Here is a 277,255-nt window from a genome sequence, read left to right as displayed (position 1 = left end):
TATTACATCACAACTAATAATAGCTGCTGTGGTTTTCAATATTAAGGCATCTCCACTTTTTAACATTATTGTTTAAAAAAGGGAAGTGGGGTGTAATTTGAGAGCAGCTCGGTGGTGCTTACTATTATTGTTTCAGGAAATGCAGTGGCAGCCCTGGTGTGCTATCTTTGTGACAGAAATTACTCCTATGATGACATTTGGGTATTTTATTTTGAGGCAACTCACAAGGGTACCCATATGTGCAAAATTCAGCCTGGTGTCAAGAGAGGAACTATTATTGACTTGAAGTGGTAAATACAAGAATGGAAATATCAGAACTGGTGAATAGAAGAAAGTCATGGCAAGCGGTGACAGTGCAGAGGTTAATTCACCTTTTATTATATTGTACCTTCGAGGCAATTTTCTTCCAGCATGTGCGAATGTAAACACAGCTCAGTCCTTGGCATGAGTTGGAAGATAAGCTTTGTCATGTTCATTTTACAGATGAGTAAACCTCTTGTACGGTGCTTGACGGGGGGAGACAAGTGGGGTTCTACTGCACAGTGCTGAAAGAAGTGGTTTGCAAAAGACACGCACGCAACACAGGCAAACACTTTTTTTACATTCAAAAACTTAGCCACGACTCTTAAGGGCATCTCAGCTCCAGGTGGAGTGCTGTATCTATGCTGCTGTTCTGCTTCTCCTGGTGTTTACCTTCACTCAGAGATGAAATCATACTATAAATAGAGGGCAAAGTCCACTCTCAAACATTATCTGGTGAAGTCGGCTGTTTGACATGACAATAAAGTGTGGGGCAATAGCGGGGTTGGCTCTTTAGAGCTCTTTTGCAGTACACTGTGCTCTCTAGTGATGGGCGATACTGACTGAATCACAACACTGCTATCACCAGCACAAAAGAAAAACACCGAAAGTCATATGACCTCACTAAACCTTTTGGGCAAGGTGTCAGTAGCGTTTCAGCAGGTCTCTCTCTTTAACCTCTCAGTAACTCAGGCGTGCTGCTAGGGCTTCTGTTCTCTGCTCCACGCCCTTTTCCCCCAGGTGCCCTCGAGACAGCTGGGGATGCAAGTGTATTTTTGTTGCTAAGCTGAAGTAAGAGGAAAGCTTGCTCCTCCTTGTTTAAAAGTGAACACCACCACATTCCCTGCGCGGGTTCCAGGACGCTTAGCGTGCTGAAAATAAAACCACATGGGCCCACTGAGAGACAAGGGCAGCCATTTGGAACAGGGGTCCTTCAGCAAAAAGTGTCCGCAGGGCCTGCTCACGCCACTTGGCATCTCCATCGGTGCGGCTACGCTCACGCACGCCGTGGCGGCCAGGGTGCCCTGGTGACTAAGTGCCGTGGTGCCCACGCAGGGGTCCATCCCACCACGGCCGCTGTCCCACCGCGGGGTGATCCTAGCCCGGGGCCACCACCCTGCCCCACGGGGTCCCCGCGGGGCGCACGGCGCAGTCAGCCCCGCCCCCCGCCGCGGCGCTTCCCGCGGCGCCGGCAGCGCCCGGGCGGGCGGAGGTGGCGGTGGCGGCCGTGTCCCGGCGGGGCGGGGCGGCGCGGCCGGGCCGGGGCGGGACGCGAGCGCGGGTGGACAAAAGGGGCAGTCGGGCAGGATCACCGCCGTGAGTGGCCGGCGCGGGGGGCGCGGGGAGCCCCCTCTGCTGACGCTGCCGTGTGCCCGCGACGCGGCGGGGACTGCGGGCCCAGGTGAGCGGCGGGGGCCCGGCGGGACACGGGCGGCGCCTTTCCGCGGGGGGAGCGGGGGGGAACCCGGCCGGGCTCTCCGGACAGACCCAGGCTGCACTCCCGGGGCTCTGCGGGGTGCCGAGGGCTGTCGGCGATGCCGGGACCCGCCGCCTCACCTGCCCGCCCGGCCCCGCGGCGTGCCCCGGGACGTTTCACGGGCAGCATCACCGCATCTTCGGCTCCGGAAGGCGGGATCGATGCCCTGTAACGCGGCGGGCGGGGATGGACGCTGTGCCCACGGGCGGGAAAGCGTCCGGCCCCGGTTGCTCAGCCCCGGCAGAGACCTGTGTCCTTCCGAAGGATGCTGCGAGACCCGTGCGCTTTGTACTCAACTGCGGTGTTCTGAGCAAATGAAGAGCGGAGTGCGTGTACTTTCACTCTTAGCAAAGCAGGAAATAAGCCCGCACAATAAATCCAAGATATGCAGCAAAATATGCCAGAATTAAGCATAAAATATCCCTGAATAACTCGTTTCCCATATCTGTGTACGTTTAAAACGGTGTTGTTGAATGATCTGCAACAGCAGAGATAGATACAGAAATCTGTACAGCAGCGTATACTCAGTAATGTTTAAGTCATTTCACAAGGAGTGATTTAATCAGCGTGGTGAGTTCTGTGATTAAACAGATTTTGAGGTGTTTCAGTGGAAGGTATCAACCTGAGGTTGCTTCTCAAGGCCATAGCAGAAAGACAGATACATGTATAACAGGAAGACAAGATAGATTCCATTGTCATTTTCTGTCACAGGTACATGGACGAAGTTATTTTGAATTAAAATATTGTGGACACAAATATTTTTTTTTTAATTTAATGCATGCCAGCTGAATGAGAGTTGGCAGTGAGTATAATGAAGAAGAAAATCAGTCTTTATGCAAGGTGTATGATATCTTCTGATGTAAAAATGTCACCTCTGTAGAGACACGATCTCTCTGAAAATAGAAACTTAACAAAATTGCTGACTTCTCCTGTGGTCTGTGGTAGTTCTTTTTAATGATTTCTTTATCAATAGACCATTGACCATAAGACCATTTAGAGCAGACTATAAAAAAGGAATATACTCAGCTTCTGCAGGGTAACAGCCTGCTGGGCAAAGCAAGAGCTGGTGGGAATAGAATAGGAACTGTGAGCTTGACTCAATACAGGAAATCTACGTAAAACTGCAAACAGCATGGCATTTTAATTCTCTATACTGATGTTCAGAACAAGGACAGCATCAATACTGAGATAAATTTGAATTCTTTGACTCACAGTCACACTGTTCTTGCATACCAGCAGTTTCTCTCACCTTCCCAATGTGGCAGCAGTAACTGGGATTCCAGAGGCACCTGTAGAAGATGCCACCAAAGGTCTTGGAAGATGATGAATTTTCTGACCACAAGTCCAGTAAAGTGTCCCTTAATAGGACAGGCTGGAGGTGCAAGGTGACAGTGTTGGTGCTATGCAGTGCTCAGGGGACCAGGGAGGGAAAATGCAGCCCATAGCTCTCCCAGGTGTGCCAGCTTTTTTAATATTATGAATTATCAGGTTCAAATTAAAAATGTTATTTGGTCCATTAAAGCTCAGCATCTGCCTAAGTATTTTTATAGGTTATGACCTTGGTGACCAGCATCCTTGAATTCTACATTTAATATTAAGGCATGAATCCCATAATCCATCTGCTGAGGATGCAAACAGGTTCACTGCAAGTACTTCACCCTCGGAGTGGATGGAATGGTTGAACAAGGTCTCAAACGTACATCAGATTTTAATGTGATTGAACACATCTTAAAATTAAGACTCAGAATTTACTATGTGGCTGTATTAATAATTATGAGTTTTGCACAAACTTTTTTGAACACCATAATATTTTTTCTGTCTGAATAGTTTACTTTAGGAGCTTTCAAAAATAAAAAAATCTTAAGACACAAATTTTGGAATAAATGTGAACAAAGAAATATTTTTCCATTCTTCGATTATTGAACCATAGATATTGTCATACTTACCGCCAACAACTTGGCCATGCAATTCAATAATCAATTTTAAGCAAATTCTTATTTTTTATATATGAATCTTGACTTTTTGATGAGACAGAGAAGTACAAAGGGCCGAAGATGTTTTGAAAAGGAAAGGGCAGAATCTGACTAAATCTAAACCTTAACTCCTTATCAGCAAGTAGATATCCCTGAGATAGGTGGTGCTGTCACAAAAAAAAACCCCATAACAGAGCCTGGCAGAATGTGTGTGTGGTTTTGGGTTTTTTTTATTAGAATAGTTTCACTGTGATATCAATATATTCTTATAGTCAATATTCTTAGCTCTTCCCATGAAACCTCTTGGGAACTGAATGTGTTCATTTTGATAGAAGCAGACACTCCTTGTTTCTTTTTTAGTTCATAAGTCATTGAAATAGGAGCACTGAAGGAATCCGTAGACTCTTTAAGGAAAATGGTACTTTATAGGCTTATCAAATGATGGCTTTTTAATGCAGACATAACTGTGCTGTCTCCTCTTTAAGGTGGAAATCTCTTGTTCTCTACAGTGACAATCTCTGTCACAGTAAGGACTGGTGCTCTCTAAGTACTCTAACAGACAACATGGAAATGCTGGTGATATAAAAAACATAAAAAACTTGAAGTTCTTGAAGTCTTGACTCAATCAGAGCCCCTTAAACATTTTCAGTAGAGACTGAAATACAAAATATCTGTATGTGCTCTTTCATGTAAAAGGTTTCCTCTGTTTAAAGTCTGCTGTATGCTTTTCTTTTGTTACTGAGGTTACAGAGCTTGCTTAGGAACACTTTTTTTTATGTTTAAATATAATCAAATGCTTACTTCCTATTCTGTTTTGAGGAAAGAAACTGTTCCCATTGGAGACATGTTATCATACTAACTTACTGAGCATAAAGCCAGAAGTGAAGTAAAATGTAAGAAGTACAGCATGTATTTTTTAGATTTACAACGTGTCCCTTAATAGCTGTTTGAGGCAATATTAAGAAGTGTTTTGTGTAAACAGTCTCCAAGGTCATTGATGTTAAGCTGACTGAGAACATGGTAGGAGACAAAGAATTAATTTATCTTTGCTCCCTGACCTAATACTGATTTAAGAGTTCATCTAGCACCCTGGGTTAACTAACCTGCACAAAATGAGTAATGATGACTTAACCTCTCATCTTTCTAAGAGAAACTCAGGTTGCTGATGGTTACATTGCAACTTTTGCCCTGAGCTGTGGTGGTTCCAAAGGCAGGTGTCCCTGTGAGGGAGGGGCAGGGATCTCTTGGTACCCAGGGGTTTTGCGCTGCCCATGGCTCACAGAGTCTGGCCTGCAAGGGAAGAGGGCCAGAAGTTGAGGGCAACTGCTGCTCATTGACAGAGGTCACAGGAGAGCCTAAAGAAAACCAAACAAAAAAATGCCCAAGATTTTAAGGTGTATATTCCTGCATGCCAAATATTGCTGTTTCTCTGAAACCTTACCTAGCTCTTAATCTTCAGTCACTATGTTAGAGACTTGTCCTTGTAAAATAGCACAGAGATTTGTGTTTGCAGCCCTGAGGATGATGTCATGTTTTGAAAGAGGTGGCTATGGATTGAAGACATATATGCAAACAACCAAGCCTTTATTTGTTTTTCATTTAAATTTAGTTTGCATGGGCAGCTGGTAGAATCTGAAGCAGTTTGAGATAGGTTTTTATACTGTGGGGGTAAAGGATGAGGGTCCTGTCTGTCAATCCATATTTATGTAGGCAGGTGCTGGGAATTTTGAGTCTGAACACTGGAATTAGATTATTAGTAGTGGTTTTTCTGTTTTTATAGCCAGTTTTAAAACATAGTAAATCATATATTGTTATATTTATAGCCTTACTGGGTCACATCTGCATAAAATATGTAGGGTTGTATGTGTAAGACATAAAGTGCCCATAAACTGCATTGATAAGTTGTAAAATACATAAGGATAATATATAAACTATAACTAATGCATTCACTGCATAGTACTAAAGAATCATTGTGCCTGTCTTAAAATCTGTTAACACAGCAAATCTAATTGAACCAACTACAAGTAAATTTCAGATCCTTTTGTTTTCCCCACCTCACCTGCTGGCTTGCCTGGTTTAGCAATGTTCCTTTTTCAAGAAGATTTTCTGTTCTCTTTTGCTAGATTAAAAAACACCCTCACAAATAAAACCAACCTGACTGTGCAAAGTAAAGACATCATCAACATAATATTTCTACTGAAGATGCTTCATTATTCATTCAGTCTTGTGTTCCTAAATTGCCATAATTTCCATCATATAATTAGGCATTTGGAGAACTGTTTTTAAAATTTGGATGTAGATCTCTTTTCATCAGAACATTAAGTATGTATTTGACTTGAAATACATTATTTATTCTGCTGAAGGCATTTTACCATTGAAACTTAGCTTTAAGCATGTTCAGTCAAAGCTTTACAGAGAAGCTTGAGCTTTTTTGATCTGGTTGCTTGTTTGGATCTCTGTTGCTGTCATGGGGTCATGCTAATGCCTCCTCAGAGGTGTTGTGAGGTAGACACTTACTCTGAATCACAAGCTCACAAACACGTACAATCTCTTTGGTTTCTGTAAACCAAAATCAGTTTGCCTTTTCTTCCTGTATAAATGAGAGAAAGAAGGGAAGGGTGAGATGGGTGGTAGAAGATTAACACATCCTGCTGTGGAGAAGGATACATGCTCCTCTTGATCAGCTCTGCACAGATCCAGACCTGAGGAACACAACAGGTCCATATTAATGTAGCTTTTGTGTGCATTTCTATTTTATACCTGTACATCCAGATTTTTAAAATGATGACAGAAATCAGTAAATGGCCTCAAGACAGGTAATTCTCAAGAAGATAATTGCTAAGCTTTGCTCTGAATCTAAATTAGATCCATCCTGTACACCTTCAAGACAGTGACCCTCCCTGAGTACCTTTGCTTCAGTACTGCCCATCCTGTAAGGTGCATTTGAGCACCCCTCCTTGCTGGATGGGCCTTGCATTGAGACAGCTTGGTGGGCAAAGCCAGAACAAGACTACAGCTGAACTGTGGAGAGCATGACCCAACAACTCTTTTTTAGCCTGTGGGAGGAAGGTATTATCATGGTAACAGGTGTGAGGTAGCATATGTTGCACTTTGGGCTTTTGTTGTGGTATTGTATGGTTTGTTTACATGTCTGAGTTCTGTACTGCGCTGACTTTTTATAGGTCTTTTTCAGGACACAGTTTTCTTCTCACACAGATATAGACATTTCCGTTGTATGGCCCTGTGAATATGAAACTAGCATTGAGTCTAGAAATGAAGAAAAAAAAAAAAAGAGAAAAAGAAAATACCTTTTTTAGTATTTTTTCCCCTCACTATGTCGTTGTGAAAGCTAAAAATAGTAATACATGTGCAGGAGACAACTGACCTTTTATACTTGGTCTGACTACATTTTATCCACTATAGCACTTGTTTTACTAGAAAACTTTTAACAACTTTCTGAACTGTGAAGAAACACAATTAATACATTTCCATTGGTACCCACAGGCTACAGGAGTACACCACTACATCCCTAGATGTTTACTTTGTACGTGTGACCCAAACAGTTGGCTTGTTAAGCCTCCAAAAGTCCAGCACTGCGTGCTTTGACTGTTTCTCTATGCAGCCTACTGAGATTAACTGCATCCAGAGAGCTGACACTTTAAATGTCCAAGGGAGTACTTCCGCATCCCTGGGATCCTCCAAACCCTGCTCTGCCATTCCCAGTTTCCCATTCATGGATCTACAGGACGCCTTGGAGCTCCTGCCCGAGCTCTGGTGGAGTTCTCAAACCAGGAGCAGCCCTGGGTCACTCAGGCCGTACTGCAGTAGTGTCACATTGGACCTTGCACCAGAAAGGGACAGGGAACGTGCTCAGCCCTTGGCCACCACTACGCCCAGTAACCCACTGGTCTAGATGTTGCCCTGGGAAATGGAAGATCCGTTCAAGTATCTGCTGCAGTGAATATGGAATGATTTAATGTGATACAACTTCACTCCGGTGTGTGCATGAAGCCTTGGCACCTGATTCAGAGCTACAAAGCCCTTGGGGTGACTGGCTATCTGGAAATCAGGTATGGTGCTGGAATGCACAAAGTTCCTCTATGGACATCACCCTTTTTTCCCTGTTTTTTTTTTTTTTAATATAAGAGAGAGACACACAGCAATACATAAAGGAAGCCTTTAAAATGGGACAGGGCATCTTTTGAAGCAAATACAGCACCTAAAACTACTGTCTCTCTTAAAAAAAAATATTATCTGAATTAAAAGAGCCTTTTAGCTCACCTGTAAAATACATTCAGATAGGTGCTCCCTTGGAAGGAAGGCTGTGGTATTTCCCCTTAGAAAGGGGGTTGGGTCACACAATTCCCCTCAAAGCCGGTGCAATAAAATTCAGAGGACCTGATCCCAACTTCTCTTTGTCCATGGCTAAACTACACAGCTTTTCAGAACTTTCAGAACTCTGGATATATTTAAAACCCTAGATTCTAAACATCTTTGTAAGGAAAGCAGAAATGCTACGAATAGAAGGAAAAAAATCCAGAAGATGAAACTACAAACTGTATAAAACACATAATATCTGCCAGCTGACACTGGTCTGTAACATGCTTTTCTCCAGCCACATTAAATACCACTGTCCACTGTAAGAGGATCCTATGCTTCTGTAAACCAAGTCTATTTTCATTTATTTTGTATCACATTTTTGTGTTTGCTTATGAAGTAATGTATACACATTAGTTATGAATAATTTTGCTTTGCAGAAAAAGTAAACTTTATCTAAGTATTGAAAGAAGATCACAAATGCCCTAACCTCATCTCAAGTGTAAAATTTAAAGTTTTTGCAAGACTGCAGCAATGTAACAAACCAAATTCATACCAAGCAGCATTATGACATTATCTTCTCCTTGGTTTAGTTTAATTTCGGAGAATATTTTATTTGCATTTTATTCATTTGACCTGCTGAGAGTGTGTTTAAAATGAGAAAGAAATCGAGCCAGCAGAACTTTCCTTTGTTGCTGTCCAGGATCACTCCATCAACAAAAGAGATCAGTTTTTTAATGATGGAGCCAGGAAGCAAAGAAACCATGAAAAAGCTGGCCAAACTCAATGCCAGATAAAACCAGAGCATCTCCAGAAGGTTGTAATTAAGTTCCTCATCAGGTAGAGCCTTCCACTACAGCAAGTGTCTAAGGATGTGTGTAATTGGAATTATCCCCATCTGCAGCTCTGATGTTGTTTCCCTTGAAAAACCAAATAAAACAATCCTAATGACTACAAAAACATCAGCTCTGCTCTCCAAACACTGCTCTCTGTATTACACAAATATTAGACACAAGCCACATGTGCTGAAACCTGTTAAATTTTGACATTGATTTTGTGGTACTGCTTGTGAATAACTTTTCCATTGTACAAGCTGGGAGGTCTGCTGATTTTACTGGTTTCTACTGTTTGCTCCTTCATGTGGAAAGCTATTAATGGGTTTAAATCTTTCTTATATTCTATTTCTATGGTGAGTTGCTTGTAATTTCCATGGTGGAAGCCTCCAGCTGAAGAAGATGTGTAAATTTGGACCTGAATTAGACTTGGGAAAACCTGTTCAAGTTTGTTTTACGTACTTTGCTGCCTGGGGTTCTCCATGGGTTAGAGTGATCTAATGCCAGGCAGGTTGTTGCAAACAATGTAGGAAGGCATCTTGTACTAAGTGAAACTACTGAGAAACTATACTTGTCTACACTAGTTATATTTATCGAGATTTTCAAATTCCTGGGTTGCTTTGAGCTAGTATAAAGTAGCAGCCATCTAAATGCTGCATGTTTGAATTGCTGGACATCTGCTGGGTCACTGAAACTTTCCTCTGACTACTCTTACAATAGTAACCTTAGAAACACTCGTGTTCGGACTGGAGAAGTAAAAAGAGTAACTTTTGGAGCACTTTAAACAATTTCCACCTAAACTGAAAAGACCTTGTATATCATGAAGCCCTGAGGTTATCTTTCATGACTTGTTGCAGAGTAAGATGTCTCAAATCAGGAGAGCCCCCAGGCACTTTGTCCTTTCCAGCTACCCCAATGGAGCACCAGAAGAGGAAACCTACAGCAACCTCCAAACAATTCCAGACACCACAGAGCAAATGGAGTTTGATATCAGGTATCACACTACATTAATACTCCTTCTGTCCTCCTCAAGTACAAAGTACCAGACTTTCCAGAAAACTGCTAAGCTAAGTAATCATAGTGCATACTACTGGAAATGGAATAGATGCAAGTGTAGATAACCTGTGGTGCTTAACACTGACTGTGCAAGATTATGCTGCATTAAATGTCTCTAAGTTTTTATCTTGCACAGGGGCACAGATATGGCTCTTTATTAGAGACCCACCTGTTACAGCAAGCAGCTGAAGAAGCCATTTTTACATAATTCTCCAGGCGCCACTTACAACAAACTAGTAGTGCTGCCTTGGGTTTTTCTTAATCCCATACATACATTTTTTCCAGTACAAGAGTCAGGGGTTGCCTTTCTCCCCCATCTGTGAAAATTCCTTTATGTGGTTTTTCTGGTGTTTTTTTGTAGGTGGAGCAACCAAGCCCAAGGGATTTTTTTTCAGCAGACTCTAGAATTAAGCTCTTAAGCCTACTTACTATTTAGCAGATCTGGTAAACAGATCTCAGCAGAAAGCCAAATTAAAATAAAAACACATGAAATATTATTTGTCTACCAGAACAAAATCACATGTCTAAGAGAAGCTAAATCTAATGGGCAATTTTCATCAGGAGAGCATAACCAGTGTTTAGCATCAACATATGCCACCGATGTTGTTCAAGTTTCTGTATATCCCAGAACCTCCCTAAAAGCCTTAAGGTTTTGGTCAATTTGTATCTGGGCACCACCCAGTAGCTGGAGACCCAGACTGCACGGTGGAACTCATTGGAGTAAATCTGTTGGATGACAAAGCCAACATTTTTGTAAGATGAAATATCATGCAAGGTTTAAAGTGAAGGCAGTTTCAATATTTTAACTTGGTGGAGAAGGGAGCGGGACAATCAAAAACCCCAAACCAGAATCCCATTGTCTTATATAAAGAAATGAAACACCTAAAACATCAGCATGTTTTTTAAAAGGTGCCAAATATGCAGTTTCTTATGAAAACATCAAAACATTTCATGTATGGGCCTAAAACACTTAATCAATAAATCCATAAATAACGGGAAGCAAACCTCCTGTAACATTTCAGTTTTACATTCCCAGTTTAGCCCAGCTGTTGGGGGAATTACATTATCTGACTTTTGCAGAGTGGTTTTAGAGAATTGCTGTTGCAGGGTTCTCCTCTAATGTGCACATCCTGACTGCCTTGCAGCTCAGCTACTCAGGTCGGCCGTCAGCTGGCCCTGATTGGGGATGAATTTAACAGGAGGTACCACAGGACATTAGAAGAAACACTGCTTCACCTGGCACGAGTGTAAGTTACCTTATTGGCAAGTTACCTTATTAAAAGTTACCTTTTAATAATCTTGTTAGACAAACAAGAATGTTTCTGTACACAAAATAAAAAAATTATTGCTGCTACTGCTGCCTCATACAGAACATAGAAAAGCAAAGCAGCTTGCTTTATGAGGAAAAGTTTTGTAATAATGTAAAGTGTAAGTTGTTTCAACAGACTACAGCCATTTAAAGTCAAAAGACTTAAACAGTGTCTTACTATTTCAAATTCCTCAGAGGCACAGTAACTTTAGACATAATTTTAAGCACAACTGAGTGATGAGAGACCTGCAGCCCAGTGTGGGATTAACATGTTACTGCATGTGCAACACCTTACCTATCCACATCCAAGAAAACATGGCTGGAACTAGTTTGAACTGCCTTTTATCTGCTGTGAGCTGAAGGGTTGTCCTGCATAGTTATTAACTGACATGCAGCAGTGTCCTGACATGTGATACTCAGCTGTGTCTGAAGCCCCAGGTACTCTACCTTATTTTCTCCTTGCTTCTGGGAGGGGATAGTCACTCATTGCAGACCTTCCAGAAAGCAGTTCAATTACTGCTGTGTAACATAACCTATGAATATATCTGTATATAACATTTGTATACACATTCTACCTCAGCAAAGCTGGATTCACATTCCAGAGAGAGCCTGTGGCATTGCTGTGTTAGTCTTGTATTGCTGTCCTGATTCATCAGACATAAACATCTCTCATTGGGTTATGCTCTTCTAAGTTTGAAACCATCACAAAGACTGTCACTTTATCACTTAATTCTGAACCTAAATTATCTTTAGATTTCAAAGGTCTTCTTCCTAAATATTTAGAGAAAAATCCATGTACACATACACTTTTAAGAAGGAATATACTAAAGGTTTTTGTTTGGGTTTTGTTTTGTTGTTTTTTTTTTTCCTAAACATTGCTATTTTATTTGCCACTTTTTAGAATAAATGTTACATCCTCATGCTTTCTTTGTTTTGTTTAAATCATCAGGGTTGCTATCAGTGTTTTCCAGACATGCAATGTTATTAAAAGCATTATAAGAAGCTGTGGAGATGTGAGCAGTAACTGGACAAAGCGGATCACTGGCTGTAGAGGCTGGGTACACTCTCTCCCTTTTCTCCCACCTTTTTGTTGGCACGTAGGGAACAGAACACCTGACTCCCTTGTAATGTCAGGGAGTGAAGTGTATCATGTGGCTTCAGGCTGGGCTTTATCCCTTAGTTTGTTGGTACCCCCTCAGTGCCCTGTTTTTTTTCTCTATAGGCTGAAATTTCACATTTAAAGACTACCCAAATCCCACACAACTCGCAGGGTTCTGTTCAGAGGGGAGGCACCTGCCACTATCAGATGCTGGAAGGGTCTCCCTGTGGAGATGAGAAGAGCTGCTACCAGCAGTACTTAACCAGAGAAGAGGATTCTTTAGTGGCTGGAGGCCCCAGTAAATTTGACCCCCCTCTGCATTTCTGCAGCAGAACCAGACCGTGCTCTTGGGCCCACACTGACCTCCCACATAGGCACTCTTTAGTTTCCTTGCACCTTCATTTTGCTGCTTGTTATTTCTAATTACCAACTCCTTTCTTCCCACAGACTTGCAGGCTTCCTGTCAGGTGCCTCTGCCAGAAGCTGGTGCCCGCAGCCTTGCTTGTTGCTGCCTTTTGGTGGGCCATGAATTATGGACTGTAGAATTAGCACACAGAATTACCACAGGAGGTCATTGCTGGACACTGACCAACATCACTAACACCCCAGTGGTGGCAGCTGGTTTGTTTTTCAAATTTACACTGATAAAAATCTCTTCAATATTTAAACCTAGGTGAGTGCTGGGTCACTGCTGTTTTTTTAAAGAAAAAACTTTTAAAATAAGGAGGTTGTTGCTGGATAACTGCCTGACTTGCTAGTTTTGAAATGTGACTCCAGGCAATTAGAAAGTCTGTCTTTTTTGTGTTTATTTTAATGCAATATAAAGTGTCTATTTCCTATAAATGAGTTTGTTAAAGAGATTCTGAATGTGAAGAAAACTGAAGGCATGCTGGCCATCCTTTAAATTTTAACACTGTTAAAGCAATAGTTAAGATTAAAACCATGATACTTTTTAAAAATTAAATTGTTGCTTCAAACCTTTTGCAGTGTTGTCTGCTTTATTTTCAAAGAGTCTGCTATCACACATTAATGGCAGTATCTTCTGGCCCTTTTCAAAGTCAAACTGGGAGCTGCCCAGAACAAAAGCCCAAGAACTGATGGATTCTGAGAAGGGAATTTCTCAGAGGGTGCATGTCTTTTTTCGAGGCACGTGCTTGGGGGGGACAGAAGCCTGAGGGAAACATGAGTACAACTTACAGGATGGAGATGGCTGAGGTGTCACCCTCCTGGAATCCATGGGTAGCCATTAGGGCACACCTGAGTTTTTCCTCTCTCAACATCTCCCATTTGTACCTGGTTATTCTCTCGATATCTGAGTGGGTCTTCTCTTTTTGCTGTTGAAACTGGTTTTCAGTATGCAGCTACAGACTCTCCCAGTGAGAGAAAACGAAAGTGCAGCTCTGTGGTTTGGATATTCCCCTCAGCAGAGGGGATGCCTGCTTTTTGCCCAGACAAGTAACTCCTACCCTTAATGTATTTTTAAAACAGGAAAATGCAATTTTCAATGGATTTGTGATCTAAGCACTCATCAGAGAAGTTGGAGTTTCAAGTTGGAGTCTGCTTTAAATCAGACAAGGAATTTAAACCCCTCTTTAGTGAAGACAATGCCAAATCATGCCAAATTTAAGCATGTTGAGGAACATGCTTCCTCTTTAATGAATGGTGCCTAAATCCCATTATGATGCTAACTGCCCATCTCAAAAAATGTTTCCGGGGAAAAAAAAAATGAAGCTTCACTAGACTATTTCATTTGACTGTTTCATGCAAAGGATTTTGAAATATCTTTGAATGACTTGAGATACAGAGCAAAAGGAAAGCAGGAAAAGAAGGAATACAAAGGGTGATGGCTCCAGCATACCCCAGAAATTCAAGCAGCAGCAGCAGCATATATTTCAGTGTCACATTTTTCCAAAATGCTCTCACGCTGATGTGCCCTTCAGCAGCAGGTTTTTTCTAGAAAAGCACAGTTCACACACCTGGAACTGGAGTCACACACAGGCCAGAAGCTGGCCCACATAGCCAGAAAAACAGACTAAAGTTTTATCAGTGAATTGACTGCTCTATTGAGCTCTATAAGAGCAGTGTAATAGAAAAATATGTTAAAATTATTATTTAGTAAAGGGTAGAATTTAACATCAGGAGGGGTCTAATAAATGAACTATTCATATGTAATAAAAGTACCAGCTGTGAAAAAATTGACTCTTCCCAACTGAATCAATTTAATACTATCAAATTATTATTTCTAGATAACCTTTATGCACAGGGGAGCAATGATGAACAGGAGACTCTTCATTGCCTATTTTATCCAAGAGCTGTGTGAGGTGACTCTGCTTTTTCCCACTCTTGTGTTGAATCACAAGAGAGGGTTATTTCATCATCCAGCATGCATGGAGCAAAACAGAGTCTCAAGGAATACAAAATTCAATCCCAGCAAAGAAACTAGTGAAACACAAAGCAAATGGCAGCCAAAGCCACAGCAATCAGCACTAACTGGAGTAGCAGGGAGCAGTTAGTGCCAGGCTCCTGTTTCACCTGTGGAGCACAGTTAGTTAATCCTTTAGTCACAGCCCCACAGTGACTCAGGGGACCCAACGTTAATTCTGTTTTTTTCACTGCACACTTCCTGATATGTGACAGCATTTACAGCACTTGATTTTCTTCCACATCCTGTTATGCTTGCTCATAGGAGAAGGAGCCACACTGGTTTCTCACCTCTCAAACATTCAGTTTCCAGAAGCAGAGGGGATAGAGGAGCAAGAGCATTAAAAAATGCTCTGAGATCCAGGATTTGTAATTACTTGGGCACTTTCTGCCCAGGCACAAGCAATGTTACAGTGCACGTGAGGTGAGGCTGTGCTGACGGGCACCACAAAAAATCAAGCCCTGAACACTCTCCATACAGAGGTACAAACACCTCCATCACACTTCCTCTGCTCCTAGGAATTGCAACATCAGCACAAGAGCATGATTCCCTCTGGCTTCTGGTTTTGGAGACACAAAGCTCACTAAGGAGCAGCCTTGGCTCATCCACTGCACAGAAAAAAAGCAAACACCCAACAGTGGTGACAGGTCCTTCCCACTAATTAAAGAAGACCCACAGCATTGGAATGCTCTTATGATACAGATTTCCCTTCAGCATTCTTCAGCTGACAAAAGTGCAAAGGTTGTCAGTGGTTTGACAACCAAGAGATTTCTAGCATGGATTTCCCAAAGAGCTTTGATTCCCAGCAAAGTGTTCAACAAAGTGAAATGAGGGGGGGGGGGGGAAAGGAAAAAAAATATGGCAAGAACACTACAAATAGAAAACAGGTCTCCAGCATTCCCTCAGAAAGGTTAAATAATTAAAAAGAAAGTCCAGAACTTTGAAGGCACTAAAATTAGTGCCACCAACATACTATGCTCAGTTTCAACTATCATAAAAGCTGGCTTGAAAGTTATCAACATTGCACTTGGTCGTACAAGGTGTGGTCAGTGTGCAATATTCTAACCAGTAATTCTAATTGAAGATTTTAGTATGCTTTTCTGAATAATTAACATCTTACCTGTAACACAGGAACCTTCACTGAAATAATTTTGTTTATCATTTTTCTAACCTTTAATCATCAGCCTCCAGCAGTCGAATGGTGAAGCAGAAAAACTCTTCAGTACTTTACTAATTGTTAATGTTTACACATGATGAAAGTGGAATTTGTACTGTGAGGGCAGGCACAGCTGCCAGCTGCAGTCCACAAAAGAACTGTTTAATAATACAGCCCACTTAGCAATGATAAAAAGGGCCAGTGTTTTTAATTCACTCTCCCTGTCATAAGTGTGAAGTTACAGAATGATTGGTACTGTAATTGGAAGTTCTCCTGCATTTCATAATACATTATTGAAGATGCTGTCAGTCATTTGATTTAAGTAATATATCCTAATTTTTTTTCTATATATCTGTTAAATACAGCATTAAAATACCAAAACAAAAAATATAAATTGGGTAATAGGAAGCTCCTTCCAGAAGGGTTTGGGACAACCTGCTGCTCTCCAGCTCATCATGTCCTGCTGCCAGGAAATGTGCACAGTATTTTTGTAAAGCTTTTTTTCCTAGTGAACATTTCTTGTATAACTTAGCACAACCAGTGTGACATTGGACAACTGCAGGGAAGGTTACTTCCATCCACATGTGGACAGAGCCAATAATGATGCACCCCAAAGCATTAAAATAGCAAGAAAAGCTTCAGTTTATTTATAGTTTAACCTTAAGAAAATAATGTTTCTAGTAACATCATCTGCTTCACTCAGCTGCTACCTGGCAACGTGGACACAAAGTAAGAGAACTTTACATAAATGAACACCCCACTAGCCAGCTGAGTAAGAAAACAGGAACATCAGAACACTGAAAGCCTTCCCAACAAATGGCTCCTCTAAATGCACCCTCCAGCCCAGAGCAGAGCCCTCTACAACCTGAAGCCAACAACCCCTGCATTCCTGCAGATCCCTGCACCAGACAGGCAAGGATACCAACTGGAACCTGAATCCACATAGAAAAAAACTCCCCACAAAAACAACAACAACAACCAAAAAAAAAAAAAAGAAAAAAAAGAAAAACCACCCAAGAGGGAAAGTTGCTTGCAGGATTGAGACCAAACAGTGCTACTTGGCCTGTTAGTTGACAGCTTTGCAGTCCCGACACAGATGGAAGAGCCAAACTTTGCTCTCCCCTTTCCACACCTGAGTAACTCAAAGAAAAATGTTCATTGCAATTATGCACATAGTGAGTGCTCTTTACATCATAAGAAGCTATGAATGTTTAAGACTTCCTCTTTTGGGAGCACAAAGTTTTAAATCAAAGAAAAACTGAGTTGTGTGAATTTTTCTCAAAAGGTTATTTAGGTCTCCGCTGCTTCCTCATCTTCCAGAGCATCTACGTGTTTATATTGTTTCCAGGCCTTTAAATTACATTGTTTGAGAATGGCTCCTAGTTGATTCCCAGGACCCACTTCATACGTGTAAGGAAATTCTGTTCCTTGCTTTCTTTCGTACACTGAGTGCATGGTCTGCTCCCACAGAACAGGTGACACCACCTGCTTCACTAACAGCTTCCGAATGTGCTTTGAGTGCATGTACTTTTTGCCATCGACATTGGAATACACACAGAGCAGCGGTTTCTGAATTTCAATCGATTTTAGAACTTCAGCCAGTGGCTCTACTGCTGGTTCCATAAGTCTGGTATGAAAAGCCCCACTGACTGGAAGCATTTTTATACGTTTAAAATAATATTTTCGGGCATTCTCCTGCAAAAACTCCAAAGCCTACAAAAGAGAGAGAGAAGTGAGTCTTGCACAACAAAGGTTTTCTCAGTCACCCCACAAGAATCACCTCATCAGACTTACTGTGATAAAGGGATTCCTTTCCCTACACAACAACTGAACATGCAGGAAAAAAAACCCCACAGATCAAATACTTTTGTTTGGACAAACTAAGGCCATACATAACACCCACACAGAAGCGCAAAGTGAGAGATTTTAAGAAGTGAAATGTCCAGTTCAACGGAAGGAATAGTTACTCTGAAGCAATACCTGTAAGTGTCCTGCAATGACTCTGCTGTCTGGAAACAAATAGTTTGAAACTGTGCACACGGGGTTCTCTATACCCAGCGATTCACAATGTTTACGGGCTTCCAGGCAGGCAAATTTGTAATTTGCCTCTCGCCGGCCGACAACCGAGAGCATTCCACTGGGGACAGCTTCCGACGCCCTTTGCATGGCTTCGGCGCGCACTTTCACCGCGTACAGCGCTACGGAGAGAAACAGAGATGCTGCGTAAATGTGAGCGCGGGCACCTGCGCGCAAGAAAGGGCAGTTGTTCACTCGTCGTGAAACGTTAATGCTTTTAATGTCGTATTACACGTTAAAGCGAACAGTCGAAGTAGAAAGTAAAATTTCTCCTCTAATTAAAAATAAAAAGCGGGAAGGATACAGTGATAACAGGCAACGTTTTGGAAACAGCACGGGCCCGGGCCGGGAGATCCTAGCAGGCAGTTCCGTACGTCCCCCAGGCACCTTCGGCAAAGCCCAGGGCTCCAGCGAAGACCAGCGCCGCGAACTCCCCCACGCTGTAGCCGGCGGCCGCCACGCAGCGCTCCACGACCTGCGGGGACACCGAGCCGAGGGCCGCCTCAGCCGCACCGCGGGCAGGCCCGAGGCGCCGCCGCGCCCACCCCCCGCGCCCACCGCGGCCCCTCACTTCAGGCTGCAGGTGGTTGAGCTTCTCCACGGCGGCCAGGGAGGCGACGAACACGGCGGGCTGGCAGTGCTGGGTGCGGTCCAGCGCGTCCCGCGGCCCCTCCAGGCAGAGGGAGAGCAGGTCGTAGCCCAGCACCTTCTCGGCCAGGCGGTACATGTCCCGCACGCCGGGGTACTGCTGCAGCCCGCGGCACATGCCCACGAACTGGCTGCCCTGCCCCGGGAAGAGCAGCACCGTACCCTCCCGGGGGCACCGCCGCTCCCGCCTCGCCGCCGCCGCGCCCGGTTCCTCGGCCTCCACCGAGCTCTGGAGGAGGTCGCTCAGGGTCGCCGCCCGGTCCCCAGCGCCGGGGCGGGAGCTGCCCCACCGCCGCGCAGCGCCGCGGAGGACGCCGCGCCCGCTGCAGCCACCAAGCAGCCATGGCGCCGCGGCCCAGCCGCCCATGGCCGCCGCCCGGGAACGGGCGTTGCCACGGGAACAGGGCGGCCCCCGCCGAAAACCGCTGCCGGGCCGGGCGCCGGCAAAGGGGACGGGAAACGAGGGGGGGGAAGGGAGGGAGGAAAGGAGGGAGGTAGAGAGGGAAGACCGGTTGGGCCGCCCCGGCGTTCACCGCCCTCAGCACCGCGCGCCGCCCTGGGCCCGCCCGCGCCAGGCGCCTCTGCCCGCCCAGCTCCGAGAGCCCGCCCCGGGGCGGGGGAGCGCGGCCGGCCGGCCGGCCCCGAGGGCGGCGCTTGGCTGCCCGGGCAGAGCCGGTGCTAGCGACGGCAGCAGCAGCGCGGTACAGGAGGAGGTAACGCCGGCGCTGCCCGCGGCAGGACTCGGGACGGGACGGGACGGGACGGGACGGGACGCGACGCGACGCCCGAGGGGCGGTGCAGCCCCGCGGCGGGGCCCGGCTGCTCGCCGGAGGGGCCGTCCGCCCCCGCTCGGGTCCCGGCGCTCCCGGAGCGCTGCCGCCGTCGGGACCCCGCCGCGCCCTCGGCTCCCCCGCGGGTCAGCGGAGAGGGTTGAGGGAGCGATCCCGCTCCCTGCTGCTGTCGACAGCCCCGTGCCGGCCAGCCGGGATCCCCCGGGCAGGACGGGACCTGCTGTGCCGGATGGAGTCGGGCGGGGCGGGCCCCGCTCAGAGGTGGACAGGACTTGGGCATGGCTTTTCCGTGCCGGCATTTAGCATGGAAAGTGCTTAAAAATTAATAAACCAAACCACCAAGTTAGGAAGCTTGCTCTTAATTTCGATCCGGCACACGGGCTTTTTGGCTGATACCTGTGCGCGCACCGCAGAAGGGCAGAGCCTGTTTCTCTGGTCCCTCCGGGCCGGCGGCTCTGCCGCGCACACCGGGCACATTCGCTCTCGGCACCCGGGAGAAGTTTTCACGCTGCTGTTTAACTACAGGTATCTTCCTTCAGTGTCGCCGAGGAACGTCTCTGTAAGGGTGAAAGAAAGGGCTTTGGTTTTCAATTCCGAGTTTCTGAGTGATACTTACAAATCAAAGCACAAAATGCACTGTGATATAATTGAAGCGTTCAACGCTAAGATTATTTTTTTTAAAAACGAAAGTCGGCGTGTCAGAGTTGCAATTGTCTAACGACTTTACATGAAGTAAGATTGTGAAACAGTATCAAGCATTGAGTCAGAGCAGCTCAGTAAAACACTGTAAGTACGGCTTGGGAGAAGGAAAGTGTGTCATAATAGCAGGAAATTATGTTGACTTTTTATTTTTCTTACTTTTCTATTCTCTGTGCTATTTTGTAAGATGATTTCTTCCGTTTGTGTCAGCCTTCGGGTAAAATATCTGGAAGTCAGCCGCTCAAGTTAGTTGAAATGTTTTGGCAGTAACATAGGAGATACATGACATATATGTGACTATATCCCAGCCCGTGGCTGCCTCTACCTGTAACATAAGCATCAATGAGAAGAGATTGAGAGTAAATGGCAAATTCTCCCAGCAAAAATCTTTCTCCAGTATGCATTTCAGTTCCCTGTTTATGTTAATAAATCATCGATTTATTTGCACAACTTGTGCTCTGCCATGTTGAAATCTCACTGGAGAGTGAGATTTTTTGTTTCCATCTGTACACCTTGCATTATAGTCTTCTTTTAAAAAAATTCTAAATACATATTATAAACATATATTATACACGTATGAGATATTTATATTCTATTTATATCCTATAACATTTATTGTTTGAAATGTCTCTATTACTAGAGATTAGATAGCTTTTTTTTTTTTTTTTTTTTTTTTTAGTAGCAGTATTTTTTGTCATAGGCTGTGGTATAAATTTGATTTTAGTGTTTCAGCTTCCCAGGAATTAAACCCACAACACACATAAATAGTTTATCAATATAAATTAGGTATTAATTTTTCAGACAGCTATCTTGGGAAGAAGCCTTCTTCCTGGGGAAAATTTGTTTGCTGCCTCTCAGACCTGGGCAGAGCCTTATTTGCCCTTAAAAAAAAGTATGGTAGAGGCTGAGAGGGGGGAGTATGTGTCTTGGGGACCACCTTCCATAGTATGGTCCCACCTTTGTCAGTCCATCTCCAAACACTGGGCACTGGGAACCCCAGGGCTGCCTGGTGATTTAGCGCTGCTAGAAGATTTTTGTTTGTATTTTAAATGTGATTTTTAAGCCCCAGGTGACTAGATAGCCAGCCCCAAGCTGCACATGAATGGAACTAATCAGAAGTTTTATCAGCACAGGGGTGTAAAAATGGGATGAAAGCAGTTTTACTTTCCTGCCTTCCTTCTTCCTGCTAAAAAAATGCCCCAAGGAGGGAAAGGCACATGTCTTTCAGAGACTTCCTCAAGGCAAAAAAGTGTTTCAATTCATTTTTCATCAGGCTGAAGCAACCCAGCTGTTCTGTCATGATGTATCTAATCCCACCTACAGAGCAGCCCATCCCTTTCTTTAGGTGCACAGTGTTTTTTCCAGAAAGAGGACACAGAAAGCTTTGGCTAGTTTTTTCTTCATGTTATACCACCAGAGGAAAACAGCAGAGAGAAGCCCATTAGGCAGCAAGTTTAACTACTGCAGTTTTTTTCCCCCTTTATTTCTCCTTTTACTTTATGTAGCTGGAACTAACTTTGGGTAAGTCAGATATTTTGAATAATTAGAATAGTTATTCTAACATGTATGTAGAGCAAAGAAGCCCTCACTGCTCTGCTGGAGCTGCCTGAAGTCACACTAGGGCTAAACAGAAAAGGGGCAGCATGATGAAGAATATATTGCAGGGCAGAGATAAGAAGTGGAAAAGAAGTAAACAAGATAAGTGTGTGTGAGAAGAAAATATTTCCAACCTTGATGGTTCTTAGCGGCAGATATCTGCTGGATTCACTGCAGATATCGGTCACAGCATTCTTCAGTATGAAAATGAGGGTACAAGAATATTGTGCAACTCATCCTGGAGCTGGGATATGATTGGGAAAGTAGTTATTATTTCTAGGTTGAGTAATGCTGCTGCAGCTAGTGGGGCTATGTTAGCAAGTCTGTGGTGGTGAAGTTCTCACCGAATAATTTCAGATCATCAGCTGTACACTGAAAGGAAGGCAGGGCTGATGAATCTCTGTGCTCACGTTACTTTTAGAAAATGTACAGCATGTTCTGTAAACATTGCACAGCTCTTGCACAGGTAAACAAAGACTGCAGCCTGGCCAGTGCATAGACTCTCCAGTGCATCTTGCCTTTCACTCATTCTCTTGCTAAAGACCTACATCAGGTAACAGACACAGACAGATGTTGCTTTTCCCATGCTGTTTTCTGAGTTACCTGTGCTTTTTTATGGAAAGTTGATACCAGTATTTAATTTCTTGGGAATGAAAACACAGGAACTTCCACTGCTGATGGACAGCTATGGTCTTGCTGCTGGCACACCTTGCTGCATGGTTTCATTCCTCTTTCTCCTTGCAAGATAGAGTATTTTGCTATGCTTGGGAAATCCTGAGAGATATGACTGGAAAATACAGCACATAATTAATAACAATAGTCGTTAAAAGACTGAAACACCAAAATTCAATTCCAGACAGTATGTTCAATCTCTTAATTTCTGTTTCCTTCCTTTGCTGTGCATGAGTGGCTTCACTTCTCTCTTTTCTTTGCTTTGCACCTTCCTTGTTCCTATTTGCCTGTCTGGTTTTCCTTCTCTTAAGAATTTAGTGTTCTTCCTCCAACATGCATGGGTACAAAATTTATTCAGTAATGACTGCCACAGAGCAGTATTGTTTCAATTTTATAGTATTTAGCACTTTCAGCTTACAGAACACCTTCAGACTTTGTTCCCTGGGAGGGAGTTGACAGAACTCCTGACAAAGCCTGTTGCTGATTGCTGTGAGGAGACCATCTTTATATTGTTAACATCCAAATAAAGCATAAAGCCTTTTGGGTTCTTGCTTATCACTTTTGAAAAAACAATATTTGGCAGCTACTCTGGAGTTGCACATATCAGAGCATGTGTAGAGAGCTAAGCTTGGCCTCCCTGTAGGCTAAGCAAAAGGTTTAAAAATTAGTGAGATCTTATTAACTTTCAATTTCTAACTTAACCTTTGCAAATTACTCATCTAAAGGCAGCCAAAAAGAATCATTGTACTCAGAGTTCTTGTTCCCACCACACTTTGTTGCTCCTGCACTTGCTTCACCTCCCAGTAAAAGCAGAGCCTTTCACACTGTCAGTGGGGATGACAAGTAGTGCACATGGCAGCTGGCAGCCTGTTTCCTTAGGAAATAGCAGCACAGATCTTCATGCAGGAGAACAGGAGAACTGCTCTGCTCTTCTTAAGATGCTTCCTCATAAGTGGAATCCACTAGGCAGAAGTATGGCAGCAGTGAGCCGTGCAGATTTTTCCTCCCTCCCTTGTCCATCCTCCACCCAAGACCCAATTGATCTTATCACAGCAGAGTACCACATCGTCCTCCCCTTCCTCCTTCTCCCCAGCCTCAGTTTTGCATTCTTCCCTGCTTGGCTCTTTTCACCCATTCAGTCTTTTGTTTGGTTTTTGACCTTGACTTGTGTCTCTGATGGCTTTGTCTGCTGCCTTTTGTGTGTATGTTTCTATTCATTGCTGGCTTCCCCCAAGCCCACAGCCAAGGCTTACCTGCCCCTTCATGTTTACCCCTCTCAACCTTTCTCATCCTGTGTGCCTTACCAGTCCCTCCATGCTCAGTTTGTCTTCAAAACTCTGCTCTGCTTCTGTCATCAGGATTTCTCCTGATCCCATGCAAACTGCATTGTGGTCCCAGCCACTGAAATATCACATTAAATCTGTGTGGGCAGAGCCCTGAATGCAGAGACAAAAACCATAATGCAAGAACTTTCTTGCTGCCCAAGCTTACCCTGATCTCCAAAGAGAAATTCACCAGGTCAGAGCTGAGACAGTGCAACCCCATCTGTGCCATTTCCTATCGGTTTAAGCACATTTGTCACAAGTAGGATTTCCTCTTACACACTCCCTGCCTCCTTATCCCAGCAGTCATGACTAAAGCAATAGAAGCTTTGAAATCCAGGGAAACACAACAGCCAAGACAGTATCAATATGGCACTTTTCTCTGACAAGCATCTGAAATGCTCATTGATCTAAAACTTTGTTTTCTCTCCTGGGCCTTCTGCAGTTGCTCTTTCCCCACTGCTGCAGACTCTCATAATCTCTCCTGTATCACAGATGAACAGGAATTGGGTGTATTTGCCTACCATATATTTGAAAAAACATGTTTCAGTTCTGCCCTTTTTTTATTGTTGCTCTAATGTTTACATTTCAGTAAACTAAACACAGCTCTTGTAACATTTGGCCTCTGGCCAGAAAATCTGCAATGAAGCTTTGTCCTCCTTCTGTGCATGCTGTTTTTCCTGCTGCCCATACCCTAACTAAAGCAGCATGGCCCAGCAGAGCAAAGCATTACTTAGCCCTACTTCTGTAGGCAAATTTAATGGGCTTGGCAGCAACAATCGTTGCAACTGATTGAATGCTTCATGAAGGAGACAAAGCTGCACTCCCCATGTATCCAGATCACTTTCCTTGTTTAGCAAAACATCAGTTAAATACTTACCTTCTCATTGTCCTTCCTGGTGTTTGTGTTCCGAGGCAGCTTCTCAAGTGTCTGCTACTGTCACATCCCTTTGGCTCCCACTGAGCATCCTGCAGACATCATCTCACATTACTTTGCTTGAGCACAGGGAAGCACATGCTCTTTTCTTCCTTGGCTCTGCCACTTCATTGAAGGAATGGGCTTTTTGATGAATACAGAAATACACACTTAAGTGTAGTTCATATAACATCAAACTGCTTTATTGCTCTGCCATACTTATTAGTGAGGATATTTCTGTAGGTAAAATTCAGTAATCTTCATGCATTCAGCTGAGAGAGAAGTAAAGGCCCCACTTCCCTCTGGCTCCCCCCCTCCCCAGGGACAGATTCCTTTACAGGTACAGGTAAGATTATGGTACAAGATCCATTCATTTCAGCTGCAGTCTCTCTCAGTGACAACACTAGGCTGTGGGTCAGATCTGACATGCCTATTTTTAAAATCTGTTAGAAATGGAAACTTTTGCAGTTGCATTTTAAAAGTTCTCTGCCAATCAGTGTTTGGGTTTTTTTCAGGTTCACTGTCTCAATGGAAGTGGTACCAGCCTGGGCCCCAGCAGTAGGTTTCACACTCCTGCCACATGCAGGAGGATTTTTAGGAAGCAATATAACCAAAAGGGAAATCCCAACATGGTATCAAACTCTACAGAAACCATCCTGGTGTCCACCTAACTGGATGTTTGCTCCTGTTTGGGGAACTCTCTACACATCTATGGGGTATGTTTTTCACATTGTATTAAGGCACTGGCCTGATCTCAAAGTTGCATCTGGTATAATGCTGGCCCAGAGGATACGACTGTACTCCTGTGGCTTTATGTTTGTAAGAAACTGTGTCAACCTGCCTCTTTAACAACTTGTTTTGGGAGTCATGTGTGGGTTTGATAGGACATTTTGTATGCAGAAGTACCCGCATCAAAAGCAGAAGCTTGAAAAGCTGCCATTAATTTGTTTTCCTCATTCATTCTGAGGAAGACCTGCCAAGCTGGAAACAGCAGAACAAGGCAGCACTGGGATTTCTTCTAAGTATATCCTTCAGTAGTTTTAATGAAAATTAAAAAAAAGAGGCAGAGGAAATTAGGATAGAACTGTTCTAACAGAGCTCAATAATGCAATGGATGAAACTGAACGCTAGACTGGCACTCCCATGTTCTCTCATTTTGGTTTCATTTTCTTTCCAGAAAAGCTTTGTAATTTGTAAAGCCCCATGTCCTGTCCCTCCCCACCAGATTTCTCTTTTCCTTTTCCTCATACAGACTGTACTTTTTAACTTATTTAAGTGGAATACTTGTGTATTTGAAGAGATAACATTTGAATGAGATCATTAATGACCCATGAATAAAAACATGCCTTTTATCAAGGAGAAAGAGCTGGGTGGCTTTCCCAACTTCCTTCAAGTTGATTCACAATCTGTAACCCTGTGTCTGTATTCCTCACCACAAATCTAGGTAGCAGGTTAAATACCTTAAAGTCCAGATTGTGACAGTTTATATCTTATTTTGGTAACAGCAGAATCAGTGTATCCTAAGGTGGATGGTCTTGATTATGTATCATACATCCAGCCCAGTGGAAAGATCATACTTACTAACAGCCTTCTCTAACCCATCCTGCACACACATTCCTTGAATGACCAAGACATTTCATTCATCCAGAATCTCTTAAATATATGGAAAGCAACAAATAACTAACCGCAAGATTTAATAAGCTTACCTGTCTTTCTTGACACTTAGCTTCTTGGATTTGTACATCACAGCATTGGTCTGAAGTTGAAGCCAGGTGTATGAACAAGTTGAAGTCCACACTGTGCTTTGGAAATCACTTAAGAAATGGAAGTTTCTAATGCTTACCCTGCCCCAACTTTATTCTGTTTTCATTATTCTCTGCAATCAAACTGCCAAAATAGCAAAGCTGCATTGTTTGGTCCCTGTGAAAGTAATGAAAGTGACCAAAGGGTTCTTCCTGCTTCCCATACTGAACTGTGCTTTGGGATCCCACTCAATGCCATTCATTTCATCTAATTAAAAACTGGGGTTGGATTTATTTTTTAAAAATCTTTAAAGCACCATGTCCCAATACCAAAACAAGGTTTCTTCACCGTTTGTATCTTAAACTTGTTTTCATTTCATTATGGTATTCTTTTTAAAGACAAATGCAATAGGTTTTCTGCTTCTATGCACTTAAAAGTAAGAATTCTGGCATGATTGGAATTTTTTTCTCTCCATGTTTATCCAGAGCAGCTGATCAAGCCTGTGCTGTCAGTTACTTTGCCAAGTAAGGCTTAGATCTCTCAGTCTTCCAAGTTAATCTAGACCCTGGCACTGAACTTATTTCATAGATCAAGAATGTGTGGTAGCTTTAAAGTGTAGTGAATGACACTTTGCCTTTGCTTTCTGCAGATTCGGCTCCTACCTTGTGTGGAAGGAACTGGGGGGCTTCAATGAAAAGTCAGTGGTTCCTCTGGGTCTGTATGCAGGGAACCTGGCATTAAACTGGGCATGGACTCCAATATTTTTTGGAGCTCACAAAATAGGATGGGTAAGTGGAACACTAAGGTATTAGCATGAAAGGTTTGTGTCATCATCTTTTCTTCCTGAAAATGGGCCTGAGTACAAAATACGCCTTGCAGAACTTTTCTAAAATTCTCTTTAATGCATGCCAGCCTTTGGTAAGAGCTTTGTGTGACTATAAAACAAACATTTATACCTTATTGCAATTCCTAGGTTTCTCTGACAAACAGCAGTGATAAGCAGCTTATTACAACATTATTTAGTGATCAATACCCCTTTTAGAAAAGGCTAACTTTCTGCAGCTCTCTGAAGAGAAACCACTAAATTCTCAAAAATAAGAATTGGTAATATAAAAATAAAATAGCAGTACATGCAATGCTGTAACAGGGAAAGACTGCAATTCATCACAGATTTGTTCACACCTCATCTCTTCAGGTGACATGAACAAACTGGACAGGTTTGCTTGCTCCAACTTACTCTTGGAAGTGTCTCACTGCCCACTAAAGAGGGTAAGGGTGAAAGAGACTTCATTCTTCCTCTCTGCTCCCAGCTGTAATGCCCTTTCTTGTTTGGTTTTATGATTCAAAGTGGTTTGTAACTCAGCAGAAATCTATCATCTTTTTCTGCTGGCTGGTTTTCTGAGAAGGATTTAACACAGAGGGATAGAATAGATGCCAGAGTAAAACAACACTAAACACCTTCTGTGTTTCAGGGGTTGGTGACTCTCCTGCTTACAACTGGTACAGCAACAGCTACCACTGCTTCCTGGTACAACATCAACAAAGCAGCAGCTTATTTGATGATTCCTTATTTAGCCTGGCTAACCTTGGCTTCCGCACTCAATTATCGGATCTGGAAGGACAATCGCAACAAGAAAAGATCTGAATAAGCAGTTTTCAGCCAAAACTATCTTTTTTTCCACAATAATTTTTTATATAAAATTATGGCCTTAGTTTATTATTAGCTGAACTACTTCAGCCCTAACTTTGGTATTTACAAGTTGACAAAACAAATACAACTTTACTAGGCAAGCCACAAAGGGGTGTTTGCCTGACTGGGTTTTATAGCTAACTAAAAGAAAGTCTTGATTGAAAAGCGTTAAGTGCCATATTCCAGTATTATATGTTACATGACAACAGCATTGTAACCATCACCAGAAGAAAGCAGGGACTCAGACTTCCTTATGTTCAGAGGAAGAAATCCAGCCACACACTAACAGTTTCCAGAAAGGTGTTCGTAACAGTCACAGGGATGATTGTGGCCTGAATCTTTCATATTTACCACTAGGCACGGTGCTTTTGTGCTATATGTCCCACTACAGCCACCAGATATTTGTCTTCTGGCCATTCTACTCTGCAAACGTTTAAGACAAGCTCTTTTTAACAATTTGTGCCTTCCCACATGGAAGAACTGCATGTGCATTCAGCTAAATGTATTAAACTACATGTAAACTTAACCTTGATCCTTGCTGGTATTGTTTTAAATTGTTTTGAGCAGAAAAACACTGAAGGCAGCAGGATGCTACAGCCTTAAAGACAGCCCCTTCATCTCATCTCCTCACCTTTGCAATGACCAAGACAAACCAGGAAATTCAAGCAACTGTAAAGAAACTGTGAGAACCCAGTCACAACATTTCTTTGATCAAATTTAAGTAAGGAACCCAAACCAGCTGGGGTTCCCCTGAAGAGCAGGCCAGCATGGTGTGAGCATCACTTCTTGCTGTGCAAACCTGCTCTCCCTTCTGCCTCACTTCCAGAGCAACTGGATTTTCCCAAGTTTATTTCTCCAGCCTATGCTCCAGTCAGTGAAACAAAGCAGGGTCCTGCAGACCAGCCTGAAATAGCCTCAAATATTTCTTCGTGTTCCTGATTGCAAGGGAGAATGCGCTGCATGTTTGAAAAGCTGGAAGCAAGGTTTAGAACAGTTACACAATTTTATAATTGTACTTTCTTCTCGAGCACATCCCAATTGCTGCAAACTAGCTTAAGTAATTACTACCCATACAATATATATGCTATGGCAGGCAGCAGAATTTTTTGCAGCTTGCACATAAAATAGCTAAATTTCAGCCAAACGACCCTGATTTGAGGAAAGATTAGGAATGATTCATTTCAAATGGGCACCCCACTGCCAAATACCTCTCTCTTATGCCCTAAACTTCAAAGTCCAAAGACTGTTTGGGCTTCTAGCAGAGTTTTCAAAATTCCTTTCATTCCTTTAAGCTTCTGCATTCCTGTGCTGCTCCAGAAATTGCCTCCTGCTCACATCCTCAAAAATCTGGTTTCTTTAAGGGGCAGGCTAAGGATGACAGCCATCAGTACAAGCTTCCTGAATACCGTGGGGTTGTTTTCTCTCTTTTTAAATAAGGAAAATGGGTTGATCCATAAAATCTTTAGTCCCATTAACCCCATCATTCATTACACTGAAATACCTGATTATGATTATTTCCCACCCACCAGAATGTTTTAGATCTTTGTATAGGAGGGGTAGATAAGAAAGAGACATACAAACCCCAACATGATTCAATAAATTATAGTTTTAATGTTGACACAAGAAACTTGTGCAATGTTTCCCAGCAAGCAAGCGATCAAGCTACCTGAAAAACAAGTCCTACTCTGAGGTCTCCAATATTCAATAAACAAGACACTTTGTCATCACACAACAATGTTTTACAGAAAGAACAAAAGCAAGACTAGGACAATGCAGACAAAGGGATTACCAATACAGTATATGGCATATTCTTCTGATACAGTATTTTTTTCCCCTGGTGATCAGTACAGGAAAACAGTTGCATCGGCAGCTCATAGAACTGAAATAGAAGTCCTGCTGTTAAGCATATCTGACAAGGAAATTGATGGAGTCAAATCTCCTGTGGTTAGACAATGCGTGTCACATGGCAGTTGTCCGTTTCATCCAGAAATAGGGTACTGAAGACATCATTAAAAAAGGTAGGGTGGTATTTGCAGGCTCTGTCACAGTCAGGATTAAAGTTCACCTCCAAGATCTGAGGCTGCATAATTCTTTTCCCTGTCAAGGCAAACACAAACACTGCTGCTTAATACAGAGATCCCAAATCACTATTTTTCTTTAATCCTGAAATTTTAGAAAATTATTGGAAAAAGCATCTTTTGTGACCCAAACTTCCAAGCCAGTAGGGTGTTTTTGTTTCAGTGGGTTGGTTATTATTGGAGGGACAGAAGTATGTTCTACCATCATTTATCCAGAGGACAATTATCCAACAGATTATGCACCCACTGTTCTAATTCAATGCCTCCTCTGGAATGAGAATTTCCAGCCATTCAATATGATTGCCCTGAATCTGCTGTTTTGTTTGTCAGTCTCAAACATCTTCAAGAGAACTCTGCTTCTCCTTTCACATTTCAGTACAAACCTTGCTTTCTTAAACCTCCTAGGTATTTAGCAGTCCTGTTCCTTTAAGTGCAGCCACCCCCATCTGCCACTTCATGCCACTCCTAAAGGAAGTCAGGAAATTTAATTTTCTCTTAAAACTTCATCAGTTCTGGATCAAATGCATTCTGTGCAGAGAAAACCAAAGGATTTTGTTTCACGTCAGGTGTTGAGCTTGTTAAGTGAGGGAACAACCTTCTGATGGATAAGTGAATCCTACTGTGCTTTGCACAGGAGCAACAAATCTCTCTGTCCACAGGCTGCCCACAGCTTTACACCACTGCCACTGGCACCACCCCTCTCCTTCAAAAGGCCAGGGATCTGTGCAGCTCATGTTCAGCCAAGCATGTAATGTGAGGTTGGTTCTTTTACTACAGTATTTGTCCTCAATCTAGTAATGTTTGTGAGCTGCTTTGCTTGTCCCATTCAGGACACCTCTGGAACAGGTGAAAGAGGATCCAGTGTTGACACAGCAAAGCACATTCAACCCCTTGTTCCACCTCATCTCAGCAGCAAAGGCTCCATTTTATACCTTCTGTTTCTCAATCATTTCCCTCCATGAAAGCAACTCAATCTTCACAGAATCAGTCCCTGCAGCAGTGGCCATGGGGCACTCACCAAACACACAACACCTAATTGCTCTGCAGGCAAACTTGGGCACAGGCAGTCAACCTCTGTGTCCCAGAGAACCCAGTACCACAAGAAGAAAGTATGCTCAGCTCTCTTCTTCCCTGGCAGTTCTCTTCGTGTTGGTGCCTCTGCTACTTTTTTACCTCTACAAGGAACACATGTCTGAGTCAGGGACATTAACAGCAAATTTCTGAGCCTCCTAGTAAGACAACACATTATTCAGTCTGTCTAGCAGACTTTGCTACCAGTCCTCCATCCTCCACAGCTGCCTGGGAGAAAGGTTCAGGTAGGCAGCCTGCCGTGGCACTAACATGAAGCAGCGTCATTCACATGTTCTTGCAGAGACTTGGTAACAGCTGAATGTCAGCCCTGAGTACATCAACAGCACTGAAATGGTGAATGTGGTCCCTTCCCTGCTATAGTAAGTCACTGTGCACTGAACACTTCCAGCTTCAAGCCTGGAAGCCACAGACAATTAGATGTCTCCAAGATTTTGATAGAGTTAGGTATTTCAGACATTTGTTTGGGGTTTTTGTGTGTGTGATGGTTTGATTGGAATCTTTTGGTCCCCCCCACCTGTTGTTTTGCTCTGTTTTTCTCCAAACAGAGAAAAACAGCAGGAGGGAAAAAAAGGATGCAGCCCAGCAGCTGGCAGCTGCATCACTCCTGTTAAGCAGCATGGCAGATGCTATCCCCAGAAATTTGCAACTTCAGGTGTCAGTGGGAGGCACAGAGAACAGACTTCTGAAAAGGTTCACAAACATAAACAATTCAACATTCAAATAAAGAGCTTCTCACCATCTCTGCTGGTGTCCCACTTAAGCATCAAGTCAATGGCATATATTGCTCTTGAAGATGGATAATCACAGATGCCAAGAGGGGCAGGTTTAGATGTAGCAACTTGGAACAATTCAGCAAATGCCTTAAAAATACTTGCCTAATAACAGAAAAAGCAGTGAATTCTGAATGAGCAGTGAGGTTCCATAAAAGCAACACACATGTTTCTAATCACTTCATTCATGCAGTGCTTGAAAGGGTTTGCATCAATTGCACTATACAACAGATGAAAATCTGCACAGTACTGGCTTCCAAATGTGCATTTAGACCTAATGCCAACACAAAGAAAGAACTCAGCACCAGGCAATATCCATGGACTTTTCCGGGGAGCCAATGAATACTATGGAAATCCTAAAAATAATGCATTTAACATTAGAATTAATCCCCTTCTCAGGCATTATGCCAAATATTGCACTTATGTGCAGAAGAGGGGAAAGGAGAGTTCTGTGAAGACCAGTAGTACAATTGTGAAGTTCTTTTTTTCCTGCCTATTCAGTTGTAGTCTTGCTTTGCTTTGTTCTGTCCTGCAATGAAAAATCTTCAAGCCATTTATACCCCTAAGAAAGGTGGGGAGGACTTAGGTATTTTGAAAAACAGTCAGATATCCAATCTGGAAATGAAATAAGCCAGGAAGAACACAGACATGTGAATTTTAGCATTAAATTTATGCTGCAGTGAATAATTCCCTCTATTTTCTGTACACTGTACTACTTGGGGTAACCTACAGGATGTATTTTGACATCTCTCTTTTTACCCCTTGTAGTCTCTTTCAGACTATTTTAAACCCTGTCATATTCTGAGTATACAAGGACCTAGTTAAAACAAATGTGAATTAATTTAGGAAATCATGTATCAGTTGGATAATTTATGCACTTTTGAATTAATATGCACCTATAAAGGCTCAGCCATCATTCACTCTCTCTCTTCCAGCTCCTAATGGAAGAATGAAAGAATTCAGTTTTGTGCATGTTTCGGAAACAGCTCTTCACATTCAGCTTTTTCTTTCAAGCACAAATCACAGGAAAAATTAAAATCAATGAGAAGGCCCTCATCTGCTTTCCTGCATGTTTTATGGAACTGTAGTATTTGGAGTTTCCTTTTTACAGTAAAAGATGCCCTGGTATGAGAGAGCCATCTGTGTTCTGGTGAAAAGTTGTCTGTGCAAGGAGCAGGGACAGGGCTCTGGCAAGGCTTCTAACACAGAGAAGCTGGGGCAGCAGCAGAAAACTCTGCACTTGAGAGTAGTCAGGACTGGCTGTATTGCTAAGTCCAACATAAAGAATTATCATAGTGTGATCATGAAATAAAATTCTCAAATTATAAAATAAAATCCTCTAACAATCAAGTATTTGAGGGCAAATTATAAAAAGTTCTGAAGTAAAGGTTAACATACTATCTCCTTTGTGATACACATGAAATATGTCTTCTAAGAAAAAAAATCCTAACAACCCAAGACTTTTGGAAAAGCTGGTTTGCTGAGTTAAAAAAAACCCCAAAACACATAATGAACATTTACATGAGAAAGATGAGTTGCTGACTTACTTGTACTGTTGTCCAAGGATATTCAGGATATTGTTTTTCAAACAGAGGAATAAAGTCTTCACAGTGCACCTAAAACAGTTTAGTAACATCAAAGGCTGTCTTGGTCGGGAATGACAAGAGAATGGAACATCAAATATATTTGCCATTCATACAAATACAAGTAGAGAATTACAGAATTAAGACAGCTCCTGAATACCTTCCTTGTTCCAGGATTTCTTGTTGGAAAAGATCACACTAAAGCTTTGACAATGACAAGCTGTCGTTTTTTATAGTTCTTTTATTGTCTCTATCAATGTGGGTTCCATTCAGAACATAGGTTTGTATTACCTTAGATAACGGCAGATGACTGGGATAAAGAGGGGGAAGAGTCTAGGAAAGTAACTTCAGGTATTTTGAACACCCCGCTGAAGTGGATGTGAAACAGACTATTTGCTAACAGCAAGCACCAGGAAAGGTGAGGGAGTGTTTCTACCAACAGAAAGGTGAAGGGAGAGTTTTGGGCTGTTTGCTTACCTGTTTCAATGTCACACCAGGAGCGTAATTCATGACGGTGAAATGCTTCTCGTAATCATCCAAGTCATCAAGTGAAAACGCCCTAAGGAACAGAACAACTCCTCAGTTTAAGGGCTCCAGGGTCAGCAGCTGCAGCCTGCGAGGGGAGGGGAGCACCTGTTGGAAAAGCGCAGCCAGAACACGTCGTAGCTGTAGAGCTGCAGGGGCCGCGTGGAGCGCAGCAGCACCACGTATCGCACGTCGAACTTCACTGGCCCCACGTCCTCGCGCTCAAACAGCACCGGCTCCTCGATGTATTTGCACACCACCTACAGCACAGCATGTGGGACAGCTCAGGGGAAATGCAAGTGTCACTGCACCTTAGTCACTCAGGGCAGCCCTGACTGCATTTCAGCTTTTCCTCAGAAAGGTGCATGAATAGACAACGTTGCTTTTTTCACACTCTGACTACAGGGTGTGGAAACATGGAGGCCAGGATGTTCTCATTTTCAAAAATCACAGATTTCTAACTCTGTTGACCTTGCTGTTTTGCAACAATTGTGAAGTAATTCTGTGTGCATTTCTGTACCCCAGAAAACACATGCAGTCCACACATCACCAACAAATGGTGCTGAAGCGAGCTCCAGTGCTCACACACAGTGAGGTACAGGTGGATGTTGCAGGCTCCCCGTAAAAAGCTCCGTAATTCATCTCTTGTTGGCAAGGGTGGTCCTTTGTGCCACTGAGCAGAGCAATAACAACCAACCAGGGGACAGAAGCAATTATGTTCCCAAACTGATGAGCAATGCTAACTATAGCCAGTGTGTTTGTCTGCCAGCCTGAGGACTGGCTTTACAGCAGCACCACGCCAGAGTATCCCTTATTGCCAGGGCAAGTTTTATTCTTTACGTAAGACAACATCAGGCTCTGAGTTCATCATGGCTATAATTAGAGTTTACCAATTTGCAACTGAATCTACTCTGAATCGTATGCTTATGGCCAGCATATGAATTTTGAAGAATAAATTTCCTTTGTATTTTCAAACCTCCTACGAAGCAGTTTTTTCAGCTCTGCTTTTTAAATGCCATTCAAAGTTATGCCCTCTTACCTTTGGGCTGCTTTCCCTGTGCCTGATGATACTGTTCAGGTTGTTGGTGATGTGGGTATCCAGGCTTCTGGCCAGGTTCCATGGTTTGCATATCCAGTGATTATCTTCTCCTCTGGGAGAGAAAGACAGAGCAACACCTGTAAGTACCCACCTCATTCATCTGGCTGAATATCCATTTGGCTTGATCCAGGTCTTCTCCTGAAAAAACACTTCATAAAGCTGTGAGCTACACTGCAAGTATTGAGACTTTTGCTGACAGCTGGGTGGAGCAGGTGTTAGGAATAAGGGAGAGAAAAGGCAGTGGTACCTTTCACAAATATTTTTTTTTCCAGTTAGGGCCTAACTCAGTCTCACTGTTTATCTCCTTCTACTGCATCTGACTCTATCAAAAGGGGAAAACAATCCATCAACAGCATCACCATGAAACTTGCAAAAGCAAGTCACGGTGTGGAACTGATCTGTGCCAGGAGCCTGGCAGAGAGAACACTCTGACAGGGTAGTGTGCAATTTTCCAACTTGGTCCCTACTGACACCTCAAAATCATTCACATTAAATGACACCAGAACTCAACTCTTTGAGAAAAAAACCACACAGTGTATCAACAGTTCACACTGCAGGAAAATAAAACTACACCACCATTGTCTCACTTTCTAGCACCCAGACACCTCCTGGGGCAAAATTCTTTTGAGATATCCTTGAAAAAATCCAGCAATATGCTGGTCTTTCCACCTATCTTTCCAAGTCTGGACAGGGTGATGCTTGATGTATTTTCCTCAACTTATTAAAGCATCATAAAGTGAGCTGAAGATAGCAATGAACTTCTGTTTTATTTGAAAATTTCTGCCACCTCCTTCCCATTAAGCTTACATACACATTGCATGCACTGTGAGTCTTTGATGCTGAAAAGGAATTAAAGCACCACACACTAGGGACACATGGCAGGTGTGCTCTCTCCTGGTCAATGCCAGTCCATAAGACATTATGTATAGCAAATAATGGCCAAATGAAACACCTGGCATGTGGCACCATAATAAGCAGGTGTCACCAAAGCAGCAACCTTTCAACCAGAGTACTCCATGCCAGACAAAAGAGCAGTAGCTAATGCTCTCTTTCACAAGAAGAGAAATCATAATTTCCACCCAAGGGAGCTGCAGCAGGAAAAGTGTGGATTTAAAAATCCTAAAGCTCCACAACTGCTTCAGTCTAACACTAAAACTACATTTTACTTTCATAACCCTACAGAACCCAAGTACTTTAAACATTTTTCACTCTGGGTTAAGTGCAAGAACTGCTACTGTTCCCTTGGAAAAAAATCCCACACTTGTTGCAAACACATTTTGAGGCTTTGAATATCTGTTAAACACAAGATGCAAGATCCTGACTCAGAAAAGAGCAAAGGACTTCAACTATGTATTCAAACACAGCAAAGTTTCTGGGTTTCAAACTGCATTGCTTAACTGCTCTTACCTAAAATAATAACCTAAAAAGCACCCATTTTTCAGATAAAATTCACTTTAATATAAATGCAGCAAGAGCTAAATCATGGTAGTGCAACAGCTGCCAAGACCAAAATGTGGGCTCCTTGTCTTTGAGTAAAGTGAGATTAAGACAGGACAAAACCTAAGGAAGAGGAAACACAAGTCACCTTCTGTCACGTTGCTGGAAGCAGCTGATGAACTGAGGCAATTCTGTCTGGAGGTTAAAAGTCCGAGGCAACCACCTGGGTCCATCTGGTCCTCCAGCTCGTCTAGCAATGGATGCCAGGCAATCTTTGACAGTCAGGAGATTCTCACATGGGAACTGATTCACCATTACCTCAGGCCTCTCCTCACTTAGCTTCCTACAAAGCAAACAAGTGCTTGGTGAAGGGGAAGGTTGGGGAGGCCTTTGGGAACACAGTTTTAATAGCAATTTGGGAACACAGTTTTTATAGCAATTTGAAAAGAAGTATTATCAGGGGAATAATGAATCCTATAATTAATTAACCTATAATCTTTGAAGTGTGAGAAATTGTAGAGGATGTCTGCTTCTCCCTCGTTGTCTGTGAATACAAAACGGGGATGTGTCAGGTTGTTGAGGACTTGCTGAATGTCTGTGAAAACCCTAGAAGAAAGAAGCACATGAAAGAAGAAAAATGTCAATTTAGTTCCTGAAACTGATCAACTAATGCTTGAATAGAAAAAAAACTTTTGTTTTTCCTGTATACGCTCTCTGTGACAATCTCTTTTTGATTCACAAAAACAAATTGAAGCGGGATAGATAAAATACTTGTGAGAGATTACCTAAAAATTATCTATTTTGAGATAGAAATCTCAAAGGTAGTTTAGCTCTGACAGCTTCATAAAAACAACAGTTCAGAAGATGATGACTAAACCCCTGACACAGAAGCAGTAACATGAATTCACTGTTCTATGTGAAATATCTAGAAGTGAGAGTGGCCTTGTGAATACCTTCACTCCTGAAAGAGCTCTAAAAATCAATCTGCTGTCATCCACATGAAAGAAAATAACAGGAAATCTTGTCAGCTTAATTCTGTAGCTTCAGAAGATTATTTTTGTTTGTTCAGAACTGTAAATAACCCAAACATATGAAAGTAGGTACATTAGGTATATGCTGAGAATAAACAAAACTTTGAGGCTTGAGACAAATTCCCTCTCAACCCCATTTAAAATCACACAAAACTCCAACCCAAGCCTGACAGACATTTCAGAATGTAACCAAGAATGTGGTATGTTATTGTTTATCTTAGGAAATTTCCCTCTCAAATAAAACCAGCGACTTGGATGATAAAATAAGCAGATAGAAATAATGGTTATTTTGATGACTTTATAGCTTTAAGTGAGGCCACTTCCTTCAGAATTCAGCATGTTAACTCAAAAAGCAAGACCATTTTTTATATCATTCTCATGGTAAGGGAACATTTAAACAGAACAAAAAAACCACTAATTTTTTCCATGAGAAACTGCTGTATTCTTCCTCCTCTCCAGATCTATTCTTATCAGTTGTAGAACTTTCCTCTCCTCCTCCACTACTAACCGACTGGAAAATATATTCCCCTGAGAGACAATTCTCTAAAAAGATGAACTGCAGAAATAGCCCAGTCACAGGGGGAAATAAATTCTTTAAAAAGCAAAGTATGTAAGGTGTTTTGCATAGCTCCATGTGTGAGATATTACAATAGCTATACTATTTATGCTGAAGCCTATAACTGAGAGAGATAACTTCACTCTGGATGAAGGGAACCAGCCTGTTGAAAGAAGCCATCAGTCCTTCCTCACTGTTGCAACAGAACAAAATTAGTATTTCCACAGAGACCCGCTAGCACTTCTTCCTGCAATTTGCGGCTTCTTGGCTTCTCCTTATAAGTCTGTACACAAGGGGAAAGTGTAATACCAAATGTACTGGATCCACTGCAAGTGCTGCCAAACCCACAAGCTCCCCTAGCATCCACTGGTTTGGAAAAAATGTTAGTCCTTGCTGGAGCAAAAGGAAATCACAGTGGTGACCTAAAGATAAAAGGCAAATGATATAATGCTGTAACAAAGTCCTGAAGCATCCAAAATCTCCACACAAATAGGCAAGAAAGAACACATGCAGCACAAGAACTACTAAAATTGAAGTTGTTCAGAAAAATCCCAAACTTACAAACACACCCTACGAGTCACCATCCAGCAAAGATGCAGTGCCAGAGCACTAAGGATTATGTATTTGAAGACTTGCTTAAAATGCAGCACAAAAGAAATAGGGGAGCTCAATCTAGCTTTAAGTGCAGGATCATCATTGCAATAAGATGAGGTAGGTTAGATTAGAGAGGAAATAAGGCCATTTCATTTGTTCTAAGGTAATACACTGATTATACCACAAGGTAAGGAATGCACCAAGTCCCATTCTGGCTTTGGCAGAGCGCAGAACATCTCCACTGCAATCCTGTATTATCAGCCAAGCTATTTTGGACCTTTCAGTCCAGTATCAGTGAAACACTGAACTAACGAAGCCAGCTAACCATACCTCCCAAAGGATGGTTTTTTTCCCCTGGAAAAAACTGAAGTCCTGGTAGGGATGCTATTAAGTCTGGGATTAAAGATGACATTCAGTGAAATTATAAAAGTAAGATAAATATATTTAGATGTTACCTAACTTTAAACTCAAAATATTTAAAGCTAAGAAGCAGTTATGAGAATTAACTCCCACAGCACAGAGCTGACAAGACCAACCAAAACAAAGAGTTGCCTCATAACAGCTCTTTGGACATTTTAAAACAGTAACTGATGCAGCTGAAGAGAAACATGAAAGAGAAGATCAAAAGAAACAGAGATGATCAAGCCCAACACAAACTGTAAAGACTTTCCCTAATAAATCCATCTTTGAAGCATTTAGTTGATTCTTTTGTTCCCATTCAGTAATCAGCACAGCTGGATGGAACAATCTCCCTAGGGCAGCAGTTACTATGCTACAAGACCTAATTAAACCTATAAATTTGCTGTATCAAACTACTTGTATTCATTCCCCTGCTTTTCAGGGTTCAGGTTAAACATTTATTTTATCTTCCACTCTCTGTCTTAACTCTGCTTGGATACAAGACGACTAAGAGTTTGTTCCAGGTTCTAAACTTTGCAACTTGAATTTCTTCTGAATCCCCTAAAACAGCAGCAATCCACAAAGGAGAAAACAAACATTATTAACAGGCTACACCCATCTACCCAGCTCCACATGTTCCCATCTGTCTGCTCAGGGTGACAGCCCTAAAACCTTTAGGGAAGGCCAAGAGCACTGGAAGGCTGCAGCTCCCGCCCAGTCATCTGCACTCTGAGATGCTGCTCTGAGATGTTCCTCTGTGAAGGAACATTAGTACACAAAATTCAGAGCATGAGAAAGACCTTACAGCCTTTCTGTGAACAATATAAAGGAAAAGAGAGGGAAGCCATTAAGAGTACATTGACTGGGTGTAGATTAAATTCCTTAGAAGAAGAGCAGGAAGAATTTGGCGTGTTTCCCCCTCCTTACTTTCCTAATGTGAATGCCATTCATTTGAAATGTAAGATACAAACTAAAGAGGTAAGCAGTGAAAAATGTATCAGTGTTTCCCAACATACTCAGTATTGCTTTCTGCCTCTATCAGAATGTATCTGCCTTTGAGTCCTGTATCTGAGTACATCAGATGAAAAGTATCAGCTTTTGCTTATCCTCACAGTGATGTAACCAGAGATTTCAACTACAAATGGAACCTCAGCTACCACTGAGCAAGTTAACAAGGAGTGACTTTTCATTTTCAGTAGTTCTTCACAAGTAAACTTAATCTAGGGAGTAACAAATCAACACAAGAAGCTGGTGTGTGAGTACACCTACCAAATACATTTTAGTGCAACTTTACCAGTTAAGCAAAACGTTTCAAGCGAGAACTGTGATCCCAGTGTCAGACTACAAATACCCCAGAGTGCACCTCACAGCACATGCTAAGCAATGGTTTGTTGTTCTGGAATAAAATCAGTAACAAGGCAGCCCGGTCATGCAGCACCACTGTTTTTGCTCAAAAAAATCCCTTATCTTTGCAATGTTCTTCCAGCTTTCTTCTGAAATGGTTTCACAGCATATGGCACATTTTTGTAGTAAACATGTCCAATTCAAAACATCCCAGGTTTTGATAGGATTCCTGTTTGGTAATGCCATCTGAACAAGGGGAATAATCTGTTATATTCACACAGCACAGAGCAACCCCTATGGACATACATGCTACAATGCAGAAGACAAGTCTTTAGGATCTCTTCTACACCTTAAATCATACTTAGTGAAAACAACACTGTGTAACTTAGTGTTAAAACACGATGCAGCTTTTCTTTCACCCAGAAGGTGGCACTTACTAAAAAAAAAGAAACAAAAAATCAAACTAAATGTATTTTTTAGAAGTTATGTAAGTGACAATTCATTCACTTTGAAGAATAAATCCAACAGCAGTAACTAGTAAGTCAGAATTTTAGGCAAGTGGCTCCATATAAACCCACCTTTAACTTGCCTCAGTTGCTCAAAGATGGAAAAGGCCGTTCAGCCTGAACACACTGCAATTACTGCACATAATCGTGGTAAGAAAACATTCTGTTTGTGGATACGTACTTGAAAACTTTGTCTTTGGCATAAACTGGTGGATTTATCGCTACAGGAAGTTTTTCCTTGTTTTCCGCTAAAATTGCCTAGAAAACAGAAAACCACAAAAAGTTAATTCTAGGCAGAATGGAAGAGTCCATTGCATGTCTTACTCCATTCTCTTTGGTGCAAGTGAATTTCAGCGAAGTTACAATTCCATTACATTGTGCACTATGTTGTCCAGAAAAAAAAAATCAGTACAAGAGCAGAGGCAGAAGGAAATCCTAACAGTAAAAAGGAGTAAGAAATAAGGCTTCAAGACCAGGGCACATCAACGCTGCTGAATGACCCTGAGAAATTCTTGTCTTCTAAACATGAAAAAAAAAAAAATTCCACAAATCATAGCCAATCATATTCAATAGAAGACAAAGTTGTACTTCCAACAAAATGGAAAACTGACCATTTAGCTGTGATATTTTGTTACAGATGACTAAAAAAATTATAGGACATTGGAAACCAATTCTGCTCTGTGAAAATGAGGAAAACGTTTCTTGCAGTCTTCAGCAGGAACCATGCCTGCAAAAGTCTCTCTCCATCCTGTACAGCCCCCCTCTGACTGCTAAAAGGAAATACACTTCTACATAACTGCTGATGCCCTGCAAAAGGAGGCAGCTCTCAGAAACTCTGGGACAGGAGAAGCGCATCTTGAGAAAGAAAAAGAGCTGCTGCTGTGCAACAGCCATTAGAATTCCAGCTGATCCAGACTGTCATAAGTTGCAGTGAGGTGTCTGTCCAGCCACACATGTACCTCTTTACCTTTAAGGTTGGCATAGCAATAAAATCCTACAAAAGTGGAAAGAAAAACAAAACCACAATGGTAATCAAAGATCTTAGACATCACCTTCTAAAACAGATTGGGCAGTACAAATACAAAATAATTCCTGTAGTTGCTCCAGAAAAAGAAGGGAACCTGTACTTTTAAGGTGAGAAGATTACAATTCTCAGAACAGTACTAGAGGATGCATTACTGTGTTTTTTGCAGCTCAAAGCAAGGGAGCTGTTGAAATCTCCCTAGTCCCATGAGATACTTCCTCAGTCCCAGACATTTCATTAGAAGCGGCCTCCCCTGACACTTGTTTCTGCAATCATTGCCCCATCATCACCCACAGTATCATCTAAGTTACAGCCTTTGTGGTCTGTACTGGAAATCAGAATTAGATTACACAATAAGAAACATGTATCAAAAACTTAAGCCAAAATGTTGCTGTGACAATTCTCTCATTATTTTACATATAATGAGAACTGTCAGCAACATCTTTCTTTCTAGCTGTATTACTTTTGGATCGATCCCTTTCTAACTGTGTCACTGTCACTGACATGTTTTATGAAAAACGCTTTCCTAAGGATTTTTCCTCCTGAGAAGCTGAGAGGCCTCAGGAACAAAATGTAAACCATGATTATCTGCTGCTGTGGAATGCAACAGGTGGATCTGTGATTGGTCTCATCTGGTTGTTTCTAATTAATGGCCAATCACAGTTCACCTGTCCGGCCTGTCTCGGTCAGAGACAAGCCTTTGCTATTCATTCCTTTTCTATTCTTATCAAGCCTTCTGCCAAAATCCTTTCTTCTATTCTTCTAGTATAGTTTTAACATACTATATATCATAAAACAATAAATCAAGCCTTCTGAAACATGGAGTCAAGATTCTCATCTCTTTCCTCATCCTGGGACCCCTGTGAACACTGCCACATGTCATCTTTGGTGTGTCTAGGGATGTGGCATGCCCTGAGCTACTCCTCACTGGCCTGTCACCAGCTGAGACTTTCTTTTACTCTAGAATGTCTAGCAGTAGATGTAAGTTCTGTTGGTTGGTTCTAGCATCAGTAGGGCTCTCATCTCTCAACAGCTGAGTGGCAGAGACAGTTAAAAAAAAAAGCTACCTTGAATAGATGTTTTTAAGGTAGAGTGGTAAAGGAGGACACTGGACTCAATTGCCACACAGTTCTTTAACTTGACCTGATTGTACCAAAACTGAATTAAAACATGCAAAAGTTGCCTTCTCTGAGACTCTGTTAATACTAAGTACAGCTCTTCCAAAAATGCAAAATCCCAACCAACCAATCTGCCTTAGGTTACAAGACAGCCTAGCTATTATGAGCATACAAATTTACTTAGCAGAAGCAGGTTAACTTCACTTCTGACTAGATATTGTTAATAACAAGCTGTCGGAACTCAGGACATACCTCTGGGAGTCTGGAGTTTCCTGGGACCCTTGCCAGGGGGCTCAGAGACCCTGGCACACAGCCCAGAACACCATCGGGTTCGAGTGTGGGCCATGGAACAGCTTGGCACCTTTGCATGAGGAGATAGAGGCCACGGCAGTTTAGATGGTATAGGGATAAAGTACTCACAGAGTGTAAATGTAGGTTTTAGGATTTTTGGTATAGGGGCTTCTGGTGACAAGATGGAGGGATTTGGGCGTGTCTAGCCTTTCTTCTTCTTCTTTACCTCCATCTTGTCTGGTGATGTTGGCACTTTTAGATTGGTCTAGAGTAGAAACTCACTGTCTAGCGTAGATGATAGGTATTGGAAAATAACTGTAAATATTGTACACGTAGTTTGTAGTATATAAAGATAACACCGCCCTGGGGGAGGGCGGAGTGCCTCTGACTGTCCTGCTGAGCGGATCTCGGCTGGACAGGGAGAAAGAATTTTATAGATAAGATATAATAAATAACCTTGAGACCGAAAAATGAAGAGCCCTGACTCCTTCTTCAAGCACCGGGCTGGGAAAAGAAACTTTTGAACCTTTTCCGGGGTCACTCTGACCAGCTAGAGAGAGAGAGAGACCCCGGCAACTGGCAGTCCCTGGGTGGGCCGAAGAAAAGGTGCCTAAGCGTGCGTGGGGACAGAGACAAACAGCCGGACTCCACAACAAGCTGGATAGAGCATTTTCTGCCTCTCATCCACCATAAAGAAACAGACGGTTGAGGTTTAGAAGCTGTATTTTGAATGCTCTAAGTAGCCAGTACAGCATCCTCATAGGTATCAGTTTCCTCATTTTTCTAATAAGTGAATCTCACGTAGACATTGTTCATGACAAGGAGATTCCAAACATTCATTTCACTTCATTTAAAATATCATAAACATTTATTAGAAAGGAAACAAACTGAATGAGAACTTTAGAAGAGTGCCATCAAATTAAAAATGTTTCTGCTCCAATATTTGATAGTTCTAAACCCCAACACAGCCCAGCACCCAATCTGAAAAATTCAACTTTTCTTAAAATAATAAAAGAAATCTTTCTGTAATTCAAGATCGAACAGCAATGCTACAATAACAAATTCAATCAATAAGCCTACTAGGCTATGTATCAAACATCTACCTGGAAGATGGACACCTCATATGAAGTACCTTGTAGTGTGCTTATAAAAATTGCCATGCAATATTTAATAAAATATCAAAACTCATTTATGTTGCTCCAGTATTTAAACACTTAGATATTACATATAAGACTTTTCTTGTCTCACTGTGCTTTGAATTGCTTTTTTTTATTTTAATGGCTGTCCTCTGAATCAGTCTTTAAAAAGAAGCAAAATAGAATTCTTGCAACGCTTTTCTAGACACTGACCTCTTTTTAAAGGAATGAACCTGTTAAAATCATACCTGGTAATGCTCATCTGGTGGCTCTGGAGTAGAAGAGCTGACATCCAACACTTCAGTAGGCACCCAGGGTAACAAAACACACTTCCTGATCAGGCGATCCGTCTCCCCGTAAGCGTAATCACGAGTGACTTCATCTGCACCAAAACCAGGACAACCTTTAGGAACTGCCTTTCATTTCCTACTGAAAATCTTCAAATGACAGCTGTACAGTCAATACAACCACAACTTTTGTTATTTAAATGAAAAATTATAGATAATTAAAGAAACGTGATAAAAAAGTATTATTTAGGATGTTTATCTTCTCCACGTGATGAAGGCAGAGGTTAGCCTCTGATTAAGATTTCAGGAATAAATCATTGGCCTGGTTTCCCAACCTTCAGAGCCTGACTTTCTGACACAGATTTTAAAGGACTTTTTTTAAACCCCTCAAATGACTGAATTTGCAGTTTCAGTAAGATAACGATGCAAGATTTATACTCTCTGTCAAGAAAACAATAGCAACATTTTTGGACTGGTAAAAGACCTCTGTTCTGAAATACAGAAATATCAGAGAGAACTTTTATATTTGACAGTGTTACGAGAATGCAGCTATTTTGGTCTTGAAATATTTGTTCTACTGTGAAATGTTCAATAGAAAATGGGCCAGTTCTTTGTAAGAACTGGCCCATTTTCTATTGCAAGCTTTAAAGAAAACCCCAGCTCCTCAGACACACACTCACCACCAGTTTCAAGGTCTCTCAAAGGCCAGAGAACTGTGTAAGCAATTTGCTGAGGCATATAAAACAAAGGTGCTGCGGCAAAACTTGGCTGGTCTGAATGCTGAATGCGTGATCCAAATTCATCCATGATGTACCACACAGGAACCTTCTCCTCTGCAGTCTGTATGAATAAACAGAGGGGGACATCTCACACACATGGACTGCAGGAAAAGCTCCATGAGACAGAGGCACTGGCAGCACCCCTACACCACTTCTCAGATTCCTGCTTCAGCTCCCTCTTTCTTGTGCTACTGCTATTGCCTACCAGACCCACTTTTCCTGAACCAAACCAGCTGCTTAAGACAGCTAAACCAGCAGAAAGAAGGCTGCTTGGCATGGTTACTTTCCTTCAGTTTCTTTCAGAATCAATCAGCTAAAAAGTGTCTGAAGTTTAAGAGTGAAGGAGAGCAACACAGCCACTTGCAACAACAGCTGGCTACAGGTGTTGAGGCTGCATCATCAAAGCACCCCTTCCTGCAACACTCATCATGAAAAAATACTAAATGAGAAAATAAACTTTAAATTGTTTGGTAGTACTACTGTGCCCTTTTTATGAAGGCAGAAATGGAGCAGAGAGACTAGACTTGAGATATTTCCCAGAAAAGTGAACAGAAGACAAGTTCAGCTACAAGTTGAATTAATTGTCTTCTGGAAAATCACTTTTCAAGTGGTAACACAGATAATTCCATTTCACTCACAAGCTATTCATGACAAATTGAGAAACAAAGAGATAGAATTGAAAGACTCAGAGATACTGTTCAGATTTCTCTTTCATTTAAGGCAAAAGTCATAATGAATCCCCTTTTCAGGGATTTTTCAGACCTGATTCTACTATGAGTTAAATTTGAGCTTAAATGATAAAGATGACCAGTCCAGAGAACAGTCTCAAGACCCTGAGCTAATAGGGGCAGTCTGATAATGCTCTCACTGCTCAGGACTAGCCCTGTCTATTCTGCATTGGGCTGAGGCCAAAGAATTCATCCTTCTCCTCTTTAACTCAAAAGACTCAAAAAAACATAGGAGTTCCACTGCAAACCCTACAATAGGGTTTTCACCTACACTCCAAGGGTTATATTACCTCAAAAATGGCATGTGTGCACTTGAAGGTGTTTGAAGGCTCAAGACATGTTGGTACAGCGCTGAAGGACTAGAGGGCAAGGTGACCAAATCTGGTGTGGTCTTACCCACACATCCTAAAAGTAGCATCTGCTTTCCTTCCAATTAGGAGTGCCTGTAAGGATGTTTGTTAATATTCATGTACTGGAACATATCCACCCCAAAATTTTTAGCATCCTGAACAGTTTTACCCCTTGAGAGAGTTGGTAGGTCTGGCTGTACTTCCACATTTCCTGTAGCACCAGCTCGATGCTGCCCTCGTCCGGGAGCTCTCCGTGGAAGGGGACGCCCATGAGGTTGGCCATCCTGTGCAGCAGCCCGGGCACACGGCGCAGCTGGTGCCGCGCGTGCTCCACGCGGTAGGTCCAGGCGTGGTCAATCAGGAACACGCTGCAGGAGAGTTGGGGTGGCATCACACCCCAGGGTGGCGTTATACCCCAGGGCTCTCTCACACACACAGATACATGCTCTGAACAAATGCTGCGTTTCCCTGGAGATGATGTGATAGCTAATCTGCTCTTAGTCACAAAGTCACTCCCTGAGCACACACTGTGGCACTGCAAGAGCAACTTTCCAGCAGTAATTTACACTCTGTTTTGCTCTAGGAAGCTTATGGTCCATTAGCGAGCATTTCCATGAAAATGAGGAGCAGATAAAGAACCGGCATTCAGTTTGCGAGCTTATTCCCTTTAAAAGCCAAGGACACAAATGCTTTCCCTTTTTATCACTATTAACACTACTGCATCAACCTGATATTCTTGCCTTAACCAGGAAAACAATACACTGTTTTGAAAAATTACTTGAGGACCTTGTTAGCCACAGGGTTTGTGACATCTACTGTCATCTGTAAAGCCAGGTAGAGAAGTCTGAACATCAGAAGCCTGTATGAGCCATTAAAAGAAAACGAGCAATAACTTTTGATCGTTTCTATTTGTTTTGTTCTTTCTTTCTTTGGGGGGGGGGGTGGAATGTGCCACCAAATTATTTTTAGGAAAAATTGCATTGCTTAAAAAAATTACAATCTAACCCAAAATAAAACCATACATATCTGGCACAACTTCCCTTGACAAGTTTAACCCTTGCTTAGGCTGCACTACTTTTAGAAAAAAACCACAGTTTTTCAAACAGAAGGGTTCTTCACATTTTGGTGATATCATCTGACTGAACAAATACAGAGAAAAATCAGGATTCTAATTGCTAGTTAAATCCCCAAACCACACAAAAAACCCTACACAACACCTATATTTCAGAAAGCTAAAAACATATCAGCTGTCACATAGAGCAAATATGGTTGAACAATTATTGCATCCCAGACTCCACACACATATGAAACCTCACTTAATTTTAAAATTAAAGACTCCAGAGAATGCTACGGTCAAGCTCTTTCAAAATGTTAGCAAATAGGTGTGTTGGTGTTCTGCTCCCATATTCAAACACCTGAATGCTGCAAGGAAACCCAAGATTATCACAGGAGCTGGTTTTGAAATTGATAATTCAAGAGTAATCTCCGATTTAGAAAGGTGATTACTTAGGTTAAGGCAGGTGTACAAAGGCACATCCCTATGATTTTTTGTTGGTTTTACTCATCAAGCTTAATTTAAATTTTTAGGTTTTGCATGTTTACCTAAGATCTAAAATGTATGAACAGTCTCACAGAAGTTTTACAGAACTGAGCAGAACTGAACTTAGATCTCCAGCAGAGACGACTTCATCTCACTGCTTTTTATTAATATATGACAAATACTCTGTTCTATGTCTGAAACCAGTAAGAACACAAAAACAGTACTATAATATAAAGTTGTTTCTTACACAACTTTATACTAGTCCTATTCACACCTCCTAGTCTTACATTCATGACAGATAAGCTGATTTGAAAGCAAGCGAACAGTAACTTGATAGATTCAATTCCACACACTTGCACACAACCACTCTTGAATTATACTTTAACCAACTGAAGGAAATGGAAGCCCACAGAATATTACCATGAGTACCTTCTTGGCATGAGATTTGTGGAGATCACAAGTATTTCTTTAGGTTTTTTTTGCACAGGCACACAGTCTTGCAGATACAAAGGTTTGCTTTACTTCTGCAGAAATCATTTCATTGTTGCCTTTTCTTTATTTTCTCCCTGAGTTTACTAAAAACCAATTTCTAACTATCTTCCTGCATGATTTAAAAAGGAACCACATTAAGATATTTGTGCTCCCAGTACCCTTTGCAAGGGGTGCTTCATAGCATGCATCTTTCCTCATACATGCAGCTATGTCTTAAGAGGTGGAAAAGAGGATTTCTGAATAGAATCCAACAAGTGTCAAAGCAAGCTGTCGCTATTATTTTAGGGTTTCACACTACTCAAAGACTGAAGACTATTTTTAAAATCACAACTCACCTATCAGGATTGGAGGCTTGAAGTCCATTCTCATTTGTTACAATAACTTTGAAACAAGGTCCATTTCCAGGATTTGGTTTCTTTTTAAATTGTTCTTCCATTTCTTCATCAACTTCTTCCTCCTCATCCACCTCTTCTACTTGCATTATTCCAAAGTAGTCACCAGCATCAAATATCTGAGATGGAAAGTGCACAAAATATCATGCAACTGGATAAGGCAGCACCCTGACATGCACAATGAGACACCTGCAGACATTTCTTCCCTGTAATCTGATAAAAAAATGGCACTTTTAACTTAAGAGATGAATGAAGAACAGTATTTATTCTTTCACATTTTAACAGAGCTGTTTGTTTGGGAAGTTTCTTTAGTTAATATTGGCAGGAAGCTTTGTTGGTTCTTTTGGCACCAGCAGGTTTAGTAAAGATTGTCTATCAGTTTAACGCCTCATTAAGAATTTTAGAGGCTGAAAACAGAATACCCTTGCACAACCTTCGCTAAAATCAGTAATTTAAGACCTGCCCAGGCTCCACAAGCAAACTAAAGTACATTAAGGTCCCTGAAGAAAAAGACCTTTTCCCAACTGAGCTCTGAACCAGTTAGGAAATCTCAGCCTACTTCCCTCTCTCCTCTTTCCCTATTAAAGGAACTATCAGTGCTCACTCAACCCCAGATAAATTGGGAGATTCCTTATTATACTGCTATATATAAAGTTAAGTTTCATACATTTATCTCTACTAAGGTGCTGAAAGGGGTTTGCTTACATTCTTGCCTAATCTGGATGCAGCAACTACATCTAGAACATATAGAAATGAGGGCAGTCACCACACAGGGCTCCCTTGCCAAACATCAGGCTTGCATACCTGGCAGAACCAAGACCCTGATGACAACTTTCATCATTTCAAAACGAAAATATGCTTTTAGGAAGACAAAATTAGGTAAAGCCTCAAAAGACTGCTGAAATTTTTCAGAGAGAATTATTTTGCTAGAATCACTCACACACTACCTAATAAACCAGGCATGGGCAGACAAATCTTTTGCCTTAATCTAATATGACTAAAAAGTAGCAGGGAAGGAGAAAGGTCTAAAGTGTGAGCTCTCGAGTTACTGACACTCCAAATCATCCAAACCTGCAATGGTTCAACACACAGCCTGCAATGCCACATTGCTAAAAATCATTACTTCTATATATTGTCGACTTCTTAGCTGTAAAATGCCAGTGGCAGCAACAAGCTTTCATTTGTTCAGGTGAGTGTTTCTGTAAGACAATTATTTTTGCTAAGCCTCAACAGGAGGGTGAGGAAATCAACTCCACAATTGTGAAGAAAGGCCACCTAGAAAAAGCAGACAATTGCTCAAAGAGGGAGTGTCCACCATTACAGGGAGAAAGTCAGCAGGAGAAGTAGCTGTTGTTCTCATCTTAAGCCACAGTTCACAGATCAGCTCCAAGTGGAGAAGTATCTGAAATTCCCTTCTGAGGAACAGGGGATGGTATTTTCCTCTGGAATAGCGGAAGCCAAGGGGAGGGGGACATGTTGGATAAAAAAATAACTGAATGTCTTGTGTTAGAAGGGACCTTAAAAGATCATCTCAGTTCCATCCCTGCTGCCATGGGCAGGGATGCCTTCCAGATGCTAACAATAGCTAACAGCTATTAGCTGTTATTAGCTAACAGCTTCTTAGCACACAGCTTCTTAGCTAAAGGCTAAGGAGATGCTAACAGTATGTTGGCTAATACAAACATATGCACCTTTTTAGGGTAAAGAAAATTATTCTCAAACAAACTCACTAGAGATTAAAATCACACCTATTAAAAAAATATCAGAAATTTAGTTTTTTTTCACTTCAGCAGGTATCAAAATAGCAGTTCCAATTTATTTCTAGTTTTCCAGTTGCTACTAGAAGATAACATTACTCAGTAGTAAGCAGTATCATAACCTCTTGCTGTCTAATAGAAGCCTCCATTGCCTTTTTAAGTCTCTGCATGGTTGCCTTGAAAATTTGTAGCTACTGAAATTCATGTAGCTGCAAGCAGGTCCCAGCAAAAGAAAGAGCCCTTCCCTGTGCTCACAACTAATTTTTGTCAGATTGGCTCCTAGCTGGGTGAGTTCCCTGGTCTGGTTGAGGGCACAAATGCTAATCCCAGCCCATGGTAGCCAGCAAAAGCAGTGTGCCAGGAAACACGTTCCACTCTTCCCTGAAGTGACACTACAGGGCTCCTGCCCGGATCAAGGGCCATCCTCAACAACCTCATTAGCCAGCAAAGAAGCGACAGACAAGTGACTGGGAGTCATCAGAAAATGAAAAGTGCAAGTAAAAATGCAAGTGTGACTCAGGGGAGCCACCTGACATGTGCTGCAGCATGGCACTGTGTGTGTTTTTCACACTTGGCTTTTGTCTTAAGGAGTTTGAGAGAGGGACAGGAGGCCAGCCAGCGGCTGACTCAGGTTCAGTCTTCCCTCAGGACAGGCTCCACCCGTTTACCAAACACCCACAATGAATATCAAGTTCCTCCACAACACTAAGGGGAAGCTGTTGCGTTTATATTTTAGTTTTTTGTATTAAATATCATCTCAAGACTGAAAAATGAAGGGATTCCAAATGCCCTAAGCCAAAGTTTTGGTCTTTCCCTCTGACAAATTATCAGATACATGAGGCTGTAGCAGTTGCATTTAGCAAAAAATCTCCACTTTTAATACCTTTACAGAATTATTCTTAATGAAAAAATTATCCTAGAGAGTTTATAACCTTGCAAAAGTGAACTATGTGTATTCCTCACCTAAAGCAAATCGCACTTCTCGCATCAGCTCAAGACCAGCTTAATCAGTGGCTTTTTGTGAGGGCTGTGTTGTTTTTTAAACTCATAATCGATAAAACAATCAGTTCACTGATGGGTTTGGAAGAAGCACCTCGTTGTCAGTGTGGATACACGGACAGTTTTGTGACTCCTCTCTTCCTCCCTTCCTTATAGTCAGGCTGTCACAATGAAGCTATTAACACAGCAGCTCCATTAAGGGAATCTTAAGTAAGCTCCTTAAGCAAAAACCAGCTGGATAAGATCACACCACCAATCTGAAAAGTAATCTCTGGCTTGAAACAGAACAGGGAGAGCTCACATTAAGTATTCCACCAGTGCAACCAATAACCTCTAGACAGCAAAAGGGTACTAACACATTCCAGTGGCACAACTGCTTGCAAGCAAAACGTGTTTGGGCAAAATCCCTCCCTCTTCCTGTTCACTTGGAGCTCCAACCTAACCAACCCCAGCAAACCAGAGAACTTGATACCAAAGCAGGCACATGTCATGACAGTTACCACTCAGGCATCTCCAGCAAATTCTTTTAAGGCACACTGCAAACTGCTTTGAAGGCCACAGGTAACCTCTGAGCAACAGGCTGCCCTCCACTGCTCTGGAAAATAAAATCTAGCCGTATTATCATGCTGCATTCCTTCTAGTAATTAAGAGCCTCCATTTCTAACTGGGATGAAACTCTAAGCAGTCTTTTGCCAGCAACATCTGAGGGCTACCAAAATCTTCCTGCAATACAGAGAAGTCTGCAAAATAACTTAGTGTATGGCTGGAATAGAAAAAGAAAAGATTATGACTAAAATTAGATGCAGGCACTGTATTTTTCAGGCTTATAAACATACTATACACAGTTTATCCAAGAGAATAAGAAACATCCACTACATGAGAAATACAATTTTAGCACTTACAGTGAATGATAACACATGCATATATTTTATTTTTCAAGTTTCTACCAGAAACACAAAAAAGAATTTCCTCCCAACAGACGCTGAATGCTAAATGCAAAATGAATAGCTAAAGGCAGGTTTACCAATCTAGCAGTTATACCATGTTTTGAATGAGCAATCCAATTACATAGTGCTCTCAGAAGGAAACCTGCTCCAGCAGATCCCAAGGTAAATTTAAAAAAAAAACCAAAAAACCAAACCCTCCACTTCTCACATGCTTTGCTGTACTCAGTGGAGGGAGGGTGCATTCACTCTGTATGTTGAAATATGTGTGACAGTGTTGGAAAACAGCTGCTTGGGCTGGGCTCTAGAGGTATTGATGCAAGAGATATTTTTATCTGTATTACAGATGCAAATTTTTCAAGTTCTATGCTAGAAAGTTTTAATCTTTGTAGCAGGTTAGGAATAAGGAAAAATTCTTCCCATTTAACACATGTAACAAGGAAACTCATCCTATGTTCTACACTGCCCTGGGGTTGTGCCCCCTGAGTTATACTTTATTACCTAGATTCCCAAAAACATTTCACCCCTTCCCCTCACCTCCTTTTCTTTCTTTACTGCTGCTCCTCCAGCCACTCTGCATGGTCCAGTTCTAAGTAAGGTCCTGTAGCTCTGTCTCTACCTCTTCAAGAGGTTATCCCAGTCCACAGCCCTCCTCGTAGTAACTTTTCCTGGACACCCCAATTTTCTCAATATCCTTTTGCCCTTCTTCTGGGCAAAAACCAGAAGCTGCAGCAGTAGAGACAAGCACTCTCAGCAGCTTGCTTTATCTTATCTTCCAAAGCTCACTGAAATAATGAAGTCTATTTTTCCACACACAGTGGGACATTTAGTACAGAAGAGCCTGCTCAGCCGCTACTGCAAGTAAAATGAAGCAGCAGGAGCAGTCTGCTGCCTTAAGGCATGCGCTTTCTTCATTCTGCCTTTTCTCATCCCAGCCTCCATAAAAACATCAGCACCACGGATCTCTCCTCACTCTATTGTCTCACTTTCTCAGTGTCACACCCTCTCAGCAAAGCTGCTAAGAAGCAAAGATTTCAGCCACAGGTCACAAATCTCAAGCCTGCATTAGGTCACAGCACAGGTTCAGTTTGCTACCTCCAGCTTCCTACTGGCACGTGGAAACACAACAGGTCTCAACTTTGGGTTTCCTTGGCAGCTTTATACTGCCTTCTGTTCCATCCTCTTCTACGACATCCCTTCTCATACCCTCCTACCTAAGCAGAGCAGCAGATATTCCTGCTCAAAGTTCCTTGCATGAATACTTACTGAGGGGAGTGTAATTCCACAATGAGTTTGTGACTGGGCATATGCTTGAGATAGTATAGATTTTCAGTAATCTTCTTTATAATAAACACATATCCCTATTACTAACACTACCACACAACAGACTGAAAGCAGCAGAAACATACTCAGACCTTTCCTGACTATAAACATTCATACCACGATTTGCAATGCTTTTCTCCTGTTCCTACTTTGAAGCTGAGATGCAGAAAAGAAGCACTCAGGTAACTGGAAATTACTTTACCTGTACACAGGTGTTAAACTGCAGTTCCCTCACTTTCTTTACCATTCTATACTACCAGTTCAAACTTCTCACCCCATCTCACCCATTTCTTCACTGCTTATCCTGCCTTCCAGCAAAGCACTACTAGTTGCTTTCTCCTGTAATCAGATCTCTTTCTCTCCCCAGGACTAGAAATTCACCTTATTCATATTTTCTTCTCCAGGTCGACTCCTCCAGTCTCCCTTAAACACTCTCAATTCTCCAGATGAAAGGTTTTGGGTTTTAGTCTCTCTCCTGCCTCAGTTCCTTGTTCCTTTACTCCCACAAATCAAAGACAGCTTTCCTCATCACTGAGGCTAGGCTGCAGATGTGCAAACTGAAAAAAAAGTCTAAATACAACCTGTGTCTTTACAATCTGTTTAAAATCACTCATTTTCTTCTCTTTGTTTCTCTTCCCTTTCTCATCACAAAGCTCCAGGAAGCAAGCAGATGGTTGCTACAAAGGTGAAAAGGGATACTCCACCCTGCAGTGTGCCTGTGCCTCCACATTCCCTTTAGCTCAGGGCCAGGGCTCAGCTTCACCTGAAGAAAACTGCCAAGCCAGGTAACTCATGCACTCATGAGATGAGCTGACTGAGCTCTGCACAGTTTTAAGTGACTGACCGCAGGGCAGATCTATGTGGAAGTGAACTGGAAAAAAAAAAAAATCAGGCAAAAGCCAATTCAAACCATAATGGATTAAGATATGACAACATACTGAGTCTAACACTACTACTGTTGCTGTTTTTTTTAATTCTCTTTAGCGTAATAAGCTGAAGGGTTGAGGACACTCTCCTGCATTGCCTGGGACAGAGATAATTTTTGTCTTTGAAGCTGGTAGAGTGCTGTGGCTTTTTTCGATTCATCACCTCTCTCCAGTACTGTATCTCTAGTTACGAGGCTTTCCAAACGCTTCCAAACTTCACGCCGACAACAAAAAGACGAAATCAGATATGCACAATACACCTGACGTCTTTTACAGCCCCGAGCGGCAGCCTCGGTAACACAACCCGCTCCGTGCCTTTCCCGCTGTCTCCTGCTAAGCAGCACCGTGCCTCTCCTCTCTTCTTCACCCAGGGGCGCAGGGGCTGCCCCCAGCACGGCTCTCCACGGCCACTCCCACGGCCTCCGCTCTCCCCGGCTCGGGGCTGCTCCCTCAGCGCCGCTCTCCCGTGCGGGACCGCCCCCAGCGCCGCTCACCCACCTCTCCGCGCAGTTTGCGGCTCAGGCTCTCCCAGTATTGCGTGGGGACCCGCGATGCGTGGAGCGCGGCCCCGTGCAGGGCCACGAAGGCCGCCAGAGCCTCCTCGCCCTCTCCCGCCATGGCCGGGCCGGAACGCGCCAGGCGGGGCCGAGGGCGGGCGGGGAGGCGGGAGCGGCGCTCGGGGCGTTCCCGGAGCCGCCGGGTGTTCGACTCTGGAGCGCCGTGAGGGACGGGGGCTCCGGGAGCGCAGGGGCGGTTTCAGACGCCCTGGAGGAGAAGGGCCCGGAGGACCGTTCAGTCTGCTGAGCAGATGCGGGTTCTGTTTCTCTTTTGTTTTTATTCTGCCCTTGAGCGTTATATTAAAATTCACAGTGTTCGTGGTGCAGTGCTGGCCACAAGATGTTTTCTGTTTCCCCAGTGTTTTAGGGACTCTTCTGGAAGGCCCAAGCCATAGCCCCTGAAGTGAGTTACGGGTGGGGTGTGAGGCATGGCAGGCACTGATTGCTGGCCACAGTAGTGGGAATTGCTCTCTTTGAGTTGTAATGCTCCGGAAAAACAGTGTCAGTCATTTATTGATTTAAAGCTTTTTTATTTTGAACTTTGACAAGGAAATTTTAATATGTAAGCCTGTCTTAAACATCTGTCAGTACGAGAGGGAGTGTGGTTTTTGCAAGCACTTGTAGCAGAGTGCTGGCTTCCCAGTTCTTCATTGGATGGTTTAGAAGAGATTTCTGAGAAAATAGCTTCCTTCCACGATTTTGTGGGGAATAGCCTAAACCAGTTAGACCTGAGGCTTTTTAAACATTACTGGTAACTTTGGTCTTGCCTCAGGTATGGTTATAAAGCTCCAAGAGCGAAGCCAGGTGTCTGACACTGCTCAGAGCACAGGTCAGGGCTTTGCTGTGCCTGCTGCTGCTGCTGGGAGCACCCTAATCGCTCCCTCTGCATATTATCTGCTCCAAGACCGTGGAAATTCCTTTTCCTGCCAGCCCATCCTCAAATCAAGGATTCAACTTCTGTGCTGCTTGGGCTGGCAGTACAGCACTGTGCTGGGAGGAGCATCCTACAGCCCTGGAAATAGTCAAGTTCAAGAAATCGGATCTAGTGGCTGCTCAAGAAAGCTTCACTTTCAGAGACTACAGTCAGTGGAGAACGTGCTGTGTTGAAGAAATACTTCTTTGCTCTCTGCCCTGTCTAGTGTTGCTGGACTGGTGTTCCTCTGTAACTACCCAAGAGTAGCAACAATCCCTTCCTCCACATAATCACAGAATTATTCAGGAGGAAGGTCTATAAACTAAAGGGCTACAATAGGTTGGCCAGGCAGAGAGGGAGTAGAAAAGGATTATAAATGGTGCCTACGTGCTGTAACTATACATCAGCACTCAGCAGCTGAGGATCTAACTCAAATCTCCAGGCTGGATATCTGAATAGTAAATGCAGGCAAATTTTCCTTTTTGCCTGAGACTTCGTGCCTCACCATGTGCTGTGTTCCCACATTTTCTCAGCATAAAGGCTCCACTGGGATGACTCTAAGGAGACCTCCCTGATTAAACAGCAGAAGATCAAAAAAGAGTTGGAGTTCCAGTGTTCCCTGAATGTGTTCCCACCCTGCTACCCTGAGTTTCAGCATATTTTTGCTAATATTGTGGTTTGGGAAAAGAGGATGGCTGTGGTGTTGATCTTGCCCTAATATTGTAAAATGTGGAGGTTTGACCATTTATTAGTAATCCTTCTGTGGACCTTGCTTACTGAAAAGGCCATCCTTCCCTCACTTCTGTCTTTATCATGTTATGTAGTTAACTCAAATCTTTTACTTACCTTAAAAAAAAAAAAAAAAAAAATCAGTATTTTTCCTTAGACAGACCAAGGAGGAAAAGTTTAGGGTGTCTTCATGTTTTTGTTCAGTAGTGTTGCAGTGGTCATGCCCTGTCTAGAGGCAAGGGCAATGTGATCCTGTTCGAACATGAGATTTACATAATTATTTTTCTCACCAAGTGTTGGCAGCTGCCTTCTCACTGCTTGTTTGCGCTTCCATATCACTTTGGATGGGAGTTGTGGCTGCTGGCTGGATGTTTGGGTGAGTTTGCAGGTCTGGGAGCTGCTGCTGATAAATTCCAAGTAATAAATAAGACACAGTGAGAATCACTGATAGTAAGAGTAGACTGTAAGTGGGCTCTTCCCTGGCTTTGTCCAGCCCTTACCTAAATGTTCAGCTGCTGTGCTTGGCAGCTTGTTTTACTTTTTTGCTGGTTTTTCACAACAGCAGTAATTCCCGGAGCAGGGAGTGGGGGCCAGCACTCACCATTGTCCTACCACTGCTTCAAGCACCGTAAGGCTTGCAGGAGCAGTCCGTCCTGCTCTGATGGAAGCCAGAGCCACAGCCCAGTAAACTGCCAGCCTCTCATGAAAGCAGGGGTTTGTAGACAGTCTTTATAAAGAAAAGGCACCACAGTATTTTATTCTGATTGTTTCCTTAGGAAGAGTGGCTGATTCACAGTGCCTGAACAGTGCAGCCCTTACTCAGGCAATGTGCTGGTTGAATTTAATGGGTTACTTTACATAGGAATTCACGAGAATTCAGAAAGGTCCCAGCAAGGCTGAGCTTACTAGCACTACCCCAATCTAAAATAAGAGGATTTAGCCTTCTGGCACTATCCATAGGAAGCCACCCAATGGAGCCCTCAAGCCTCTCTGTCACTCCATGACTTATCCACCACCACCACATTTAGTTCCTACCCTGCAGCAGAAATTTATCATGAGTTTCCATATGTGAAGTAGCATTTGTCCCCAACAAACAACTAGAGTTTTTCAAAGTTTTGTGAGTCTGGCAGTTTGTGGCTTTATTCCAAATGTTTATGGCTGTCTCATCCAAATAGATCTGATGTGCATTCCTCACTTCATATTCCTGCTGTTTAACATTAGAACCTTCCTCTTTGCCACCATGCCATGGAAATTTCCTTAAGAGAGGTAAGGATACAAGAGACACAAGAGACCTTAACATCACAGTCAGAAGGAGATGAAGGGACATATTTTTGGTGCACTTTAAAATAAACCTGTAATATGTTTTAAAATAAACCATTTGGTTTCAAGTCAACAGCTTTCTCAATTGAAAAACTAGAACTTCAGAGCATGGAAAGCTGTGTTTAGGGCTTAGATGATAAGAACATAATTTGCTGTAAATATTTTATCATAGCAGTATATGTGAGTTTAAGATTTCAGAGAGGTTTGTAAGAAGGCTGTTTTAAGAAGGGAAGATATATTCCTCTGCATCAAAAAAGCAGTCATGTATAGCTTTTGCCTGCTTGCTTTGTGGACAGGTACAACTTTTGGGAAGGTTTTGCAACACCCACCTGCCAGCTGAAGTCTGTATGAGGTCTATCCCGTATTTTGGCTACCCTGGGACAGTGGGACTGTGCTGTCCTGTTGTGTGGCTGGATGGTCACCTGAGTGAAGAGGAAATCCCATGTTTTCACCTTGGAATGGGTGCCCAGTGTGAGCGTGGAGCTTGGAAAGGGCCCCGGAGAACACCCAGGAGGTGGATGAGTGATCTTAGCCAGTTGGACTCAGCCTCCTTTCTAAGTCTGGCAAGAGATCTGTGTGTGAAGGATAAAACAAACAAATTGTCTGGCAAAACAATACTTCCCCGGAGTGTTTTCCCCAAAGAGACAAATTTACTGCACTACATTTTGTGCTGACAAGCACATAATATAACATACGCTGACAAGTGCAGGTGTTTTACTCTCAAAGATACTCTCCCACTGCTCATGCAGTTCTGGGGTAGAGGGAGGCTGCCCTTATTCTGGGGGTACAACAATGAAAAAACACCTTGCCAGGGAGCTCCAAGGATCTTGTGTCCATATAAGCAATCCAACATGCTGCCCTCAGTCCTGCCATACCTCCACAGCCTCTCCTGCAGTTTTTCACCAGCTGCTTGGGTGCCTTTAAAGAGAGACCTCTGTTCTTTCCTTTCCCATGTCTTTAGGCATACATAGCATGCTGTATAATATATTATTTTTATAAAAGGTTGGACCATTACTTAGGAATACTGTTCGACACACACAAGTGAGGTGGAAGTGCTGTTATTCTACATGTTAAGAAGTGCTTTTGGAGTGTTGCATACATCATCCTGTGCTGACTGCCCATTTAGATGTTGTATTTAAGAAGCAAAAATAGCCAGTTATGGTGGTTGTACAGGATAGGCCCTTTTTGTGACACCAGGAGTCGGTTGATGTTGATTCCTGGATAAAAGAAGAATAAACAATCTATGCCCAGCCTGCCTTCACTTACCTCCTGGGTTGTGCCAGAGTGCTGTTCCTCAGGCTATTACGTTTTGTATACTTGTTGGGAAGTCATGGCAAGATTGGAACTGAGAATGGACCCCTCTGCAATTTACACCAGGCAATGCCTGTTCCAGTAAATGAAAATCTTGTATTCAAATGAAGACTGTCACGACTGCTGAAATTTTAGTGGCTGTTATAAAATCGCCTGTTCTACTCTTGTTTGGAAAGCAATCAGTTTGACAAAGCAGGACTTTCCTCTCATGAAGCCATGCTGCCTGTGACTGATGCCTGGGTTGTCCCCCAGGTGTTTTTCAATAACTCCTAGAATAAACTTTTCCATGATTTTCTCAGGCACTTGAAATGACACTGACAGGCCTGGAGTCTCTGGAGTCCTCCTTCTTTGCCCTTCTTGAAAATGGAAACATTTGCCAGCTTCCAGTCAGCTGCACCTCCCCGGATTCCCGTTCCAGATTTTGTCCTTGTGCACAGATACTTCATTACCAGTAATCAACTTGATTTCCAATGAATATTAGGAACTTTGAAGTTCAGCTTTTCTGTCTTTGATAGGAGCTGGCTTTCTTGTTACTCATTTACAGCTCTGAAGCCACAAGGACAGCTGGGTGCCATTTCATATGGCACATCTGTAGTCCCATAAAAGTGATGTATCTTCTTGGAATGCAGTGAGGATAGCTGCCATATTACCTGAGTGAGTTCCTACCAGCTGAAAAAGGCAGTAATTGATATTTTGCAGCCAGTTATCTGATGCCTTTCAAACCTGCCAGACACCGAGAGTCATCAGTCATACCAACAGTATTTATATAAGGAACAACATATATAAAATCAGCAAAGCTGATACTATCACATCATAAATGCTTTCTCCTAACAAGCTGAACTTGCTTACTTGAGGATAGTAGCAGAATGGCACATGTCATGCTTGAACATGAGAGCTTCCTGCCTCTTTCTTTGAGGCTGCTTCTCAGTAGAGGGCTGTGACAAAGACTATACATGGTAACACCAGAGTTAGCTTAACAAGTTGTTTAAAAGTCCTGGAGAGATATTGGTCATGTAGTCCTTCACTGTAGCCAGGATTTTTTCTTTGAAAAACTTCCTTGAAGCCTGTTTGGAAGGAACTTGTGTCAGTGTCCCACAAACTCCAGGAGTTTGATGAAAAAGAAAAAGCTCTGTTGCTTAAGGATGAACATTAGACCAAAACATGTAAATGCTATCAAAAAAGAGAAGTTCTCTTATGATTCTTGTCCACACTTGTGCAAGAAGCTTTGTCCTATACACAAATAAATGGCAGGCAGAGGTATCCGTTCCATTTTATGTTTATTATGAAAGTGATTTTAACAAAAATTTTATTATGCTTCATTTTTAACTTTGACATAGAAATCAAAGCTATTAATGTACAGAGGTAAAAGGAAATGTATTTTCTTATAAGGTACATTTACAACAACATTTTCTACTATAAATCTGACAGAATTGTTAAAATATTGGTAAAGCTTAGCACTGTATTTTATTTTCTAAGTATCAAATTTTGTACAGTTATTCACTACCCTTGCTCTAAACTATTATTGTACATTTCATATGGAAATAGCTGTTTGTACACAATTTACATTGGTAATAAAACTTAGAAATCCCAGCAGCATCTACAACAGTTCAGTTTAAAGTCTCACTCCTGCACAGTGGTTTACGTGAAGCAAACTGATGCAGAAACCAGTATTCCACCCTGTGTGCTTCCCCCTGAAACTCAGCCTGCCAGAAATTCCTGCTTAAACTGGTGCTGGATATGATCATAATGAACTTTTTCACATGTGAAAGTACCACTGGCCTCAGTGGTTTTGGCTAAAAAAGGCTCTGTGATCTGATCCAATGTGAGGTTTTATCACTTCCACTGCTCCCTACAAGCATAGAGATCCCACAGCTTTCCTTGTCTTTCCACTATCCACGTGTGTAATCTATTAAATTCCCTTTTATTTCTGAGTTTTGTGTTGTTTTTTATCGTAACAAAGGAAGAAGAACCAGCACTAACTTTAGGATACATATTCTTTTTATGTTATGAAAATGGGAAGCACTTTAGAATGACACTTTATAGTCAATTCTGTTTAAATGTTAAAGTGCCCCAGAAAACTCTTCCTGTCATGTCAGTGAGACTGAAGAAATAACAGGATCTGTAATCTGGAATGATAAATCTGGCAACTGCCTCACATCCGCCCCAGTCTCCTAATGTATCTTTATAATCAATATGTTGAGACCCTGCTGCTCTCAATGCAAATTAATGGCCTTTCTAAGGTATAAAACATAGAAAACAATATTTACAAAATAATTTTAATTAAAAAAGTAACAAAAACAAACTCTAAAAAAGATATTTTCACAATAATTAAAATAAATTTTAATTAATCAAAGCCACTTTTTTCTAGATATTGAAAAAATTGAATTGCAATTGTTTGTATATCTTTAAACTTGTTATCTCCACTCCCTGAATACAGATGGTTTAAATTATTAGATCTAAAGGTACTTCTGTACATTTTACTCTTGTATATTACATATTAATTTTATAGATTAAAAGCTTTATGTTGAAAGAATAAATAAATGAAATAACAAACTGGAATTGTATATATTCAGATCCTTAGATAACAGGTTTTTGACGTTGATTTTCCACTCTGCTTCTATTCAGATGAGAGATAAAGTACAAGTCTTGTCTTTGAATCCAAGTCTCTCGCTGAGGAGTAAGTTCATAGTACCTTACAGAAATTTCCCTTCTTCCATAAATTCTTCTGGAAGAATAAATATTCCTTTTCCCAAGTGCTTAAAACAGTCTGTCATTCTAGAAAACTACTTCAATAAAGTCCCAAAATACTGAGATTCTATAAGAACTCCTCCACTTACTCCCATTCCTGTCAGTCAGTGGTTTTAAACTATGAAAAAATGCAACTCCTTGAACTCATGATACAGATATAATGAACTGTGTGTGTCACTCATTTCCATCATTAAGAAATCATCCACACCCCTGAGGTGGCTGAGAAATTTGCCACTGGGTCAATTTGTTGAAGATTTTCCTCAAGCTAAATTTGTAAGAACATTCAAAGATATTTAGAGTCCAGACATGGGAGCTGTCACAGAGCAGGTGAGTTTTGCTGTCAAACACCTGTCAGCAGACCCTGTGTAAGAATCACAGCACTACTTTTGCTCCTGAAGTTCTAACCTGCTATCTGCAAGATTAAAACTGGGTTTTTTATAGGTAAAACTGATCTGAGAGATTTGAATATGTTGGGCAGGCTTATAAAAAGGCACAGGGTGGGGTCTGACTGTCCTTTTGGAATGCTGAACACATGTAAAGGATGTTTCTTACTCATGTGGCAGCATCCTTGCATTCTGCTCACAGACAGGATTTCAGGTGAGCTGTGGTCTTTAAAACCCACTGACAACTCAAAATGTGGACCCTCTGAAAATTCTCTGACCAATCCTGTATTTATTTAAGCTAGTCTAAAACTAAACTAAACTAAACCTGGGTTACAAGGTAAACTAATTTTAAGTAAGCTTACTTACTTTAAGTAAGCTTACTCTAGAATGAAGCTGCTGTGTAGAGAGGATTAGTCTAAATCTTAAATAGTCATAACTTTATTCTATGGGGGTGGCACAATGAGGAAATAAATTTCTTTTGAAAAGTTGGTCTTTAGGTAAAAATCTAATGTATGATGGAAGAAGGAAGACAGAGCAAGAAAATGGGATGAAAGAAAAACTTCAGTTATTATTTAGTTATTTTAAATCCAGTTTCAGCGAGCTAAATCTCCTGACTGGATAAGTCTTGTTATTAAAGGCAAGATGCAGTGTGGGAGAAGAGGCGGCAATGCACTGAACACAGAATCCTGCTGCTCCCTGTGCTCAAATGACAAATAGAGGCACCTGTGTGTCCTCAGCACTTTCAAGGCACAACTCAGGGCTTGATGAGCAACTTGTGTTTGCTGCAGTGTCCTGGACTGCAGCAGGTGTGCAGGCAGTGATCTGGTGGCCTGTGAGAATGGCTAGGGATGATTCACCACCCACCACCACCTCACTAAAAATAAGTGCACTATTTAAAGCAGAAAGAGAGGCTTAAAATGGTAAGTGCTGCAGGTGCAGCTTTTAAGCATATAGGCATTTACAAATTGAAAATAAAGAGCTCTGTTTGTGCCATGGAATTGGGCAATCACAAATGGGCACTTCTTCAGTCTACCTGTATTAACACATAACTGTGTTGTTGCATCTGTCCTGCAGACAATGTGTAATTCTGCAAGAACAGATACAGGGCTGTATTTATTGGTATGTTCAAATGAAGTATTTCACATTCAGGTGTAAAAGCTAAAATGATATATTCTGCCACCTTAATGAAGCTGGCTTGCTTAAAGGCAGCCGTATTTCTCCTTGTATGGTTTTTGATTCCCAAATGTGTGTAGGTCTCGTCTGCAGAAGAAAACATTCTTTTTTGTTGTGCTGTTATAGTGTAGTAGCAACAGGTTCTCTGACTTTGACAATGAAGACATCTTTCACCAACAGATGAACAGCTGAACTCACCTCCTATTTGGTGACTGACAGTTTCTGTAAATCTAGTATGAAAGTCAAAGAATTTTTAACTTCTAGAGCTGATATAAAAATTCTATGCTGTTTTTCAAATCAACTGAAACCAGTTAAGACTGCCCTATATACCACTTGTCATTACTTATTTCATTAGAAATTTGTACATCCAAGAGCATTTCTATGCAGAGTGGCAAGCACTCAAGCCTGACTAATTTTCTAAATATACCAGATGTGAACTCCCTCTATGTTCAAAAGCATTTAAGTGTCAGCTTTTGAGGGTCAAATTATTCTCTTTCTTTCAGCACCTTCCTTCAGCAACACAAAGCCTGTGTTTGCCTCAGAAGTCCACAGGTGCCTTGTCCTGACTGTGGAGTCCCTGCCCTGGCTCTGGGGAATATCAGCCTCATTCTCAGGTCGTCTGTCAGGATGAACTGGACAAAACCCTGCTTTTTTGTAGTGTGGTTTTAAGTCAGGGCAAGTGGTGCCAGAGCCAAATGCAATTTCCCTTGCCTGTATTCACCTCTCACGGCTCTACTGAGGTCCCGCTACCAGTGGCCAGAACTGGGACATGTCCCTCTTATGATTTCTCTCTGGCACTGGTTGGAACCTGGAGAATGTTACAGTGCTGCCAGTGGTTTCTGGAGTCTGACATACAATGGTATTACATCCAAACATGTTGGTTGTTAAACAAAAATTTTAGCAAGTATTTTACTAAACTCAGTGTACAGTACCTGAAGTGTACAGGTTCTGAAGTTTGCTTACTCAAGTGTGAAATGCTAAAGATCACAGTAAATCATTTGCCAAGTGAGGAAGTTATTTTTCACCATATTTTTCATATATTTTCCTTCATATCTTTCAGTAGAATGGCTGCAATCCTGACTCATTCTAATGGATCTGAATAAAACTCTGAATAACCTATCAGACTTCAAACTACTCTTTGGCTACAGTAGTTTTTTAGCCATATACTCCTGCATAATTGAGTACCCGAAAAGATTTTTGCTTTTTAAGAACTTTTTTTATACAATGACTACTGTTAAAGAAAAAAATTAATGAATTTTTTTTCTTTTTCGTGACTGTTGGTGAATCATAAATAAAAGTAGTGTTCACATCCTCAAGAAAAAGTTAGGTTTAACAGCCTTTAACAAAGGATTTTTATGGAGAAGTGACATTTTTAAACAAGGGTTAATGTATATATTAAAAAGAAAGCTTACCAAAGATCTGAGGTCCATGAGAAAAAAAAAAAAGTTAGACTATAAGGTCAGGCTGTTCAGGCATAGAAAGAAAAAAATTATATTCTTCAACAGAAAAGGAAGAAGGCAAGCAAAATTACAAGATGGTTAAGTAGAAAAACTCAACAGAATACTTAAGGTGTATTCTCATAGAAATGGACTATTCAACCACTGTAGTCAACAGAAACCAACTGTGTAAATTTAAGCAGTACTTGCTCAAGGACAAAAAGAAAGTGTCAGAAGATAACCACAACCACCCCTAATACATGTCTTTGAGAACATCCAAATACATGTTAAACTACAGGCTAATCAGCAAAAAAAAAAAAAAAAAAAAAAAAAAAAGAAAGAAATAAAAAAAAAGAAAAAAGCAGCAGAGCAAAACTGTGTGCTAGTCTTTTTCTGAAAGGATACTGGGATACTGCCAGGAGAGTTCATTTCTCCATTTAATGAACTTGTAGAATCAAAAGGGAAAATGATACACAAGAGGAAGGGACTGAAAAGGAAAGAGGCTGAAATACTAATACAAAATAAAGGCTCTTCTCCCATTTGATTTAGCTTCTGTGCCAGGAAACAGCAGGAAACCCAGGATTTATCAACATGGCAAACCCACAGTCACTCTGTCAGCAGGGCCTGAGCACAGGGCTAAAGCTCCCCTGCAGTCCCTATGCTTGATGGGCACTGTGGCTACATTGGGATAAAAGGGATAGCCAGGTCTCTTCAAACACAGAACCTGCCCTCCAACTCTTATGCAAAACCGTGTCCTGTTCACCCCTGAGCCCCTGACAATCTAGGCCTTGGACACAGTTGTGTTCCCAGTGTTTTAGAGACAGCAGGTCCAGCAGCAACTCCTCCCACGTGTGCTGTCCTGAGGGTGACTCTATTGTCTGCATTTGGGGGCCTCCCAAGGGAGAGGCAACAGCTTACCCTTTACTGGGCAGTAGTTGCACCTCCACTGATGCTATTTTTCCTGGAATAATACATATTGAAAGAGATTGTCCCAGAGTAAACCATTATCCAGTATTATAAAACCTAAAAAGGCTTCAGTTGGGTGTTAATAGAAGTGACAAGCACTTGGAGAAGTCATTTAATTGTCTACACAAAGTTACATATAGATATGAGTAAATAGGGTGTGTGGGAGTAAAGATTTAAGCATGAATAATATTTACAGTAACTAGAGATAACATTACTAATGTACCCACAAATAGAAGAAGTATATATTTATATATTTATATATTGTACTTAATTAGATGCTCTGTTAATGGAAAGAAAACCAAGACTACTAATGTTGTTGTTAATTTCTCACATATCCTATTGTAAATGTCTTTAAAGGGACCGACTGATGCATGAAAATCCAGAGCTAAATCTGTTTCAATTAAGTAATTGACAGTGGCAAACCAATGAAGAAGTTTAGAAGAGGATAGATAAAAACATTAGGACATTAGGGTATGGGACTCAATCTCATGTAATTCATAAAACAAAATTATAAATTTTTTTCTTCTTTTTTTTCCTTTTTGATTTCTACTTGGACAGAGGTTCCACCAAGCCACAAATGAGAAACAACAAAATTTAGATTGTTTCATTTTCTTCTAAAGATTCAAATATAAACTTCGAGTGCAATTCAAAATCCAAGTATTATTTATACTACATACTTCTTTCTATAACAGAACTTATCTTCAGGTAGTTTAATCATATTTGAACAGAGTCCTCCTTTTTTTTGACAAAAGTTATTGTTGATGAAAAATAAGAAGCTATAAAGAATATTTTTACATAGTGATATTTCAGATGAAAAGTGAGGATACACTAGTGCAGACACAAATTTGGATCTACAACTAGATGTGCTCAGGGATGCATTTTTTTTTTTTGTAGTAAGAATCCCGTTCAGAACATTGACTTTTAACAATTATAAAACATTATAGGTGTTCTTCATTAACAATTGTGAACAAAGACTGCAAAAAAGAGCTTTCAAATCAGCAAATGTTTCTACTATGGAGGAAAGACAGTATTTGACGGGAATGCAAAGTAACCAAAAATTGAATACCACCAGACTATTTGTATGGTCGTAGAAACCTGGAAACTTTTGATCGCAGTAGCTTTATAAATGATCTTGGAAACATTTCTTTTGACTCTTGTGCTGTGTACTTGAAATAGTTTTGAGGGTGTGCCAGTACATCAAAGAGAGCTTTAATCAGTTTCTTGTCCTATGGAAGACAACACAGATATATTAGATAAAAGCAAGGTTTGAATTTAGTGTCTGCATAGGTTTCAAAACTGAAGAGCAATCAGATCTGTTTTGCAAAACTTGAGTCTGGGTAAAAGGGTGTAAGGAAACTGCTCCACATTGCAGTGCAGTTTCAGAGGGATGAGTTTGTCTGCTGTGCTGGATGCTTTTTGCAGGGCTCCTGGCAGGAGCACTAACCACAAACTGCAGATGTCTGCCTTAGAACTGCAAGCTGCCTCTGACTGTCCTTCCCACCTGTTCCATGCTGCTGTCCAGGCCTTCCCTCCATGGATGAGAGACAAGGCTGGTCCTCAGGGATGCTGAGCTTTCTAAGGACCTTCTCCTGTACCTTGGGAAAGCCTTGATTCAGAGCCTCAGCTGAGCCTGTGCCTGGCACGGTGCACTGCAGCTGGGACCTGAGAAACCCAAAAACTGAAGAGAGAGAACAGTGCTGGGCAGGGATGGCCAAGGGAGCTGGCTCTTCCTCAGCTCCTGTCCTTCCAAGCCCTACATTTACACGGCTCAATTTTGCCCTCTGACCAGCCTTATTTTTCAGTTTTAATTAGTTGGTTGTTACAGGTGTTGCTTGCATCTTTGGAAAACATTTTTTAATGCACAGAAAACTTAATGAGTCATTTAAACATTTAAATGCCAGACTAAGGCTGAAGAAGGCTCTTCAAACAATAGGTCCTTCATTCTTGGCTAATTTTTTGAACATACAATGTTATTAATAATATTAACATATTTTTCATTTAGTTCCTGCTTCCACAAAGGATATAAGCATGTTCTGAGCCCAGCTCAGTTACTTGATTTTGGGCTGTTTCAAATACCAGCATAAACCTCAGAACACAGAGAATGGAATTTGGGGTCACCCTTGAGCTTTAAATATAATGACTGTATCAAGGTATTGCGAATTATTTTAGGAAAATGCTTAGGAAAAGGAATTCTTGGTTGGCCTCAAAGAGAGCAGAAATTTCTTACCTTTAGAATTTCTTGATGGTTTTCTGATGCATATAATCGGCCATCTCGAACAATGTCTTCTATTAGTTGTTGGTAATCCTCTGAAAAAAAAAGATCAGGTGAGTGACTGCGACGTCCTTTGGGAGGGCAATAGTCCGACATGAGCTAGACCTCCTCTTGGAGACAGAGCTGAGAAATTTTGTATCCAGTTAATTATTTAGTGTCTCTCAGGTTGCTGTATTCTAATTTAATCACCTTCAAATTCTCTATTTCTTTATAACAGTGGTTTTGAATTTTCCTGATAAATACTTACATCCTCAAAAAACTACTTCCTTCAGATAATAATGTTGTATTATCTCCACTCTAGAGATGAAGAAACAGGGTGTCGTGGTTTGAGAGGAAATGAAGTTTTTTGTGATGGTGTGGTCAAGCCAATTGGTGTTCAGATTTTAATATTGGCACCTGGTTTGTCCACTGAGGGCATGGATATGCCTCTGAGAACACAGGGGGTTAAAAGCTGTGAACTCCCAGGAGAATTTCCTTTTGGTTTCCGGTTTGGAACTGAGCAGACCCTCCCTGCCTGGCTCCGAGCTGGGTGGGGAGGGGGGGAGGGGAGCCATGCGGCCGGAGGGAGGTAGGCCAGGCCTGGGCTGAAGGGTGGAGGAGAACATTGCAAGGCTTTGGGCAGCCATCCCCCATTCCCTCCCCCGGAGGGAGAGAGAGAGCCAGAGCCTGTGCCTGTGATAGTGCAGCCGGTGTGAAGGAGAAGGGGGGGGGTGCCCAGCAGGGCAGCCAGGCGTGGGAGTTCATGAACCAAACCGGCAGAGCCTGGGACTTTTAACCCTTCTGGGGAGGATGGAAACCTTGCAAATGCTGATTCCTCCTGAAGTTGATGAGATTGAGAGATGTTGAGAAGAATCCTAGGTGGGAGGAGATGATGGAGTGGCCTTTGGCTGGACTTTTCTTGTATAGCCACAGCAGAACCACTTGTGTTCCTGTGACACAGAGACTGCATTCTAGGGGGAGGCAATGGCTCAGAGCCAGGAGAGTGAGGTGATGTGGAGGTGTGTGAACAGAGACGACGGGTGAGGAGGGTGATGGTGGTGCCCTCCATCTTCGAAGAAGAGGAAGATGATCTCTGTTCAAGAGACCCCTTGGCCCCAGGGGGTGAAATTTGGGGGGGACAGGTGTCCCAAAAGGAGAGGGACTGTGCTCTTTTTTGGAACTGGACAAAGCATCCTTAAAGGGAAAAACCCTAGAAGCAGCTCTGGTCCATGTGCAGTGGTGAGAGCACTGGACATGGAAAGAAGAGGTCAGGATGGCAAATGTTCTCCGGGTGGTGCCACACATGACACGGAAACACGAGAAGTTTCGACTGTTTCCTGGGGAAGTCTGTGGTGCAAGAGGGACTCCTCTCTTCTCAAGGAATTGAGAATTGATTATCTAAAGGGTGGTAATGGAATTGGAAATTTGGTGGGGGGAGGAGGAAGAAATTTGGAAGGTTTTCATCCTGTGTTCTGTGTGTTTTTCTTTGTAGTTTTAGGTTAATAAAGTTTTTTTTCCTTTCAATCTTAAGTTGGAGCCTGCTCTGCTCTGTCTCTGATCACATCTCACAGTAGATACCAGGGAAAGAAGTATTCTCGTGGGGGCACTGGCATTGCGCCAGGCTCAAACTGACACAGGGATACAAAATAACTTTTCAAACCTTATTATATATTATTTCACAGTCTTTACAACTCAAATTAAATGAGGCGCATGAAGTTTTCCCTCATTCTTCTATCCCTGCAAGCAGTGTAAGAGAGATTCTAAAGGAAAATTTTCTGTATTACAGATATAACACAAAGATGAAAACCAATTCCATTCTCACCATCGTAAGTCACATAGGGGACCTGAAATCCTTTGCCACTGTTTCCTTCATTTGACTTGAACTGAATCCAGAGTTTCCTTGATCTTGAGGTAAATGCAATAGGTCTCTCATAGGTCTGACATGTTTCATACGTAGTAATTGAAGTTGGAGAAGCTAGAAATAAAATTAAATGATGTTCTTTATATCATCATATACCCCATCTAGGCGTCAGAGATGTCAAATTGACAGGACACTTCTCAGCTGACATATTCCTGACAGCAGAAGCTTTTTGTGACAGAATGGATGTTGTCCTTATTTGCCTATAAAGAGAAGTAGGTCTTTCCATAAAGGTATAATTTTTGTTGTCTAAAACTACTGTCAATATTAATTTTTTTTTTACTACTCTAGCATTGTATCCCAGAGTGCCCATATACTTGTCCCAGACACATAAGGACAAGTGAGCTACATGCCAGCCAGATGGCAGACATGGTAGCCAGCCCCTCACATGGCCAGTTTGGGGAGTTCATCTGGTAGCAATAAACCACTTATAAATAGAAACACAATAAAATCAGAATGTAATGTTTGGTATGGTAATTCTGAAGAAAAGACTGTCACACACTGCAGAGTCAGTGATCCACAGAAGAGTTAACCTGGATGTGAGGAGGTGGTTGGTGACTGCCAACACAGCTTCCCTAAGGGCAAATCATGACTAAGTGTAACTTTACCCTGATGTGACTGGCTTTGGGCACTGTTGGAACCACAGTTTGGGGCCAGAAAGACAACTGATGTGTTTTATTATAGTAAGTGTTTGCTTTTAAAAAAGCTCATCTGCACAGGTATAATTTCATTCCATCTGTAGTGACCAAGTGTCTTCCTTCTGATAGACAGAGATGTCAATACAGGCCCTCAGGGATAAAAAATTGTTCTAGCAAATAAAAGATACTGTTTTTTGTGAGTAAATACATTGTTTTGAACAAAAACTGCATATGAACAGTCGCCTTTCAGGCTTGGTGCTTCTTGGTATAGCAACAAATCACCAGAAGGATGCCCACATCCTCCAGTGCAAAAGAGGAGTGCATTTCATTGGGATCTTAACTTTAGAAGTTGTTGAATTAAATTAATAATCAAAGACACAATGCACCCCCTCCAATCCGCAGAAAAGCAGGATAACTTTGGATTTCTTGAGATTGTCAGTTGTACCAACACACTGCCCAGATTTAGCAACAACTGCAGCATATATATATATTTACAAAAGATGAGTGAGAACACAGTTTGTATAGATTACAGAGATAGTGCTCCAAATATAATTTATCATCGTTGACTTCTAGAATGGCAGTGATTTAACCCATGTGATAACTGGGCCAGACAGAAGCCCAATAACTGCTTTGTGATTCAGACAGTAAATTTGAACAATTAATATCACACCACTAACTGTTATTGGTAGTGTTGTAACTTGCTGTGCCACTGCATTAAAGAAACCTTTTAGAAACACTGTCTACACTGAAGACAGTCACCCCTCCAATATAAACTATTCACTCCATCAGTTTGCAGGAAATATAACCCATGTCTGGCATCTTACCACTTTTTCTCATTACTAAAACATCGCCACATTCATCTTCAATTGGGAGAAATATCTCGGGTACTACGATGAGTATTCTTCTCTTTGGGGGTGGATTTATATTCCAAATGCATTCCACATTAGCTGGGTAATCTCCAGGATAGTTGGGTGATTCAATGTAGCCAGTGTAGTCCCCCAGTTCTCCTCCACAGTGCTGGTCTGGGGAGAGATATAAATTAGTAATTGTGTTAGTCGATAAATTAATCTGAGGTGTTTTTCTGGATCTGTCATGAGCAAGTCTAAACTCCTCCTTGTGGCTTTAGAAATGCACACATTCTCCAGCTTCAAAGGAATATTTGATCCACGAGGTTGCTCCAGCTGATTGCAAAACCTTAATCTCTGGTGCAGGAACTGATTCAATGCTTCATCCAGGCAGCTTTAACTTTCCTTGAGAAATGCAGGTAAATAAACATGATCCCGTTGTGGCTACCATGGATATTGTGCTGTCATGCAGAAGATATTCTGCTTTAACTTACTTGGTTTTTAATTGGCTTTAGCTGAATGGGAGTGCTGGTCCCAACAGCTGGCCTTACTTACAGATCTGCCTTACTTCATCTTAGATTAAACCACTTAATAAAGGATCTCCATTGAGAGATCAGTTTTTCTTTCTGAGTTTTCAAAAATCATATTGAATTTGGCACAAGTTACTTAAGCTTGATCTCCCCAGGCCTACTCATCCACATAAAATTAGATATATGTTTAAATATTTTGCTTAATACAACCGCCAAATGGTATGCAAGGTCAGAAACTGTCTTGAAAACTGAGATGACCTAAGACAGCAGAGTGACAAGGGTGGTTTTGTTTTATGGGAAAACCAGAAAACTTCTTCAAATTCAATACAAATATATAGTTTACTCAAATGACATTAGAAATTATGAAGGGCTTATAAAACACATGGCACATAATCAGACTAAAAACTTACAGGAGATCTGCACATGAATAGTTGGTTAGATGACCTTGCTTAATTATTATAGGAACATTCTCTTGAATTAGCATGGTAGAGATGAAAAAAAAAAGCTTGCCTAAAATAATCAGTCATTCACAAAGGATCAAATAAAACTGTACTGAAATCCTTGGAGATATTTAAAATTTTTAAGAAAGAAGGCCGACTACTGCAAAAAAGCCTACAAGAAAATCTTACTCTCATAAGTGATACATGGCAGTTGAAGCATGAATGACTGTATCTTCTGATATTTTACAATTATTCTAAAATGGTAGTTACTCTGATAGAAGATATTCTGCTCCACAGAGACACAGAGAAACATACATCACTGTTACACAACTTACAGAATCTGGAAAACTCAAAGCTCTGTATTTTTAACTTGTAGCTGGAACTCTGTGAAATAATATTAAATCAAAACCACTCATATGCCTCAAGTGGTACTTTCCCACATTTTTTCCTCATTGTTTTCCCAACTTTTACTATTCCCTCTGGCAGCAGATATTTGCTAACTAGGAAATACAAATCTGAAGTCCAGCCTGACATATGCAACCTTTGAGCTGCAGTTCAGATCCAAAGACATGCTCTGTGTCACTGATATAAATGTGACTTACTTTTGCAATGTGTGACATTGGTGGAGCCATCAAAATCTGTACTGGTGTTGCCAGGGCAGGTGATGCAGTAGTTCTGACCAAACTCAGGCTGGTATGTTCCCACAGGGCACCGGATACATCTGTGTGTTGTGGAGTTGTAGTAGTGTCCAGGAGAACAGTGAACTGCAAGGTAGGAGGTGTATTATTTTCAAGAAGTAGCAACCTCCAGTGCAGAGAGATTTCCTCTGCCCTGGATATACCTGGTCTGCAGCATTCTTATTAGGCCATAAAAGGCAGAAAAGACAGCAGCTCCCTCTATTTCCCAGTGTAAAGAATCTTTCAACTAAAACCCAGAGCAAAACCCTTGTGAACTAGAAATGAGTGATAAGTATCTCTTACTGTATTTAACATACTTGCAATAAATGGAAGTGGATGTAAATCCACCTCAACAAGAAAAATTATTTTCACAGTAGCAGGAGAGAGGTTTCCATTAATGTCTGTTTGCCAGGGCCAGCATGTAATTTCAGTAACTAAACCAAAATGCATTTGGGCAGATTCCTTCTTCAGCATTGGCACTGGAAGTTCACATTATGGAATACAGAATGTGTTGCAACCTTACAGTTTTTGCCTAGCCCATGAGTAATCCTTAACTTCGTATAACTTTCGTAGAGTTTAGTTTTTGTGATACAGTAAATAAAAATATACAGGACATGAAAGCTAAAGCATTGTCTAATCCAAGTTTGTGTTATTTATTGCCACACAGTGGGGCTGATTCCCTTACCAGTAGCAGTGCTGACCCCCTGCCTGCCTGTGGTAAATTCCAAAGAAAACCATAAAGCCTGCACAACCTTGGGAGGCCATTCCCGGTTTACAGATTTCTGGACCATTTCACTTAATCACACGCCCATGCAGCAACAACGTTTGTTTTGGAGCCTTCAAGAGCCCCTTGGCTCTGATGATAATAAACCAAAGGCCCAGATGTAGGAAGATGAATTGTGGAAGGGTTTTGAATTCACCTTTGGTTTCACAGTCTTGAAAGGAAACAGCACCTTCGTATTTGGTCACAAGCCCACCGCCACAGGGAAAGCAGAGGGTCCTTCCTGGTTCAGGCTGATATGTACCAAGAGGACAGACTGTACAAGGTTTGAAACCATCTGAAGAGTAGTGCCCAGGAGAACACTGCCCTAGAAATTGAAAATTATCATCTCTATTAGTGTGTTGACTTTTCTGGATGAAGTATAAAACCCACAAGTAGTTAGCAAGGCTTTCTTTCACTTAATCATGTGACATCAGGACAGCTGCAGATCAAATTCTAATCTTACCTGCATATTTTGTATTGTTCCTGTATCTTCTTTCCAAAATCACCACCAGTAAAGAGAACCAGTTTCATAATATGCTTTTTGGCAACTATGATTCTGTTTGAATTATTTTTAAATTTTTGTTTTTTTAGAAAGGGGTCTATTAAGATTTCATTAGAATACTTTGTACTTCACCAAGTCTTTCATCTCAATATTTCAAAGCACTTTATAGGAAGAAATGGAACTGAATCATGCCTATGAATCAAGTTTTTGTACCTCCAAGTTAGAGATGTGGACAGTGGATTATGGGGTTTACCAGATGGGAAGGTAGCAGTCCAGCGCCTTATCTATGAGAATACCTAACAGCAGCAGTTTTTCATGTAGTTGTATAAACTAGTGCTTGTCACGTGCTCCTGTGCCAGGAAACTGAGATTTGTGTAAGCAAATTGCTTTGTGAATCAATCTACTGACAGAAGTTTCCAAACTCGCTCTCCAGGCAGCTTCTGATAGGCATTTGTTTGGCTTGGTTCTTGCTAGCTTGAGTACTTTCCTCTGGGAACCTGAGAACCAGGATGTCAGGTTTTTCAAGATTGTGGCATGAATGATGAAAGTGTATCTTCACACCACTCCAGACTTCGACACCAGCACTGTGAGATGCTACATATTCCCTGAGGTTGCCTAATCCCAGTACTTTGTAATTTAGCTTCCCTGAGAACTGAAGAGCAGACAGAAACAACTAGCTTGAAAATAAGAAAGTTTTGAGAGCTCTAGTTTTGAGCATCTCATAAGAACGCTGATGCTTGCTGGGAAATGTTTGGGGCATTCAGTATTTTGGATACTTGGCATGAGTGAGGAACTTAGGTACTTAGGATGGACTAGAGCTCCTGAGGGAAAGCCAAGTTCAAGCTCTGTCCCCCCTACGGACACCTGTGGGGTCAGGATCTCCAGGATTTCCTTGTGCTCCCATCCCAGCTGGCTGGAACATGACTGTAAAAACTGGCTGTTATGACACAGACCTCAGAGAAATATTATGATGTTACTAATTTGAGGACAATTTTGCTCTTGTTATTAGGAGCAAAACTGATCTACCTGGCCTGGTCCAACTGGTTACTGGAACCCAGACTGGAACATGTTTCCTGATAGGATTTGTAACCCTTGTGGGGCCCTATTTTGGAGCAGGCTGTGCCTGAAGGACTGACCCTCTGGAAAAGTGACTTTTATTGGAGAACTCTTACCCATGAGATGGAGTCACATTGGAAAAGCTAATGAAGTCTCTTGTGGGAGGGGCCCCATGCTGGAGTAGCAGCTGGAACAACATCAGTGTGATGAACTGATGAACCGATGAACCATAACCCCCACGCCCATTTCCCTGTGCTGCTGGTGGGAGGAGGTAGAGCTGGGAAGAAGGGAGGGGTGTGGAAGAGGTGTTTTTAGGAGATATTTTATTTCTCCTTGTCCTGCTCTGATTTTGATTAGTAATGAATTCACTGAATTTTCCCAATTCAAGTCTGTTTGATATTTGGTGAGGGGTCTCTCCCTATCTTTAAGTTGTGAACATTAACCCTCTTTCTCCCCTCTACAGCTGAGGAAGGCAGTGAGAGATCAGCTTTGGTGGTTGCATGGTGTCCAGGCAGGGGCAACCCACTGCAGCATGGAATTCACTTGCAGCTACAAGTGATTTCTGCCCAACAGGCACTTAAATTCTCTGACATACTTGTGGAATGTGCATTCCTCACATTTAGAAGTGAGGATTTCAGTGAAAGTTTATGGGTTACTGCACAGCCATTTCTGCTCTGGAAGATAGGATGCAAAAATACTATAGATTACTGGCAGTGAGTACAGACAGTACAGGCTTTCTAACAAAGCCACATGTGCTGACACAAATTTTGATAAAATCTTTGACAGGGAAATTCATGAAGTCCAAAGTATAATCTCTCTTGCCACTTCCAGAGGAAAAGGGGAGATCTGAGCAGAAAAACAGACTGTTTTGATCTGACAATAACTATTGTGAGATAAATCCACCCTGCAAAAATTATCAGAAGGGCTTCTTTTGTTGCTGTACAGAACAATAATTCCAATGTAAGCCTTGAAACAAAAGTCTTTTTCTTCTAGCTGTTTTGCTGCCTTTGTCAGTATGCCATAGTCAATCTTTATAAACTCAGACTGTATTTTCATATGCTTTTTTTATGTTATGGATAAGTACAAATCAGCATAGCAAAGATGCACTGGTGTTTCAAATTTTTTGTCTGATTGTTCCTCATACAGCAAATCAGCAAAATCTATCATATGTTTGGACTGGTAACAATGCAGTTATTTTTTATTCAGTAGATGGGAAAAAGAAGCAGTTTCTCAAGTGATATTTGCCATGTGTTCTTTTTAGATATCCTTGAAGAACTTGGTAATGTAAATTACCTAGATGAGTTTTCAAGTTAGAACTTGTGTGGCAGATAGGACAGATTTATTTCAAAGTCAGATAATCTATCTGCTATAAACTCGATTTTGATAGTCTGTAATGAAATGAGGTAAAGTAAATAAACAGTTGTATCTTAAAAACTTGGACTGATCAAGTTACAGTAGAAGCACCAGGTATTATAATCATTATAATTTAGTTTATAAATCATGAAGTTTAATCAGAGATGCTACATCACTAGCCAAAAGTTACAGTACACTCAAGCAGAGCTGAAAATTGCAATCATTAGTTCTGAGTTGGGGTTACAGATCTCTGCAGCATAACTATCTCAAATTGATAATTGCTGCTAATTAGAGCAGGTAAGCTGCATCTCATGCAAAACACTAAATGAGCAGGTTCATTATTAGACTCACCAATACCAGTCCAAAGCAATCCATCCCTTTGGCTCACAATACACTGATAAGTCCTAACAAGGTATTTCCCTACCTGAGGTGAAGCACAAAGTGCTTTGCTTGGCTTGCTCATTTCCATCCCATAATTCACACTGCTGTAGCAGATCCCATCGTCTTGTCAGCAATGGGAGCGGATGGCCCGAGCCAAGCCATCCATTGCGTATAAGCGCACAGGGATTTCTTCTATAACCTTTACAAGCCAGAACTGTGGCAGGCTCTCTCCTCTTTCAGCCTCCTTGCCTCACAGGGTGTGTGTGGCAACACCTAAAGCTTTTATGATCAAGTTCAACTTGCCTCCACATTCCGAGACATTCCGGGCGCCCGCTACTCCCTGGCCATCGTTGCTGGGGCATGGCTCACAGGTGAGTTGGCCTTCTGTGTCCTGGTAGGTTCCTGGCGAGCACGGGACGCACTGCTTGTGTTCTCCGCTATAGAAGGTGCCCGTGCTGCAGGTAACTGAGGATACAAAGGGGGAGCCTACATAAGGATGTTCACTTTGATCACATTTTTCGCCCTAAGACTGAACATTTTGGGAAGGTGGATGTCTTTGGCCCCAGGATTATAATGGCACATGTTTTGCATGTGTTAGTCCAGGATCCTCACCTGATCTAAAGAGACCCATCTCCACCAGGGTTTAGGTCAATTTGTATCAGGGTGAGGTCCTGCTTCTAATTTTTAAACTATTAAATGGCTTTGTAGTGCATTCAGGTGTTTGTCACTCATGTGTTGTTAATAAAGCTGGGTGCAGTCTTGAAACAGTAATTTGCAGTTTATTAAAGCAGTGCTGCAAAAAGTGTGCAGCATAGAGTGTGAGCTTTTAGTTTATATCAGGTGCAGTTACAAGTTGGTTTTATGGCAGATGACTACAAAAAGTCTCTCCCCTGAGATCAGTTCTAGAGATTTCTCCATGGGCAATGCATTCCCTGTAATAATTTCTGTAATAATTTCTGTCTCTTGCCACTCAAATACCCAAGCTGCACAGCATCCTAAATACAGATATGAATACATGTGCTTTTCTGGCTTCAACAGGGCACATAACTGCATTTCACATTTTTCTCTGTTGGGTAGGGGTGGTTAAAATGTCTGAGTTTCTAGATACTGATAGCAACAGCCTTTCAAATACAGCTTCTATATCACTCTTCCCATATGATAACAACTACCTCTGAACCCACTCACTGGAAGCACCTATCAGATGTGACCTCTTTTGGCTTGTAAATCGCTTGGTATCTCAAAAGCTGGAAAAATAGGTATGCTGATTTTGCAAAGACGTCTGTAAGTGATTAGAAAGCTTGCAGTGCTGAGAACTGCCATTAATAAATTTTCATTAGCACACAGTCCCTAGCAAAGTCCCTGATAACATGGGAAAAGGCTTAAAGGAATTAGGTATTTTACATAAAATAGATTTCTGTACTTTTTTTTTTAACTAGACCTCTTGAACATTAAATATAACATATCCATGGATCATGGATTATTTGATGGTGAGAAGAGTGACACTGGTGATATAAAAGTAAATATACAGCAACTAGGCAAACATCATCTTATTGTTTTACCAAATTGTAAATATATAAAATATAAATAAAAATAAAAAAATATAAAAATATAAATATATATGAATACATTTTGATAAGATGGGAGCAACTGGGAACTAACTAACTGCCAACATTGTCTTGTAGCAGGTTTTGATACCTACCACCTGACAGCATGGGAATGTTTATACTTCTGTTTTCCTACAACCATCTAATGAATTCCATCCATAGTCCATGCATATATGCTGAGTAATACTGATAATTAAATTCTGAATAATTATCTCAGAGATTTCCTCCCTGGTTCACCATGGAAAAGGTCATTTCAGACTGCTTGATTTGGGGGATATGACTGAATATTCAAGCTCTTTGGACTTACCACATTTTCCATCCTGCAGTACTTGCCCTGTACTGCATGCTTCATGCCCTTCAGTAGCTTTAGCTGGCTTCTGAGCCACTTCATATTCTGTCCCAGAAAACTGAATGTAAAATTGCTGTTTATTAATAGATTTCCTCAATGTTTTGATTGCAGTTTGCAGCTTCTGCTCCATCCTTTTCCGAACACAGTCAATGTTACAGGTGTCTAGATGGGAAATGATAACAAAACTAGAAGCAATTGAGATTCATGTTTAAAAGAGGTGCTTAACAAAAAGCTTAGCCTGGATTGCACTATGACACCTCTGTTTGTTTCATTGTCTTGTACATATAAATTGAAGCAGCAGCTCATTGTATTCAAGATCAGGCCTTTCAAAGGGATAGGACAGTATCCTGAGGTCCATGGAGCAGTTCCATGGCCTGCAAGTGCATGCTGAGTGCTGCAGGAAGCATCAATCCCAATGTGTTTTCCTTTCAGGTGTGTGTTCAGTCTGCCACCATTAATGTTCCCTGAATTTTCTCTGCCCACACTTTTCTCATTTGATTAGGAACTCCTGCCACTTCCCTGACCAAATCACCTTTGTGTTAGTGACAAAAAGAAAGGTGCTTTCAGGCACAACTGCTGTTTGAATCACTTGGCTAAGGAGATGCCCCTCAAGGTTAAGAAATATGTCTTTGAGGACTGACATCTTTATAGGATTCAGTCCATATTTTCCTTAGCTGGAATTTATAACATAATATTCCATCTCATTTATAACTTGAGGCAATTAGTTTTATTCCAAAGTTTGGTCAGAAAACAGGAATTTTTCAACTGCATGATAAAACTGTCTGACTTGCAAAGTAAATATTCATCAACTTACATTTTGGAGGATATTTTTATCATCATTTTTGCAGAACTTCTACCTAATCTTTATGTTCCCTTTACATCGATTAGCACTTTTGCTGTTTAAAGAAATCACACTGGATTAAAGCACATGACTTAACTCAAAGTCTTGAAGGAATTTTGATGCAGGTTCAGTTTTTGTTCCTTTGGCTTAATTTCATCCCTGGCTCTTTTCAATTAAAGCTCTGAAACTTTGAGTTTGGAGAGAATGTTGAACAAAGTGTTGTCCTAAAAGGCGTTCATGGCAGCTTGATGAAATAGCATCAAAGAGATTTAACAACACCCTAAGGAACTAAATTCTGATTTCTCTCCACAGACCAATTTTCACAAACCTGAGACTTCTTCAGACTTCATCTCCACTTCAAACTCTGCAGTGATATGGGACACTTCTTTTGATGGTGACTTGCGGCCTCGGCGTTTTTTCTTGGAGGAATCGCACTTGAGGTTCACAAAGGTCACCTGGCAGTTGTCTGTACAGGGGAACTGACCTCCTTTGCATGAGAGAAGAAACACAGGGAAGAAATCAAGTAGCAAAGTAGCAGGTGACAGGCTAACAAGTGATATCTCACTGGGTTATCATGAATGCAGTGACAGGCTTCATAACATTTCCTGTGTGTTGTGAGACCCCTCCATCTCCAGGCAGTGCTGGGATTGCTCATTTTGCTATGAATGCAGAAGGTAAAAGCACAGCCTGGTGAGGCTCAGCTGCACAGTGGTGCCCCCAATGCCTAAAACTGCCCAGCCCTTTTCTGCATAAGGGTTAGAAAGCTCTTTACAGAAATTATTTTAAATCAGCAAATACTATAAGCTATATTTGATGGCTGAACAAAGCAAGAGAGCCAATTTCATAAATCTATGAGAATGTCAGGCCTGGACCTCTAAAAACTATCAGTGGTTATTCCATCTCTTTCAGAAGTGAAAATCATCAGCTAGCAAAGGCTTGAAAAGTCTTTGATTGTGAGGTTATGCAAATGTATTGGAAGGTTTTATCTGAGCAGGAATCGTAGTTTGCCACAGGTGATGAACCTTCCAGCTCAGGGAAGACAGAGAAGTTTGTAGCCAAGTCACCAGAAGGATTTCATTCTGAGGGTATGGTTATACTATGTAATCTTATTGTTAGACTCAGAGGTTCAGATGACATAACAAACACAAAGCAAAGCAAGCAAAGGACAAGGAAATGCATCCAAGATTATATGGATTATTATGTGACATAATAATCCATATAATCAGTGATTATATGGACCAAAAAGTTCGACTTCTGTGACTGAAAATGAGTCTCATAATCACATCTTATTCACAGGGTATGCATTGTGAGGACTAATACTTAAGTAAATACTTGTAAAATGAGAGATACAGAAGTGTAGATTATGGGGTAAAGATGAAATATGAGTCTAAATTTTAAAAATAAAATCTTTAAACTATTCACTTAAAAAAAAAAAAAGCTATTTTTACTCTTCTCTGTTCAGGGCTCATGCAAGATTTCTCACTTGCTAGTGAAAGTGGTGGTAAGACAGATTTATAAGAGAGAATGCATCACCAGTACATGTTTGGTGTAAGCTGCTAAGTTGTTTTAAGTAGCAATTTAACTTTTTTAATAACACATTTTTGTTAATGACACCTAAATCTTATAAATATTTTTTCTAGCATCCTAACTACTCACTTTTTCATAACAAAAGATCTAAGGCTGTGTAACATCAGATTTTCATAATAACCTTCCTTCTTAGGGGTTGTCTTTGGTGCTACAATAGGTTACTAATTCAGCATAAACCAAACAAATAATAGCTTTTGTTTTCTTTTAAAAACCTCATTTAGGAAAACCAAACCAAACCAAACCAAACTAACACAGTTTCACATAACTTTGCATTAGTCACAGCTTTTGTCTCAGGATGTTTCTGCCATTATCAGGGCCAGAAAAAGGATCAGCTTAATTCAACTCATGTACTTTTGAACAAAGATTTTTCAAAGCAACTGGTGAGATTTTCAGCATCCAAGATCCAAACCCAAGGCATTGTTCAGCCACAGTGGGAACCTTGGCCTTAACTTAAATTTAGACCAAATATGTAAACCATTGATTTTTTCCCTGTCTGCTGCATGAAAACAAAGCATGCAAACAAACAAGAAAACAAACAAACAAAAAATTAAAGTGCTGTTTACATGCTGGAAGAGCCACCTACCTGAAACAGCCTGCTTCCCAGAATCTTTTGTTTTTTCTTTGCTGCGAGGCCGTAAATGGCATTTTGCATCTTTGATTTTAAAACGAGCTTTCTGCTTGATTGGAGTGGCCAGGGAATCTGTTGATGTAAAGTAAAAAAGCTACCATTGGGACAGAAATGAAATGAGATCTGGAACTTATTTTTAAAAACAGTCTCAAAAGCTTTCTTCTGACTTAGAAAAGAGGCAGCCCAAGAATTACACAGCTTGTACAAGGGGGTCCATTTCCACAAGTTCATTTTTTTAAGTGAGTACCAACCCTTGGGCCAAGCAGGTCAATGAATGTGCTAGTACCATGCTTGCTCTGCACATCTTCTTGGATTTTGGGTGAATTTGTCTTTTACCATGAGAAAGATTAATTCCTACCTTTATTTTTTTTTCTATGCTCTGTGAATTCCCATGTTACTTTTAGTTCTGCTTCTGCTAGTGCCAGTAAGGTTCATTTAGTGGAGCTAAGTTGTGGGCAACTGAAAACCATCCAAAGGAGCTGCCTCTACTGCAGTCTGTGGCTTGCAAGCTTTATAGCTTTATCCCTCAGCTTTAAACCCAAGGCAGGTTTCACAGTCTTGTTTTAAAGGCTGCTATACAGTCATGAGTAGAAAATGGAGCTGCTGGCTCATTTCCTCATGAAGTCCCTGGAGTAAAATACTGGCCTGGCTGTCACCAGCCAGCTGCTTTGGGATGCCTGCTGGCCCTGCAAAAGGTGAGGGTGGACCCAGGTGATGCCACAGTGTGGGTCCCTCTTTTCTGGTTAGGGCTTTGCTGAGCCAGGACTTTAGAGGTGGCCTGATCCTGTGCCACAAGCAGGAATATCTGCTGCCAGGCTGTGTCACTTCACAGCACTGTACCTCCCAGCATACCCCAGATATATAAAAACTACATGGAGAACTGTAAAATAAGAGAGAAGTAGAGCAGGTATGTGTAAGGTGGGCTGACTCTTCATACTGCTGGATGTTGTTTCAGCTGTTTCTAATTTTGCCAGGCTTCAAGTTTTTGTGGGTATTTCTTTCTTTTTTTTTTTTTTTTTAATTTTTTTTTTTTTTGCTATCAGCTTTCATAAACATTTGAAATGTCTCTGCAAAAACAGCCCAGCCATTTTTGAGAAAAAGATGCATGAAATGCAGTATTTTCTTACAGAAGTCTCGTAACCTTTTTATGGGGGGATAACCTTTTACCCTGCAGTAGGAGAGGCTGTGCTCCTGTGGAAGGGCTTTGCAGGGGAGGGCTGGAACCCACCCTTGTGTTACTGCTGGGTCCCTCTGGCTCACTCCCTAGCCTGGGAAAAAGTCCCATTTTGATATGCTTACTACTGCCTTGCTGGACTATAGAAAGCAAATAATTCTAAATATTAGTCCTTACTGAACATATCTCAAACCTGCAGCACTCCCACAGTGACAATGCTGCAACTCCACACACCCCACCCCCAAGGAGAGGCTGCAGAAAAGGAGTGTGTGCATAAAGGAACACTGACTACTTTCGTTGCCTCAAGATTTTTGTTTTATACATTATCAATATATTTGTAGTTTTGTAGACCATTATACATGGTTTATAGCTCCTGGCATTTTTCCTACCTTTTCTCTTAGATTTTAGAATAATAAACTAACCCTACTAATACATACATGGAATTCTGTTTAGCCTTATTCTTAAGAAAAGAATTCCTGACAAGGACATCTTATTTTCAACCGGAACTTAAGAGACATAACAAGAAAAGAGAGCAAAGAAACCCCAAGGGGGCTGACCCACAGGTGGGTTACTGGGGTAACTGATTTCCTCCTGGATGTCCCAGCCAGATATACTAATTAATTAATCTTACAGAATTATAGAAATCCTGTACCACACATGCACAGAGTCATATTATGTGCAATGAAAGCTTTCATTGAAGAATTACTTTTTTATCTTCCCACTTTATTGAAAGAATTGCTTTTTTATCTGACACCACTTCAACTCTGTCGCAAGGCTTTTCCTTCTATTAGGCAACACCTTCACCCTTGCCTTACCTAAGGAGCGAGCCTGATGTCCTGCAATCCCCCAAGGTCCATGCCCTCCCTCTGGGGCCCAGGACAGGGGAGCAAGCAGGGCAGACCCACCTGAGCAGCTGGGCAGGGTGGAGTTGCTCCTGGGCTGTGCCTTGCCATGCTGCACGGGGACACCGCAGCTCAGCGTGTAGCTGTTCTCTGAGTCTGGGGGACAGAACACAGTCAGCACATGGGCAACAGCCTCACAAAACTCGAGGCTTCAGCTTTTCAGTACTGCTAAACAATGAGATATTTTAAGTGCTGAACTTGGATTTTAAGTGGCTGAAATACTTTGCCAAAAAGTATTTCACTTCACAGTGTTGACGGCAAGGTTTGTTTCTTCCAGTACTGGAATGATACGTTTCATAAGTGATTTGGCACGAGGTTAGCTGTGCACAAGTAAAAAATATTTTGTGTTTGTCCATGGCAAAGTCCTTCTGCTTCCCTGCAATTTAGAAAATAAACCATGTATTTTCATAATAATTTTAGCTTCAGGCTCCAACAGAGCTTATTGGCAGAAACAGAAATGGCGTGCTTAGAATCATAATAGTGTTTACACACTACAGAGATAAAACTCTGTCTTGGTGCTTACAATTAGAGAAATGCACAGTTCCACTAATATCTCCTAAACTGGAAATAAAATGTGAATAAAATGTTAGCTCAACTGTATATAATGCCAAGGCTAAACGTGAAAAGTAGACACCCCAAAATAATCTTGTGTCAGAACATCTATGAAAAAGCAGTAGCAATCCCCTTGAAGATGAAAACTACCAGTAGCAAATGATTAAAAAAATAAAAAAGAAGGAGGGAAACAAGATGCCAAATTTTTTATAAATAATACTCAGCTGGACTGAGAGACACGTCCACATTAACCAGGATGGTGCAGAAAAAAAATTGTTATTTATTGAATTGCTGTGACAAAAATGAAAGGCAAAAATAAACAATTGATTTCAGAGAATTCCTGTTACTTTTTAATACAAGTTTTCATTAGAATTTCCCCACCCTCTCAACTGACGTCTCAAATTAAACCATGAAGGACCAAATTTTTCATGTGGAGATGACAATCAGCTCTTCTTGATTAATTTATAATGAGGTTGTGCTCATTTACTGTTGTCCATAACAAAAAGTGAATGCAAGAATCATGAATACATTAACAGTGAAAAGTCAACAAGTCACATCTGTTGCACATGCTAGACGAAGAGGACAAATAATTTGCACAAACCTGGAACAAAAAGAGTATTGGATGGGCATGACAGGAAGCAGCTCTCTATGCCTCCTGTCTTACTGCATACTAGCTGAGCCTTGGGACCTGGTTTGGCATTTGGGGGACATTTCACCATCTCTGAGGAGAAAAAAATAAAGAAATGCAAAACAATTGGACACTGCCCAACCCATCACCTTGTGTGCACACTTGGATACAACAGTGAGAAAAGGCAGGAAATGGCAAAAACCATAATGACAGATACAACTGTTTCTTAAATAAGCATATTAAGGGAGAACATCTGGCTTGGGATGCTGAGCTCATACTTGAAAATGAAACTCCCTTCACATAATTAGACCTAAACTCTACATCAGTCTTCCTCTCCTGTCCTCCACATTGGGATCTTTGTGCTCTATGAGCACAATTCTGTGTGTTCACCTTGACCTCAGAAGCAATAGGTAACACTAATCACCTGAGATGTCCTTTTTCTGATTTGGAGGCAGAGGTCTTTGTTTTTACAGACCAACTACACATTGTGCACAGTGGTCTGTTTACTTAGATGACCATTAAAATGGTATGTTTTAATTCTCTAACTCCCACTGACTTCTTAACTTTAGCTTCAGGCTCTAGCTTCTGGAGCTAGAAAACTTCCCAGCCAGGCAGGGCAGCAGATGCTAGGATGGAGGTGGATAGTCCTGCTGGCCCTTTCAGACACTAATGCCCCAAACAATGCTAAAAGGGACCCTATACCACACACAAAGATCACAGAGCCATTTCTCATCAGTGCCTACAGCATGATGAGAAATCACTGCAGCTCATAGGAAGAAAAAAATCTAGCTTCTCCTCTTGGCTTCATGGCAGGATGGAGACAGAGCACCCTGCAGGTCTCTCAAGTGACTCTTCACACTTGGGTAAGGCAGTGCTTGTGTTTCAGCTAAAAACATGAAGTTGTTGTTAATTGTTGGAGCAGTCTCTGTGTTTCATCCTGAGAAGATGAAATGACACTGATAACCATAAATCTGCATTTATTTTAATTTGCCATTCTTTTGGATTGAAATGTTACTATAGTGCATCTTTTCCTTCACAAATGACAAGGCTCATTCTTGGCTGCAGCTGGCACATGCCATCACTTCCTGCAGGGACGAAGCCTCACTGCTTCCCTCCTTTCCCCAGAGGGTTCCCCTCTGCACTGTCTGCTGACCAAGTGCAGCTGGGCACCTCTTCAAGCAGCTACTTACATCTCAGCCAGGTGGCTGTAGGGCAGTTCTTGTTTCAGCCCCATAGAAATGCTGTTTCAGGTACATGATTTTTCTCCAACTGTTTCTTGCTACTTTTTCCAAACCTGCTCACCTTACAAGACAGGTTTGGCTGACATTTGTTTCTCACTGATGACTGTAGTGCTGTAAATGTCTTTTTTCCTACCTGTCAGCTTGCCAGAAGACCACACTGAGGAAGGGGTTGCTTCTGACACCAGAGCTGTAGCAGCTAGACTGGTTTGGGTTTACCGAGGCTTGGCAAAAGCCCAGGAAAGCCATCATGAAACCAAGCAGTTCCAAAGCAGTAGCTGGAATGAGTGCTGCCTGACTTGGCTTGAGTGCAGAGGAGGAGTCCCAGCAGCCTCCAGCTGGTTTGTATTCCTGGCCTCACTGGTCATTAAATATAAATATATACAAGTCCCATAAACATGCCTGATGTTCACATCTCAGATATGGGAATAATCATCCTCCACTTATCTCCCTCCTAAGTCTTCTATGTTGCTCTGGTGATGTCTTTAAGGAAACTATTTCCTTGGACTGAGGAGGCAACAAAACACAAAGTGCCATTGCTGATCAAAAGAGGGTTTTGTTACTGCAAATGTCTCCAAAGCACATGGTATTTAGGATCACTAAATATAATCCTTCCACTTTTTATTGTGCTTCTGTAACAATTTAGAATATAGTTTCCACTCAAAAATGTTGGTAATAAAGGCAGGTGCTCAGTAGGGAGATGATGCTCATTTTAAGCCTTACTGAAGTCACCAGTTACTAGTGTGTATCAATAGACAAGGGTGTTCTATTTCCATATTACAGCTGAGCATTATAAATAATGAGGAGAAATTTACAAGCAGGAGAATATTTTCAATACAGCAACATTCTTAGTAGGCTGAGAGAGAATATAGCACAAGTATTCTAACTTCATAGCAAACCTCCAAAAATTTTAGTCCCAGCTGCTAACTTACAAAATCCTTTCCAGAGGAATAACTGGTATATGTCAAGGGAGACCTAGTGGATAACTAAAAACCACAGTGAGCTATTTCTTGCTGTCACAATGCTTAGTCCTCTACATAGCAGGGAAGGTAATAGCCAGGTAAGCAGGAAAGTGAAGCACTTAATTGTGCTTAGGAAGAACATAGAGGCAAAGGCTGGAATTCAGCCTGAGGGCCTCACCCCCCACCACACCTTGGTTATAAAGTGCTTTCTATACTGCGGTACCTATGTAAAAATGACGCAATTGCATTATCACATGAGGCCAGTGCAGTACTCTCTGCTCCAGATTAAGCAGCTCTTTCTCTCTGTATGTGCAGAGATTCCCTGAAGGAAGACCCTCTTTTTTCTTGTTCTGTCTTACTCCCAATTAGGTATTAGGCATCATCCCCAAATGTGCCTATGAGAAGTTATTTGTGTCTAAAAAACTTGGCCATGAAAAACCCCAGCTATGCCATTCTCATTAAAAATAATAAAACAGAATTAAAATCTCACAGAAAATACTTTGGCTGTAGCCATGATCAAGATTTGCTGTGCTTCTCATAAGACTCCAGAAAAAGAAGTCAGCTCTTTAAAGGATACAGAAATTCAGGTCTGCCACAAAGTGGCACTAGCAGGAAATTCCAAGTTTTTCTGGCCTCAGGATTTGTGTTCATTTTGATTAATACTTTTGACACAGCTAGTGTCAGTACCTTATATGAAGCAAGACACCTTTAGAGATAACTTGAAAAATTGGGGTGTGGTTCTGTGAATGTAGGTATTATGTCCTGCCATGACCTACTTGTAAACAGTTAAATATTTTGAATATGCTAAATTAGTGTTAGAGGTAAATAGAGTTATAGCTGACATTACAGAGATGGGAAGAGGGCAAATTAAGGACAAAAGTATAAAATACCTAAGACGAAAATAATAATAATAATGATACTTAGGTTCCTGTGAATGGACTCATAAACTTAAAAAAACATTCCACACAAATAAAATCTAATACATTGCTCATTCGCTAATCGACCTAGAATTGTATCCTAGCCCAGGGAGCTCCACAGGATCAGCTATTATCTGAGTTTATAAAATGAATTTGGGGATCTAGATGTGAAAATGCAGCCTCTCTCAAACAAAACCATGGGCTTTTGCACCCTCCTGGAGAACACAGTCACCACAGTCACCTCTGAGTCACATTTCCACACTTACCAACACAGTCCTTTTTATTCCAGTGCAGTTTCTTTCCAACTGGGCACACACACTCATAGCTCCCCATGGTATTAACACATCCGAAGTCACAGCTACCATTGCTGATGCTGCATTCATCAATATCTGAAAACATATTTAAAGTTGTGAAGAGTATTAACCACATATATACACATATACTGTACATTAAGACATGACTTGCAAAAGGAAACCCATTTCTACTGTATCTTTTACATTGGAGCCAATATAAACATGTATAAAGACAGACAGTGCCAAACAACTTTAGTGCATATTGCATGGATTTGTCCTGAAACTGTACAGCTCCTACTCTCGCAAGGATTTATGCATTTGATACAGTTTACTTGCCAGGACCAGTTACACTGAAATTCTTGTATACAAAACATGCTCAAAAGTCTCTGCAGCATCTGGACAATAATGGACAATACAGAAAAAAACCATAAACCTCTGTGAGATTACAAAACTTCTGCCAAACAAGGAGGTAAATTCTCCACAGGGATTCCCAGAGTTTCTTTTAGAAGTTCAGGTGAAGGAGGAAATGATGCTTTCGAAAGAAGCAAAGCAGTTAAAGTGTAATTTAGACTTCCACTCCTCAAATAAAAATAAAAGGTAAAGCTTGCAAGAAGGGGAAGAAGTTATCATGTATGTTATCACTGATATTCCACTAAAAATCTTTTGACTTCTGATTCATTAGAAAAGTATTTAGCCAGTATGAAGTATATCCTTTTTAGTCCATGCATTCAGCATTCATTTACTCATGCCAACAAAGTCAATCTCTCATCTCCTTTCTTTCCACCGCCAGAAAGAACATTTATTTATTTAATGAGCTGAAATGACACCAAATCAACAGGAAACACATGGAATTGCTGATGCTGTGGCTCACTGGTAGACCTCAAAATTAAGCATGTAAGGACTAAAACTAATGACAGGCCTCCATGGTAAAACTTGGGGCCGGGACAAGTCTGGATTCAGAGCTGTGATCTGCTCATAATGGAAAAAAGCAGAAGGTTTGGATCCAGTTATGGTTTTGCTTAAAGTTTAGCACTGAGTGTTTCCAGTGAGAGTTCTGGTCCCTCTCCAGTCTTAATGAAAAGACTGAAACTGAACTGAGGCTGAAGGTTATTTAAAGACTGAGGCAGAATCCCAACTTTGAGGCTTTCCCTAAATTAGTGCATTAATTAATTAAGAAATTAACAGTGAAGATCAGTCTCTCGACACCTCATATAATACAGGTCCCAAAAACTTTGACTCTGAATTTGCTTTCACAACTGCTTTCAAGTGGGGTCTGTTCCCAAACTGCTTCCTAAGATGGGCTCTTATTTCTCTTCCTGCCTGCCCCTACTCTTACCAGGAATTCATGTGATACTTCTCCACAAAGGAGAGACCAGCATACACCTCCTACACCTTTCTCCCAAAAAAGAAGCCATGCAGAGATGCCATTAGCAGTGTTTCATGTTGACATACCAAAGTCAGCCCTCAGAAGTGAGGGGCCAGCCTCTGTTTCTGCTACATTAGCTGAACCTCTAATTTGGTCACTGTGGTAATGCTGCGCTTCAAAATATCCTTCTCCTAGATAATGAAACATTATAGCACCAATTCTTTCCAGTCATGCCAAAAAGGTTAAAAGCAGACCCTCAGAAATGGGAGGAAGATCCACCACAACCTTCTGTTATGCATTTCACAGGCAGTTCATGTCACAGACTGGTAAGGACAAATGCCATCAGAGCCAAAATATGTAAACTTTGCAAAAATGACTTCTTTCCCCTATTCTCTTTGTTGCCAATCATATGATACCTCCCTGTAGTTGTGAGTAACCTCACTCTTGTGGAAGTTCTAATCAAAAATGGTGGGACATTGGTTTTCATTGGTGTTTTTCTCTTGGGAATGCTTCAGCAAATTTGAGATACTGAAATTTTAGTCACACCCAGTTCATGATATTTTAGGTTTATTTTAATGTTATGTCTTTATCATCTTGAGTTATAAAACCTTAATCTAAAAGAATGAGTGGTTCTGTAAACAGTTCCCAAAGCAAACAAACACACATGTAAGCAAAACTCAGTTTCCAACCTCCACAGTGTGTCAGTCCATACAAAGTGTAGCCTTTGTGGCAGAGACACTCAAAGCTTCCAGGGTAGTTGATACAGGTGTGGTCACAGGTCCGTTCAAAGGAGCACTCATCTATATCTGAATTAATAGAAAAAGCATTAAGAAATCAGATTTAATCAGGTTACACTGAATGACTGGATTTTCTCACTGGGTTGCAACACTTTGTTACTGATAAAATGTCCATTACCATCCCATGTAAAATCTGAATAAAATGTCATTCTCATTCCTCTAGTGCCTTGTAAAGAAAATACTCACAGGTACATGGAGAAGAACAAGAAGAGATAATTTGGTAAAACCTGATGAAGATTGTATTATGTACATTCCCCATTAGATGGCAACCTTTAACTTCTGATCATACTGACCCAGCAGGGCTGGGTGACTATGGAGCTTTTGGGGAAGTTAGTGGCACAATGGAAAAAAGGTTTAGGTTGAATCAAGCAATTCCCTCTTTCACTGACCAGTATGCTGACATCCCGCCCACCAGGACAGGGAGTTGCTCCCAGACTTCTGCTCTGCCTTACAAGACTGTACAGACTTGCAGAGGGTAAGCAAAACACTGCTGGAGAATAAGCCCCAATAAGGAATGGACAGGCTGCACCTAGCACTGAAAATATTAGTCCAAAGCCCACATTTTAACCAAGTCAAGAAAATATGACTTCTTCCCCTTAAAAATTCAGGCAGCTCTAATTATCACTGCTCAGTATGTGAAACCCTGGCTTGCACAGCCTCTTCCATCCAGCAGGCTATGAAAAAAGCAACTGAGAGCACGTTGCTTCCAGGACAGTACAAAGGCTTTGCTGAGCAGGTGCTGTGGAGGTTGATTTGACATCAGCCCTGACAGAATGGACTTGCTGGAAACATTAAAGGCACATTAAACAGCAATCTGTGCAAAATAACACTTTTGAGTTAATTTTATTGTTTTCAAAATAAATAAATTATCTTCTGTGATTAATTTTTCTGCTTACAGGTCAGAAAATTGAATACAATGACATTATTTGAGAGTAGTAATTTCAACAAATCTCATCCCTCCAATGTTCCTGAGTTATAAATGAATGGAATATAATTCCTATGACAATTTCCACACTTTTTAGAGCTGAACAACACCATTACAAAATGTAACAGACTTTCATGTTGTACATGCTTGGAAAGCTGTTGGTGTTTGAAAACACTTGAAAACTCCATACTTCAGGGGTTCTAACCCAATTCCTATATCCAAGTATTATTTACATAGTTTTGACATTTCATGAAGCATTCTAGGTCCCTTTCTGTTATTATAAATACGAATACTTACCTTCCAGAACTATAAAATTAAGATTTCCTGTATGAGTACACAATCCCAAATCTGTGTGAGAGTTTATGCACAAATTTAGAATGACACATACAGCTATATTTTATATGACCTCTAACTTTAAATGTTTCAAAACATTCACACAAAAGATAATTCACAATGTGGGAAGCAACTGTTCAGGCAAATGCATAATATAAAATGAAACAAACATAATGAACAGATATCTGTGCTGTCCAGTTTTATATGTGCATCACAATCACTTTCTATGATAAAGTCACAAAAAGATGACAACTGAGCTTTTCTCTTTCTTACACATATTTAATTTTAAATGAAATTTTAATCCATTTATTAAATATAATCATTTGAATTCTGAAAGTAATTTCTTTTTAAGGTTTCTTTTCTAGTCTTGGAAATGTGCAGTTTTGAATACACATAAATGGCAAACTGTTTCAGCTTTCTCTAAATAAATACACAAACTAAAATCATTTGGGAATGAACACTGCAGCTATAGTTTAAAGGATTTTTAATGCTTAAGAAGCCAAATCATACATCATGGTTTCATTCATGTGTACCCTCATTCACTACGTGGAATTGTGGGAGATTTACAAAAGCAGTTCATTTTCTGGCCTCTGACTTTCCTTGGGAGTCTCTTTTTCAGAACCAATTTTGTATTTCTGAACAGTGATCTTATCCTGCACTAGTTTAGTCCATAGTGTTTATGCACCACTGCTTTCCCACGCAGAACTGTGTGTTGCTGCATATATGGCTTGTTTTATTTCCATTAAGGAGGATGCACTTCCCTCTTTGCCCATGGAAGAACAGTCTGCCTGATGATGTGACCACTGCTTGCCAACTACCAGGCACTCAGGATGGCCAAATGCATTTCTCCATAGCTTTTTCACCCTTGAAACCCCTCAGCCCCCTCCTGCTGATGCTCTCAGACACTCAGGCTGCCTAGTTCAGCATCCTGCTGGAACAAGGGAAGCCCCTGCGCAGGCTCCCTTGGCTGAGCCTCAGCCCCGGCTGCTCCTGGCTGAGGCAGGCAGGGAGGGACCCAGCTTTCTGCACAATCACCAGCCCCCTGAGGAATTCAGCACTTGTCACAGAAAAGGCAAAAATATGCACCACATACTCTTCATTACAAGAAACTGGTGGCGTGATACAGGATGCTGAAATCCTCCCTCCCTTTTTTTTTTTTTTAAACTCTGAAATCTGTGCTCTGGATGATGTTATCCCCAGGCTCCCAGGAACTTTGAAGCTGGCCCTCACACATCTGTGGTGCTTCACAATACCTCTCCATATTTAGCCTGAAAGGATGTTCTTATTTCCCACCACCCTCATGACACAGGTGTATCTCACAAGACACCACGGAGTTGGGAATTGGACCTTCACAGCCCTGGGTTTCAAATCCTGCTTTACCACAAGAACAGAGAACAAACATGGGGAGCCTCATCTCCTTTGTACAAGCAACTCTACAAGATATGGTAGCCTCATCTATGTAAGTGAAGTCAAAAAATACAAAAGCAGAAATGTGGCAGGTTACAGTCATACTCCCACTGCCATGTACACACTCAAACACACAAACATTTAGGAATTGTTTTGCTCTGAATTTTCCCCCTCCCACACCCCAAAATAAATACCTATAAATTAACTTCCTGGGTCTGAAGTACTCTTTAAAAGATTTAAAGTATTAAAATTTATTTTCTAAACTGTTTTAAGATAAAAAGTCAAAATCTTGTGGTTTTGAAGTACTGCAGTGGAAAACTTCAACCTAAAGGTGAAGCTGGTATTCTATTTTTGGTTGCATTTGGCATAAATTCACATGCAGTCCAAGCTCTGAACATTTCAGATTTGCTAATACACTTATCTGACATCAAACACATTTTTTTTAATTTCACTTGGCCATAAATTCATGGCACATTCACCACTGCAATCACCATAGGTGACTGTGTCATTTCAGCAGATTAAGAGGTGTCTTCACAGCTGAGCTGTGTGAGGTTTTCAGGGACTACGGGGCCAAATTCACTGCTGGTAGCACACGATTAGTTTCCTTCCAGCTTTTTTTTAGAAATACTAATGATACACATAAAATCTAAGAAAGGAGCTCCCTACTTCACAGCAGACCCACTGGAAGTGCCAAGTTCAGGGGTTGGAGCAGGCGACCTCCAAACGTCTTTTCCAGGCTCCACCATGGATTCATGGGCACACTGGCAGTGCCAGACTTCTCTTCATGGTGTCCTGTGCTGCTGACAGCTCTCCTTCCAGTCCCTCTTTCCAAGACATCAAGGCATCATCTCAGGCTGAAAAAAGTCCATTATCTCTTCTAGCAATCCATGTTCTCACCTCCAAAGAGAATGTCTGAGGAAACACTCCTTAATTTTTCCCTAGAATGGATTCAACTAGAAGAGATTGTTCAACGGTTTAATAAAAGAGCAGGATTTCCCAGGGGTTTTGAGGGAAGCAATTTTTGGCAGTGGTGGCCATGCTCAATAATATTAGTTTGGCTAGGTTCCTATTATTATTAAGTCAGCATTTGGATTTTATTGTTGATTTTTCAATCATATGTAGCTTTTTTTTTTTTTTTTCAGTTCAGGCTTTCCCATGTTAAACGATCCCATAATGATCTTTATTTTTCTTGAATGTAAAGTTTTTTAGTGGGTGTCAGATTGTCAGTACTGCAAAGTAAATTCTTCTATCTCCAGAAGGGAGCTACCAGAGATCGAATTTCTTCTAAGTTTCCTTAAACAGATGTGTCTCAAAGGTGACCTGAGGGAGCAGGGAATAAAGCAGCTCATTTTCCATGCTCATTCAAGTCCCTGCCCTTTCCACTGGTGCTGCCACTAGACTCCCAATTACAGTAGCACCAATTGTTCTGTGGTTTGTGTGATGTGGACACTGACTCATTTGTGGACGTAGAGCACAGGGCACTCAGAAGCCATCACACAGCAGTGATTTTTGCTAAGCCTGGACCTGAGCTGGATTCCAACCAGCAGCTCTGAAGTGAAAGGCTCCTTTCTGTACTCTATTTCCAGCCCTCAGACACAGTGCCCTGTACTCCTGATTGTCTTTGCTCTAAAATAAATTTCAGAGTAATTCAAAGGAATCAGTGATCAGGAAATCAAAGCATAAAGCAGGACATTTCCAAAAAAACATTAGCATTACAAACAAGAAGCCCAGCACCAGACACAGCCAGGTGAGACTGGTAAATTCTGCTGGATTTAGAGGTGTTTTAGAACTGCAGACTGATGCAGGAACTGCTGTGACTCCCTGACAGAATGCACATATGCAAAACTCACTTGCACAGAGGTGTGATTTGAGGGTTGTGGTTAGAGAACTGAAGAATTCAATGCCCAGCTTCCCAATTCCACATTAAAAATCTACTTCAAAAAAGAGGATTATCCCGTCTCTGTTTTCCTTAATATAATTTTGTTAAATATTAAGAACAAGTGAAGAAATTGTTAAGAGAAAACTAATGGTCACCTCAACAGCTTTTCTTGAGACATACACTAAGTAGCTAGGTGAAATTATGATACTGGGAGCCTCCTTCCAAAACACAGGTAATATATCATAACTGCATAAGAGTTTAGTCTTGAGCCTGGAGAATTTTTCACATGATCTGAAAATAAAAGCAGCAAGGAGAGATCACTGTTATTTGGTGGTGTTATTTGTGTTACAGAGAGCAAGACAGGAGTGGCTCAAAGGCAATGAACAAAAGCTATAACAGGCATGGGGAACAGAGTGGGGACTGTAAAGACCCTGGACACTGTAAGCAAAAAACTCATCTTACAATTGATTTGTCTGCTTTTGGGGAGGCAAGACATGAAGTGTGCACTAGATAATTGCATATTTGCAAAATAGATAAATTAAATTTAGATATACTATTTCAAATATAAGTAAGATGGAAAAGAAATAATTTTTACTAAGAAATTGAATGTACAATAAAAATAAAAGGATATATCTATCTTTACTTTCAGCTCCTTCATTAGTAGAAGTGACTGATGACACCCTGAATGCTGGTAGAGCAGTCAAAAATGGTCATTTTTGATATTACAACAATACTTTAAAGTGCTATTACAGCTGTGAGTCTATACAGTCCCAATCCTCCCAGTAAACTTAGGTGTACCTTGATTATGGCAGCAAAGATTTTTTTTCTACCTCATAACTGCTGTCCAGGCTGCTATGGAGAATATCCACCACAAGCAACCTGTGGATTTCATATTCAGGTGCTGGTGGGGGTTGAGCCCCAGGATGGGAGCAGTGGCCCAGGTATCCCAGTGCAGTGGGCACAGCAAAGCCACTCTCAGGGCACTGGGGTTATCTCCTAATAAGGCCACATTCTCCTCGTGCAAAGGCTCACAAGATGTAGCTCTGTTTTGTCCATCTCACACAGCCCTGGTTTATTTTTAACCCCCAAGCCAGATGTGGACTCAGTGTGGAGCACCCCAGGCCAGGCACACAAGCCAAACTCAAGTTTAGTCAGAATGTTTTGTGTTCACCTTTCTCAGCTTCCAAGTTATCGGCTCCTCTGAGAAACAGAGCCTTTCCTTGTTCTCATTCATTAAGCACATATACATAGAAACTCTAAAGAAGTGTTACATGATGTTTTTAAAATAAACACTAATGCTTTTTTTGTATGTATTTTGGCTGAAAGTTATATTCTGTCTTCTCCTGCCCCCACCTCCACTTTCTGTGGGGAGTTGATACCACCCATGTAATGTTGTTCACCCCACGGCTGAGCCAGCCCGGTTTCCAGCAATATTTGACAGACATTAGGGAAACCATATATCTTAATCTGAGTGGTTGCTGGACCACAGGGAGTCATGATTCAAGCTATGCTCCCCAACAAATGCTGGTTTAAATTCAATGCTTGGAAGGCATTGTTTTGCTGCAGCAGCCATATTTGCACCGCATCTCAGGTTTTTTGATCCACAGTGACTTAGCCCTGTTCACAGTTAGTAAAAATGCATCTTCCATGTAAGCATGTAGCTCTTTAATACACAGCCAACCCTGACCAGGAGGAATGGCTTACAGCTAACTTCTCCTTAATTTTCAAAGCCTACAAAAATAAAACCAGTGAAAAGGAAGCAGGGAAAGATGTAGTAATGTACCAATCATCTACTTCATTACCTTCCCACTGAGTGCTTCTGGAGCAGGCTAACACTAAGGGGGAAAAAATAGCCATAACCCCAGGCCTTTAAAAGTAATTGAAAACCCACACCCATTTAGACTTTCTACTGCATTACTGAGCTGCAATCATCTTGCTGCTGAGACTTAATTACTAACATACCTAATGACCTGCAGAAAAAACAGACCTGGCATTAATTGCTATACTTTTAATGGGAGGTGCTAAGTGCCCAGGTAGCACAGTCTCATCTAGTAGTTCAGAAATTTGAGTGGGAAACTGTCCATTATGACTAATGTTGACTTGGACTAAAGCATTTATTTATTTAAGAACTTTATTGCTCACAGTTAAGTATGTGATTAGTGAAGACCAAATGTAACCCACTAATCAGGGGCTGAAAGACTTCTGAAGGAAATTGATTCTGGTCGCAAGGAAATGTGCTTTTTATTAGAGATGATTTGTTAGAATGCAAAGAAGAAATAAAACAAATAAATGTATATAAACAGCAAAAGAAACCTTCAGTATATGTTTGAGACAGAGGCAATAAATAATTAGAAACCTGTGACTTATTATGTAAGCATCCCACTGAGGAGGTTTTTAAAGGATTTAGCAGTACACAACGAAGTGATTGCTGCTCAGCTTCAGGGATAGGCACACAGTATATAGCTGTACTAAGGACAAATGTTATCATCTGCCTCATTCTGCCTCACAGCCTCAGGATCCTGACTGTATGTTTTTATTCAGTATATTGAGATCCTCAAAACAGCTTGTTTTCATCTACCTCATAGCTTATCTGTACCTACAGTAAGTTCAATTACCCATTATCTCTGCTCCTGGGGCTGTCACTCCTAGGACAGGCCACATCTTTCTGTGTCTTCATACAGTACCAAATGCAGTGTGAACACTCCATATATGTCTGGTGCAAGTGCAGTTTAGGGAGCCACAGCTGCCTCTGTTGTTTATCATTTTGGTCTGATCATTTTAGATACTCTCATTTTGCTCTAAGGAATATCTGGTCATCACTAACTTCTCCTGTTACTGTGTGTTCTCACACTTCTGCTACATGTCTGAAATAGAATAAGGTCTTCCAAGACATAATCCAGAAACTGGATGTTTATTTTGATAGAATGAGGACATTTAATGCCATCATTAAATACTCTTACTCATTTAGTCCAACCTCCTGTACTTAAGCAGCCTCCAGCATTTTGCTTGGTAAATTCTAAAAGTATGCCTGTCCTAGAAGGGATTGTGTAGGTGTTTTCCTGAACAGATCCCTTAATCTTTTTCCATCAATTTAACTTTCAGAGTTTAAATTGGTGTGATCCTTCTTAACTGCTAAATTTTATAAAGGGTGGATAATTTATCTTAGAAAGTGCAATGCATACCTGATCCTTTCAGGAATAAGCAGGTACCTCTTTTTAGATTTCTCATATTATTTTCTTGGGCCTGAGGTTACACACAAGAAAGTAGGAATGATTCCAACTAAGCAGCTCCCTTGGGCTGGCTGGCTGCCTCTACTAATTCCTGTGAATTCACCTCAGTTCAAAAGACAGCAATCTTTCATTGGCCCCTTCAGTGCTAGAGGAACTGCAGCAGGCAGATCCTTCTTTGATGCTAAGCGCCAAGGGGACCACTCTTCACCCTCATTAACATCACAGCAACTGGTTTCCCACTATTTACCTAGACGTTAAAGCAAAGGGAACTGCTTTTAGGAAGAACAAGACAGTACATTTGGGAAGGTCTTTAAAGGCAAATGGCAGTTTGTTTCCTTTATCTCTGCTATCAGACCTTATCAAAAGAGACCAGTTGCACTTTCTGTGAACCACCGTGCTATCTCTGGAGATTGAAAACAAAAGGAAAGCAGGTTAAAAAACCAGACCTGACAATAAAATTGTAGGCCTAGATTCTTTGCTCCCTCTCCTCAGTAAACACAATCTTTTCTTTAGGAACTCTTCCAACAGAGCTTTATGTGATCTCACATAGCAACAAATTAATTTTTCCCTTCTCTTTTCAATTTTTTCAAAAATTCCATATTTAGTTGTTCTTCCACACAGAATCCACAAGTTCCTTCTTTTCCATAAGCATCCCTCTGGACTTCCTCTGAGTCTGCAGAAATGGAGCTGTGGAACAACATCTCACTGCAGTAAACACTGTTCCCTTAACACTCGTGTGTGTTCCCTAAACGCTTGTGCTAAGCCCAGTGACCACCACTCATTCCTCTTCCTGTCAGCCCTGCAGAGCCAAGTCTGCTCCCAGGCACTATGGCTTTGTTCTGCCTCATGCATCAGCCATAGATTTGCTTGCTTTTGCATCACCAAGGGCTTTGCCCAAAGTGTGGGAAGTTTTATGCTTTTGGATGGAAACTGCAGATTCTGGCAATTTCAGCCAGGCAAAAGTTGGCAGCCAGCTCTGGGGTCTTTGGGGGTTTCTTTGTCTGTAGATGATGGGATTTGGTCCAAGGCTTTTTCTCTAATGAAATACATCATCATTATCACCACCATTATTATAATATTATTTCTCTGCTGTTGAACAAAAAAAAGTATTTCTAATATGTTTCCCTGCAGCAGCATGGAAGACCTCACCATCTGATATTTTTGGGGGCAGCACCGAACTTAAAACCAGAATAACAGTAGAGGATTACCTGATAAATTCAATTTTGGCAGATAATAATTTTTTCTAATATTTTAAATGTGGTTGAGCAAAACTACTTGCTAAATCTCAGTCCTGCAAGCAGAGCTGCGGAACAGCAGAGTCAACTTTTCACCATGTGACTGCTGAGGAGGGAAAGGTGCCTGGCCTCAAGTGCCAAGCCAAGTTTCCTTCTTCCTCTGATTCTTCATCTGAGCTCAGTTCTGAATTCGGTCAGCTGTCCTAGCAGAAAGAAGAATGATAAAACCAATGCTGTTCACCAGAGACAGCTCTGCGGATACTTTCAAACAGAGAAGTTAAAAAAAGAAAGGTTTTTTTTTTTTTTTGGGTTTTTTTTTTTTTTTTTTTTTTTTTTTTTAGGTAAGAAAGTTTGCCTGGTCTCTTATAAAACATGGAAAAAACCTACTAATAACTAGACACAATGGTATAAAATTAGTAAATCTGTCCAAGGTCACAGGCACAAAGTGAGCCTAGGGAGGTGTTCTATTAAGGCATTTGGAAGGGAAGATTTCAAATTGGTACTGGTTTTCTCTGTTGAGCACATCACACTTAACCTCACCATAAGCTCATGGCAGTTCTCTCATCCTGCCTTTTCTCCATACTGCTATCTTTGTGAATAACAATTTTGAGAGGATTTCCAAATGATTTTTAAAACATACAAAAATGCACTATAGGGATCTGAATCTGAGTAAAGCACCATTATCTTCTAACATCTAAAGCTAATAGTATAAAAAATGCCTAAGTATGCTTAACAGTATAATTCATTTTTATAACCTATTACTTTTAAAATCAATAGGAAATGAGTTAAGCTAAGCATTTTGTCAGATCACAGGAGCTACAAAATCTTCCCATGATTGCATCAGGATGGGATGGAAGTGCTTGGTGGAAGGCCAAAGAAAGTCCAAATACATTTTCAACTGCAGCAATGGCAAATCAGAGAAAGGTGAAGAAAGCTGTGATAAATGAGCCAGATTCAAAACAGTACCCCCTTAATGCTTAACCTGGAGAATGCCAAGTGCAACAACAGCCAGTGGCATTTTTGGTAAAGTCAAAGCTGTTAGGTGTGTTAGCACCAATGAAGTTGTAGCACTGTGGGCACCTGGAATGACAACTCTTTTCAATGTATGAGCATTTCAGGGACCAATCTGTGCAAGCACATCTTCAGTGCTCTGTGAAAGGTGCACTTGTGCTAACAAATGCATTGCTTGGCAGAAGTGGGGACCACCATCCTCAACACACCTCTGATGCTGAATTTATTTGTTTTATAGCTTCCTCACATTAGGTACAGATTGTCTTTGACATATGATTTTGAAATGGAATTATTTATGGTAAGAAAATACAGATCCTCTTGAGCCAATTTGTATTTCTCTATGAGACAGTTGGACACAACCACTTCCCAGCTACACAAGTTCCTCCAGGCTTTGAGGGCTGAATCTGCTGTGACAAGAAGTGAGACTGTGACCAGAAAGGCAAAAGCCTAATTTTTTGTGTGAAGAACATCTTGAAACTGGAGACAAAAGTTGTGCCAATGCTTAGACTTCCCAGACATTCCCTCGCTCTTGGGCCTATGCTTACCTGTCCCAGCTCCTCCCCACCCCTCTCCATTGCTTGAGGGCTTTGTTGTCCGCAGGTTCCTCTGTTAACCTCAGGAACCCAGCAGGAGGCAATTGGCTTTGGCTCCTATTACATTTATCCTCTTACCATTGTTTAGGTAAAACAATCTAAAATGCAATTAAGTCAATACTTTTCCAGTGTTTTTTAAAGAAAAGAAGTACTTTTATCAAGAGGTTACCAGGATTTTATAAGCCAATGTATAATTTTTCAGTATCAATCATTTCCCAAGGCAAAGGCAAGCTGAGTTATCTACTGCTATTATAGGAATCAACTGCGCTACTACGTCAAGAGCTTGGGGTAGGAGAAGCCATATATCAAGTGAAGTGCATTAAAAGAAACTTCAGGCAGGTTTATTTGTTTTCCTACAAACATAAATATGCTTACTAGTCTGCACTCTGCTCAAGCCACTATTTACAAAGCAACTCTGTAAGAGCAGCTTAACAGCCTGAGGAGAACATAGTAAAGGTTTTACCCTTTCTGTATCAAGGAAGGAATATCCCCTCTATCCTGCAATACATTTGATTTTTAGCTATATTTTTGAAAAGAGAAAACTGTTCAGGTTGCTTAGGTGTTGTCTCTATCACCCTTTAGTAGGAGCTGCTAGTGAGACTTCTTGAAGGAACAAGGGACTAGTCTGGGTGAAAACATGCCTGGTGTTATTTGATGGTGCTGAAAGAGCAAGTACAACAACACAGTTTCAGTTTTCAGCTGAGAACTCAAATGCAGCATTTCCCTTCACTTCCCGTGGACCTGTGCATTCCCAGATTGCTTTAAGCTCTTGCTGAAGTCAAGGGACCACTCAATATACACAAGAATTGCAGTTTTCTGGCTCTGCCTCAAAGGCTTGCTTAAAAATCCTGCCCAGAAAGGCTGGCCTCTGCAGAATCCCAGCAGGTATCCCTCTGAAAACACCAACACCATGATATGCAAACATGCCTCAAAATTCCTCCGCCCGGCAAAACCCCAGAAGGCACTCCTCCATTCCACTGACTCAATATTTGAGCGTAGATTTTTGGTTTTATTTCACCTGGCCTAACTATGGCCTCATCTTCAAGCTACCAAAAGAAAGAGTAGTGGTTCATAACATGGCTAATGTAAGAAAAATCACACTCCTTTGTTTCAACAGGTTAGGTTTAACTTTCATTAGAAGAAAATAATCAAAGCAGGGCACTTTTGAAAGGCCCAGGAGCGTGGATGCAAGCACAGAAAAATGAAACTCTTTAATATTTGGGATAGGGCTATCATTTTATTGCAATTCTGTTTAGCACTCAGGGTAAAGGCTATCTGACCATAATCAGTGTGACTGAATGCTTGAGCTCAGTAATATGGCATAATTGTGCCATATTGGAGAATAGATATACACGTATAGTCTTTCTCTGATTCTCTTTAAAAACAATTCCTATTGAATTACAGCTTTCAGCATGGTTTATCAACAGATTATTGTTTGTGGAAGAATGCTACCTTCCTGCTCAAACTATTCCAAGGCTGACTCATATCCTGGTAATTCATTAATACATAACATGATTCCAGTCCAGTAAAGTAATTTCTGCACTATACAAGTCATAAATCCTACAACATCACTTGAAAAATATATCTCTAATTCTCTTTCTAAACACTAATGGAACATTTTACATGGCTTCCCACACACATCATCAAGAGGAGGGGGCCAGACAGAGCTGTAAAAAGCAATTTGATAGCAGTGTACTTTACAGAGTTTAACAGTATAAGAGCTACCATACTGAATGAGACCTGAGATCAAACTAATCTCTACCATCTAACTTACTACAGTAGCCTATGTCAGAAGCTTCATGGGAAAATAGAAGCGAAATAATCTGTACCATCTGCCCTCTCCACATTAGGTCTCATTCTATTAGAAAGTGATTTAAAGCCTAGATTGTGGGATTTAATATGCCTTCCAAGAAACAGCAAGCAAAGACCATTCCCCCTTAACTTAACGAAAACTCTGCTGCAGAGGGGAGAACTGGAGGTGGTGGAGGGATGTGTTTGTTTTCATGTTTCAGCAGACTTAATTGCTACAACCAACACTGCAGATACTATCACTTGGCAAACAAACTTGTACTGTCTAGAGCTGTTTTTACTTCATACCTGGGGCATTTATTGTTTCTGGGTATGATCCTGAAATCCTTTTTTCTCACAGAGGCAGACTGTACCAATATTCACAGTCTCACTTAACACCCAGTGTAACAGAAAGGATTTGAGAAGTATTCCTTTCATTGGCAGTGTAACATGTTGCTTACCCAGTGGAGTATTTTTTAATCTTGATGCGAGAAGCAATATGGTGCTTGTCATAAGCGAGATATTTTTGTAAGGCTCAGTGGTGCAGAATGCCAGAGAGAAAATCTGCATAGGGAGTGAGCACCATCAGTGACAGGGAAACCATCCTGAGTTTTCTTTCTCTGAGCTAGTCTGATTTCCACAAGCAGCTCCCAGTATCTCCTCCAGAGCATCAGTGCCTGGTTCTTGAGCTACACTGCCTTGGGAGCTGAACCAGCGCTGCTGTCTCTGTATGAAGAGTTCCCACAATTAAAACACATTTGGGTCAGACTCAGCTGGACTGGATGGAAATCAGCCTGCAACAAGCCAATGTATTTTATATGTTAGGGCACAACTGTCTTATGGGGTTGAGCATGAGTGCATTTGCTTTTCTGTGTATTTAATGGGGGAAGAGAGGGGGTAGACCAGCAATGAAACTTTCTACCCCTTTTCACTGAAAAGTCGAACCATGTTGATAAACTGAATCTGAGGGGCCAGATGCTCCAGCCCTGACTTCTATGCTCTGATGTGTTTTGTTATAGTATTGTGTCCTATATAAATCAATGCAAGAGGTGTATCCTAATCCTGGGACCTTCATCAGGTTATGTGATTAGGACAAGGCCTGTTGCTTGTTGAGTTTTGTGACCAAATGTGAGTGACAGGTCACTGTCATGTAACCCAGTGGTGCAAACCACTCTGGCTATTTTTTATTTTCTAATTTTTCTAATTTGGTTACTCTGTGTCAAAGATGGCTGGAGATTCAGTGCTGCTGGTGTGGGTGCACTGATTTATTTGGGATTAAACTGGTCCTGTATATCCACATTTATCATCAATGGTTCCATACAGAAGAGTATAATGAAATCTTTGTAGCTAATCTTTAGGGGATTCTTCAGGCCAAAAATAATTCCCACAAACACCTTCTATCTGTCCTTCCCTGCATGATCAATCCCTCATTTCATACTAATTTTCAAAACAGAGATACTGTGCTGGGAGATCCAAATCTTACCCTGGGAACCCTAGGAATAGTGCATATTTTGTACAGTTAGAAGATGGACATTATGAGAAGTGATTACCTACCCAGTTAATGGGACAATGTTTCAAGGCCTGCAGGATCATTGGATCACAGACAACTACTGTGTTTTTCGATGTGCTATTTTTCTTTCTCTCATTCTGGGATAAAATAATGCTTCTCCTGACAGTAGGCATTGGAAATCCTATGTAAACCATCCCTCTACTGGCAGATATGTAGAGATATAAAACAAAAACCAACCAAAAAAAACCCCAGGAAACAAAAAAATCCAGAGCAAAAAATCCAGGACAAGATTTGAGACGTATTGCAGGTCAGCACTGCAAAATGCTGCCAGAGTTACTAAGGAAATTGCTTCAATGTGTCCTCACTGCTCTAGCCCATTAATCCCAGTTGCTACACTCCATGAGCATCAAGTCTTGAGGAACACTTGTCTAGAAGTGAGGCTGAGGAGAGAGGAAGGGTAGGACAGTGGGCCATAAGAAACACATTTGTTTTCAATGAAAGAAAAGTACAAATATCAGATACGATGCTGTTAATGCTCATGAGCGGGAAAAGTCCCTTGTAGTGAGAGGGAAAACCACCTCAAATCAGCTGTACTTGGACCTCCACTGGAGAGCTTTGCAGCTATCTAAATATAGCAAAAAGTGCCCACAGAAAATTACTAGAGGGAAAATTCAGTTATTCATGAAGCAATGGGGCAAATTCTGTTTGGGATTTCCTATTGTAGAAACATGCATCACTGACTCTCTTTTGGACAGACACCAGCAATATCAACAGCAGACTGTGAGACCCTGTGTTCCAGTGCCTGGCTACAAAAGGGTCAATTACATTTGTTTAAAATCTGTTAGGAAGGCAGTAAAGAATAACCAACAGTCAAACAGGCACTACTTCAAAGCAAATAAAAAATGCTGTCATCATGGCTGTAAAGAAGACCCAAAAAAGCCAGGTGACCCATGCAGGTATTCCACAAGCCCTGGAGGTACTGTTCCCTGGTGGACAGTCATCTCCTTTCATACAGTGGCTCTATCAATTCAAATGCTTGGTGAGAAGGCAACTTGAGCAGACTTCATCATGTCTGTGACAGCATCAAACCCTACTTAAAGCCTACTCTGGAGGCTGTAAGGGGACTAGAATGATGCAAATGCCTTGAGCTTTTGCCCCCTGCAAAAGTTTCAATTTCTGGGTGTAGGAGCATTTGTCTCTATTTTAAACTGAGGGGTGGTGAGGGGTAAAGGGTAAGTGTGGATTTAGCAGCCCAAAATACCAAAATATTACACATTGATCCCTGGGTGTTCCCACTAAAAACTTTTTTTTTTCTTTTTCCTTTCTATCTCTACCACTCCCTGGAGAGATTTGCAACAAATGTGTGTGTTGTCTTTCCCTGTCTTGCTTTACAAAAAGCAATGCCTAGAGCAGGAAGAGAAAATTAATTACAATAGAATTTCACACATTTTTCTGGGTGCTTAATGAAGCTTGAACTTGAGCAGAACAGAGAGACTGCTTATTGTTGATTTTTTTTGAGATCACTGCACAACAAACAGAAACTGAATAAGCAATTAAGTGAACTGGCTCTAAAACTCATACTGGCTGAGGATTAAGGTAATTATGTCTGAGCTTACACACATTCATTGCAGTGTTATTTCATTGCAGTAAGTCTTGCGTGCTAGCTTGTTGCTGATGTCATTCTAGAACTGATCTGAGTTGTTGTCCTTCTATTCTCAAAAAGGTTACAAACACAAACTCTCCCTGCTATAAATATAGCTATGTTATTTTTACTACATGTTCAAAGGAGATGCAGACCTCTTTTTGCTAGGTTTATACAAATAGATCCAACTGTTTCTTCCTGCACCCAAGTATTTACAATACCTTAGACTTAAGGGACCAATTAAAGTAATACACAATAGATGGGTTTGGTATTGTCCTACAGTGATTTCCCTGTCAAAGGGGAGGAAAAAAATCTAATTTTTAGTCTGAGCGAAAAAAAGAGATGCTGGGAAAACAGTATCAGTCTCCACAATATTACTGGCAGGGCAGTATGGATTCTTCACCTTCTGGGTTACAAAGGAGTTTTCTTTAGTGGCTGGAATGCAGGGGAGGGGAAAGGAAGGGAACCCCCCACATTTTCCTTGTCTAACAAGGAGCCACAGCGTGAGAACCACTCCCTAGCAGAAGTAATCTGTGATTGACAATGGTTTTCTTGGCAGCCAGGGCTAAAAATGGTTTAGCTGTAAACAGACAAATGAAGAACATTTTAAGGCCCTTTCCTAAGGCGAGGGCTGCTTATACAGGTACTCAACATGCAGGGTGGCACCAGGAGAGCACCAAGCTTCAGACTTCCTGAAAAAATCAAGGAATTTTCATGTCAGGATATGAGCACAAGCACAAGAGAAAAAGAATACCTTGTAATGGGCAAATGAGCAGGGGCAGATTTACCAAAATTGGAGATTTGTCCTCTGGGCAGTCCAGGCATTTATATGCATGATCTTAAGCAAGCTGCTATATATGGCTTCACCCTTCCTGCCTAAAAACTGAAAGACAAATACTTTCATCTTCACAGAGAGCATGAATGTGGAGAAGGCACTTGGTATGACTGGGATGGGAGCTCTGCAAATAACCGGAACAAAGTCTGTGACTGATACAATTTCCCTGTTATCTCAAAGACAGCTCTGAGGTCTACAATGAAAGGACATGAAGGAAATTAAGTGAGGTGGAACAACTTCAGAATTTCACTGGGAATAGGAAGGAACATTTAATATTGAAATGTGTAGAATTGCCTTGTGCCGATATTAATGATGAAAATGTTTGGAGATCAATGCTCTGTATACTGGGGAGGCCACCTGAACTAAATAGGACACAGTCCCAAAAAAGGCAGACTTCTAAGGCCCTAAATAGTGTTTTGTAAACATGTTGATTAGTAACTGAAAGAAATCTTTATTTAAAAAAATGAAAACCAGAAGAGAAGGGCAATGTTGACAGAAAGATCATAAAAGATGGAAACTCTATTATGAATCAAAACAACAGATATAACATGAACAACAGCATCCTTTATAAACAGAAATTAGACTGTTCTGTTTTACTCTTTGGAAAGGCTAATATGTCTAAAATAAATTTCCCTGAATCTCTCATTAATGTTTTACGGTCAGCATTGACCAACTATTACAAAAAAACCAAAATGTGGATGATTTATATTCCAGAAGAGTCACTAATCCCAAACCACATTTTCCTGATGGAGCTGACATTAAGAACTAGAACCACTTCCCCTATGTTCTTCTCGCAGGGGAAGAAGCAAAGTGCAGGTGATTCATACATCAACAATTTCTTGCTCTGCATTCACTTTCCTTCTCTCTTTATTAGCAGGCTAATACTGACTGCATGAGTCACCAATTATCACCTTCAGCACCAGACAGGAACTAAATTAACACAGTGATCTCTCCACAAAGCAGGCATCACACCATGTTTGCTGGGGCCCAAATACTTTCGACTTTAAACAGGAAATGACTTTGTCCTCCCCATTTCATGTTATGAAGAACCAGAGTTTCTGGGATGAAGGAACTTGTCCAGCCCAAAAGCTCTCTGAACTTGCACTACTCTATCTCTTACAGAAACAGATAAGCTACAGTTTATCAATCAGTGCATCATGTAAAGGCAAGATGGATTGCCTGCCCTTCCTCACTGACAATGGGAAAACCAGGATGCCCAGACCATGGTTATACTTCCGTGTCTGATCACACAAGGGGGAGAAAATCAGCTCCTGATTTAGTCCTTGTATGATGTGTATTGTTAATGTTGGCTCTCTCATTCTGGAGCTCTGGCACGTAAAGAAACAAAACTTGCTTGAATAGCATTTACAGAGCTGCTTCTAGATTCTCACTATCATCACAGAAACCTGATTATTCACAGGGAGCTTTTACAGCCTACTATTAATCCTCTGCATAATGAACAAATAAATTCTGCACCAGCTCTTGCCTAACTTTTCTTGAGTTTTTCCCTGGTGTCATAACCATTAGTTCATTGGTGAAACCTCTGACTGATACCACAGTGAAAGCATGTCATCACACATGAAACTCATGAACAAGATTCCAACCATCTCTAAATACACCATGAAGGGAACGTTTCTTTTTAATATTCTTTCCCTGTTTTTAGCAGGTAAATCGAAACCTGGCACTTCCCCATGTCTGACACAATCCTACAGTGTTATTTCTGCTGAATCATGTGACATGAGCTGTGCTAATCTCAGCTCTTCCCATCCTGTCCAGCTTAAAACCAACCTTTCACTAACTCCTTTGTGCCTAATCACACAGTCAGGGTGGAGGCTTCTCAAAAGATGGATGGAAGTACCAATGAGCAGCAATGGAAAAATTCTGAATGGCACATATATATTCAGATCCTGGTTTCTCCTTTGGGGATAAACAAAAAAGATCTAAAATACTAATGCTGTTTTGGACTTCATAACTTTTACTTATTCAAAACCCATGCAAATAATCACGTATTAATAAAATGGCATTTTCTGAGCAAAATTTTAATTGAATACATCATCCTTTCTTTTCTTTCTCTGTTGATGCATGCTCATCTTTCTAGCCTTTTCTACAAGTTTTTTAAAAAGTAAAGCTACAGAGTTTAAATGTCATTTCTCCAAAGGTACATGGTCAGTACTTGGAAATAGTTATGCATCTAATTAGTCACAGAATACATAACATCAGATGACCTAGGTAACAAATCATGACATGCACAGCAAATGATATAAACCATGCTTCATTTGAATTCCCACAAAATGCCACCATTCTCCCTTCATAAATAGTTTCTCTCAGGCAAAGGTGAGCTCACAAATTCAACTATTTTTTTTTAGTTCAAACTTGCAAATGCTGTATTACAGTCAGTTACTCTGAACGACTCTGGTCTAAATAAGTTAAGCCTCTGTCCCATTCAGATAATAGCAAATGAGAAGATTTGAACATAAGACTCTCTGCCTGAGGCTATTCCACTATATCACTTGGATTTTTAAACTTCAACAGGACACTGGCATTCCTACTACAAAAACCACTGAAACAAGACATTTCTTCTAATCCCACCTCAGAAAACAGAAATCTCACAGGTGTTTTCTAACCTTACTTCCTACGACAGAAGGAAACCTGCCGTACAAAAACCTGCAGTACAAATGACTTAAGTATGAAAACAACAACAAAAAAATCCACTGGAAATAACATTCTCATTATGTGAAGAGTAAGGTTAATGAGCTATTACCTTGGCAGGTCCTTTCATCTGTGAGCAGTTTATAGCCTTTCTGGCAGCTGCACTCAAAGCTGCCAACTGTGTTTCGGCAGAAATGGTCACAGCCACCATTGTTTACCAAACACTCATCAATATCTGCAAAGAATGAACAGCAAAGATTTAGTTCATGATAGCAAAAATTTAATTTGTGACAGCAATTCAGTTGTTCACGGCAGGAATACAGGAATACTCAGATCCCCAAGGAGGCGGCTGCCCCTTTCAGGCACCAGGCTGATCAGATGTATCCCTTCCCAGACCTATCTCACAAGGCTTACAAGGAGAGCTATGGGCTGAGCTGTTAATAAAGGTGTTTCTCTCAAAACTGGAACCAACAGATGACCCAAGCTGAGGTACTCTGGTGTTAAGGAACATTCAGGGTAGCTTTTCTCTAGATGGAGTGCTCTGCCTGACCGCAGATTTCAACCTGGGAAGGATGTGAATGATTTTACCTTGTACAGGAACTAACAAAACATAAGAACACTTGAAAGCCATAATATATATATATATATATATTATATATATATATATATATATATATATATATATATATATATACACACACACAGAGTATGAAGGACAGATCAAAGGCTCTTACTTCAAATAGTGATTATGAAGTGGACTGATGAACTGGATAAGACCTCTGTTCTGAATTTCATACTGATGATTCTACTTCCCACTCCTTTTAAGTTCTCCCAAAGGTTATGAAGATCTGGAATGACCAATCCCTTTTCCAATGTATAAAAGGTTGTGAAGAAAGGCCACAAATCATAATTTGAAATACAGGGTATCTTTCCATCCTCTCCCAATTATAAAACCGCAGATCTATGTTTATTTGAAAAAGGGGGAAAATGTACTTCAATTATTTTTCAGGAGAAGAACAGTTCCAAAAAATAAGTCTTTTTATGAATGCATACAATGAAGAAATAATATGACATTGAGCCTTGGCTTCCCACATCTGGAATTGAAAACAATTATTACTTTTGTGTCTGGTTCTGCAGAGGAGTGGCTTTTGCATTCAACCCAGTTAAAAGGATGAGGGGAAATTGCAGGTGGCAGCTGTTGAACACCCTGAGTGCTTTGTGCAAAACCAGCTCAAATCTTTGCGTCTTGGGTAACAAAGTTCTCAAGATGCCCCAAAATCAGGAGTCTGTTTGTTGTCTGTGGTGCTCCAGTTCTGGCATTTGGCTGGCCTACAACAGATAACCCTGGGCTTCCAACCTGATAGATCTGGTGAAGAACACACTGAGGGTCACCTCTTCATAACACCAGGAGACTGGAGGCAGCAACCCTTTTGGTTTCAGCTGTGATCATCTGCACAGGTCAAGACTGGCAGTGAAAAGACAAGAATTTTTGGCCCAATTCCTGCAGCCTGGCATTTCCTTTTGTAGAAGTGATTCCTCCCAGCTCCCTAATGAGCAACTGGGATTGTGGTGTGGGCATTAGGATAGATTACCACAGAAGTCCCATCCTTTTGCAGAGCACAGGTGTATCTAACCACAGTTCAGCATGCCCTGACAAAACTGTAGGACAAATGGAATTGTGAATTAAAATTACTAATACATTATGCATCATAAACACACAGAACAGTCATCCATCATGAAGAAAATATCTTTTACTCGTGGTAAGAACAACATGACCTTTGGGCTACTCTGCTGCCTGAGACTGCTTGAAGTAGAAATTACTTGCAGCCTGTCAAACACCATTCTGGAGTAACGACTGATGTTCTAAATGATGGCCCCTGGATTTTACATGTTAAATTCCAAATTCCAGTCTCTTTTCTGTGTCTCTCATGACCATAAGGGTCAAAAATGAAACCCTGTTGGCATCAGAGTGCAGATTTTAGGCTGTTAATAACTGTAATTCCACTGACAATGCACCATATTAGCTTTACACCAGCAATTCTTTGGAATAATTCTGAAGCAGAATCTCAGTAAAACCTGTGAGAGTCCACAGGAAAAGAAAGTATTTATTCATTTCTTCTAACTGGAAAACATGACATGACCTTTTGAAACAGGGACCATCAACACAGTACAGAGGTCAAACCTGTTAGCTACAAAAACATTCTAAATAATATAAACAGTGCCAATGTCTCTGCTTTCACTGTATTTCTTTCCATGGTCATAGCGAGACTGACAAGGCATGTAAAAATTATTTCACTCTGTGGAGAGCAGTACATTGCTGCATTTCACTTGGAAGAGATCAGTATCCAACTGTATGTATCATGTCTAAATGGTTCAGAGAAATTGCAAAAAGTCTGTATCCCCACTATTTTTCTTTCCTCGGTCATAAATAATTTGTGTTATGAGAAAATAAATTATGCCACTACATGAGAAGGTGAGGCCAAATTTATATTTAAACTCACTGGTGCCCAACTTTGTCAAGTGCCTCTTTGAATTTCACAGAAGGTAAGTGTGGCCGCTTCTCATATTGGGCAAAAATACACAGTGGAAACCCATTGTGGTGTCTCTACCAGCTTTGACATTATTTAGTCAAATATTCCCCTTCTAATATTGGGACTGTCTGTGGAGCAGCCATAAACCTGCTGTCTTCAAACAGTTCTCAAGTGGCTCCTCAAGATGCAGGTTGCAGAAAAATAGCTCTAACTTCCCTCAGGCTCTGCTCCCCTTTATCCTCAGAAATGCAGGATGTAAAGAACTGTATTTCCTCTGTGGGAGTTGTACATAAAATGCCCTGATGATACTGTGAGAGTCATATCAGACTGGGAGGTCTGATGGGCTTTCAGTGCATTGGCAATAAACCTCAAGGGATTTCTCCCAGTGCAGTGAGTCAATATTATAGCAGATCATCAGCTTGCACATACAAGCTGATGATCTGCTACAAAATACCAAAATGGGACACATGCAGATATGAAAATACAGGCCAGTATTGAGAAATCACAGATGTATTGAAAATAACAGTCAAAACTGTCAGGTGAAGGTATGGTCCAACAAGCAACCCAGCACTCAAGCCTCCTCTTAGCTCTGAAAATGTTTCATTCAATTCCCAATCAATTAAATACAAACAAAAGCAAAGATAAGATTTGCAACAAGGAAGCTAACACCTTCTTTAAAGTTATAATATTTGAAGGAAAAAAACCCCGATTGCAAATATTTGTCTGGAGATGGAGCTCAGCAACACCATCACAAAAGCTGTGTGTCCATGCGAACCCAGGAATGAATCCTGGGTTTGTAAGAAACAACCCAAAAAAACCAACAACAAAAAATATATACTATAGTATAATTATTATAATAAGTATATTAATCTATAATAATAGATTCTTCTATTTTTTCTGAGGATCTCAAAATGTGAGGGAGGCAGTGGAATCAGCTTTAAATAAAAGTATAGAAACTCAGATGCTTTGTGCTAAGTTGCACAGCTACAATTTGACTCAGTTAAGCAAGCAGACTGTTATTTTTCTTTTCGTGATCTTGTGAAGATTAATGGGAATGCCTGCTCCTGTTCTACTTGCACCTTTTTTAAGCTCTGCTCAATGCAGTTCATGTTTGGAAGGAGCTGGTTCTGAACAAGGTGCATGTATGCACTTGTGTGTGCACATATATACCCACAGAGCTTTGCCTCACTGCCTACAGGCCAGGGAACAAATTAAAAAGTAGGGATTTTAGGTAACTTAGAACTTAACATTTCACATAAACTGCTTAAAGGCAACTGAAAGGGTAATCAACATTCAATCTTCACTTAGCTGCTGAACAATGATGGAGAGGGAGATTTCCAGAGCCTCATCATGGACGGAAGTGAAGATCCTCCTTTCAATAGCTGGACAAATATTTGAACTGATTGTGACTGTCTAATCCTTTGCAGATTTAAAATGCTACCTAGCTCCAGGAGAAGAATATATTCCCAGATCAACCTAAAACAATTACTGAAACTTCATCAGCTTCTTGTTTTTAATAATGAAAGCCAGCGTGTTGGAATTAGTAATGCTATTACCATTTTCTGCAAGGTGGGCTGGTTTGCTAGTTCTTTTTGTTCCCTGATTTCCTAATTTTCCCTTGCTTTTCTTCACTTGCTCTTCCTCATGGTTTTACAAATCACCGCTGCCCCCTAAAAATTGGAACTAGTGTTGCCTTGTTGACACAGATATTATGTTCCCTGCTGCACACAGACCACAAAGTATAAAGCAGCCACAAAACTTTTTAACCCCATGCTGGAGGTAGGGAAATAGAGGAACAGAAAAAATAACTAACTCATCCACACTTGAATCCAATTTCAGTGTACAGCTTAGCAGGTTACCCTGGGGTGCCAATTAGCACAGGCTTGCACAAAACACCTTGCACTGCATGCTGTTCTACGTTACAAATATTACAGAGCCACCAATGCTCAGACTGAAATTATTTTGATTTTTGCCTTGCCACTTCTCAATAAAACTTGTAAACTCAGGATTAACATAAGCAGAAGCTACCAGGCTCTACCTGCAATACTCTAAATGTAATATTGCATAGCATGTTAAGTAAGGCATGCCAGGGATATCTCATTAAGGTAGAAAGATAATTTCATATCCCCAGATTCATTGGATCAGCGCCACCATGAGAAAATCTAAATCAAAGTAGAACACAGGCTCTGCTGTTCCATCCAGAAGCATCAAGCCAGCTGTTGTGGGGTTAGTTTCCAGGGAGTTGGAAGTCCTAGTTCCAGTTTTACAATGAATTTATCCAACATTTGGGCAAGCCCTGCTTTACTTCACTTGTAAAATTGAGGATTGGTAATTATCACTTGGTATTTTCAGGACCAATACTTACAAATGCACTATTATGGAACAAGGTGTTATAAATCCAAGTCATTTGCTGTCAAAATTTTTAAGTCAAATTACAGTTATTTTAGATTTCTGGTCTGGGCTTCAGAATGGTTTGATCCAGCAGCAGGTTCCTCGCTAGTAGGGCTTTTCACTGGAAGATTTTGTGAATGTCTGCAGGACTGTTAGGGGCACGTTTACTTTAGGAGGTACCATTTCTGTTCCACCACTCCATCTGAAACTACACAGTTCATTGCCTCTTGCATGTTTAAGGGAGGAATAATTCTATTTATGCAGTACCTTCCACTTGAGGATTACAAAGGACAGCAGCTTATTTTCTTCATTACATTAAACCTACACAACACTTCTGCAGGAGAGATACATTTAATTAATTCCTCTTTAACAAATGTGAAACTGAGGCAGGCAGGATAGTGTGCAACATGCCTGCATCAGATAGCTACAAAATGAAATAAAGCATATATTATAGCACCTCTAATTTGAGTTCTGTGCTTCAACAACATCCTCATTTTCCCTCCCACAGTGCTAATTAACTGTAAAGTATGATAGTCATTACTGAACTGAAGTTCCACTAAGTAGCAAATGAAGATTCTCTGTTTAATTAGCTTTATAGCTGGGTTGTGGGACACGGCATTTTCCTAATTAAGAGGATTAAATCTAGACTGGGCAGACAGGAATGAATGTAATTAAAATTTAATCTTCCTCATCCTAAAAACAGGCTGCCCACAAAATAGAGAGCTTTGTGTAAATGCTCTTAGAGCATGGAAAGGTTGAGGCAGGTTTCAACACATTTCCCTCATGTCACTTTCTCAATTTTCACCTGTTATCTTTGCAATTGCACGAAGAAACCTGTCTTCCAACACAGATGGTAATCTGTCACATATGGATTTAGGCGTCAGCTATTCTCCTCCAGGACATATCCACTCTGACATTATCCACCAACCAATCAATAAAAGAGTCTGCCAGGCTGCCAAGAGATCAATCACCTTGTAAAACAAACATTATGTCCTATTATTTTCTTATTACAGTTAATTAGATTTATAAAACACAAAAACCTTCACAGGTGAAAAACTCAGAAATGCTGTCATAATAGGTTAGGCCCAGATTTCTCATTTGTAAAGGGGAAGGGATTTACTAAATCTAATGTGAAAAGAAAGGATTTTCATTTAAAATTTTTGCTGAACACTGAATTCTTTTCTAACCTTAAAAACATGTTAGTGCAATGCTATGAACCCAAACAGTGCAAGCTGATTCTGACACCAGAATGTGAAGGGAACTGGAGACATAAAGATACAGACTGATAGTGTTTTCAGTGTCTAGGCTGAGCTAAGTGTTAAAACTACCCCTCCTCTCCAGTGTCCCCCTGCCAGAAGCAAAGATAAACCTCACAGGAATCCCAGGAAATAAAACTACTTTTCCTCCTCCTGTAACATTTTATCAATCAAAATGCTTTCGTCAATCAAAATGCTCTTTATAAAACATTGGAGAGGGAGAAATAAGTGTGCTGTTCAATCTCCCGTGTGTACTTGGGGACACCAAAGAATGTGTCTCTGTTTTTTACAGAGCATGTGGAAAGTACAGGTCATCAGATTCTGGGAAACTCGGCTGTACCTGTGGCCACGTGGGTGAGTACAGGCAGCTCTGGAGGCTGTGGGTAAAACAGTGGGAGAGAACTGTGCAAACACATTGGGCTGACTGCTTCCTACCTTAATTATTCACACCAGAATAATTCCATGTGCAATGTAAGTATTCACACAGCCACACCACCAGAATAACTCTATGTATAATGTTTATGCAGCAGGAGCAGAGGCAGAACTAAATGGGTTGCTGCAAGTTAATAACAAAAGAGTTAATTAAGTGTTTCTTTGGGAGCAAATAAGACAGAACTATGGGGCTGACATCCCTGGCCATTTTCTCTGTGCTCGGTGTCACGAAAAAACAAGGCCTGGCTTTTACTGTATTTAATTTTTCAATATGGTCTGAATGAAGAGCAAAGGGGCAAGTGAGATAACTGCACTATTGGACCAAGACACAAGAATCCCTAGGTTTAGTGTATAAACTCAATTTACATTTACCCATGGTTGTTTTCATTTACCCCCTTGGAATTATTAACTGCTCAGGAAAGTTCTGTGCTTATTTCCAAGAATCCCAGTTTGCTTCTTGAAAAGTGTTTATTTAATTAAATGAAATTGGTATTAAGGGCAGTTAAAGGTACTGATGTTCTCTCTAAAATCCCAGTGAAACTGTGCTAACTTTCCTGGGATAAAGCTACTCCTTCTGAAAGGGTCTTGAATACAATTGGTCCATGATAATTTAAATAGCTCTTAGTGAATCAAAGAAATTTGGATGCTGACCAAAAATTAACCCTCCAAAAATTTTTGAAGACACTACTTCAAGCAGCCAGGGATCTGCTCTGTACCAGGGAAGACAGAGGCATCACTGACAGCAGGATCTAGTCATATTAAGGAAAAAAAAAGCTGTATTTTATAATGAAAAAGGCAATGATAAAGGAATGAAAAAAATGCTTTAAGTTTTGAATGTTGGAAGTTATGATCATGTGAGTACTCAGCTCCCAAGTAACAGAAAGCACAGCACACTTTTCCATAATATACTATGGTTGTTGATCCTCAGGGGGCTTTATATTGTTGAATAAATGCAAGGTCTTTTCAACAACTGAAATGCAAAATATGACCCTCTGAAGCATTAATTTAAAGGATTTGGCATTTTCAAAGGGGAGGTTCACAAAGACAAATAACAACTGCAAGTTTCTAGGGAACAGGGATATTGCCTAGTCATGAAAAAAACCCTAACTTAGTACACATGGATTTATTTTGTGGGGATAGATGGAACCCTTGGGAGGGAATGAGACAGAATGATTTACATGACAGCTGACCCAATTCTGCAATTTTTAAATGGAAGATAATTTGTTATATTATATTTGTCTGTCATGAACAAGTCTACACCAGACAAATGAATTGTATCTCTTTAAACCAAAAAAACCCCAAACCCAAGGCCCAACTGAAAGCCTAAAAGGCAATTCCCTTAAAAATAGGGAAGGGGCAGTGAAAGTTTCACACATATTCTGGATTAGACATATTTGCAGCCGCAGTTAGAAGGAATTCTGCTCTCCATTCTCTCTTTTTTTCATTCCATTTTCTTCTGACAAATTTCAACTGTGTTGATATCTAAAATTTGCATTTTTTTAAAAATAAAAATAACAGATTTATATTTTGATTTTTCATCACTGAGGTCTGAAACTTCAACTTGTCTCTTGGAAAGTCTGAATCAATTATGTGTCTAAATCAGTCACATACATACTCCTCAGTGTGTGACCAATTGCTCATTTTTCTGATTGCCCCACTAGGCTTCTGACCACAGTCACCACCCACCACCAAGAGTTTTCCATCTTTTTCTCCCTCAAATCCTACTCATTCACTCATTTTCTGCTGACAACCAGCAACTTTTCCCCCCTCTCCAACATCTCTTCCACAATTTATGGTTTTACCATGACCTCTTCTGAGCCTTCCCCTCAGTCCAATACTCTACCACCTCTCTTATTATACACCAACAACAGTCAAGCTCCCTGTTTGCTCTAAAAGAGTGGGGGGAAAAAATAGAAACCTAGTTTTGAGTCACTTCCTAGTCTTAGCAAGTCTAGAAACAGCTGTTTCCAGGGCAGCAGGCCTGGCCCAGATGGTTGTGGTTCTCTCTCTGGACATGACACAGAGTTTTCTAATGAGCTGCTACAGCTGCCTGCTGGATGCTGCTCTGTTTTCCTCACACTGGATTGATCCTGTATGTTCTTTGCCTTGAGACCTGGACAACATTGATGGAATAGCCTAAAATGACTGCAGTCTCAGCAAAAAGGCCTTAATGTTTGCTTCTTTAATCCACATTTAGGTAGTTATTTTGAAAACGCTTTTGTAGCTACTGGAGAACTCCTGCTCTCATCCAATTTGTGAGTCATATCCACCTCTTCTAAAACAAGCATCTCTTCTGATAAACCGAACTTGATTATTGTTCTGCCATTGGTTACTCGGTTTCCCCTCTCTCAGTCCTGATGTTTATGATGGTTTATTTCGGACACAGATGGTCTCACATCTCACTTAGAGTCATATCAAACAAAAATAGTCTCAAAACTGCCTCTGTATTTTAATATTCCCTTTTGGCTTTAGTCTTTCATTTGTCATTCCTAGCAAATAAATTCCCTTTGTGTATTCTTCTCTCACCAGCTACAAGCTACCTATTATCTCTGCAGCAAGCATGTGGTTGATTCATGTGCCAAAAGCTTCCTTGTAGAGGCATTTAGTGGGTTCAATTATATGACTTGTCTCAGGGCTTCCCCAAAGTCTCTGTTCTGAAAATCTTGCCAGTACTCAAGCCCTGAATAGGACCGCTATTTTCTTTATAAAATTCCTAATTTTCCTCTCATTTAATGTTGCTTTTGTTACGTTTTATTGGCTGGGCAGACACACCTATTGTTTCACAGAATGAAATCACCCACTGGCTGCCTTCGATTACTTATTTATCACAAATGCCTCTATTTTTTTAATCATAAGGTTTTGTCACTTAAAGGGGATTACTGGGAAGGGGAAGAGACAGGGTGATCTATCTGCTGCAACATTTAAAAAAAAAGAAACCTGTTGGTTTCTGTAAATAAGTTGAGCAGTTTGGGATTTACACTAATATGCCTTTACCAAGAATGCTTCCTGCTTGCTTCCTGAAAATGGCATGTGGTCTCAAAACCCTTTAACTGTGCAGAATACTGGATAATGGTCAGAACTGGTTTGTCAGAAGGTAATTTAAGGAAGTTTGGCTATTTTAATGGAACATTGAATTGCACATTTTATCTGTGCACCACACATATATAGAAAATAATTATTTTAAATTAATGGTTTTGTTCCTCTTAAAAGCACTAGTTTTGTTCCTCTTAAAAGCACTAATCTAACTACTGCAGAACCCACATTTTCACTACTATCATTCTTGATCTCAGCCTCATGTTCATGAATTAATTTAGGCACCGACTTCTCATGCAAGGCAAAGGTAGCCCTCTGTCCATGCAAAGACATAAGAGTTTTTTGTATTTTTTTTTCCTTGTTTTTAGGATAAAAGACAGACCTCAGCCACAAGATTTGTGTTTGCCTTATGATCAGCATAAGATCAGCATAAGATAAGCATAAGAGAGGGCAAAGGTATGTTTTGTTCTGATATGTGGCTGTAGTGGCTTGTGATTACACCTGATCTATTTTCTGATAGCTCTTCGCTTGCAGGTACAGAGAAGCAAACTCAAACAGGGCCTATTTTTGAATACACACTTATTTCTAGTGGCAAACACTGGGAGGGTAAGCAGCTGTAACTTGAAAGCAGAGTTGTGTATGGAATCTGATAGAGTTGCTTATAATGAATTATTGAAACTAGATCTTGATTTGATTATTGGGAAGTTTATTCTTGGCTGAAATTGATGAGGAGTAGGGAGAAAGTAATCGGGGGCAGGGGGGGTGGGGGGGGTGGGGAATGGCTCAGAATGAACCACTTCAGTAAACACATAAGGGCTGCTAAAAGACAACACATACTTTAATAGCTAACTTCTAAACTTCTACGCCCTGACTTCAGACAGCTTGTGGACTGGCTTTGACAAAATCATTTGATAAAATTTGGCTTTGGCCTGCCACTGAAAAAAATCTGATTCCCCTGGAGGGAAAGGCACTCTGATTCCCCTGGAGAAGGATGTTTTTCAGAGGGAGGAACACTGAAGAAAACCAGAGAGGGACTGAGAATTTGTCCTGCACTGACTTCCACATCTGAATGGACAACACAGGCCTCTTCGCACCACTATACTCACACTTTTTCTTATATTTTGTTTCTATTATTGAGCTCAAGGAGAGGCACTGTGTTCCTTGTTCGACTCTGAGGGGAAGTGGAAAGGCTAACCCAGTTCAGGGATATTGTCTAAGCAAGTAAAATGGGTACCCCACAGGTTGGGATTAAACTCTTTCCATGTCCTTAGGAGCATGTTATTGCAATAAGAGATGAGTTCAGAGGGTGCCAGCTGTCCCATGTTTTTTGCCAATGCACACCTCCTTAAACTTGTACAAATAGGAGGTAGCTGAACCATATGATGTAAGACCTCTAATCCCATCAGGAATTACCAAAGGCTGTGCTTATTTTCCCTTGGGGTCACCTATTCTTCAGACTATTTTCTAGAACACAGTTCACTACGGGATTCCTGAGAGAAGTAAAAGGCATGAGGTGCAAAATCAAATTTGATGCCCCTGAGGGCTGATGCATAGGAGAGGGGATGGGGATTCTGCTTGAGTATCCACAGTGGGGACATCAGTGGCCTTGGGGATCAAACGAAGAGGCACACAAAGTGGAGTCTACACAAAGGCCTGAGCATAACAACCTCTGTTCTAAAAAATGAAACAGCAAATTTCAGTGTCTTTCCTACTGAGGTTCTTGACTTGAAATCCCATGAACATTATGTTTTCTGAAATGGCTGAGAAATCTTCCCCTAAAAAGTCAGAAGTATATCTGTCTCATTACCCTAAAACATTTGTACTACTTGCCACTCCCAAGGATCATGGGTAAAGTGGTTTATGTGCTCAGGTCAGCTTCTTCATAGAGAGTCTAAGCACTAAGTGTATCTCAATCTTGTTCCACTTGCAGAGTTGGCCATTTTTTCTCCATCAGAGTAAATTAAAGTATGCTGAGAGTAATCCTGTCTTTCCCCTAGGTATTTTTGACAGACTCCAAGCAACATGCACACTACAGCTCTGGGATATCCCAGAGTGATCCAGCCCAGATCCCTTCATTTATGTGCAGCAAGCAGAGAGATGCTACTCATCAGCTTAAAGGAAAAGCTGCTCTCACTCTCTCCTTGTCACTGCACCTTTGACTAAGATAAGGCTAAGAGACCATCTCCTATATGCTCCTTTCCAAACCAAACTATGAATACAAGGCACTATATCAATAGAATGTTACAAAATTGAATGTTCTGTACACCACATTTCTCTGGCATGAAGCACTGACATTATGAACCAGAGTCAAATGTAAAAACTACAATCACTCTATTAACTACCTAAATTTTCTCAAAGATAATACATGCAAGTAGATGACCATGGTGCAATGATCAAGGAAAATGTAATCAGAAGAAAAGGGAATAAGACAAGCAGGTCTCTGCCCTTTCTGGCTTTGCCAGACATCCTCTTCAAAAACCCACTGCTGCTTGTAATTCTGAAGCTGACATTTATGTTGACATTTGCTGGTACCACAGCACTGTGATTGCAGAGGAGGGGATGACTGCAGCTACTTCTTTCATCTGAGTTCATTCTTTCACAACATTTGCATTTTTTTTTTTTTTTTAAAAAAAGCACTGGAAAATGGTAATGGCTTGTAATGGCTAATGGCTCATAATGCTTATGTTCCTCAAAAACCCTATGTGTCTGTGTGGATGGAGCTGAACTGACCTCTTCACATGTGTTAAAAAAAAATTCATGTTGCTAGAGAAAGGTGAGCTGGGAAAAGCTTTCTTTGTAAGCCTGAGGACCTGCTCTAAGACCACTGATAATCCTTGCACTGTGTGGAACGTGGAGCATCACAGATATTGCACACACTGCTCATGGGAGGCGCATAGAAAGAAGCTGTGGATTCAAAGCAGGAGTAGTCAGACAGCTATGAACAGATTTGCCTCTAAATGTTAAAGTTTAAACTCTTCAGGAGATAATTTAAATTCCTTTCCATTTAAAATGGTGATGTATGTGCATGAATTCAACCAAGGAAAGCTTTGTATTTGGGTGACTACTTTCAATGAGATCACTTTACAACTAAGGGGGGAAAAAAGTTCATTCACATGAAATCATTTGGGCCTGTCTTGTGTTTTTCTTTTAGGTCAGATCCATTTTAGTTCAGAAGGCCTGTTCCAGACTTACAGTCTTGACTCTAAAGGCATCGAGACCCCTATCGTTGTGAGAAGTGTGGTCATATGAGCCATGAAACTTCCAGCTGCCTTAATGTAAACTTGACTGATGCATACATTTTAGAGGTTTTCTTGCACAGGGGTATACTTTACTGTCTGATTTTTACTAACATGTAAAAAACCCATCAAATTGATCAGGGATATTAATCAAACAAAACCTGAGTTTCTCAAAGGTACTCTGACAGCAAAACCATTGCATTAAGGCAACAAATGAAAAAAACATAGTACACTGAAATTTACCTAATCAATTACAGTGAAATAAAGGTATTATCATAATTCAGGCAAGCTAATTGTGGATGCATAAGATTAACACCTATATCTTACTACTAATAAACAGCAAAAATAACCTGTGCTCTGTGTGGTGTACTTTTTTTTAGAAAAAGAGGAAACATTTTCAGTTTCATATGAATTGATTGGGACTGACAAGATGTAATTCTAAATGCTCTAGTCAATTTAATCCAATTTAGAGAAAAAAGCACTGAAACAAATTTTAAGTAATTTCGATTAATGGAAGTATGGAGGAAATAATAACTGTTCACAGATACTCTGTATCCAGGAAATGAAGACAAATTGGCCAGCTAAACTCTTCACTGTGAGCTTTTCACTTAGTGTTAGTGTGTTCTGAATGAAAAGAGAGGAAAGCCTTCAGCATCTGAGTCATAATCTTACACCAAACTGATGTCAAGCATTAATATAAAGCATTTAATTTAATGAAATATTTCAGTTCATATTTAACAAAACATGACATACTTTATTTCATTGGAACTGATTTTCTAAAAAAAGTCTTTTCTCATGGAAAAAATTCCATTTTCAAAATTTAATTCACCTTCAGGGTTTCATTTTTTTGTGTACTCAAAACTGATTTAAAAAACATTTTCCTGCTGTAATAGGCTGCAATTAAGCAAGATAAAAAAAATGTAATTACTATATCAAGCTAGCACAGCCAATGCAAAATTTCCCTTTTATTTCAAATAAACTTTGCAGCAGTTCTTTGAGATTTTTCATTAGTCTCTGCACTCCTGCTTTTTTAATATTCTTTCTTCTTTTTTTTGCCTTTTCTTTTTTCTTTTTCCTGGATTGCTTAATGATAAAGGAGGTTTGAGAGCTGAGTTACTGGACAGATCATTCACCACTCAGGCATTTCTGATACTCCCACTGCAGCACAGTCAACTATTTAAGCGCGTCGGTGCCACATTTCTTTGCTACATTGGAATGCTGGAGGATGGGGGCCTGTTTCAAGGAAGTGGAGAGCCCACCCCACTGCTGGGTCACCATGACAATGAGACAGCAGGAAGGAGAAATGTTTGCCATGTAGGCACATAACCCCAGCATAACACTGGTCTGGTTAAATATGCCAGAGCACTGAGAAGGGCTGACTGAGTGTCACGGAGCCAAGAAAATGCTCCATCTCTAGGTGGAGATGTGGAGGGAACTTTCTGTCTCCTAAACACCTCTGTGAGATCGCCTGGGCTTGGCACAGACCTGCTCCTGCACAGGAATTGATCCTGCTGCATTTAGTCACAGCTGGTGGCACATTATGAACATGTAATACCACATTGCTACTAAATCCCCTGACATTCCAGCCCAGCTGAGTATCCCAAAATCCTGTTGTCAGCTTCCTTCGCCTTAAGGGTGGATCTTCACAAGATGCAGATAAAATGACGAAATATGGGTGAAATGAAACAAAACAGGAAATCAACGGAACGAAATAATCTCCATCTTGCCAAACATCTATGGAACATGCAAAGTTAGGTAGCACTTTATGAATGTTGGTGGGAAAGTCATAGTTGAGATGTTGCTTTTGCTGAATGACCCTTTGAAATCCAGTTTCTCCTTCTTAAAACTTCCATGTGTTGTGCTGTTTGACTCTAGGAGCTCAGCAAGGGCTGCAGCCTGCACAGTTCCTCTCTGTACCTCTAGGTGCAGAGTGCTGGGAAGTTGCTTTATTCGGGCACGAGAGTGTCTGTGGGCACAGTTTCTTTGTTAAGTCCCAGGGCAGAAATGGAACATATATATCATACACAAGGTCATACATTTTACACCATGCTAGAAGGTTGTGGCCCTTCCTCCTGCTCTGATTCTCTTCTTAGAGAAGCCACAAGGGAAAGTCCCTGTCTCTCTCAGACATCATCTTTTGCCATTATTCTCTGTCCTTCTCTACTTAAAGTTCTGGGAGAGGAATTCTCCCTAGCCCAGCTTGTCTCCTGTAGCTGCCCTTGGGAAGGAGAGCTCTTTATTGCTTGTTCTAGTTTGGCAGAAGGATTTAAACAATCTTCAGTGCTAAATCTAATCTAGTCTGACTTCAGTCCTCTTGAACCCTACAAGTCTTTTGCAAATGATCCTCCTTCATTATCAGTCACCCAAGTTGTATTTAGTATAAATAAAATGCTGAACTGATGAATCTTCTAATTGAGGGCAGAATGGAGCTGGATCCATGGAAAGGTCACTCAGCAGGAAGGAGGCACGGAAACCAACAAACAAGGGAGATGAGGACCACAGAAGCCCTGATATGCTCAACACAGAGGATATTAAAAAGTGGGTAGAAGGTAATGAGCAATAAGCATCCCGGGCCTCTATGTCTTTTAATATTCAGTCTCCCTTTCTGACTGAATTGGCTGAATTCTGTGGGATAACTTGGTAAGCATTCAAGGAAGTGGCCTACACTGTTTCCTCAGGTGTAGCACAATAACTGACAACATTAAATGAACTGAGCATCAAGCTGGCATCACCCAGTTACAATGGCAGTAGAAATTAAATAGCATTAATTAGAGGGAGAACATGGAACCCTTTCTGCCTGGAATGTCTCTTCTCTTAGCTGTCAAAAGCCTCCACGGTTTGGCTTATTAAGAGCCAAGCTGACAGGAAAGCTGAAGGGAATAAAGGAGCATCCTCCATTGTGTGCCAAGCCAACCGAGGGAAGACTTGAGTTCAAGACTGACTTTTAAAAGACAGCAAAAGGTTAATGAATTTTTATCCAAGCACCATTAATACATCTGAAGATCATTCTAACTAGACCACAGACAACACTTTTGCTCTTATTTCACTGCAAGACCAGGTAAGTAATGTATGTAATGGAGAAATCAGAGATTTTTAATCAGAGATTAAAAAGATTTTTCCAGTTTCCAGAAAGCAAAGCAATCCTCCACGACAATGGACAGTAGTCCTCTTCTGTGCTCTGCAGATACCCGTACATATTCCATGTTAAAATTATTTCCACAACAATTTTTCCCCCAAATTTACTGACATTTGATATAAACCAGACTGTACTCTGCATTAAAAAAGGAGCTTGATTCTTTGAGGAACAATGAACTCTCATTTCTCACTACAGAAGAGGTCAACCTCTTGCAAAACTACTGAAGGCAGGTTCTTTGTATTACTTGGAAGTTGCTCTCCTACATCTTCTATTCTCTGATGCACTGGGAAGACCCAGGACAAAATCAGATTTTTAGTCAGGACTCAGTTCTGTACTCTGTGATTTCAATTCCTGCCAGCTTCTATGATAGAACTACAGAATGGGAACTGTGATATTGCAAACAAAGCATAGAACAATTATTTACATATAAAAGGGTTTCTTTGCCACCTTTTGGCAATCAAGCATGTTTGCATAAACTCTTTTTTAACAACTTGTCTTTACTTTTTTATGTATACTTCCCTTTTTTCTATACTAAACAATTAATGCAATTCTCAACTACTAAACAAAAACCTGTGGACATTCTGGACAGTAAACGTTTTTCCCATTACATGTCTACACAATGTCTAAAATTGACTAGAGTCCTGACGGTTGAACAGAACCATCTAAAATTTTTTTTATTTAGAAAAATAGTATTTCTATTTTGTGAATTAAAAAAAAAAAAAATTCATTCACTCGTAAAAAAATAAGGAAGAAATGTGTCAGCAGATTTCCATAAACTACCAGTATAGCAAAAGCACATTATTGAGGAAATCACCTACAAGTGAGCTAGAATTACACATTAATAAATCACCCTGAATCCACCTTGCAATACCCCAAATTCAGATGTTTCTTTGAGTCTTATTTAAGTCACTTGAATCTAAGCTTCTACATAATTTCATGTAGTAGCTGCACTATGAAAAATGGCTTAGAGAAGAAGATGCTGAAATGGACTAAAAAAATCACAGACTTTCCAATAAAAACATCATTTTTGGTCAACATTATTTGCTAAATTAAGCCTAAACATATTAATCATTTTGCTCAACCCACAATTACATTTTTCAGTTAATATATTAATTCTCCTTCCAGTTCCTCTCAGCTTTTCTTACATGCCCTACATCTCTACTTTCCCTTAACAGACAATGGCATATCTTTCTTCTATATTCAGAAACATAACCTCCCTTAAAATTATGTTCTATGAGAAACCTCACTTGGACATGCTGTGATGCTCCATGGACTTGAAAACTGTGCCAAAGAAAGACAGGATGTGACAGCTCCATGATCCTTGAAGATGCTTTAAAGGGCATCCAAGAGATAATCTCTTGCTCTTAGCACACAGATGTAAAATTACAGCTGGAGACAATGGGGCATTGGGTATGTGAGAAACTGGGGGCCAGTTAAATCAAGGAGAGCAAAGAAGAAAAAGAAATCCAAGGAGAAAACTTGTGCTGATTGGTCTCTTTTCTTTTCTAGAAAATGCAGAGGAAGGACTAAGTGCACACTGACTTTCTCCTGCTTGATCTTTTCCAGGCTTTACCTATCAGCAAGAGGAGCCAAGAGGACATTAATGTCACTCCACCAAAAAGTTCACTTCTGCACTCAGGGGATGCAAATCCTACTGATCACCGCCTTTGACTAAGGGCTGCCTGCAAAAGCTGTGCAAGAAACTTCACTGATCAGTTTAAGTGCAGGATCATTTGTCCACAGGTTTAAATGCAAAATCACTTCAGCTTCAGGAGAGCAGGATCTAGCCCAGAAATCTCACAATGCAATACATAAGATAAATTTTATTAATTAACTCAAATTCAAAATGTATATTTAACCATTTTAGGATAAAGAGTATTTCCTAAAATCTCAATCAAGGTTAAAAAGAATGGCTTGTTGTTTTATTACACCATCTGTGTTGATTTTCAGTGGCTGCTTACTTTAAGAAAGTAAGAAAGAATCAGCAGCATCATAAAAATACAGATTCTGTTTCTTATATTTTCTACTCATAAAAAAGAGGAAAAGGAAAATGTGAAAGAGCTTAGAGCTAAGGTATTTGGTTTGAGGATCAATAGAATATTTCATTTTTCAGTAGGAATAATTATAGCCTTGATTATTAGATAAATATAGTTTCATGTTAGTTCTCTGGCCAAATGTCTAAATTTAGAATTACTCTTTCTATTCATGACACAGTTTCAATAATAAAAATTATGATCAAGCCTAGGTGCATGTTACATTATTAAAATGCCTCCTTTTTAAGCACTTGGTGGAATCACTGTTACTGTTCTGCTATAGCTTAGCTAGTCTGCTGATAAAAATGGTTTATTTTTATGTGGCTTGAACTAAGATGACTGAGTTTTGATGTGTGCTCACTCTTAACTATTAACATTGTGTGCGATGGCAGCTTAAATGTTTTATTTTCAAATGAATAGGCAAAAGGACTGTTATTTCTATAAATACTAACAGGATCATGCCCAAGCACCGGGATTTTTCTGCCTGGAGCAAGAGGAAACCACACATTTTCTGTTTATTTTTGTGGGTTTTACTATTTTAAGTAACATCAAGAACTGGACTGAGGATATTCTGACATTTCTGGTTAATTTGAAAGAAAAAAAGCCACAATAATTTCTTAGCAAGTTAGGTCAACTTAAGCTAAGTCACTGAGCGATGAAAAATACTCTCTGTGACAAGAATATATGCCATGTCCTCCTGGATCTCCATCTCCAAGTCTTTTACAAAGAAGCTCAAAAGGAATACACAAGAAAGTGGGAAAATGGGAAAATGGTTGATGGATGGCCTGATCCTACCAACATATACCCAAATCTCCTCGTGTGCCATTGAAGTGTGACTGTGTGGTGACATTTGAGAGCAGTCCCTGTCTCCTTAACTGCGAGCACATGCTGACAGTGCTATCAGATGCTCTTTTCTGCTCTTTTCCCCTGACCTTGGCTTTAACACACACATGAAAGACAGAATGGCAAGGCTCTGGTGCTGCCTTTGGGGCAGTAAAACCTGAGCATCAGCTGTGTGGTTTAGATTCCTGCATTTGTCAATGTTATTTTGGTTTTCTTTTGGAGCTGGCTATTTATCTTTTGAAGCTGCAGAAATGACCAAGTGTCTGGGTTTTTTTTCTGAGCAATACCTGGCTTCACTCAGCAATAAGCAGTTGATTATTCTCAGGTAACAAAGTATTGCTTGACAATTATAACTCGCTTTCTGAATAGACAAAGGCAGACACCATCATATGACTGAGGTTTTACAAAGGTATCAGAATGTCCTTTGAAACTAAAGGCTTTTTGCAGCCCCGAGTTGTTCCTCTAAATCTCTGCTCAGCTTGAAACAGCTTGACCTTTGCATCTCATTTCTATGGAGTAATAAAACCCTCTAATAAATAAAAAAGAAAAAAACAACTACACCAGGTAAATACATTAAAATTAGGGAAGGAGAAAACTAAAGAACTTAATTGCAATCACTGTACCAGTATTGCCTCGGCTTAAAAAGTATTGATTAAATAACTGCATATTTACATCTTGTACTGGACCTGCTGAAGGCAAATGATGCATTGCAAAGCAAACAGAGGCTGACCTTTGCACGTTTTCCCATCAGGCTGCAGGGTAAATCCAACTGGGCAACTGCAGCGCACCCCTGTCGCAGTATCCTTGCAAGTCCGATCACAGCCTCCGTTATTGACAGCACATGTTTCTGCAGAACGAAAGAGAGACAGAGAGGGAGAGAGAGGGAGAAAGGCAGTGTAATGAAATGCTCTGGGGGAGGGGAAGGGCACTGCCTCTTTGGGGCAATATTACAACATATTAAAAGCAATGTAAGTTTTAAGTAAACTAGCTGAAGCAAGCTCAAGGTCATCAGGGTCCATGTACTGGTTTTGACTGGTAAATCACTTCCACAAGTCATGAGTTCTTTTTCCTCCCAAACTGGAGATTTTACTTAGTGTATTTAGTTAGTGTTTTTCAACTCTCTTAGACAATAGCATGGGTTATTACATATGAAACAAGTTTAAAGAGAAAAAAAAAAGTGATTGCCTTTAAAAGCAGAATCAAACATTATGTTTTGCATCAGTCAATGTCTACCTGAGGTATTTCAAAGTTCACTTTTAAATGATGTTGTAGGCATAATGAACTTTAAAAACAATAGAAAGCAAAGCAGAGTGCTAGACTTGGAACTGAGAATTTAAAACCTTTAGTTAAGAAAGAGTTAATGGAAAATGAACTACATATATCACTTTGACAAGAATCTACATGCCCAATCTGTTCGTTCTGAACTACAAGCAAAAGGCATCTGGGTTTTGTCCACTTAAAGCTTTTTGCAAATTGAAAGGAGTTTGGAGTGGGTGGGAGGGCATAATTGAGGTCACTGAACCCATTCCAAGCTGTGTCATTGAAATTTCCCAGTGCTTGTAGTATGTAGAAGGGTGGTTGGGCAAACACAGGCAAGAGAAAGTTGCAATACTTCTGAGCTTTTACTACAGTGGGCAGTGACTATTAGGTACCACTAGATTAAAAAAAATAAAATCTCCAGCTTCATTACCGAAAAAGCAAGAACCCCTCCCTCGTTGCCGCTGTTTTGTGTTACTCATGTATGCATATGCACACACCGGACACATGCATATGCACACATACTCACAAACACATCCATAAAGGAGATAAAAGGCAAGGAAAATGATTAACTTCTCTTTGATCCACAGAATGGAGTGGATGTAAGGATGCCAATTTAGCACGTCAGTTTGAACTATACATTTTTCTGAGAAGTATTTAGTTCAGAGAATAAGTCCTTTTAATAGTATCTTTTTCAGTTGCTCTGGATTTGATTAAATTAAAATACCCCACTGCCCCCCAAGATTGCCATTATTCTACTCAGCTCACCTCTTTCCCTAAAGAGGCTTTGTCATTACTTACTCAGATTTACAGACTCCTATTGCTGAATATTCACAGCCTGTGTCACAATTGTACCCTGCAGACAGGGTCTGACAATCAGCTATAGGATATGCTAATTGGGAATTGCCTTAGAACAGTACATTGATCAAAAATTATTTACACAGAACAGAACAGGCTTTATTTGTCTATTGACTAGTACTAAAAGATTTTTATTTTAAAGTAGCCTGTGGTTTGCCCTCAAGGTGAACTTAGACTGGCCATTTTTAGGAACTTCACTGCTTAAAAAAAAAAGTAACTTTTTTTTCTTTTGCACTGGCGCAGGACTCTCCACCAGTTGTGAAATAAGCTTCTGGCACTTACGAACAAACTGAAACACAGATTTGGGGCACACACGAATTAACAGCATGGGACAGATCTCTGAGCCCATATACATTCACACATGGTCCTCCAGATAGATTTTCAATTTTTATGTCTGTTTGCTATGTAATGATATCACGTAGAGAGAGCTACCATTATAGAAATGGATTTGCATGTAACTGCCAGGACATGTTTTCTGGAAAGGATTTCTGAAAATGGTGCTGAGTCTGCAGCTCCTGATTTTCAGGCAGTTCTTGCACACCTTGCAGGACCTCAACCTAACTGTTTAAGCAATATAGTTCTGATTTTCATCTACTTCTCTGGAAAGCACTATTTTATAGACTTACAGGCTGAAACTTCTGCTTCAAGAATTCTGCAAATGACAATTCTGGCATTTCCATTTGTATGTGAACATGAGTGCGTCCTTATAGACCAACATATCAGTTAATAATTTATGCTTCAGGAAAGGCAAAACGTATCAGGTCATTTAAAATTTTTAACTTGGGCACAGTTTAAGGGCAGAAGGATTTGCCAGGAGTAAAGAGTTAGGGTTAAAACTCAGGAAAAAGCGCTGAAGGTTACATTTGGCATGGCACTGCAAAGAGCAGTAAATCTTCTGTTAGCAGATTAACTCTGGCATATGAAGACTCCTTTATTGCAGTGTGTCAACACAAGATGAACATAAGCAGTAATATTTCTGCTTTCTGGATTACCTCCAGTGAAAATGAATAGACACAACAATTTTTTTTTCCCATGGCATGGATGACTGGATCTACAGGGTAAGGGTCATTCAATGAACAAGAGTTATTTCTATGTATAAATAGAAGGAATCTAGGCAGCTTTTCTTATTTTCACACAGATTTAGTAAAACAAACCGAAAAGGGTAAATACCCTGCAACCCTCGCAGCAACTCTGACTTTCATACATGATGAACTCTTAATGAATGAAGATCCAAGTGAGCAAGAGGACATGTGGCAGTACCTCTCACACTTTGGATAATTGGAGAGATGTACTGATGAAATTCCTTAAAACTCAAGGTCATGAGAAAATATCGGTAAAAGAAAGAAAACATGAATAGCAGAATGTGGGAAAGAGGCTTCATCAAAGAGAGGAGCTGAGGGGTACACACAGCACAAACCCAGTGCATGACCACCTGTGTTTCGAGAGGGGTGATGTCAACTCATCCCTCACCTCAGCACTACCAAACCTCAGCATATGTTTGAAACACAAATACAACTTTTAGGCCTCAAGCCAAGAGCAGAAGTAAAGTACTTATTTCCATTCTATCACAGTGGAGAAGCTATGGAAGGGAAAGAACAGACGTTAGAAATTGGATCAGGTCTTCATGGTGATATTGGTCCTACAGATCATTTTTGCTGTTTTTTTTCCTCTGTGAAAGACAATCTCAACTTTTTTTTTTCTTGTTTGTTTTAAACTTTTTTTTGACAATACCCTTAAAATCTTGTCATGTTCATGACATGAACATGACATTTTTGCTACCTTCGACAAGGTAGCACAAAAAAGAACTGGAAGACACAACTAAAGCAGCATCATGTTACTGACATTTAGATTGCTTCTGAATTATGACAAAGCTCATAATCTGAAACAATTAGACTTTACTGTTAATTTAAAGTGATGTTTGAAGCCCCATCTACATCCCTTCTGAATTCATACCAGAAAATTCAAGCAGAAACAGGGATCTAAAGAAAAGGCCATAATTTATATAAGGTGGTCTGTGAGACATTACATTGTATTTTTCCAGTGTAAGCTCCTAATTTTGGAACAATCTCTCATGTGTCTGCTCAATGGATCCACAGACAAGAAATATCTAAAATCATTACCAATGTGCTATGGTTTAATCCATAAGAACCCTTGCTTTAACATTAGTCCACTGCACTATGGGATATGCACTGCTTCTGGATATTAAAATATCCAATTAAAAAACACAGTCTTGAGCTGTTCGTCCTTCAGCACCAGATCAGGACATTGACTTAGTTACCAGGTGAAGATACTCCAGTGCCCGCAATGGTTTAGCAGGGAAAGAGCAGCTCTTCAGGTTTTACTTCTGAAGCTTTTGAGCTAAACCAGAATCTCTATCAGGTGGAACAGGTCACTTTCTTAAAGAGTCACACTAGACAGGATTTATTTGGCTTTGAAACTATTAAATGCCTGAAACTCCGAACACATCTCATGGTTTGAGAATATTTCTGAAAGCCTGATTTTCAGCTTCTTCTATGAAACAAGTAAATATAACCATTTAAAATACAAGCTTCTAATAAAAATCTGTTTGTTTGGGTTTTTTTAAAGTAGCCAATTCTTTTATAAAGCAAGTTTTTGTGAATTCAGTTTATCTCATGAATGAAAGAAGATGACATGATTTTATTGGTCAAAATCAGGCAAATCTTGGATTCTGTATTATTCATTGTTGGTTCAATCTGGACTAACATCCAAACTTAAAGATCCAAAACTTGACTAAGATCCAGTTTTATAGGAACTGAGATAAGGTGCAAAGCAGAACAAAATTCCATAGGTCCTTGAGATTAGCAGGGTTTCATCTGAGGATTATTCAGTAATCTATGACTTAACTAGATCATTATAATATATGACAAATCATGAGGAAAGGTATTAAAACTGGACAAGGTAAACACCAATAAAGGCAAGAGGAGGGTGATCTAGCACCAAGGTACTTTACTTTGAGATATGGAGAAGTGATTCTCTCATCTTTTCTGTTGCCCGTCATGGCAGTATGAAGTCACCAGGATCCAGAAAAACCCCACTTGTTTCCAGACTTCTGATCATAACACAATGACTGGAAAGAGTGGATAACAATTGTAAACGTAAGAGCTGTTCTCAAGAATGTGTGTAAAACATTTAAAGAAATCTTAACAGAAGAAAAAACCCAGCTGAAGTGAAATCAATAGAACTATACAACCTAACTGAAAATTGGAGTGGGAAGCCACTGAAGTCATCACCTACATTCAAGACAGCCTTGCAGCATCTCTCTCTAAGGAAAAGCATGAGAGGGACACTGAATGGCACCTTCTTGGTCAGAAAAAGTTGTTCTTGGACTAAATGAAATGATTGTTCTGTTGGGCTAATGATTGCCATTTCCTCTGAATCAGAGAGGAAGGCTGGACTGACCCTCAATCTTAAGGCCTTGTGCAGAGGAAAAGGATTTTTTGCAGCAACTGGTAGGCTGCAGAGAAAAGACATAGCAGTCCCCCAAAACAAAGAGTATTCTCTAAGTTTGCCAGATTTCTAAACTATTTAGGTTGACATGGTAAGTAGTAAGTACAGCTGAAAGGAAGACTTGAAAATGGAAAAATGCTTTTTCACACCACCTAGTTCCTATGATTACCCAAATAATAACACTAACCAAAGGGCAAGTTAAAGAAAACTAGCAATTCAAACTGCCTTTATTTGGAATTCATTTGCAGTGGACTAAAGTTCATTGGGGTCAGCAGAAACAGGATGACTGGGCTCAAAATCTGTGCCATATTATTTTGAGCTTATTCTGAGTCAATATTTATGCTAGGCAAGAGCAATTCTTGATGGAGTAGGCTGGAGCTCAGAATTTAGAGAAGCCACCAAGTCTTATCAAGTAAATCATAATCTAAGCAAAGTTATGAGTAACCGTACTCAGACTGCAATTGTGTCTCCTTCTACACCTGGTCTGGATTTTGCACAAGATCTTATGGCATCTTATGCTCAGAATAACCTTCTTGAATTCAGGGGTCAGACACATGAACATGTTAATCTTCATGAAACTAAAGCTAAATGGTACAAGCATTAGTGCACTCACAGTTTTAGCCAGTGCAACAAGAAGGTATATGGATTAATTAGATGATGTTTTTCCTAAAAAGGTGCCTCTGAAGTAATAATTCCTGACCACTGGAGTGGCAAAAAGGGTAAACTACTCCCAGTATCTGTTTCTCAGCATATGTGCTGTCACTGTTGTAAACTGCTACTGCCTCTGAATCAACTGATAACCCGTTTACCTATCCTAAGCACATAAAAATGAGTTTATTTCTCTGTATTTAATTCACAGTGAAACACCAGCTTTGAACAACTGAGAAAAGATTAAGGACATCTGTTAAAGACGGTCAAATATACGGCTTTGAGAATTTTGAGAAGGCCTAATCTGAAACCATTGAATGCCATTGTGCGTTGTGATTCCTTGCATCACTGTAGTGTTTTGGGACCAACGTCCCAACTCAACTCAACTCCATTGAGCAAATTATGTTGCAGTTTTGAAGAAGTGATGATGGTAAGGTGTTAGAGCAGTTCTATGAGAGGACAAGATCCTACTGAGCTGAGTGGTACTGGCTCCCTCCCCTTAAACAATGTTGAATTCATTTAGTTTAATACACAAAGTGTCTGGAGCCAAATTAGTCCTTAATTTGTGCCTCTCTTCCTGAAAAAGCACTTTGCTCCATCTGGCTCAAAGGCTGCCTGTGCAGACATCTCATCTGTTTCCTTCACATTGGTGCCACAGCACAATCTCCACCAAAGAGAGCCCTTTCTGAATTCCAGACACACTGGGGTTTTGAACTGGGGTTCTTTCTCTTCCTCCTAACTTTTATCTAGAGAATCCAGAAATAGTTCTAACCACTAGTCTTAGGTGAAGTGCATGACCATGCCTAAGAACAAGGACTACCAAACTGAATAAAAAAGACCCCACTGAAGATCCCCCACAAATTCTGATCAAAAATGCACAAATCCTGAAAGCCTGAAACTTGGAAGAGATTCAAATTTAACACAAGAAAGGCCATTAAAAAAATAATTCTGTGGATTATAAAATGAGCTTGCCTTTACGTAAGAGGGAATATGCAGTATGAGTAAGAAAGCCATGAGACAGAGAACAGATGATAAGATTGCTGTTGCCATCCATAAAAAGAATTTTACTGAAAGTAGCAGTACATGAGGTACACGCGCTATATGGCAGTAGATTAGGGTACAGGGAGGGACTCAGAGGACAACAAGCACAAGAAGAAACAAAACACAAAATATTTCAATTTTCAGTTAAGGGAGAATTGTGCTATTCTCATGCAAATTATGCCCTGTGAAGCCGAAAGGATAGAGAAAGAGCATTCACAAGAGTATAATGAAAGAAACAAATAGCTGTGAAAAGATAAAGAAGAAACTGAAAGAGCTTCATTTTCAGGGAATAAAAAAGGTAAGACAGAAAGGGTAACTTGCAGGATGTGGAATTCTTAACTCCGTTATGCTTGTCTCCTCATTTCCTTGCGATTTCATGATTGGTAGAATTTTATTTGCATGAAAATAGGATGAGAATTCTGCCCTGCCACATCGGGAATGTGTGAAGAAAAAACTAGGTGAATCTTACACTGAATCATGAACCCCTCATCTCTCAGTTCAGAAAAACTCTATTCCTCTTCAGGGAACACTACATATTTAGGGAATGTCACTTGATAGATTGGATCGGGTGTTTTATAAGCATCCTATGAGTCCAGTTTGGTTCTTAAAATTAACACTTGCAGCTGAGGTGCTCTCTCTAGATAGAGAAGCTGCATTTAAGAAAAACTGAAACTCTCTGAAAATCGTGAAGGAGAATTATCTTCTGACCTTGGATAAATCCTTTCATTTAAAATGGGAAAGCAAAACAATGGAAGGTATTGCCAGGAATTCTGGATAAGGTCAGAGTCTTTATCATCAGCAAAGAAATGAAAAGGGATTTTTACATGAAATAGCACACCATTCACAAACTCAATGAATAAAAGTGACGGTAACTCAAGATGAAAAGATTTGCCCTTGGGAGACAGAGAATGCATGAATGACCTCAGGGATTCCTTCCCCCTATTTGCTATGATTTCATACAGCAAAGTAGAACTGACAGAAGGAGTTAAAGTGAGGTCTTGGTTTCACAGTCAGTAACTGAATTATAGAACCTCCTAGCAATATGCCTGCTAATGAAATGTTTGCCATTCTTTATTGATTAAAGCACAAAAGGATTATGATGCATGCAGAGACACACGCTTGGCTTTCTGACAGTGAGCGTTTCTAAGTCGGGTAAAAGCCATTCAGAAAAATAAAGACATATTTTAAGTAATTGCAAAGAATCCTAGGAGGCAGCACAACAAAACTAGGCACTGAAGTACACACTGGAAAGGTGCTCTTGGCTTAACTTGGTAGGTTGTAACTGTGATAGAATTTAACTGCTTTGAAAGAACACTTAAAAATAAACACTTTGAGACAGAAACCTGGGAGTAGTATCACTCTCATTCTATTTTGAAAGAAGACAAAAATAAAGTCTGCAGAATCCATTTTTAATTCATGTTGGAATGAAACAATGTAAGACTTTTGGAAATTTTCTGATGGCAATCCAGAGCTTGTACACTCTTTACTCCAGTGTTTGGTAGTTTAGGCATTAAATTGCATATTAGAAACACAGGTCACATTTTCTATGCTTTTATGTTTACTGAAACTGAAAAATCCCTAGCCTTTATCAAGCTATTGATTACCAATAGTGGCCCCAAGGGTGGAACATATACCTGAGGCAATAATGAGTTAGTCTGATTTTCTAGACCAACATTTTTCTTGAACAGGGGTGACAATGCACTGTGAAAGGGTCTTTAGAATAATTTCCTTACATTTCAAATGAATATTCTAACAAGTACATTCTGTCCGTGTACATTCTGTCTCCCTATTTCTGAAGACCATTCCAGGCAAAAGCACTGTGAAAACCCAGAGTTTCCCCACAAAACCTACTTTCAAGAAAAAAGCCTTTTGACAGAAAACTCTCATCAGATGACAAGATTCTTTAAGGTTAAGAATGTGTGGCTTTCATATGTTCTACAGCTGCTTGTCCTGATCTGCAAAGAAGCTAAATATGGCTCTACCACAGAGTCCTGAAATCCAGAAAATGATGAGATTTCCATATTATATACAAAGTCACTGTGTGGTTTATACAGTATTTCAAGAAAGATTCTACAGATTCTATAGTATTTCAAGATGCTTGATTTTGGATAAGTTATTCACACTGAGTCACCAGCAGAGAGATCTTTGGATGGTGAAAGACTATAAAAGGAAAATTTCCATATTGATATGCTGTCATTTTAAACATGGCAGGAGAAAATAAATTTAAGTATGAGACTCTGATAATTGTAGTTAAGTTTGTGGATTCTATTTTTCTGAAATCAAAAAAATCTGAATGTCTCTACTGAAGAGAAAACAGTGATTAAAAAAGAGTCCTGTGTATCATACAGAGAGGTGGAAGTAAAAAAAAAAAGCCCACTAGAGAAATTAGAAGATTTCTTGTTTTTCAGGTGCTCCAGACCAGTCAGTCAAAGCATCCTTGATGTTCAGGCTGAATAGGGCAGCCTAATCCTTAGATAACTGGAGGTTAAGAAAAGATGCCATATCGCTGACTATTAAATTCAGAAGACTCAAGAAATATGATGTTAAGTACTACTTTGGTTCAAGTGGCTAAACCCAAGCTCTAAATTTGTAAATCTCTCTGCCTTTTTTTATGTAACAGATATTTAAATGCTTGCCTTAGCTACAAATGCTGTCAACCATGGCACAAGCGTGAGTTGTGGTTTTTTAATTTAATATGGTATGAGCAGCTCATTAAAATCCATTGTAGGTACTGGGCTAAAGATATGAAACCTAAACAGCTTTGACCAGAGCATAAACACAGTTACCTTGGCTGATGTGTCCAGGTACCTTCAGGAGGCAGAAGATTGGTTGAAAGAGCTGACCAGCACACAGAGAAGAGACTACTCTGGCATGTCATTCAAGTGGCCAAAGCAGGACTTGCACTTGCGATCTATTATTCTGAACTGGCTTTGGCTGTTTATTGCAATGTTTGGGATCCTTGGAGTTGAGATAGTGGGGAAGTACAATTTCCACAGCAAGCAAATGCAAACAAATGCAAAGAGAAGATCCTGCCCCACATAACTTGCAGGGAGGATATTCTCTGTCACAGACTAATCCATGGCAGAAGTGCCCAAATTGCAATTTCCACAGCTCACATCTCTAGCTATTACTGTGCAGAGGGAATGGTCTTAGCTGACTGCACACTCACCTCTCCAGGCTGGTAGCTGGGTGCTCATAATAAATGGCTGGAAAGACACTGATAAGATCATGAAAGAAGAGACATCTGCAGCAATCAAATTATTCTTGCTACAGCAAGGAAAATACAGACCTAGTGAAAATACTACCTTATTTGCTGGTTTAGTGCCAGAAATACAGCCAGATCACAGCCCTGCCAGTGAACAACTCCTAGGAAATCAGGGATAAAATGTAATGCAGGTGCACTTATATCCCAGCTGGCATAGCTGGTCCTTGGTTTCCAAATGGCACCCCAGAAGCAATCAAGGCAGAAGTAAAATTGAGAAGTAACAAAGACCAGCACAATTCCAATGCACTTCACCAGCATTTATTTATTTATTATACCAGCATTTCAGCTGACAGTAGAATACTTTGGAGGGTTCTTTGGAAGCAGCTTCCAGGGAAGAGAATTGCATCACTCTGAGGTGGGTTACAAGTGACCTTACTGGTGTTCAACAGGAAAATCCTCAGCAGCCCTGACACAAAATTAGTTGAATATGTCTCGTGAAGGAGTGAATATCTGTGAAGTTTGGATTTCTGAAGACACTTCAAGCAGTGGTGTCTGTTTTGCTTCCCTTAAGCAAGGAAGGGAAATTACTACAATTCCTCAACTTCAGGATGGGCTCATTGTCCTGTTGCTCTTTGCTATACTTACTGGTACTTTGTATACCCCTCTTCTTGTGATGAGGAGGAACCAACTTTTTATCTTCTGGGGTCAGAGCAAGAATGCTTATGGTCAAAGTGAGTTCTTACTACAGTGATCTCAGAGAAGAGACCACTCTTCACAACCTCCAGAAAGGTGGTTGTGGTCAGATGGGGTTTGGTCTCTTTCACTGGGCAACAACTGACAGAACCAGAGGACAGAGTATCTAGCTGTGCCAAGGGAAATATAGGTTGGATATTAGGAAAAATTTTTTTACAGAAAGGGTGATAAAGTACTGGAACGGCCTGCCCAGGGACATGGTGGAGTCACCTTCCCTGGATGTGTTCAATAAAAGGCTGTATGTGGCACTCAGTGTCATGGTTTACTTGAGGTGTTAGGGCATGGGCTGGAATTGATGATCTTGAAGGTCTCTTCCAACCTAGAGATTGTGTGAATTCTGTGAATTCTGAATTCTGTGAATTCTGAAAAATGGAAAAGAGATTGAAGGCGAGGAAGATGTATAGTGTTGGCAGTTGTTCTGAAGTCACCTCATGTTAAGCCCAAATAAACTTAATTCATTGACTGCTAAAGAGTAGAGGAAGGAAAATGAAACACAGTGAGAAATGAGTCAGGTCTGCCTCTTCAAGAAGAGCTGACCAGAGGACAGGATCTAACAAACAGTCTGCACAAAGCATCATGGCTGTGTTGCTAAAACACTTTACAGATTCATGCAGTCCAATAAGGCCTGGGATGATGGTGATGTAGCAAGCGACTGCATTTTTAAAGACAATATAAAAAATACTTCATAAAATTACTTGGTTCAAAGAGTTGATGTAAAGGGCAGCCAAAGAGAAAAGCATTATCTCTGACTAGGAGAGTAGGACTCCTTGAGTCTAAATTTCAGACAGTTCTACAGTTCTGGTTCCTCAAAGAGGAAGTTTCCAGATGCTTGTCACCTTTTTGTAAGCACTTGGCTGATTCGTAATGAGGAAGCCCAATGGCATAACTGATGCTATGAATTCTATTTCTGTTACTAGAATATCAAGTTTTAAAAGAAGGTTTCTAAAAGAAAGCTTCAGGATATCAACAGACAATTGCTCTATAAAAACCTTGCAGCCTTTTCGAGAGAAAGACGGTGGTCAAGGAGAATTAAGCCCATATGACTTAATTACTTACAATTTATTTAATGATAAAGTGCTAGTCTGCCGGATGATTTATTTTTCAGTTTAGACTGTGATGGGGCTGTTGGGCTTATGAATTCTATCCAGGGCTATAGCAGCAAAAAGAGATATGGAAACATGAATAAAAGCAACTTCCATTGCTGAAGATGTTACACTGGACAAAGTATTTTGAAGGTCAGTGTATTAGTAGGGTTAACTGGAAATCTGGTGCTTCTAAAGTTGTGTGCCCATACTAGAATGGCTCTCATACAGTTAGGCAGGGCAGACATACTGTGATTCACACTCATTCTGGATTTAGACTGAAAAATATGTGATATGTACCAGTCCACTCCTCTGACCAGTTAGGGCAGACTCATGCTATGATAGAAAAAACAGTTGTAGCAAATGGGTTCCCAAGGAAAAGAAGGTAAGGGAAGATGGAGAAGGTTGCTGTGATGCTCCTAAGAAACACACAAAATAACTTTCAGAAAAATTTCTGCTATACCACACAAACCAGAGATTTGAACATAATTTTAAGAGCTGAAGGCTGTGCTCAACTAACCACAAGATAAATGGCACCAGATGTTTAAGAAGACCTGAAGACATTGGTTGTGCCCTTCTGCTTTGTAGCAAGTGCAAGGTGTTCTGCAAAAGGGAATGTAAGAGTGCCTTAGAGATAATGGTAGAGCTCTGCTTTTGGAGCTGTGCACTTGTGCAGGATCCATGTCCTTCCTCAACTACAGAATGCTCATGGCTCAAGGTGCAGTTCACAGCAGCCACCATGGAACCGAGGCAGGACCTCTCCAGGAACTCCCCTGGAGTACAGCTAAGGCTGCACTGCCTCCACTCCATGATGGCAATGGCCAAGTGGATGCGAGGAAGAAGGAAATGAGCTGTATGAACTTTCACTGACCAGATAACAGTCATGCAGTGCCATCTCTGGAATGGAAGCAATCCAAGTGCTTTTCTCTGATTCAGGGAAAAAGTGACAGCTGGAAGCCCTCATTATGAAAAAACTGGATGGAAATTCCTGGGCATCTTTGGACAGTTCTAAAGGGAAGTTTCTTGTAGGTCATCAGAGAAGACCAGTTTCTCATGTGCCTCAGAAGATCTAGGTAAAAATGCATCTAACAGGAAGGAAAACAGAGTATTTACCTAATTTTCTCTGTTTAAGATTTAGCCACAAGTCACAGGACTGCAGCATGACTCGGACACAGCCAGTCTGAGGTGGCCAGTCTTGGTGTAGCAAGATGACTGCTATAGGCAGTCTTGTCTGACAGCAACACTGTTCTAAAGCAATCTTGTCAGGCTTATTCTGAGCCTTGGCTGACTTCAAGGGTTATACAGATCATAGTCATTTTGATAGCATGCAGCAAATGACAAGGGACTAGCAATTATCATCTCAGGACTTGCAACTGAAGGCACCTTTCATCAGATTACTAAAATTACATAAAGTTGTCTACATTTCCTACTCTCACAAGACTGTTTGGAGGCGGGTCAAAAATCACAGTCTATTTAGAAAAACTGGGAAAAAAGTTTCCTGAGAAACCTTCCTAAAACAGTATTTCCTAAAACAGCTGTTCAGCAAATACCTGAAGACATGGAATTTCAAGGGAATGCCACTACACTTTGGAAATTAGTAAAAGTGCATTAAAAAAATAAAAATAAATCTGAGTCAGCAATCAGCAAAAACAAACAGGTAGAAAAGCCCCTAAATATTAAGCCACCCACTCAGATTTCACTCACTAATTAAATTTATTTTCCTCTCTAGTTAATGCTTTTCTAAGGAATCAGCGATTTAAACACAGAATTCCGGAAACTCTCAGCTGTCAGCTGATACCTGCTAATACAGGAGGTACTGAGGAATTCAACAATGTATTTTGCAAATTGGATTTTAAACTATCTCCCTAAGCCTATTTCTAGGGTCTATGTTCAGCTTGGTACTTGCAGACCTGGTATAATTAAGAAGGCTGTTACTAATATTTTTAATGCAAAACTTTTTAATCCTGTTTACCTGGACTCTTGGAAGCAGTGTAAGCTTATTTTCAGGTTGGATATTTATTTTTTTCAGGGGGTGGGGTATCAACACAGTGCACTATGTTGCTCAGTACCCCTAGAGAGTACTGCACATACTTTTTGTGGCTGGGCAAACTCACCATTGAGATCCAGAGGGTTGCATTTTTCAGTGGTCTGGGGGTCTTTTGGCACACTAATTTTCCTGACTTCTAGTGAGACTATGGTTCTCGTTGAAATTATAGCTATAAGTGTTAATAGCACATTTATAAAGCAAGATGAGCTGTCTCATAGCTTTTGTTAGGTTAAATAATTTGAAATTGTGTATCATTAAAAAATAAAATGATGTGGGTCACTTGCTAGGTCTGCAAACTAATTGGAAATTAATAATCATGGATAATCTAAAAATAAAAGAAACACAGGCCTAGATTTTCACATGAAGGAAGATATTTTACCTCAATCTTGTAATCTAATACCACTACAAAGTTATAACACTGTGCCATTTCCTACACAGTGGTTGTATGCTGGTCTCTGGGTAAATGGACTATTTGTCATGGATGAAAAGATACAAATGATATGGAAACTTTATAAATATTTCCACCTACTGCAACTATTAGCACAGCAATCAACTAAATATTCAAAGTGAGGCTTTAGTCTCTTCAAGGTGATCACTCCAGGTAGGTATGGATGCTCACAGGCAGAGCTGAGTCTGCAAAGGACTCAGTGGTTTTAAGAAAAGAAATAGCAACCCTGAGGGAACAGAGCAGAATTTTGTCCTGCCAGAATCTCTTCTGTGGTGATGAATCCCTGTCTTGTAAGTGGGTCCATTGGGTACATCGCACCAACGGCCACTATGCTCAAAACCTAGCAAAAATAATTTTATGAGGTGTATAGGGCACCAGAGTGGAAAATACAGAGAAATAAACCACCTGCAATCCTCCAAGCATAATTCAGCAGTCTGTGCTACGCTGTGCTCTTTGTCTCATGCAAAGTCTGGCAGAGGCCCAGCCACTTGACCCTTTCTATTCCCAAAAGGCCCTTCTCACTAAGAGCCAGAAATGTAAAGTGAAGAGGACAAGCACAAAGGTGTGCAATGGGTTAACTGAGAGCAGAAGCTAAAGAATTATCTTCACTGTTCAGTGCACTTCCTACTCTGTTCCACTCTCAGGCTCCAACAACACAGAGAAACAAGCCATGCCTCAGAAAGAAGAATGTACAGAAGCTCGCTAGTCACTAGGGAAAGATCTTTCAGTGGTTACTAAAAATGCTGCACAAAGGAAATTAATGAATTTCCAGTCATAACATTTACATTTCAATCAAAAGAACAGGAAATTTTAATTAGGCAAATACACTTGCTCATTTAACACCACAGATGTAATAGAACATTGGTTTATATCGTCATCATCATCATCCACTTTTAAGTCAATAGGCAGGACTGCAACAGGAGATTTTTCAGAAATTCTACAGCAACACATACACGCAAACACACAAATCACATGTAAAAAGTAGCTTGCATAAGCTAAGTAAGGTTAATGGCAAAAGCTTCTTTCTATGCAAAGAAAATTGAGCATTAAAGCTGCAGCATTAGGAAAAAAAAGTTTAAAAACAAGGAATGAAGTTGTAAAACAGATGAGAACTTAACAAAATTGGTGACCTTTCCACACAGATGAAGTCAGGTTAAAAAAAACCAGGCCAAACCAAAACCAAAGGAGATCAAAACCAAATGAGACCAAAAGAGAACCTCCCCCCCACATACATACAGACAAAAGTGAGAGCACAACAAAGGAAGTGGAAGAAAAGTGTTACCCATAAGTAGCCGCCGTTTCACCCGCTTGTCCACATCAGCTACTGACGTGGCATTGTACTCAGAACTCTCAATTGCAGCCTCATCCTTCTCTAAAACACAAGTAAGGGACAAACATGGAGCAGTTGGTTAATCACAAGCCCAATTTTCCACTGCCTAAGACAGTTTCTTGGCATGGCACAGCCAAGGCCAAGAAGCAAGGCATGAAAGCACTAAATCCCCGTTAGAGAGTTAATTCCCTTTGAGAACCCGGGAAAAAATTAAAAGAGTGTTTAGGGAAAGGAGGAAGAAAGAGGGTGGGAAAGAAGAATGATCAGCTCAGAAGTAATTAATCACACAGAGGAAGCTGGATTTCTACTGGAGAACAAGATAGTTAACATGGGTGCCCCAGAGAGTTGTTAATGATGAAAATTAAAATTCAGGAAGGCTAGTCAAACAAACTACCAAAGACAGCCTAGGCTAATGGGGGCACCAGGATTTGAAGGTGGCAGGCAGGAGACTGGGACAGACAGAGAGAGTGAGAAGAGTCCGGTGATGGATGGGCACGAATGCACCACAGCCTTGTACACATCGACACACTGAGAAACGAAACAACAGCATGCAAATTAAACAACAACAACGAAAATAAACAAACAACAAACCAAACAAACACAAAAAAAGATCAATTTGGGCAGTGCTGGTTGCCTGCTTGTCTATGAAACACTACTAGCTAAACATTCAACGCTAGGAAAGACATTGCAAGAACAGGGTTTAGTAATTTTAGGAGCATGCAGTGAGCAGGATGATGTCATCAGAGGTCACTTTACAAGGTAGTCTGTGACATCCTACATGTAAGAGTTTCATACGGCATAATGAGGACTTTGGTTATGCTTCATTAGAAATACATAGAAACAGTCACAAGTGTGGGAAGAGATGATCAGTAGGTGAAATAAAATTAAAGATTTCTGATACAGGAGAGCAATGGAGGAGCAGCAGCTGGGTAAATAAAATGATTTGTAGGAAAAGGGAAATGCTCATTAGGAAAACAAAAACTGAAAATGCAAGTTGGGACTTTCACATGCAGCAAACAAAAAAAAAAGGTTAAGACAAGCAAACGAAGACAAAATATGTTAGCCAAAGGGTCAACAAGTATTTATCTGGCATTGCAGAAGTTTGCATTCTTGCAGTGATGCCTGGAATATATACACCACTGAAGACAGCAAACACTGGAATCACTGAAGTGAGGAGGAGGAGGAGGCTGGCAGGTTTTGTTTGTGACAACTCTACATGGTTGAGTGGTAACAAGAAGTTGTTTTGTTTTGTTTTTAACAAGTTCTAGATGGGATCAGGCTGCAATAGAGGCTTTTGTTTGAGTTTGTTTGTTTTTTTTTTCTCTGTAAATAATTAATAAACGTCAGTTATCAGACAAGACAGGCAATCAGGAACCATCACCAGAAAGCAGGAATAAATAAATGTAAAAAAAAAAAAAAGAAAAAAAAAAGAGAAGTATTTTAAGAGAAATAACTATTTTAGAGGGAAGAAAATCAGCACAGGTAGTAATATGTGACTTACATCACAAGACCAAGGAATGTAACATGGAGTTGTATGTATTACATTACAAAAATGGGGAAAAAAAAGGTAAAAAAAATAGATGCAATGTAAACAGCTTTTAAAATATTTTTTACATGCTGGAAAAAATAAGACATCCAAGGATATTAGTGAACAATAATAAATAGAAGATCAATTATCCATTCAATAAAACCTGCTCTCAAGGCTCTCACTTTTGCAAGTTCTCCCCATCTGGAACTGCCACAGGACAGGGATTGCAGGATAGAGCTCTCTGTTATCAGAGGCACTCACTGAGAGATCCCCTGCACTCAGACACACCTTGTGCAGACAAAAAGGCAGAGCCCAGCTCTGAGCCCTGCTCAGCTTTGCCTCTGCCAGCATAAACCTCACCCTGCCCCACAATTAGGGCAGTTAAACCCCTCAGAAGTGAGCAAGGCTCTGGGCAGCCACAGAGCTTTATGCCATGGATTTGACCAAGACAGACTGGCTAAAGGTAGCTGACAGATTTCCATGGGTCTCAAATGCTTTGTCTTGCAGTACTGGAGAGAAAGTATGATAAATATGTGTCTGTGTTTTTTTAACCTCAGAAAATGACTAAGAATTTGTAGGAAATTGAAATTATACAAACAAAAAAAGTCATCATGTCCGCAATGCCAATGAAAACCACTATGGATCGGTTTGATCTGTGAGTAAGAATTTTCTAATGTTAACTTGCATTACACAAAAAATGTACTTTTTAATTTATTTTTTTAAAGTGGAGTGGAAAGAAATGGAGTTAAGCAAATCTACATTTTATAATCATAAATATTTGCAAAGCATCTGCCAAGATGCTCCATGTCTTGACCGGCTCCCTCTTGCTGATATTCTGAATGAAAGCTTAGCCACTACAAGTGTTGCAGTTTCTAGAATCTTGAAACATACACCAGGGAAGAAAGCACATAATGATGACTCCTTTTCCCTGGTAACAGCTCAGAAAGGGAGGTAATTTTTCTAACCTTGCTCAAGCAAGGAAATCTTGACTGATAAAAATGAACTGAAGAGCTGAACTTTCATTCAAAATGATGAATGTTCTGCACCTTTTTACTTCAAAAATAGTTACAAACAGAAAGAAAAGTCACAAGCAGGTACAAGCAGGTAACAAAGGGATACTTCATTAACAAACATTTTGACAGAACACACACAAATGCCTCTCTGTGTGCCTGGCTGAGCCAGGAGCTGCTGGAACACCCTTCTGTCAGCTGCTGGAGCACAGGCACCACATCCACACCCACACCCACACACACCCACACACACACAGCACAGAGATTCTGAGCAACCCCAAATCAAACGAGCTGCAGAGAAGTACTCACCAATGCAGGTTCGGCCATCTGAGTGCAGGGCATACTTCTGATGACAGCCACACACAGGGCCAGTATCTGTGTCATCACAGGTGTGTTGGCAGCCTCCATTCCCATAGTTACAGGTTACTAGTTAAGCCCCAAATGAATGTGTATATATGTATATATAAATAAAATGACAATGAAACCAATTAGTCTTGAGAACCTTTCAGAACACAGAAGAGCAGTAACATACCAAGACATAAGGCAACATAACATTTGTGCTTGCAATTATTTCTATTTCTTCCTTCTGCCCCCTCCCTTCTACCTGTCTCATGCCCTAGCCTCAATCCATACAGTGAAGAAAAGAAGTGAAAGAAAAATAAAAGCATTTTCCCCACTCTATTTGTATTAATAATTTTAGTGTGACTCTCGGCCAATTCTATGTGAAGCTACATGCTTCACATCCATGATGAAATTAACAGTCTGCCAATACAAGTATATAGTTTCAGGTCTATAGACAGCAACTCTCTTTTGTTGCCCCATCATTCTCTCAGTAGAGGAAGCAGAGACCAAGCAGCAAGAAAGAACCACAAAAGTCTTGAAATCTACTATATCAAAGTGCTGGCCCCCCTAAAGCAACAAGTTTAAAAATAAACCAGGAAATGTTCGGGGTTTTTTTTCCCTCTCTGCAACAAAAAATACCCAGTTGTTATGGCTCTGCCATGTGCTGGCCTCAGCCAGGAAGGAAGCACTGGAGATGCCACTTTCACTTCCAGGAAAGAAGAAGAGCTTTTAGCAATTCAAATGTCCACTGGTGAAAAAGTACTAAACATACATTAAACATTTTTCATGAGAACAGGTAGAGTTTTGAAGGTTACACGAATTAATAGACCAAATTCAATTGATTTCCTTTGTCACATGATGGATTTAATGTCTGCCAGCTAAGACAAACTAGATTTAAAATATTAGGCTGGCTTGCAACATTTAATAAAGCCTCTCACTTGCCCCTGTGTAATTTCATCCTTTGCGGTTGCACACCTTGACGCTGAATAACAGTTCTGATCTGACTGATTCCTGAATTCAATTTACTGTCTTTATTTGGACTAGGTTCTTTACTGGTAAATATATACTGGCAAATAAAGGGGAAATCCAATATGCTGTTATTTAGTTATATACTCATCATTTCAGTTGACTTAAGTGCTTTGAAATGTTATGGTAATTTAAATGCAAACTACATTTATTTAAATACTGATTCCCAGTAATCAGAAGGAACTTCCTCATATTGGTCTTAGCAGAATTTTCCTTCTAGATAAAAATTTATAAAAGAGGCAGAGTAGCAAGTTGCAATATAAAACAAAACCAAGATAATGATCAACAGCATTTGAAAATCATATATCTAACTAAAATCTGAGGTTGTATCTAATGCAAGAGGGCTACATTCATCTATTTTCCCATTAAACTCAGTGACCCTGCTTTAATTCTAGCTCCTGAAAATGGAGTAGATCGGAATTTTCCATCACAGTAACCAGAAATGAAATTTCCCACCTCTGGTGGGAGTGCCTCAGTGCTGAGCAGCCATGTCACTCTCAGTAATCACTGAAGTATTTATCTTAAAATGGAACAGTTGTAAAAAAAGCAAATGAGGGAGACCCACCACAGCATATCCAACAGAATTCCCATTAAGAACTCCTGCCAGAATGGGAACCACAAGTTTACAATTACAGCTCCTGAATTCTGGCAAAGATCACAGCAGGAACTGTCCACCTCTCAAATGAGTACAGACCTGAGGCCACTAAAGGTGCAAGCATCCTTGGTCCTTCCCACTCTACACTTGGAATAAAAACCCTTGTGCTGTTCAGAGATAGAGATGGAATAGCCTTGGTGCCTGGTGTCAAGAATAATCTCTGAAAAGAGAGACTGCCTGGATTCCCACCTCACTTTCCAGGAATATCACTGTTCTATCCAACTGGAAAGAATGGAAGTGAGAAACATGGGGAGATCTGCCTGATTCCTGTTCCCTTTTTGCAGCTTGACAGTTTGTGCGCTAAACTGGAAAATGGAAATGGTGGGTTCAGTCCAACCAGACAGAGGAGGGAATATACCCCAAATCATGAGAATCTTAAACTTCCAAGGAATTACATTACAAAACCCCCTAAGCAACAACAACCCTCAGGCATTCTTTCTCCTTCGTCTCTTTTACAGCTTACCTAATAATTTATTTTTGTGAAAAAATAGCAGAGGCAAATCAGTCTGCTTTGCATCCAAAGGAAGCAACATTTATTTCCCTTCAATACACTGTAACATTTTGTTTTTTATTTTTGATGCAAAACAAACAAAACTCAAGGTCAATTCTCTATTCTTAAAGTTCCCACCTTTCCAATGAAGACATGCTTATTACTTGACCCCATATGCCTCTAAGACTATGTGGAGTTTCTATCCTTGTTGGACTGCAGTGCCATCATAAATTAACTTAAAGGTGTTGTTTATGCCAGATGTTTAAATACATTTCTAGCCAACAGTATTTTATTGAAGATTTTAAAGTGCAATCAGCAACAAAGTGTGTATTTTAAAAATGTGACTGCAGTGGTTATTTTTGGCATTCCTTGCTGAAAGCCTCTGCTGGCAGAGATGAAAATATCTGAACAGGCTTGCTCTGACCCACGTAATATGAGGAACTTTTCCTTACTATATTTGTCTATGAAAAAATTGCACCAGACTGATGGCATTTATAGCAAATCCTGCAGAATCACACACTTTTACAGCTTCCCTGCCTATTAAAGTTACTGGTTCCCATTCTACCCAGTCTATGAATGCACATGTAGGTCAGTTCCTTTTCCTGTCTCCTAGAAACATTAGTAAATCATGTTTTTTAAGGATTTGAATTTCTGTCTAGACTACAATTTATTTATTTATTTTAAGTAACTTGAGTCAACATTTTGAAGTTTGACAAGCTCTACAGGTGAAATTGCTACAAAATCCAGTTGTAAAATATGTCACTTCAATTTTCTTCCAGTCCTCATTCTGTGGCATTGACACAGTGGGAAGTTTATCTTGCTTAGAGGAAAAAAATCATAATTATTTAAAAACAAATGGACATCCAGATCTACTCCATTTTTGTGTGGAAGAATTAAAGCAATATTAATGAGAATTCATGAAGTGTTATTTTAAAAACTGTTTCTGAACTCTAAATTTGAACTCTGCAGCTATGCAAACAGCTGTGTGCTCATTCAGAGTCTGTGACACTGAAGAGGCAAACAGAGGCAAAATGGTAAATTTCAACGGACAGAGATCACCTTAAAATATCATAAATCATGTTAAAATGAAAGGGATGGAAACTAAAGAGGTTTTCTTTTTTTTTTTTTTTTTTAAACCAAAGGAGAATATTCACATATCTTTTAGAACTCAGACATACTTATCCCCATATGGCAGATTTAAAACCAGAGTAACACCATCTTTTGACAGTGCTTCAGCTTTTGCATGTATCCTAAGTGCAGTCAGAATTCTGGGCTCTTTCCCTTAGTGGGAGGAATGCCCTGTACAAGAACAGAGAAGCCCTACAAATGACACACACACTCTGTGGGTGCTGGCAGCCAAACCACCAGTCTGTTCTCCCAACACTCTTCCATGTGGATAAAGAGCTTTGGGGCTGGCACTGGGGCTGCAAAGTGCCTTCAAACCAGTTTAATTCTTTTCACTGACTACAATGCTCAGGGCCCTGGGCTGGCCAGACACCTTTCATGCCCTGGCAGGCAGCATAATGGCCCTACCTGTCCAGCTGCCCACACTGGAACCAGCAGCATTATTCAGTTTGACTGGGCTAAGCCAAACAGTCCTGAGACATAGCTTGGCATGTGGGCCAGTGCTTACAGCCAGAGAAATATATGGACTAGTGTAGAAATGATTTTGATCATGAAAAATGAGAAACAACTGTCTGAAAGAGAAATGACATCTCAAAGAACAAGAACGATTTTAATGTACATATGCCACTAAGTACTGATATTGATATTCCATGTTAAACTCCCCAGAAGACAGAAAGTACCAGAATTCAGCCTCACTCTACAGCCTAAATCCTTTTTTCAGTGCTTCTCTGAAGTTTCACAGAATCCATCTTACATGATCATGACAAGAAGTACTTGAAAACATATGGCCAATTATTTAGTCTAGCATTTAATACTTGGTAACTTAAAAAATTGCCCAGGAAAAGAGTGTTCTGACCCTGTCCAAATGTGGACTGAAATATATACCATGGCTCAGAGGCTACAGACAGATATTTCATTTTTGTAGGATGGACTTGTCAAATGAGCATATTGTCATCCCAGATAACTAGAAAACTGCACTGTTTCTTAACTAAACTGGCCATTAAATATGTAATTTGCATAAATATATGGGCACCTCTATGTGATAAAGATGTGCATGCAACATTGCTTACATGACTTATTCTAGTATGGCTTTACATTTTTGACATTCTGGGGATCTTTGTACTGATAGCAAACAGTTGCATGAGGACACTGTCAGCAGGAGCTGAAAAGCTGCCACTTGGCATAGGAGGTTGGCATTTTATTGTAAAAGTACTAGGCAGGATTTTCAGAATCACTTTGCACTAGCCTTCCTACCCACTTAAATCATTATTAAGCAAGGAGGAAGACAGAAACAGATGTAGGTAGGGTTACCCGGCATTTTTCATCAAAAGATTCAGCTTTTACTGTTTATAACTCTTTCAGGTTGCAACTTGCAGGTATGTGAATCTGCCTTAGATTTCCTCTTATTTTTAAGCTTCCAGCTAAGAAAGAGAGGAACATAAAATGTCTTGGTTTTTTCATATTTGGGGAAAAAAATCTTCAGTTTATCAAAAACTTCTAATGCAACTGTGCTCAGGAGCAGGATCTTAGTATCTATGACAGATAGAGACGTAGAAAGAAGAGGTAAATTCCTATGTTTTTTTCAACATAATCTTGAGCCAAATTGACTGTTCTGAAGTATCTTCTTTCTGCTGCCAGCAAGTATCTATGAAAATTACTGACAAAGCATAATCTTCTTCTGGGCTTGTGTACATCAGAAGCCAACAAAGTACAGGAGTAGCGGTAAACTCCCAGAAGCTGAAATTTATTGATGCTTTGGAGCTAAAGGATGCAGCTCATCTGAGAGATCATGTATGGATCTGTATGATTCTGCTTTGTGTATTTCTAGATGGCTTCTTGAGTCCCTTTTAGCCTCAACACTTCAGTGTTTTTTTAACATGTTGGGCAACTAGAAATTGCATACTTAACATTTATACTAAGAAACCATTAATGCTGCAATCTTGAGCACTCAAAAGCTACAAAACACCAGACTTCTACATTGACCTATTGTGTCATGATAACTTTCCTCAATGACAAATGCAGAAAATGCTCCTGTCTCATTTAGTGCCTAGTGAAGCTGGGGAAAGTCAGGGCTGTGGAAACAGCTGGGAATCTTTTCTCATCTGCTGCAGAGTGAGTAGCAGCAGAAATGGACTGTCAAGAAAGAATGGTCTTGATCAGACAGTGAAAAGAGCCCTAAAAACTCTAACCTATTTCTGCCTTCACTGTGGAATCTCTACTTAGAGCTTGGCAAATCACTTGAATCTCTTCTATTATAGGTTACTGACATTATAGTCCTTTCTCTATGGCATTTGAAACTACAGCTGGAGCCATCAGGAGTTTGGCTTGAATCATAGTAATGTGTTGTAAATGTTTAGCTGGGTTCAGTGTGGCTCTTGTTAATCACCTATCACTATCAAGTGACTTTGATATTAATAACTTTATAATAATTTCTCTTTTGTAAGATAGGAAAAGCAGTATTTTTAACTTGAGAAGAGTATTTTGAAAATACATTACAAATGTCTACAAAGCACTTTGATATTACAGTAACAAGTATCATGGGAAAATCCATGAGGGAATGAAAAATGTTATGTTCACAATAGGGTTTAAGTACTGTGCAGTAGGAAAGGCATGACACTAAATTATGGGGAGGAAGCTACTGAGCACAAAGCCTGTTTAATGAGCACTAACCGTAACGGACACTGCATGAAGCAAGAGTGCCTGCCTTATCAGCATGTGAAGGTAAATGATAAGATGGATATGGTTATGTAACTAGCATGTAATGACAATTGGGATACACAAAAAGCATGAAGCCTTCCTCCAATAACTTATTTTAACATCTTCCTTTGAGGAAGACTTGAATTGTTACTAAAGGCCTTGGGCCAATACATTTGAAAACCTCTCCCAGTGGTCTGATTGAATTGCAAACTGGCTGATAAAAATTCACCAAGAGAGGCACTAGGTGCACTGAGAGGTACTACACTCTCTGTCACTTGTTCACACAAAAAAACCAGAGCAGCAAGCTCTGACAAACCCTAAAAGGCCTGGACTCCTGGAGGACCATGATGAACCAGGATAACTGAGAGGGTTTTGGGGTTACAAGGGTGTTTCAGACCCTACCTGACCCTGTTATACAGGGCTACAGATCCAGCTCAGGCTGGCAAATGGGAAGTGTCTAGCTCTTCAACATAGCTGCATTGAAATGGTTAGCTGTGAAAAAGTTTTTTTTTTTTTTTTTTAATTGGGATTTGGTTTCAGAATTAGGCTTCTATAAATAGCCTGCTCAGTAATCTCACAATTACTGTCCCAGGCTATTTGGCTGCAACTCTGTACTTCTGGGCATTTGGAAGGACTAGAAGGACTTAGTTTAAGTAAGAACTCTGGATCATACTTGCAGAATGTGGGTTTAGAGGCTGGTGTGCTTCAAAATAAGCTCTGCAGCCTTGGAAAACTCAGTGTCCCTACTTAGAAATCTGTCACCAAAAGTTCACTACACTTACAACTACAATTTGAACACCAGAGGGCACAGAATAAATTGAAGTTTTTACTCTATTAGACCCTGAGGCATTTAGAAATAATGTTCCAGAAAAGGCTCTAATCCTCCCGCCACTATCTATTACTGAAACTCCCAAAGGATACAAGAATTTGAGGAAACAAGTAATAACAACATAAGTAAAGATCCTCCCACGCTTCACCAATGTAGCTGGCATTGCACTCCAATTAACAGCATGCAATATTCACTTCCAATAAACACTGAGAATGAAAATTACCATAAAGGCATTTTCCTCTGTGCCTTTGCCTTTGGCCCTGTGTAGCCTCTTAATATAGAGCAGAAATCAGGCTGTAAATACTCTGTGGCACTTCTTTATGACATTCAAAAGTGATTCTTTTCACTTTGTACTTGGGAACTAATATCATCTATGAGTGTTTATGTAGTGGAGATCTCAGCAAGAAAAAAACGGAAGTGTAAGAAAGACTGTCTCAAAAATCCTGGCCCTGTGCAAAGCAGCAAACATTTGTTGTTTTACTACACTTTTTATGTCTCTCTCAAGTAGGAATGCAGGCTATCGGACTCAAATCTAAGACTCACTGAAGCCATCAGAAAGACTCAGTTCTGAAGCTTTTAGAAGACAATGCTGAGGTCAATTATTTGAACCTGTACAAAACAATTTCTTATTTTGTGGGCTAATGAGTATCTGCATCTTTAGCATCCCAGCTTCAAGAATATAACACTCTGGGCATTTCTCTGAAGAAATGTACATATGATGCAGCTGCATGTTTTCCAAGTAATGATTCTAGACTGTGAGCAGTGGAATCAAGAGTAGAGAAATAATTTCTGTCTTTTAAAAAAATTGGAACTGAAACACTTAATTGGATAGCTCTAGTGGATTTATCAATAAATTCATTGACGCATCCTTTGTGGACCATCAAAATATTGCAAGCCAGAATCCATTATGCTTTATTTGTATTGCTTTACAAGGAAAGCCTGGATTAAACGGATCCTTCACTTTTCTGCATTCATAGGAAAGTAGAAAAATTATGATTTTGATAACTGAGTCAACGTTCTATTATTCAATCCCTCTAATCCATCCCCAAATCCCTCTTCTACAGCAAAAAACCCCTCATTACCAAAATTATATATCACCTTTGGCCAAAAAAAATTTAACTTCTTCTGGAACATAACAACAATGAAGAAAACAAGACATTTTGGGGCATTTGAAATTTAATCTTCATCTACCTACATTTGCAGTCCTTCTGGTTTTTGGCAAGTTCAAAGCCAGGTCTACATTCACAGGCAACCCCACCTTTGGGTGTCTCCCGGCAGATGTGTGCACACCCATGATCTTTATTCATACAGTTCATACCCTCTGTGGAAAAGGAAAGAAAGATAGAAAATATTAGTATTAAAATAAAACTACAAAATAATTATGCATATCCAGTTCTCCAATAATTTTATCTGTAACTTTTATTTTTCATCTGGACCGTGTTCCACAAGACAAAAGAACAGAGCTGAAAGGAGATATATAGTCAACAAAACCGTGTAATAAAAGACAAACGTGCTCTGGGGCAAATATAAGCACTACTGTGTGTCTCTGTTTCATGTAGAAACTTGAGATTTCTCTACTCTGTATCTATATTCTAATCTTTCATGAAAATATCAGGGATTTAAAGGATACTCCAGGAAGCTCTCTGTCTCACAGAGCTGAATAAGTGATCTCACTGTTATTTTTTTTTCCTTGTATAAATTCAATGGCTGTTACTGTCTGGTGCATTTTTATATGCCTGTTAATGTGCTTTATATTTTCTAACACAAAAAATCTGCCAAATATTACAACCAAGCATTTTTGCTTGGATCCATTTCTTTGCTATTTGTTTTACATCTCAATTCTCTGTCATCCACCATAAACACAGCACATCTCCAACAAACCTACTACCACTTTTGTCTTTGACTCTATTAAACAAAACACACCAGCTGTTCAACAAGCATCCCAGTGCCATGGGTAGATTCCTGCTAATGTTTATGCCAAGGAATAGTATCAACCAGCTTTACTTTTAATCATCACAGAGACAAATTTAGTTTTCGAAACCATGTCAGTGATTTAGATACTGAATGCACCTTATCTCTTAGAGCCTTTCATTACCGTGCTAATTCAAATCCCACATATTCACAGAAATCTTGAACTCAGTTCTTATGGGTCAGCATCTAACATTCCTTGTGTGAACGAAGGCTAGCTCGATTTGCATTACAAAGCCTTCCCAGACTTCCCCTTGGATATCTGACCTGTAAAGGAGAGACAAATTCTCTCAGAATACACTGGCAGAGAATTCCCATTTTAACTCCGCTCACTACACTGCTGTAAGCAACATCAGCATGGACTCTGCAACTCATTTGGCACTTTGCAATGTGTCTGCTCCCACCTATTCTAGGCTAATTTCTCAAAACTACTCCTGAGCAAAATGTTAAACTTAAACCTACAGTGCCAGTGAATTGCAAGTAAATGTTTTTTTGTGCCTAGAATTAAGAGGAGGAAACGCTACAGAAAGTCAGTCAGAGATTGCCTCAGGGTGACAGAAGTTAACAGCTCCAAGAAGTTATTCACACTGTTCAGCTTTTCCTCTGAGAGGTTTGTATTAGCAGAGTAATGAAAAACACACATTACCAGTCTGATTGGGTGTTTTTTTTTTTTGTTCACGTCTCCTACAAAACACACCAGGGTCTTAAATCTCACCACTTATGAAAACAAATATTATAGACAACAGATGTATTTATTTCTTCTAAATTCCCCTCTGTGTTGTCCTTGCACCTAAAAACTTGCCAAAAAATAGTAAGTTACTATAACCAAGTAAGATATTCTTTGTAAGCTGCAGCCTGGACAACAGATGCTGCCCTGAGATACAATACACACTACATGCTATAATATACCACCCTACACATCAAAGCGAGATATGAACGCTTTGTTGGGCTGAACAGATACAAGAAACCTGGGAATGGCCTTATTGAAGGGTTTGAGGCATTTTATAATCTCTTTCTCTCCACTTCTCCCAACAAAGGATTTCAGACACAATGTGTTTGACAAAGTGCATTCCTGTGCACTGTGCTATGCTCCGAAAGGGATCTGGGAAAGATAACACATGGCTGATTGAGTCCCAGTGCCCAGGTTCTGAGAAGAGAGGAATTATAGAGATGAAAGCAGATATTTAATGGCCCACAAGTGTAATCAAGCAAGTGACTTTTCAGTGTTTACTTGCAGATACCAAATCTCTGCCTTTATGGGAAGACAGAAACTGGGCACTGCTGAAAGTATTGGGAGAACTTGAAGATGAAAATCTTTAGAAACCAAAGTGATCCTAGTAGTTGTGTGTAAGATCACAATATTTTAGTTACTGTATTAATCATTCCATCCATTGTATTAATCAGAGTTGTCTAAAAACTATTTTAGTTGCATGTTTAGCTGAAGAACACCATAGAAATCTCCTGAGCCTGAAAATCATTCTTTTAGAAAATATAATGGTGAAATGAAAGACCATTATTTTTAAGTCATAAGCAGGAGCTCAAGCACAACAAAAATTCTCATTTCAGTATTTTTCAAAATCCCTAAAAATTAAATTATAAATATCTTCCTAAACAAAACCTTTTTAGCCTGAAAAGATTAGTGAAATAAGAACGCAGCAAATTAATATTTTCCCTTGCTAACAATGCAATCTGACCAAAAAATGTGTCAATTTGAAAATAATTTTAATCATTCAAAATTCTAATTTTTCAGCAGATACAGTATTTGTCCAGATGTCTTATGTATTAATCTACATACACAAATAATTTATGAATCACCATTGATAAAGTTTACTTTTTTGCTAATTGACTCTTGAGGCAATATCGAATCTTTAATGATATAGCACGTCACACTAAAAAGCAAAAATATGCTAAGTGTCTTTCTAGTACTAATCTTATCTTCTATACAAATGCATATAAATAGGAGAGCAATATACTCCTAAAATTACTTTATTCAGTATTCTCTTAAGTAGGATGTAGCCCAAACTTTAAAATACACTAGAAACACATAAAGCACCTCCAGTATTTTCCTATAAGAAGGCACACTGCTGGTAGTGAAGAACTGCTGAGTTCACACTGCTGCCACAGGAGCAGTGGGATGTTTGAGCTATCATTTCTCCTTGCTCGTGCCCCCTGAGAAAGAAAGATTTGCAATATTTTAGTTAATGTTTAGCAGCCACCTAATGCACACTTGCTTTTTCCATAAGGGGTGCAGAGTATGAATAACAGCATGGGAAAAGTTTCCTTAATGTTAAAGGGGGATTTAAGCCTCTCAGTGCCTGCCTTGCTGCTTAGCCCCAGGACAACGGGTGACCCAACAAGCAGGTGGGCAGTGTGCTTCAGCCTCACAATTGTGGTCAAACTTTCTTCATTTGCAGAAAGGAGTGGAAAACTACTCATTCAAATTAAATAAAAAACAAACAAAAAACCCCAAAAAACCCTAAAAACCAAACATATTATCATGGGAAAATTGCATGAGGTTCTGCTGTTCATTTGTCTGTTTGAGGTTTTTCTCTTTATCACCATCAGCCTCAGCTCAGCAGATGGGTCCTGTTACCAAGAGGTGCCTGTGCTTCTCATGGTGCCCATTCCTTGAGCTGACTAATGCAGTGCAGAAACAGGACAGAGAGGGAGAACACCCATGGAACTATTGGAGACCTCTCCCACATCAGTACAGAATTATACCCACAGCAGTTTTACCTCAGTGTGTTGCACAGCCTGGGCAAAGTATCAGACAATGGATCTTCCATCCAGGCCCTAACCAGAAGGTATTTACAAAACTATTTGCAGAACTTGTGACCACCCTCTCTCTCCATTGTGTGCATATCTGCCTCACTCTGGTTTGGAACACAAGGAGCTGCTCTCAGCCTGTCTTGATTTTTGCAGTGCTCGGTGTGTCCCAGCTTCTAGAACTGATGGGACTATGGATTAAGTGAAAAACCAGAGTTCCCAAATGAACGGAAAGATTAAGTGTTGATAAGAGAGAAGTCTGTACTCACACACACACAGAAAAAAACCTTACTTTATCAGCATGACACTAAAATATCCAGTGTTGAAATGTTCTACGTTTTACACATTAACTGTTCATAAAAGCAGTGTCTTAATCCCAAATGCTGCTACTCAAGGTAATCTCCAAAGCCAGCCCAAGAATGGGTGCATGTCTCTTCAGCAGTGCTGGCAGACAGTCAAATAAACTTCTGAAACACAGATACATTCTCAGCAAATTCACCTTACAGACAGCAAAACAAAATCCAGCGGAAAATATAAACAGGAAGGGAAATGTCACTTAAGAAATGAAAACACTGATCTAATTAAACTAAACCCTCTCTCAGCATTTTTGATATGACTTGAGAAACTCTCTTCTATTGCCTTCCTGGATTTTTTCCTGACTCTAAGTTACAAAAGATTGTTCATGGGAGAGTGACAGCCACTGTTATGTATACCCACAATCCACACTCATTTTTGTTCCTGGCCTAGGAGAGATTTGGATGTGAGTCTACTACGTTAATCCAGTCTGCCATCTAGTTATCGCAAATCTCTTAATAGTGCTGCTCTGCAAAATGTTCAGTCTGATATAATGGCCTCTCCATTGTATTATGCTCTAAAAATGTTTTCAGCTCAATGGCCCTGAAAGTGCTTGAATCAGGCTGACTGTGACAACTAAAGCATGGTTCGGCCTTTATTTCTCATTAACACCCTCTGTTCTCATCTTAATTAAGACTTTTAGCATTTAGCAATTATTTTACCATGTGGCTCATCATATATGCTTAGATTATCCTCTATTTGGCCATGATTTCATTTACTCTGTATTTATACTGCTGCTGTTTTTATGCATTCTGAAGCATGCTGATTCCAAACACAATCTGAAAAGGACCACTTTAAATTGCATCCATAACTTTCAGAATATTTTCAGACTACATGTGTTTGAATGTGCTAAGAAGTTACAGGAAATCTTGAAATTAACCCATACATACACAATGACATGCCCAGCAGCATTTGCATCATTTACACACAATCTTGAAAACTACATAATCACATTGTCCTTTCTTGTTGAAAAATTAGTTTTAACACAAGGTACACAGTGAGATCTCTTATTAAGCTGCACCATATATAAAATACAAGAAACATCTTCAGTAGCAGAGAGAGGGAAAGAATGCAAGAGGAAACAAGCATTCTCATTTTACTTGTTCTGTAAACTATTAACATCATAGAAATTTCTTTTATGTTCTCTTTTTAAAAATTGTGTAAGAAACTACAGTGCTACAATAAAACACACTGGTCAATGACCAGGCAGTTTAGGAAACTGACAAAGACAACTCCTCTCACAGAGTTCTTACTCTGTGAGGAATGGAAGCATACCAAAAGACAGCAAGTTTCTGATGGAGGCAGGAATATGATGTTGGTGAAAATGTGAGATGGCTGTTCTAAGCCATATGGTACATTAGGCATGTATGTTTTTATCATATAGAAACAGACTGTTAACCTTTTGTCTGGCTTGTGGAAAGCAGCTCCCCATCTACACCTGGGAGTGTCCTTGCCTTTGCCTTCTAACTCCAGGATCTCATGTCTATCTCAAGGATGATGAAAATAAGCATTTGGCTAAACAACCCAATTAGAGTAAACAAATTCATATGGTCAGATCTTAGGACCATTGAAGCTAAAGGACTGTTTTCCAACAGATTGGATCTGACCTTTATGCTGCACAGTTGCATCAGATCTTCTGGACACTTCTGGCTCCCTAATAAGAACCTGATTCTGGGATGTGAGGAATGTCTGGGTGACCTCTGCTCCCCAGTGAGAGAAGTAAGATGTTTTCATCTCAAAACAGAATGTCCTTTCTTGAGGATCAAAACCCCCACCAAGATTTGCTCTCTTCAGCCAGAAAATGGAGGATGAAACTAACTGGCTGAGGCAGGTGCCCTTCCTCAGCTGATCCCAACACCACAGGTACAAAGCATCCATCTAGGATCAGACCTTTGGAGCTAAGTGAGAAACCCCACACTGGACATGCTGAAAATGTAATCATCTATATGAACATCTAATGTTTTTCATACTGTTAACTGAATGAACACTGAACATTTTCTTCCCATTCCTGAAATAAGTTACTTGGTTCTGTCTAAAACTTTGGGGAAAAAAATAGTTGTTTCAGTGACTACAACTCACCCCAACATAGGTTGGAAAGAAAATAAATAAAGCAGGCAAACTTACCCAAGGAAACAGAATTCTACACTATTAAGTAGGTTGCCTGGAGAAATCTTGGACATAGTACAAGAAAACAGCTGCTGGTATATTATGAAATAAACAAATTCAAGTTTGTTTAGCAATTACATGTCTTTTCAGTTTGGATCTGAAATGTGCTTAGGGCCAGCATCTTTGGAAGGCAGACTTGCAGTCTGATCTCTGACAAGATGATCCTGCTCTGAGTGGCAGCCAGGAAACCACATGGAGAGGGTTCTTATCTTGAGATTTAGAAATGGGAATGTATCAGAAGTATAACTTCATTCTTTGAGCAGTAAGAGCACAGATTTGCAGTTCTGCAAAGGTGCTGTGGTTTCAGGAGAATGATGAGAATGAATGGACCAAGTTTAAAAGAGAAACTATGGAAGTAGGGAAAGGAAACATTCCAAAATTGTCAGAAAATGTAATCAATTCCCATAGGACCAAGAAGAGAATAAAGAAGACTGGCTGAAATCCATCCCATGCTGGTTGTGACCAACTGTGACTGTATGATGGGTTTTTGGTGAACACATGAAAGAAGATCTGCAGTCTCAATCTGCTTTCCACATTGCAGAGCTACTGAGAGAAGCTGAGGCTTGCTGAAAATGTTTCCAATAGTTTCTGTTACCTTCTCACACATAGATAGGGATTATCTAAAAAAATAGATAATCAACGGCAAGAAAATGTTTTTTCCCCTTCCTGGTCACATGAAAATTCAGTATTTTGTAAGATTACCTCTTACCTTGTAAGAGGTAATGAATCAAACATTCATTACCTCTTACAAATGAAATTTCTCACAAAGATCTAGCAAAGTTTCTAGGTCTCCAATAAAAAGACTTAAAATAATCTCAGAGAGCAGAAAATTTTCACAAACAGAAATTGAAAAAATCTATTGAAAAGATGGCTTTTCATTACTGTTTAATGAGAAGATTTTGAACATGTTTTAAGCAAAAATTAAATCATAGCAGTACCATTTGTGTAAAGATAAGGCAAGCAATGGGAGGATAGGACTAAAAAAAAAAGCCAACATTTGCCATATGGCAATTTCTTCCTTCTTCTGCAATATGCACAAGTGACATGAGACAGACATGAGATAGAAATAGTCAAGAAATATTTCTAATAAAACATCTTAAAAATAAATATTTCTAGGGCAGGTTTTCAAACACATAGAATGCATTCAGATAGATGGAATAAGAGTAAATATTTCAACAACAAGTTCCTTTGTAGGAACTTCTTCACATCCCAAACTCTTCCCAGGACAATTTCACAACTTCTTGCAAAATCATGTAATTACCAAAATGATACAGGGCATTATAGTATATGGATCTATATATATATATTATGTACTGTAATAGGTGTATGTATCATTATATATATGTAGCATTTTTTATATATAATGAATATTCATAATTAATTGTGATTCTATGTGTACTAATGCATACATAACCTATTTAAACTCAAAAATATGTTCTGCAAGGAAAGAAGGCTGCCCACTTTCTTCCAAGTAAATACAGAGCATCATTTTTGTAGTAGGGCTAAACACAGTCGAGATCTAAAGCTCATTCTGTCCCTTTGTTTCTTACCAAATTAAAAAATCACTGTGGTGCTAAGGAATTCCTCAATTTGCCCCCATGCTCACTAAGGTGGTTAGTCAAAGATAAAGGCTAAAGCAATAGTTTTCAGCTTCCTATTCCATTTTAGGGAGTCACTTCAGCTTTGGGATGCTGAATGTGAAGCAACATCTATAGGTAGCTGTACCCAGAGCTTCATATTTTCATCAAGATTTTGTGAGCAGAAAAATCCAATGGTCAGTTATTATTCAACAACCAAACAGCTGATTTCTACCAGCTGCGGTGACTTCCAGAAAAGTCACACCTAACTTTTCTAAGTTAACAGTGTATTTAAAAAGACTAAAATATTAAATATTAACAGTGTATTTGGAGCCAGAGAGTCAACCACAATTTCTCTCAAAAATAAGACAGTGGCTATATTTAAGTGGTACATTGTTGTGTTTCACTAAATAGTTTATTTGGTTGTTGTTGCACTGGTGGTGGGTTCCCCCTCCCTGATCACATGGTTTCCCCCCTGTTACACACACCTGGTCTGTCCCTCAGGTGCTTCGCCCCTCCCCAGTGGTATCCCATTGGCTCTGGTTCTCTCTCCCCCGCCCCCATCCCTTAGGGTATAAAACCTCCTGTGTGAGAGCTCCAACCCCTCTTTTGTACCTGGGTGACCCATCACCTGTGTCCTGCCCCAAGCCAATAAACAGGATACTTGCACCCAGGTGGAGAAGAGCGCCTCTCGTCTTTTACCTTTGTCTATGCGGATCCGTGTGGGCTAGAGTCTTATGCTAGCCGGATTTGGACTCATATAGGGCCCAGGAAAAACACGGATTGCCGCAGTACATCTGCACACAACACAAATTCATTTTAGGTGCAAAGTCTTCAAGTCCCAGGGTTTGTACAGCCCACTTCCATGCAGCCTTGGCGTGCAGGAGATAGTTTGTTCCTTGGAGAAGTCAAACAGGAAGGTGTGCACTTGGGTGCCAGAAAAAGCACCACAGAGAGCAGAATGGATTTCAAACATTCCCAAGTTCGATACATTCCCTTCTCCTTTTTCTTACAAAAACACAGATATATTTCACTGATGAGTCTCTGAGAAATAAAGTTTTAGAACAGTTTAGAACTGCAGTGGAGTCAAAAAGAATAAAATTGTACTGTGCCTAAGAAAATGCTATTGCTTCTAAATGCTAATATAGCAGGATTTTACATACTTGAGGACAATGGAAGATGAAATATGAAAGCCAAGATATATGTTTGCAAACTGCCTTGTGAGAAAGCAATTCAATTTCCTATCCAAATGTGTTAAGATGTGTGTAGCATCTGGGGTAAAAGCAATGTTATCTGGAGTACTGTCATATCTAAAAAACTACTTTAATAAGCTCAGAGTGTTTGACTCCTCCAGTCTCCTCTGTCTCTTGATTATTTAGTGAGTCTGGTCCTAGAGCTCATAAATTTAAAAATTCTTTCAACTTTTTTTTTTTGTCTTTCTGATCAAAGAAATGTTTATGTATCCTTCCCATACTGTGTCTCTTTAAACCATTGGCTTTTTCAAAGTGTTTTTTTTTTTTTAACACCATAATGTGATGTACACAGAGAGGTAAATGATGTCAGAATCCTTTCTGCCCCAAACCAGTCTGTAAATCTTCAGAAAAGCAAAGTTCATGGGTGCCTTTAAAAGGGGCACAATCTGTTTGTGCTTAAAAAAAAGTCCCCCTTTTTTTTTGTGTGTGCAGAATAACAATGCCAGAATGTGTTATTCCAAAGAACTGTTGCCATGGTGATGCCATCAATAACATCATTTTCTGCATCCTTGTCCTTTAAACACATAAGGAACGCAACAAGCATTGGTAAATGTGAAAAAAGAACAATTACCTTTTCTTTCTCAACAGCAGAGGAAGCCTTTATTCACCTCATCAATAGAAAATTATGTAGAAAGGAATAATAAAGACTGTTACAAGAAGCACCAAGAAGCCTATTAGTGACAAAGGCTTTTTTTTTCCTTTCCATGAATAATTACAGCTCTTCAAGAAGAAATCAGCCCAGGCTAAGGACCCTTTGCAAGCTTTAGATGGTAAAACAAACATTTGATTATACAAGGATTTCCCTTTCATGTACCTTTCCAAGGAAAAACAACTAAAATCCAGAGTGAAATGAGAGAGAGAAAACCCAGAGAAACATCTGCTGCAATTAAATTTACAGAACCCTGCCCATTCACCTAAAAGAGCTAGAGTAGTAACAGAATCAATATAAATTTCAAGCCAGCAGGTTACAGTTGTCTATAGTGGAAAACTTGGGCTTTTAAAGTCACATAATAACAGGAAGCTATTCCAATTCTGTACAAATGGGGGAAACAGGATTTCAACACTGGATGTGTTACCAAAGAGCTGGAAAACATTGTTCAGTTTAAAACCTCAACAGCCAAAGCAAAATGGCAGATACACTTCCTACACAAAGTCAGTTCATAAATAATGGAACCTTTACCAAAGCAGGATTTGACTGCAGGGACTTTTAAGAGTCATATAGCAAATAATTAGGAAGTCCCTCTGAGCCATTACACTTTTGTGAAGCTCAGTCATGACTCTGATGGCAATGTTCAAACAGGGGCCCTGAACGTTCAGCTTGGTGCTTTCTACATAAAGGTCAATGCACTGTGAACGGGCTTGTTTGTATCTTTTGGACCTTTCTTTCTGTACCTGTACTAGGGTGAGAAGCTGAAGGTGGGTATCGAAAACCTCCTGCTTCCTTCTCCTTGCCTCTAAGTAGTAAAAGGGCCATGTGTAAGAGAAAAGTGTGGAGGAAAGCAAGAAAGGAGTGATGTGAGTTGGAGATGAGGAATGTGCATGTCCCAGAGAGTTAGATGAAAGGGCTAGTAGGGTTAATGACAGCAAAGATATATAGCAGAAAACAGATCAGATTTAAAGCACCAACATGAAATTACTAAGATCATGCAATTCCAAGCTCTTGAGCTGAATTTGAGTGGTCTATAAGTAAAAGACAAGAACTTAATCGTATGGCCACATTTACAATGGGAACTTTGTGCTGGTTAGGAAAGGGAATTCAAAGTGTTTGAATCTTTTCCTGCACACATGATCTTACACTGCCCTTTGATTTCTCACTGCTTCTGTCTCTACCTGTAAATAGAGATAATGCTTGCTCATTTTGGATAGCTCCTTCAGCTTTCCACTGGTCACTGTAGAAATTCTATAGGAATTGTGACCCAGTAAAGAGGAACAACATATGGAGATGGTGGGAACCAACAATATTCTCTTCTCTTTAGAACTTCTGCGATGTTTTAAAGTGTTCCACTATTCACTTCAGTTTAAATGCTAACATTGACCGGGTTCTCTTTAATGGAAAAAGAGCTTCCACATTCTTTCTAGATTTCAACACATTTAGAAATTATTTAGAAAACCCTGTGGAAAGACTTTAATACAGCAGCTGATGGTCTAACCCAGCTTATCTGAGGGGCTATTCACCAAATTCCCCAGAAAACAACAATTAGTGAAATCTGTTTCACAGTATCCAAACATTACTCTTTATCTCTTAAGCCGAAGGAATAAAAGACGAATTCCTGGGAGGAAATGTTATGATTCCCTTCCCTTCTGACTTGCCTAAGACTTGGAAAGAACATGTCTACTTTTTGTAATTTCCTAGTTGGCCTTAGTAGGCTGAAAACTGAATGGTAATTCCCAGTTTTGCAGTCCCTCAGATCAACACTCCTGCATGGCTGTCAACAAAACAAACCAATTGTTTTGATGAATTGCTAAAAGCCTCTTGAACCCCTCTGAGATCATTTCAAGGCCACTGGAAGTTTATATGCCTAATTTATGAAGTAAGTATTAAAAGTGTACATGTGTCTTATTAAGCAAGAGTTTCCTAACTCTGCTGAACTCTGTGACTGAAAGGAAACTTAGTATTAATTGCTTTTAGGTTACCTCAGAACTCATGCAATACACAAGGGTCAATTCAGTGTGATACTGTTCTTACACAGATCTTTGAGAAAATCTCTAATTTTTATTCTGAAGAGAGAAGAAAGCTACTAAGATGAGATATTTTAAAAGAAATGCCAGTACTTGAAACATTATTCTCCTTCACCAGTAATTAAAAAAAAAAAATTCTTCACAATAATTAGGCATTACCTAAATCATTCTTTTTCTCCATCCCCTGAATCCTCAGACTGAATTTCCTCCATTTGATCCTGTACAATTGTACATTTTTAAGGCAGAAGCAGAAGGAATGATGCTAAAAAAAAAAGTCAAACTTCCTTACACTAACCTACTCTAAATACTAATGGTACTTCTCAAAAGAGAAAGATCTTTCCATCTAGGAATTCCAATTAGGAATATTTGCAGAAAAGCCAGAAGATGAACCCTAACATCCATTGTGGCCTGTGGCTGGACTGTCACAAAACCAAAGCCAACTATATAATATTATAATCTGATTAAAACTTCAGATTTTGATGGCCTCTTCAAGGATTCATTCACCTGCACATGATCACAATTTCCACTTCAAGAGGTGTATTTTCCCTACACTTAGATCACAAAATTATTTTTTAAATGTTCTCAAAGATGGCACTGAAAAGATTTAATGACACCTTTTTTGGCCACAAACTGCAAAACAAAAGCTAGCAAATATGTCCTACAGCTGCTCTTTCTTTTACCATGGAGGTAACAGAGTAGGCTTTTTGTGACACATCTTTGCTAGGAAACTTGCCAGATCCTTGGCTGAGAGAAAAATAAAAGCTGTAAGTGTGTGAGCATTTCTCAGATGGAGAAAGCAAAAGCTGGGTCTTAGAGGCAAAGTGCTGATGGAGCTGATGGAGGCTGGACAGGCATGAAGGGACAGTCAGTCATTGTCCCTGAATCAGAGGCCTGCAGGGACCATGAGAAATAATGCTGGCACTCAGCATATAAGCAGTCAGCAGACAGGGTAACAGTCCATGCTGGAGAAGAAAAGGCAAGCCCCATCAAGGGAAGGAAAGCAAAGCTGTTTTTGATGAAGTGCTGGAAGTGATCTAGAATGGATATGGAATTCGGAAGGTAGTTTACTGAATAGACCAGTAAGCTACATTCCTTGCACCTAGAAAAACAGGAAAAAAAACCAAAAGAAAATACTGAAAAAGTAGGATAATGGAGTAATAAGTGGAAAGGCTAGCAGACAGAAGCATTCACTGTCCAGAGCCTTCAGGCTCACCAGGAAAAGGTGTGCCACTGAGTTTTCCTATATTCCTCAGTGACAGGACATGACAATTGCTTACATGTCACTGAAGTTCTTGGCTTGACAATATGTATACATTCCAAGATCTCTAATGCAGTTTCATGGGAAGGTTTGACACCATCTACTACATTCTCACAACAGGTCTGTTGTGCCCAGGCTGCTTGTGAGATGACAGCAGACTGAAAAAACATAAGCATTCCTCTTTGCCATTGGCATAAGGGCCATCATTATCAATATTCAGCAAAGCATAACACAGGAAACTTTGTATGTTTAGAAGCAAAATACTGGGCAAACAACCTGTGATACAAACAGGAGTTTCAGGCTCCAGGTAAGGTAAGATACTGAGATCAGTATTCTTGAGTTCTTATGAAGTGGAGTTCTTTGTGGGTTTGACAGAATGTTTCTAACTGGCTGCGTTATTACCATAACCTGGAATTATTTGTAGATCTGGGAATACACATCATATTGTTGGGTTTGGGCATCACTCATGGGTTTTTTTCTACACTCATTGAAACAATGAAAGAGGCAGGCAAAGAACACATACTTGGGCCTGACTTCAAATTTAAAAATCCAGTTTGATGGTAATCCACATCCTAGAAAATTGCAGGGTACCACAATCTGAATTAAACACAACGTATGCAGGACAAGCTCCACCTACATGACTTGGCCAGCCAAAGAAGAGAACACAATGCTATTTGAGGATGTGTGTTTACCACACACACATTGGAAGTGCTCCTCTTTTTCTTCCAAAAGTGATGAAGAAGACTGGTCAAGTGGTGGGTGCCAGAGAGCAAAACTGGGACAGCACCCCTAAAGCCTTTCAGAGCTGCTACAGGAAACCTTTCTTCTTCACCTTTGACTGCAATTCTTCTTTGAAACTGCTTTTATGACTTCACCTTCACAAATGCAGGTTTATAGGTCTGGCACATCTGCTAATGAGGGTGTGTCCCACCTTGGACTAACAACAGTGAACTTTCCAGCACTAGAAAGCCATTCCACATGATTTATAACGTGCCACTGAACTTCCATCTCCAACTTCATGGCATGAACAAACAGACGGAGATTCTCCTTCTGTTATGAAATGTTACTGGCAGCCACTCTACTTTCTCCCTTCACTATGGCAATTGCCAGATTTCGTAAGTACTGAGAGAATTGTTTTTACTTTTGACTCTGACTCTTGTCTTACAGGTCTTCTCTCTTGCCTGCAAGCTCTACTGATGGAAATTTGGAAATAATAAGGAACCTAAGAGTGATGTTAGGTAAACCCACATAATCTTAAAAATAAGTAGTACTTTGTAAGAGGCTTTGACTAATGTGTTTTTCTAAGATGACATTTGCACACACATTCCTACCAAAGAGGGGTTTTGAGGAAATGTTGAGCAAGCTTAGATTGATGATTTAGAAGTCGTTGCTCTTTGCATGGAATTTACAATGTTGCAAGAGCCTTCAGATCCAGAAGGGACACTGCAACACAATAATCAATGGCAATCTTTTTACTCAGCACAGAACCACCACTTAATTTCCTCAATGAAGGACTAGCTAGGAAGGGGTCTCCATTTGAACAGAAAAGAAAATTTGGTTGAACTAAGCCACTAATGTCAGAACAAAAAGGAAACCGGAAAATTATTTTGTGGTCCTTGATGATAAGTTATCCTAGAAGAAGTCCCTGAGGAAAGCATATGAAAGGGCATCTGAATGAAATTGGCTGTTTGAACAGAAAATTATAAAGGTTCCTCCTTCTAAGATGGTGCAAGCCACTTACTGAATGATTACTACAGCTATTGGTTCATTGTGAATGTACAATAGATGCATTTATTGTCACTGTATAAATTACCCTTGTTGTCACTGAAAATTATACAACAGGGGTTGTGATAGCCTGACATAGCTAATTAAGAACAAATCGTGAAAGCATACTTTTTAATGATCACTTCTGCATTGATACCTTTTCAAGACAAACAAGTAGTGGACAGATTTGTTACCAACGAAAAGTACTCTATTTTGTTTAATTCTGACTTCTTTGGCTCTGTAAGAACTTTTCAGAGTTTAAAAGTGAAGAAGTTAAGTAATTTCTTATACTCTCAGACAAGGTCTCAAGTGATAAATGTAATTTCCTAGGAGTAAGGATAAATTAATATGCATCCCTATGCCATGCAGTGACAAAAGGAATCAGTATTATAGGGAGCAGAACAGACCTGCAATCTAGGAGGAGGCATGGGATAAGAGGAAATGGCCCCAAGCTGTGTCAAGTCAGGTTCAGGTTGGACATCAGGAAGAATGTCTTCAATGAAGGGGCTGTCAGGCATTGGAAGGGGCTGACCAGGGAGGTGGGGGAATCCTCATCCCTGCAGGTGTCCAAGGAATAACTGGATGTGACACTCAGTGCTCTGGTCTGGACTAGTTGATTAAGGTGGGGATCAACCACAGGTTGGACTTGATGGTCTTGATGGTCAAACAAAATTATTCTGTAATTATGACTGTTTTCCATATCTTCAAAAGTTTTTTAACAGGCAGGAACTGATCCCAGGAGGTTCAACCTGGACATAAGGCAGAACTTCGTCCCTGGGCAGTGACCGAGCACTGAACAGATTGTCCAGAGAGGGTGTGAAGTCTCCTCACTGGGGATATTCCAGACCCCTCTGGACACAATCCTGTGCCCTGTGCTCTGGGCTCACCCTGCTTGAGGTGAGGCTTGGACCCTATGAACTACTATGGCCCCTTCCAGCCTGAGCCATTCTGTGATTCTCTGATTCCAAGGATAATAAAAAAGTTTGAAGAAAATTTAACAGCATTGTTTTCATAGTAAGGTCAGTTAAGTCAGTGATTTTAATTGCTACTTCTCACAGCAAAAATTCTCCTTCCCAGAAATTTCCAAACCAAATGCATTTTACATGAACAAACAGTAAACCCAAATTTGAGACTACTTAGATTACAGTAGTAACTACAAAGAAACTAAGGGATGTGAAAGTGGGAAATCTGTGTTTTACAATCCAACTCAAATAGTTTCTGTCTGTAGAAGAAATGTAGTCTCTCTTTTCTCCTTGCATGGTTAAGGGGGAGAAATAACTCCCCTAGAAGTAGGAATCTCTCTTGGACACACGACATTAAATGCAGAGACAATGTTTCAATGCCTCAATTCCCTCAGTCTTTTAAAGAGAGTTTTTTGGTGAGCTACAACTTGGCCAACATGATGTCAGATGAATGTATTTTGAAAGATGACTGAATATGCTCACCGTGCTGGAGAACAGTCTTCTATCATGTTAGTTTTATGTCTCTCACACAAAAATTCTTCCTCTTCCTCATATCAATTATCTGAATCTATTAGTTCATAACCATTACCTCTTGTCCTATTGCAACAGGCCCTGCTAAGATCTTGGTCTTTCTTATAACCTGTCCTTAAAAGTACTGAAACACTGAAAAAAGGTCTCCCCAGAGCCTTCTCTTCAGGCTGAACAACCCTAAATCTCCCACCCTGTCTTCACAGGAGAGATGTTCTGTTGTTACCTCGTTCACAGGGGTCCCAAGATGAGGGAAGAGATGACAAAGTTGACTCCATGTATCAGAAGGCTTGATTTATTATTATATGATAGATAATATATTAAAACTATACTAGAAGAATAGAGAGAAGGATTTCACTACCATGCTAAGCTAAGAATAGAAAAGGAATGTCTAAACAAAGGTCTTCTCCCAGACTGAGACCGGCTGGACAGGTGAACTGTCATTGGCTCTTAATTGGAAACAGCTTGGCGGGGCCAATCACAGACGTCCCCTGTTGCATTCCACAGCAGTAGATAAGAATTGTTTACAGTTTGTTCCTGAGGCCTCTCAGTTCTCAGGAGGGGAAAAATCCTAAGAGAAGGATTTTTCATAAAACATGTCGGTGACATCTCACCCTTTTTATTTTAAATAAATTAAAAAGAAAAATGTTTGCAATTTCATCTGCTGGTGTGGAACCATCAGGGAAATTCTTCACTTGCAGAACACCAAATTCCCATCACATCACCAAAACAATCTTAAAATAGAAGAAAATGCAAAAACAGTACAAGGGAAGTTCATTGCTTCAAGTCCAAACAGCTGAGTTTCAGGAAAAAGTCCAAACTGAAGATGTTCCTCTTTGACATTGCTGAAAGTCCCTTTTTGTCCTGAAACAGGCTTGCAAAAATTTTGAGCTGCTAGCTCTTTCAACTCTTTTTATTTTTTTTTTAATTTTTTTTTTTTTTTTTTTCGAAAGAGCAGGAGCAGAAGAGAGGGGCTACTGAGACCCCAAACTGGCTGGTCCACCAGCCACCATTTGCAGGGGGCCCTGGCCCCTGTGGAAGGAACAGGGACCCCAGACCCGGCTCACAGAATGGTGGTCCAGGTCCTGACGGGGGAAGCAAAGCCCCCAAATCCAACAGGCGCTGGCCGGGCGGAGGCCCTTGCCCAGGGAACCGAGCCAAATGGCCCAGACCCGGCCCGCGGAGCGGGCTCTGTGTTCTCTCAACCCGGCACCCTGCTGCCGATACCAGGGCAGTACGAGTGACCGAACGCTTCATCCCCGCTGAACCAGTGCAGACCAGCAGCTGGGGAAGAAAAGCTTTCCAAGGGATCAACACCCCAGATCTGGGGGTGCTTTGTCCCCACAGCAAATGAGCGATGCTCACTTTCCACTGTTTCTCCTGCCTCTGCAACACAAATGCAAAAGATGTTCCCTCTTTCTGCCCCTCGGTACCACCCCCTGCGGGCTGGGGACCAGAGGCAGAAGGCTCAGGATCCACCTTCCCCACACTGCAGGGGCGCGCAGGGGGAGTCAGGCATTCCAACTCCCAGCAGGAAACCCCGAACCAGACCCGGGTCGGCTCGCGAAAAACACTGAGTTTTAAAGCAAGCAGACGGGCTGAGCCCGCAATCAGCTGTCTAGCCACACACCCCCCACGGAGGGGCAGGCCGGAATCCCCTTCCCCTGTCCCAGCTCCCCCCGCAGGGGCAGCCTCGGGACAGCCCGAAAAGCTCGGGGGGGAATCCAGGCTGATCGCAGGCGCCGCAGTGGCCACCGCGGTCGGCTCCAATGATGGTTCCACTTGGTGACTCTCAATCTCAGCCCCCTCCACTGGCGCGGCAGCCGCGGGGGCCGGCAGGGGCGCGGTCTCGAGCTCTTGGTGATCGCTGTCGAGCGTGTTGCCTAGCAACTCGGGCGAAGCCGTGGGAGGCGGTGCTTTTGCCACAGAAACGCTGACAAACTCTGCTTGTCAGAGTGGAGGCGATGGGTCCACTCCGGGCTGAGGCGGGCCCACGGGAGGGGCTGCGGGGACCGGCATCTCCTCCGGGCAGGCAGCGGCTCAGGCAGTGGAGCCAACTCACCTCCCCCCTGAGAGCAACGGGGGGGGGTGGGGGGGGCGGTTCCGTCGGAGCATGCTCCAAAGTCGCAGAAAAAAACTTTTCTTCTGCCGCGGGCAAAGCTTCGCCCCCCCCACCCGATTCGGGGGGGGGCTGGAGACTTCCAGGCAGCGGATTCGGACAGGCTTCCCTTTTTCCAGCTCCAGCGAGAAGGGAGACATCCCCCGCACATTCGCAATCCACTGATATGCAGATGCTTTTAGTTTCAAAACTGGGAAGAGAGTTCTAAATGACGGATGAATCTGAGGAAATCCAAGTCCCCAGTAAAAAAGATCTCGGATAATGAATTCCATGCATTCCCAAACATATGAATCAAAGGCATACAGCACATCAGAGAAAAATCCATGGTGTTTTGCCCACCAGAAAAACTCATAGAAATGTGTCGTCAGCATAGGAATTTTGTCCTCCCGACCCCATCTCCTCCAGAGGCCGATAAGTTTCTCCTCTGAGGGAGAGAATGGAACCTCCACCTCCGTAGGCACCCTTGTCCACATCCGAATCTGCCTCACACGAAGGGCAGCATTTTCAGGAAGGGAACTGTAAACAGTACCTTGTGACAGTGTCCTCTGGGCTTCAGCAGACTGCATTGTGCTGCGAAGACTCACAGACATCTTGTCTCAGAGACTTTTCAAAAGGTTCTCTCTGTGGCCAGCCTTGGCTGTGAACTCTGACCAATTTCAGGATCTTCAGTTCTTCAGCTCCTGGCTAGAAGCCACTTCCGAGGTGGTGTCCCTTTTTTCACTCGGAGTTCACCATATGTTACCTTGTTCACAGGGGTCCCAGGATGAGGGAAGAGACGAGAAAGTTGACTCCATGTATCAGAAGGCTTGATTTATTATTATATGATAGATAATATATTAAAACTATACTAGAAGAATAGAGAGAAGGATTTCACTACCATGCTAAGCTAAGAATAGAAAAGGAATGTCTAAACAAAGGTCTTCTCCCAGACTGAGACCGGCTGGACAGGTGAACTGTCATTGGCTCTTAATTGGAAACAGCTTGGCGGGGCCAATCACAGACGTCCCCTGTTGCATTCCACAGCAGTAGATAAGAATTGTTTACAGTTTGTTCCTGAGGCCTCTCAGTTCTCAGGAGGGGAAAAATCCTAAGAGAAGGATTTTTCATAAAACATGTCGGTGACATTCTATACCTCTGATCATTTTTGTGGCCTCTCTCTGGACCTGCTCCAACAGTTCCATGTCATCTAACACACTTTCAATACCAAAAAGACTAAAAAAAAGGCTTGGATATCATTTTAAGAAAATATGACTGAACATTCCTATGACTAAGAGATTGTAAAAAGTGCAAGTGAATCTCTGCTCAAATGTCTGACTAAGACAACAGCCTAGTATGGGACGAGCAAAGAAAACATTATTTGTTTCAAAGGAGTATGGTTGTTGATTTTAAAACAAACAAACCCAAAACAAACAAAACAACTGTCCAGCATCCAGGCAACTCTGCTTCACTTCAGTTAAACTGTGATGTTCTTGTCCTGTGCAGTGTACAACACTGAAGAAAAAAGCTCCTTAGCAAAAGGTTTTGCACCCAGAGATACAAATTACAAAATACAGCAGAAAAGCTGATATCTGTTTCATTCAAAAAGTGCAACAACTACATCTGGAGCATCTACCAATGCTTCCTCCCAGATTTCAAATATTTTCATCCTACTATTCTTAGTCTTCCCAGCCACCAGGACCACTGGTGACAATTTATGCCATGGTTGTGCTTCACCTTTAAGTGCTCACATCAGTCTATGCAAGTACCAAGAAATGTATGTATCAATAATCTCTTCAAGCTGTTGCCTTTCTTTTTTGAGGTATGTAGAACTTTTCTCAGATTCCAGCACTGCACTTTATTAGAACAAGTAGATTTTCTTCATGAGCTGCCCTGTAAAGCTGGAAGTGCAGTACTGAAGGTGTCAGGTTTGCTGGCTCAGCTGGCTGCTGTCCGCAGGGAGGACAGGCCAGGAGCACATGATACCCAAGAAAATGATTAGAACTACCTGCATGCTGAAGGAAGCGGAGGACAGAGATGATGGATGGTATGGAAGATTTCTGACCCTTCCCTCAGGACTCTCCCATATGAGAAGTGGGGTGAGCCCTTCCTCTGGGCAGCTGCAATAAGAGTGCAATGAGCTGAAAACTCAACAAATAAAGCATGAGCTGAAAACTCAATAAATAAAGGAATCCTGGGAGAGAAATCATGACAAAAACTAATGCTAATGCTTTACACTGACAGAGTGAGTACAGAGCTCTGAAGTGTATTTGATTTATGTGGTAACTCCAACATTGGATATCATAGGTAGGGCTTCACAATAATTACACGTCTTTGCAGGTCACCTGATAATTAAGCTTAATCAGATCCCTGAGTATTTACCATATAACTGCTGTGTGGTTTAGAAGATGAGATAGTTGTGTAATTTGCTGGTATTTTCCAGGGCTAAACCCTACTATTACATGGTGCAGTTCTTACCACAAATCATCACCAGTACGGTCTACATAGATCTTGGTTCTCAGCTATGAAATTCCATCGGTCTGAAGACCTGAGCAACAAAGCAATAGATACTTCTAAAAATGCTGTTAATGCCTAATGTAATGTATTTTAAAGTAAATACCCGTGAATGTTGCATTCCCCTTTTAGGCATGCTTTCAATGAATTTCACTCAGATAATTTGATGGCAAAAGCATTTTTGCTGAAATGGCAAATTTGAAGCTGGAATTACACATTATTTATGAAAATAAATATTTGGAGAGTATGTGAGTAAGAATTCATACCTGAGTGCTAGCAATGGTGTTCATAAATCTTGAAGACATGTCTTCTAAAGCATGTAGATATGGACTGAAAACTGGATTAATCAAACAGCCTTTACCCTGTGAGTGAAGACTCTGAACTGTAACTACTGGAGAAAATCTTCTTTTCTGCTAGTGCAAGATTCAAGGTGTGATACAGTGCTTCTGATAACACTGGATTACAATTAGGCCACTGAAACCAACAAATATCAACTTCCTTCACTACATATCACTTATAACTAGGGAAGGAATCCCTGCAATGAGTCTACTAAAATGATAAAATCATCCATCTAAACTTTTTTTTTTAATAAGCCAATGTATTTTGGTCTAAAAAGACACCATTTTTTCTTGGAACCATTTAAAAATATCTGCCTACCAGAAATGAAAACAAGAACAAAATTGAAGTGTAGAGAAAAAAAGGCCATGGAAATAGGTCTACTATACAAGCTTAGCTTAAAATACTAGAATATTACAGAAATATTATGTTAACAAAATGGTAGCAAGCAGAAAACATGCTATAATTTTGTAACCAGTCAGCTCTAGACCTGAAAGTCCAAATGGCCTTTCTGCTAATTATTAGGGAAAATTTCTAGGGGTGTGAGACAACCCCATTAAACATTGGCTTGTCCAAGTCCAAGCAAATTTGCTTTCAGGATATAGCAGTGTTTCTTTTAGCCTGGAGATAGTATATTGAAGCAAAAATCTTGGAGATTTCAGTTTATTTTTTGTTTATGCACCTAGTGCTCAACACAGAACCCAGTCAAGAGATACAAACGATTTAGGGGTTGGAGTATTTGACCTGTGAGGAGAAGCTAACAGAGCTGGGATCATATAGCCTCAAGAACAGAAAGCTCAGGAGGAACTCACCAATGTGTATACCTCACAGTAAAGGGGAAGTAAAGAAGATGGAGACAGACTTGGTGGTGCCCTTTGATGGGACAAGAGGGAATTCCACTGAAATATAAGAAATTTCATTTGTCTGTGGCAATGTCACAGTTTTACATGCTTGTAATATCCCAATTTTTCAGTTAAGGATGGAAAGGCTAGAAAAGGGTTATGACCGAGTCACAGTCTCTGGATTTAAAGGTGACAGGAATGGCTGTCTGAGATGCAGCATCTAAGGTGTAGACTGTGTAGTCTTCAAATAGAAAAGCCAGCTGGGGAGAGTTTAAAAATAATTTGCATGCTATTTTGGAATTTGCTTTGTAAATAATACAAAGTGGAGTGAGAAAGAACTCTACATAGCACTCTAGCCTGAAAATGTAAAGAAGGGGAATGCGTACTCAGAAATCCTCCTTTCTCCCCTTATATCCCCTTCTGAACTATGAACTGATCATTGTGTGTGGTGACTCTGCTGTAAAAGTTTGTAAAAAAATTAACTCCTGAGCCAGAGATCTGAGCTTCAGGGTCCTCGGAGAACAGTGTTGGTATCATGCAGCCAGAGATATTTTTTTCCATGTTCATTCAGGGAAAACTTTAAAGAACTTACATAAGCTAGGTGCCTCCAAACAATTTTTAAAAAGTTTGAATGTTTTTCTCCCACCAGCTCAGTGCTGAACTTCTCTGAAAAGAGATAAATATGGACTAAGAAGCACAGGACACTCTTTTGACTTCATTATATACACTCATTTTGAGGTTCTCCTAGGGTTACAACTGCAATCTGGATTCAGAGAACACTCTTCCAACACAGCCCAACCACTTTACACACCTGTGTACCTGCATACTTAAAATCCTGTCATCAGAACACCAATTACAGAAACTCTTGGCGTCATAAAATAATTGAATAACATAGATTGGAAGGCTACTTTAAAGATCATTTGTTTAAAGCTTGAAAGTTACACTGGGTCTTGCTTTCTCAAAGATACCTATTTATCAGCACAGCAGCTATGAACTGTGTTATGCTTGGTGAAATGTCTTTTTTAAACGTTAGAAAATTAGTTATGAGGATTTTTATGATAAAAATCTCAGTCATTTGTTATGCGATATTACTGATAAGTTCATGTTGATGACATTTGTCAACTGTATTTTTGTCTCCTTAGCAATGTGCTTTTATTAAAAAAAAAAAATTAAGTAACGAAATACACCAAGTTACCTGCATGGAGGAAATACTGAGATAGAATCACCTAAAGAACAACTATTACCATCCCTCTTTTCTCCACACTGGAAATAATGATTTTATCATCCTTTATTCCCCTGCTCACTACAACCAATGTTTCCCTCTGTGCATCTAGTCAAACACAGAACAAGTGTGCTTGGTTCAGATTTACCTTCCAACATTTTTGTTTTCCATGTCTATCAAGTCAGTCTGAAAAAAAATCCAGTCTTATGACAATCCACATGCTTCTTATGCCATTAGGTGATCCCAGCTATGACTGCCCTACTGCTCTAATAAAATATCTGTATCCCATTGTGAAAAACTCCATGGCTTGGGTAAACCCTCGGCTTTAATACAATATCAAAATTTGTTGAAATTTGAACATAACTAACTTTTCACCATTTTATACCCTCTCTATATTTTGCTTCAAAAAAGGATGGAGAGAACTTTGGCATCTGACCCCAGCCAGGTCCCATTCCTTGGAGCAAGGGCATGCTCTGGCACTGCCAGAGCTCCAGTGCCCCTTGCCTATTGTTAAACTCTGCTTGTAGGGTGATGAAAGTCAGAGTTAGAAAAGATCCACAAAAATATATTTGCAATAGATTGTCCTAACTTGTGTATTAGATCCACACTTCCCTGCACCTGATGCTGCACTAGATTCCCAACCAGGAAGTAGGGAGAACTGTTGTCCGAACCCAAAATGTTGTTTTGGGGGAGAAGGGTTTTTTCTTTGCTATATCTCTTCATGTGATTTTCACTTCTAATTTTTTTCTTTATGTACATCCAATTAGAAACTTCTAACAACATACACGGTGCTGAGAGCTTTATCCAAAGTCATCTCTATTGCCAATGTGGTGGAATAATACTAGAAAAATAGACACATTTTTTTCTGTACATATGTGTCTAGGTATTTAGGTATGTACATAACTGGCTTACTGGGAAATTTTTCCTTTATGACCACATAAATCTTTTTCATTAAAATCAGAGGGTTTTTATGCCTAGGACTACCTGTGCTTGCACCAGACCTGGTGCAGCCAGAAGAAAACCCTGCCAAGACCACAAACTAACCCAGCTCTCCAGGGATTCCTAGTTTGCCATAAGGAGTGGCTTAAGAAAGCAGTTTTTTGAAGTCAAGTTATAAGCCCCTGTCGGCCTCCTGCTCATTTTATGAAGGAAAAATTCATGCTACCTCTTTACCCTATAACCCAACACCCACAGACAAGAGGAAATGCTTTGAGAAATTTACAGAAACTTGTCTGGGAAAATTTCAGAATCTTGTACACCTTGCTTGTTCTGCTGCATGTCCACTAAAGAAAAAGATAACTCTCTAATATTTTGTCCTGAGGAGATCATTATAGGAACAAAATATAACAGTACACACTGAAAATACAACATTCATAAAACCCTGAGTAAATATTTGTGCTAATGGAGGTTAAGGAGCTGGCAGTTCTGAAAACTGTAGTCCTCTATTTATCAACAGCCTAATTTCAATGCAGGCAGCTGGAGTGGAAGCTTCCCTACAACTGGCCTGCCAATGCTTTCAACCCTGACCCAAAGAGACCCTCTCCAGAAGCAAGAAATAATTAATTCATTATGCTTGTTCGGCCCTGGATTTATTTCAAGCAAGGGCTGCCAATTCCATGGAATCTGTACCCAGTGATTTTATAATGCAGTCAACAGTCAGCCGGGATGTGAACTGAGACCACCTAAGTCATTCCATTAAAACAACACCCTGGAGTAGAAATAGAGGGCTGGGAGCAAAAGGCCAGAGCTGTTATTCACTTCAGCTTATTTTTGTAATTGGAAGGTGGTTGCAAAGGAAAGGAAAGCAAGTTGAGTCAAACCTAATAGCCTTGAATATTACATAATAAAAATTAGGAGGGAAAGTCAGAGAGCATTAGAAGATGGTTTGGACCTCTATATACTTGCATGACCTATTCTTCTAAACAGAAATGTTCCCTGTCCTTTCTAAGGAATGAAGTGAATTGTTCTTGATGTAGGAATTCATTAGCTGTAGGCATGTTGAGTCTGATGCAGTGTTCATTAGTAATGAGATATATTTCCATTGACTGAGACAGTGACTTATCAGCTCTTTTTTTTAGGCCAGCTCTCAGAAATGGATGTGTCAGTATTCCAGGATCTAACTTCTGTGTTCTACTTAAGGAGCAAACTTTTCAGAAACTTCTAAGCACTCTCCTTCTGAAAATTAGTCCATTTAATGCCAGACTGTGGCCAACCAGACCGGTAGGCACACCTGTCTCTACTGGAAATCAGAAATGCAAATGGCTCCAATCTGAAGCCCCACTGCACTTTTTTTCCTTGAAACTGTTGACAAAACTGTTCAGTAATACTAGAGACTGTGACAAAATGCCTGCATTAGACAAAGTGCATCTGAATCAGTCTCCAATATAAATTTTCATTTATTCTTTCTTAGGTATGCATAGAAAACAGACTTTTCCTCTGCTAAGGATAAAGAGTTTCCTCACATCATGCCCACGCAGTCTGCCTTAGGAACACACCTGCTGCTCCAGAATGTCAGCCAAGAACACAGCTCTTGCATGAGACTCATTCCTCCTGGAGTCAGAAGTTCATTTCACTACTGATGTTTGTGAAGCACAGGCTTGTTTCACGATCTGACTGACAGCAGAAATAATGTGAGTGGTACAAAATGTGAGCTACTTGCAAAAGAACTTTTATACCATTTGTGAAATCTATTGCTTTTAAAATACATAATTCATCATGTAATAGCTCATTGCAATCTATTACACGTAACTAAATCAACACCCTTCAGTAGAATAGCACGTGTAGAAAAAATCAAAGAAACTAAAAAAATCCCCCTCAGTAGTTATGTGTTTAATTCTGCAAAAATGAACATAAAGATGCATTGATAGCAGCAGTGTTGGATTAATCCCATAACTGTTTTTGTTTGCTCAGAAATGTACAGTTTAGATGTGATTCTTAAAAAAAATTCAAAAATGACAATTTTAATTTTGAATTTTTTAGTGCACTTCTATAATTCCTGTCTTTAGAACTGATTAGGAGCATAACAGAGGCCCTAATACTCTGTACTACAAGCTACTACTACATGCCAAACATGGCTCCATTAATTTTTCATCTTATGATTTTATTTCATAGAAAGACAGCTCTGCTTATCTTTGACCAACAAACCACACTGATGTCACATCAAATTATCATTATGGAGTTAAAGTAAGTATGCTTCTAAAAGTTTGCATTACAGGACCTAAAATGTAAAAGGGTAATTGAAATTTATTTCTATAATTCAAAAAGGGATTTATCAACACTCCAGTGCATCATTTTTAACAACACATTTCCAGCCCTCTTATTCAGACATCCAGACATAGTTGACAAGTCTGCTATTTGTTTCTTCTACCTCTTCTCAGCACAGAGCTGAAGCTTTGATACTGAGTCTGCTTCCTCTTGCCTTACCTCACACCTGTACCAACTCAATGTCTCAGGAAAGCAACAGAACTGTAGAGCACGATGCAGAAAATGGTGTGCTTATATTGCAAACAAGAACATAACACCAGAAATGCATATTTTAGGCAGCACAGCATGTTGTAAGGAAGAATTACCAGCAGCAAACACAGAGAGAGGGCCAAAGCAGTAGGTCTGCTTGTTCCCTGTCACTGGACAGAAATCATTCCTGCATCTTTTACCTCAGGGAGAAAAACTGAATTTTTCTCCTACCAAGTGCAACAGAAGTAATTGTTCTTAATAGAGGCTTAGTAGCAGCCCACCTACATGAACCAGAACTTTATGTCAATTAGTCTATTTGGACAGAGGGAAAGACAGTCACAGAATTATTTTTCAGCTACATTTACTTTGAAACATATTTGATGGTTTTACTAAACAAGCCCTGCTTTAAATATTCAGATGTCTCTCTTGTGCTTCATATTTTGTGTTTTTCCTTCACTACATCTTCAAACACATAATACCACGTAATCTTCAAGCAAGCAAACTCCCACTGTTTCTCATGGCTTTCTGACAGAAATCTGCATCTCCTGCTGGCCCCCAGGTTTGCTGACCTGTTGTAGCCACGGATTGCTCATGCCAAGGATGGACCAGTGGATGCAGCAGGATTAGAAGGGGGGGGACTGTACAGACAATGGAATCATGAAAGAAGCATGTGTGAGAGTGCACACAAACCAAGCTCTCCTTCTCTTGCCCCTGGAAACAAGAGGCCACCAAATGCAGGGAGCAGGAGCCAGGATGAGACAAACAGGATGTGGCAGTTCTTGAGACAAGAGGTTGCAGGCCTGAAGGGCTCCTCTTAGAGTGCCTGCCTGCATTCAAGGTAGACAAGGAGAGTGTGTGTAAGAAGGATCCACTAATGGCTACAAAGCAGAGAAGCCCCACCAGGCTTGGGAAATCCCCCTGAGCTGGAAGCAGTGCAAGAAAGTATCACCTGTGCCTGCCCTGCTTTTCCTCTTCCCTAGGTACTTAAGGCTATTACTGGAGACAGCTATTACAGCGAGACAGGCTCAAGTACCACTGTTCTCGTTATCTAAGACGAGTCCCTCTGGCATGTTCCCTGTGGCCTACATATTCTGTTTTTTCCCCCATTATTAACAGATTATACCTTTCCAGACTTTCCCTGGATAATGTAGAAATTATTTTACTCATAAGGCACATGAGACATTTCTTAAGTGCTATTCTTTTTAGCTTTTTTGCTGCTAATTCCACATGCTTAAACTAGCACTCACACACTTGCATATTTAAACCCCATTCACTCTCATCCAACAGCTTTCTAATTGATAACAAACGACTTTTCTAGATCATTAAGGTTGAACAAACCTCACAGTACAGAATGCAAAGTCAGATACATGTATTCGAAAATACCAGCAAATAATTTTTTTATAAAGGCTAATTTGCAAGGGTTTAAATTACATTTAAACCAATTTTTACCATTTAAAATAAAATTTGGGGGGCAATGGAGTTTTATTTCATAATTTAAAAGGCAATTTTCTTTTCAATTACCTAGTGGGGGTTTAATTGCCCCTAAAACAAATGTGTCCTGCTCCTTGCTGCCTTAGTAGACCTATAATAGGATTTCACTGATTTCTTTTTCAAGTGGAAGTAAGCTTATGTTCCCAGCTCATGACATGAAGTTGCAGTACAGAATTCACATCAAATTCAGGGGCAAAAGGATGCATCAGCACTATTAACTTTAGGCACCTAACCAGTGTCCCCGGGACCTTCTTGAGATGTGCAGAACTCAAGTGCTCTGAATCACAGCTTCATTAGAGTTTATACTCATTGCTATTAATGACTTGAGCATGAACGTTAAAGCTCCAGAGAACCTCTTTCCTCATATCCACAGGGGAGGATGGCTTTGTGCTTTAAAGCTAAAAGACTTTTGGGTTTTGTTTCTTTTAGGTTCATTCACATGGATATTTTTGCAGTTTGCTTGGCAAAATGAAGCATCAACAACTTCATTTAAAGACTATCAAAATAATTTTTTAATCTGCATATATTTTAACCTTTTTCTCCCCAACCTCACAAAAAATATACATGTATTCATCTCAAATTACTGTTTCTCTGAGAAAGTTTTCTGATTTCTCAGTGAATTCGCTTATCAGTCCAGGTTATATAAACATGATTTTTCAACTAATGATCAGTTTGTCTGTTGGATCTTGCCCAACACACTTAGTGAAGGCTGGGAATCTAGTGGGCTAGCAATCAGGAGACAGCATTCTCTCTCTAAGAGCCCACTGAATACCACGCTTCCTTGCCTGTAAAGTAGGGATACACATCTTTTGTCTGGCTGAATAGAGAGTCACAACCTCTCAGTCTCTCTCTCTCTCTCTCTCTCTCTCTCTCTCTCTGTATAGCAGTTGACACAATAGACCCAGACCTAAAAGCTGTTGCAATACAAATTAATACTACTTTTCTGCAAGCCCTTCACCAGTGCTACCTAAATATACTTTTTGGCCACAGTACCATCCACAAAACAAATGCACTGCATTAGAGATTTTCACCACCCTTGCTGCAATTACCACAGTGATGCAACTTTTTTTTAGACCTCGGTGGTATAAAAAGAAAATAGCATCATCTTGTTCAATGCCAGCTCCTCTGCTAAAATATTCATCACCTAAGTGATAGTTATGTGCTTTTTCAAAGCGTAAAATGCACAAAGCTTTGCTACTGGCAGACTATGTTCTTACTATGTTTAAACCCATGTAAAACAGGCAGAATTATCAAGCATGAATGGCCAAAAGTGAAAAAAAAATCAAGAAACTATAAGTTTTAATTCAAGCTATGCACAGAACTTGTTAAAAAGAAAATTAAGTATATCTCATAACTGAAAAATGCAAGCCTAAGCATGTGAGCTTCTCAAATAGCTGTTACTTTAAAATAAAATGCAGTCACAGTTATAAAAGAAAATAATGGAGTGATATTTATTGTTATTACCTGTTACTATAGGTACCATTTGTGGTTATTATTTAAATGCCATCTGTTTTTGTTGTTGTTTACAGGGAAATTATGCTCGTGCAACTGTGCAAGAGTTATTGTGGTAGCGTGTGGGGATGAGTATGGAAAAAGCATTCCACTGACCATGAGATGACAAACAGGCCCTAAACCAAAGTTATTTTCTGACTCCTGAATCATGCTCCATGATAGAAAGCCACAATGAAGTTTCTTTATGGATATAAACCATACAATTCTACATAAGAAATCTACAGAAATACAACCAGGAAAGTGATTCACTAGATGGGTTTGTGATCATGCTAAAAGTTAAGGCAACTTCTGGGAAAAAAAAAAAAAAAAAGGAGTTGATGAGCAAACCTTGGGGGGATGGTATTAGGTAAAATAATTTATTTCAAATAAGGCATTCTGTTACATCCTCCTGTCACCCAATAAGGGAGGTAGAATTTTTCTTATCAGAATGGCCCATCTTTTGGTTTTTGTGTTTATTGTAGAGCCTGTTAAGTGCTCCGCTGCGTCCAGTGATGCAGCCATGAAGGGGTGTCATCATAGATGTCCACAAACCTAGACACAGTAAAAATGATTGAATTCATGAGCAGTCTTGCCTTGAAAGGACACTGATTTAATATACTGCCATTTGTGCTCCTGCCAAGAAATCCTGTGCATTTAAAGCCAGTGCTCTAAAGAAAGATTCCCAGAGTGAAAACTTTTTGGCTTCAAGATATGGTTTCGAGTGTTGCATGAGCTCTAATGAAATCCAAATGACTCTGCAAAATTGCCTTGGCTGGCCTCTGCTCAGGCACTTTGCTCTGAATTCCACCATCTGCACCTGCACCAGGGATTCTCTGAGGTGTGGTGGAAAACCCTTGGCTTTGCCTGGATCCATAGGAGTGGGAGAGAGCTCACCACTGGGTAAGAAGATGGAAGGCGAAGAACACTGCTTAGACAAGGTGGGTTCTACAGCTCTTAAAACAGATGTTCAAAGCACCTGCCAGTGTTTGTCTGTTGCTACACTCTCCTTCTATTCTGACCAGGATATTCAGGAACAAGAGAAATTCTTATTTGAAATCAGTTTCACAGAATTCACGGAATGACTAGGTTGGAAGAGACCTTCAAAATCGAGTCCAACCCATGCCCCAACGCCTCAACTAAAGATTGCTTTGAGAGCAATCTTTCTGAATCTGCTGTCTCTTGCAACTGGACACAGAACTCTAGGGTTATCTGGGAATTTCATTTATGCTCCCCATGACTTCAATGATCTAGGGACCTGGCAATGGCCTGGATTTTTGCTTTTCTCTTACTGTGGTAAATTACAGCTGAGGCTTTTGTGGTTCTACGGTAAGTTTTGAGTTTGTTTTGCTGACAAGCATTTTGTGGCTCGTGGTATGTAGTTGCATCTGGAATACATGTTCTCTGAACCCTTCTGAACTGTGTATCTCCTGCAAATGACTTCAACTGATGGCCTTGGCGATCTTTTGTAGCCATAAATTGCTATATTTCTGTTATTTGTTGCCCAGACACCAATTCAATGAGGGATTCATGCTGCAGAAGTCCCTGGAATTAGGAAAGAATATAAAAGTATTGCAAGAATAAAGCAATCATCATGTTTTTAATACATTAAAAATCTGTAAATGCCAACTACATCTGTAGCGAAACACGAATAACTAGTTATTTTTTAAAATCTATTTTTTTTCATTTTTATGTTTCATTTTTATGTTTATTTTTCCTCTCAAATTTTCTAATCAGTCAATGTAGAAATTACATAAGACTGCTATTGTGCTGAAAACACCTGTAGAGCCTTAATTTGAATAAAATTTTAGGTCTACCGGATTTTTGTTTTATTTCAAAATATCTTCCTCTGAGACCTATTAAGACACTCATTGTTTCAAGGCAAGATATTTGATGTTTGTAAAGCATATTAGATACTTACATGCTTTATATTAAAAAGGCAATGATTGGCTTCACAAATAACCATACAAATACCTTTTTAATTGAAATCTTTCCATCTCCCCTGCTTTCAAATCCCCAAAGGTACCAAGCTATGAATTTCAATGAGGGCTTTGCAAAACAGTATTTAATTAGTGCTTTTCTGTCAGCCTATCCTCCATCACCCATCTAACCATTCTTGTTTCTACAGAGACACACAGCAGCAATTTAATATTATACAAAAGGAGGAACATTCTCTCACAGATAAGAGTTTAAAACCTATCAGTACAACCTACTTTTGGTACGGCTGTCCTCCCAACCCATGCAAAATGGTGCCTGTTTTTATTATGAAGGTAGCAGATCTTATCCATTAAAAAAAAGGGGGAAAAAAGAAGAAAATAATAATAATAATAAAAAATCTGCACCTGAAGGAATGAAAAGCTTAAACAGCAGCAGTCTGTTATATCATTGCTGCACTTCAGCTGTGCCTCTAAAGGATCATCATGAAAAAGTGGGACTAATGTTGATCCACAGCACATGATGCAGATGGACACAGGATTCTGATTGGCTTGCAGACCCTTTAGGCTCTTTCAGTCAAATATTAATTGGTCAGCTCTATCCCCAGCTGGAGAAGCCTCTTGCATTCTTTGCCAAGTAAACCCTAACACAGCAGAGTTCACAGCATCTCCTATACCTTGTGCCTAAAAAGGAAAAATGCCACTAAGCCTGGATGCAGTAATTCTTGATGTTATCCTCTTTCAGTGGGATTAGAGCAGGGTGACACACCCAGGCTCCAAACCGCTAGTGCTTCACAATGCTGGTGTTACACTACAAAAAACTGCAGTGCTTTACCTAGATTAGACATATCAGAGGTCACCCCAATTTTCTACATTGCCTTGCTACTGAAGTGTCATCAAATTTCTGATGCTTATCTTAAAAGACTTCTACACCCAGTTTCTCATAATCTTCAAAGGAATTATAAAGTCCTTACTGTGAATGACCTAACTAAAATTTTAAAAAATCACTTCTTTATGAAGGTGTAATTCTGAGGTATTACAGTTGGTTTATGGCAGAGACACATCATTCCTGGTGGTGAATGGAGGAAGGGGAAATGAATGATGAGATCCTGTACACACATCAGGTGGAAAACATGAGAGTACAACAAGCTGCATGCAATAGAAATAACTTCTACTGATGATGCAGAGTGATACTGCAGGATTTATATATGAAGATGATTAGGATACAGTAGAATGTATGGAATGGAGTAGCATCACAGCAGACTAATTCTGCTTGGACTGCAGCCTGGAAATGTTCAGCTTTTGGAGTAAATGGAACCATTCAGGTGAATGCTTCCATGTGAGAACTTTAAACTTTATTCAGCATGAATAACAATTTCTTGCTCTGACAAGGGATCAGAAATGAAGAAAAAGGGACGCCACCAGCAAATAAGAATGAGGAATTTAAAAAAGATGTAATAAAGGACATTTGCTCATACTACAGCTATGTTTTCCCAATATTTTTCCTTCTTTCAATTACATTCTTAACATGAGACTAAATACATTCAAAAACCTGAAGATTAAAGCAATACATATTTTTTAAATCCTGATTTCAAGCAGAATGGGGGAAAACTGTGATAGTATCCAGAAATAAGAATAAGACCCATGAAGAAAGCTGACAGTGTCACATGAATTGCTCATTATGGTAGACCTTTCTGTCCTCAGTCTTAGCTACAAGTAGTGAGTATCAGGACACTAACTTTGGTAAAGAGGGAGCAGAGGAGAAAATGAAAGTAGCAGTAAAAGCCACAAGACACCACAGGAGGGTGCTACACACAGTCACTGTATTCTTCTGGCAGGAACAGCAAAAGGCAGCATGACTATGTTTTCCAGAGAGTTGGAAAGCAGCAGTAAATCCTTTTCCCTCATAGCCTCCTGAATAAATCCATTTACTTATAATCAGAAATTCAAAACTGAAAGGCACCAGTTGTGTTAGCCTGAGACCCGTTGGTCATAATGGTTCTGACAACTGGGCCAGTTGAGAACATGTGGAGGAAAACTTACCTTAGCAAATGACCCATCCAATGCAGAAAGTTTAATGACTGTATAAATATTGCACGGTGCTCATACTGTGTCAGATTATAACTCCCCTCTACCACCTATTCCTTACATGCTTAATATCAAGACATCTTCAGAAAGCTCCAGGATTCTCAGAATGAAGCTGGTGTGTGAAGGGATTTACACTTTTATGAATCAGCATACGACAATACATTTTCTATAAGTACAGATAGATTTTACTGTGCCCAGATATGTTTTCTTTCACACTTCCCACTTTACTTTTCAGTAGCTAAACAAACCCAGAGCACTGTACTACATACAATACAACACATTTATCACTAATTACTTTTTACTGAGTCTATTTACAACAATTTAAAAGAAAAAAATTTAACTACTTATCCCTCTTCCAAAAGATTTATGCTAACTTTCCAGGGTAGAGGCTACTCCCTTCTATATCCCAGTGAGGGTAGGAAAGCTCATCAAAGTAATCTGATGCATCTGGTGGGTCCCTGGAAATAGAAAATTGCATATGCTTTCTTTAAAGTACAATGGAGGGTCCCTTGCCCAACTGCTCAAGTTTGTACACTGCCCAGAACCTGTCTCTTCACTGCCTCATCTCAGTGGAGCTTCTGTTCAGGGCCCTTGGGGACAGAAGAAAAGGACATGCTAACTCACAGAGACAGTGGAACTTCTGGTCTCTTCTTATCAGGGAAAGGGAAGATATTGCAAGGGAGACTTCCAAGCAAGGATCTGGAATTTCTCCTTCCCCCCACCCTATTTCTTTAACATCACTTATCCCATTCTCTTCTGTCATTCTCTGATCCCAGTCTAGTTATATCTTCCTAAGGTGATGTACTTTTTATTGGGTTTTCTTGATAAATTCCCTAATCACAGAACTATAATTTATCTCGAGCTGGACGGGAACAAGCAAGATCACTGTTTCCAGCTCCCAAATTAATGTCATGTTGGCCAACAGCTACAGCATTGCCAGATCTGTTCTGTCATAATATTCCTTGCAAGTTACCACTCCAGTTTTCTTCTCTTTACCTACAGAGTAGTTACCACCTGCACCTTCACTTTCTCTACAAACCCCTCTTTCCTCATTTCTTTCTTATATAGAACTTCTCCCTCTTCCAGGATTCCACCTGCTGCTGACTCTTTGACCCTGGTTGCACATCAGCATTTTCACTCTCTACAACAACAAGCCTTGTTTTGTTTTTGGAGGCTTGCACCTCCACCTGTTTCTATATCCTCTTACTTGATGAGTTCCAGTTGGTTTTCAGGGAAGTGGTGAAGGGAAAACAAGTCCTAGCTCCTCATTCTCTTCACTTAATTGTAGTGTTCATCACTACTGGGAGCATCACAGTTTGTTTCCAGTAAAACCCAGTGTGTGCTGTATGTACATCCCATACTGCCCATAAATTCAAGCATCTCTGTCCAGAGGATATGGGGTAATGTTGTTTCCTAGGATCAGACCTCTAAAGCACCCTGGGATATCTCATGAAGGTGATGAAAGGTGCTTTATTAAAAAAATAGGTAACTATCTCAGAAGCTGCACCATGAGAAAACGGTGCATAGCCACACCTTAAAGTAACTTCTGGCCTACTAGTCCACACAGGAATTAAAAGTTAATGCAAGCATGGAGATAGCATTATAAGCAGGACAGAAAAAGGCCTAGAATGCCAAGAAATAGTGTCAACATGTAAACTAAGATGCAGTCAGTAGCCCTGCTTTCTGCAAGGTGGAATTCTGGTGCTCTTGGCTCTACTGGGGTATGACCTTGCTCTGAGAAAGCCACCCAGTATTAATCAGAAGTGGAAAGCAGAGCTGTGGAATAAATGAGCTGGTGACTGAGAGCACATGCCACAAAAAGCAGTGCAGCAGTGCCAGTGGGAGAGTGGAGGTCCTTGACTCACCTGGTCAATTTGCTGCTAAAGAAGTATCAATATAGAAGCTCACAAATATTTTAACAAAGTGAGAACACATCTGTTGCCTAGTAAGCTGTGTAGAAAACGTGTGATTTCCCAATTCAAATGCCACTGTCAGAATTTCATTCCAAAGGAGATGTACAACTACTCTCCCATACTCCAAACTGGAAGCACAGAATTAGGGAAATGCTTTCAGAGAAGCTTCTGTCAGCCTGCAATGAATACCTGTGGTCGCTATCACTCTAATCATTTGGCAAATGAATTTTGTTTTGAACACTGTCCGGAATATACCACGAGGAAAAACCATGCATACAATGCTACTTTCACAGAAGATAAAGTATGGCAATGATAGCCACCACATAGACTTTTTCCCTACAGACCTTTTCTGTAGGGAATGGAGTTTGGATGGGAAGAAAAGGGAAACAAGATCTTTCAGAAAGCGATGCAGAAATACTAACTACAGAGAAGATATCCCATTTTTTGACATTCAATTTAATAAATAAAGCAAACAGGCTGATTGTCACTCTATATCCTATACAAATACTGGAAATGCAAACTGTCTGGAAAGAAGAAATAGAATGCTCTACCCTGGTATGTGCACTAATTTGCTAACTGCTCTGTGGCTTCAATCCAGCAAAACACTTAAGCACTTAAGCACATGAATAGTCCCAACAACAAAGGTCTGAAAGACTGCCCATACATTAAAGTAAATGGCAATGTAGGCACAAGCCTCTCCCTTGCTTTCATTAAAGCCTGCAAAACTCAGAGAAGAAAATCAATGCTGCCTCCCTTGGGTATAGCAAGCAAGGAATGGGGTCACAGCAGCCGCTTTCAAAGACAGCTTAGGCAAATGTATTTATGAAATGCATATGTATTTGTATACACAAATTTTAAATATACACACAGTGGTAGTATAACACTGTTTTCTAGGCCAAAAGAAGGGGAAAAAAAAATAACCCAAACCCAGCTTGTTTTCTAGTTGAAATACAAAAGGGCTATTTAGCTATGAAAAAACTTCCAAACTTTTTACTGGGCTTGCTTTTCTGGTTAGACAGTTTGCTATTCTGTGCAAACAAAATATGTTGCTGTGTTTTCCCTGAGTTTAGTTCAGAAGAGGAATCTGAATAAAATGTCAGCCTGAGCCATGCAGTGATCATAGCTCACACAAAACAAATGTCAGGGTTCAAGCGGGTGTGATGATAACATTTGGTGGGGGCACAAGGGAGAGGGATGAGTGATTCACAGTCTGGAAGGTGATATTGCAGGGTCTAGGTCAGGGGAGAAGTGAGAGCTGCTTGGGGAGAATGGGTGTAGCATGGGAATGATGAATATTTTGCCATTTGAGAAAAGCTACCTGCAATCAGATCATTTTCCAGTTAGCTCAGGGGACAAAATCCTGAACAACAATATTACCAAAAGGACCATTTCAAAGCATAGTTATAATTTCTGCTTTTACTGTCACTAGTATTTACATTCCTCTTGCTTCTCTGTTTAAATGCTATGACCAGCACCTAACACAGACACACAGTGGGCATTTGTAGGCAAATACATCTTCCTCAAAGCAGTAAATTTGATCCCATTCCTGTCACAAACGGTTAATTTTTTTCTGGGGCACTCAGCATCAGATTTCATGTGGAGGCACCTGAAATAGCAGTCCTACGTTATTAGCCATTTAAGACCAAATGCTATCAAGAACACAATGAGTGGAAGTCTAATCTGCAAGTTCTACTTCAGAGATGAATGAAATGTTTACAGGGCAATAGTGGTGTGAAAGTGGAAGAACCTGCTTCTCTCAGAACTCTATATGCTCTGCTGGCACATTCAGGGTGAGAAACATCCACTGTGTACACAAACCACACTGCTGCTGTCACATCATTGCTCTTTTTCTGTGCATTGAGGCTTATTTAGCATCACAGTATAGTTTCTTCACCCTAGCACTAGCAGGCTCTCTTCTGTGACAAAATGAAGAGCATCACCTGTTTATAGCTCTGCTCTTATTAACATAATAATCATTAGTAGCATTTGGGAGTTTGTAGGCTGTGTAATTGCTCTGCAAGTATATTCTTCAGGACTGAATTGCCTTTAATCTACTTAGTACCTCTTGGTTCCTCTCTTGCTTTTTACTCTCTTTCTCACAGCTCTGCATAGAATCTAGAGTCACTTCTCTCCTATAGTTTTGGTGAAATGATTTGCTAATTTCTTCTGAAGGAAGTGAATTGTAGCACAGTTACTCCTGACTTTCTTTACCTGAGCAATGGTGCAACCCAAAGAAATAATGATGATTTGCTTCACCTTCCGATTCAATCTCTGCTGTCGGCAGATGTTCACAGTATTGTGATGCCAGTTCAAATCCTACTGAAACTGCTGGGACTCTCTGGGCTTCAGAACCAGTTCGATCAGGCTTGGATCTTATTTCCACTTCAGAGAGAACACTACAGCACTGACTGGAGCAGTCTTAGGCCTCTACAGATTTCACAGGCTAGAAATGCTGTGTTATTTCACCCTAGTCACCATGTACACACTAACTGGTGTTCCATTTCTTATAAAGAGCAAGAAGGTGAAAAGATGAAATGAGCAAAGATGGAGATGCATTGGCAGAGCTGCACATGGAAATAAGCATGAGATCTGCTAGCAGCATATCTGGTTTGTAGCAATCCCTGGCTTTAATGATTTAAGTAAAGAAAGGTGAAGAAAATCCGTAGGAATCCACAAACTGCTTGCCAGGGGTCAGCAGAAGACTAAACAGAGTGCAGTCAATAGTGCTGTGCTTGTGTGAACACAAAAAAATAGAATTCTTCTTGATAAGCAGCTGTATTTGATTTCTATACTTTGATGAAAACCATCAGCTAAACACTGAACATGGATTTTAATTTGGGTGATATTTATTGGTGGTCAAGGAAAGAAGAAAAAAATAGCAGTGCTTTTCCTGACATCATGCCATGTTGGAAAGCAATGAAATCCTGGTTCTGCCTGTAAATAGGACTCATAGAAGTCCAAGGAGAGAATAAATATGAAAAAGGAAAAATGAGAAGTCCTTCAACACAGCCACACTTCTGATCACAAAGTTGTTTTTGAGACAGCTCAACTTTGTATAGCTCAGCCCAAAAATATCTTCATGAAATGAGTCATAAAAAACACTAAGAGAAAACAAGGCCTTTGCAGGTGTTTTGAAGGAAATGAAGAAACAAAACAACCCCAAAAATATTTAACTAAATGACATATAAATAAGATGGCGGTATATTTATTTACATTTTGGGTTTAGGCACTTGATAGCTAATAGGAAGAAGTGAATTTGATGGATATTCAGAAGTGCTGCTACATAGACACTAGAGCTGGGTTAAACAACAAATCTACAGTCTGGACAACAGGAAAATTCCTTTAGTCAGCTAATATCCCTTTTGCATAAAACCAACAAAAACAATATAAAAACCACAAAAGAGCTCTTCTGCTCCCACCAGGGAGGATCCTTAAGATCCTTTTAAAGGCTCTAATTACGGAGTATTACAACTGGTGTTCTTTGATTTTATTGTTTTTCTGGCATTTTACTTTGCTGTGAGACTGTTTTATGGAGCATTTTGATGAGCTCCTGATAGGCAATCCTCCAGATTAATTCAGTGCTCATTGGGCCAAGAAGTGGTCAGCTTCTCTGAGAGACAGCACAACAATGACAGCTCACTATCTCCTTCTGGGAATTCTAGGAAGATTGAACAGCACATGGTATCTGAACTAATGCCAAATGCTCAAAAGTCCTGTTTGGATCTACACAAGTAGCATTTTCAAAATAAATCTCCAGGGAAATGTACTACTCAGGACTCAAGTATGAGACACAGATTAGCCTCGGAAACTACAAATCTTGCTTTAAAACAGTTCATTATAGGTTTGTTTATATTTTTTAATGATATGTTTTTCAGACTGAAATTAGAGCAGAACAATAAAATAACCATTAAGTAAGCACTAGGCCAAATGATAACTTTTCCTGGGAAGCTTAGAGGGACCTCAGAAAGCATTTTGTCTGGAAAGGTGAGGAGCAGAATCCCAGTCCTGGAGAAGAGCAGGCAGACAAACAGCTGCTGCTCAGGCAGGCCAGTTTCATCTCCAGCACTGCCTGGATGTGCCCTTCAGCAGAGGTAGCAGGACTCTTTGGGTTTGCTTTACTAATTTTTTTCCGGCAAAGCTCCCCTAACACTGAAATATTTCACCTGTGAAAGGAAACTGGATTCACAGACACTACCAGGAACACCATCCTGCACCCAGCAAATCAGGCTCCATGCTTGAGCTGCTCCTTGCAGGAGCCTCTCTGCCCGATAAGAGGCTTCATGGATTCTCAGTGCCATACAACAGCCACCCACAGAGACAGAGGCTGCCTAAACACCACTTCCACACACTGCCAAGGACAGTAACTCTACGCCTAAATGTTTCAGAGATTTGAAGTTTGGGGTTTTAATTTGTAACATATAATAACAATAATAATAATAATAATAATAATAATAATAATAATAATAATAATAATAATAATAATAATAATAATAATAATAATGATGCAGAAAAATCAACTGCCTCAGAGAACAAAATCTGGCTTAGTGAGAGAAGACACTTCTTTCAAAAATAATGCTTGCAACATCTTTTTGGCTTGTTCAGGTGGTTGTATTCCCCCTCACTTCTCAGAACCTATCCATTTCCAATGTCAATTTTGCTGCCTTCCCAGTACAAAGGCACAGTGCAGAGAGTCAGCAGGCATCCTGAATTTCAGTGAGAAGTCAAGCTGCCTGACACCATCAGAAATTATTCAATTTACAACACGGAGTCAATAGAGAACAAAGAGAACAAAAATGTGGGAAGGAAAGGCGGGAGAGAACAAGATTTGTGATATCCACTGCTATCCACCGGGCTCCCTGTGCTACACTTTGACCTCCAAACATGTACACATAATTCATCAATCACTAATGTTAAAGTGCACCAGAGATGAAAGATTAATTAAATAACAGACCAACAGAATGGGGTTCAGCATATCTGCATTCTGTTCATAGTAGGAGCATACATAAAAACCGACACTCAGCCTAACAAAACAGATTTGGTGAAATCAACACAGTATCAATTAAACTGCATGTACTGACAAATGATCCCTTCACAGGTTTTCTGGAAAGTTCTTGTGATTTCTACAGCCTTCCGGTGTAACTCTAGGCATAATATTTAACTTTTTTGTCCCTCACATCTATAAGCTACAGCACATGGTGTAGCTCCTTTTTCAGAGTGGAGGTAGTTTTTGTAAACTCCTGCAACATCCTCTAGCCAATTAGTGATTAGAAAAGCACGTAACTGAAGAAGGAGAAGGAGAAGAAATACACAGCATAAGAACATTCACATTCCTGCTTCCCCGTCTTGGCATTTGTAGACTTACAAAGAAATGTCAGTTTAAATAAGCAATTCTCATTACATGAAATACTAAAATGCCAACAGTGATCGTGTGGATTTCTGTTAAAAATTAATGTTTTAGCAAGAAGGCTCTTAGCTTTGGCCTTTCTAGCACTTTGCAGTTTGATATGAATTGAAGATAGCAGCTATTTTTCCATCCTCTGCCCATGTAAAGTGTAGGCAGAAAATCTGCCAGCTCTGGTAAATCAGCAGTGTAACACAATGCTTGCAGCACCAAAGTGGGTAACAGGGACTTACATGGCATGTGCAGTTATTTAGTGAGCTATAAACACAGAGAACTTTTAAAGAAGGTACTCCATATCAAAGGGGGCCGAAAGTGCTGTGGCTTTTGCTCCAAGGTGAATGTTTTATGATGGAACAAGAGAAGAAAGATTACTTGCAGCTTCTCAGCCTGATAAACCAGGCACAGGCTTTGGAAAATGATTAGTCATACTATGCATCGTGCACCAACCCTAGGTTAATTGATTTGCTGCACAAGCTCAATGCTTTTATCAATAATGAACATACTTCAGATGCTCTCCTCCCCCTGTTACACTTAACCTCTGTTTCTGCATTTCTGGAATCCTGCGAGCACCAAAGCAGGAAATCATCCTGATGAGTTGCTCATGATTGAGGGTTGACTTGCAGGATCTCAGCAGGTTGACTTGCAGGATCCATTCCACTGAGAAAAAAAAAAGATTCCAAAGACACTGCTACCATGACTGTCCTGTGACTATTCTGTGGTTTATACAAGAGAGAAGTTACCTAAATGAAAACTCTAAGGGAGTAGATATAGGGAAGAATTGTTACTGGTGGGACAGGGAATTAAGGAGAGGAAAGAAGAACGGATTTTTGCCTTACGTTGTTTCTCACTCTTCATTTTCTATTTGTTTTCCTCCTCTTTGCCTCATTCACACTTGGAAGCTATTTCTCTTCCTCCTCCTCCTCTTATTTTCTGTTTGCCTGACATACCTTTGTCTCACTCCCTTCTTCTTTTTGTTCTCTCTTAAAAATATTTCATGGTGTTCCTACAAATTTTCTGCTATGAAAGCATTCACAGTGACTTCTAAGGAATAAAATTTTACAAAGCATGCACGTATTCTTAGGCTTGAAATATACAAGACTATTAAGTATTTGCATCTTCCTTCTTATTTCAATTAAATCCTAAATTAATTCAGAATAGCTCAGAGCAACCTCAAACACAACTACATGGAACTGAATAATTAATAGAACCAATGAAATTCATGCCACATACAGGAGGCTAACACTTTTTATGAACAGGTATTTGCTATTCATATCTTTAATTTCTCCTGGCTTATAACCACAAACACATAGCAGTATCAGTCTCTAGAGCTCCTGCTAGATCACATCTGAGATTTGTCATGGATAGCAGAAAGAGGAACAGTGCCTGCAACATGGTCTGTGACTGATTTCTCTGCACAGTGAAAAACACAAGCCACATAGTGACTACAGCAGGTATGAAAGATGTTGAGCATCTTTACTTAGTGCCCAGAGCAGGCCCTGCATTCAGAGAAAGACATGACAAATGCAACATATGGTATACTTAAACCAGAGTCCATTTGTTGTGCTATGTGTGAATGGAAGCTTTTTCCATTCACGCTCTGGCTTAATATTCTTCCCAGATCTTTCTCACCTGATGTTTCAGTCAACTGGATGCTAGAGGCCTTTAAAAAACATGTCAGTTCTTTTATTTAGTATAATCTTGCTATATCCAAAGTAGACAGTATGAACAGAACATTGGTTCACTTCCAATGCTATTAAATGATTGAGTGTGAAAGCCTCTTTTGCCTATTTTCTCTTTTTAATTTTTTTCTTAAGCTCCTGCTTTCCAGTGTGTTTTCCCATTCGTGTGTGTAGTTTTCCCATCCTGTCAGCACTGCCAGTCACTCAGCTGCTGAGCTCCTGCCTGCTCGCTGCAGTTTCTGTCACACAGGTGTAGATTGATTTCTGATCTGACTTACAAATCCTGTGCTGCCCCTGGCAAGCTGGCTGGCTGTCATGCTGCTGCAGGCTGTTTCAAACAGCTGCTCTTTCCAAGAGCACCTCCAGCTTAACTTTCCCTCTTTAGTTTTTATACTTTCCGCACCAAAAGGCACTGGAAATGGAGCCGTGCAGAAACAATGACTATACCATTAAAATATTTCAGATTCTTGCTCACTGAGAAATTACCTGCATGTCCTAGTTTATCACTTAGTCATATTCAACTGTGCATTTACTCTTCAAGCACTATATCCACATGACTTCTAGATTACCTACCAGCTGATGTATCCTAGCTCATCTTGGCTATGTTTTTTTTTAGTGTTGTTTTGTTTTCTGTTTTCTTTTTAAAATATTTATGCCTGATCAGTATACTTAAATCTGGTACCTGTTGAAGGACAGCTTCTGCACAAAACTCTTGGAATTCCATCCCAGATTTTGGCAAAATCTGGACATCTGCTCTCGTTCCTGAATGCTGGGAGACCTTTTCTCTGAGTTTCAATTAACTTCCAACTATTGTATCTTGGTAACTGTTGCTTTTCTAGTGTGTTCAATCTCAGTGGAAGCAAAGCAACAATAGGTATTGATTACTCAACAAAATTTGGTTTTCTTTCTGAATTAAAACTAATTCAAAGTCCCATAAAATTTTGAAACACAAGATTTTTCTTTTGGAAGGCAAGTGAGCTAAAAAACCAAAGTAGAATGTGCAGAGACTTGGTCCCATTTTGCTGAGTGAAAGTATGATACAAATCTGAATTGGTCCCAAGGAACTCAACAGAGGACTGCAATCAACTTTACTTGGCTGTGTTTAACTCTGCAACTCGGGATATAGTGAAAATCTATCTTTATTTCATGTCACATAACATTTTCTCACATCCTGGTGTCTGTCTGGGCTGCTCTGAGCAGTAGAACTGCAGCTGCTCTCATGGATGGGATCTTTCCTGCAGTCCAGACACAGTCTTTGACAATACTATAATATTTACACCTCAGTTTTCTTACATATAAATGGAAGATTGCTGCCTCAGGTTTCAGATGCATTTAAAATTTTTGTAAGCCAAAAGTAGCATGCCTTTGTCTCCAATTCTGTGACATCCTAAGCATTTAAGCTGACATTTACTGAAGGTCCTAAAGTAAAAAGCTAACGGGGAAAAATCAGAGAATTTTGATATTTAGAACTCTGCTTTTGCAGTTTTATTTGGACAGACTTAGTTTTATTTGAAAAGTGCTTAGTGCTTAGAGGGCCGCTACAAAGAGGAGGGAGGCTCTCTTTTTGCAAGGAGCCACAGGGAGAAGAGATAAAGAGTAATGGTTGTAAGTTGCACTGACCAAGGTTTTATCGATCTTCTGACTGAAGAAATACAATTTTTACAATGAGAATGACCATTCAGTGAAAAAAACCTCTCCAGGGACATAGTGGAGTTACCATCACTGCTGATGGTGGTTTTCAAGATGTGACCAGACAGGACACTATATTCATCCAGACTCCCTTTTCCACAGAAGGCTGGAGGTCCTTTCCAACCTGGGCTGTTCTAGAATCCTGTGAGACTACTTACTATCAAATCTAGCCCTAAACTTTCACCTAAAACTGATGTGATTCTATGATGATTACTGCTTCCCATTACAGCTGAACCTAAGTCAGGTTACACTTAAACTGGTTTTACACCAGTTTCATTTTACTATTCCTAATCACAAGAAGTCATTTGTGTACAAAAGGAGGGAGATCAGGTCTAATAGAAATTACTCTTTACTCATACCAGGTGTTTTCCCCTGTTGCATCTTCCTTCCAGACAAAGTAAGACCTCTTTCTATTCCAGAGGGATAGAGAAAGAAAATGCAAGATACCCTTCACACAGGCTGCTGGAGTGAAGAATCCTGAAGATGAAAATACAGCAATTTTTGTGGGTTATACAGAGTTTTAAAAAGTTATACATTTCTAATAGGGCACAGTGAGATTTTGAATAGCTTTTCTATATCTTTATCTCCTATATTCTGTGATAATAAGAGATAATAAATTGAATGTTTTATTCTAAATGTATCATGGGAACATGTAAAGAGACAAATTTCAATTACACTTAGGTCATAATATGTGCAGTTTTAGAAAAAGGCTTCCAAGATCACACTAAGTTTGTCCAGATAAAACTGCTGCTGCCTGAAATGCTTTCTTATTATTTTACCTATGAACTGACTTCCTTTATAAAATTTTATTTACATACATTCCTTTACAATCATATTAGGATTCCAACTGAAAAAAGACAAATAGGATTGTTCTGTGAATGGGACGCCTGCACTTGCGGTAGCCATAGTGAAGCAGGTTCAGGTGGAGTCATTGAACTGGTTACATCATCATGGAAGAGCTTTCATAGCTGGGATGGGAAAATCGTACTTCATAAAGACTGGTACTGTGCTGGCAACACTTAATTATTTAAAGTCACCCTTCCACATGAATTTAAATATGAAGAGATCATTGTGCTTTCTGTAGGAAAAACACCTCTGTCCTCTAAAGTGTTCTGCAGAAATTCTGAGCCACAATAACCTTCTCGCCCAGAGTCCCACAAGGGATGAACATCAGAGATGGGAATAAAGAATCCCAAAATCCCAACTGTAACACCTCCTTCGGTGACTGGGCTCAGCGTTTCCTCCCAGGGAGTCCTAACACATTATTCTACCTCTACAAAATTGCACTGAACTAAGAAAAAACATGAAGAATAAAAATAAATCATGGAAAATAGGAAGGAAAAAAATTGAACAAAGATGGCTTTGTAATCCTCAAAGAAGAAGCTCAGTAGTTTGACGACCAATGGACTCCACTGCTACTACTGCAAAATTAACAAGGGTTTAACACACTATCAAGTTTAACAAGTTTCTGTGTATCAGCAAAAGCATGAAAAACTGTTCCACAGGCTTGCTTAGCAAGTGCAAGACAACGTGGCTTAGCACATTTCCTTTTCCTATGGGTCTAAACCTACACTTTTAGTACAGAAAGAGACAAGCTGGTTTTGAGAATCTTGCTAAGTTGTGGTAGATTGACTTTATGTCAAATTACCTAACTCTGCTAAGGCTAATGGGATAAGGGGAGGTGAAAAAGCATTTCCTTGCTAAGCAGTGTTTTAACAGACTTGAAAGTGACAGTGATAACTGTGTAAAAAGCTTTTTCACCACTTGATGAGACCACCATGATTTCAGCCTTCTGTAGCCTGGTACTTCTCCAGCTCTTCTCACCACTCATAATTCACCTGCCTTTTCAGCCTACTTGGTACTTCCTATATAAAACCATTGGTAGTGAATGATGAGCAGACATAAGACTGCTAGACACAGACATCCAGGGGATGGAATCTAAAGGGGCTGAAGTATTCCTAGCCACAGAGCTCCTGAAATATGTTGCTTGTAGGCAAAAACCCTTTGTGCTTTAGGAGACTTGCTCCTGGGGGTGGAACTCAGCTGGGAATTTGGGTAGGTGAGGCAGTTTGAGGCTCCGGCCCACAACGCCTTATGTAAGTTGTAACACAAATGGGATGTACCCAACCCTTCACTGTGTTCACTCTGAGCTTCAGTGGAGATACAGGCACTCTATTTTGTCTGTCTACCTACAGGCACAAGTCTATTTTAATACTTTTTAAGCCAAATTTAGATTTTTCACCAGCTTTACTAAATTAAGAATTTAAGGATCTGCTCCAAGGCTTTGCTGATTTAGGCTTTTGGTTTATCATCAAATTCAGTTAAAATGTGCTGTAGCCCACTAACCTGACTCAGTCATAGCTAGTGTACGATAGTGATCTCCACATTTATTAAACACATGCTCCCTCTGGAGCTGGAGATGATAGAGTAACAACTGTTTTATTCAGGTTTCTCTTTAAGTCATGAGGAAACACACACAACCTTGTCTCTGGTATGATTCCCAGTGTTCATACCCACTCATGCAATTAAGATATATAAAGATAAACAACTGTTAAGTTCTCCATAACTTCTACAATCTATTCTCCCTACCAATCTCTCTCCCTGTTCTTGCCATCATTACTGCGAGTAAACTAGCACTGAAATCTGACTCAGCACAGCAAAATTAGGTTTTATGCAAAAACGAATGAGCTAAGTTGTACTGGGCATAGCATCCTTCCAAAAGGTACTGGGACTAAACATAAGAAATCAGTAGGCCTGTAATGAAGACAGTGAAACAATGCAAATGCTGGGACACCAGGGTCTGCTCTGACTTTAATGTCAGCCTGGCCTCCCACACGTTTAAAATTATTATTTCTCTGTGGATCATCAATCCTTTTTGTCAACAAGAGACAATAACACTTTTGGATGACAAGCCAATGTGTCATTTGAGAAACAAGAACATAAGCCCCCATCATAAGCTCCAACAGGCTTTTAACCACAACTTATGGGTAGGAGTACAGTAACACAAAACCCCCCAAAAACACTGGGACAAGCGCAGTGCATCTCTGGAAGCTGAGAAAATTCACAGAGCAGCCTACAATTTTAAGGAGGATCTCTCTTACTGGAAGACACCATTTCTTTGCCTGCTAAGTGCAAAAAGGGATGTATTCCTTCCTCTGCTCAACTCTCAACATCCAAAGCCCATTTTAAACTCTGAAACCACCCCATGACTTGAATGTGCTGGTGAGCTCCAAGCATGTGATCAGTACCAGCTCTGCTGGTGCCCGAGATGGGTGAGCTGGGCCTGCAGACAAGGCATCCTTAGGCTTGGTGCTGCTTCCCCACTTTTAAACACATCCCAACTCCAATCATCTCCTAAGCACCTTGCAATGCTTTTGCCTTTTTTCTCAAGGCATTTGAAAACAGGAGGGGAAAGGTGTCAGCAAACTGCATGAAGAGCCTTGTGGCTGATGGTTTGAGACTAGCTGAGTCCTTGGAGAGACTTTAGGTAATGTTGAGGACACCAATATTCTGTGACTGCACATGCATTCTACAGAGATAGAAATGCACCCACACTGCAATGAATGGATCTTATTATGCACAAAGCCAACAAACTTGCTAAAGTCAGTGCAAGTCAGTGCCTTCATGTTTGGGTTGCAGTGCTGGCTGCGTGGTGTGCCTTTGTTCACTCCAGCCCTGTTTACCAACAGAGGAACAGTCACAATATAGCCCTGGCACCATTCTGGATAAATACGTTGATGGGTATTTTTGTATTCCAACAGTTTCTGTAGCAGCGCTTACAAGTGAGAGCTACGAAAGCGAGTAAACATAGATATTAAAAAAGCCATTTGCTTTCTCACCATGCATATTTACTGTTTGCAGTTCAGGCACCTCTGGCAAGTGAGAGAGATCATTTCATCTCAGATCCTTCCTCCAGCATACCCACCTGATGTGTTTCTGTTAGGGGATCATGACACTGCAGTGTAATGTTTGCTGTTATTGTAAATTGACACTTTACTTTTGAAAAGCTGCAAACCATTTGTTCATAAAACATACTGCAATTCCCACTTGTCTATTTGGTAGTTTGCTTGGTTTTTTTCAGATCTAAAACCATTTTAAGATTTGCTTCAAATTAAACATCCATGTCTTATATGACTTTTTTTTGTAAACAAGTTAACATAAATATATTTTCCATGCATATTTATTATATGCCCACAGCAGTCAGTGTTCAAATCCACTCCCCTAGTCTTTCTGACAAATTAGTAATACTCATTACCATAAAAGTACACCCTTTTCCTGCCATGAAACTATTCCTTAGAATAAACTTTTGCCTTTAGCGTCTCATTTCCCATTTATTTCATTAGTCTCCATCTCAGATAACTAGATTCTTTTTTTATTACAGCTGGAAATTTTTATAATGTGCAAATTGAAATAATGATTGTAGCACAGAACTCTGCAAGTGCTTTTCATTAAGCCTCCAGCTACTATTCCTTGCTCTCTTGGATATCTCTGTGTCAGAGTTACTTTATGGTGGACAGAAATCTGGACAATTTAAGTTTAAAGAATGACTAAAAAACCTATTAGATAACAACCTCAAACATGCACTGGTTTATGTAGCTTAATTGCATATTCTTGTCATAATCAAGATACTTAAAACTTAATAATCATGCTAAAAAGTGGACACGTCCATAGTTATATATATTCCACAGTTATATATATTCCATAGTTTCATGATTCTGAAAGTCAAAATCACTACTTGTCATTACAATTCTGTTTAAGCAGACACACAGCTCCAGAAACACGTCTACATTTCTGAGATGCTTCATTGTAGCAAAACGGCAATGTTTTGCTTTCTTATCAACAGAATGACTAAACTCATACTCTGTGTTCAAGAATGATCTTCTGGTGAGTATTAGTCTCTTAAAATAGCTTAGAAGCATTTGTGTGGCCTGTTGAAATTTACATCACTGTTGATCACCAGTCTCATCTTGCTACTTTGTCATTCTGTATTGCTTATTGGTAAATGAGTTTGCAAACATATCTTCCCACTGCTGCCAGGGTCACAGAAGCCTGAATGAACACTGAGTCCACTTAATAGCAAAGATTTATGACTATGCTGTTTTCTTTTCTCCCTTTCCACTCAAACTTGTCTTCCATGTCTGACATCTATAGACAAGGGAAAGCTGCTTATTCTAGTCCAAAACAGCAGCAGACAAGGATCACAGTTCTTCAGGGATTCCTTGTTTCTCTTGCTAGTGCATAAGAAACAGAAAAACTGGTTTTTAATCCACCTGAGGACAGGGTACTGAACCAAAGAAAAATCCTGTGCCAATATAGTATCAGCCATGATCAGACTGAAATGAAATAATGAGCTACATAACTGGCAAAACCCCCCACTGTGTAAGCTGTGTAACTTACAGAAGTAACAAGCTGCTCATTTGGATTTAAGATACCATGCTTTCTGAGGTGAAACACAGGTGCACCATTATCCAAAACAGGTTTTTAAGTTCTGGAAACTCAGAACCAGAAAGTTACTATTTGAAAATCGGTCTCTGCCTACACAAAGAGTCTGCTGTGTGAACCAAGTATAATTTGTGTGTCAAACCAAAGCCTGTCTCTTTGTCTTATTTATGGCTCTGCTACAAGTTTGGCTAGCAGAGGAATCAATCACATCCAACCAACCAGTAAAATGATTTTGGGAACTGTGGAGATTAAAAAAAAAAAAAAACCAAAAAACCCCAAACTGTTCCAGCTTTTATTATTGAACATGGTTATTCTAAAGAGCACATTTTACCCATTGAAAACTTACCAATGGAGCGATGAATGCAGGTGTGCTGGTTATCACTCAGAAAAAAGCCCTCTTTGCACTGACATTCATAGCTGCCCATAGTATTTACACAAATCTGCTGGCACCCTCCATTGTTATCAAGACACTCATCAACATCTAGAAGACAAAAGGAAAAAGAAATTCAAGGTAATGCACAGATTCAGAATACAAATCTAGAATAGTGAGGAACACATAAAAAGGCACGCTGTAAATTAAGCTAATGAAGATTACACAAATCAGTTAATCCAAATTAATCCCTCTAATTACTTTTGCCGTATCCTAGGGTTGAATTTAACGTGAAAAAAAACCAAAACAAAACCTAAACAGTGGGGAGAGAAATCTCCCTATGTCTTCATGTGTTCTGAGCTGCAAATTGATTTCCAGTGCACAATGAACATGAACAACCTAAAAAGGCTGTGACCCCATCTTCCAAGTGTGCTGTTACACTCTTGTCATTCCCACTCCACTTGGAAAGACATACTTCAGGTCTACAGTAATTTCTAGCAGGGATAGCAGGCAAACACAAAGGGCATTACTGGGTGAAAAGAGTCTTTATGGAGTTCTGGTCTTGAACAGAACAGCATGTTTCAATTACTGGAGTCATAACCCCCTACTTTGTCAGTTTGTTTAATGTTATTTAGTGAAAAGAAGGCTTCTTAAATCTAAATGTTCCATGTCTGTATTGTCATTTTAATAGGCAAATATAGAAAACCACAAAGGCAGCATAAGCTACTGGCTATTTTGAGGGCCTATCCTTCCTCACTTCTCTTTGGTATAACTGTTTTTAGGCTGTAGTGTTTAACAGACACATATGTATCAGCACTGCCACTATTAGGTATCTGACCCACATTCAACTTTGAAATTCTCTTTTTTTGCTAGTGAAAATGAATCATATCTATTTTTTGCTTTTTTCTTGCCACCTGAAAATTCCATGCTTTCCTTTTTTATGAAGACTCTTCAGACAGTTAAGTTATTTCACAGTATGTGCCAACATGTCGGCAATGGAGTTGGTGTGTGTTTTGCTTTCATTTTATTTTTGGAAGGGGCAAAACAACCACAACAAAGCTAAATGATCCACAACACTCCAAACATCAGAAAAGCTGGCACAGGTCCTGCAGAAATTAATTCCTCCAGGAGTGGCCACAACACAGTAAGGTAAACCCAGGCTGCTCTTGCTGGTACTGTTGCAAGCAAGGCCAGCTTCAGGCCGCTCTGAATGCAGGGCTGGCCATGAGCTCCAGCAGCTTGCTCAGCTATTGCTGTTTGTGCTGCCTTCGTGTGACAGCACTTGTAGCTCATTCTCATAGAGAAAAAAAGCTCTGGAGTTATTTACAGCAGCACCCAGGGAAACCAGGCACTCTCATTCTGTCTTGAACTACAATGTAAGTGTGTAGACACTCCTCCTTTTTTTATTTACCAGGAAACGTTAAGTGCTATTGACTCAAATTTTCTGTATCAAAATATCCCCTGCCCTCAGTTCTTACTCTTTTCCAGATGTGAACATTTTCATGACCCAGTCAGAGATTTTGAAAGTGTGTAGGAAAAGGGAAAGTGAAGACTTTCCTTGCCTAATACTGCATAAGAAGGAAAATAAATAAGATATCTTGCTTAGACCCTTCCTCTGTCAGTCAGCAGGCCTTGCTGTCCTATCAGTGCCAACTCAAACTTGCTCCTTCAAAACAGAAGCCTGGAATCTAGATTCTCCTTTTTGGAAAATTAGCTGAGCACTTACTGAAGGAAAGTCTCAGTTGGTACATGCACAAACTCCAAATTATGCTACAAAGTATGTGGTCTTCCCAGAGCTCTGTTTATGGTATCACAAACTAACTCAAACAGTTGCCTTTCAACTCTCATGAATACTCTGAAATGAATGCAATGATTTGTAAATGTTTCTTTTTCTGCCCTTGATAGCAAATGCAAATAATTTACCATTTCCATAAAGAGATCAATTTACCACCAAGCCCCAAATCCATATGCTACAATAAAATTATTACAATCATAATTCTTTAAAAAACTTTTCTATGAGGAATTTCTTACAATTGTGTTCAATTGCTACTCTCAAAATTATTTTAGTACGCATTTATGAAGGACTTCAAGAAAGCAAACAGCTGGGATCTAGGAATACTCTACGCTATACATATGCCTTGTAATGGAGCTTGGCCTGATGGTGCAGGATTTACATGTTCTCAGGTCTCAGTCCTGAGACTGGGTTAGGCTTTTTGGAGCACTTTGTATTACTACAGTCATAAAGGGCAGTATTGCTTACTACTCAACACAGCAAGCAATCTATTGGACATGGATGCCTGGAAAATATTTACTGAATTCTTTACTTGGTAAACTTTCTTTCCAATAAAGTAAGTTTATGGTCAACCTATCAGTTTATTAATAACCCAGTTGAGAGAACAGCATAAAAGAATCTGAAATTATGCAAGAGAACTCCATTGACTCCAAGAAGCTCAAGCTTTGGTAGATCTGGCAGAGTAATTCCTTAATGTCTCTGAATTTTTTCAAATCTCACAAATGAAATACCTGCCTAAGGGCCTATTCCTTTTTTTCATTGTGCAGTTCTTATTCAGTGCAGCTCAATTTAACCACCTGAAAGTGGAAACATTGGTAGTGCAACATGGATCAGACTGAATTTTGAACCAGATTTTCTAGAGATTAAGTTCCACATACACACCTAAATAAGCAGTCAGATTTTCAACAAAGCTTTTCTTAGCTACAGTTTTGCTGGCTCTCTACATGTCAAACATGGCTGTTGACAGTTTTGAAAAAACCAAGAGTAGATTCTCAGGAGCTTTAATTGGTGCCAACTCTGTGTGACAGTTTATACCTGCACCTCAGGACCTAACTCTAGAGATTTGAAAAAAGTAACTTATGCCATAAAAGTGACTCAAACACCTACTCTAAGCCCCAACTAAACCCATATTAAAAACCTTTAAATTTATTGAGCACAAATACAAAGCTTACTTGGTTTATTGCTCTATTCTTAATGAAACAGAATTTTTCTCTTCTTTTAGAGCAATAGACAGGTCTTCTTTCATAATCTTTTACACAAAATCAGGTACCACTAATCATTCAGGACCAGATTGTCCCTCTGAGGATGGCAGCCTCAAGGTAGAAGGAGCAAGCCTCCATTCCTTTAAATGGGTGTATGGAAAGTCAAATCCATTTCCCAGCCTCCTTATATGACAAAGTTTCAGCTTGGTCTCCCCACCTGACAGTGTGCTGGTTCCTAAAGTACATTATCCAGCACTTACAGGAGAGCTGAGTCTCAAAACCCCACTGATGCAGGAAGATTTCACAAAGTCTTTACAATCCAAACCCACTAAAGAATGTTAAATTATTCTCACCTGAGCGGAGCTCAGATGGTTATTCCACATGGCTGCTCCAACCCTTATCCTCAAAAAGAGGATGAAGAACTAGTAGAAAGTGAATACACATCCTTAAGCCATTCTCTGTAATGCTCATCACAAAGAACTGTCCCATGATTCTGTTTGCCAAAGACAACTGCTGCTGGAAGCACCTAGAAATAGCTCAGTTTCCACAGCCCTTAGCTGCTCCTTACCAGAACAAATAAACAGCTCAGATGACAACCAGCACAAAAGCAAGAATTGCTGCTGCAGAATTTAGACCAGTGACAAACCTATGTTTTCAGGGAGAGGAGTCCCTGGACTTCAGAGAGGCCAGTACTCATCAAGGACAACCAGGACCAGGGCAAGAGCCAGCTCAGGGAAAGGCTGGGAAAGGAGAAGAATCTTTCAACAAAGACAGAGAGATAATGGCTGCATAAATGCATACATATATAGCTATATCTATATCTCTATATCAGAAGCATTATGCAAATTAATGCAGATTTCAATTTGCATAAGACCTCTAGCTTTTTGGCCCACTGCCTTCATATAATCAAACTCGTGTTCTGTACCTTAGTAAGATGAGATCCTCCGGAGAGTGGTAGTGTGGAACAGTATCAAAGGGTAGGAAATATTACAGTTGATAAAGGTGAATGTTTTATGTATTAAATAAATAAATGTTTTCAGTTTCTCATTTAATTTATCTGATGAATTTTTCAAATTAACTTCACTGGTGTTTCACCCTGATGTTTCTCTGCTCTGGCACAGAGCTTCCTGCAGTGTTTGGCCTAAAGAAGCTCTTCCAGCAAAGTGTCCTGTTTGGATACTGTGGAGGAAGAAAGGTCTGCTAAGGGTACCTGAAACCAAAACCATGAGCAGGAAGACACAAAAGTGGTAACACTACACAGAGTCAATGCCAGGAACAGTATGTCCACTGTTTTCTTCCTCCCCTCATCTTCTCTCCCTCCTTCTGACATTTCTCTTTTATGTCAGCATTTTCATGAACACTTAAGACCCTCAGAAATCTGACTCTTCAAAATCACCAAAGCATTTGGGAACCATAGTGAAATGTACTTACTGTCACACCAAGACTTCTAAAACCAGGATTTTGACTCATGATTTAGGGAGCTGATCCTGCTATTTTTTTTCCTCTAATCTACTCTTAAAAACTTTTGTAAGATATCTCTAAAAAAAATATATACATATATGCCTATTTCACCAGTGCAGAACATCGTGACAGAGAGATGAAGAACTGATAAGTAATACTGCAGACTTTTCTCAAATGTTAGCAACAAAACCATTTGGGATATTTTGCATTTGTAAGGGAAAAGATTAGCAACCACAGGCTTGGAAAATGTAAGCGCCTGATTCTGGAATTTTAAAATCATTTTATTCTGAATATTTCTAGTCAGAAAGCTGCCTAAAAGTCTAATTAAAATTTTAAAAAATCACAGTGTTGGATTTACTACAGTCATAATTATACCAAAATCACATCTAGCCCAGCATCTCTGACACTGTCCTTGTAGCTGATACTCAGGAGAAGACTGTAAAGATGGGACAAAAGCACTGCAGACATGTTCTCCCTGGTTTCAGCATCACACACGTATCAACTCTCCTAAATCACTTCCTAGACTATTGTCCTGCTGGATTTTTCCTGTGTGGATTTCTCTAATCTTTAATGAGCCCAACATGATGGGGCAATTACTTCTGCAATTCAATTATGAGATCTAATTTGATTATACGTTTTATAAAAATGACATACTTTTGTTTATTTCTAAAATGCTACTTCATAGTCTGGATGAATGCCCCCGGATTCCATTATTGTGAGAAAGAGTAAATATTTATTCACTACTTGCTTTTTCTGCATTTTTCTTCATCTTACAAATCCCCCTTAGCCTCGTACTGTCTCTCTTATCTATTCTGAACCCTGAAGCACAGCAATACACAAATAAGATAATCACAGAAACAATTCAAATAACTTCTGAATTTCATGTTTAAAAAAAAATGTGCTCGTTTCTGTGAGCTAACCTTTAATGACAGCAGCATTTGGAACACACTCTTCTCACTTCTCTAATCCTCTGAGTACCATGATGCTCTGTTGGAGTGGGTGTCTTGGAAGATGGGATCTCAAGATACACATGTGAGCCCAAAGAGCAAATCTGGCATGTAGGAGTGGTATCAGATCAGAGGCTGCAGGCAGTGCTCCTGCTGGAATGCTCCTACAAGCAGTGACATGCTGTGAAGGTAGGGAGGGTGATCCCTTGCAGCAGCTGAGGGGGCCATGGAAACAAGAATCACTGCTGATTGGAAGAGCTGCCAAACCATCTTCCTTAGATTGACTTCATATGAACATGCAGGGAGAAATATTAGAAGCAAGAGACATTGCTACCTGTGTACACAGCATTTGTATCTCCAGCAGATCTGAAATCAGACTTCATCAAAAATTTAAAGGCTGGGCTTAAATTCTCTGTTATTTGCACATGAGGCTAGATTCTACTTTTTGTCCCCTCCTTTTAGAAACTGAAAAATCTGGTGAAGAAAAGGAGAAAGAGCACCACAGCCCTGAATTCAATGCTCCATTCACTCCCACAGTTGCAAAAATACTCACTGGAGTCCTTCGTGAGAAAAGATGCACTTGCAGAAGAGGGATCCTACTGAAGTCAATGTTTACTGAACTAGACATAAAAAACACTGCCCAAGCCAACAAAAAGTGTGAAAAACTACCTTTCCCCAAGAAATAAAGCACATTTTACAGATGGGAAACAAAAAAATCACAAGACTGCTCTTGGGTGATGAATACTACAATCATTCTAAAATAATTGATTAATTAATTGATCCGAGATCCCTCTTTTCATATGTACAAGGATAGAACACTTAAAGTGATGGCTGTGATCTGTCCTGGAGAATTCAGTGTTTTAATGGGTTACAATCACCTATCCACTCTCACTCAGCACCCACTGACTGGGCTTCTTGTTTGCCTGCACAACTTGAAAAGGATGCTTCAAATCTTTTCTGCAGTTATTTTCTGACATACAGTGGAATGTCTTAAATTTCACAGTAGGCAAACTGCGTAAATGCAGCTGCAAGAGACTTCTTTGCTCTGTACAGCCTAGGAAACACACATGTAACTCTCAGTTTAACTCTGCTGCATGTGATTGCTACCCACTTGCTGAGCTGAAGGTAACAGCCCCATGGATATTGTGTGGATATTGCATTAAGTTCAACTCTCTTGATGTTGTTTGCCCTTTCTTTACCAACTGGGCACCACTCTCTCTGTCCTCTTAAGACAGCAAAACCCTTTTCACAGCTTTTAGCATTTCCAAAATAAACATCCAGGTCCCTGAATGTGACAGTTGAAGTTTCTATGCTTTCACAGGTGGCCTGACAACAGTGCCTAAACTCAACAAAGTTCCTGCTCAGTTATTTGTTCATGTTATCCACTCTCTTGATTCACGCTTTAAGACAATTGTGTGTGAATTTGATCACACTTCTTTTCATCTGTGCCACTGTCCAGGGAATGCCAGCAGCCTCGAGCTAGGCATGAAGCTCTTCTGTGAGGCACAGACATCCACAGCTCCATTAGTATAACTTTTCAGTTCCCACTGACGTCTAGTCATACGTAGGCACTCTAAGTGGCAAATGCTGGATTAACATTAACCCATAAAATAGTGGAGGGAAGCTAATTACATATACAAACAAGCAGCAGTCCAGATCAATTAAAGGAAAAAATTGAGATAAGTTAAGTAAATTATTTAGTCTATTATTATAATGCCCCTTTGTCTTTTTCCTCAGCATCATTAACTGCTGCAGGCTGAACTGAACTATCCTTCTTCCATGATAATTACTGCTTATACCTGCTTCCTTTTACATTTACTTATAGACACTATCAAGATTAGAAAAATCTGGTTTGGGTTAACTTAAAACTGCTTGTTGTTGTTCTTGTTGTTTTGTTATTATTGTTTCAATAATGAAAAAGGTTTTTTTCTTTTGGGTTAAACAAACCATGAAACTTGACATGGAAAGTGAGACAGTATCTCCAACTCAAGTTGGTAAGATTTTCCAGGTCTATAGCACATGAAGTACTTCCTTCCTGAGCTCCGGTGACAAAAGCCTAGAAAAGGGCTAGATTAAACGTTTTTGTTGTTATCTGTCAGTAACACAGTTAGGGGCCTCTCTAGAGTCAGATGAGTGATTTTAACCTCAACACTGCAGTACCCAGTAGGCTATGAAGTCATTCTCATGCTCTATATGGACAATACTTGAGGTCCATGAAAAGTGGAAGAAATGGGAGAATCTCAAGCATAATTTTCAATATAGTGTAATGAGAACTACAGCAGGAGTAGAAAAAGATTGACTTATTCAGGTGAATTGGTATTAGTCAGACACATATCTACTCTTCAAACTTTTGGGGAACAAAAATGCGCTGAAATCCTTCCTCTAGGTCATATCAAAACAACTACATTTTCCTGAAAGCATCTCCATTGGTGAAAACTTTTTATAAACACAGCCTCAGTTTCTGAATAGTTTCACAGAATGAGTGCTTCCTTTGCACAAAATATTTGGGCAAATGAGCATTTTTGCCACCTGGGAAATGAGTTCAGCATTTCCATTCTCCTAAACATGAGCAACACAAACCCCAGTATTTAGAACAAATATGTTCTCTGATTTCTCTGGACAGAAATACCTGGAATATATTTAAGATCTTACAGCAAATAGTAATTTTTTTTTAAAATATGAAATGGCAACACTAGCTTACTATTCAACCCAGCTGTTCTATATCACACAGTACAAAGCTGGACTGGTTGGTTGGGGTTTTTTTGACTACTTGGGTTTAAGAAAACAGCTGGACACCTGTGCACCAGCTAAGCAGCAGTCAACCATTAGAACATGTAAACTGCAGTAAGTTGTGTTAGTGCTAAGCAACTCAACAGATGGGCACATCAGCCACATTCACCACTTATAGAGATCAGCATTGCCCTGAGCTGGGAATTACCAATGAAAAGCAACAGCAGTTAAAAAACCTGACTTCAGGAACATCATATTTATGTAGAGAAGGCAAAAATTTAGTAATTTTGGAGCTGGCTTGGTAGTGTACAGCCAACACAAAGAAAAAACCCAAAATAAATCAAAACAAATAACCACCTTAACTCCGCCTTCCCTGTAAAATTCACCAGACTTGCATATTCTTTTAGCCAGCACTTGGAAACACATAAATGGATTTCTCTAACAGCTATATAACACTGTGCAATTTTTTTAAGGAAAAACCATAGGAATTCTTACTTAATTGTACACTGGAGATCATCCAACCTCTCTGCTCAAGCAGGGTCATCCTTGAGCATATTACTCAGGATTGTGTCCACATGGCTTTTGAGGGTCTTCCATGGAAGGAGACTCCACATCCTCTCTGGGCTGCCAGTGCTCAGTTGCCTGCACAGCAGAAGTTTCTCCTGATGTTCCTCATGGAACATTTCCTGTGTTTCAGTTTCTGCCCATTGTCTCTCATCCTGCTGTTTGGCATCACTGAGAAGAACCTGGCTCCCAGCTCTTGTCAGAACACCCTCCATGCAGCTACTGACAGACATTGGTAAGATCCTCTTTTGATCATCTCTTCTCCAGGATAAACAGGCCCAGCTCTCTCAGCCTCTCTTCATACGAGAGATTTCTAGTCCTCTGATCATCTCCACAGCTCTCTGCTGGACCAAATCCCTCAGAACCTTGCACATAAATTAATCTGTAAATTACAGGAACAATGCAGAGCTTTCTATGGGCATTCCACTGAAAGCCTTCTTACCTTTTACTCTGAGATACCTAATATTGGTTGTACAGAACCTTAAATCAGAGGGAAAACTATTTACATGTTAAGGCAAATGGACTGACCATCTACAGAAAAATTCTGCAACTTGAAAGCCCTGAGGTCCCACTCAAACACGCAGCCTGTGTGAAATGATGAAGTGGACACTTGCTGGAATCTACTCAAAGCAAAACTCAGCCTTTGCCTGGGGTATTCCTGTCATTTCAGAGCACAAGAATGAGTACTCACATTCTTTCAATGTGCAGTCATTAACAGCCTGAGCCTGTGGTCCACTCAGGTTTTATAGACTAGAGGAGATCTTGAAGTTATTTTTAGTGACTAAAACCAAGTCTCTCAGACTTCCCTAACATGTTCATACAGGGAGTTTAAGAGTTTTCTGTAAGTACTGAACAGCATAAACAACACAAATAATTAAACAGTTTCTCTACCTTTTCAAACATTATTGCTCCGAACTATGGCACAATATGGACTCTTATTTATGTAACAAAATATATTTTCATTACAGAACAGACGGGGTTGGCAGGAACCCCTGGAGATCATCCAGCCCAATACCCCTGCTGAAGCAGGGGCATGTGGAGCAGGTTGCACAGGATTGTGTCCAGGTAGGTTTTGAATCTCTCCAGAGAAGGAGACTTCACAGCCTCTCTGGGAAGTGCTCTGTCACTCTCACAGTAAAGAAGTTTTTCCATATATTCAGAAGGAGACTTCATGTGTTTCAGTTTGTGCCCCTTGTCCCTGAAGATATTTGTGTGCATTTATAAGATCCGCTCTCAGTCATGTCTTTCCCCATTTGGTTCCTCACAGGAGAGATGCTCCTGTCCCCTCATCATCTATACAGCCCTTTGCTGGCCCCACTCCAGGAGCTCCATGTCCCTGCTGTCCTGAGGAGCCCAGAGCTGGACACAGCACTGCAGATGGGCCTCCCAGGGCTGGGCCGAGGGGCAGAATCACTCCCTGAGCTGCTGGCACTGCTCTTCCTGATGCTCCTCAGGATTTCACTGACCTCCTTGCCCTCAGGACACTGCTGGCTTGGGAACATTTCACTGTCCACCAGGACCCCCAGGCCCTTCTACTCAGAGCTACTCTCCAGCAGATCACCCCAGCCTGTCCCAGTAACTGGGGTTTTTCCTGCCCAGGTGAAGGACCCTGCCCTTGCCTTTGTTGGGTTCCTCTGTGCCCAGCTCCCCAGCCTGCCTGGGTTTCACAGAATGACAGCACCTTCTGGTGTGCCAGGACACTGCTTACTGTTTTGTATCAGCAGCAAATGTGCTGGTATATCTCCCCTTCACCTAGGGCCTGATGAGTAAGAGGAACAAAACTGGGGACAGTCCTGACCCCAGAGGACATCACTGGGTACAGGCCTACAGCCAGGCCCTGCACTGCTGCTCTGCTGTTCAGACAGTTCTCAAAAAACCTGACCACCCACTCAGCCAACCTGCCCTCCCTGAGCTCACCCACAAGGATCTTGTGGGGGACAGTGTCAAAAGCCTTTGTGAAGTCAAGGCAGAGAACATCTGCTGCTCTCCCTCATCCCCAGCCCATTGTTCCATCACAGCAGGCTATCCAACTAGCCAAGTGTGATTTCCCCTTGAAGAATCCATGACATGAACAAAGGGATCACCTTCAGCAGCTTTGCAGATGACACCAAGCTGAGGGTGCAGTGGCAATCCAGAGGGACCTGGACAGGCTCGAGCAGTGGCCCATGGGAATCTCATGAGGTTTAACCAGACCAAGTGCTGGTGCTGCTCCTGTCTTGGACACATCCCTGTGTGTGATGGACCCAGGCTGAAGATGAGCAGAGGGCGCAGCCTGGGCAGAAGAACTTGGGGGTTCTGTGGGCAAGAGCTGACCCTGCCCCAACCCAGAACCCCCCTGTGCTGGGCTGCACCCAGAGGCCCAGGGCAGGGGGGATTCTGCCCCTCTGCCCCTCTCTGCTGAGCCCCCCCTGCAGGGCTGCATCCAGCTCTGGGCACAGCACAGGAAGGACAGGGAGCTGCTGGAGCCAGGCCAGAGCAGGGACACCAAGGGGATCAGAGGGATGGAGCAGCTCTGCTGGGAGAAAAGGCTGAGGGAATTGGGATTGTTCAGCCTGGAGAGGAGAAGGGTCCAGGAAAAAATCATTGTGGCCTTCCAGTAGCTGAAATGAGCCTACAAGAAAGTGAGAGAGGGGCTTTTTACAAGTACATGAAGTGGTAGGACAAGGGAAAATGGTTTTAAGCTAAAGAAGGGTAGATTTAGATTTGAAATTAGGAAGAAATTCTTCTTCCCTGTGAGGATGGAGAGGCTCTGGCACAGGTTGCCCAGAGAAGCTGTGGCTGCCTGATCCCTACAAGTGTCCGAGGCCAGGTTGGACGGGGCTTGGAGCAACTTGGGATAGTGGAAGGTATCCCTGCCCACGGCAAGGGGTGGAACTGAATGATCTTGAGGGTCCCTTACAACCCAAACCATTCTGTGATTTTATGATTTTTTTTCCTCCACATGCTTAGAGATAATATCCAGGATGAGCTGTTCCGTCGCCTTTCCAGGAATGGTGAGGGTGACTGATCTGTAGTTTCTTGGGTCTTCCTTCTTGCCCTTTTTGAAGACTTGAGTGAATTTTTTCTAATAATTTCTTTCTGTATCTCATAAGGCATCTTAATAATAAATTTTGCTTTTATCTCAAACATTGCAAGTTCTCTAAACAATCATTCTTGTAAAAGTATGTCCAGTGACTTTTTAATGAGCAATTATTATTATTTTGATGTTAACTACAGTCATCAAAAAAGTCATATTAAAACATGTTGCCATCAACTACTCCATGTTCCTTCCTGCTCCTCTTTTATGTAAAACTATGTCTTATGCTCTGATCCAACTCCAGTAAGAAACAGGGAATATTTTGAGATGCTTGAAAAGCAACTGGACTGAAGTCTGCAGAAGGAAATGAAAGCAGTAAAAACATGCCTCTACCTTAGTCTTGCAGTTTGATCCATACTTTCAAGTTTGCACACTGCACACTGAAGTCTAAAGAATAATGTAAAGATGCAGAAATTTATGAAGAGTGTTAGACAGCAAAGGCAGGGCACTGTGGAAATCTGAGATCCTAAAATCCACTTAGCAAGAAATTCACTACCAACCTTTCATCTAGAACTCATTCCTACTGGAAAAGAGTTAGGTCTCATTTCTAATACAGTCAGCCACTATGTAGCAGATATTTTTCATGATGGCTGTTTCTTGACTGTATAAATCATATTGTTTATCAGAAATCAACACTGCCAAGTTCTGACTGCATTCTAAGTATAGCTCGACAATGACTCTTTGAAATCAGGGATCTGATGACTTCTTTGATGTCTTTTTGTAATCTGTATGAATTCAGAGTTTCAACTGGACCTACGTAATTTCTAGGACTCAAAAAGGCACCATTCCATTAGGGAGGGCTTGAATGCCATACACACCTGACACACCCACTAGAGTCTGTAATCCTGCACCCTCAGGTGAACATACATTCTCCCTTGGTTTAAGTAAGCACTAAACACAATACAGCTCCCCAAAATAAATTTTGATAAATTCAACATATTTTATAGTTTTTCCATTAAGGTATACACCAATATTATCCACACTGACTCAGAAATTTTCTATTATGAGAAAGTTAAAATGAATTAACAACAGACACAAAACTAACACAAATGAGGTAAAGCAGTAAGGATGCAGAATCTTTTAGCTTGTTGAGCCAAGACACTATCTACAGCCATATCAGACTAACTAAGAGCATGCATATGGGATTCAACTTGCACATATTAGCTTCACACTCTAAGCTGCTTATTCTTTACTTTCCTGAGTGTTCCATGTAGAGAAATCTTTGCTGAGATTGATTACCTCCTCCAGGGAGTAAGTATTTGAAAAAAAGAAGAAAAAGGCTCAGAGAACAAGAAGACTTGCAGAAACAAGAGACTGAGATTGATGCTGCTGTCACACAGCTCCCAGTTTCCTAATTTATTATGACAGTCTGAGAATCTAACTTCATAGCTGACAGCCATCAAGATTTATTCTACACTTTTGATTATTTCCCCATACCTAACAAAAAAGCTTTGGTCTATGCTGATTTATACTTTCACTTGTTTTGGTACTTTTCAGATCACATTGGCTTAAGAAAGCAAACATACAGCAAATTAACATGTAAAGAAAGATATATCCCATTTGAACTCCAAAGATTAATGTGAGGTGACCAAACATTAGAGTACTTTTAAAGGAGGAAACTTTATACAGAAGTAGAAAAAGCAAGATAAGGAAAGAAAAGTGTTGAGATCACAGCTTCAGAGAGGGCTGGATACCAAAGACCTTTCCATTAATCACCAAGAAAATTCCAGTTTTTACTGGGTGTTGGAAGATCATCAGAACTAGGATATTATAATACTATCTTTAAAGAGAGATTTAATTTAGTTTTCTGACTGCCGGCTACCACTTGGCACCATGGAGGCTTTCACAAGATGCAGGCAGCCAAGTAACAAAAGTAAACCCATGTATACAAGTTGCATGTAAACATCTAATAGAGAATTGTCTCAAGAACATTTACATTCTAGCTATCCATATTTTCTCAGCACCTACTCATCAGTCAGCACAAACTGCAGAACAGCAATACGTCTTCTAAAATCTGATCCATGCTACTGTACCATGAAGACTGGATACTTTGAATTGCTGTGATGAATCACAGCTGTTCGTATTAATCTTGTGTACAGACCAAACAAGACTGGTAAAATATCTGAAACCAGGAATATGGTAAAAATCAGTTTGCTGAAGAAATATATCAGAAAACAAATTTCTTTGTCACTTAGGCTTGCATATGAAAACCAAAGAACTTCAAAAAATACTTTCAAGTTTTTCATTCTGCAAGAACACATTTGTCACTACAAGACAGTCTGCTGTGTAATTTGTAGCACAGATTTATGTGAATTGCAGTTTGTCTTGGGAAGGTTCTGTAGCTAAACACCAGAAGCTCCCCCCATCTCAAGGCTCATACTATACCCCAAGGACCTGATCACTGCCTGTCATCTTTTGCAGAAAGGCAGAGCTCACAAGAGTTTAAAACATGCAGATAAATGTGCTGTTAAACCTTGCATTTCAACAGTTCTCATTTTGTCTATAAATATATATTTTATCCATTCCCATTCCCATCTTTTGGCTTGGACCCCTCACAGCTAGAACAGCTCCTTGCTACTCAACTACTGAGATCTGATTTGGGGTCTGGCCTGCTTCTCTTAAGGCATAAACCACCTCCAAGTCCCAAAATTCTGTTAAAGTAAAAGTCTGGAAATGAGTAAGAACTTCAAGATTTAGATTACTAACCTTCTCTAGAAAAATTCCGCAATTCTATATTTGTTTTAATAAAAACCGAAGAGTTATATAAAGAAGGCTATTGGGTGTATTTAACCTTCCTCCATCTGCCAATGGTCTTGGAATTACTAACTAGGAAAATCTGGAAGACAGTTTATGACTGATAATATTATTAGAGGCCCTGCTAATGTGCTAGAGAGGGACAATACTTGACTGTCAGTTCACCTAATAGTCATCTGGAGCTAGGAAAGAAGGGCAAGGAAAACTGGAAGATGGCCAAGAAAATGAACCATTTTCAGCTCCTCTTTAAAATACTTTCATGAAACTAAAAACAGGTTTGCATAAGCTGTTTAGCTTCATATTAAATAGGTTAATAAAAAAATCTATTTGAACTGTTGGGAAACATAAAGAAAAATAAACATCAGGAATATCAGCATTTGCTTGGAGTTTAAGCAAGCAACAATTGTGCACAGCTGTCAGGAGAATAAAAATACAGTTAAATTAAAAGGAAGACACTGATCTCTTTAATCATACCAGTGATTATGCAATCCTGAGTTATGTGACACTTTGGACAAGATACATCTGGTAGGTTTAGGAATGGTTTCTCACACATTTGCAACTCCCCTCCCACTTCATGTTGATAGTCAGATGAGGCCACCATCCAAGTCCCAGTGTGTATGTTTGAACAGCAGGATAGGAATAGGTAGAATTTAATTTCTAATGGGTTTGGGTTTATTGTGGGGAAAAAAAAGCAACCAAAACCATAGAACACTGGAACATTTACTGAAAAATGACTGAATCATATAATGTGATATACATACATTTAAAAGTTGGACTCAATGATCTAAAGGTTAAACTCAACGATCTTGGAGGCTTTTCCAACCTAAATGAGTCTGTGATTCTATGTATATAGTAGTTAGTTTTTTCATCTGAGTCAGATTGCAGATTACTACCACCCAGCCAAGAATTAAACCTCCATGCCAGGGTTAAACCTCTTTTCTCTTAAAGTAAGCCAAGAGATTTTAAAGGAGTACTTCAAGACAGGCACTTGGGTTTAGATCTTAACCTCAGACCTTAGAAGAAACAAAATTGTGTGACTTCAAACATGACATTTTATACTGATTTGAGATCCCAAGGTCTATTTTATAACAGGCATCTCAAGGCTTGTGCCTCATCAGCTCCTGGTTCATCTCAGAAGTTTCTCTTTTAGATGCAGGCTCCCAAATGCCTGGCTGGAATTGCTGCTTTGCTGCACCTACCAGAGCTGGCAAATCAATACCACTCCTGGAATATGTTCAGATGCTCCAGGGAAAGTGCCACCTATCCTTTCCCACAGGACAAAGTTTCCATGTGACTTAGCCACTTTGTCAAGAGATACAAAGTACCATCTGACAACAGACAGGCTGGAAAATCAGGTCTTCTGCCCCAAGCACACCTTCAAGGTTGTGGACACAGCCAGGACTTTGCTATTCAATTCACAGCTGACACTGTGCTTGCATCTGCCACGCTTGTGTCTGCTCAGCTCCTGCAGAGAGCTCCATGGAACCTATCGCGCACACTAGGAATTGCATTTCTGTCCTGATTTCTGAACAGAACTTCCCTCTGCTTGCCAAGATTCTTCTCAATCAGACAAACAATCAGCGGCTGAAGAACCATAAGCTATATTGAATCATCAAAACCTACTTGTATAGTTATCTGCAGGAGGTCACACATACAAAAGAATCAATTGAGATATCATATTACAGGTGTCCAAACTTGGTAATTGCTATTTTTCTGTAAGAGAAACCAAAGCTACACAGACTATCTGAAATAAACTCAGGGATGAAGAAGGGCAAGGATTCAATTCCTGCCTATGATATAGACATGAAGATATCTTGTGTGAAGACTGAGAAGTAACTTAATCTGTTTGCCTAGTTACTAACCTATAAAACAATGAAAATTTTATTTCCTTTCCTTACAGGACTTTCTGAAGACAAATTTATTACTATTTACAAGGTATTAATGCATGTTCCTACAGCAATTAATATCACAGAAATACTTTTAAATAAAATAAGTATGTCAAATAAGTAGGTCTCTAAATACAATGTTTTTTTTTTTTGGTCAATGCTGCTTTGCATCTTTTTTGATACTTTCTAAGAAGAGTTAGCAACCATCTGTAGTATGATTACTGAAAAGCAGAGGACTTCATAGAACCTATCCTAATCTTTAAAAAAAAGGAAGAGTTAGGATGTGTGCAGCCTGGCAGCAAGAATTGCTTATGCAAAAAAGCAATGCTTATTCCCTATCTAAAAAGTGACTATCACAAATCAGACCTAAGGAGAAAGAAAACATGAAAAAAAAACCCCAAACAGCACACAAAAAGGAGAGAAAAAAGCAGGTGATAGCTATTCTTATTTACATAAAAACAGATACGCATTATAAACCCCCTCAGATTTGTATTTCATGTACAAGAAGGGAAATCCTATTTCAAACCTACTGTATGACACCAAATACTAGTATTGCATCCACTGAGCAGACTTTAGAGCAATTTTTGAGAAAAAACTACTCAAGGGAGTGCAAAAAATGTTTATTTTTAGATAGACAAGGACATCATCATATAAAGGAAGAAGGAAGGGAGGAAGGGAGGAAGAAAGGGAGGAAGAAAGGAAATGTTGGAGGAAGAACTCAGGAAAAAGGACTTGACCACAGCATCTGCTGTAATTGAATACTTAAAGTTTGCTATTTATAAAGAAGATTTTAATAATCTTGCTGTACTGATGTTACTAGAAAGACATTCAGTGAAGATTTATAAAGGAATGTAAACCCTGTCAAGAAGAGATGGTTTAAGATCTTGCAGAGACCACAGTCAAGCAAGATACATAGAAATCCAGATGTCAAAGAAGATATGCAGACGTTCTGGTGAAATCTTTTTCATTATAAGAAAGGTGAAAAACATTGATACTAATCTTGTGAAGCATTCTCTGTCTCCATAAAATCCATGAAAAATGAGTGGTTTCTCAAAAAGCAAGAACAGATGCAAACCAGTAGACTCACCAAAACGTCGATTCCTTTCAATGCCTAATTTCATCATGGTGAAAAAGAAAATCTTTGGAATAAGCAAACCAATTTCCAAAATGTTATAGAAATCCCAATTTAAACTTGTTTCTGCAAATACAGGGTTTGTTTTTGATTTGAGACCTCACTGCAACCTCTTACTGCATTTACATAATTCTAGTAGCATAAGAGAAGGGAAATAAAGCTGGTCAAGAAGGGAGGGGATTAGAATGTCCCCCTTTTCAAAAACGGATACTCTACTAATGGAAACCACTAGGCTGTCACAACAGTCAGCATAAGTGACAATGCAAGCAACTAGGTGGGGTGCAAATAATGGAAGAAAAATGCCATAAAAAAAGTTCTCTCTTTTCCAGCAATGGTGTCCCAAATCTAAGTCAGCACACAACAAGCAGCCATAGCAAGATTGGCATGGTCACTGTAACAATTAAAATCTTCAGCCTAAAACCTTAAAAGCAGACATGCTAGCCTTCAGTAAACCCATTCAAATTTCAAGTAAGGAAGGAAGTGGCGGAAGGAAGTGGCGGAAGGAAGTGGCGGAAGGAAGGAAGTGGCGGAAGGAAGGAAGTGGCGGAAGGAAGTGGCGGAAGGAAGTGGCGGAAGGAAGGAAGGAAGTGGCGGAAGGAAGTGGCGGAAGGAAGTGGCGGAAGGAAGTGGCGGAAGGAAGGAAGTGGCGGAAGGAAGTGGCGGAAGGAAGGAAGTGGCGGAAGGAAGTGGCGGAAGGAAGTGGCGGAAGGAAGTGGCGGAAGGAAGTGGCGGAAGGATGTGGCGGAAGGAAGTGGCGGAAGGAAGTGGCGGAAGGAAGTGGCGGAAGGAAGGAAGGAAGTGGCGGAAGGAAGGAAGGAAGTGGCGGAAGGAAGGAAGGAAGTGGCGGAAGGAAGGAAGTGGCGGAAGTGGCGGAAGTGGCGGAAGTGGCGGAAGGAAGTGGCGGAAGTGGCGGAAGGAAGTGGCGGAAGGAAGGAAGTGGCGGAAGGAAGGAAGTGGCGGAAGGAAGGAAGGAAGGAAGGAAGGAAGTGGCGGAAGGAAGGAAGTGGCGGAAGGAAGGAAGTGGCGGAAGGAAGGAAGGAAGTGGCGGAAGGAAGTGGCGGAAGGAAGTGGCGGAAGGAAGGAAGTGGCGGAAGGAAGGAAGTGGCGGAAGGAAGGAAGGAAGGAAGTGGCGGAAGGAAGGAAGTGGCGGAAGGAAGTGGCGGAAGGAAGGAAGGAAGGAAGTGGCGGAAGGAAGTGGCGGAAGTGGCGGAAGTGGCGGAAGTGGCGGAAGTGGCGGAAGTGGCGGAAGTGGCGGAAGTGGCGGAAGGAAGGAAGGAAGGAAGGAAGGAAGGAAGGAAGGAAGGAAGGAAGGAAGGAAGGAAGGAAGGAAGGAAGGAAGGAAGGAAGGAAGGAAGGAAGGAAGGAAGGAGGAAGGAAGGAAGGAAGGAAGGAAGGAAGGAAGGAAGGAAGGAGGAAGGAAGGAAGGAAGGAAGGAAGGAAGGAAGGAAGGAAGGAAGGAAGGAAGGAAGGAAGGAAGAGGGAATGTGCCCTGATTCCCATTTCAGTGCCTGTAAGTAAAACCAGATTTTTTACTAAGACATGCTAAAGACCATTCATTAATTGCTGACACAACCTCCCCAGTCCATGGTCTCAAAATAAGAAAGACAGTTGTGACCTCTTTTAGTGTCCTAAGGTTGTACATTGGGAGAAAGGGAGCACTTTGCTGTTATTCCCAATATAGTCACCTGTTTGTATTTTTGTTGGCCTTTTTCTTTTTTTTTTTTAATTAAAAAAAACCTCACAAAAAAATCAAGTGGCTGAATATAAATTAATGAAAATGTATTAGAAATGTGACTATCTCTGTAGATTTAGTCTCTTCATTTCATGACCAGAGATCACTAACACAGACAGCAGGTCCAAAAACAACCCCACAGCTCTCCTCAATGGCTCATTGTTGATCAGGTCACTCCTTTTGCTGTTCATTGTTCAAAATGGATTTTTCCCTACTGTAATGGGAGTTGTTTGGACAAAGCTGAAACTAGCAAGCTGTTTGAAACAACACATATGCACAGTTATTTGAATTCCAAATACTTGAACTATTTGATTATGTCTGTGTTCTGTTTAGTAAGAATTTATGAATATTAGAATAAATAGAGTTTTTATTTATTTTTTAAATTAATGTCTGGCTGGTCTTTGTATAAGAAATACCTCTTGCACCATTAATCATTTGACCACCTCAGGCTGAGGCAAATAAATCTATTTTAATCTGTTCTATAACAAATGAAATTTGGAAGTTTGAGTCAAACCCCTGTCAATGGTCAGGATATATAATCCATCTGAACAAATATTACTCTGTTTGAAAATAAATGTAGTACAAAATAAATCTACTGAAAGGCTAATCAAATCCTTGCTCTGAAATCCTAGTTCTTTTATAGCTTCAGTTAGTGCAGACTGGTGATACTGGACTTCAATATTTCTGGTTCGCTGACTAGTTTCTTGAATTTCATTGAAAATATCTCAGTTTTTACTAAAGTAGACCTGCTGCTCACACAGAGAAAAATATCCATTTTACACACTGTTTTATAAACATCACCTTGAAATTAACTTAGGACTGTACCAAAATGTGGTCATTGCATTTATATTGGGAATAGTGAGAAAGAGTCTCTAAGCAAAAAATGACCAACAAGAAAGCAGCTATGGGAAACTGGAGATAGCAGTGTAGGTTCATTTCCAGGAAACTGGTGTGAAGAATTTCATAATAAGAACATATACCTATGTAGCTTCTAGGACAAACCCACCCTATTCGAACCAGAGCAATGGCCATGAATCAAAAATACAGATCCCCAAATCCTCAGACTGCTGAAACAATGAAGATCCTGCACTGGGCTTTGCACAGTCAGTGGACAGTGTCCCTCCAGTTATTAGTGATCAGTGTTTCTTCTGCCCTCTTTCATTGTCTAAGGATTCTTTCCTGGCTTACTTTTACTTCATGTTCATACACCATATCCCAGAACTGTACTGCCTGAAAAGGAAAAAAAGGGGAGGGAAAGCTCTAAAGATACGACTGGGATTACAAAACTTGGAAGAAACAGACAAAATATATCTCACTATATTTAATATATTTAACAGATTACTTTTCTTAAAGAAGAAGACCAAGCATCCAGCACAGGCTTAGGGGGTCAGGGTTTTCCTCAGCAATATTAAACATGGGCATTCTGCTTTGAGCATGTTGAGATTAAGAGTGACAGCTGGAAGGGTCTGACCTGAACCACATTGGGGCAAACACACAGGTTTGAATGTATTAATTGAGATCTGGATCAAGTCTTTACTGAAGATGTGCCAGATGATAAAGTGCAGAAAACAGATCAGGCCTTCTTGCCACTGCCATGAAATGTAAGTTTCTTGCCAGCATTCACCACTTACCAAGGCAGTTGTGGCCATCGTGGGCTAACATGAATCCATCATAGCACGTACACCTGTAGTTGCCTGGAATGTTGATACACTCATGGACACAACCCCCATTGTAGAAGTCATTTTCACACTCATCGATATCTAAAACACAAGAGGAGAGAAAAAAAGCTTTTGTAAATAGAGAATTCTAACAATACAGAAAAATTTCTCCAACTGAGCATGTTTTTTGATATATGCACGTCCCTAACCTTTCTTTTAGGCCCATTTTGCCTACTTCAACACATGGTCAGGAACTGAATATATCAGAGTCATATTTGTCTGAAAAGCAGCAAGCCAATGTATAGAACACTCTTTCACAAAATAATTGGAGTCTCATCACAGTAAACAATGATATGTTGTGAAAAAATAAAAAAAGGAACACTTGATTTTGGTACACTTTATATTTAAAATGTAGTTTTTATTTTCTGGCTGCAAAATAATCAAGCAGAGAATGAATGAAACCTTTGACCTGTAACAACTATGTGAAGCATACTATTAATATGGCATGAGACTAAAGTATGCATTTTATAACAAATAAACTATAATCTTCTGTATTAATCCACATACAACCAGAACCACAAAAATTTCAGTATTTTCTTCTCAGAAGATATGATAGAATTGTTTGGGTTTTTTTTCACACTGGCCTGTATCTTAAAGAGGATCATAAAAGATGAGAGATGGATTGTGCTGCAATTACAAACATCCTGTCATGATTTTCCCTCCCTCATACAAAAAAATCACTCATTCTAGAAAATGAAAACTTTATTCTTTTTAGAAATTGTATTTTGGTATCACAGTCACTCTTGTGAAGAAATAAGTGGTGCACATCAGCCAACTAAAAATATATAAATAATTAAAGATAGCCTCATGGCTTGATAAGTATCAGGTCTAAATTTGTGTGTGCTAGACCAAAAACCACAGCTAATCTCATTAAGTCAGGCAGCACATGATAAACAGATAAAGTTATTATCTTAGAAAACCACCTGATAGAATATCAGTTACCCCAGCAGTCCATTTCAAATGTGCCTTCCATTGCAGAGGTGATTGACATTTTTCTGAATTAGGTTCATGTTCACAGAGATTTTCTCTCTTTTTTTTTTTCTCATTTTAAAAGCACTCCATGAAAAGCTCTTGCTACCTGGTATCATACCCAGATGCAATCCAAAGAGGACAAGGTTTGGGCAAAATCAGACTCATCTGAAGAGCCATCTCAGACTCAGCCACTCAGTGCCTTCACAACTTCTGGTCCTTGGATTGAGGATAGCTGGGTTTGTGCCTCCTTACACAGTCTGTGAGAGCAGGGACAGGCTTTTCCCAAGTTCTGTTGCAAGTCTTCTCCCTCATATTGGCCCTTCCCAAAAATTTACCTTAAACTCAGAATTCTCCAAGTCTCCAACCACCTGCCTTCAACAGCTCTGGAGTCCCCCCTGTACAACCTCCTTAGCAGCTTGAAAAGGGAATGACAGGCTTGACTTTATCTGCAAAACCAGTTGGCTATTTCGTAACTCAGCATTTGGCACCACAGCAGTACCAGAAACAGGAAGCTGGAGAAATGATCTTCCAAACCAAAATACAAGCTGCTGCTCAAATGTAAATTTCCTAGTCTTTAAAGCACTGCTCTTTTTCAGAAGGTTCTCATTCTTTACTAACAATTTCCATCCATGAGTTGTACAAGTGCCCACTCCGCACAGCCTGTGGTTGTGCTCTACCTTCCAAGTCCAGTATGAGAGCAAAAAGAGAAATCTATGATTTTCTTGAAAACAAGAATTAGCAAGTCAAGTGCTCATCCCATACAACCTGCAAGGCAGTCTCTGAGAAGTTGCTCTCATTAGGCAACAGATCTTTGTGCCTGGGTGCATATTCCCAAAATGTTACAGTCTGGTTTCCACACAGCAGAAATTTGCAGCTTCCACAACCATTCATTAATATTTCCAGAAACTTCAGGTTGTTCTCTACAGGTTACAGGGCCAAAAAGAGAGTTCTGTAGTAATGCTCTATAGAAATGTTTTAACAGGCCAAGTCAATACTCAAAAAGCATCTAACAGGATTTTGATATCAGGTGTCTCAGGTGTTCCCCTCAGAAGAAATGGCATCTTCATTTCAAGGTTTGTTCATAGCTTTTATCCAGCAATGAGTCTTCTCAGAAGAGGGAATTCAGAAGAAGCTCTTACCACCTGTTATGTTCCTCAGCATCAGCCTGCCAAGGGTTGAGTAATTAATTCCCTTTTTTTTTCCAAACAATGAATCAAACAGTACTATTTGTTTAAATAAGCAGTGGGAGAGCCTCAAAAGAGACAAAAAATACCAAGGAAAGGTGAAGCCTTTTGAATGACTGTCCCTTATATAATACTTATTTCTAAAAAGCTATACTGTGATTAGCAGCACAAAGTGATGATGCAATACAAATACTCAAGTTATGGAAAAGGTAATGCAACAGATACAGAAACCACAAAAATAGCAAAAGAAACAGATTATTTTCATCTCATTCTCTTAGGAGTTCAAGTCACAATTAATATTGCAAAAGGATTAGAATATTATTTCTCCCTTTTGCATCCCAATAGCTGTTAAAAACTAGAAGTGGAACCAAACATTCTAACTCCTTTTCAGAGTCATGTTGTGGGTTTTTTGTGTTTCTTCCCCTCCAAAACCCAAATAACTATTTAAAAACTTCACCTGGCAGGCTGATTGGAATTTCTATCTCCAGCATGGCTAGGAAAAAACCAAGGGGCTAAGACTGATGAATTTATATTTCCAAAAAAACCAAAGCAAAAACACACCAAAAAACCCCCAGTCCCTCCCCACCCCAAAGAAACCCAAACAAACAAACAAACAAAAAAAAACCCAGACAAGAAAACCTTGTAAAAACGTGCACAAAGCCTACAAAGTCCAAATATTGAACATTTTTGAAGCTCCAACTGCCAAGAGAAATGCAAGCAATGTGACCACCACTCTATCTGCTCTTTTACCTGGAGGAAGACATTCTTTAAAGAATGCCTCCGTGTGCAACACTTGTAATTTATGGACAGAATCTACAGCTGACATGCCAGAATACAGCTTCCTTATGAAGCTTCATATAGAGTAAAAGTAATAGGAGTACATTCAATCACATAAAACCTGCAGCCTTGCTCTTCATTTTGTCGATTATTAGCCTCAAAATTTGAAGGGGCCATCTGTGTTCATTTCCTTTTCGGTAGGTCATATCCTATCATTCTTTTTTTCCTATAATTGATAGAATTGGGTTTTAATGTAGATATTCAACCATGAAATTTTGAATATTCAGTAGGTGCAACTTCTGATGAATTTGCAAGGTTTCTCAAAGGGAAACCTGAAGTTTCGTCTACACTGACAAAAATTTATATAGTTTTCAATTCCTTAAATTCCAGCTGTTCAGATGGGGAACTCTTGGGGTGTTTAGTGAAGAAATCACCTTAAGAGAGAATTGCAGTATTTCCACTCCAAGAGAAATTAAATTCATGCAGTACTATAATGGCAGGAATTGTGGGAGTCTCAGACAAGAATTACATGTGCCAAAATGATTAAGAAGGTGTAGAGACATTTTCAGTACTGACACAATCTGCCATGAACCCATCTGAGCTTAGTGTACTCAAAAAAGACAACAACTCCTAATCCCAGGGCTGGATGTAAGGACATCCTCAGATGCTGGCAAAATAATTTTGATCATGTCTTTCTAGAACTGGTTCAGAGAAATCTCAAAAATCCACAGCTTATTTCAAAAGTTTTAAAGCAAAAAATTATCAGGAAAAAAGAGGTAAAAAGAATATTGCTTACTTGGGTGTACTAGTAACTGTAGTGGTTCAAATATTTACCAAGGTGAAAGAGGCTTGGAAACTCCATCCTAATTCTGTCTGGAAAGCAGAGGTGAATCTTTTTGTTGCCATCTGGAAATAGCTCTGAGCACATCCCTAAGGAACACAGCCATGCTCTTCTACTGCCCTCTTCAAGGAGCAGTGGTCTTACTTAACACCCACTCTGTGAGACTGCAGTTATTATGCAATGCAAGCATCTATGAACTTTTAAAAAATAGTCTAGACAAGTATCTGAGAAAATCTGAGGATGCATTACCATAAGGATGTGCTGTAATTTACAGTCCTTTTATTTCAGTTATAGGAAGAGAATTTGAATTTGTTTTAAGTAACCTGATTCTTTTTAGTTTAATGGGACTTGTATTTCCCTTATACATAATGGGGTTGATTCTTCTTTCATTTTAGAGGTGAAATTGACACTGCCCCATGATTGGTTTAATTTTGTGTATTGTGCCACAAAGAGATGGAACTCTCATAAGCCTCACAACGCCACCCTTCAAAGAAACAGCTCTTCCAGAAGCACATATAACTATGAAATGTTCAAAATAAAACAAGAAGCAAACTCTTCTGATTCCCATATCACAGTATTTCAGCTTTCTGTTACAGCAGAGAATAGAAGACACATCAGCAAACAATAACTGATGTCCACAAGACAAACCAAACTGTTGCAAAATGCCTGGTTCCTATTTCGTCTAAACATTTTCAGCAGTCTCATGAATTGACTGAGTGCTAATCATCTTTTCCAACCAAAAACTAGCTTTCCTAGAAGGTGGCACAGAATTTATGCCAAGAAAGTAAAAATCTACCTACAGAAAAATTAATTCCCACTCTTCATTGCATAACTTGAAATTAATTAAGTTCCTGCATGTCCAAAAATGTGTGTTCCAACACATGCAACAAACTTTGTCAGCATAGCTACAGATCATCATGAGCACAGCTATTGAAATCAAAGCAAATGCTTGCATGGATTTGATGAATTTTGGATGAGTGTCACAGCTAAATTGTCACAAGAAGCCTTATGGCTATTAACATGCAAAAGGAAGAATGACTGAGGCCTGGAAGTCAATGAGCCAATTTCAGTGTTTAGTGATGAATTCCACAGATTTCTGTAGAAAATGGGAAAGTGTGCATTGACACAATTTTTATCTTGGCATCTGTCAAGGCCACAGATCTCGACACTCACAATGCAACAGAAGATGTTCAAAATAGGCATGGGATTGAATAAAATCTGTGTCCATTTTAAAGTATTTCTTGACTAGCAATATAAGGGCAAGATCTAGAGCTAATTTAGTAAACATCAATTTAGCTAATTTAGAAACTTCAATTGACTTTGAAAGGAGTAATTTATGTGCTTGAACATTTTAAAATAAATAGCCAAAGAAAGCTGTCTGCCCACATCAAATTTTAATTTACAGAACCACAAACAAAAGTGATTGGGCAGGTATATTATGCAGATGTAGAATTTCTCATAAAGAAGCTGGATCCATTAAATAGCTAGAAAAAGAAATATTAAAATCTTTTTAAGTACATCTTAATGCCTGAAGCCATGTATTTCTTCAGTATCTAAAGAAAGAAAATGTTGATATTCATCTTCCTTTATCTAACTGCTTTAAGCAAAATACTGCCAAAAAGGCACAGTAAATATCATTGCCCTTAGAAACCTGACAGGAAATAAACTGTTTTACCTTCTTGCTTGAAGAGAGATTGCTGCTAGCGCCTACAGAGGGCAAAGCATGCCAGATGCAAAATTCTCTTATATCAGTTGCCTTCTGCTAGAAAATGTACTCCTACAGATCTGCAACAGCAGCATCTTGCCCTCTTTTCCACAACTCTTATTCAGCAAAGAACACTGCAAGACACTGGAGCCCATATTTCCATGTAGTAATATTTTTCACTTTTATGGCTTCTCTACTAAGAGTGTTCAAAAGATGTTATTGATTTTTTATTGAGTTTTGGTCACTGTTCCTCCTAGGGCTAATGCATTATCCTCATATACACAGAAAAATACAGGTAAAAAAGGCCCACCCCTAGGTTCTAAATCCTACACAACTAAGAAAATTTACAGTGCAGAACTGTCTTCCTCACTGCACAGCTTCATGCAAGCTTGATCTCAGATGCTTGTGAAAGAAAGTAACCTTGTAAAATCCAAAGATAAAACAGCCTGAGATGAAAACTCAATCCTACAATTATTGCCACTGGCTTAGTGAAGCCGGGAAGACTTCTTTTCTGGGATTCACAGTAGAGAGATACATGAGACAGGATCAGCACTGAAATTTTTCTTCCCATTTCCAATTCAGAGCAAACAGCAGCGTAGCACTGACATCGCTGCTTTAAAGGAAACAGGCAGAAGTGAAGTTACAAACGCACTGACAAAAATTACAAACAAGTTCAAGTCCTGGATCCCAGTCAGGTCAGGATCTTATTCTTCTTCATAACTGGGTTTGAAACAGCAAAAGACATGAAAATAAGTAAAAATTACATGGGACTATTTATATATTTTTATATATATATATTCTTTGGCAGAGTCTACATTTATTATATGTTCAGCAGATATACATCACACACTGGACAATCTGAACCTAAGGCATTTGTATTTCCCATATGAAACTGCACTTTCCTTAAGAAGGGAACCAGTTCCAGATTTAAAGGCCAGGATAAAAGCTCAAACATAGATTAAAGACCATTCTGGTAAAGTGCAGGTGAAATTTGCCAGAAGTTCAGCTCTCAGGGAAACACTCAACCTAAGCAACATGTTAGATTCTTACAGAGTTTAGCATCAGCACATTTCAAGTCTGCTCTACGCTTAAAATTTGCAAAATATGACCAAAGTATGAAGAACTGGGTGAAAATGTGATCAATTATCAATTTCACTAAATCTGACCTGATGAAATAGCATTTCCATCCGTTTTGTGGCATTGGAATTCAGCATCTACTCCAAGTCCAAATTTTATGAAAATATATTGACATACCAAGACTCTTTCAATATTTCTACTCCAAAAAACCCCTTCACCTCCATTTTTCCAGAGAAAAATCCATTTTTGAAAATCTCTTTCCACGAAATGCTTGTTAAATCACTTTTTTTATAAAACAAATTATTTGTTACATCAAATAATTCCTGCAATACTTTATTTTTTGACTCATAAACGTTAACATTTTTATTCTTTAGATGCTGTGACCTTGTAAATGTTACAATCTAATGAATCAGAGGAACACAGAGTGCAGTTTTTACAGCTTTCAAGTTGCCATGATGTTTTCAAGATGCTTGTGCCAAAGAAAACTGTAAAATTTGATAGCCATTAGGGCTTCTCTAAGAGGCAAGGTCAAGGGTGGGCAGGCTGGGAACAGGGTAAATTCAGAAAGAGCAGCCGGATGTTTCTTGGTGGAGAAGGAAAAAGAACAGGTACAATATGTTGTTTAATATGAGGTTTTTTTCAGTGTAAATCCCTCAAGAGCTTTTCCACTATGGGTATTGCCTCTCCCATGTTTTTCCCATCACTGTGTCCGCAAAAAAAAAAAAAAAAAAAAAAAATTTTACAACTTCCTTTGAAAATGTCACAAGCCCCTATTTCCCAGTATTAAACTGGCAATAAAATGAAAAGGCCATGCCAGCTTAGTTGACATGATTTGGATACAATCAGTGGTATTGTTGTGCTGTTTTTATGGAAGCCATTTCATCTAGTTTCCAGAAAAGGTCAAGTACTCTGTAGCAGTTTTGTTTCCTTTCCTTCTGTGATGGCTAAACACAAAGTTCATCATGCTTTATCTCTTGCTAAAGTATTGTCAGAAAAAAGTGGGGTGAAATGGAATACAAACCAAACTATGTGAAGGTATGTCCAGCTGGTTAAACATGACACACACATTTTTCAAGTGTGAACAGTTTCAGATTTAGAACTCTCTTGCTTATCCATTTAGGATATGTCTGAAAGACAGATGAGATATCATCATATTTATCACTGCTTGTATATATGACTTTTTAAATTTTAATATTATTTTAATATTGTTTCATAATTTTTTCCCTAACCACAATTAATAACTTATCATTTTAAAGAAAGCACAGAGACAACTGTTAATGATCCCTATTTTGCCCTGTGTCTGTAAATTTTTTTCCTATTATTATACTGTGTACACAGCAAGCATGAATCAAATTTTGAAGTCACACACAGTAAAGGTGGTCTTACAGAAATCACCCTCACTGGCTGGGGAAAACCAGCTCTCAAACATGAGTCCTTCTCTAAGGAGGAGATGAAGTAAGTGAAATGAGAGTATCAGCTGTAGAAAATATAGGTGTGTTTAACACTTGCTACTTTTCAAATTTTAGTTAATGATCTTTAAATACTGTGCATCATACAAAGAGAATTAAAGAGCCACATTTAAAGACACAAGTGACTAGACAGTATCAAGCACCCAGTGCTGTAAGCTGACTTCAGCTGACTCAGTTCATTCACTGGTAAAAGAAACAAGTCAATAGATGATGAAAATGCAAAATTTCTGCAGTAGCCGAATGGTTATATCTCATATTTTTGGTGAATAACCAGCTCATTCTTCATTCATCAATAAGAAATACGGTGTCCCTTCCTTCATTTTTCTTAAATTCACCTTCCCTTCCTCCTCACACTGTTCTTTTTCCTGTGCATTTCCCTCCTTATTTAAACTCTGAGTTCAAAGAGTGGAAAGAGTGTTTTTAGTGGCTGGACATTGATATGCCAATCAAAGTGACAACAGACACAAGAACCTATCCCTTTGATTCCTTCTCTGAGGATGCCTGATGTGCAAGGCAGGTATTCCTGCCTCAGTCCACACGTATCTTGCCACTGGAAAGTTATCACCGATGTACAGTGAAGTAAGAAATATGCAAAAATATTGGAAAAAAAGGTAACTTACAAACTGAAAGCTGAGGCTCTGCACACATTTGGTGTCACTTGCCAGCCACCTAAACACTCTATATGGTGGCATTCAGAACACCCCAGCAGCAGGAATGGGGAAGGGATCAAACAAGTGATATGGAACACTCTTCAATTAGCACCTTAAGAGTTTCTGACTGCTTAATTGCCAAGTCTTCCTACTGCATTAACACTGGAGTTTTACAGAGCTTTTTACCTATAGTACCTTTTGGGTACCTGAAACCTTTGGAGAGCCAGAATCATTTATGGGAAAAAATAATTAAGCAGAGTTTTTTCCCTAGGGAATATTTTATGTTCTCTTAATCTGAGTATTACCCCTGTGTGACATTTGCCATCTTGACTAGCACAATGGAAACTTATTTGGAAACTTATTCCAGCTTCATTTATAGCAAATAGATTTTTTTTCCTAGATAAAACCAAAATGATTGTAGTCCTGCATTCAGCATCTTAAACCCTTGATTAGAGCCTGGAGCAGCTTGACATTTGTCTTAATTGATATTTAAACAGATTGGCTGCAAGTTCTTTGAAGCTCAAGCGAGATACCCAAATAAAGATGTATACCCGCCGAGCACGTAACAGTTTTAGAGTCTATGTTTATTTAGTAGCTGTCATGCCCGACAAGCTCAAGCAGAGAGGTTTCCTGTTCACAAGCTGCTATGAATGTGAAACATGACATTTGACAGCATTTTTTCCCACCACTTCTAAATCGCAGCCTTTTGCACCCCAATTCCCTCTTTTAATATAATGGGAAATGTTTGATTCTACTGCAAACTTTCGAAGTTCTTGTCCATCTAATGGCAGGGTATTCCTGTGTTCTTACAGACACTGCTGGTGTGCATTCATCCTAATGATAATTATTTCAGTAAGTCATGGCAGGAGGTTGTTCCTAGATATTTAAGTTCAAATATGCACCTATCAATTTTGAGAAGAATGTTTCAAATAATAAAATTAGCTCATTGATACAGATATAATTCACTTACTTTTTTCCCTAGACTCTGCAGGTATCTCATTCTCAGACTGCTTATCTCCAACCTTACTTGCATTTCATTTCTAAATGTCTGTCTTTCCACTGATAAAGGGAAAAAAAAATCCCAGCCTTCAATTCTGAAGTAAATTTCTTTATTTCCTATCAGTGAATGAATATTTACTTTTTTTATGTGGCCCTTCATGTAGGGGAACAGAAGGTTACTTGCCCATTTAGGAATGAGTCATGGCAGATTGTGCACTGCCAAATGGAAGATTTCTTGGGATCATAGAGCACATGCTTCCTTAGTCCCTGGCAGACTGACACTTCTTCAGTTTCAGGCTGAAAAAGCCAACCACAAACAGCATGGGAGGCTGCAGAGCAGTGGTTTTCAACCTTCCTGGATATGAGGAACTACTATATTTTACAGCAGAAGTGGAAACACTCCTTTAGCAAATTTACATCTTCTGACAGCAGGTTTACCTATTCAAACTATTTTTCCCACCTGTACTTTAGCAGTAGTTATTGGGCTATTGCAGACTCCTGGCTGAAAACTACTCTGCTGTGCTGGTTAACCACTTGGGGAATAGAATGTGACTTATAGTATGCAAGATTTGTAGAACACAGGGCTTCCTGTCATCCTGTATCACTTGGTCAAACTTCCTACTCTGTACAAGAGGCGTATCAGATATTAATTTTGCCAGCCTACAAAACCTGGCAGGACAGTCCCACACAAGAAATCTGTCTGTGAGCAGAGCAGCTCTACCTTACACTGCTGGTGTGCCCTGCAATGAGGGAATCACTTGTTCAGGACTGCCTTTCAGTTCAACATTTACTGAAGTCATGTGGCTACTTCTAAATGTGATCCAGAGGGAAACCATGAACTTGTGTTCCCTGCCAGACCCAATACTTGTGAGGCCCCAGAAACCAACTGCCTCCTATTTAGCCACCTGTTCCCTGAATACAGAAAAATTCCGACCACTCCCCAACAACATCCTTGATGATCTGAAGGCCTCTCAGCATTTTGGTTTGCAGACAACAGTAAAGAGCAGCCCACAAGGAGTGCCACTCTCACTCCTTCACAGGGATAAAGGCCATAATTTCTCACCCATTAAACTGCAGCTGGCTGGGTGGTAACTTGATTCGTCAAAACACAGATCCTTCTTTGGTTTAGAATCATTACATTTGGTTTTGCTGTAAATAGTTTTTCTAACTACAGAAGCTTTTATCTGGTCTAGCCAGGTGAACATGATGGTAAAAAGGTTGAAACACACCTGAAATGTGTGAAATGCTGAAATGCTCTGAAAAATGAAAGGATTGCTCATTCACTAAAACTCAACTAAAAAGAAGTCCCTTACGTTCATGGTAATTAAGACTCCAAAGTACCTCTGGTAAGAGTAATCTATTAATACTAGCATGTTGCCTGATTTCCAATATTAATAATTTCCCATTACATTGCTTTTTATCCAAGAGATAGTACTGAGTATTTCTAATTTTCCTTCTCTTTTCTATGGTGTTAAGACATCTCTTAAAAAAATATTTCAGTGCTCCAGGCTAGATATAGATGAATGATTTGTATTTAGTTTAAGTTTTCAGGAGAGTGGTGTTAATTTTGCTCATGAGTCTATTGCAGAGCTCTGGGTATTTTCAGGAAACAAACAGTAAAATTAGTAGAGATGACCTCACATTATGCCACTTACATGGCTCATTTATGTACGTGATACATTCACTTCAAAAAGATCGGAGAAGACTAAACTGAACAGAAATAATCAAATATTTACAATACCTTTTTTTTAAAATCTTTAATGTTTTACAAAAAAGCTTCAACTCATTTTTGTTCACCACCTTTCAGTTCTGCGCACCATCTAGAAAGTAGAAAAGTTACTAGGCTACAAATTTTGTTACAATTCAGGAGTTTAAGATGATCAAGTCACATTTTGTTCCTGTAATGAAAATTTAGGCTTGTTACAGATTTGTGTTTTAGCATCTCACATGCATTAAGTTAAACCTTACTAAACCTGTGACAATAATGATGATACCCTAAAAGTGAGCACACACAAGCACTGCCTGAAACAGTTCACAGCTCTTAAAGCTTTCTCCGTCAGGACTGTACAATCACAAAATGTGGAGCTATTTTCAAGGTGCCAAAACAGCAATTTTGGCAATTTTGCTGCACAACTCAGAATTCTGGCACAGCCTCTCTCAGCTTCTTAACAATAATTCTGTCTCCACAGCGTGCAAAGTACCTGCCATGCAGTTTTGCTTGGATGTACAGACTGAATGTTTTCCATTTTTTTTGAAAGCATGGACCTGGCCAGTATCAACAAGAAGCCCTAGATGTTGCTGTAGTTGATGAATGCAAAGGAGTTTTATTTTCAAACAAATACCACATTGATGCAATTTTTTGATTCCAGCTATTTTTATTCCTGAAACATAGAACCCAACCCTACTGATATGTGCTGACAGTACTAAAATTTTATCCAAAAAGAGAGTTAATCAGTTATGATGTAGGCTCTCCTCAGTCTTTGAAAAGGCCATGCAGAAATTAAGTCTTGTGAACCTGAGCCCTATTTATCACCAGAGACAAATAACCACAGAGAAAATTTAATAAAGAGTGGTAAGCGGCCTTTAGTTTTTGACCTGAGGATGTACAGCCATTGTCCAGCAGGGACATAAACATACAAATAGTGAAAAGTAGCAGGCAACCCACTGGCTTTTCCATCATCATTACCCTCTCCAGACTTTCAAAACACCTCCTGGACTGTTTGGCAACTAGAGAAGAAAGCAATACCAGGAACAGGAATTAATGAAGTTACACACTCATCTTGGCTGGACATGAGGCAAGTGAGGGTTAGATGAGGCCAGGCCAAGCTGTAAAAACACCAGTTTAGTAGTGAGGAAAGTCTAGGAAAAGTGCTAAGGACAAAATTTAACATTCAAATCTGAAAAACATCTTTGCTGACTTGTGAATCATCAAATATTTTCATTTATAAGCTGTGCTCACATCTGATGTTTGGACAAGAAAGGGAGATAGGGCAAATGGATGCAATTACAGCTTTGCCATGAAATCAGACAATTTGGCTCCACTGTTCAAATACCCTGTACTAGAAAGCACTCACAGCTGCCATTAACACTATTAAATGAAAAAAGATGAAGCTGCAGACACAGGAATAATAACACAGGCATTTGCTGTAAATTGAAGAGTGCTCATATTCATAGCCTGGAAATCTTCCTTTGGGAATTCTAAGCAATTTATTTTTTCGTTATGTTGGGGAGAATGAAAGGTAGAGAGAACCAAAGAATGCCTACAACTTCTGTGCAGTATTCAAATAATAATCTGCTTTTGACAGAATGCACCACAGAAAGCCAAGCTGTACAACTGCACTGACCTCCTCCCCAACAGCAGAGATATAAAGGTGGCTAAGGTTATCTAAATAATTGTTTGGTCTTGTAGACCTATTTCCAATACTCTCATGCAGCTGATTGCTTATGAGATGGCTTTCACAACAACTGTTATTTTATTATGCAGAGATAACCAAAATGCAGAAATGTCTTGCCTAAAGTCTTGATTAACCACCCAATTAACAATTTGGTTTAATTTTTTTTTTGTTTGTTTAATTGGACAGTATATCCAGCATAAAACTAGACATTTAGATGTCATTTCTTGAAATGCTCTTCATGAATTCCACACACTTCTTCCTTCTTCCCATCTTTCCAGAGAATCCCCATTTTAGCACTGTCTCTGGTGTATATTCAGAGTATTTCTAAGATACATAAACAGAAGTCCAGGAGAGAACACATTATAACATCCTCTGTTATCCACTGAAATCAGGGCAGCAAGGCCTGACTACTTAACTCCACCCATAAATAATAGAGAACATCAGCCTCAGTAAAAGGCTCAAAAATGAAATAATAGGGTAATGGGTCTGTATCCACAAGAACTGATTTAAAAAGTGCAGCCATCTGAAGCCATCTGATGTTTGATCTTTGGTCAAACATCCAGGTCCAGCTTTTGAAAGTATCTATTAATTTTTCACAACTGATTTGAGACTCTCCTTAATGAAGTCTCATTTTCAGAAAACCGTGATGGCCCATCCTTCTGAAGACACTGTTAGTTGCCAAGCCAAAAACTCAGGTTTGTAGGGTTTGCCCATGTAGGGAAACATGGCATGAGGTTCCTGTTAAACCACATTAGATGGGGGCTGCAAAGAGACAGGTGTACCTGTTCCTGCACAATTCTTTGCCAGCATTCTGAGCACAGCTAATTACCGGTCTACCCCGTGAGTTTTGCAGAACACCTGGAAAAGAAAACATACTTATTTTCCATTCCTATTCTGAAGATGTTATTAAACACAGGGATTTGAATGAAACTTATGGCTCAGAAGGTCTTTAAGTCTCTAGCTGCATTCTTCCATTTCATGTATTTTTATAATCTACTGTAAGCATCCACTGTTGGCCACTGTCAGAGACTGCGCATCAGCCAGACAGATCTTTAGTCAAACTTGGTCTGGCCAGCTTACACAATTTTGATATTAAAATATAAATACTCATAGGTAGGGACCAGATTCTTTGCATCCACTATAAAGAGTCCTGATTTTGCCTTCCTGTACTAGGTATAATTTAAAAATCTTTGTATATTCCATCAGCACAGAACATGAAACTAACTTAACAGGAGAAGGTTAACAAGGAGAAATTCTGAAAAATGCTTTAGGGGATTTCCAAAGATCTGATAACTAGGCAAACAAAACTGACATTCAAGAAAATCTGTCCGTCTCCATAACTGGCACAAGTAACTTTTTACGGAATTTTCTCCCAAGTGAATATAGGGATCTAGTAGACTTAGCATATAAAGGACTTTTAATTTGTGTTTAGTTTGTGCAAGTAGGCAATTCAGCCACTGAATTAAAAGCATAGCAAATTAAATAAAGGTATGATCACACAGTATAGAAGTGCTTCCTGAGTGGAATGCACTAAGAAAAAAAAAATAAATTAAAGAATTAAAAACATAAAACTGAGACTGTGAGGATGAATTTTATAATGATTCAATGATAATATGGCAGCTTAAAAATACCATGTTCTGATTAAAGTCAAAGAACAAGTACAGAATATTCTTCAATAATTTCAATGGAATTTGAATCTCACAGCCAGAGGCTCTCTGCCCTGATACACCTCATCCAACTTTGTAGATGCCCACATCTGTGTCAGAAAGAAGATTCTTATTTCCAGGACATGATTTATCTGACCTATTTTTGCCTTCAATAATGCAAGGCAAACTGCATGAAGGAAATTTTTCTCCCTCAACCATAAAGGGAAAGTAAAGCAAATGGTTTCAATGGGCTGATCTCTACTACTGAGATCCACCTTTGGAAAGATGAAATCCACCCTCTGTCCTCTTCAGACAGCCCTGAAAAGCACTGGAGCTCTGTAATACACCAAGTGCTCAACAGACAGAGCCTCCCTCCCAATACAACAGACTTGATTTATTCTGAAATTTAGGTCTCTGAAGGAGTGCGGAGATCATAATCAAGTGCCTGAGCCGAATTTCAATGTTAAACTAAAAGAATTATAGGGTGTATTATTAATGGTTATAAGTGACTGACAAGAGTTTGCCTGAGGACAGACAAATGCAGGAAGCAAATGTTTCTATTGATTCACATCTAAGTCTTGTAACTTGTGACCCCAGAAAACTTTTAAAACAAAGGCAGAACCATGTTTTCAAATTACCACAGGAAAAGTAAAGTAATCCCATCCCCAGCAGTCAAACAATTTTACAGCCAGCAGACTGCACAAAACCACATGGAGGAGATATTTTTAATTAAGTGCAATATAAGGAAAATAATGGTTAACCATATTCAGTCTAAAGAATTATTAGCAAAAGGCCTTAGTATTTGAAAGTAAGCCATTTAAGAAAGGCTAACTGTTTGAAGCATAGGCTGTTTCTGATTATAAAGTAGAGCTTTTAATTAAGATTAGTAAGGCCTAATTCAAGCTATAATCTGGTTCCTTTAGTTAGCAAATGTCTATTAAAACTGAGCAATTAAGGTTAAATGGGTTGAAGCATTTAAAGCACTCCCTCCTGCTTTAAATACTATAATAGAAGAGTATGTCAGTGACTAATACAGACCAGAAGACTTGTATTTATTTCCCTTAAGTTTTTTTACTTCCTTGTTGATCATAAAGTTTATTGAAGAAGAAACTCTTGGTAAACTAGGTTTCAGGTGAACAATATGTTGTTAATAGTTTGAAAAACAAAATATAAAATACAAATTCTGCAGTTTTATAAAGTTTGTTCCTACTATGTTTTTTTCCTTAATTTTCTAAACATCAATAATACGAATATGCACAAAACTTCCCAGAGGCATATTTCTGACTTTTGATAGTTATGCTCATACTTGGCATGGCCTTAAGCATAGATGTTGTGTGTACTTGACAGATAAAGGTAGAAGTAAACTATGGTTTGTACCACTTACATAAATGGACTCTTAAAGCATTCCCACCTCATCTTCCATTTCCCATTTTTCCCATTTTCACAGCTTGTTCAGTTCAAAGACTGAAATTCTTCATGCTTGGTTCAATCTTTAAGATCAAGTTATTTTAGCAAGTTCAAGCCAAATGGGGTGAGCAAATCAAGGCTGTATTCCTGAGGGCATGAGAGCCTCCCCCCACACCCCTCTGCCTGGCCATCCCAGAGCCCATCTCCAGAAGGACCTTCTGAGTGCATTCACTCTCAAAACTTTCACCTGCCTTCTGGACTCTTCAGAACTCTCCCAAAGCACCTAAATAAATCACAGTTTTAAAGACAACAGGCTGTCCTTTCCATCAGACAAAAAATGCTGTGTGCAAACAGGAGCACTGAGGTGTTCTCACAGCTACAAACACTGGGGCTTTCCTCAGCGAATGCCAGCATTACGGAAAACATGCCGGTCCTTCCAGAACATGTCCCCCCATCCCTTGAATCCAGACTCTGGCTAACTCAGGCAATTTTATCATGTTATCCTACTCAGGATAAAGACTGATGCTGTGGAAAAGGCTACAGCTGCTGTCTCTTGCCTTCCATACAGACCACCAGAATACTTGTCTTAAAAACAGCTCAAAATTAGGACTAGTACCTAATAATAACATTAATATTCATGGACATCACTAAGAGCCTTTCAGCATAAGCAGTACAGGAATGTATTCTTGTAACTCTTTTCTAGTAACTCTTTTTTGGTTTTGTGCAGCAAAGTGCAGTGAAAGAACTCAGAAATGTGCATTGGAAACTTCTGTGTTAATTCAAGGTAAAATGTGTCATTAAGCTGTTCTAGAAAATTAATGCTACTGCTGTTGCTTTCCTGGTTAGATTTCTGTGTATTTCCTATTTAGAATAAAAGCCAAAGCTTTTGGGTTTTGCTCCGTAAGACCACATGTGATGCAGTCCACAGATATTTTCTTATAATGCAGTTCTTGCACTTCCCTCAAGAAAAGGATTTTTTAAAAAAAAATTTCAAAACAGACAGTGAAAGGATGCAAAGTACCAGAAGGATCAAGAAGAGAAATACATTTAATATACACCTAGATGTGATTGTTAATACAAAATTTAAGTGACAATAACTTAGACTTGACCCGTATCACAAAAAAGTACCTCCCTAGTAAACAATCATACTATAAAAAATTTGATGGGGTTGTTTCCACTCTTAAAGCTTTTGGGAAAACTGTATTATAAAAGTTCTTCCATTCTGAAGTCATAATCTCCTTAAATGCAAAACTGTGTGTGAAACATTCTATACCTAATGAAACAGGTGAAAACACTCACAAAGTGAAACATTCTATACCTAATGAAACAGACTATATCCAACCGAAGCATTTTAGTACTCAGGTTTTTATTTCCAGACAACAGGCTGAAGTTGTCTATTCCTCTCTTATACCCAGTCCCTGGCTCATTCTTACAGCAAAACAATCACAGGTCAGAGAAATCCTGGCAGCCCTCCTTCCCTCATTGGTTTCTTGGGCTCTCAATACCTCTGCACAATCCCATCTAAATAGAGGTAAAATCAAAATAATTTCCTCAGGAACTCAAGCCAAGCAAAAGCCAGAGGGCTCCACTTGTGTCTGCCCTCTAGTAGTCAAATAATGCAGTTAGCCTCCTTCAGGGCTTTGGGTTTGGTGGAGCACAGCCAAAGGAGGCTGCCTTTCCCCAGTTTGCCCATGCACACAAAGCCACCACCAGAGCCCTGGGGAAAATCCCAAATCAGGGGCAGGAGCGAACTGTTCAGAGCACCTGCCTTTGCAGAGGGTGCTGTACCAAGACCCTGCACTAAAGATCAGGTGAACTCCACCACTTTGCAAGCAAGAATTGGGCTGCTTTAAGAGAAAAGTGGTGTGTGTGGGGGGGAGGAGATGCAAAGAGGAGCTTTGATTGCATGTATCTTTAGACAGGTAGGAATCCATTAGGAAAAATGGAAATTTCTAAATAAAGTTGGACTTTATTTAGACTTTTTGTTTTTCTCTAACTACAAAGTTGGTGCTTTGTAGTTAGAGAAAAACACTGGCGTGTCTCCAAGTCACAGGTTTTATGGAATCCTTTCTCAACAAAGTTCTGCAAACAGAAATGCGCAAAAAGAATAAAGGCACAGCTCTGCTTGGTAGAGACACTGACATCTCTCAGGTATGAAGTCAGATACTGAATTCTTTCTGTGCATGTGCTGCCAAACAATTTAGATATGCATTACCTAGCCTACTTATTCAGCAAACACCCCACTTACTTCAACCTCTTTTTCCACTATAACAGGGAGAATGAAAGTTCTGAATGCGACCTCTGCTTCCAGATAATGAAATCAGAACAAAACCACTTCAGTGCAGTTTCCCTCTTACAACAGCAGGAACTAGAGTGCACAGCAGGACCGTCCTGTAGTATTTTCAGCAATGATATGTCCAACAAATAGCTATTTCTGCAGAGGTTGCCCTTCTCTGAAGCACCTTCTGCAGCAGCACCATTCCCTCCAACAACATTACTAATAACCAAAATGGTATTAGGCATTGCTCTTGGTTTTTCTCCCCCTCATTTAAATTTTTATGCTCTTTAAGCACAATGTTAAATGTAAGCACTGACAGTGGTTCATGCAGATTAAGGCATGGGAAGAACGGTATGAAGCTTAGTAACCTCAACCTGAGAGAATAAAGGAAAATTGGCTTTTATATTCTCTGAGATAACAGCTCATCTGCTTCAAATTACTGTAAGAATCAGAAAAGTCTGAAAGTTGTCTATTTAATATTTCTGATCCTTTGATGGCTGTACTGTAAAACATTGTCAGTAGCTGTGAAAGCATGATCTTGAATTTGATAAGTTGTCTATGGGTCCTACAGCACCAAACAAACTTCACTAAGTTTAGGTCTAAAGCATGTCCAAGATCAAGGTCTTAAATCACTGTTTTGACTGATCCAGATTTTTTTTTAATTCCTAGGTCACTGAAATAAAAACTGTGACCTTCTATAGGCTTTAGAAAAGCAGCACTGCAACATAAAATAAGGCAGTAACTACAATTTAATAAAGCACTTAAACATAATTACTTTAAAAGGTAACAGTTTCTTAAGATTAAGCAGTCTTGAGCACTCCGGTGATTCACAGCACCTGAACAAAAAAATTCTTCCAACGGTAATGTAAGGGTATTCCTTTTGCTCAGCATCTTAAATGTATAGAAAAGTCTTGAAATTTCAAGGGGGTCTGTCAGACCCTATCTTCAATTTCTTATAACTCTGCCAAACATTTATGTATGAACCACATTTATTCTTGCAAGGTACCTGCTTTAAAGCAGGTAATTTTTTTCAGTTGAAATTTAAAACAAATACATATATGCTAAAACAAACTAAGGAAAAAACTCAGGAAGTTAGCTTTTTCTAAAGAGATTATATGGAAAAATCTCTGCTTTGCTATGTTTTAAAAAAAAAATCTCCCTCAAGTGTTTCAACAGATTTAATACCGCTAGATTTTGTTTCTAATAAGGTGTCAGGGAGTTACCTTTCAAGAGATTTCTCAGGACAGAATAAGATGGTCAAATTACAGCTGAAAACTGACCAAAAAAAATTAGCCATCTAAAAATTCATTAACCCCTTCCCCTCCCCCAATAATATAATAAATCCAAAGCTCAACAGGCACCTGCTGAAATTTAGGCAACTGAAGTTTCCAAAACATCCTTCTTGGTAGGTGTTTGTTTCAACCCTATGCTGAAGTTTCACACCACAATGGCTCCAAAAACTAAACCAGATTAGGAAATCTGTTCACTTTATTTACCACCACCTTCTCCCTGCCATGACTCAGCCTCTAGATCCCAGTTCATTGACTTTTCAGTGCAGAAATGCTTACAGAGCATTTTGGGCATATTGTTTCAGTGATATTCTTCACAAACTAGCCCCACATCAATCACCCTTGTATGAAAGAAAGAGCACCATCAAGGAAAAGGAGCTTCCTAAATCAGTGCAGAGGGAGTACTACTCCTTTTGCCACCAGACTCCATGCACATTTCCCTACAGATTCCTGCCATACATCCTCCATCCCAGGACTGCCTGAGGTTGGTCAAACCTCCCTGCATTTAAGGCTCACAGCTATCCTGGGCTAGAAGAGCCTGGGACTGGTACCATGAGTACAGAGGCTGTACCCACCATCCTCAGGTATCCACCATCCATGATTCCCATTACTCTACTGTTAGCATGGATGCTAATGAACAGAGTTGATGCTACCTGGCTCAAATGCAGAAGAGACAGAAGCAGCATTAGTGCAGCTTTTTTGGGCAAGGGAGCAGCAGGAGTTCACATTTCCAAACTCCTCCTCTGCCATCATCACAGCAGAGGCTCCCTCACCATGTCCTGCATCAGCCTCAAAACAAAGAATGTGTATTTCAGCAGGGCAGTGAAGACACACATGAAGACAGTGCCCATAACCAAAGGGGAGCTAACAAATGATGGCAATCAGCCAGGCAAAGACGTTTTTCTAGCCAGCCACTCAGAAAAGAGCCACGGCTCTGCAGTGGGTGGCAACAGCAGGGAATGTGCTGAGGAACAGGTGAGTTCTGACCCACTGATGGGGGACAGGAAAGAGGTGGAGAAAAGGGAGAAAAAGCAAGAAAAGAGAGCTGGTAAGAGCTGTTTTGACTTAAAGACAAAACCCAAGGGAATGGACCAGTAAGAGGCACTTAGAGCTGCCAGTTCTCGTGGCCCAGAGGTCTTTCTGTGGGACACCGGCTCTCAGAAAAACACTGCTGTAACTGCAGCAAGCCACTGAGAGGACAGGGGAAGAAAAGCTACATGAAATAATTGAAAATACATGAGAAAAGAACAAAAGAGAAGCGGGATTTGCTGTAGGGAAATGACAAGGCTAAAAGACAGCTGAATATCAGAGTACACAAGACAACATAATGAAGACTGCAAGAAAAGGGGACTGCACCAGAAGTAAAGGTGATGTGTGGGAAAACAAGGAAAACTGTGTAGTATCTGGCAGATGTAAAATGAATGAAGACAAAAGGACAGACCTATTGATCTTAGTACACTTTACTTATGCTCCTTCATTTCATTATCATTTTCCTGGCAGTTAATTTACATTGTGTATCTAGGTGGAAAGAAGTTCCTTCTAAATACCAACTTTACCTTACCCCAGAAGGCCATCCTGGGCTCTGCATCTTAGCAACTGTTGGTCCTGATGAAATTTTATAAATAAGTTCCTAGAGTACCCATAGACCATCCAGCAGACAGGTAGCTTATCAACTATTTAGACAAGTGCTCTTGGAAAAAAACCTCCTTTTTTCCAAATTGAGAATTACATGTAATGCTGTTGAAGAATGAGGCCCGTATTTCATAGGGGATGGTATTTGTTTATGCAAAATATAGTGATATTTGTATCCAAGAAGCATTCTGGAGAGAAAAAAAAAAAAAGTTGGAGTGAATGTTCTTTTTCTAAGTCAAAATGGAAGATTTCCAAAGTGGACCACCGGGGGAGCTGTTCACTGAAGCAGCATTATGGGCTGTCAAAAAGCAGCTCTGAGAGGTAGGACAGGGTAGGGAAGAAAAGGAAGAGGAGAAAACAATAGGGTTCGTGATACATGGGGACTGATGGCCCTGGGGGCACTTAAACAGGGCATGTCAGCCCAGCGAAGGGATATTCTGGTTTTAGTGGATGAACTACTGAACAAAGTTGGGAAACGAAAGCAATTTGAATAAATAAATAAATAAAATCAAGGCTCAGCTCGGACCAAAACAAAAGCCCTATTCACTGAACAGAAAGTGGCATGAAGGAGGAAAAAGAAAAAAGTTATCATAAGCTGTTAATTCACTTAGGCTGTAATAAAATTCTGATTTATTATAGAATGTTCTCAGGAATATACTTGCAGATATTTCTCCACTTCTCCATCCCCCAAGAATATTCATCCCCTGATGCAAGTTAGAAAACTCACAAGTCAGAATTGAGTATTAAATAGTACCAGAAAATTGGTAAAAAAAGGTAAAAAGGTAAAAAAAGGTAAAAAAAAGGTAAAAAAAACAAAAAAGGAGAAAGAAAAAAGCAGAGATATAGAAGGCCTCAGAATTCAGTTCTGTGAACAGTTTTATCCACCTAAACAAAATAAAATACATCAATCGACCCAATAAGAGAAAATAAAAAAGCAGTTACCAGCTCAAATCAAAGAAGCTAGTTTATATTCTCTCTCCTTCATTTTGTGACAACATATACTGCTTCATTGTGAAAGCTGCTTTCAGTGAAATCAGCACAGAGGCTCATCCAGAGTAAAGCCATAATCTGTGTGAATCAAACTGGGAAGGAAGATTTGATCCTGGAATAGAAATCCCCATAAAATTTGGAGGTGGCAGAGTGTGCTGCTCTGTGCTCAGATGGGCTGCTGCAAGCCAACTTCACAAATCCAGCAGCACAGACTTGGAGCACCAGGTGTCATCTGGAGCCCTTAGGGGAGGGTGACATGAACTTCAACATGAGACATGAGCACCATCTGTCAAGTATTGTAACCCCAGAAAGCACAGCAGCTTCAGCACCTAATATCCCTGCAGACCTCATTCAGAGAGACCAAGGGAGTACTTGAGAGTATTAATTCACCTTCTACTGCAATTGGAAGAATCATGAATCAGGAAGAAGTCACTTAAGCTGCCTTGTTCAGTGGCATCACTGTTATTCTGCAGAGACAGACAGAACAAGTCTAAGCTCACTAGAGTTGTGCAAGCATCAAGATGTCCAACTTTCAGAAACCAAAGGACACCCAGCAGTGTTCCAGCTCTCCCAGGACATCATTGATGAAGATGACTCACTTAAGAAAGAATTGCTGAGAGTGGATTGATGGGACACCATGGAGCTCTTAAAAGAAATGGGATCATTGTTCCACTTAAAGGACATTCAGAAGCGCCTTACTTACTTATCCCTGCAGACAAAAGGAGGCTCTTGTATGAGATACTGGACTGGGAGCTGGGAAATGAGAAGTCTGAAAAGTCCTGTGTTTCCAAGTTGATTGATTCAGAGCAGCCCTGTCACAATATTTGGATTCACTTTTGAAGAGCATGAGAAGAACACAACAGGTATTTCAAAGGCCATAATAAAATGAAAACCCAGTGAGTGAAACCATGGATGAGCTTCTTAAGAAAATGAAAGATAAAACAGGTCAACAGGATTAAAATTATACGAGGAAGTATTATGTCAAGGAGGAGTCTTATGTCAAGCCCAGAGAGCCTATCATTACTATTTAAATGAAAGTGATGAGAACAAATCTAACAAACAGATACAAGTAGAAACTGGGCTTCACATCCACAAAACTACTGAAGATGAGAATGACTGTTCAGAAGGTCTGTGTTTCTAAATGGACATGTTCAGAGGCTGAATATACCTGTGACTGAGGCAGGAATGGTTGATTTATCTTATGTTGAGACTGTACCATGGTTAAACCCAGTGAGGTGCTGCCACTGGGGCAATCAAGAATAAAGGCCCTCATTGCAGATTATCACAATCACCTGCCTATTTATCTAGAGTGATTATTTACATTAAGTAAAAGACTACAAACACATGAACACATGACTGACTTAAATCTCTAGAACTGCACAATGCCACTCACCTAACAGTCAAGCAGAACTGCTGCTGCTGTAGCACAAATTTGCAATGTGAGCAGAAATCGGAAAATCACCCTTTCAGGGCAGACCCTAGCAGGACACTTTGCCAGGGTACGTGTATGCTGCCCTCAGCAAGAAATCCATCAACAATATGATGCAGCTTCACAGGAGTATTTAAAAAAAAGAAAGAAAAAAAGTCCAGCTGAAAATTGTGAACACTTCTGCACAAAAAGTTCAAGAAACATTGTAACAGCTGTATGAGATAAATTATTAAAAGAACTGAAGCAGAAGTCTGAAAATGCTATGAAAGACAGTAGAAAAAAAATGCTCCAAGAGGAAAATCTCAGTCAATATGGGAAAGCACCAAGTAGAGTTTAACAATTCAGAAGTAACAGGTCCCAATAAACATGTCTTAAGGGTCCTACATGTCAGGTATAACCCAAAAGGAAAAAGCCAACAGCCAGAGCAACTCATTGAATTTACAGTCCCACTGAGAATAAAAAGTAGGCTAAGGAAAAAATCAACCTATAAAATAAGCTTAACACTAACTGGATATAAAATGGGCATAGGTAAAAATCAACCAACAACTATACAAAGTATTTTAACCATTAATGGCTTGAGAGTTTGGAGTAGTCAGAGAAATAGTATGGGGTAAAAGCCCCAAACATCTGGGTTTGAGAGCTAAACCCCTTCCTACACAGTTCAATGACAGAATATCCTACAACTGCGAACACACAACATTGCATTGGAGATGAGGAACAAAGTATGCTCTGTCAAGGCATGAGGGACCCCAGGACCTGGAATCCTTTTGCACTTTCTGGAATTTATATTGCTTTGATACAATTTTGTTGAGATAGCAACCTGTGACGAAGCCAAAATTCAATGCTGAGAACATAAGAACAAAGTCCAATGGATCATGAAAGATCATGCCTGCAGCTGAATCCAGCCCACTGCATTTCAGATCCTGACTAAAATCACAACAGGGAAGACTTCTTAGGCAATAGCAGGTGTGCCAGGGCAAGTAAATTAATTAATTGTGAATAAACGGATTTTGTATACTGACTAGAAATAGAGAATTATTTTTTAAAGATTATCTGGGTTGGACACATTATTCTGTCCTATGAAAATGCCAGCTAGAGAATTTGTGTTCAAGGGATATTTATACATTACATGATATGGGAAAATACCATGGCAATGCTGACCATGAGGCTTTACAAAGCATAACAGATACCTTAAAGAAAGAAAAAAGGTCAACTGAAATCTACACAATGAAGCAGAAGACAGAATGAGGAACTCTTCTGTCTGGAGGAACAACTGTGCTCTGTGGAAAGAAACAGGTCAAGTGATTCAGGCAAGAAAGCTAGCCAGAGAAAAAAATGAAGAAAAAGATCTGTGAACTGAAAAGTCATCCTTAATCTTCATAAACTCTGGAGTAACCCAAGCCAAAAGACATTTTCAGAGAAAATCAAAGTTCAGAAAGAAATTCCCTACTGACGAAACTGAACAGACTGTTGGGAAAATGTTTCATTTCCATGTAATTGCTGCTAGAGTTCTCCACAGGTCCTTAAAGGAATATTTGTGTCATATGTATTTCACCCCACCCTTCAGCTCACAGCAGCAAACCCTGAGCAAAGTGGTTGGGCTCCACATTTACTCCATCAATCTAAGGATTCCATTGTTTCAAAAAACTATAAATAAATACACAAGAGTACACAAATACATATTGATATACTGGACACCTTTATACAAATATGCGCTCCTCAGAATCATCCAAAAAATGTTACTTCACATACTCTACTCCTTACTCTAGAATGGATTTTCAGTGAACAAAAGCAACCTTTAAGACTGCCATTTAAAATAAACAAACATGCACATTTCTAAATTAATTGCAATGCCTCAAAACAACATAAAATGGCAGCTCACTAAAATTTATTAGAATGAATTTGATAGCATGTCTTTAACCTCACTGTGCTGTATGAATGGCAATTCTACTTGTCTAGTATAATCTGGTTGTATGAGAGAACCTGGGCTTGAAGTGAGTTAGTTATGATATAGTCAATGTTCTTCACACATGAAGCAACGCTGGTAGATGGCTACAAACTTAGCTAAAGAGGCTCATTATCTGTAAAAAATCTTTTTCTCACACGTAACCAGTTTCACTGATCAAAAGGCTTATTTTGAAAAGCCCAGGTTTAATGACTGGGCTTTAAAATCTACACAAGAATTATTTAATGACCCAGTTTTAGCACAACAAAAACAATCCAGTGGGTTTCATCTTTGTTAATAGTCACTTTTCTCTTATAACTTCTAACAACTGATCACTGAGTTTGTCTTGTGACAGAATACTAAATACCAATCATTAAGCTAGTCTGTTTATTTCCATAGGTTTTGAATACTTAACCTCAAGATGCAAAATAAACCCACTCTCCATGTACAGCAGGCCTGAGGCAGATCTTAGACCTGCCACTGACCCTTTCTGAAGCTTTCTGCTTCTACCAAAATTTGGTATTAATTACCAATTTAAGACACGGAACCAATGCAAAATCTTTAGGAAAGTTGATATAATATTGTAGGAAAAAACGTGATATATCATGCACAGTAACACCTGGTTTAGACAGCTTACATTACCTGACTAACGCTGAACATTCATGCAGTTATGCAGTCTGCCCCAGTTTACTTATCAGACTTATCAGACACTAAATTCTCTTAGATACGAGTTTGATATCAGACAGAGATGTTCCATTATTCTGTACATCATTACAAGGATCACTCTTGCTTTTTACTTCTTACTGAGTTTGGGATTTTTGGTTTTTTTTTTACCTGAACCAAGGCAAGTCAGGCAGAGATATATGTGTATTAGACAAACACGAATATAAACCACTTCTACCACTAAACAGAGCTCAACAATTAAAATATGAATAGTTAAAGCATAAAGAAACTTTTAATGTAGAAAACCAACACAACAAGCACCAATGCTGGGAATGCTGTAACCTCTACAGCTGCGGCCTCGAGTACATTATCTCAGAGTTCTGTAGCTCTTCCCTGGAAGGGAGGAATAGAGAAAGAACTGGTGCTGAATGATTATCCTGTTTGCAAGAAAGAAAATCTGGCTTCCAGAGGAACAGCAGACCAGAGATGCTAGAGCACAAAAGGTGGACAATCAGAATTTGTCTGTCAATTTAAGCCCATGACAGAAAAATATGACAACCACAGAAATGCTTTCGGAGGGCACTTGAACAAACATTTTGGAGGTTCACGGAGAATAATATGTGGTTTCAAATTTTTGTAGACCAAGATAATTTCGAGTTCTTCAATCTTTTTAATGGACTGGTTATAGACATTTTTTGAAAACCTGTATTCTGTAGAATGAGAGAATGAGGGAAAATAGAAAAAAAGAAAATAGAATAGAAAAATATTATATCTGCTAAGTATCTACAAGTGGGAAAAAGTAACAATCTTGCATCTTTTATTTCTAAGGCATTCTGCTGTGATTACAGTATTTGTTCTTTTCACCAGAGAATCTCTCAACTGAGATTCAACAGACAAGATGAAGTGTGTAAAATCCAAAATATGAATGTACATAGAACCTAATAAAACCTGCTATGTCTTTTTCAATTACAAGACTGATGTGAGGAAATAGAGAAGCAAAGTAAGTTTTTCTAAGTCTGTTATAACCACAATAATCTGAAATGCTTCCCTTTAAAACAATGTTCCAAGGACTAGAACTATACAATCATGACACATGTAGAGTGTCAAAGAGAATCAAACTCCAACGTCCTGTCTGAGTAGGTACAGAAAAATACCTTCTGTAACTTGTCTGGGTAAAACAATGGCGAATCCTTTCCATCAGCTCTCTGCTGGGGAGCTGGCCAGGGGCCCAGCCCAGCCCATCCCATCCCACCCCACCCCACCCCATCCCATCCCATCCCATCCCATCCCATCCCATCCCATCCCATCCCATCCCATCCCATCCCATCCCATCCCATCCCATCCCATCCCATCCCATCCCATCCCATCCCATCCCATCCCATCCCATCCCATCCCATCCCATCCCATCCCATCCCATCCCCAGGCCGCACCCACGTGTTTGGCACAGTGCTTCCAGCCCCAGGGGCAGCGGGCCCACCACTGCCCAGGAGGAACCGGTGCTACCAGAGAACGTCATCCCCTCACACCCCCTTTTAAATTTTATTCTTAAGAGCAGGCTGGCGGGCACAACATTTGCAGTGCCGGACAATTAGCAAAAGCAGCAGGGGGATGCTTGCCAATAAACACCCAGATTTGAGGTTAAGCAGCTGTAAATCTGCATTAATCGTTTCAGGAATTCAGCTATTTACAAAAGCTTTCAAAGAGCAAACAAATAAAAGAAGGGAGGGGAGAAGAGACAGGAGAGGAGCCGATCTGAACTTACCTTCACACTGCTTCCCTTCCCCTTTGTAGCCCGGTTTGCAGATGCATTTGTAGGATTTCGGTGTGTTTTGACAAATTGCGTCGATGTGACAGTCATCCGTAGCTTCTGCGCACTCGTCAACATCTGGAAGTACAGAAGGAATCGCAAGGGGACAGATAAGAAGGGAGACCTGAGCCACAAAACACCAAGGATAGATACTCAAACAGATAGGGAAACAGATATGAAGCTGTTTGCCTGTCTGCTTTCCCAGTGTCATGCTGGAAATGAGAACATCTTAGGATAAATAACTAAACTAGACATGTGATATTCTCCTCAAGTCGCTTAGAGGCACTGGTCCACGGAGCTGGAGGGACTCAGTCTCACATTTCTGCACTATGAATAAAATACTTGGACACTAGAAATTAACTTCTGCTGTTTAAGTCTGGTACTGGAGACCCACATCTTAGTAAAACAAGAGAATGCTTAAATCACATATAAGAGGAGGAAAAAAGACCACTTGCATGTTCTAGCACAGAGATTTTCTTAATTTATAGACAGACCCCAGTTTAAATAAACTAAGCTGGTGGGGGAATGGGAAAAAGAAATATTTGAACAGCAAAACCACCTTAATACTTTTTACTGAGAAGCAAAAAAATAAATAGAAGACCATATGAAACTCGGTAAGGTAGAGTGGAGGAAAGCAACCTGCAATAACATCATCTACTTGGACTAACACTCATTTAGGGGAAAAGTGCCAGAAGCCGTCCCGGCTCCTGCTCGGGGTAGGGTAGGGTGCCTTACTGGGTATGCCCGACTTTGAAAGGGGGGACCCAGACCGCTTTTCTTGTTTTCAGAGTAGGAAGCCTTTACAAACACTTCAGTGACGGGCATTCGTTCTCTCCCCCAGACTTAAACAGGATGGAGAGGGAGGAGAATGAGACAGAGTCGAGATCTGGTAATCGTGGGAATGTTAATGAAGTGAGCATGGGGGGAAAAAAATCTCCGACCTATTCCGGGATGGAGTGTACTGGGAACGATGGGAACACTTACAGCCCTGACTAAGCTGCCCCGGCACCCCACTGCAGACAGCTGCTCCCCGGGCACACCGGCACCCGCAGATCCCGACGCGAGGGGCGGCGACGCCACCGCGCCCCGGGCACAGCGGCCGGGCCGGGCCGGCAGCGCGGCCGCGGTGTCAGTCCCGCACCTCCCAGGGGGCTTCTTCCTGCCTCACGCCACAGCCACATGTGGGGCTCCCGGGAGGACAGGGGCAGGCAGCCGGAGAGGGACTCGCAGAGCTGCACAGAGCACAGTCCCTGCTTTATGGTCAGGAAGTACCGAGGAGATAGGGGTGCTGCGGAGGGAGGCAGACGGGCATCCAGCGAGAGGCATGTAAAGTTGGTTTCATGCCCAATTAGATTAACATATCCTCAAAAAGGTGCACTAAAGTGAAAACAGTTTTATTGTGAGCTTGAAATCCTAACGCTAATTGTTTCAGAAGTGCTCACTCAGCCATCTCCAGTGATAACACACGGATCCTTCAAAGTCACCGGGAACAGGAGGGGGCTATTTAGAGAGGGGAGAATAAGCAGACATTGTATATGGCACACAGCAGAGAACTTCTCTGAGAGGTGCAGACCGGGGCGGCCTCGCGGGGCACCTCTGGAATCCCAGTGAGAGAATTGCCCGGACTCGGTATTGTTATTGTTATAGAGGGGTTTTTTTGTTGTTGTTGTTGTTTGTTTGGTTTTTTTTAAGAAAGAGGGGAAAAGAACACCGAGCGTCGTAATTTTCCGGACTAAGACAGAGCTGCTCTAATCTGTTGCTTTCTTTCTTGTCCATTCGTTTATTTTTTACCGCTGAGCCAGTTCAGATCTAGCTATGATTTGCGTGAATTAGCTTAGGTGTTGCTCTGACCAGGCACAGATTCAGTCAAGCACAAAGAGAAAAGAAGTTTTTGCGAGGTTTTCTCTGAGGTTTTTTGTTTTTTTTTTTAATGCTTTGGTTCATACTTTTGAGTCATTAAACCGGCACCCATCTCACATCAAGATCAGCAAAAGTGACAGCTGGACTCTTTATAATGCCGTCAAAAATTCAAACTGCATTGAGCCAAGGGGGACATTTCACAGCAACCAGAGGATGCCTGGGAGTCAGGCGTGAATGCCAATGAGTCAAATGAAAGGGCAAAACCAAGTATGAGCCCCTGCTCTGCTCCACATCTTACATTGCATTACTGGGACTTTAAGAACTTCTAGGCTGACTTCGTTCTTTTTGTTACATTTAAACTCCTCTATCCGAGGAACAGGGAATTTTTCCACACCCTCCCCCCTCCCTCTCCCCGACGCCTGCCTCCGCTCGTACTTCATCTTACAAGATTTTTCATCGCACAACTTCAAAACCTGCATACATTTCTTTCAGAAATCACTTCGGGCTTGCAACATTCCAAAACAGATAGCATTGAGGGGGTGTTCGATTTTTGGTTTGTTTTTTTAAACAGCGAAGCAAAGACAAAGTATAATTAGAGCTATTAAACTGATACGAGAGCCGCTGTTTAAAACACCAGGTCTTAGGGTTAATGCGCAGACAAGAAAAACCTGTGAAGATATCCCAGCCAACGCTTTTTCTGTGGAGTCTCCAGGGCTCAGCACGTACTTATCTCGTAGGCACTCAAGGAAAGTAACTTTTTCTTCCCCATCTCTCCCTGCAGAAATCCCTCAGCTCCGGCTGTGGCAAACACGCGAGAAAACGCCTCCCCACCGCAACTTTCAAATCCCTCGGCGCTACGAACAGCGAGAAGTGACCTCCCCCTGAACACCTTACAGCGGGCAGAGGAGAGCGGACAGACACGGTTCCCCCGGGGCCGCGGCTCCGCGCCGCCCGCGCCTGGGAAGGCGGCACGGCGGCGGCGCCCCCTCTTCTTACCTGCGCCCCCGCTGCCTCCCGCCAACCTGCCGGCCCAGGCGAGAGCGAAAAGCAAACAGCAGCACCGCGAAAAGCAAACAGTGCCCATGATAATGATGCGATCCCCGGTGCCTGTCTGCGATAAGGGACGCGCTCGGGGCCGGCCGCGCGGAGCCGCCGGCGCTGACGCCCTGACAGCGCCCCGCTGATTCGCCGGGGCTCCCGCGGCGGGGGCGGTGCCGGGGCGGGCCGGGGGCAGAGCCGCCCCCGCGGCTGCCCCCGCGCTCCGCCGCCCCGGGGAGGGGGTGCGCGGGCGGCGGGGAGCCGGTCCGTGCCCCGGGCGGTGCCTACTGGCGGGGCGTGCGGCGCTGCCCGGCGTGGCAGAGCGGCCCGGCTCGCTTCCGCCGCCGCCCCGACAGGGAGCGCGCAGGGACCCCGAAGCATCGCCACCCTCCGCGCTGCGCCCCCCCGCGGCTGGGGCAGGCGCTGCGGGCGCCGACAGGGGATGGACAGATAGACGGACGGACGGACGGACGGACACCCCCACGCCGCGGCTGTGAGGACAGACAGGCCGGCGGACACTGCCCATCTCCTTGGCAACCGCGGCCAGGGATCCTTCACCCTTCTCGGGTTCAGGCTAAAAGACAACTTCTCCCCCCCGACCTTCCCCTTTCTCCTGCCTGCCTCCTAGCTTCGGCTAACTCCGCTCCCGCTTGCCACGGGTCATCACCAGCCGCTGGCTTCCTCCAGCGTTTTCAGGACTTTGCTGCGGAGGCCAGTGCGCCTTTCCAACCCCAGGTTTGCTCCTCCAAGCACTTAACTCAGGTCAACCATGGCTCCTCAAGGGATCCCTGCGGACCTGACCCGGCCCGGGGAGATGCTCTCCCCAAAATCATCTCTGCTGCAGACGGACATGCGAGTGTCATTGTCACCACCACCTTGGAGTAGAAAATCCTTCACTTTAAAACCCAAACATGAGATATTTTTCCCCTCCGCGGCAAGCCCCACGATCCTAAACTCTTTCAGACTGTCTTTAAAGGACTGAATTAGCTGGTAGACCTCCCTTATTACGGCCGTGCCACGCCTCTTTGCTTTCCACCTTTCTTTCACAGGTACTCCACTGCTGAAATGCTTTGCTACTTTAGTAACTCCCCTTTACTTCAGAGTTTCAACTCCCAATTCCCCGGGGAGGCTGTCTGTCTGTCGTATATGAGTTCCACTTGTCGTCTGGAAGATAAATACGCCCTGTCATAGCCTTAGATGCCTCTTTTTGACAAGTTCTTCCCAAATACACATACATGTCAGTACAATACACTTGCCCAGAAAGTTGCACTTAAAGTACTTTTAAGCTTGAAGAGATGGGAAAGAAATGTAAGAAAGTTAGTCAGCCTAGCTGCGTGTTTAGTAAAACTCCACACCACGGTCCTTATTCTCCAATAAAACTAAACTACTACCGCACGGTGCCAAAGCTGTTTGCTTTCCGCGTGTTTACACCTCTACTTTGGGCATTCCCGTCTTTAATCCCTTAGGGGTGGGGTTAGGTCTATTGCTGTTTTAAATCCGGACGCTTATTTTTGTGTGTGTGTGACCCGGCTGAGGTGCATGGATTCCATGCCCGATTCTTCCATGGATACACCACGGCGCGTCCCTGCCGAGGAGGTCCCCAGAGGGACCACACGGTGCCTTGGAGCGCCACCTCGTGACCGTCACGGCAGAGCCATCCAAGGGCCGCTCTTAAGGATTTTTGAAAGCGGGACTTTTGTCCTAGGTGAAAAGGAAGGCAAAATCTTCCCCCCTCCCCACCCCATTCGTTTCTTTTAAAATATTTCACAGTTGGACTTTTCATTTAATGTCATGGAATTATACTAACATTTATCATGGGATAAATAATCCAAAAAGTTTATATTTCATGATGGAGTCCACTAGAATTGTCTAAAAATCAACTATCTCAACTTTTAAAAAAGCCACAGTGCAATAAATAAGTTTGCTAAAGCAACAAAATGCTTCCACTGCCTTGGGCCTTGGTGACTTTCTCTCTGCCATGAATTATAAGTGTTGTGTCAGCTGCAGCTGTTGAGTTACAGAAATCACCACACTTGTGCCTGACTCTACACATTTATAGTCCATAACACTTGTATGGCACTCAGGAAAGGAGGTCCCCTTGATGGAATCTCACATTGTTTATATATGTCCTCATATTCTCCGAGGGTGGCATACAACTGAAAGCTAAAGATCATTCAGATCAGCTGTCCCTCTTCTAGTGAGCTTGTTGTATTTTTCCTTTACCAAGATCCTGACAGATAGAATACATGAGGGAATACAAAAATACCTTTTTTATAAAAAGAGGGCCTTAACTGTAAGTCAGGATTATCACATAAAATAAAGAACATCATCTACAATGCCAGCCTGAACATTTCCAGATGGGTCTTTTCAGAGTCTTCCTTGCTAAGGGACATATCTTAGAAAAGGGATCCTTGTGGATCCCCACCTTTTCCACCTGTAATTATGGTTCTGTACTTGGTTATCATAATCTACCATAATCTCTATGTCAATTCCAAAAATGACTTTATGAAAAATTTAATATTAGAAGTAATGACTAAGCATCTTCTTCCCATGGGAACAGTAAAAGCCAGATTCACGTCTGTAAATCTGCCCTGGGTAAGGGAGATAAGCAAGAGCTACCCTGGGCTGCAGGTGGAGCCAGCCCAGTCTGAGGGGCACCTCCAGTGTTTCAGCTCTCTACCAAAGTACTTTAGCTGTGCCTAAAAACCTTTGGACAGCATGTTAATTGGCTTCTAATGTTCTTCCACACTAATGCCCTTAAAGCTTTGGGGACTACTCCAATAAAATAATAATGATGCTTAATATTAGAAGAGGTATATTTTAAAAAAGGATCCATCTCTTTACAGAATAGAAAGTCCATACAAAGCTGCATATCAGGCAAGAGCAAAAATAGAATTGTGGCTTCAGAACAGTACTCCCACTTTCAGAACACCTTCTCCCACAGATATGCACCATTCCAGAAGTTCTGTGAAAAGACAGAACAGCCTCTGCAGAATTATTTGGTTTCGTGGTTTGCTGTTTATGAACACCTGCATACTGGGGCCACTGCTGCCTCAGGAGGCAGCACAAGCTATTGATAGTGGGAATCACAGAAGGCACTCAACAGCCTATGGAAACTTGAACCAATTGCTGGTGTGCATCACTGAATGGCAAGATGAAGTCACCGGCATGTGCAAGGGAAGGGAAAGGACTGGAAGGCAGAGAGAAGAAGGAACGAAGTAAAGGGGAGGGAGGGGGAAAGGAGGAAGGGGGGGGGCAGCGTGTAAGTGAATGCGTTACACGTTCACAGGACACAGTAGGGGGAAGGACAGGACAACAATAGAACGGGAGAGGGGAAAGGTGAAGGAGTATGGAAAAGGAGAAAGGAAGTACACAGGGCAGGGAAGGAAGAAGGTGGATGGCGATAGAAGCGCGAAGGCAAACGGGGAAGATGAAAGGAAGGGAGGAAGGGACGGACAGGCAGGGAAGGACGGACCGGGAGGGCTGGCAGGAGGACGTAAGTCGGAAGGAAGGAGGACGGCATAGCTGATCGGCACCGGAAGTCGGAGGGGGAAAAGGGCCGTGCCGGCCGGACGTAGGGCCGGCATGCCGGAACGCCGGCAGGAAAGGCCGGCACATCAGGCCGGCACGGCACTGCCGGTGCCGCAGGAAGGCAGGAAGGCACTGCCGAAGGCCGGCCAGGAAGGCGGGACAGGAAGGAACGGAAGTAAGGCAGATGGAAGCCAGGCCGGAAGGAAAGGGGTAAGGAAGGACGGAGAGTCGGCAGGACGGCCGGCAGGTAAGGGAAGAAGGAAGTAAGTGAAGGAAGGCAGGCCAGGCAAGGAAGAAGCAGGAAGTAAGGACGGCCGGCTCGCGTAATGGGAAGGTAGGAAGGAATTCAACGCAGGCTACGACGTTAAGAAGGCGCCGGTCTTACATGTCCTCAAGTAATGACGTCACTTCCGTCAAGAAAGTACGTAAGGCTTTCCTTCCTGATGATACTCCTTAATTCCGTACTTATTCCCTCCAATCAATCCATACTCCCTTCTTCTGTCTGTCCATTGGCGTGATAGTGAAAGCCCACTGTAGCAGAGCCCATCTTTCACTGTATTAATGCAGCACCTCTCAAAATAAACCACTAAACATGTTTTGTCTGTCTCCCCAGTTAGGGCTTTCATGAGGCTAGTGAGGCACATAAACCCTGACCCTTTTAACTTCAGTTAATCTATTTTTCTGAGCTGTACTTCAAAGAACTGGGAGAGACCTGGCTCCTTTGGATGTGAGACAAGGAATGCATGTGCCAGGATTTGTGCTGGGAGCACCTACACTTTGAACCCTGAACCACGTATCTCCAAACTTTACTTAAAATTTTTGTATTAGGAAGAAAGGAACAATGCAAGCCCAACTCTTAAAAGCAATATAGACCATTCTGCATTTGTACACATATTTAGGGGAAGCTTTTGAAACTAACAGGCAATAGACATGCATAGCACTGCATACTCAATGCTGTATTACTTCTTTCCAGGAAAATACAGCATGTATGTTTCCTAGAAGTCAAGTAGCAGCATGCAGCTGAAGTAATTCAATGATTTGTTCCTGTACATGGGAGTAAAAATTCAACAACACAAGTCCACTACAATCCATAATGAAGTTTTGCACAAGAAAATTCAGCGTATAAGAGGACAAGGATATTTTTTTCTATTTTTCCTAGTTGGATGGAACGAGGAACATAGCAGCTGCTGTAACAGTTACGAGGGGACACTTATTCCATAGCTTTGGTGAGATCACAATCAGTTTTATCTCACTTTCCCATCAGTAAGACAATGTGTGAAACCTTGTGGAAGTAGTCGTAAATTTGGATATTCTGGGGGAAAAAAGGGTGTAAGTCAGTGCCAGACTTTGAAGACAGACATCAGCTCATGCTTGAGCACAGCTAATCTCTGTGCTGTTACCTTCCTCCAAAGTTCGTCACCTGCTTTATCCAACTGTCCCTCCCCTTTCATTGCCAGGGTGCCAAAAGAGATGAAGACTCATGCAAAAGCATTTCCTTAAACCTGTAATTATTTTAACACAGTGGATCATAAGGCTTGTAAGGCTCAAAACACCTTACTGAGAATTACTATCTACAAATCCTGAAGCTTCTTTCCTCCTAGGTGTCTCATGAACAGTTTTCCATTCAGAAAAATGCTTTGACAGGTATAAAGTGGCAGGAGAGAAGGGAGTTACTAGGAAGAGTAATGGAGATGTTTTTTTTTTTTTCTCTCCTGCTTGAATTATAACCACTGAGAGGGAAAGATGAAAGCATTAATGGAGAGATGGAAAATACCACCATCACCATGAAGAGCAGAGTAGGTCCTTCTTTTGTGGTACTCAGTCAATCTTAGTAAAAGCATATTTTGCCAGGATGAAGGTTACATCTCAAACAGGTGAATAAGGACTTGTTGCATAAAGAGCTGGATAAAACTTCATAACCTTCATTATTCAGGAGACTGGTTACAGCATTCTCTCTTGAAATTAATAAGGGACACCTCTAAAAACTGCAAGAGAGAACACACAAAACAGAATTCTGCCTACTACCTGCTCTGAGATTATACCTTAGCAGGCAGGAGAAGATGACAAGGACCTGTGGAAATATAGAACTGAGAAGGATACCTTCTGGAAGGCCTGTTTGATAACTCTGTTGCCAAAATAGTTTTAAAAGTGGCAGTGATGTGTCCTTGTGTTCACAAGGAGATGAGAGTGGCATTCTGAAATGGTTTTTAGGAAGTGGGGTTTAGGAAGTGGGGCATAAGGGAGCTAGAAGGGAAATATTAAGGGAAAAAGAATACAATTGCCCTTTGTCCATCCACTAGCTTTAGGCTTCAGTATGATAGAAATTTTAACTCATTAGCTCCTCCGTTGGAGACTTCAAAACAGTGACTTGTGCTAGTACAAATTCTGGCTCCTAATCTGCTGCAGATTACTTGCCATTGTATTTTAGCATTGACATTTCACTTACTTTCAAAATGAACCTCACAGATTGTTGTTATTGCTGCTGCTCTAACATGCAATCCTTTTAAACACCCAGGTTTGCACACTCCAAAAATGTCAAGCACCTCAGAGGAAAGTCCTGTCTTCTGTATTTTAGGCTTATCATAGTTAAAATCTTAAATGCTGAATAGTCATTAACTGCTCTGGACTGCCCGGAACAGCAAACAGAGCTCTAGTAACTCAGCTGATGAGAGAAAGCTTTTGGATTGTTTTAGAAGACATTTTCTGATCTCTTGTTTGAAAGTGAACTTTTTCTCACAAATGGCTACAGCTGGCTCTGATTTCTTCTTCAAAGCACTTTGGGCCCTCAGGCTGAGGTACTTTCTGTTGTATCTATGATCTGTGGTCAGTTATCAGTTCCCTTTCCTGTTCCAGTCAAGGTACTGAACATGCAAGGAACACTGGAGCAGGTACATATTTATCAGCAGGACTACTCTTGCCTATAGACTTCTGCAAAGACTGCCTCAGCAGGCTTGGAATTGTGCAGTGCAGGACAAAAAGAAGAGGCCATGCCCTCCACTCACAGTCCCTTTATCTTTCAGCACAGCTCAAAACCAGCTGTCGGGAGTGATGTGGCTTAATCCACATGGGCAGTCCTCTCTGCTCTGTGGAACACACCATGGCACCACTTCAGAGGCAAAAGCTGATTCAGCTTCACAGAGGACTTCAAATTGTGAAATTTTAATTTTTTTCCAGGTCAGAGCCCTGAGGGCCTACCTGCCCTCCCTTCCCTCAAAAAAAAAAAAAAAAAAAAAAAAAAAAAAGGCCAGACACCAGCACAAACCAAAAGCACTCACAAAAGCCCCAGGCCTTCCAGAGGCTGCAAATTTCAACTGCAGCCTGGCAGAGCAGCTACAGATTTGGGTGAGTTGGCAGGACATCTTGCCAAATTATGGTAAGATCTTGTAAGACTCCTGCAACAATTCTTTCAAACCTTTCCTGAACCAAAACCATTTCATTTTTAACATTAACAGCAACGACAAGACTCCAGGAAGATTCCAACAGAAGCTTTTTTTCATAAAATAAAATGTTTTCCTCATTTTTCTGCACTTCCACAAACAATTAAGGGTTATTTCTCAGGACACCTTCCTGCAGACAGGAAGGAAAAATATCTTTAATGCAGCCAGCTCCTGCAATTTTCCTCCTTCCCTACCCACCCAACCACTGAGAGCTAGAGTGAGATTTGTGTACTAATTGAAATTCTGCATTCTTCAGGGAGGCCCACAGTACCAAAGCTGCTCTCAAGATTTTCCCTTTAATTTGCTGCAATGTGAAGAGAGTCCAATGCTGTTGAAACTTAGATAGTTTTGCATTGCAGCATCTGTTCAATTTACTGGAGGGACAGAAACTCTTCCATCAAAACCAGCTGGAGGACTAAGCATCAGGTCAGAGCATCAATCCCTTTACCAAACCAAGTCCAAGCCAGCTATGTAGTGGGAGCTCTGTAGTACAGATTTCCTAAATTCAATGTGCTCATTTTAGTTCAAGTGTAAACATGTACTCATCCCCTTGTTTAGCTGCAGTCTTTACTGCACACAATCCACAACTTAAGAGCCCATTGTCATATAAACTTAATCTTAAACAAGAAGCATGTTACAAAAGATGTGCTTGAGTTCAAGCCCTGACTTTATCCAGTAAGCCTGGCCTATTACCAGTAACAACTTTTATCCTAGACAAAATCTCTGAAGCCCAAGTAAAGTTTTATTCCAAAGTTGGTGCCTCTATTGAAATATAAATGCATGCAATTCTTTGTACTGTAATTAAATGCATTTTAATTCAGTTGCTCTGTTCCTTCAACACAGCTGAACTGAGGTGGGCTTTGATCAGGAAGTCTGCATCTCCCCTGCTGTAACTGTAGCCTTAACCTCTTCAATTGTGAAAAATTACTATAAAACACTGTAGCTATCACCTGGAGAGACCAGTGAGTATAAGGGGAATAGCAGCAGAAATTGAGGCCTGTAGTCCTGTAGCATGAGCCCTGTGGGGCTCACCTGGTGAGAAATGACTGACAGAGCAGCACGACACCACAATCAAAAGTTCAGAAAGAGAACAAGCAGGGTCCTATCTCTTATGGTCCTGTAGTGACTCTTTTCCATCTCTAGGCATGCTCAGATTAGCTAAGGATTGTCACAATAAAGAAGTTTCAACTGTTTCCCAGTAAACAGAATAGTGCTTCTGAAACAAGAAGAATTCAAAACAGGGAGAAGACTTTTTCCTCATTGTCTTTTAAGGAAAAAGGATAAATATCACAATAGGATCTTTAAAATACTTGGATGCAGCATTGTAAAGTTAATATTCTTGTAAAGACAACCAAGTCTAGAGATGCCAAGATTATGGTATAATTTATTTATTAGATTAAATTCAATAATAACAAATAAAAATGTAATAATTAAAATTATAATCAATATACATTATGAAGTAGAATTCTATAAAAATGTATAATTACATTAATTTTACAATTTATATTATATCAGCTGTGTTTCTCACATTTTTAGGTGTTCTTAATGCCTAAAATGTTGATGCCGAGCACTGTTATGAGCCTTACCATCAGTGAAAATGAACATATTTTAGTTGGAAAGACTAGACAAATGAAATGAAAAATGAAAGTTAGACCTAAGGATACAGTTGGGTGCTTACGGTTTTAATGAGAATACTATAAGTAAAAGTCAGTTCCCACAGAAATGTGCAGCAATAGGAAAGTCCACATTTTGTGTAGAATCATGCTGCACTTGTCAACACACTAGACAAATCTGATAGAACCAGGCTATCATAATCTTTGCGGTTTATGAAAAATTTCCAGCAGAGAAGATACTGCAGAAAATATCCAAGCTCAAATCTTTGCCTCAGACTTTTTCCACCACATCAACCAATGCCTCCCCTTCTATAAAACAAAACAAGACAAAAAAAAGTCTATACACCTGTGTGTGTTGATTTTTTGCAGCTCTAACCTGAGTTTAACAAAACAAATTGTCAGCAAATCTTCATTCCTTCTAGCACATTTTCCCCAAGTCTCAGGACTCTATTTCAGTCCCACAGTGGCTGCAGGGGTAATTGCAGTTGCTGTAAGGGATCCTGTGGCTCACAGGCCATGTTGACACAGACAGCAGCCCCTTTCCCAACACTGCTGTGAAGGAGCTGGTGACGATCCCTCTGCAGCACAGAAGGTGAACAGCCCTCCCCAAGCCCCTCAGACTGCTAGTATGCTGCATCTCAATGGTAGAGTATACATCTCACATGTTTTCCCAGTAATCATGTTTAAAAGGACCAGGAATTAAGGCATTCTGGTTGCTTACTTCATCCTTAAAAGCACACCCTGCTTGGTAACACAATTGCAGAGGCTTTGAAAATACATTGTTCTGTCCAAATATACAGTGATGGTTCCAGAACCACTTGGAAGCCCCAATTATAATTTTCTGCTAAATGAGTTCTCCTCCCTAAGGACTCTCCAGAGGAGCCTATGTTTTAGTGTACTAAGCTACCTATGAGATAGCTGAAGCTCAGACTAACTCAATTCCTGACAGGCAGCTGCAGTTTCAGCTGGTGTGAAATGGCAAATAGAAGATTATCAAATAGAATTAAATGCAGCATCCTCAGGAGGCCTGGATACAGAAAGGGTAAAATTCCACTCACCTTAATCCTGCATATTATTTTGTTCTATTGAAAGGCCATGCCTAAATGAATAATGACAGGAGGACTTAGTCTCATATGTTCATTGCTTCTCTTTTCAAATTACATGGAATACACAGTGCACACCCATTATTAGTGTTGCTGTTTCTTAGTATTATTATGTCCTTAGAGATGGATTGGATTAACACAGGTATAGTAAATTGCAGTGAAAGCAGCTTACAGAAGATTACAGCACAGTAAGGCTGCACACATAAAAGTGTGCTCAGAGAGCTGATAATATCAGAAAAATGTATACTATCACAAAGTGAAAATACAGCAGGCACAAGCTACTGACTGCTTGAAGGTAAATTATCATTGGTTTTTAACTTAAATTACACATCTAAAATAATTTGGAATTAATTTAAGTCAAATACAATAAAATTAGAGAAGCAAAGCCAATACTTGTGTCACCAATTTCTTGATGAAAGAAACCCTGGACCAAAAAGGCCAGATGTATGTAGATATATCTACATGCGTCATGACTGCAGATAGTACGTGTAAGATCTTGATGTGCAGAACCTGCATGAAACAGCATCCCTGTTATTTACCTAGAAATGGACAATTTCAACTACATGTTTTTATGGAGCTGCCACTGAACATGACAGTACCTACCTTCTACAGTTCCATCTGTTCTGTCTTCAGCTAGTGTTTAATCAGGGCATTAAATGCTTGAACAGGATCTTAATTTTCATCTGCTTTCTACCTCTGCAAGTCCAACCCCACAACTCAGAATACTGTAGAGCTTTCTGCTGGCTTTATTTGGCCTTCAGTTGCACACACAGGTTTGTGTCAAGGGTGTGCAAACCCTGCCAGACCTAAATAGCAAGATGAACAGTTCTGCAGAGTGCAGAACAGCAGTGTCAGCCCTGTGGGAGGCTTACACTGCATGTCCCAGTTCTACCTGAACACAAGTGAAGTGTAGTAGAGCCCACATCTCTCTCTGCAGAGGAGGGATACCATGAGCAGCTGGGCAACAACAGCAAGCGCTGCCATCTGGGCCACTCAGGGTCATCTGGGCCTCACCTTGTGCTTCTACAGCTTGCCAGCTACAGCTGATCAGCCTGCACACTTCGTTTTGGGCAGAAAACAAAATAGGAGTTTTGTCTTTGGATACCAAAGTTACATAAAAGTCACTCCACGCTAGGAACTGAGAGGGTGCAGCTCCAGAATCACTTCTGTATCAAGCTACAGAAACTCCAGCAAGTCCCCACTTTGCAATTTCAAAAATTATTTATGAGGAGGCCAGTATTGTACCAGTCTCTTCTGTTTAAAGAGATTGATAAATATTTATTAATTAGGTCTCATGACACAGAAAAGGGGAGTATTATTCTCCCTCAGTAAAGATAAGGGAAAGATCATACAGAGAGGTTAAATGACTTTCTCAGGTTCATGTGGGAAGTTTGGAAAACCCAGAAACAGAGCCAGAGCCAGGATTTTGGAAGGAATTTCAGGTATCTCCATTATAAATGTAAGAGTGGCTTGACACAGGGACTGCAAGCTCTGTGCCTGTTTGAAATCAAGCCACTCAAGAGGGTCCACAATTAGGCAACCACTGCTACTAATTACCTTGGCAAAACTTAGTCCCTGTTCTTGACTCCTGCTCCACAGTCTTCAGTACGGCAAAGTGCACTGTGCTGTCCTACCAAAATACAGTGGGAGCTAATTAAAGACTGTAACTTATCCCTAGCCACCCAAAAATTAAAGCTCCATGTTCATTAAACACTGTTTTCTTTTCTAATCAGTTCAACAGAGCTTAAGTGCTTTATTTTTACACTAGAAATTCGGGATAAGTCCTGGGTATTGCAAAACAGTTATGCTCCAAGAAATCCTTTCACTCAAAAATAGATTATTACAACAGTTTCTATAAATATAAATTATTTTACAGCCAAAGACAGACATCTAGTTTTCACTGAAATTAAGCCAGCAAATCTCTTCTGCCAATACTATAACAATAATCATGCTGATAGTGTTATTTCAGTTTACCAAAAGCCAGGATCCAATATGTTACAAATTAAATCAAGCACCAAAAGATAAGCAATGTGAAAGGAAATGAATACTAATAAAAAAATTTAAATGTTTACATTTGTTTGCTGGGTTCAGATACAAACCCAACATACACAAGCAATCCTACATTGAACTCTAGCTTTATTTTCCCCCTGTTGCCGTCTACCCTATTACCTTTTTCTTTTTTTAATTTAAAAGCAGATTATGCAGACAAAGATATTATGAGAGAGCATATTTCAGTTGTAATGTTTCAGTACAGGGAAGGAAAACAGGGCTCAGACCAATTAAAAGCTTTAGAGAAGAAAGGCAAATCAATTAAAAATGCCAGAGGGCAGACATTGCACAGAAAGAGAAGAGACTTTGACAAATTTGAAATAACTCTGTTCTCCACAGTCCATAATGGCAGATGAAAATAAGCTGCGCTCATACCCACAAATATTCAGAGAAGAATAAGGCATTTGATACCTCATGGATAAAACAGATCTGTGCTTCCACACGCTGAATAAATAAGCCACAGGACTGAGTTAGTGTTTGGTGGGTACTTTGGAGAAGAAAAGCAATGTATAAAATGTGAGGTGTTATTTTTAAAACACACAAGCAGCCAGCTTTCCAACTCAGCTGCTGAATTATTAGTCTTATTGATCTGCTACTGCTTTATTTTTTACGCCACAAAATCCATTCACTCTCAATAGAACACAGGCACTGAAAAGACAATAGTCATAAAAAGATTTGCAATCTGGAACTTCAAAGAAATCATATTCCGACTTTGGCAGCTTACTAGGAATAAGAACCCAAACTGCCATTGCTGAATGTATCCTTTGACTGTAACTATAATTTAAAAGCATTGTCTGATGTAATTTCTTCCTTTTTTTCACACAGTGATTCCAGGCCAATTATTTATCCCCCCTCCCCCATAAGAATAGTGTTTTGAAGTCAGCCAATGAAACATGTTTTATTTAAGGACTATATTCCTAAAGCAATGGAATGGATTCTTTGGAGACCTAAAGGTTGCAGAGCACTTCATTAGTTCCACATAATGAAAGAATGGTGCAATTGAAGGAGGTCTCTAAGGGAGAATGGTATGAAAATTAGAGACTCGTCTGCTCACTTGCAAAAAGAAAAAAAAAAAAAAAGACAAAAAGAAAGAAAGGAAAGGAAAAAAATGGAGAAAAAGGAAAAAAGGGGGAAAGAAGAGGGGAAAAATGAGAAAAATGAGAAAAGGAAAAAAATTGTGGATTTTCTAAATGAAGCACACTGTCTCCATTCAGCCCACGGAGAAAGGGTGCCTACTCAATCCTCTTACCGTTGACAATATAATAAAACCAGAGGAACTTTTTTGAAGTAGATCTGCACATTCCACATTTGGATTGAGGGGCAATGGACTGTTTAAATTGCTATTTACATTTCCAGCTGTTTTACCAGTGATTTGCCCAACTTAATAGCTCTTTAAGCTTTTAAACAAGAAAATAGCTATTCTCACGACTCAAAGAAGAAACCATGGTTATTTCAGTCTGCTTCTATTGTAAAAGGCTTAGACCCCTCTCTCTTTATAGATGCCCTTCCCTTTATAGTACTTCCATTTTCCATCTCCTCCTTCTTTCTAAACCTTCTTCCATCTTTTTAGCTCACTTTTTACATTATATACTTTTAGCACCATAATGTATCTTTGCTGATACTGCTGATTCGAGGAAAGTGTTTGCAAGTAGTCACCAAGGTTCCCAAGAGAGACTTAAGTTAGCCAGAAAATTAGATTTGCATGTATAATCTCCTGCTAGTTATTGGGGAGTTAGTCCATGTTAAACAAATGCCCTACAGCTATTGAAAAATGTATATTTATTTATCCGCTTTTCTCTGGGGATATATTAAAAAAACCTAGATGTGTGTACAGAAATAATGTAAACTGTATTTTCTGCTTATTTTTCAGACAAAGTGGAAGAAAAGGGCAAAGGGGCAGTCTACAGACAAGAATGAGACCAAGATGAAAGGTTAAAATGGGAGAGAGGTTATTTCATAGTGGCTCTATAAAAAACTGCAATTATTTTATTTTAATTGGAACCTATTAACTTGTTTAAGTTGGTGCTAATAAACTGTAAAATCATGAAAAAGAAATTCAAAAACAAAACCTACCTCCTCTCCCATTTCCCCTGATCAAAGCTTCAATGTTTTCCTTTTATTAACTCTAAATGTCCCCTGTGTTTACAGATGATTGCAACCCTAGTCAGACAGTGGAGCAAACAACCAAATCTAAACCTTGCAGGAAGTGGTAGCAGCAACTCTGATTAAAATTTTTTAAATGAGTACAGTTCAGTAAGGAAAATTTTAGCAGTGGTCAGAAAAATATAAGTTCTTTTTGGACTGTATCCTTACTCAAATATTTTTAGAGAAATGAATTTCAACTGGCATAACACTGGACATCTGTGATTTTCTTTTGAAGGTAACACTTCATATTTAATAGTCATGCAATCTGAATGACACATATTCTAAGCTAAAATCCCCAATTTTTTTTTGGTAGGGTTTGTAAAAGTTAGTTTATGATCCCCAGAGCAGGCATAGTGGCTGCTGCTGAGCAAATGTTTGTTCTGGTGTCACACACTGGCACGTCACTGACAACACAGCAGTGTCACTAGGCAAGACAGGACCAAGAATCAATGTGTGTTGGAATTACTGTGGTTATAAGAAAATTGGCTTCTAACTGGACCATCTGTTCCCTTCAGAAAGGAAGGGAGAAAACCTACATACCTGAGTCATTGAAAGGTAACAGAGCTGTAGAGGAAGCAGGTTTAAGGGCAAATCAGGTGCTATCTTTGTCTACAAAGGGGAAAAAAATCAAACAGCATAAAACACAAGCTCCAGTAGAAGATACAAAAAACTGGAAAAACATCCAAAAATCCAAAGCACAATTAGACTTTATAAAATTTTTTAGTGAAAAAAAATTCCATTGTCTTTTCGTACTCTGCAGGAGGGTTGAAAACAAGCAGTATTTAGCAGATTTTTTTCTGGAAAACTCTTTCCTTCGATTTTGAAAATTCTGAGGGAGATCTGCTACTAGCAATAAAAAGAATGCAAATATACATGGGGAGGGAGCAATGGGACAGAAAGGGAGAAAGATTTTGTAAACATCTAATGTGACAAATCCAGCTCAGTTTTAGTACAGCTGAAAATTCAGCATTCTGCCTAAATATATAAGAACATATGAAAATACTGGAAAAATGGTTTGAAAGGAAGTGACTCAGAGCAGACATATATCTCATGACACTTATTTCTAAGAAACTTGATGCTTTCCCACCCTACACAAGACAGATTTTTGGTAATACATAAAATATCTCCTGTTTTTACTATATTTCTGTTATCGTTGTGCAGCAGTAAGAAAGGAAGACTGCAAATCAGATCTTGTTCTGTGCCAAGGAGCTGCCTTAGGAATTTAGGTACACTAGATATATTCCCCTAGCCTTGGTTTCAACAGCTAAAAAAAGCATTAATATCCATCTTTGTTGAAGTTCCTTACAAAAGAAGAGGAAATAAGCTACTGTGTAGAACGTGGAAAGAATTAGTTTATGGGCCAGTCTACAAACCTGTGCAGTAGAGTAGCCACAGGAAGTCACACTGAGTAAAAAAAGTTTGAAAGTAAAATTTTCCAGCACTGGGCAAGATTAAGAGAGACGAACTCCTGTGAGCAGCTTCACTAAAACCAGCAGTTTACAGTAATGAAAGAATCTGGACCATTCCTGAGCTGCAGGAGCCCTGTGTTAGAGAATTCACTTGTATGAAAACACTTCTTTGTCTCAAAGATGGAAGTTTAACTGCCAAAGAAGCCATAGTAAAAGGTCAACGACTCAACCTGAGCACTCTCCACTATATGAAGAGTTTTACATTTTATCCAGCATTCAGCTGCCACAGCCACCAGATTCAGTAGTATCTCCTGACAAATCTCATTAGGCTTCTTCCTGCTCTGTTAAAATCACTGCAGGTTAGGAAAGAAGGATCAAATCTATGTTGTGTTGCCTGACAGGTTTTATATTTACATATTTACTAACATAAGAAATAGTTAACCCAGCAATTACTAATTGTCTAAAAGAAATCAGATCAGTTTCTGGAAACCTGAAAAGCACTGATAAACTGCTTGGTTGCATTGCTCTGATAACATTGATGGCAGTTTTAGCTCTGCTAGCCTTGAATATTCAGTTTCAGACTTCAGTAGGATGCATAAGGTATCAGGGAAATACTCTCTCAGATGACAAAAAGTTCTGCAAAATGAAAACTGACTGGTCTACAAGTTATGGCACAGAGCATGGCTGCAAGACAAACTTTTACCCTTACTCACACCTCTGTCCTTTCCAGTAACATTTACTGACCACACACAAACATATTGTGTGATCTCAACCTACTAAAATGAAGCCTAGGAAGAAGCATAAGCAGGGAAAGAAAAGACAATTAGTGAAGCAGCAAATGGGATCTGAGAGCAGAATGTCTCATGCAGCTGTTGCAACCAACTCAGTGTGATGGCTCAGAGCTGCGAGCATCAGAAAGGCACAAACCATTACTCTAACTGCAATGGGTAAAACATGGGTTCTTGCCAGCTGGAGATACTGCAACCAAACATAGCAGGGGCCATCTTAGTTTGTGTCTCCTTGTTACAGAAACATCTGAGGCAACAGAGATGATCAGTCACACACAACATCCAGCATTATGTAAAAACAGCTTCTCAGCAGCTCTGGGATGTGCTCAATCAATAGCTGGAAAATACTGTTGGGTTGAACACTGAGTGTAGCAGGTGCACCTAATAAGCAGCTATTAAAATGCCTGTTCCCCTAGTCAATTCCTTACAGATACTCCTTGGGCTACTCCTTGGGAGTTTTCAAAAGCTCTGTCACTAAAGGCTTCTGTTCTCTTGCTCTGTTGCCCCCCCCACCACAGCAGTTACACGAGCACATGGACCTGTGGTGGGTAATCACTGTGCTTCCTGCAGCACAGCTTTCATCTCTGCTGGCTGACAAATGCTGAATGCAGCTTCCTGGCTGGGTCCGGTGACCTTCTGTGCTCCTCTCCCTCTGTCCTTGCCTTGTTTCAGATTGAACTGGTATAGTTTGTGCTGTTTGCTCAGTCAGCTCACACCTGCCCTGCCAGTACTTCCTTTTAACTGTGAGTAGCAGCTTGGGAGCTGGGAGCCAAAAACTGACTGAAAACTCTTTTCAGTCCTGCTTTCTTGCTGGTGTCTGGCTCATGTGTTGAAGAACAGGACATACCACCTGAAAAATCTTTTAGTCCCTTAGGTCAGAAATACAATAAAATTAATTTGACATTAGCCCACTCCACAGTACTGCTAAAAGTCCTATGCTGAGAGTCCAAAATATGAGCATATGTAGAAATTGTCTGCCCAAATTCTTTTTAGAAGGCTCAGATGTGGAAAGCATTATCTGAATAAAGATGCCAGGCAAAGTGAAAGTTTCAAACCTTTATTGTGGATCACACTACATAGTATCATTCTGCAGGTTTTTTTGGAGTTTCTCTTTTAGAGAATGAACTTCAGTCACTGAAGATACACAATGATTTTTCATGAACATCTTAACTTGCCCTCAAATGCTCTATGGCTTAATACAGCTCATGCCTGCATGTGAAAGTCTGTTACAAATTGATTCCCAGACTCAGTTCTGGATATTTGTAAATATGCAAAAATGATCAAAAAAATACAGAAAGACACAAAAATCCTCAAGATTTGAGCCCTGGAATGCTGCATTAGGTGGATGGAAATATAGTTTGGACTCTCATCCTTTGCAGGACAGATCCTAAATTTTCTGCATTCAAAGAACCTCAGAAGGCAAATTTATGTAACCAAACTCTTCCACTGGCTGTGTTGAGGGGAAGCAGCACAAGCTGTGATGTGTAGCTGCAGGCCTGTGAGTCTGAGAACCAAAAGGGATGTCACAGCACAGTGCATTGATGGAGATGTTGGCTGATCTGGATACAAGAGTGCTGTGCTTCTGTGGAGAAATTGGCAAAAAAGTTGGTTCTTTGCCAGAATCTCTCTAAGCAGAGTCACCAAAGCCTGTTTCCAAGGCAGAACAGCTTCTCTGGGGCTTGGTAGCATAATTTTGGCAGACAGTTCTTCAAGCTGCTTGAGCAGAGGCTGGTATATGTATGTGTTATATATGGAACCAAAACTAAATTTCTCATCACTGCTTTGCCTTCTGATTGGAAGCTAACACTATTGCTCAGCAAAGGGCATCATTAAACTGTAATTCCTTTATTTAAAACAATAACAAATGTCTCCTGCATAGAAAACTAATAGGCCCTGTCCCCAGATGGTGTAAATTAGCATGGCCCCACTAATGTCTGATTTATAATAACTGAAGATCCAGTACACCACATGATTAAATGTGCACTTTACTATCCTGGAAATGTCTTGAGGGCCATGTAATTGTGTGGTAATGAACTAAACTTTTAATTAAGTTCTCATTTTGAATTAGAATCAATAAGTCAATAAATAGCCTTCACTTGATTTAGATGATAAATATGCACAGCTGAGATTGCACTCTATACCCTCCCTAGTTTTCAGGGTCTCTTTTCTCCTCCATATGTCAGAAACTAATGAAGGAGCTCTGAAGTATGG

The 277,255-nt window shown here is 40.3% G+C and overlaps 4 protein-coding genes across 8 annotated transcripts; 1 reads left to right on the top strand and 3 right to left on the bottom strand.

Annotated features, from left to right (window-relative positions):
• Positions 1–16,560: 16,560 nt before the first annotated feature.
• MCAT (malonyl-CoA-acyl carrier protein transacylase) lies at positions 16,561–19,195 on the bottom strand. The gene is made up of 4 exons (XM_030238029.2): positions 18,590–19,195; positions 18,406–18,493; positions 17,923–18,140; positions 16,561–17,655 (listed from the first exon to the last, which is right to left on the bottom strand). The coding sequence occupies exons 1-4, from the start codon at positions 19,031–19,033 to the stop codon at positions 17,233–17,235; spliced, it is 1,173 nt and encodes a 390-aa protein (XP_030093889.1). The 5' UTR covers positions 19,034–19,195; the 3' UTR covers positions 16,561–17,232.
• Positions 19,196–19,242: 47 nt separating this feature from the next.
• TSPO (translocator protein) lies at positions 19,243–28,621 on the top strand. The gene is made up of 4 exons (XM_009094081.4): positions 19,243–19,379; positions 25,178–25,378; positions 27,055–27,193; positions 27,878–28,621. Exons 2-4 carry the CDS (start codon positions 25,191–25,193, stop codon positions 28,052–28,054), a joined length of 504 nt encoding a protein of 167 aa, XP_009092329.1. The 5' UTR covers positions 19,243–19,379; positions 25,178–25,190; the 3' UTR covers positions 28,055–28,621.
• Positions 28,622–29,683: 1,062 nt separating this feature from the next.
• TTLL12 (tubulin tyrosine ligase like 12) lies at positions 29,684–55,846 on the bottom strand. Of its 2 annotated transcripts, none has more exons than XM_009094082.4 (14): positions 55,694–55,846; positions 49,190–49,365; positions 46,992–47,190; positions 45,646–45,805; positions 44,927–45,060; positions 41,291–41,367; positions 37,169–37,285; positions 36,828–37,022; positions 35,183–35,294; positions 34,252–34,403; positions 34,096–34,177; positions 33,583–33,651; positions 32,002–32,140; positions 29,684–30,192 (listed from the first exon to the last, which is right to left on the bottom strand). In XM_009094082.4, the coding sequence occupies exons 1-14, from the start codon at positions 55,811–55,813 to the stop codon at positions 30,041–30,043; spliced, it is 1,884 nt and encodes a 627-aa protein (XP_009092330.1). In that variant the 5' UTR covers positions 55,814–55,846; the 3' UTR covers positions 29,684–30,040. The 2 variants fall into 2 exon arrangements, with proteins under 2 accessions (XP_009092330.1, XP_050826131.1); XM_050970174.1 differs by lacking the exon at positions 55,694–55,846 and adding an exon at positions 53,484–53,743.
• Positions 55,847–61,299: 5,453 nt separating this feature from the next.
• Positions 61,300–259,112, bottom strand: SCUBE1 (signal peptide, CUB domain and EGF like domain containing 1). 4 transcript variants are annotated; one of them, XM_030238231.2, is made up of 23 exons: positions 258,928–259,112; positions 256,027–256,149; positions 227,830–227,958; positions 206,899–207,033; positions 156,886–157,011; positions 148,836–148,952; positions 145,941–146,030; positions 130,582–130,698; positions 111,073–111,195; positions 91,816–91,932; positions 89,734–89,856; positions 86,324–86,443; positions 85,174–85,266; positions 83,050–83,166; positions 81,208–81,366; positions 79,997–80,200; positions 78,389–78,550; positions 74,951–75,118; positions 73,956–74,117; positions 72,363–72,560; positions 70,805–70,957; positions 68,959–69,038; positions 61,300–67,957 (listed from the first exon to the last, which is right to left on the bottom strand). In XM_030238231.2, exons 1-23 carry the CDS (start codon positions 259,013–259,015, stop codon positions 67,805–67,807), a joined length of 3,057 nt encoding a protein of 1,018 aa, XP_030094091.1. In that variant the 5' UTR covers positions 259,016–259,112; the 3' UTR covers positions 61,300–67,804. The 4 variants fall into 4 exon arrangements, with proteins under 4 accessions (XP_030094091.1, XP_030094092.1, XP_050843580.1 ...); XM_050987618.1 differs by lacking the exon at positions 61,300–67,957 and adding an exon at positions 68,213–68,409; XM_030238232.2 differs by lacking the exon at positions 145,941–146,030.
• Positions 259,113–277,255: the final 18,143 nt, after the last annotated feature.

The sequence above is a fragment of the Serinus canaria genome, chromosome 1A, assembly GCF_022539315.1.
Source record: "Serinus canaria isolate serCan28SL12 chromosome 1A, serCan2020, whole genome shotgun sequence".
Taxonomy (NCBI): Eukaryota; Metazoa; Chordata; class Aves; order Passeriformes; family Fringillidae; genus Serinus; species Serinus canaria.
This window is presented reverse-complemented; position numbering and strand designations above follow the sequence as displayed.

What these genes read in the sequence shown, in the direction of transcription:
- MCAT (XM_030238029.2), bottom strand. Translation starts at nt 19,033, where the DNA reads ATGGGCGGCTGGGCCGCGGCGCCATGGCTGCTTGGTGGCTGCAGCGGG. An exon ending in TCAACCACCTGCAGCCTGAA is followed by an intron (nt 18,494 to 18,589) that starts GTGAGGGGCCGC and finishes GTGTCCCCGCAG; the next exon opens with GTCGTGGAGCGCTGCGTGGC. An exon ending in AGCCCTGGGCTTTGCCGAAG is followed by an intron (nt 18,141 to 18,405) that starts GTGCCTGGGGGA and finishes TTCTCTCCGTAG; the next exon opens with CGCTGTACGCGGTGAAAGTG.
- SCUBE1 (XM_030238231.2), bottom strand. Translation starts at nt 259,015, where the DNA reads ATGGGCACTGTTTGCTTTTCGCGGTGCTGCTGTTTGCTTTTCGCTCTC. An exon ending in GGGAGGCAGCGGGGGCGCAG is followed by an intron (nt 256,150 to 258,927) that starts GTAAGAAGAGGG and finishes CTGTACTTCCAG; the next exon opens with ATGTTGACGAGTGCGCAGAA. An exon ending in ACTGCAGGATGGAAAATGTG is followed by an intron (nt 78,551 to 79,996) that starts GTAAGTCCAAAG and finishes TTGTATCCTCAG; the next exon opens with TTACCTGCAGCACGGGCACC.
- TSPO (XM_009094081.4), top strand. Translation starts at nt 25,191, where the DNA reads ATGGAAGTGGTACCAGCCTGGGCCCCAGCAGTAGGTTTCACACTCCTG. An exon ending in ACTCTCTACACATCTATGGG is followed by an intron (nt 25,379 to 27,054) that starts GTATGTTTTTCA and finishes TGCTTTCTGCAG; the next exon opens with ATTCGGCTCCTACCTTGTGT. An exon ending in GAGCTCACAAAATAGGATGG is followed by an intron (nt 27,194 to 27,877) that starts GTAAGTGGAACA and finishes TCTGTGTTTCAG; the next exon opens with GGGTTGGTGACTCTCCTGCT.
- TTLL12 (XM_009094082.4), bottom strand. Translation starts at nt 55,813, where the DNA reads ATGGCGGGAGAGGGCGAGGAGGCTCTGGCGGCCTTCGTGGCCCTGCAC. An exon ending in GCCGCAAACTGCGCGGAGAG is followed by an intron (nt 49,366 to 55,693) that starts GTGGGTGAGCGG and finishes TTTCCATCTCAG; the next exon opens with ATATTTGATGCTGGTGACTA. An exon ending in TGGCTGCGCTTTTCCAACAG is followed by an intron (nt 34,178 to 34,251) that starts GTGCTCCCCTCC and finishes TCTGTTCCTTAG; the next exon opens with GGCGTTTTCACTTGATGACT.